Genomic DNA, 288358 nt, shown 5'->3' with positions numbered 1-288358 from the left:
AAGAAATGTATTTATTCTAGAAAGGAAGTTAGGCAGAGTAGTTGTATATTTATATGGTGGCCACATTTCCTTGATATTAAATGTGGTTGCCTTTTTGTCTTTCTAGAAGGCAAACTCTGCTGGGCTCCGCTGCCTGTCCTCTTCTCTGCGTCTCACCCAACTTACAGCCGAGAAATTAAAGTCAAGCTAACTGTCAGAGACAACAAAATTCACTCCGGGGCTCTCCTAGAACCTCATACAGTCCCCTGGACTAAGAGGGTAGAAAAGAAAAAAGTCAGAAAATGCCAACTAATCAGGGAGGTTCCTTTGCCCCATTTAGTGTCTACCTCTGTCGCACTGTTCCCCAGGGGTTTCCTGCTCAGAATACTGTTCGCCACAATAGTTTTCACTCTGACTACATTTTCATTTAAGAAGGACTTTTTCCAAAAGTAGAAAGAGTTATTGCAGCCTCAACTTTCTGGAGGCCTTTGCCATGTAAACCTAGTACTGATTGTGTACCACTCTCACACTGTGAGGCTGAGAAATGCAGGGGGAGGTAGTATAGCTATTAAAAAAATTATTGATTTTAGAGAGGAAGGGTGAGAGAGAAACAGGAACATTGATCTGCTTCTGTACATGCCCTGACTGGGGATCAAATGGGCAATCTCTGAGCTTCAGGATGAAGCCCTAACCAACCAATCTATCTGGCCAGGGCAAGTATAGCAATTTTTTTTTTCTTCCTGAAATGAGAAGCAAGGAGGCAGAGAGACAGACTCCCATATGTGCCCAACCAGGATCCACCCGGCATGCCCACTAGGGGGCGATCCTCTGCCCCTCTGGTCTGTTGCTCCATTTCAACCTTAGCCATTCTAGCACCTGAGGCGGAGGCCATGGAGCCATCCTCAGCACCTGGGCCAACTTTGCTCCAGTGGAACCTTGGCTGCAGGAGGGATAGAGAGAGATAGAGAGAAAGGAGAGGGGGAAAGGTGGAGAAGCAGATAAGCACTTCTCCTGTGTGCATTGGCTGGGAATCAAACCCAGGACTTCCATACACCGAGCCGAGGCTCTATGGAGCATCATTTTTATCTCTTCAGGTATGGTTTTCTTTGGCCACAGAAGAGAATCTTAATTATTTTTGCTGGATTAACAACTTTATAGATTATTCTCATATTCAGGAACCTCATGCCTACCTCTTATATCAAATTAGTGCACACATATACACAGTGTAAAAGAACCAATATAGCAAGAACTTGAAACCAGTGACTTGTTTGAATAACTACAGAGAGTTATAACTAATGAATGATCATTGGATTATTGGATTATGTGTTGGTAGGTCGGTTACACATTTCTCTTTTTTTTTTTTCTTTTTTTTTTACAGAGACAGAGAAAGAGTCAGAGAGAGGGATAGACAGGGACAGACAGACTAGAACAGAGAGAGATGAGAAGTATCAATCATTAGTTTTTCGTTGTGACACCTTAGTTGTTCATTGATTGCTTTCTCATATGTGCCTTGACCGCAGGCCTTCAAGCAGACTGAGTAACCCCTTGCTCGAGCCAGCGACCTTGGGTCCAAGCTGGTGAACTTTACTCACCCACGCTCAAGCTGGCGACCTCAGGGTCTCGAACCTGGGTCCTCCTCATCCCAGTCCGACACTCTATCCACTGCGCCACCACCTGGTCAGTACACATTTCTCTTTGTTAACAAAATACCCCTTAAGTGACTGGAGTGACTTAGATCTTAAAATCTGTAAGGAATGTCAAAATGAAAAAACATTTTGGGCAGAGATATGGATATTTTTCTGAAGAAGACATACATACAGATGGCCAACAGACCTATGAAAATATGCTCAACATGACTGATTATCAGAAAAATACACATCAAATCACAATGAGATATCACCTCACACCTGTTAGAATGGCTATCATCGATAAATCAACAAGTGTTGGTGAGGATGTGGAGAAAAGGGAACCCTCATGCACTGTTGGTAGTATAGTAAATTAATGTAGCCATTACCGAAATAGTATGGCAGTTTGTCAAAAAATTGAAAGTGGAATTACCATATGACCCAGCAGTTCTACATCTGGATATATAGCTGAGGAAATCTAATAAACTAATTTGAAAAGGTATATGCATCCCTATGTTCACTGCAGCATTATTTACAATAGCCAAGATATGGAAGCAACCTAGGTATCCAATGATAGATGAACAGATAAGGTATGGTATACATATTGATATGCAAAGGAATGCTACTTGACCATAAAAATGAATGAAATCTTGCCATTTGAACAACATGGATAGACCTAGAGATAATTATGCTAAGTGAAATGAATCAGAGAAAAATCAATATCATATGATTTCACTTACATGTGGAATAAAAAAAAATGAATAAATAAACAAGAATAAAACAGAAACACCTCATAGATACAGAGAACAAACTGGTGGTCACCAGATGGGATGGTGTTAGGAGGATAGATGAAAAAGGTGAAGAGATTAAGAAGTACAGATTGGAAGTTACAAAATAGTCATGGGGATTTAAAGTCCAGCATAGACAATATAGACAGTAATATAAGAATAACTATATATGGTGTCAGGTGGGTACTAGACTTATCAGGGTGATCGTAAGGTACATAAATATCTGATTACTATGTTGTACACTGAAAATAATATGCATGTCAATTGTAATTGGGAAATTAATTTTTAATTATTAATTTTAAAATGAATAAAACATTAACATTATATAATATGAATGTTAATGTTAAATAGTCTAAATAAAATATTATATAGGTATTAACTGCAGTGCAATGCAATTCAGATGCTAACCACACAGAGTTAGTGCCCACTCCACAGGTTTGGCACAGTCCTCAATAACACTGCCCCCATGTCAGAGGTCAGTGCAAGTTTAGGGGACCCTAGGCTACTTGCATGTCTGGCCAACTGGCTTCAAATTCAAGGGTGCTCTACCCCCCCCCCCCCCTTAGGTGCAATAATTCACTAGAATGACTTGCTGAACTCAGGGAAATGCTATGCCTATTATTACAGTTTATTTCTAGAGGATACAAATCAAGACCAGTCAGTGAAGGGACACACAGGGTGAGGTCCCAGAGCAGAGCTTCTGAGCCCTCTCCCTGTGGCATCCGGATGCACTGCCAGTCAGGAGGCTCACTCAAGTCTCAGCGAACACCCTTACAGAGACATGACTGATGACTGGCCATGGAATTGAAGTCAATTTCCATTTCCCCTTTCTTACCCAGTAGTCGGGAGGTCGGGCGATATGATGTAGTTCAAAGCACCTGCACACTGGGTCTGAGTCAGGAATGGAAGGAAGGATTCCCTTTCAGAACCCCTAGGGTGATTATTTTTACCTGTCTATGGCATCTGCAGTCCCTGGGTTCTAGGCTAACTTCTTCAAAGAATGCATAGTCCATTGCTTTCTACAGCTATCCAGATTCTGATCTTTCTTCCATATTAAAACACACTAACCTCCCCAGTCTAGTTTTGGGGAGCAGGGGTGGAAAGCTGGTCTCTGGGGCAGGCCTGCCCACTGAGGCTTCTGTTTATTCACCTGAATGGGAGCCTCCGGAGGCTGCTGTCCTGCCTGTGTCAGGGAGGAAGCTTTGTGTCTGTGAAGTTATCCAGGACGGAGTCCTGGGGTCTCAGAGCACAGCATGCCCTTCTGTCTGACCCTTGACCTGTTTCCTGAGAGTTAGGCGTTAAGAACAAAAGAATAATTCCTTTTACATTTAGATGCTGATTATGGGGGAGAAGTGGTAAGAGATGAGTAAGGTGAATATTCTTAGTAACTGGAATATTTGGCTGATTGATGACTGTTTACAGCTTGTTCCCCTTTCCACGCATACCCCTTGAAATCATTTTCTTTGTAACTGTTAAAAGCCATATTTAGAAAAAACCCACCTTGATTACTCTTCTTTGTACATCAATCAGCAGCACATCAGCCCCTGAATAACCTATAATCCCTCCACGGTGCCAGTCGGGAACATAAGCCACATTTACAAAAAAAAAAAAAAAATCTTGGTAGGGGTCTCGAGAACAATTAGCAATTAAAATTACCTATTTTCTACACTTTACGACATAAACGAGACTGCCTGATTAATTTCAGTCTTGGCTCCACTTTGCTCACGGCATTGGCTCCCAATCCTGCAGCCCAGGATTCATTCCAGGCATCTCAAGTGATGGAAGGCAGCTCTCAGAGCTGGTGAAGCTATACTGCATCATTAACTTCAGCGCTGAACTTGAAGCCTTGTCCTGAGGACATGCTTCTGGGAGTCACCAGGACTCCCTTCAAATCTCTGTTGCTTAGGACTAATGTCTTTATTTTATTTTATTATTTTTTATTTTATTTTTTGTGACAGAGACAGAGAAAGAGACAGAGAGAGGTACAGATAGGGACAGACAGATAGGAAGGGAGAGAGTTGAGAAGCATCAGTTCTTTGTTGCAGCACCTTAGCTGTTTATTGATTGCTTTCCCATATGTGCCTTGACCGTGGGGCTACAGCAGAATGAGAGACTCCTTGCTCAAGCCAGCGACCTTGGGCTCAAGCTAGTGAGCTTTGCTCAAACCAGATGAGCCCACGCTCAAGCTGGCAACCTCGGATTTCGAAGCTGAGGACTAATGTCTTTAGAAGAAACCACCTGGTCAAGGTAAGTGCTGGTAGAACACCTGGCACACCTGTGTTCTTCCTGTCACCCAACCACAGCCCATAAGGCACTTTGCTCAGAGATGCTATTTTATCAGGATCATTCCCAGAGCAAGACTTTTAGAACCATAAAGTACCACAGATAGAAGAGAATGAGATGTCACTAGGTCCAACTCCTGTGGATTTTCCAGATAAACAAACGAAATGTCAGAGGGACTCAACTAGCTAGTGATGGCCATGACCATACCCAAGGTTCCTGACTCCTTAGACCAGTCTGTCCCCTACATGGTATTTATGGCTGGAAATTATGTTACAAAGCTTCTCTCTTGCAAAAGTGAGGTGATTTGCATAGCAGTTCAGGCATGATCCTGATTTCAGGGAAAAGAGCAGACTTGAGGAGTCTGAGCACTGCAGAAATGTAACAGTGCTCCATTACATGGGTAGCTGTCCCGTGTCAGCTCGTCCTCATGTACGGTCCTAGAGCGGAATGCTGAGGACTGAGGGTGAGGCCCACAGCAGGGCCAGGACTGGGCTGAGCTAGGAGAGGCACCTCTCTGGACAGCAGGCACTCACTCCCATCCCCAGAGGCAGCCATCTGACATTTTCCACCCCAGATACCTCTGCCTCACCCTTACTCCCAGAGATACCCCAAAGGATGATGTAGAGAATGAAGATGGCAAGGGGCAGGTTGCCCTGAACAGGGTATAGGCACCTAGAAGCATCACCAAGATGAAGTACAACAGAGAAGAAATGTCCCCAGCAGCAGTCAAGCTTACCACACCTGGGGCCTGGGGTTGAGTCAGGAATGGAAGGGAGGATCCCTGTTAAAGCCTGGAGGTAACCATTTCTACCTATCCTGAGACTTTTGTCATCTCTAGATCCTAGACTAAACTCTCACTCCAGCATCGGAACAATAACTGTGGAAGCAGAAGCCCTTGGGCAATCCACAAGCAGGGACTCTGGGAAGAGCAGCTGAGGGTCCCTTTTTGACAAGACACAGTGAGATGTGGTCAGTTTACACCGCCTGCAAACTGTCTTCAGTGGCTGGTGAAGCCTAAATTAGAACTGAAAGTTCAGCACCGCTTCCGTGTCTGCGCTCATGTTCTATATCAGGGGTCCTCAAACTTTTTACACAGAGGGCCAGTTCACTGTCCCTCAGACTGTTGGAGGGCCGGACTATAAAAAAACTATGAACAAATCCCTATGCACACTGCACACATCTTATTTTAAAGTAAAAAAACAAAACGGGAACAAATACAATATTTAAAATAAAGAACAAGTAAATTTAAATCAACAAACTGACCAGTATTTCAATGGGAACTATGGACCTGCTTTTGGCTAATGAGATGGTCAATGTGCTCCTCTCACTGACCACCAGTGAAAGAGGTGCCCCTTCCGGAAGTGCGGTGGGGGCCGGATAAATGGCCTCAGGGGGCCGCATGCAGCCCGCGGCCGTAGTTTGGGGACCCCTGCTCTACATGTTCTGCCATGGAGAGTGGGACCCAACAGATCCCCCACAAGCAGTTTGCACTTAACAACAGTGACTTGGAGTTGTTCAAAACCAAATAGGTTGATAGCTTATGACACAACAACCACTGATGAAAATGACAGTAAATAATAAAGAAATAAATAGTAAAAAAGAAATTCTGGCAAATTTGATGTGCCTTCAAGCAATTTTTTTCACTTACCATGATTTTGTTTTAATGTAAGAGTATTTTGGACAAAAATGGTAATATATATTTTTGTGTCCTCAGTCTATTTTATGAATTTTATGTATTTTTTGGAAACTTGTTTCCAAATCAGGGCATATTTGTCCTGAATCACTTAAATTAGTAATGCTTACTCTGCTTACTTAACAATGTTTTCCATGAATTTAAAAGTTTCTCATTGGTTCAAATAAATCTCTGAAAGAATATTAATCCAAAATAAAACTTTCAAATCACTACTATTTTTATTGTTAATGTTTATACACTCCATGGTGAATTATTTTTGAATGTGTAACAACAGCAATTTTGTCTACTTTCTCACTTATTTTGCCTTTTCACCTGATTCACGTTGATCTTCAATCAGTAATTCCCCTTTACTATTATAAATAAGAGCCAGCTCATTGTGTATTCGGCTCCTGCTCTTGTGAGGTGTGTGGCAAGGCAACACCCCTGGGGTGGGACATTAGAGTTGCAGGTGCTAACGGGGCACATGGCCCTCTAACTCAGGCTGTCTGCATTCATCGGGCGTTCCCAGGAGCGCCCGCCTCACAGAGAGGCAGCCCCCGGGTGGTTTGGAACTGTGCACTTCCCTATGTGATTATGAGCAAAGATTCGAAGTCAGAACACGCTGAGCTCTTCAAAGGATACAGGCTCTGGTTTAGGGAGAGGGGTCAGGAGACGGTACAGCACAGAGTTGGGGGCACTGTCCCGTCACCTCCAAAGCCTGTGGCTGTGTATGTGTGAATGTTGGGCTCCTCATAGCAGTCACCATCCACATGGCAGCAGGGAGCCCCACGATGCACTGCACTACTGCAGCCAGGGCCCCCGCGCCAGCAAGCCCTGTGCAGTGCACGGCAGGCATCAGCCGGCTGTGGTGACTTCCCCTCTCTGCTTGGTCGCTGCCTTTGAGGTCCCCTTTAGAGACTCCCCAGAATGACTGGGAAACATAAGCATAATTGTGACCCTTCTAAAGTATGTTTAGGGAACCTCGAACTATGGTTTGAAGCAATAAGAAATTGGTGATATGCTTTAAATGTCAAAAAATCTCAATGACCAGTAACTTTTAATTTTTATTTTACATGGTACCTCACTAACTGGGCTGGGATTGGGAAGTTTTATTCTTGTTTTTGTCATTTGGAAGATCTTATCAAACCAGACAGCAGGGGCACAGGTGAGTTGAAATGAAAGGCAATATTAATTTGGAGCAGGGGTCCCCAAACTACAGCCCGCGGGCCGCATGCGGCCCCCTGAGGCCATTTATCCGGCCCCCACCGCACTTCTGGAAGGGGCACCTCTTTCATTGGTGGTCAGTGAGAGGAGTATAGTCCCCATTGAAATACTGGTCAGTTTGTTGATTTAAATTTACTTGTTCTTTATTTTAAATATTGTATTTGTTCCCGTTTTGTTTTTTTACTTTAAAATAAGATATGTGCAGTGTGCATAGGGATTTGTTCATAGTTTTTTTTTATAGTCCGGCCCTCCAATGGTCTGAGTGACAGTGAACTGGCCACCTGTGTAAAAAGTTTGGGGACCCCTGATTTGGAGTTTGAGTAGGACCAGCCTCCAAAAGTTCTCTAGCTCACGTTTTAAAAGTTCATGTATAATAATGGGCAGAAGCTGAAAGTCTTTGCTGGCTGTCTTTTTAAAACCCCTGGTGTCCCTGCAGCCTGCAGAGCAGGTGAGCTCCAGCAAGGAGAATAAGGGAGAAAAAAATTACTTCCTCCCTGGTCCAAAGGGCTAGTGAGTGCACCCCACCCTTTGAAACAATGCCGAATGTTTGACAAACATCATCTCATTTAATCTCTACAACAACCCTGTGCACTTGGTATCCATGGCCCCATTTTACAGTTGAGTTCAAGTGTCAAAGTTGAGATTCAAACCCAGATCTTTCTGATTCCAAAATCTGGTTTTTGGTGCCACTTTATATAACAATCATAATATCTTCACCTGGAAGCCAGAGCGAGAGAAAGAGCATGATGATGTTGGGTAGCATGTCCACATAACTGTCTTCGTACTGTGTGGAGCTGTGGCTGGACAGAGCGTGTCCCTGTGCCACATGCAGCTTTGTTGAGGCACCCAGTACTGACCCACATTGGGGGTCCCAGCTCCAGAAGCTGGACAGTGCTGCCTGGTGGTGGGGTCATGCAGTCCTTAGCACAAATCTGCTCACTACTCATGGATGCTCTCCCCTCAGTAACTTAATGTGTTGTGGAGCAAGCATCCCAATGGACCTTCCAGTGATGACGCTGGTAGGGGAAGTACTACTCCAGAAAACATGGCAGAGCCAGTCCTGCAGAGACAAGAAGCCCGTTTTCATCAGTGCCAGATTTGCCCTGTCCCACTGATCAGCCACGTTGGACCCCATCTCTGTCATTGCCCCCAGAAACAAGATTTCTAGTTTCCTTGAAAGGTAAAACCCTAACACAGGAAGCAGCAAAAGGGAGTTTGGGATATCAAACCAGTCAGCTCATAAAAACGTTTGCAGGGGCCCTGACAGAGCACAGCTGCTATCCCAGTCGATAGGGAGACCCCAGCAGCACAAGTCACAGGGACACAGGCCTGGCAGAGCTGAAGCAGTGCTGGCTCTATCCCGCAGGCCACACCAGGAAAGGCTCTTTCCTCTCGCTCTCTGGCTGTCCATGGCACTTCTGTGCACTTCCTGGGAGACGGGGTGTGTCTGCAGACTGCTTTACTCAAAACCTCCAGAAAGCCTTTTATTGCTGTTAAATGCTTCTTGATGTGTGGCTTTCAAGAACAGGATGTGCCTCTTTTCCTTTTTTCTTTAAAGATTTAGGAAAATAAGGAAATAAACCAAACATATGGACGTCTCTTAATGTCTCAACCATATCGGCATCCTTTGGGTGCATGAATGTGCCATGTGCTCCTTCTCACTTTTGAACATACAGGACCTCTGCATGGAGCCCCTTCTCTCCCTCTTACCAGCCTAACACCCTGTAACCCTCTAGGTCTTAGCTTACTGTCACTTCCTTAGGAAAATCTGTGAGCTTCTAAACCAGGTCAGATCCTCCTGGCATACATCCTGAACTCAAGTCACTTATTACACTTACAATTCATAAATTACATAATTATTTAGTAGTTTCTTCTCTTGATGATGGACTGCACTTATCCCAATACTTAACTGCAGTCCTGTTCCATATGTCTGCCCCCCCCCCCCCAGCCACTCCCTACCATGGAGGAATCAAATGCAGGTTTAAATATGCAAGTCTCATATGTGGCTTAAAAACCAGTCTGCTGTTTACCACATCAGAGTGGTGGGCCCTGGAGACATCTTCAAAGACAGGGCCGGTGCTCTCAGTGGAGATGATGAGCTCAGAGAGGGTCACCCAAGTCTGTCATGGTCACTGCTGGTTTCTCAGGACCTACATAGTGCCTGGATTCTAGAAGGCCCACAATAAACACTCCTTGCATTACTGAATGAATGTTGGATACCCGGCAGTCTGGGTCACGGGCTGCACAAAAAACTTCTAATGGTCCTAGTTAAGATGACATCATATGCCAAATTGCCCTGCTAGTCCTTACTTGTTCTTACCTTACCTAGAATGGGTGACGATATATTTGGACACCCTAGTGGAAGTACCAGCCAATACAAATTCTTCTATTAAATAAAAACATCTTAATGAAAAAAATCGAAATCATTTCAAGGAATTCATATTTTTGAACTGACTTTTTCATAGTTTAGCTGCAGGTCTGATTTTCAACCTTTGTTTCTCATGCACTCATAAACTATTTACTAAAGAAAAAGGGGCCCTGATCTCTTCTTTAGTAACTAATTTATTTGTGCCATGAGATGAAAATGATTGTATTTAGACAGGGGCACTGACCTTAGTAATTAGTGTGTGTTTGTGCCATGAAAAAAAAAGGTTGAAAATCACTGTTTTAGATAACTGCTCTAAGCTAGAAATGAAGATAGAAGTTGTTTTTCTCCTGTCTACAGAAAGTGGTCTGCCACTAGCCTGTCCTTGCCTGTGTATTTTATGCAGGTCACTGCTGACCCTAAACTCTTCTTTTTGAAGAAGAAAAAGAGAAAAAGAGAGTCCCCCTTAATTCGTTTTTTTTCCCAACAACTAACACTCAAGTGCTGGGCAGACACACTGAGCACCAGAAGAAAAGAGTAAAAATACCTCACTCAGGGTTCTAAATTCCTTTCTCACATGGATTCTAAATTCATGTAAATAACTTTTTCCATTTTTGTGAATATGAAGAAGGTGGTGGGATAAACCAAAAAAGGATAAAAAAAATGTCATGGGCAAGGACAGTGTGGTGATTGTGGGGAAGGGGGTTGTGGAGGGGGGCACAGGAGAATAAATGGTGACGGACGAAGTCATGACTTGGATCTGTGAAGACGTAATACAGTGTACAGATGATGCACTGTAGAATTGGGCTACCCAATAAACGTAATGAAAAATAAACAAATCAATAAATATTAAACTTAGAAAATACAGATATGCAAAAAGGGGAAAATTTAAATCACCATAATCCCAACACCAAAAGATAACCACTATAATTACTTTGGGTCATTTTTCCACCATAAAATACATGCTTTTTATTTTATAAAAATAAAAGTACAAAGCACACTTGGGGGTATGAAAAAAATTTTAATACTGAAAGTGTAGAGTAGCCGAGTAATCTAACACACACACCTGTACTGTTCACCAGCAGCACTGCCAATGTAATCCTCTGGTAGTAATGCGTGGATTTGTGGGTGTGCATATCTGTGTGTCTGTATGAATAAATGTTTCAGATAAAGTTTGCATCCCCTTCATTTCTCCCTGTAGTCTTTTCCCTATCTCTGTTTCCAAGAGTCATCACTAGCATAAATTCTTCCAGGCCATAGGTGTGTATATACAACATCCCTGCTTACCATGGTTTCACTTTCTGCTGTTTCAGTTACCTGTGGTCTGAAAATATTATATAGAACTTTCCACAATTAAACAATTCATAAGTTTTATTTTATTTTTTATTAGTTTTATTGGGGTGACATTGGTTCACAAAACTATACATGTTTCAAGTGTACAATTCAACAAAATATCAACTGCAACTCAAAAAGTTATAAACAGAAGAAAGAAATGGAAGAAGATACTGTGTTTATGGATAGAAAGAATTAACATTATTAAAATGACCATATTTCCCAAAACAATCTATATATTCAATGCAATTCTTATGAAGATACAAATGGTGTATTTCACAGAACTAGAACAAATATTCCAAATGTATATGGAACCATAAATGACCCCAAATAGACACAGCCATCCTGAGAAAGAAGAACAAAGTTGGAGGAATCATGCTACCTGATATCAAACTATACTATAAAGCCATAGTAACCAAAACAGCATGGTATTGGCATAAAAACAGATGTATAGATCAATGGGACAGAATAGAGACCCCAGAAATCAACCCTTGCCTATATGGTCCATTCATATTTGACAAATGAGAAAAGAACATGTAGTGGGGTTGAGACTGTCTATTCAAAAAATGAGACTGAGGAAACTGGAAAGGTACATGCAAAAAAAAAAAAAGTAAAGAAACTAGACTACTTTCTTACACCATAAACAAAAATAAACTCAAAATGGATTAAAGATTTAAATATTAGACAGGAAACTATAAAAATCCTAGAAGAAAACATAGGTTGTAAAACCTCAACCATTTCTCTCAGCAATATTTTTTCAGATATATCTCCTTGAGCTTGAGAAATGACAGAAAAGATAAACAAATGGGACTGCATCAAACTGCATAAAAAGTTTTTTTGCACAGCAAAGGAAACCATCAACAAAATGAAAAGACAACCCACTGAATGGGAGAACATATTCACAGATATATCTGATAAGGAATTAATATCCAAATTTTATAAAGAACTTATAAAATTCAACATAAAGAACCCCCAAACACTTCAATTAACAAAATGGGCAAAAGACCTGAATGGACACTTTTCTAAAGAAGACATACAGATGGCTAATGGACAAATGAAAAGATGCTCAGTGTCATTGATCATCAGAGAAATGCAAATAAAAACCACAATGAGATATCACCTCGCAGCTGTCAGAATGGCGCTCATCAACAAAACAACAAGATCAAGTTGTGGAGAAAAAGCTGTGGTACATTTACACAATGGAATATCATGCAATCATTAAAAAGTTTTTAAAATCCACTCATCTACTGATGGGCATTTTGGCTGCTTCCAAATCTTGGCTATTGTAAACAATGCTGCAATGAATAGAAGGCTGCATATATTCTTTTGAATTAAGTGTTTCTGGATTCTTTGGATATATTCCCAGAAGTGAGATTGCTGGTCAAAAGGCAGTTCTACTTTTAATTTTTTTGCGAAAACTCCATACTGCCTTGCCACAGACCAGCGCAGCTCCTAATAACGGTGCGGAATTGAGGAAACATACTCATCAAGAAAAAATAGGACCGGGAGGACTCTTCAAATGCTGATGGCAATATCCGAGTGCCCCATAGCCCCAGTTTGCTTTATTATATAGCCATATGCAAATCAAGAAAGTCCTTGATACAAAGTTACACATCCAGGCTAAAACAGGAACTCTCCCAAGGCAAAAACAGGATGCATTAGTGAAATCTACCAACATCTGAAAACAAACAGTCAGAGGAAAGGCATGTAAATTGCTTCCAGCAACTCAAGGAAGCAAGTGAAGTGGGTGCAAATACTCAGCATCATAGCCAATATGGAGGTGAAGGGGGGAGAACTTAGCCTTTTGCCAAGCCTCGAATCTACAATGGTTTTTTGCTATTTACGGTCCACAACACTGCCTTCCACAGAGGCTGCACCAATCTACATTCCCGCAAACTGGATAGGAGGGTTCCCTTTTCTCCACATCTTCACCTTTGGCTATTTCCTTCGGACATGCATGAGATTATATCTCATTGTAGTTTTAATTTGCATCTCTCTGATGATTAGTGACATTGAGCATTTTTAAACAATTCATATGTTTTAAATTGCATGCCTTTTTAAGAATTGGGATGAAAACCTATGCCTCCCACTTCATCCTACCCAGGACCTGAATCCTCCCTCTGTCCAGCATCTTCACACAGTAGACATCTCACCATCACCACCACTACCACCACCTGGTAATGACTTAGACACCTTGGTTATCAAAGAAAGAGACCACATTAACATACCTTGTATTATAGTATATGTTACAATTGTTTTATTCCATTATTGTTGCTGTTCATCTTTTTTGTACCTAATTTATTGATTAAACTTTATCACAGGTTTGTATATATGAAAAAACACAGTATATATAGGGTTCAGTACTATCTGTATTTTCAGGCATCCACTAGGGATTTTGGAATTTGTCTCCCAAAGATCCAGATGGACTACCCTGTGTATGTATATATGTATGTATATAAATATGTGTCTGGTGCACATGTTTATATTATTTATATAAAAGGTAATTAGTGTGTATAATGATCTGAAACCTTTCACTTCCATTCTACAGTATGTATGTACGTATGTATTTATTTTAAGGGAGAGGAGAGGAGATAGAAAGTCAGACTCCCACATGCACCCTGGCCAGGATCCACTTGGTAACCCCTTCTGGAGACAATGCTAGAGTACTGAGCTAATTTTAGTGCCTGAGGCTGACACACTCAAACCAGCCAAGCTATCCCCAGTGACTGAGGCCATGCTGAAATCGAGCCACTGGCTTCAGGAGGAGAAGAGGAAGATAAGAGGGAAGAAGCAGATGGTCACTTCTCCTATGTGCCCTGACCTTAATCAAACCTGGGATGTCCATACTCCAGGGAGCCAATGCTCTATCCACGGAGCCACCGGCCAGGGCCTCCACTCTACAGTTTTTAGATCTCTACATGTTGGCATACATATCAGTAACTGATTTGTTTTAAACAGCTGTGTGTGGACTGTTGTATGAATGTCACGTTTTATTCCTCTATTGTTAATATTTAGGTTGTATCTAATATTTTACTATTACAACCACTGCTGCAAGGAAAACCCTTGCACAAATTACCTTGTGCATGTCTTCAAGGGTTTCTTAAGATGTGTATGTAGAACTGGAATTACTGGGTTGAAGGGTATAGATATTTCCAAGTTGACTTCCAAAGTGGTCTTGCCAATATGTATTCCCTTTAGCGGTCTATAAAAGTTCCCACTTCCGTGTATCTTCACTAGCACTTGGGATTGTCAGAACATTCCTATAGCTGTTAATCTAATAGGCTAGAATTGTACTCACTCCTTTTCTTCATCTCTCTTTATGACTACATGTGCATCTTAGCCAATCATTGTTTTGCAACTGCTTTCTGCACTTATGTTTTTTGAACACCTTTCCACGTAAATAAATAATCTCCCAGATAATTCTAAGATATAGTATTTGTATGGTTATGCCACTTTTTACATAACAAATGCCCTGCCACTGGAAATTATGCTTACATTTCCAAGACATGGCTATTATAAATGGCATATGGAGCTATTTCAGCAAATGATAAAGATGGTGAAGTTTAGATTCAGACAGAACCTGGCTTTCAGTCTGGGACCCACCACCTGGCAGCAGTGCACCCTGGGCAGGTCACTCAGAGATGACAAGACTAACATTTACCCTCCAGGATCTTATGGTGGAGTGAGTTCAGCCCCTGCAGCCCGCTAGGGTTTGCATCCTGGTGCTGCTGCATACTAGCTATGTGGCCTTAGGAAAGTTCTGTAAGTACTCTGTGCTTCCACTTCCTCCTGTGTAAAATTGGATGTAATACTAACCCTCTGGTCTTCCCAGAGGGTTGTTAGAAGGAGGATGCAATATAATGGATGGCATATAATAGTACCTGTCAGTCTCACCTCATTCTGATAGCAGAATGAGGGCTGCCATCAGTGTGCTGTCCTGCCACTTGCAGTCTGTGGTGACAAGAAAAGCTGGCATGCCACAGATCTGTAAACCACAGGGCCTGTGCCTTCAGCACCCTTCCTTCCACAGAGTCCAGCCTCCAATTTTCTGTGTTGGAGGGTATTGCAGGATGGGCTGACTCACCTGTCATTCTTTTTATTTTTAAATTTATTTATTGACTTTAAAGAGAGTGAGAGAAAGGAAGAAAGGTAGAGACAAAGACAGAAACATCAATCTATTCCTGTATGTGCCCTGACTGGGGATTGAACCTGCAACCTTTGCGCATTAGGATGATGCTCCACCAACCAGGCTATCCAGCCAGGCCCACTTGTCACTCTTGATGTAACTTTGCTCTAGGCACAGCAAGGTAGGTTTCAAGCACTTTGTCGCCAGAGTATTAGAAGTGCCCAGGCCTGTGTGTTCTCACTGCTAGGAAATGGGAAAGTGATCCTGACTGAGGCCACTAATAAACAAAAGCTCTAACTGTCTGTTGGCTGACCAGTTGGTGGCACAGTGGATAGAGCGTCAGACTGGGATGCGGAGAAGCCAGGGCAGAAATGGTAGGCACAGTTAAGATATGCAAGTTGCCTGGCGGCAGGTAACCTTCATGACCCCAAACATCTTATTGCTGTTCCTATGATTTGTTATCTCGCCAGCCCTGAGCAGGCTGGGGGACAGCTGCCCTCCACACCTGCTCAGCCTGGGCCAGAGTGACTCTAGGCACAGTGTGTGCGGGGGGGCGTCCCCTGGCAGGGCACTGCCTCTGGCTGGGAACACAAGTCTTTCTTCACCCCTGTATTCTGTTCCCTTTCAGAATAATTCCTCTTTCTTTTTTTTTTTTTTTTTTTTTTTTGTATTTTTCCAAGTTGGAACCGGGGAGGCAGTCAGACAGACTCCTGCATGCGCCCAACCGGGATCCATCCGGCATGCCCACCAGGGGGCGATGCTCTGCCCATCTGGGGTGTCGCTCTGCCGCAATCAGAGCCATTCTAGCACCTGAGGCAGAGGCCACAGAGCCATCCTCAGTGCCCGGGCCATCTTTGCTCCAATGGAGCCTTGGCTGCGGGAGGGGAAGAGAGAGACAGAGAGGAAGGAGAGGGGGAGGGGTGGAGAAGCAGATGGGCGCTTCTCCTGTGTGCCCTGGCTGGGAATTGAACCCGGGACTCCTGCACGCCAGGCCGACGCTCTACCACTGAGCCAACCGGCCAGGGCCAATTCCTCATTTTTTTGTCACTAAAATGAACAACAAGGACATTTCCAAAAAGGAATAAATATAGTTTTCTTTTGACAGTAAATCACTAGGGTATCCAGAAGTTTCTCCAGATACAGGAATATGCACAATGATTTCTGGGGATTCTTTTTTTTTTTTTCTTTTCTTTTTTTTTTTGGTATTTTTCTGAAGCTGGAAACGGGGAGAGACAGTCAGATAGACTCCCGCATGCGCCCGACCAGGATCCACCCGGCACGCCCACCAGGGGCGAGGCTCTGCCTACCAGGGGGCGATGCTCTGCCCCTCCGGGGTGTCGCTCTGCCGCTACCAGAGCCACTCTAGCGCCTGGGGCAGAGGCCAAGGAGCCATCCCCAGTGCCCGGGCCATCTTTGCTCCAATGGAGCCTTGGCTGCAGGAGGGGAGGAGAGAGACAGAGAGGAAGGAGGGGAGGGAGGTGGAGAAGCAGATGGGCGCTTCTCCTATGTGCCCTGGCCGGGAATCGAACCCGGGTCCCCCGCACGCCAGGCCGACGCTCTACCGCTGAGCCAACCGGCCAGGGCCGGGGATTCTTTTTAATGCTATGTCCTCATGTTAGGCTACCTAAGAAAGTGTTCTAAAACCTGGAGACCACTAGCCATGTTCATCACCACCAGCCATCTTCTTGGTGGTGACAATAATAAGGAGTCCTGGAACTCATATTTGATAAGCTGAAAATGTTTCTCCCTTTCAAGACCCTTCTAGAAAAAACACAAAATATAGAGTCTATTTTGTTTATAGATTCTATCATTAGGTGTGTATGTATATATATGTGGAGATTTGTGCATGTATGTATGAATATAAATTGTTTCATTAAAATCTCCCTCATGCCCTGTTTCTACATAGGTCTTTCTCTGGCAGGATTGAGATCAAATTTATAATTCAGAGTTAATCACTAAAAAATACATTAAAAAGTCAAGAATGCTTAATGAGCCCACCTTAAGTTTTCAGTACTTATGGAGGTAGTCAAAGCGGAGGCTGGTCTGGGGAGAAAGAGAGGCGGGGGGAAGGAGCCAGTGGGCAGGTGGTCTCGTGGGGGCAGGAAACTAAACTGGTAACTCCATTGCGTCAGGTTTTTCCCTGTAGAGCAACTCTGCTCTGTAGCTGGTGAGGGGGAAGAGAAAGAAGCTTCCAGACTCTTGTGAACAGGCTTTCTTCACTACCACAAAAGTTAGTGATAAAAACCTCTCTACCGCAGTTCATAAATTGCTAATAGGAGTGAAATCGGTATGATCATTTTGGAATAGAATTGGGCAGGGCGCTAAATTACAGTGGCCACAATGCTCTGTTCCCTCTCCTTCCCAGAGGCGTGGTCTCAGGCTCCCTCCCCTGCACGTGAGCGGCCTCAGGGACCTGTGGGACCTGTGTGTGTGGCAGGCTGACGCTGCAGAGTTTCAGGCTCATCAGGATCAGCTCTGTAGATATTTGCCCCTGTCTCTTTGGGTACTCGCTCTGAGGGAGCCAGTTGCCACGTAAGACATCCCCCACACCCCGAGACTGCCATGCTAGAGGGCCTTACTCAGGACCCTGACAGTCGCAGCCCTGTCTGACCTCTCAGATATCCCAACAGACCAGATATGTGGGTGAAGTCATCTGGGACCCTCCAGACCATGTGGTGGCCAAACCTAAATGACCTTAGTAAATGCCACATGGAGAGAAGAACCACCCTCTACCGAGCCTACCTGAGTTCATGGCCCACAAGATAGCTACAAAGTGGTGGTTGTTTCAAACCACTTAATTTGGGGATGACTTGATAAGCAGCAGTCGATCTCCAGAACAAGTAATACCCACTCAAGTTGAGCATACCCACATGTTAGACCTGCCAGTTCCATTCCTGGATAAGTATGCAACCAAATTTGTGTCCATTAGCACCAAAACACATATACAAGAAAGGTCAAAGCAGCAGCTCCATATTCATAACTGCCCCAAACTGGAAACAACCCCCCAAAAAACAAGATGAGAACTACCCATCTGCTAGATTAAGCAGGATGGGGGGAGCAGAAAGGAGTGGGGAGAAGGGTGGCAGAGAATCCTGATTGGCTGTTTGTGACCTCGTTAGGGTAGTCCCATTTAGATAGCTGCACGGTATCGAGTATGACACTGTCACAGCTAAATAAATACCCACAGAAAATGGAAGCATCCAGCGAGACCTCCCTCCCCTTTCCATTCCCACCAGGGACTCAGCCCCTCTGAACCGCCCTTCCCTAGCATCCAGTGACTAGACATGAGAGTCCAATCTATAGATTCAGTGTGATAAAAAGGTGGGCAGGAAACAGCCCTGATCCAGGAAGGGCAAGCCAACCCTCCAGGGAGAAGGAACACCAAGAGGAGCACAGAATCTCTTGGCCTCCAGGGGGCAGCCTCCCTGAACCCAGAGAGCCGTGTCAACCAGCTGAGCGGGGAATGCCTGTCTGTCTCCTTCCACAGCCAAGGCTAGTAAAGTCAGTGCATCATGTCCCACTGACCAGCTGTAGTTTAGAAACTGTTTGTGGTCTAGACCGTGTATGTGTGTACACACCACAGGCACGTGTGCACGCACACACACACTTAACAGAGTGTCAATTGTGCATTAACTTCATTGACATTTTTTATTGTTAAATACATTTTATGAACCACTTAGAGCTAATATTGTCTGGGTGAAGGAGGAGTGTGTGTCATGGAACCCTACAAGGCTCAGAAACATTGCTATAGGGTAGGCACAGATTCTGATTATTTCAAATGAAAAAAAAATCTCACATGTGAGACTTATCCAAACCAATAGAGGGCATCCTTCACCTTTACAATACTTGAGTCTATGGGAGGTAGAGTGGTGTGTGTCAAGATGCTGAGATGTATTAAACAGGCCTTTTGCTGTAAACTACAGCCGTGGGGTGGCGGGGGTGGGGGTGGGGAACTGGTGGCTAGAAAATTAACATATGAATAATGCTGAAGTGTCGTATCCCTTTTGCGCGGAGAGTAGATTTTAATCAATTTTATCTTCTCTGTTAGATTCTAGTTCTGCCTAGACCGGGGGTCGGGAAACTTTTTGGCTAAGAGAACCATGAACGCCACATATTTTAAAATGTAATTCCGTGAGAGACATGCAATGACCCTTGTACGTTACGCATTATCCAATAAAAATTTGGTGTTGTCCCGGAGGACAGCTGTGATTGGCTCCAGCCACCCACAACCATGAACATGAGTGGTAGGAAATGAATGGATTATAATACATGAGAATGTTTTATATTTTTAACGTTATTATTTTTTTTATTTTTAAAGATTTGTCTGTGAGCCAGATGCAGCCATCAAAAGAGCCACATCTGGCTCGAGAACCATAGGTTTCCGACCCCTGGTGACCTAAAGTCCTTGGCCAATTCCCCCAGCCGTGGCATATAGCCGGGAATTTGGGTTGACTGTTTCGCTGCATCTTTCTGTTTTCCAAACAAGTGTGAGCTGGTTTTGCGTGATTAGGTTATACCTGGAAGATGAGTAAATCTGAAAAAGTCCACCAGAGGGAGCCAAATGACTGCCTTAGATCTAGTTTTTGCAGGTTTGGGTTTCCTCTTTGGGAGGCTGTTTGATACTATCCCCTGACCTCACCTACACTTCCCTTCCTCCTCCTCCACTCCTTCCGGCCCCAAGACATTTTAAAATTCAGAAGTCATCATAGCACTAGAAATGCATAGTCTGTATTTTCTTAGCTAACAACTCGCAGACTCTATCATATTATTTATTTATTTATTTATTTATTTATTTATTCATTTTAGAGAGTGGGGAGAAAGAGAAGTGGGAGGAGCAGGAAGCATCAACTCCCATATGGGCCTTGACCAGGCAAGCCCAGGGTTTTGAACCAGTGACCTCAGTGTTCAAGGTCGACGCTCTGTCCACTGCACCACCACAGGTCAGGCACAACTCACAGACTTGAAACAAATACTACATTGGTAACAGTGTGAAGATTCTCTGTCCTCTTAATAAGTAACAGAATAATTGTTTTTAAATCTTGCCTTAAGAAGAAAATAAAAATTGTGGATGTACAATAAAGAATAAATCCAGCCAAGTGTATTGGTGGGCTAGGGGTTAGGGTGGGAGGAAAATAATTTATAATTGCAAACAATTTACCCAACAGTGAATTTTTCCTCTTACACTGCGATACGGGCTAGCTCTACATTAGGAACCACCTAGGAAAATACTTTTCCTGCTTCCATCTAACTTTAGACCTATAAGACTGTCCCTGGATATCAAGAGTACCTTCCAATGTCAGTGGCTATAACTGAGCACTCTATAAGCGAGGATCCCTAAAAAATGGGGTGTTTGAATTTCAGCCAAGTTCTTAATACCCACCCCCACCTTTTCAACCCACAGCCTGGGGTCAATGGGTCCTTCTTATTAGATCCCATCCACCTTGTCTGTATTATTTTATAGCTTCAATTCTAGTACAGAGTTATTTTAAATCTGACTTCCTTATTAAACTGTCAGCTTCTTGAGAAAAGAATTTTATTTTAATTTTCTCCACATCCCCAGAACCAAGCAAAGTGCAAGGCACATACTAAGAGTTACTCAATGTTTATGAAATAAATGATCGCTTTATAAACTAGGTACCCAATAATAAGAACTAAGGATGGCCATTTGCTACGTGCTTCATCTAAACACTAGATCAGGAGTCCCCAAACTTTTTACACAGGGGGCCAGTTCACTGTCCCTCAGACCATTGGAGGGCCAGACTATAAAAAAACTATGAACAAATCCTTATGCACACTGCGCATATCTTATTTTAAAGTAAGAAAACAAAATGGGAACAAATACAATATTTAAAATAAAGAACAAGTAAATTTAAATCAACAAGCTGACCAGTATTTCAATGGGAACTATGCTCCTGTCACTGACCACCAATGAAAGAGGTGCTCCTTCCGGAAGTGCAGCGGGGGCCGAATATTGGCCTTAGGGGGCCGCATGTGGCCCGCGGGCCGTAGTTTGGGGACCCCTGCACTAGATGGTGTTAATTCTTAATCCTCAGAAATGCTCAATAGAATAGGTAATAGGTACTACCAGTATCTACATTTGAAAGTTGAGAAACCTGAGGTGACTGAGGAGTAGGGCTAAGTAACACTCCCAGGGGTGTGAATGATATAAACTGGGGCAGGCAAATATAAATACCATAATATTTATATTAACTAGGCTAGGGTGCAGGGAGAGTGCTACAGGAACCGATGCACTCAACCAGGGTTTCGTAAAGCAGCACATTTGGGAATTAGAGAGAGCACTCTACAAATCTCTGTCTGCTTCATGACTGCACAGGGTGCCAGCGAGCACACAACTGCAAAAACCTTGATGAAAGTAACATGCAGCTCACTTTTTGTCTTAGGTACAGCAAAGACTAAGCTGTGGTAACAAGACACACCCCCCACCCCACTTAAAGATTAAAAGAAAACATTTATTTCTGACTCATTTAATAGTGTGGGGGTGAATGTTTTGAGCCACTGAGCAGCTCTGCTCCATGTAGTCATCCAGGAATCCAGGCTTTTCCATTCTAGACCCTGCCATTCCAAAGGGCCTAGTCTTGTGTGGCTGGGGCTGGACCACACTATGTCCAGGTCACACCCAGTAGGAAAGTGGATGAAAGCTTGGGGGAGGCACACTCACTGTCTTAAATGTCTCATCTTTAAAAAGAACTTGGTCAAATAGCCACATATAACTACTGGAAAGTAAGGTGTCGCTGACCGCCATGCACATAGCCATAAGTCCATTCCCATGGAGAAAGGCAAAAAGAGATTTTTTTTGTGTATTTTTCTGAAGTTGGAAACAGGAAGGCAGTCAGACAGACTCCTGCATGCGCCTGACCAGGATCCACCGGGCATGCCCACCAGGGGGCCATGCTCTGCCCATCTTGGGGTGTTGCTCTGTTGTAACCAGAGCCATTGTAGCGCCTGAGGCAGAGGCCATAGAGCCATCCTCAGTGCCTGGGCCAACTTTGCTCCAATGGAGCCTTGGCTGCGGGAGGGGAAGAAAGAGACAGAGAGGAAGGAAAGGGGGAGGGGTGGAGAAGCAGATGGGTACTTCTCCTGTGTGCCCCGGCCAGGAATCAAACCTGGGACTCCCACACGCCAGGCTGACGCTCTACCACTGAGCAAACCGGCAAGGGCCGGCAAAAAGAGATTTTGATGAAAGGTTTGCTACCTCCACCAGCACTCAAGGCTGTGCCAGTCAACAGTTCATTACTCATTTCATAATGATAGACATTATTTATCTGCTCATTAAATTATAAGATGTCACCAGTATGGAAGAGGAAAAAATTACATTGGGTGATTGATGAGGATTTTTTAAAAATTCATAATTTTAGGCAATGGGTTCCTATGTGACACCAAAGACACAAGCAACAAAAGAAAAAAAAACTGGACATCATCAAAATTAAAAGCTATTGTGTTTCCAAAGACACCATCAAGAAAATGAAAAGAAAATGGGAGAAAAATTTTGCAAATTATGTCTGCTAAGGGACTTGAATCTAGAAAGTATACAGCTCAATTATAAAAAGACAAATAATTCATTGTTTTTAATTGGTAAACTATCTGAATAGCTATTTCTCCAAAGAAGATACACAAATGGCCAATAAGCATGTGAAAGTTCTCAACCTCATTAGCCGCCAGGAAAATGCAGGTCAAAGCCACACCACTAAGACAGCTAACATCAAAAGGCAGACCCTAATGAGCGCTGGCGAGGTAGTGGGGCAACTGGAACCCCCGTACACTGTTAGTAGGAATGGAAAATGGTGCAGCCACTTTGGAAAACAATAGAGCAGTTTCCCAAATACTTAAACATAGAGTTCCTATGTCCTACTCCTAGGCATTACCCAAGGGCGATAAAAACATATGCCCACACAAACACTTGTACACAGTGCTCACAGCAGTATTACTTACGGTAGCCAAAATATGAAAATAACCTGTCAGTCTGCTGATGTGCTATAGCTATATAATGGAATGTTGTTTGGGGAAGAAAAGGAATAATGTACTAACACCTCTATAATACGAACAAGCCTTGAAAACAATGAGCTAAGGGAAAGATCCAGTCGTGCTGCAGGATAAAAACTGCGTGGAAGGTCCGTAACAGATAATGACAGAAACAGAAGGCAGAGCAGTGGTTGTCTAGAGCTGGGGGATGGGAGTCTGGGGGTGACAACAAGTGAGTGTGGGGTTGCTTTGGCAGATAATGAAATGTTCTAAAATGGATTATGGAGATGGAAGTAATGCATAGTGAGTATACTAAATGTACCAAAAGCCACTCGCTGGATTGCATGTTTTCAATAAGTGACTTGCAAATGGAATGGTAATATGCTATTAAAAATCATAAGCAGCCAGAACCAAGGGCTCTCACTTACAAGACAAAATTTATCATAACTCCAGGTAATGTCCAGCTTGTAGATCGAGCATCCACTGCCCAAGGCAGGGTGGAGGTGGCATGGTTTGCCAGTGGCACTGGGGAAGGAGAAGGGCTTCAGCACATCCTGCGCTAATTGTGAGCAAACAGCAGGACAGAGCACACTGAGTTTAAGGCTGCCCTCTCCCAGTGGGATATACAGGGAGGATATTATGAGCTCTATGGTGCTCTGGGAAACAGTCCATAGAAACCATATTCACAGCTCTATGCTCAGTATTAGGGAAAAATGAAATCTTTGTGTGTTTTTTTAATGAGAGGAGGAGAGATAGACTGACTCCTATAGACGCCCCAACCAGGATCCACCAGCAACCCTGTCTGAGGCTGATGCTCAAATCAACTGAGCTATCTTCAGTTCCCACTTGGATGCTCAGACCAACCAAGTCACTGGCTGCGGGAAGGGAAGAGGGGGGGGAGAAGCAGATGGTTGCTTCTCTTGTGTGCCCTAACTAGGAGTCAAACTGGGACATCTGCATGCTGGGCCGAGGCTCTATCCACTGAATGATCCGGCCAGGGCCAAAAATCAAAATCTTAAAAGCAGTTATTGGTAGAGCTTCTATGTCAGAGGAGTCTCTGGCCTCAGGTCATCAGAGCACTGGTGTCAGGCCTGGCCATGGCTCATATGTGTGCTGTGGCCCCACAAGGGTCTGAGTGAGGGGAGCCACGCAACCCAAGTGGGAAGTCCTCACGGTTGGGGCTGTGGCCAGAGGTCTGCCCGGGTGGCCTGCCTGCCAAGCTTCTTCTGGACACCAGTGAATAAGGACGTGGCACTGTCAGAAATCAAATGAATTTGAAAAGAAGAAAATAAAAGTCATAGCAGGTAAGATATTTTAACATATCTCCCAATTACGCTTTGTTATCAGTAAGCCCATCTCTCCCTCCCTGCACTTCCTCAGATGTTGGGCCCACTCCTCACCATACTGCACCCCGGCCAGCAGGCCCGAGTCGGGGTCCAGCGTACAAAGACTGGCTGTCATTGCTCCGACCACAGTTACTCGAATAATCCTCATTGTCAAGAAGGAGAAAACATACTACATTTTCAAGATATAGAAGGTTAACTGATACAATAGGCAACAGAATTTTCTGGCATGAATCTTTGTTTCAGAGGATAAAATCATGTTTCAGAGGTAGTGGAAAATCATTTTTAAATAAAGCAGAAAAAGCATTTTATTTTATATTTATATGTGTTGCTCAAAGGTTGCTAATCTTTTTATTATATCTATCAGAGTTCCCCATATATCAGAAATCAGTTTGAACAGCCTAATTTCTGCTATAATTCAGACACACACACACACACACACACACACACACACACCCAGCAATTATTTATGTACCTCTTATGTCTTAGCATTGGGGTAAATGAAGGAAGAGAAACCAGAGAATGAGAAGGCTATTTGTCTTCTAGAAACTTCCTTGGGAGCTAACAGTACGCACAAGAAATCATTTGAAATTTGAAACAGCACAAACTTAGATACTAGGGTGGGTGGCAGGCAGGCACCTTCCCTTGATAAGTGGGAGTTCCAGAAGGAGAGACTAGTGAGAACTACAGTGGTAAATAAAGATCAGAGTGCAGGTCTGGAAACCTGTTCCCCAGAGACCTGATCAGCCTCCTCCTTACAGAACGAAGGGGCTCCCACCCATTCAGAAAACCTGGTCCTGGGCCAGCAAGGCCAGGGAGCAGAAATGCCACTTCACAGCTTCATTACAGGACAGCCGTCCCTCACAACAGATGCAACCCCACCCAAACAAGAGGGTTTGTGGACAAAAGAGACCTAAATCCCTTGGTCAGCCTCAATCCTCTCCTCTCTCAGCATTGCTGGCTTCAGAGAGGCCAGGTGGCACTGAGGGCGAGTCTGCCCTGCACTCCTGGGAACTGGCATTTTCAATCTGCTCCATTAGAAATGTAACAACTTCTTGCCTCCATTAGCTGGGCTGGCAGAAAGAAGGCACAGACGGCCATATGTGCCAGTCCTGCTTAGCAGAAGCTGAGAAAGCACAACCCAAAGGCAACCTCCTTCAGAAAGGCAGGTGTTCACGAGAAAGGATCCGATGTGCCCAGCTCTTCCTAGGTTTCCCTGCTTGGTCCTGACTGCGGGGTTGTGATGGCCAAGGGCACAGCTACATGTCTCTCTTCATCTCAAAATCAGAGTAAATAATAATCATGTCTACTTTGCAAAGACTAAGACAATGCATAGAAAGTGTTTACTCCCAATATCTGGCACAAAGAAGTTTCTCTGATACTGTTAAGACCTTGTTGATTTCTTCTGTTTTTAGTCTCTTTATCTGGTATTTCTAGTCCCACTACCCTTCTGGCAACACTGCAAACAAATGTCTTTTGAAATGCAAATGAGGAAGGTTCAACTATACCACTAGCATATCAGAGTGTCAGTAACAAGTCAATAGATGGTTTCAACCCACCTGGGAAGCTGACAGGTATTTCAATAAACCCAAGGATGTCACTTCCAAGACTGAAAATGCTGTGACAGCATTTATAGGGTTTGCTCACCCTCTTGTACACTCTGCTTCACTAGGAGGGAGCAGGAGGGAGCTGCTTCCGCACTCAGCTTCCCGGGCTTCCCACTTCCATCCGGGCCGCCCTCTTTTGCAGCCCATGGCACAACAGTCAGCCATTTGTTAGAAAGGGTCTACAGTCAGGTATTGTAATGCCCCCAGCTTCATTCTTTTTCCTTAGGATTGCTTTGGCTATTCGGGGTTTTTTATAGTTCCATATAAATCTGATGATTTTTTGTTCCATTTCTTTAAAAAATGTCATAGGAATTTTGATGGGAATTGCATTAAATTTATATATTGCTTTGGGTAATATGGCCATTTTAATTATATTTATTCTTCCTATCCAAGAACAAGGAATATTTTTCCATCTCATTGTGTCTTTTTCTATTTCTCTTAACAATGCCTTGTAGTTTTCGTTATATAGGTCCTTTACATTCTTTCTTATGTTTATTCCTAGGTATTTTATTTTTTTGTTGCAATCGTGAAGGGGATTATTTTTTTGAGTTTGTTTTCTAATATTTCATTGTTGGCATATAGAAACAATGGCTATGGACTTTTGTATGTTAATTTTGTATCCTGCGACCTTACTGTATTAGTTTATTGTTTCTAGTAATCTTTTTGTGGAGGCTTTGGAGTTTTCGATGTATAGGATCATATCATCTACAAAAAGTGATACCTTTACTTCTTCTTTTCCGATATGGATGCCTTTTATTTCTTTCTCTTGTCTGATTGCTCTGGCCAGAACTTCTAGCACCATGTTAAATAAGAGTGGAGAGAGTGGACAACCCCGTCTTGTTCCTGATTTAAGGTGGAAAGTCCTCAGTTTTATGCCATTTAATATGATGTTGGCTGATGGTTTATCATATATGGCCTTTATCATGTTGAGATATTTTCCTTCTATACCCATTTTGTTGAGAGTCTTAAACATAAAATTGTGTTGTATTTTATCAAAAGCCTTTTCTGCATCTATTGATAAGATCATGTAGTTTTTGTTCTTTGTTTTGTTGATATGGTGTATTACGTTAACCGTTTTACGTATGTTGAATCATCCTTGAGATTCTGGGATGAATCCCAGAATCAAGTGGGATGAATCCCACTTGATCATGATGTATTATTTTTTTAATATGTTGTTGTATTCGATTTGCCAGTATTTTGTTTAGTATTTTAGCATCTGTATTCATTAGAGATATTGGTCTGTAGTTTTCTTTCTTTGTGCCATCCTTGCCAGGTTTCGGTATGAGGGTTATGTTGGCCTCATAAAATGTGTTTGGAAGTATTGCTTCTTCTTCAATTTTTTGGAAGACTTTGAGTAGAATAGGAACCAAGTCTTCTCTGAATGTTTGATAGAGACTTTAAACTATATTATAGGGCCACGATAATCAAAACAGCATGGTATTGGCAGAAAAATAGACACTCAGACCAATGGAACAGAATAGAAAGCCCAGAAATAAAACCACATATATATGGTCAAATAATCTTTGATAAAGGGGCCAACAACACACAATGGAGAAAAGAAAGCCTCTTCAACAAATGGTGTTGGGAAAACTGAAAAGCCACATGCAAAAGAATGAAACTCGACTACAGCTTGTCCCCGTGTACTAAAATTAATTCAAAATGGATCAAAGACCTAAATATAAGACCTGAAACAATAAAGTACATAGAAAAAGACATAGGTACTAAACTCATGGACCTGGGTTTTAAAGAACATTTTATGAACTTGACTCCAATGGCAAGAGAAGTGAAGGCAAAGATAAATGAATGGGACTACATCAGAATAAAAAGTTTTTGCTCAGCAAGAGAAACTGATATCAAAATAAACAGACAGCCAACTAAATGGGAAATGTTATTTTCAAACAACAGCTCAGATAAGGGCCTAATATCCAAAATATACAAAGAACTCATAAAACTCAACAACAAACAAACAAACAATCCAATAAAAAAATGGGAAGAGGACATGAACAGACACTTCTCCCAGGAAGAAATACAAATGGCCAACAGATATATGAAAAGATGCTCAGCTTCATTAGTTATTAGAGAAATGCAAATCAAAACTACAATGAGATACCACCTCACCCCTGTTAGATTAGCTATTATCAACAAGACGGGTAATAGCAAATGTTGGAGAGCCTGCGGAGAAAAGGGAACTCTCATCCACTGTTGGTGGGACTGTAAAGTAGTATAACCATTATGGAGGAAAGTATGGTGGTTCCTCAAAAAACTGAAAATAGAACTACCTTATGACCCAGCAATCCCTCTACTAGGTATATACCCCAAAACCTCAGAAACATTGATACGTAAAGACACATGTAGCCCCATGTTCATTGCAGCACTGTTCACAGTGGCCAAGACATGGAAACAACCAAAAAGCCCTTCAATAGAAGACTGGATAAAGAAGATGTGGCACATATACACTATGGAATACTACTCAGCCATAAGAAATGATGACATCAGATCATTTATAGCAAAATGGTGGGATCTTGATAACATTATATGGAGTGAAATAAATAAATCAGAAAAAAACAAGAACTACATGATTACATACATTGGTGGAACATAAAAACGAGACTAAGAGACATGGACAAAAGTGTGGTGGTTACCAGGGGTGGGGGGAGGGAGGACGCAGGAAGGAAGGAGGGAGAGAGTTAGGGGGAGGGGGAGGGGCACAGAGAAAACTAGATAGAGGGTGATGGAGGACAATCTGACTCTGGGCGAGGGGTATGCAACATAATTTAATGACAAGATAACCTAGACATGTTTTCTTTGAATATATGTACCCTGATTTATTAATGTCATCCCATTAACATTAATAAAAATTTATTTTAAAAAAAAAGAGTGGAAAAAATAAAAAATTTAATAAGGAGAAAGGAGCAAAAAAAAAAAAGAAAAAAGAAAAAAGAAAGGGTCTACAGGAGGCAGAATAATGGCCCCCTGGGTATATCCACACCCTAATCTCTGGAACATGTGACTGTGCTAAAATCCATGGCAAAGGGGAATCAAAGTTGCAGAGGAAATTAGTGTTGTTAATCTGTTAATTTTAAGGAAGATTAGTCTGGATGATACTGGTGGGTCTCAAAATCACAAGGTTCTTAATGTGGAAGCAGTAGACAGGGAAGGTGTGGCTGGGAAGAATGGAAGAGACGTAATGTTCTGGCTTTGAAGACAGAAAGAGGCCATAAGCCAAGGAATGTGGGCAGCCTCCAGAACCTGGAAAAAGCGAGAAAACAGACTCTCCCTAGAGCCTTCGGAAAGGAAGAGCCCTGCTGACACCTTGATCTTAGTCTGGTGGGATCTGGTTCAGACTGGCCACCTAACACACTGTAAGACAATAAACTGGTATTGTTTAAGCACCAAATTGTGGTCATTTGCTGTGGCAACCACAAAAAAACTAATACAGAGTCTTTCCACTCATAATTTGGTGTCATTATTCTGTCTCTCAAGATGGATTCTTTACAGAGGCAACACACAAGATTTTTCACATGACCCAATGGGCTAGGCTAAGCCCCTGTGCTCTGCAAATATGAGTACAAATTGTCATCACACATAAAGCCTCCATGAGAGCTTGCCCTAGGAAGACGAGTGGTGAAGCAGTCAGCAGAGTCAGCAGTTGTGGGCATACTCGGGACTTGTCCAGAGCATTCATGCTCTGCTTCAGAAATCCTTCTGCACTTCCCAGCTTTTTTTTAAAATTTATTTATTTATTCATTTTAGAGAGGAGAGGGAGAGACAGAGAGAGAGAGAGAGAGAGAGAGAGAGAAGAGACAGAGAGAGAGAAGTGGGGGAGGAGCTGGAAGCATCAACTCCCATATGTGCCTTGACCAGGCAAGCCCAGGGTTTCGAACCAGCAACCTCAGCATTTCCAGGTCGACACTTTATCCACTGCACCACCACAGGTCAGGCCTTCCCAGCTTCTTAATCACCACAGACCCATGGGCCTCAAGGCGTGAAAGATTATGCATGTGGTCATTTTAAGCTAATTTCTTTATTTTTATTAATCAGAGATACATATGACTTCCAACCAAAGCTTGTAATTAGCATGAAGTAGCCACAGATCTCATAATAAGGTTATAGAATTCCAGGCAAAAACAAAACCAGAAAGCTTCAGAAATCCCTCAGTCTGATCCTCAATAAATGTTTGACTTCTCCATGTTTTTATATAATATTTAAAATGCTTGGGGAAGCCCCATGACCACCTCTATGGCTTCATAAAAGCCCTGGATAGAGAAACACTAAAAATATTTCATTTGTGTGAGTTATTTAGACCCAGAACATGGTCTCGGTGTCTAACTCCTTTCTCCTAAGTGTTGTTTCTGGCCGCCTATCAACTCTGCGGGAGGTGCGCTGTTTTCATTGTATTGGTAGATTCACTTTAAGGTCAACTAAATTCTGATTTGTTCAACAATGATGACACATATTGTGAGCCTGGGGGACCCTGTACTCTGATACAGAAGTTTCCGATAGTCTGTCTCTGAGAAGGAAGGGGCTAAAAACAAACTCCCTGGAATCTCCAAAAAAGAGTTAGAGCCACTTTGGAAAAGTGTGGCATTATCTACCAAGGTTAAAGACATGCGTACCCTTATGACCCAGACATTCCACTGCCAGATTTATACTCAAAGAAAGGTCTCACAGGTGCACTAAGAAATGTGTACAGGCTGCTCATCGCGTCATTATTCATAGCAGACCAAACTGGAAACATCTATGGGAAAATGTTTTAGAAAGCGCTATGTTTATATGATGTAATAAATGAATGTTGCTACATGCAACAGACTGAATGTATCTCATATTTATAGTGTTGAATAAAAAAAAAGCAGACACAAAGGAATGTTCTATGATTCTACTTGTATAATTTTCCAGAAACAGATGATATTATTGTGTTTAAGGATTCAGACTTAGAAGACAAAATTCTTTTTAAAAAAGGAAAGAAATAGTTACCACAGAAGTTTAATAGTCATTTCTCCTGGAGGCCAGGAAGAGGACGGTGACCGGGAGGGGACATGAGGGGGACTTCTGGGGGGGGCACTAGTCTTTTTTTTAAAAATCTTATTTTTATTAATTTTAATGCAGTGACATTGATAAATCAGCGTACATATGTTCTGAGAAAACATCTCCAGATTATTTTGACCTTTGATTATGCTGCATACCCCTCACTCAAAGTCAAATCGTCCTCCGTCACCTTCTTTCTGGTTTTCTTTGTGCCCCTACCCTCCCCCCACTCCCTCCCTCTCTTTCCTCGCCCCTTCCCCACCCCTCCACCCCACTCCCTGTTACCATCACATTCTTGTTCATGTCTCTGAGTCTCATTTTTATGTCCCATCTATGCATTGGTTCATATAGTTCTTAGTTTTTTTCTGATTTACTTATTTCATTCCGTATAATGTTATCAGGGTCCATCCATGTTATTGTAAATGATCCGATGTCATCATTTCTTATGGCTGAGTAGTATTCCATAGTATATATGTACCAAAGCTTTTTAATCCACTCGTCCTCTGACAGACACTTGGGCTGTTTCCAGATCTTCGCTATTGTGAACAATGCTGCTATAAACATGGGAGTGCATTTCTCCTTCTGGAACCGTTCTATGGTGTTCTTGGGGAATATTCCTAAAAGTGGGATGGCTTGGTCAAAAGGCAGTTCGATTTTCAATTTTTTGAGGAATCTCCATACTGTTTTCCACAGAGGCTGCACCAGTCTGCATTCCCACCAGCAATGCAGGAGGGTTCCCTTTTCTCCACATCCTCGCCAGCACTTATTCTGTGTTGTTTTGTTGATGAGCGCCATTCTAACCGGTGTGAGATGATATCTCATTGTGGTTTTAATTTGCATTTCTCTAATGATTAATGATGTTGAGCATTTTTTCTTATGCCTATTGGCCATCTGTATATCCTCTTTGGAGAAGTGTCTATTCATTTCTTTTGCCCATTTTTGATTGGATTGTTTGTCTTTCTGGTGTTGAGATTTACAAGTTCTTTATAAATTTTGGTTATTAACCCCTTATCAGACATACTGTCAAATATGTCCTCCCATTGTGTAGTTTGTCTTTTTATTCTGTTCTTATTGTCTTTGGCCGTGCAAAAGCTTTTTAGTTTGATATAGTCCCATTTGTTTATCCTGTCTTTTATTTCCCTTGCCCATGGAGATAAATCAGCAAATATATCGCTGCAAGAGATGTCGGAAAGCTTACTGCCTTTGTCCAGTAGTTTTTTGACCGAGACTTTAGGATTTTCTATATACAATATCATATCATCTGCAAATAATGATAGCTTTACTTCTTCTTTTCCAACTTGAATGCCTTTTATTTCTTCTTCTTGTCTGATTGCTTTGGCTAGGACTTCCAGGACTATGTTGAATAAGAGTGGTGAAAGGGGGCACCCCTGTCTTGTTCCTGATCTTAAGGAGGTTGCTTTTAATTTTTGCCCATTGAGTATGATGTTGGCTGTGGGTTTGTCATACATGGCTTTTATCATGTTGAGGTATGTTCCCTGTATTCCCACTTTGCTGAGAGTTTTGATCATGAATGGGTGCTGGATTTTATCAAATGCTTTTTCTGCATCTATTGAAATTATCATGTGGTTTTTCTCCTTCCTTTCATTTATATGATGGATAACATTGACTGATTTGCGAATATTGTACCAGCCTTGCTTCCCCAGAATAAATCCCACTTGATCATGGTGTATGATTTTTTCCATATATTGTTGGATCCGGTTTGCTAATATTTTGTTGAGGATTTTAGCATCTATATTCATCAGGGATATTGGCATATAATTTTCTTTCTTTGTGTTGTCTTTGCCTGGTTTTGGAATCGGAATTATGCTCGCCTCATAAAAGGAGCTTGGAAGTCTTCCTTCCTCTTGAATTTTTTGAAATAGCTTGAGAAGGATAGGAGTTAGTTCTTCTTTGAATAGTTGGTAGAATTCACTTGTGAAGCCATCTGGCCCAGGACTTTTCTTTGTTGGGAGTTTTTTGATAACTGTTTCTATCTCATTTGGTGTAATCGGTCTGTAATCGGTTTCTGATTCTTCCAGACTGATTTTTGGAAGATTGTATGTTTCAAAGAATTTGTCCATTTCATCTAGGTTGTCTAGTTTTTTGGCATACAGTTCTTCATAGTATTTTCTTACAATCCTTTGTATTTCTGTTGTGTCAGTTGTTATTTCTCCCCTCTCATTTCTAATTTTATTTATTTGAGTCCTCTCTCTCTTTTTCTTGGTGAGTCTAGTTAAAGGTTCATCAATCTTGTTTACCTTTTCAAAAAACCAGCTCCTAGTTTCATTGATCCTCTGTATTGTTTCTTTAGTCTCTATGTCATTTATTTCTGCTCTGATCTTTATTATTTCCTTCCTTCTACTACATTTAGGCTTTACTTGCTGTTCTTTTTCTAGTTCTTTTAGATGCAGGGTTAAGTTGTTTATTTGAGCTTTTTCTAGCTTCTGAAAGTATGCCTGTAGTGCTATGAACTTCCCTCTCAGTACTGCTTTTGCTGTGTCCCATAAATTTTGAGTTGTTGTATGCTCATTATCATTCGTTTCTAGGAATTTTTTTATTTCTTCTTTGATCTCATTCTTAATCCATGCGTTATTTAACAACCTGCTATTTAGTTTCCATGTGTTTGAGAATTTTTGAGCTTTTCTGTTGTGGTTGATTTCTAGTTTCATGCCATTGTGATCAGAGAAAGTGTTTGATATGATTTCAATCTTCTTAAATTTGTTGAGACCACTTTTGTGCCCTAACATGTGGTCTATCCTAGAGAATGTACCATGAGCACTTGAAAAGAATGTATATTCTGCTGCTTTAGGGTGAAAGGTTCTGTAGATATCTATTAAATCGAGTTGATCTAGTGTGTCCTTTAAGTCTACTGTTTCTTTGTTAATTTTCTTTCTTGAGGATCTATCTAGTGATGTTAGTGGGGTATTAAAATCCCCTACTATTATAGTGTTGCTGTTGATCTCGCTCTTCATATCCATCAAAGTCTGCTTTATATACTTAGGTGCTCCTATATTAGGTGTGTAGATATTTATAATAGTTATATCTTCCTGTTGGATTGCTCCCTTTATCATTATGTAGTGGCTTTCTTTATTTCTTACTATATTCTTTGTTTTAAAGTCCATTTTGTCTGATATAAGTATTGCTACCCCAGCTTTTTTTTCATTTCCATTTGCATGAAATGTTTTTTTCCATCCTTTTACCTTCAACCTATGTGCATCTTTTGTTTTAAGGTGTGTCTCTTGTAGACAACATATGTACGGGTCCTGTTTTCTTATTCATGCAGCTACCCTATGTCTTTTGATTGTATCATTTAATCCATTTACATTTAGGGTTATTATTGACATGTAGTTGTTTATTGCCATTTTATTCTTTAAAACTGTATTCCTCTTTTGCTATATTCTTTTCCCACTTTGATCTGTTTACACCATGCCCCTTAACATTTCCTGCAGCATTGGTTTGGTTGTAATGAATTCCTCGAGGTTTTTTTTGTCTGGGAAACTTTTTATTTCTCCTTCAATTTTAAATGATAGCCTTGCTGGATAAAGTAGTCTTGGTTGTAGGTTCTTGTTCTGCATTACTTTGAATATTTCTTGCCATTCCCTTCTGGCTTCAAGTGTTTCTGTTGAGAAGTCTGATGTCATCCTTATGGGGGCTCCTTTGTAGGTGATAGCCTTTTTTTTTTTCTCACAGCTTGTAATATTTTCTCTTTATCACTTAGCTTTGGTATTTTTATTATGATGTGTCTTGGTGTAGGTTTCTTTTTAGTGGAGTTCTCTGTGCTTCTTGAATTTGTGAGAGTTTCTCCTGCATTAATTTAGGGAAGTTTTCAGCTATGATATGATTGAACAAAGCCTCTATCCCTTGTTCTTTCTCTTCTTCTTCAGGAACCCCTATGATGCGGATGTTATTTCTCTTCATGTTGTCACAGAGCTCTCTAAGAGTTTCCTCAGACTTTTTGAGTCTCTTTTCTTTTTTCTTCTCTGCTTTTATGCCTTCATTCCAGTTGTCCTCCAACTCGCGGATTCGATCCTCAGCTGTATCCATCCTGTTTTTAATTCCTTCCATTGTGGTCTTCATTTATGATATTGTATTTGTCATCTCCGACTGATTCTTTTTTAATATTTCAATATCCTTTTTTATACTTGCTACTTCTTTATTTAGGTGTTCGTGATGACCACCCATTGTTGTTCTAAGATCCCTAAGCATCCCTACAATCATTATTTTAAACTCTGCATCTGGAAGTTTGATTATTTCCATATCACTCAGTTCATCTCCTGAAGGTCTCTCTTGTGGTTTCATTTGGATTGCACTTCTTTGTCTTCTCATTGTGCTTACCCAGGGTGTTTTCTTTGTAGAGCTGGTTGAGCCTAGGCTTGGTGTTGTCTGCCTCTAGTTTTTACTTGTGTTGTTTTTAAGTCTTCTTGGGTTGGCATCAGCTATTATTTGTAATCCACTTTAGGATTTGGGCTGCTTTGAAGTCTTGATTTGTTTTCTTAACAGGTGATTGTCTTGTTTGCTGATCTCAGCAGGGGGCTTATTTGAAACTGTATCCAGGAATGCGGTGGGTGTGACCTGAGGCTCTGAAGTCCTCTTCTGCCAGTTAATCTCTCTGGGGGCGGGTTGCTTTCTCAGCTTCAGTAGGGGGAGGTATATCTCAGATCTCCAAGGAGACCTGAGTTACTGCCCCTCCTCCCCACTTCTTGTTTTCAGCTGTGTCTTCTTGCACTGATTGGAGCTGGAGAGATGTCTGTATCTCTGTGACCTGGAAGTACTTTTGTATTTTGCTTTGTGGAAGGATCAGCCCCTCCCCCAGTTATGGCCGCCTCCAGCACTGAATGAATCAGCTTTATATGTCATCACCTATATTCCTCTCCCCCTCACCATCCGTCTCTCTCTTTTTTGGAAGACAAGTGGGCCCTTTCAACACACCTTGTTCCCTGGTCGCCATGTAAGTGGCTGTGAGCAGTATTTACTGCTCTTTTCCTTGGAATTGAGAGCCCAGCCTCACCCCCCCATTCCTGTAAGCAGGGGAGATTCAGGTGCTCTCTACCAGGTTTGTTGTGGCTTTTTCTTTGCTCCTTGATTTTTTTTTTCTGAAGCTGGAAACGGGGAGAGACAGTCAGACAGACTCCCGCATGCGCCCAACCGGGATCCACCCGGCACACCCACCAGGGGCGACGCTCTGCCCACCAGGGGGGGATGCTCTGCCCCTCTGGGGCATCGCTCCGCCGTGACCAGAGCCACTCTAGTGCCTGGGGCAGAGGCCAAGGAGCCATCCCCAGCGCCCGGGCCATCTTCGCTCCAACGGAGCCTTGGCTGCGGGAGGGGAAGAGAGAGACAGAGAGGAAGGAGGGGGGGTGGAGAAGCAAATGGGCGCTTCTCCTATGTGCCCTGGCCAGGAATCAAACCCGGGTCCCCCACACGCCAGGCCGACGCTCTACCGCTGAGCCAATTGGCCAGGGCCTGCTTCTTGATTTTTGAAAGCTGTTCTTGTAGTCCAGATTTGGTTTTTCACGCTGATTGTTCATAAATTAGTTTATAATCCAGTTCGGTGGTGTGAGCTGGGAGTCTGTGGGTCTTCCTACTCTGCTGCCATCTTCGGGTCCAACCTGGGGTACTAGTCTTGTTCTGTTTCTTCACAGTGGTGGTGATTGCCTTGTGGCAAATCCCTGAACAAATGTATCAAATGTATTTGATACATTTTTATGAATGTGTCCTATGGTACACTTTTTAAAAGAAAGTTTAAAATTTTTATTTTAAACTATTTTCTAAAAGCAAATTTCTTGCATTTGAAATGTTTTTATTTTTGATTTTCCATTATAATACATATTCATGAGCCTAAAAGAATGTTTAAAGTAAGTCAAGGAAGTGGGGAAAATATCACCTCTAATTCTTTCTCCCAAAGACAAACACTGTTAACATTTTGATACATTTCTTTTCAAATTGTTTCTAGGATTGTTTTTGCTATCTTTATTTTAGATTGTAGATGGCCATATTTATTCAAATCTTTATTTTAATATATTTTACTTAGCATTATCCCATAAACATTTTAAAGAAATTACAAACACCCCACATGATTTCAATGACCACATATTTTACTTAATGATGCATCGTTAAACGACATACCAACCAACTTAAAAGGCACTTAGGGAAAAAAAAGTAGGCTGTTTCTTCTTATTTCTATTTATAAATAGTGTTTTAGCAGACCTTTGTGTTCAGCTTTTTTTTACATATTTCAAGTTATTTCCTTAGAATTCATCCCTGGAAATGGAGTTTTTAGAGAGAAATAATAACCTTTCCAAAGCTCTTTATACAAAGCATGTCCTTCCTTCAGAGTTAGAGTTCAAGGAACTTAAAAAGTCTGAATAGACTTGACTTAGGTAATTTAGAATAGTTCCTCCCAGAGGATGTTAATGGATTTGGGACGGCCCTTGTCTGTGGGCCTCTCAGAGTGTCCCCATGCCAGAGGAGAGTACAGCCTCGATTCATTTCCCAGCCTCCTTACCTATGGGCCATGAGCACTGAAAAGGTTTGTATAGTGTGAAAATAAAGAATAGCTCCTCCCAGAATTGGATCGATTGGTCTATTACTCTTCTTAAACTGCTGCTCCAGTCCAGTGATACCCCTCAAATCGAGTTCATGCCCTTTATCTTCTTCCTGAGATATATAGCTTGGGTGTACTTAGGTTGCTTAAAGGAGCAGAACTATCAGTAAGTCCCTAAATGCTTAGTGCAGCAATTCTAACAAAGTTTCAGAGTTCACATTAGAAAACAAGAATATTAATGCTTATTTTGAAGAAATATATGTGGGCATAAATGATATAGTGCATAAGAACCTATTAAGCAGAGTGTCTGCCATATAACACTTTATCCACAGACATGAGCGCCCTTCCTTCCTCTCCTCCTAGGACTCATCGTTCTCCCCAGTGGTCAAGAAAGAAAGAGAAAGAGGAGAGAAATATTCAGAAAGCAAAGAAATACTGTAAAAACCATGGCTTCCAAGTGTGTTTTAGGATGCAGCAAGATTTATAAGATGTAATTTAAGAGGCACTTATCTCAAAACTTCCATTTATCTGGACTGCCATCATGCCTGGGAATCTGAGTAATTATTTTTTTTAAGATTGTATTTATTTATTTATTTTAGAGAGAGAAAGAAATGGGGAGTGGTAGGAAGCATGAATGTATAATAGTTGCTTCTCATATATGCCTTGACTGGGCAAGTCTAGGATTTTGAACCAGTGACCTCAACATTCTAGGTCAATGCTTTATCTATTGTGCCACCACAGGCCAAGCTGTCTGAGTAATTCCTATAAGCTAAAAACTTTTCACCAGAAGTCTGAATTATTTGCTTCGTCACAGATTTGTCTATGGTAGTGTTCTTCCAAATATGGTACTGGACCATGATATTAGGGCAAATAAAGCTAGATTCAGTGACAAAAACTTCTAAAATATTTGTAGCTTAACAGCATAAAGATGCATTTATGGGCCTGACCTGTGGTGGTGCAGTGGATAAAGCATTGACCTGGAATGCTGAGGTAACCAGTTCAAAACCCTGGGCTTCCCTGGTCAAGGCACATATGGGAGTTGATGCTTTCTGCTCCCCTCCTTCTCTCTCTCCCTCCCCCCTCACTCCTCTCTCTCTAAAAATGAATAAATAAAATCTTAAAAAAAGAAATATCTTAAAAATATATATCTTAAAAAAGAGAAAATGCATTTATGGCTCATTTCATTGTTCATTGTACATTAGCAGGTTGTAAAATGTGGTCTTCCTATCCAAGGGCACAGGCTTTTCTCACCACTGCCTTTGCCACCATCCAGGGTTTAAGAGTCTTCTGTTGGATCCTCTGCATCCATCTGGCAGATAATAGGAGGAGAAAAAGCCAACATAGAGGACTCAAGTGCTGTTAGGGACCAATGCTAGAAGTGATGTATATCACATTTGCCTACATTCTATTACTCAGGACTCAATTACACAGTTCCATACAGCTGCTCTATCCAAAAGGAAAAAGAAACAGTTTTGGTGATTCCATTGCATACTTGGAGTGCTTGTAAATATAGTATATAAATTCCAGTGCATATATCTGTAACATACTTAAATATCTATATTCAGTAGGTCTGGGTATATCATATGATAAGCAGAATAACACACACACACACACACACACACACACACACACATAAATATTTCTGATGTTTCCTAAACCAACTACATCAGAATCTTTAAGGTCTAAGGATGTCAAATTGTAACAGACATGTTTATGGCCACTAAAGCTGGTGCACTGGCCCAGAGAAGGCTTTAATGGTCCCAGCACAAGGTAATACTTCTTTTCTAAAGGTAACCCTATCATTGATCTTACCTTAGAGAGCAAATTTGGTACCAAGAGAATTTCTGAAAACCTTTCAGAAGCTGCAACAACTGGAATATAAGGATGGTTTCCTCTCAACACTCAGAGCCAAACATCCCATAAAAAGTGTGGGTAATATGGCATTTACCAGGTATTTCTCAGCAGTCTTATTCTTACTCAAGGGATATTGTAGAGCTACACTTAGTGACACAAATAGAAAACAACCTACACAACTCAAATCTATTTGCTTTGGGGACATTGTTAAGGTTACTGTTCAAGACATTATTTTATGGGGACATGTGGAAGAAATTACTCCCAGTTTTCAGTATCATACATAGTTGTTTTTCTATGAGAAATCAGTTTACTTGTATCTTACACTCTGAATCATGACATTTATTGTGTTTCCCTTTGTATTGGCTGCTGAAAAATTTGGAGCCAAAACTTTAGACCATCACTAACAAGTGTACAGAACTTAAACCCAGTCACATCTTATTTTTTATGTTTAACCCAAATGTTTTCATTTACTTATTTTTTTATTTAAATGTACATATTTGCATATGCCACTTGATATCTATTTTGAATGAGCAGGTTGTGCAAATTGTTTTTTGATTGTTATGGTATTATGACAGAAAAATGACCAGAAATAGTGGTCCTTGATATTTCTCTTTCTTTGGTCCTTGATTTTTTAAAACATATTTTATCCCAAGGAAAATGCCCCCCACCAATGACCTGTATGAAGCCTCATCACTCGTTTACCCCATGGCAGGGACTTTCCTCAGAGGCCTCAGAAGAGATTCGTTATTTAAAAGCAGATGTACCTTTTCAGAATCACTCTGTTCCAGTCCTAACCCCTTTTCCTGAGATGGAATCACCTTTTTTTGGGCCCAGAAATACTACAGAAACTAACTACCATAAAGAAACAGAGTTTTGGGTAAACAGCTCTTGTCTCTGATAAATCTTGCTTTGCCCAAAGTTTCTCAGAATAATATTTAAATCAAATGGTGGAAAGAAGGCTCAAAAGATTATGGGCATCTTTAAGATATGATAATACTATTAGTAAAATTTGTCCACACTGAATTTAATAAGTAAGTTATAGAAGAGACTGAGGGAAAGGCACCCAAGTATTCATTTAATTAACTAAAATTTATTGAGCAACTGTTTATGGTTCAGGCACTGTATTACTGGCTTTCACATATTATTTCCATTTTACACACACACACACACACACACACACACACACACACACACACACACACGAAATAAACACACACCCTGGTGGGAGGAATTAAGAGGTCGCATTTCTTTTAGTAGCTTTGACAACGGTCACTGATTTGAGGGAGGTTGCCTCCAAAGCATGGCCTTTATCTTCAGCACCAAGGCCAGCGCACCTAGCCTGTCTAGGGTCCAACCCCCTTTCCCCAGCCTTCCTCCTTCAAAAACTTTCACGCCTATAACTGCAAGAAAGGAATGTTCTTTTTCAGTGAAACGCACCTTTCTAATTCTTAAAAGGCATTTTATAAATTGCCCTTCATGGCTTGATCTCTGGTACTAGTAGAAAAAGTTTTTGACAAAGAGAAATGAAAATGGTCAATTTATTGGAGACCTGCTCTTGAATGAATACAGGCGCGCGCGCACGCAACACACACACACACACACACACACACACACACACAGAGCCAGATAGACTGTATGTTGGCTGAGTTCTGCTCCTGTCACTCCCAGGACCTCTTTGTACGAGGAAACTGTTAGGAAGAGCATTCCATACCTCCTGTCCCAACAAGGAGAGACTTGTGTGCAAGGACGGCCAGAGAGGCAGGAGAGGTGCTCAAGTACTCAATCAAGACTTGTTTTCTAGCATTTGTCCTTCTAAGAGCTTTCTAAGCCCTGGGTTTTTTGTATAGCTCTTGATACTAAGGTTAGCAGAAAACAATAACAATCTACCAAAAATATTGCCGCTCCCAACTAAGGAAATGAGAATCCTGTGAGAAAAACAAAATAGAACATTTGTAATATTTTTATTTCATGAAGAAAACTGAACCCGAGAGGTTAAGCTACTTGCCCAATATAAAAAAGTGAGTCAGTGACAAAGGCGAGCCCAAAACCCAGATTTCTAGCCTTCTTTTCTGTTGGTCTTTTCTCAGCAAGACGCAGTACCTCTATTTGCCAACTGTCTCCAGAACCCACAATTCTCTATCCCTCCCTCCGGCTCAATTATCTGAAAACCAAGAGTAGAAAATAGAAAATGAGATGGAGATCGGCAGGGACGTGAGGCAGTGGATTGCTGCTGCTTCCTTGTTTCCTATTTTGGAAGCAGAAATCGACTCCGCTCTTCTTTGGTGACAACCCCTAGCCTGAGGCACGACTTCTGGCCTCTGCAGGGTTCCGCGCAATCTGGGCGCCTCCAGCTGCCCTTTCTCCTCCTAGCGTCGCCAGCCGCAGAGCGCAGCGCCAAACTGGGGCGGAGAGAGGGATGCCGGTGTGGATGTCGCTGTCGGCGCCGCCCTGGGCGCACTGCTCCAGGCGCTGCTTCCTTTTGCTCACCCAGAGCGCTGCTCGTTCCAGCGCGCAGCGGGAGGCCGAAAGGCCGATGAGAACCCAGGGAGCTTGCTGATGAGCCCCTAGTCCCAGAGCCTGGACTGTGCCAAGCACGCAGCAATGGTTTCCCCAGGCATCTCCTTCCCGGGTTATAGCATCAGTGCCAGGGAGAAGCGCGGGTCTCTTCCCAAGCCCTTCCCAAGCCTTCCGGGGCCAGCTTCCATCTGATCAGAATGTGTTTCTTCCATCTGATTAGAATGACATTAGGTCTCAAGTCATTCATTATGAGAAGAATTTTAGGCTTAAAAGAAAAAAGGGTCCCACTGTAATTGTGAGTTCTAATAAATGCAAACTCCAGTGCCTTCCACTGCAGTATGTAAGACAGTAAAAAATGTGTCTCGTCCAAACGCACCCCCTCCCCAAGCCCCATTATGAAGTCAATCTCTAACAAAGGGGACGTGTGAATATTCAACACCGAGTCTTTCAGTTGTATTTTCCGGAATCCCTGAGTCGCCCCCTCCCTTTTTTATTTTTTAAATCGGCGAATACCTGTTTAAGTTTAAAAAGCACATGGAAATCGCCCGCGAGCGACCATAAAATTTGATTTGCCAGGCAATCTGCAGAGCGATCGCACATCATTTATAATGTTCATTGAGCATTTTGCCTAATTGTGTCTGTCTCTGAAAAGGCAGCGAACCCCCTCCCGACCGGGAGCAGCACAAGTGGCGACATTCCCATGGAGTGGCCGCGCCACAGCTTGCTGCATTCAGCTCCCGCCGCCCGGCCGCGCGCTTCCCCGCCCAGGCGACCGGGCGCGCCTGACACTAATAGCTCGCGGCTCAGGTACGAGCGGGCGCCGCGTTTGACTCCATTCAATTCACAACCGGCCGCGCTTGCAGGTGTCGCCTTTTGAAACCGCCGTTCAGGAGGCCGCTGTTCACTTCTCGCTGCGCCGCGGGTTTCGTAGACGCTCAAGAATGGGGCTGATTATTCCGGTGCCCACATGCCTCCCCCACACGCCCCACCCCCGGCGAACGCGAGGCTACCCTCGGCCAAAAGAGGCGTTTAATTAGTTCTGGGACCGCGGAGAGCCAGCGTGGCCGACAAAGCCCCGCTCCCCAGGTAACCTCGGTTCCCTGAGGCCCCGGGAGGGGGCGCGCGGCGCCGGAGCACCGGCCTCGGGGCGCGTTTCCTCCCCGGCGCCGTCCCCCTGCCCTCCGCGGGGCTCGGGGACCTCGGCCAGCAGCGCCCGTGGAACCGGGGCGCGGCCAGCTCCGGGGCGCTGCGCCTCCTCCTCTCCCCATTGCGGGGCGCGGCCAGCTCCGGGGCGCTGCGCCTCCTCCTCTCCCCATTGCCTGGATAGCGTGGCAAAGGGAAGCGTAGTTGGCAAGATTCGATGGCCGTAGCTGTCTGCTTTGTGGGTGTTCCCTCCCTTGAGGGACATTCTGTCCTTCCTCCATTTTGGGGACACATTGGGACGATGTTTAGGGGAAACACTGAGACACTTCTTTTCTTTCCCCGCCTCTTGGTCTTAGAACCCAGGATGCTGAGATCCCGGCCTGAAGCTGGTCCGGGAGGTGGTCACTGGCTGGCTCACCGCCTCCGCGGGGACAATCCCTTCGCGGCAGCGGCGCCGGCAGCCACGCTGACCCAGCACACGTCCCTCAGCTGCGGGCACAGGCCCGAGCTTCACGCCCTCGGCCACCTCCGCCACAGGTACAGCTTCGCTTCCCAAACCCACCGGCCCCGAAGGCTCCGCGCGCGGAGCTGGGGCCGCCCCGGGGCTGGGGCCGCGCCTCCGCGATCCCGGCCTTTGGGTTCGAGCAGCTACGCCACGGGACTGGGGGCGGTCGGCGCTGTCCCGGCGGGTGCCAGCGTCCTGCTTTCCAGGGCCGAGTGGGCGTCGGCGTTGGGCCGGAGGGGGGGGTTCCTTCCGCGTTATCATTTAATTTCCGCAAGCGTCTGAGGACGCCGGCACCCATTCGTTCCACTCGCCGCTCTCCGTGGGCTGGCGGGGGCGGCGGGGCCGGGTGGTCTCGCTCTCCCCGGCCCCGCCCGCCGGCCCGGCTGGAGCACAAGTGTTGGGATTCCCACGGGCCGGCGTGCTCCGCGGCTGGAGGCCCAGGCACCCGGGGCCGGGAGGCGCGGAGACACAGAGGGGTTTGTAGACACTGTGACCTCCGCGCTCCCTGTCTGAAAGGGCCTGAAAGGAGCTGTTTATGGTGCATTACCAGTCAAGGGCTCAGGTACCAGCGCCTTGTGTCGGGAAGGCCCCGCGGCCGCCGGTGCTGCAGGTGTCGACTATACAAACGCCACGGGAGCAGGGAGGGCCGCTGGGGAGGGCACGGAGGAGGGGCGTCCCACCGCGGCTGCCACTCGCGCAGTTTCGCTCTTTCGCTTCTGTTGCGACAGCAGCCGGCCTGGGGTGCAGACCCAGGTCCTGGACGGGGGGGGGGGGGGGGGGGGGGGGGGGGGGGGGGGGCAGGCGGGCAGAGAAAGCAGCGGGGTGGAGGGCTGAGGATTACAGTATATTATTTATGGGCTTCATTTGATTAAGAATGAAGTCCGGAGAGGCTTTGGGCCTCTGCGCAGCCCGACCCAATTTCAAGGGTGAGGACAGAGGGAGGTCAGAGGAGGCTAGAACTTCCTAGCGGGGGCGAGTGCCTTGCGGAAGAAAGAGCATTTTACCCACGTGTTGTACTGCTTGGGACCCCACGGGCTTGCCTGGATTTAACTTGAGCTCCCCCCCACCCAAGGTGCATCCTTGCCTTGTCTATCTTTCTGTGCAAGGGTGTGCCTGAGCCTGGGTGCATGTTTAACAAACGTTCTTGGTTAAAGCAGTGGCCCTCTCCTCGAGCTCACTCTCCCAAGTCACTCCCTGCTCAGAAGAAACCAAAGAAGTTGCCATGCCTTCAGGAGGTCACTTCCAAGCAGCCTGTGCCCCTAAAGGTCTAGGAAGCCCCTCCTGTTGGCTTCTTATTATTATTACTTTTATTTTTTTTACCCTCCCGTTGCCTTCTATAAAGCAAAACCTCAAAATCCTTTTTTTTTTCCTTTGGAGGGAAATTATTACTAGAATTTAGTTCCTATGTCAGCTCTCAAAAGCCATCACTGGGCCAAAATACTGAAAAAAAAAATAGCACACAAAACACTGCCATGACATTAAAACCAAAACAAACATATATGCACACAACACACACAAAAAACAGTGGTGTTTAATGATTTTCAGGGCCAACCTAAAAAAGGGAAAGAGGCAGAAAGAAATTTTAGATGTAACTAAAGGAAACACCTAAGTACTCCCAAAAGTTTTAGAGGCTACCTAACTTGTTTCCTTCTCTAATATTACCTGGATGGACCTGGCCGGTTGGCTCAGTGGTAGAGCATCAGTCTGGTGTGCAGGAGTCCCAGGTTCGATTCCTGGTCAGGGCACACAGGAGAAGCGCCCATCTGCTTCTCCACCCCTCCCCCTCTCCTTCCTCTCTGTCTCTCTCTTCCCCTCCCACAGCCAGGAGCAAAGTTGGCCCAAGCGCTGAGGATGGCTCCATGGCCTCTGCCTCAGGCGCTAGAATGGCACTGGTCACAACAGAGTGACGCCCCAGATGGGCAGAGCATCGCCCCCTGGTGGGCATGCCGGGTGGATCCTGGTCGGGTGCATGCGGGAGTCTGTCTGATTGCCTCCCCATTTCCAACTTCAGAAAAATACCAATAAATAAATAAATAAATAAATAAATAAATAAATAAATAAATAAATAAAATTACCTGGAAACTTCCTTTTCCTTTTTGTATCACCATCATTACTTTCTTATGTGTCATCTATTATTAGAATTAGGTTTTGACTGAGTAAAACAGTGATTTTCTTAAAGCAACAGGGAGGTTGGGGAAACAATGTTGAATAGGATGAAGATGATGGGTGTGTGTCTGAAAAGAATAGTTTGAAAGGAGAATAAAGGGAGAGAATAGATTTCTTACAAGGTGAAAGAAAGCCATTCCCATCTTAAAAAAAAAAAAAAGACAAAAATTACTTCTGCTCTATCACCATATTCACAACTGAGGAAGTTACCCAAAATATGTGTCTCTATTTTCTCACTTTTATTTAGTTTTCAGCACACTGCATTCTGGCCCACACTTTCACAATGAAACAGTCTTTAGTCATTTTCAACAACCTCCATATCCCCAAATTTAAGGACGATTTCCAGGCCTTATTTTGCCTAAAATTGCAGGAAATAGGCCCACCGTTCATCCTGACACCAAGAGCAGAATCCTTGTTATCACCTGTTTCCCTCTCTGCTCCAAGCCCCACATTTAATAAGTCACCAAGTTCTAGCAATTCTCTCTCCAAAATCTCTCTCCAAGCTGCCCACCACCTAGTTCAGGCTTCAATAATCTCTCAGAGGTTCTAGTGCTGCAGTCTTCTGACTGGTCTCCCTGTAATTTTGCTTTGCTCCAATCCATTCTCTGTACTGCTGCCTCAGTGTCCTTTCTCAATGGTGAACTTGATCATGCTACCCCCTGCTTAAATCTTTTCAGTGGCTCTCCACTCCATGATTATTTATAAATTGTAAGCATGTGCTATGGTGAAGTGCTACTAATCAATTACATACATTATAAAAAGTGTATAAGACATACAAATTTTAAAAGAATGAGATAAAATGTGAAGGATAGTTCTTACATTTTCTTCTCATACCCCAAAGTATCTTCTTATCTGTTCTGGAAGTGACTGATCTATATTATGCCCAACTCCTTAACACAACTTAGAAGGTCCTTTTTTTTTAAATGTAGACCTTTGGTACATTTCCATTTTAATCATTTCTCTTTACTTCATCCTTCATAAATATCTTTTATTTCTTGAAATGCCATGATAATCATTGTCTGTTTCATGTTCATTTTATCCTCCACTCCCCGTTATCACTTGTCTGTAAGCTCTGTGTGGCTTGTCCCAGCAACCACACATGGGTGCTTACCTATGGTAGAAGCTTTTTAAGTTCATTCTTGTTTTCAGTATAATTTACATACAGCATCTTATTAGTTTTAGGTATATGCCATAGTGATTCAATATTTACACACATTACAAAATAATCCCCACAATAAGTCTAATTACCAACTATCATTATACAAAGTTATTATAATATTATTGGCTACATTTCCTATGCTGTATCTTATGTCCCCATAACATTATTTTATAACTGTAAGTTTATACCTCTTAATCCCTTTTACCTATTTCAACCCCCCAACCCCTCCCTTCTCTGGTAACCTATAGTTTGTTTCCTGTATTTATGAGTCTGTTTCTGTTTTGTTTTGTTTTTTAGATTTCACATGTAAGTGAAATCGTATATTTGTCTTTCTGTGTCTGACTTATTTCACTTAACATAATATCCTCTAGGTCTATCTACCTTGTTGCAAATGGTAAAATTTCCCTCTTTTTTATGGCTGAGTCATATTCCATTGTATATATGTACCGCTTCTTCTTTATCCAGTCATTTCTTAATGGTCATTCTTGGTTATTATAAATAATGCTGCAGTTAACATAAGGGTGCATATATGTCTTTAAATTAATGTTTTGCTTTCTTCAGATAAATCCCAGAAGTGGGATTTTTGGATTGTAAGGTAGTTCTATTTTTAAGTGTTTAAGAAACCTCCATATTTTCCGTAGTGGCCACACCATTTTACATTCCCATTAACAGTGTATGAGAGTTCCCTTTTCTCCACGTCCTCACTAATACTTGTTATTTTTTGTCCTTTTGATAATAGCCAGACTTGAGGAGTGTAAGACCTGAAACCACAAAACTCCTAGAAGAAAACAGGTAGTAAGCTCTTTGACATCAGTCTTAGCAATATTTTGGGGGACCAGTCTGCTCAAGCAAGAACAATAAAATAAAATATAAATTAATGGGATTGTATCAAACTAAAAAGCTTTTGCACAGCAAAGAAAACCAACAACCAAATGAAAAGGCAACCTACTTAAATGGGAGAAGATATTTTCAAGTCACAATAAGGGCTTAATATCCAAAATATATTAAAAACTTCCAGAACTTAATATCAAAAAACAAACAACCCAATCAAAAAATGGGCAGAAGACTTGAATAGACATTTTCTAAAGAAGATATACAATTGGCCAGCAGGCATGTGAAGCAACGTTCAACATCAGTAATTGTTAGGGAAATGCAAATCCAACCACGGGTTAATTCTTATTTGTAAAGCACCCACAAAGCATAATCTCATTCTTTTGCTTTGCTCAAACTTACCCAGCCACTTAAGTGTCCCTGAAGTACTGGGGACTTCTAAGGCCCACGACAGCATAAATCCTTCACATCATTTTAATCAGAATAAAGAATTGTCATAAAACAGATACTGTGTCTGCAGCTTTGGTTCCATCTAAGATATCTCTTAACACTCTCTTGAGTCTCTGCACATATTCCTGGCTCCATCTTGAATTTTTACAGTGGGTCTATAACTCAGGTCTGGTAGGTTTCATGCTTCAAAGAGAAAGATACAAGGATCAGGAGCATGTGAGAAAACAAGATGTTCTAATATCAGGTGTATGTGAGTTACCTGCTATTGAGTCAGCTCCAATTCTTGAAGACCTTATGAATGAGTGATATCCACAATTTCCTGTCCTCAACAGCCCTACTCAACTCCTGTAAACTCATGCCTGTGGCTCCTTTTATGGAGTCAGTCCCTCTCATGTTTGAACTTTATCTTGTCCTGTTGCCTTTTATGTTCCCCAGCATTATTGTGTTTTCCAAAGAACCCTGCCTTCTAGGAGAGTTTCAGTTTGCTCATTTTTGCTCAAGTGATGTTTCAGGTTTAATTTGCTCTAGGACCCACTTGTTTGTCTTTCTGGTTTCCTCCAACACCATACTTTAAATGAAGCATCTTTTTTCTTATCAGCCTTCTTCACTGTCCAGCTTTTGTATCCAATACAAAATAATTGAAAATACAAGGGTGTGAATTAGCTTTGGTCTCTAACGGCACATCTTTGTTCTTGGTGATCCTAACTCCTTCCATTGCTGCTCTTCCGAGTTTTAGCCTTCTCTTGATTTCTTGGCTTCTGTCTTCATTTGAACTGATGACTGAACAGGTAAGCAAAATCTTTAACAATTTTAGTGTCTTCATTGTCTATGTTAACATTGTATATGTGTGTCTCTTGATGTTCAGATGCTATCCTGCTTTGACACTTTCTTCTTTTAATTTCATCAGAAGTTGTTTTGAAGTATTGCTACTTTCTGCCAGTTAAACAGTGTCAGCTGCATAGTTTAAGTTATTGGCATGTCTTTCACCATGAGGTAAATACAGGAACGTTGGCTTCCAAGGCTGACAAAGGCTAAATAAAGGTGAGATTCAAGGGGCATAAGGAAATCTCCAACTGCTTTCAAAAGACTGCAGTGAGGCCACAGATGCCACATTTTAAAATTTCATTCCTGTGGTTCATGGCAGCACCAATCAAGGGCACTAATACAATGTCAGAGAGAGAATGATTTGGTTGCTATGTGTTGCTCACACCTTAGGGGAGCAGATGTTTTCCTTTATGGCCTCGAGCTGAGACCAATGGCCCTGAAGTAATCAGCTTTTAAAGAGGGCTAAAAGGATAATTTGGAGCACTGGGCATTCTTTGAGGACACAGGTCTTGGTGGGGTATCTATGTGGTCATCATAAGGCCATTGCATGGCTGGGATGGGGGTGGGGAGTAGAGGCAGATGCTTGGATTTGAATTCAGATTTATATGACTCAAACACCCATTCTCCATTCTTTTATTTCAAAATTTCCTTCTTTCTCACTTTCAAACCCTTCCTCTTGGTTTTTTTCCTCTCTTGTTTTATTTCTTTTCCCCTTGCTTCCCTGTCACGTTTCCTCTCTGCCTTCTCCTCTTTCCACCTGAAGCCGTATAAATACGCGTATGTTAGTAATCATCTGAAACAGTGCTTCTCAAACTTGACTTTAAAATGTGTCTGTATTTATAGATATATACATATTTATAAACACAGATAGGCATGTGTGCACTTACAAATTAAATTTTTACTTTTTTTCATAGAAAACCAAAACACCAACCAATCAAAGCTTTTAGAGAGCTCTGTGTCTCCACTTAAATGATTATTACTATAAAATGACTTAAATATTTATAACTATAAAGTTGGTATACATTTGTGTGTGTGTTGTTCTTCAATAAAAACGGAACCAAAAAACTTTTTTTAAAATCTATAAATAAAAGAAATTCAAACCAACCTTAATTTAATGTGAGAGATGACATGGCTGCTGTGATGACACTGACCACGCCCAGAGCTGACGTGGTCCCTCGCTGCAGCCCACTGCGTGGCACAGGAGCATGCCGTTCTCCCCCCAGCTTCATTAAACTATCATGATAGCCTTGATTCTCTAGCTTGTTATGTGATTATTTGATCTTTTCTTGGTCCATGCACAATATCTGTGTATTTTCTTTAGTGTGAAGCAATTAAAGCAGCCTGTCTAGCACCATGCAGTCCTAAACGCAGACTCAGGCTCCAGGCTCAAGGACAGGGCCAGTTTATAAAGTGGTCTCCCAGATATCCCAGAACAGGCTCCTACTCTGTTGTCATAGTTTTTTTTTTCTTTAAGATTATCATCTAAACAAGGTCACAAAATTGGAGGGGGTGTCAAAATTAATTCATGGAGGCTTAGTTTAAGAAATATAAATCCAGAAAATCAGAGGCCTGTGGACATGAGTGGTCCTAGATAGGTTCTCAGCAGGAAAACCACACTCCTGGGTATGGGAACTCCCTGTTATGAAGAGAAAAAGCCCATAAATCCAACCCATTGATTTCAGAAGCATGAGCAGATTGTATCATATAAAGCAGTGTTTTTCAACCAGTGTGCCGTGGCATACATGGTCAGGTGTGCCATGGGGAAATTAAACATGGGTCCCCAAACTACGGCCCGCGGAGGCTATTTATCCGGCCCATCGCCAGCCACCTCCATCCGAACATAAACATTCTCCTCACAATCCCTCCAGCTATCAGCCACAGGAAGAGTGGAGGCACAGGAAATGCTCACTGACCAATCACCTTCTAGGACTCATCCCGACCACTGCTCGGGCTGCTGCGCACTTGTCATTGTGTGGCCACAGCGAGTAGTTGAAGCTGCTACTCCTCCCCATGGTCCCAATTTCTAATCCTGGTCAGGACTGGAGGTAAATGTTGCCACCACTAGATGAAGCCTCAGCCTTAGCTGGTTATGTCTGTCCTGATGGTGTATATAGATATTTGACCTTTTTCTTTTTAAAAGAGGCCCCTGCAGAGGATGATATACAATGCATCACAATGTTATCTAACTTTAAAGCTAAAGTTTGCTGATCTTCCTTTGGACAGTTTTTGGTTATCTGTTGCCAAGGAGTTCCCCATTCTGGCCAACAAAGCTATTTTGACATTGCTCCCATTTTCAACCACATATCTACGTGAGCTGAGCTTCTCAAGCTTGACTGCGATAAAAACTAAAAACAGAGAGAGACTGAGAACTGTTGAGGAAGAGCTTCGTGTGTGTCTTTCTACTATTCCTGCCAGGATATCCCTTTTGTGTTCATCGAAACAGGCCCAGGTTTCACACTAAGTGAGTATAAATGCATTTAGAAACTATATTATTAACTATATGTATAATATATACTGTGTTAGAGTGTCATTTTCTGTCATTTTGGTAGGTGGTGTGCCCCAGGATTTTGTAAATGTAAAAAATGTGCCGCGGCTCAAAAAAGGTTGAAAATCACTGGTATAAAGGACCCAGCTTACTTTTCCTTCCAGGTGAGGGAAGATCTCTGGCTTCTCTGCAAGGCTGGCGAGAAGTTAGAGTAATGGCACAGGAAGCTCGGGTAACTTGCCCAAACAGCTTGTCAGGGGCAGAGCCACTGGGCTCCATGCCATCAGGCTCCAGGGCTCCCACTCAGGATCTCGGTGCTACCCGCCTCTCCGGCTGCGTGCCTGGAGACTGCTGCAGAAAGTGGGGTGTTACTACCCATGTGACAAACACCTCTAAAGTGGGTTCTTCTAGTGCATAACCTGAGGCACAGTGTGGTACAAGCAGGTGCGTATTTATTGGACTTCACAAGCATGAAACCTGTATTCCTAGGCAGCTTTCCCAAATCACTGATGTTCCTTGACAAGGCACGTTCCTGCTTGAACCAGGCACGATCTGGCATCAGCTTCTGCCAGCACAGGGTAACCCAGCTGAAGAAGAGGTTTTACTCTAGACAGAATTTTCAAGGAACAGCCATAAAAATGTCACAACACTCCAACATCTTTGGGACCACTGATACATGTGAAAGCTATTATCATTGATATGAGGTAGGAAAAATTCTGAGGAAATCAAAATCATGGCCGACCAAGCAAAAAGTACAATCAGATCACAGAAAAATACACAGGCATTCTACAAGATGCTGAAAGTGTGACCTGAGCTGTGAGTTCCCAGGACAGGATGGTGCTCAAGTGAAAATAAAATTATCCAATGATAAAGTCATATGATCAACCTCACATCACCATTAAAGCTTGTCAGTAAAGATATGGGAAAATTGTATTAAAAAAAAAAAAAAAAAACAAGATACAAAACTAAGGGTACATGAAAGAAAAATAGAACAAAATGTTAAAAATGGCCACCTGTAGGCTGTGGGACTAGGGACCATGCAGACAATGTGGTAGTTTCAGTGTCCGTTTAGTAATTTTCAATTCTATGTGGTTGAGTCCATCAGAACTTTGATACCGTCTTCATGCAGGGACCAGCATTCCACCCAGTGCTACCCATTGTGGCCGCACTGCACAGGACTGAAGGCAATTGCTGGCTCACTCGAAACCCAACGCCGTGCCAGCCCTCGCGGGCCTATCGGCCAGAGGGTCTTGCTCACTCTTGGGAGATGGCAGAGGCTAATAACCAAGCTCCTCCAGGGATTTATGAAGAGATCATAAACATCAAAATTCTTCTTTAAAAATAAGTTCACAGCCTGACCTGTGGCTGCGCAGGGAATAAAGCGTCAACCTGGAAACACTGAGGTTGCCAGTTCAAAACCCTGGGCTTGCCTGGTCAAGGCACATATGGGAGTTGATGCTTCCTGCTCCTCCCCCTTCTCTCTCTCTCTCTCTCTCTCTCTCTCTCTCTCTCTCTCCCTCCTTCCTCTCTATAATGAATAAATAAAATCTTAAAAAAAATTAAAAAAGGCCCTGGCCAGTTGGCTCAGCGGTAGAGCGTCGGCCTGGCGCGCGGGGGACCCGAGTTCGATTCCCGGCCAGAGCACATAGGAGAAGCGCCCATTTGCTTCTCCACCCCCCCCCCCTCCTTCCTCTCTGTCTCTCTCTTCCCCTCCCGCAGCCAAGGCTCCATTGGAGCAAAGATGGCCGCAGCCAAGGCTCCATTGGAGCAAAGATGGCCCGGGCGCTGGGGATGGCTCCTTGGCCTCTGCCCCAGGCGCTAGAGTGGCTCTGGTCGCAGCAGAGCGACACCCCGGAGGGGCAGAGCATCGCCCCCTGGTGGGCAGAGTGTCGCCCCTGGTGGGCGTGCCGGGTGGATCCCGGTCGGGCGCATGCGGGAGTCTGTTTGACTGTCTCTCCCCGTTTCCAGCTTCAGAAAAATACAAAAAAAAAAAAAAAAAAAAATAAGTTCACTAATTTAAAAACTGTTCTGTATATAGGTTGACATACAGTAGACCCCCATTATTCATGGTTACCCGCTGTCAACCATGGCATGAAAATATTACATGGAAAATTCCAGAAATAAAGAACTCATAAGTTTTACATTGTGCTCTGTTCTGAGTAGCTTGATGAAATTTATGCCATTCATCTCTGTCCTGTGCAGGTCATGAATCATTCCTTTGTCCAGCTCTTCACCTGATATCCGCTCCCCACCTGTTATTCATTTAGAAGCCTTTTTTTTTTTTTTTTTTTTTTTAAGAAATACTGCTTTTTTTTTGGAAACAGAGAGAAAGAGAGACAGAGAAGAAGGGAGATGAGAAGCATCAACTCATAGTTGCGTCACTATAGTTCATTGATTGCTTCTCATACGTGCTTTGACTGTGGGGCTCAAGACAAGCCAGTGACCCCTTGCTCAAGCCAGCAACCCTGGTCTTCAAGCCAGCCAGAGACCTTGGGATCACTTTGATCCAGCACTCAAGTCGGCTACCCCACCCTCAAGCTGGTGAGCGTACAATCAAGCCGGCAACCTCAGGGGTTTCAAACTGTGACCTCAGTTTTCCGGGTCCACACTCTACCCGCTGTGCCACCACCTGGTCCTGCAGTAGCCCTCTTAGTTATGAGATAGACTGTGGAGGTATTGCAGTGCTTGTGTTCAGGTCACCCTTATTTTACTTAATGATGGCCCAAAAGCATGAAAGTAGTGATGCTGGCGATTAAGACATGCCAAAAAGAAACTGTGAAGTGCTTCCTTTAAGTGAAAAGGTGAGTACAGTACAAGAAGATATTTTCAAAGAGGGAAAGCACATTCACATAACTCTTATTATAGTATATTTTATAATTGTTCTATATTATAGTAGTAATTGGTCATCTATGCTTAATTTAGCAAGTAAACTTTATCACAGGTATGGAGTATAGGAAAAACAGTGTGTGTATAGGATTTGGTGTTGTCCCTGTTTCAGGCACCTACCAAGTGTCTTTCTTAGAAGTGTATTTCCTGTGGATAAGGGGGAAACACTTTATTTCAAAAACTAAAAGATTCAAAACAATATATAATGAAAAGTCCTATCCATTAGCTAATGAATGCCTTTCTCAATGCAACTAATGTCATCAGTTTCTTGTGTATTCATTTAGAAATATTTCAGGTGCTGGTTGGTTTGCTCAGTGGGTAGAGCGTCGGCTGGCGTATGAATGTCCTGGGTTTGATCCCCGGTCAGAGCACACATGAGAAGTAAACACCTGCTTCTCCTCCCCTCCCTTTACCCCTTCTCCCTCTCCTCCCCTCTTGCAGTCAGTGACTCAATTGGTTCGAGCCTTGGCCTCAAGTGCTGAGGATAGCTCAGTTGATTAAAACATCCACCCCAAATAGGGCTTGCCAGGTGCGATCCCAGTCAGAGCACATGCGGGAGTCTGTCTCACTATCTCCCCTCCTCTCACTAAACTAAAAGAGAGAGAGAGAGAGAGAGAGAGAGAGAGAAGTATTTGATGCTTCCACAAACAAATGCACTCACATATACTCATTGTTCTTTTTTTAAATGCAAGTGAAAGCATACTAGCTACTGTTTCTTCTCTCCCTTAGTGATGTATCTTGAACATCATTTCACAACACCACATCAAAAGCATTCTCCTTTATTTTATGATTGCTGAATATTCCATTATATGGATGTACCATAATGCACAGAAGGCCTTATCGGTGGATAGGAAGCCAGAAAACATGGAAAGCTTTGTAAAGAAACAGAAAAAGCCCAAAGTTCCTGTTTGTATTAAATGTACTTATTTATTTATTAACTATCATTTCACTGCTCAGTATGGAGGCCAAGATGCAGAAGTCTGGTAATAATGACTTGTGGTGTTTACATTTCTAAAGGTCAAATACCTTTCAGAATAACAAGACTGAAGGACGAAGCTCAGAAGCTTTGCTACTCACCAAATAAACCTTGGCAGAAACCACTTATCTGGATAATTATATCAGCATTTCGGTGTTTCTCCCTCAAAAGATTAATGTTTAACAACAGGAAATGTAAGGGCCAGAGGAAGGAGGTGGGTGTTCGGCAGTTGGATGTTCTCCGTTTCGTGGCGACCACGTGCCTCCTGCCCTCCTTCTGAGATGGGGCGTGGCCCAGTGTTTGTGTCTCAGGTTCAGTAGCCTCGGGGTGGAGAGTGGCTAATGGGAAACCCTAAAACTACTTCTTATATTCCCACCTCCTTGTGCTGGAAATCCACTCCAAGGGAATTTCTTAGCCTTCCTGAAGCTTATTATTTGCAAATAATAAAAGTATCTGCCCAGTTTATCTCACAATATTGCATTAGGAGCAAACAAGCCAATCCATGTGCAGATCATATTTAATCGGCTATATTAAGTGTAGAGGCAAAGGGAGGGCAGAAAGGTGCTAGTAACACTGTAGTAGGAGGTAAGGAAGCAGCCGAACCTGGGGTGAACTCTGATCCTTCTCTTCCTGGCTGCACAGGATGGCCTCAAGGCCCAGTCTCATTTACTCTTCACCAGCTGAGATAAGACAGATGCCCTTCAGCTTGAAGAATTATGAGGGTGAATAGTATGCATGACCGAAGTCCTCTCAAGAGCTCATTCCCATCTTTTCTAATGTTTGTCTTATTCCTTTTACTCATCATAGGATAGAATAAATATAAGACCTTCAAACCAAATAAAGGAGCTCAGATTGGTGGAAAGAAGACTAGGAGGGAAAAAAAACAGAGAGAAATATCAGGATGGTATCCAACAACATGGAAATTCTATTGACGATAAAGTAAATGCATGAGGAGAATGGAGGGTGGACAGTTCCAAGGAGGCCTTTTAGGCTGAGTCAGAGTTTGGCATCTTGTTGGCCAGTTATTTCAAAGATGGAATAAAATGTCACATGATCACAATGGGCCTTCTGCATATGGAAAAAAGCATCCATAATCTATACAGTATGACTTTTGGGGCCAGAGAAAGTGTCATAGTATCATATTTAATTTTGCATACTTTGTTTTGTTGCACCATTCAGTGATTCCTTCTTCTGCACACCAGGAGGGACAGCCAGGACTCGAGGGAGTCAGGGTGAAGACCAGGAAGGTGGTACTTGATAATCTGGGCTGGTTTACAACGGGGCCTATACTGGCTGTGTTGCTCATCAATATATCCACCTTTTGAGTGAGTGGAGGCAGGGCTGGAATCTGCTCTCAGCAGCTAGTGGAACCATCACTGAGCTGAGATGGATCAGGACAGACAGTGACCTGAGGTGAGACCTTAGGGAACTCCCGGACCCTCTTTAGGCTTCAGAGATCTTTCAGTATTAACCTGTGATTCTAGTTTCCAAAGCCTTTCCTCAGGGTATAGAGATAAGAGTTGCAGTGATGAAGACATCCAAGTTGGGAGAACAGTTTCACAGAACAGGGGAGGGAAACAGACACAGAAGAAGACAAACCAGACACCTGACATCACCTTTCTCTGCATGATTGGGGAAGGGGACAATTTGGGTGAGGAGAAATGAATATAAACCCATTTTCAAGTTGAGAGATCACCGTGAGTCACATGCACAAGTACCTGCTTGTAAGCACTAAAAGAGGAGTGGAACCCCCAGTTTCTGTGGAGACTCAGCCACGTTGCCTTCAGCACTATGGGAACGCAGACAGGGGAAGCTGAAGGATGGGGACCTAGGCGCCACACTCTTCATTAGTGGGCTTTGCCCAAAATTCATCCTGGGAAGCAGCTAGGGACCTGGGTTCCAAGCTTCCAGTCATTGTTCCTACAGCAGGGGAAAGAGTTTTGAAATGTACAATAGGAAACAAATGTACAAGTATGCAGGCTTTTGAGACCCCCTAGGAGGGAAGGAAGCAAGGAGGGGGGGGAGGGGAGGTAGAGAGGTGCACAAGCCTTCTTCCATGCACGTGGCAGGGCTTCCTGGAAGCCCCAAAAACGTGGTGGGTGTCTACTGGGCCCTGCACTGAGTTCCTTCCAAAAGACTTGAAAATACCTTGAGGTCTCCCCAGAATTTGGCACTAAAAAGAACTAAGAGCCCCTGCCGCTGCCTAGGGGATGATGTTATTCTACAGGAGGCAGGGGCTCTTTATAAGGTTAGGGGACATTTCTCCTGAGGACTAAGTATAGAGAGGCTTAAAGCTGTGGCCTGCTCTCCAAGAAGCCCCGGAACCTTTTGACCTTGTCCCTCTTTGTGTCCTCCCCCTCTCCACTGCCCAGAGGCTCCAGGGAATGGCGAGGGTGGAGCTAGAATAAGAGTTTGTGTTTCCAGCCTGAAAAGACCAGGCTCTGCCCTAGCAATCTCCTTACCCAACCTGTTACTTTAAGAGGCAGAAACCTTCTGTCTTCACTGTTATGACCTCAAGTCACCCAGAGAAAATTTCTTTATTAATGGTGAAGTTTTTCTTCTTTTTATTAGAGAAAAGAACAATCTCGTCTTACTGAAAAGGACAGGATAGGTGCACATGTGTGCCCTCACGTGTGCATGCATGCTCATACCAGTATCCCAGTATCGGCAACTGCAGGCCTAGCCCTCACTTCCCAATGCGACCAGTCTGCAGACAGCCAGCAATGCTCTGATAGAAAAAAACGGTGGGGGTAGAGAGGCAAAGGGTTAGCAGGGTTGTCTGGCACAAGTGAATATCTTCTCTCTCCTCTTACCCCACGCTCAGTTCCTGCCATTCTAGTGTTGCCCAGCATGTCTATGCTAGCTCTTCACAGCCTCAGAGGACAGTAAGTTTCCCACCAACAGCTGACTTGCCATTAATTAGCTGACCAGAGTGCCCAAGGTACATTTCTGTACTTTTCCACAAACTCACCCAGCACATGTATATGATTTTCATTGGAAGCTGACTGTTAAAATCACACTGGGTAAAAGATACTCACATACGTACTCACTGACATCCATGTCCTCCAGCCCCCCCCCCCCCCCAGCAGACTCATGACACAAACACACTTTCCTAAGAGCCTCTGAGATCTATCAGAGATAGATGTTGAGGGGAGCCTTCATAGGCTGGGATCCAGTCTTTTTTTCACTGAATTGTTATATTTTTGGTAAGGCATATTTTTATTTTAGTGGGGGAGACAAGGACAGACAGACAGGAAAGGAAAGGGATGAGAAGCATCCGTTCTTCGTTGCGGCACCTTAGTTGTGCACCGATTGCTTTCTCCTATGTGCCTTGACCAGGGGGCTACAGCAGAGCTAGTGACCCCTTGTTCAAGTCCGTGACTTTGGGCTCAAGCCACCAGCCTTCAGCTTCAAGCCAGAAACCATGGGGTCATGGCTATGATACCACGCTGTCCAGCGGCCCCGTGCTCAAGCCTGCGACCTCTGGGATTGAACCTGGGTCCGCTGCATCTCAGGCTGACTCTATTCACTGCACCACTCCCTGGTCAGGCAAAAAAGTCTGGTCATTTGTTCCCCCTCCAAGTTATCAAGTTGACCCACTGGCATATTTCCACATGCTTTTAATCTAAGTGAGGGAAGAGGAGGAAGGCCTTTTCAGTGTAAAGAGAATTGGATGCACACTACCAGCACGTTAGATCCCTGGTCTTGACCTTGACCCTCACCCCACCCCCAACAGCTTCCCTCTTTTTGAGGTGAGAAAGACAAATCTAAATGTAGGACATTGCACAGGAAACCTGTCCACATTTGTACCATTTTAAGGACAATCACCTCACTAGAAAGGGGCGTGGGCTGAGAAGCTAACACAGGACAGAGTGTGCTGAAAACAGTAAGTCTTTGGCTTGTAATCCTGTAGGGTTCTTGACAATCAAGTGCTTTCCATCCAGGTTGGGTCATCTCTGATCTCCTAATCTTATAAATCTTTTGCCCTTAACTCTTTGGTCTCAGAATTTAGTTACACACAGTGCAATGTCTAAAACCAAGAAACTTGTTTAAATAGCAGTTTTTAAGAGGCATGGACTTGGATGTTGAGATGAATATGAACACCCACCAGAAGCCTCTGGTGAGACAAGGGTCTGAAAAAGGAAAGGGCTGACCCAGGAAGAAATGCCTCAGTCCTCTATTGAGAGAACACACGCAGTGGCTGCACTTCTTAACTCTCCGGGGGTGGAAGCTGGGGCCCAGCTTTTGACAGGAATTGCCCCGACCTTGAAATTATTTCTTTGTTTCTCTTAAACTGAGGAATTCGTATTTCATCGTAGTCTGTGACAAAGTGTATCGTGAGGCAGAGCGCATATGTTTTGTGTGTGTGTTTAAGGTCGAAAAGGGAAAAAACAGTATGGTCCTGGTGGCCAGTCAGAAAGGTGAGAGATTCAAATTTGAAACGGCCACATTCTGCCCTTTAATGTCCCGCCCTCCCTCCGGTTCGCTCCACAACAGACAATTCAATTGACTCCTTTTGTACCGGGTTTTATTGATCCGAACCCCTAGGGCCTCGACACGCTTTTCGAAGAAACGCGCCCCACTGAGCTGCCCTGCCAGACAGCCCTCCGGTGTTCCTCTTTATTTCCCCAGGCTGCGTGGGGGGGGGGGGGGGGCTGACCTGGAGCCGGCGACTCTGGGGACGGGCACACACACCACAGTCAGGCTCCAGACTGGGCCACCCGAAGGATCGTGCCCCTAGATCTCGCGCAGCGCCCGGAACGCCTTGAGAGTTGGACCGCGTCGCTTCGAACCCCACTGGCACACACTGGGCCAACTTTACGAGAGTCCTTGAGAAGTTCGCAAATGAGATAGCACCCAGGCCGGAGGCCAGCGCGCCCCCACTATGAGGATGGCAACATGCACCAACCCGGACCTCCCAGGCAGCAGGCAGTTTCTGCGCCCACCTCGAGGAAGAGCGAGCTCTGCAGGTCATCCACTCCCGCCGTCTGGGCCGTCAGCGCGCACACCCCTAGGACCTTCTGTGGTTGTGTGATGACCCCGTGCGCTGCTACCCTGGCCTTGGGGCTGGGAACCGGGGGTGTTGGTTCTGTGTAGCGCTAACCCGTAAGGAGCGGGCGCCGCAGGCTGCAGGTGCCTTTGCAGCCGTACGCCTGGCAGGTACTCGCTGGAGGAAAGGGCCGAAGGAGCAGGAGGAGCCCCAGGCAGCGTAGACCCCGCCTTCTCTCCGCCCCAGGAGCTCCCAACCGAGGAGAGCCTCTCCCTCCCCCGTGCCGCGAGCCGGGCCCCCCTGCCCCTTCTGTGCCGGCTCGGCGATTGGCTGGCGCCGAGGGTCCCTGGCACGCGCCTGTGGATGTAGTTATAAGAATCCTCGCGTGCCGGCCCTCAGCTGCAGCAAGTCCGCCACAGCCCTCCCCAGCGCAGCGCGGGCGCCGCCGCCGCAGCGCAACGGCCGCTGGCACTCCAGGGAGGCCGGAGGCGGGGAGCCGGCGGGCCGTCTCCACTGCCTCCCGCTCTCGGTCCCGGAAGACTGGGAGGGAGGAAGCTGCCAGACAAGCAAAAACAGCACATCCAACTTCCAGAGAACCACTTCGGGCTCCCAGTCCCTCTCTCCGGCCCTCGGTGGCGCAGAGCATGGACGCGGTGCTGCTGGAGCACTTCCCCGGGGGCCTGGACGCCTTCCCGTCTCCTTACTTTGATGAGGAGGACTTCTTCACCGACCAGTCCTCTCGGGACCCTCTGGAAGACAGCGATGAGCTGCTGGCGGAAGAGCAGGCGGAGGTGGAGTTCCTCAGCCACCAGCTCCACGAGTACTGCTACCGCGACGGGGCGTGCCTCCTGCTCCAGCCCGCGCCCTCCGCCACCCCGCACGCGCTCGCCCCGCCGCCCTCGGGGGCCCCTGGCGAGCTGGAGGATGGCGCCGGCGGCTACTACTGCGAGGCAGGGGCGCCCTCTGGCAGTTTCCCCTACTCGCCCGGCTCGCCGCCCTCCTGCCTGGCCTACCCTTGCGCCGGGGCAGCCGTGCTGTCCCCGGGGGCCCGGTTGCGCGGCCTGAGCGGGGCGGCGGCGGCGGCGGCGCGGCGAAGGCGGCGAGTGCGCTCGGAGGCCGAGCTGCAGCAGCTGCGACAGGCGGCCAACGTGCGCGAAAGGCGCCGCATGCAGTCCATCAACGACGCCTTCGAGGGGCTGCGCTCTCACATTCCCACGCTGCCCTACGAGAAGCGCCTCTCCAAGGTGGACACGCTGCGCCTGGCCATCGGCTACATTAACTTCCTCAGCGAGCTGGTGCAGGCTGACCTGCCCCTGCGCGGCAGCGGCGCGAGCGGCCGGGGGCCCGGGGGCGGCGGGCGCCTGGGCGGGGACAGCCCGCGCGGCCAGGCCCAGAAGGTCATCATCTGCCATCGGGGCACCCGTAAGTGCGATCGTTCTCCACTCGGGGACCTAGGGACGGGTGCGGGAAGGTCTTGGAGGGGCTGGGTGAACGCACTGACAAACGAACCGACGGACAGACAGGTAGTCCGTGGGCGCCCACTACCTTGAGTGCGAGCTGGCGTTTTTCAGCGTTTCCCGCCACTTTGTTTTCCGCCACAGTTTTTTCCGTCAGCTGAGAAGGCTCACGACCCTGATGGACTTGCAACTCCTGTTATTCCGGGGAGGGCCACTGGGAGCTTGCGGAGTGGAGCTCCGCCGTATTGTAACCTCAGACGCCTCGTCTGTCGAGGTGCCCCGGGGTGGAACCTACGGGACTGGAGGGCTCCACTGGGAATACAGTTGGACATTCACATTCTGTTTTCTCTTCTCACCTTCTTAGGGTCCCCCTCCCCCAGCGACCCGGATTATGGCCTCCCTCCCCTTGCAGGACATTCTCTCTCATGGACTGATGAAAAACAACTCAAAGAACAAAATATTATCCGAACAGCCAGAGTGTGGACCCCAGAAGACCCCAGAAAACTCAACAGCAAATCTTCCTTCAGCAATATAGAAAATGAACCACCCTTTGAGTTTGTGTCCTGAGAAGTCCCAGACTCGCCCGAGGATCTAATTATGTCTCTGTGCATATTGTACATGTAAATATCTATAGTGTAAATGTAATTTAAGAATCACATTTTTCTAATGGCAATCAACTGTTATTTATCTATTTATTATACTGTCAGGTTAATGAAATAGATTTTCTTTTAAAATATATAATTTATATAATTTATCCTGATTTTCTAAAAATATACAATAGCTTATGATTTCCCCAGCACCTTTGGCAGAACATTGTTGGAAGAACTCTAGACAGAAAACTTCGTGCTAATTTATTGCCAGATATGGTTTATTTCTAAGCGAGTTAATAAATGCTATTTACACCCTTTTCTAAAAGTTATTTGTTTAATACATGGTGGGGGTAGCTGTATCTCTAAAAAGAAGAATTCACTTACTTTGTAAAAAATAACAGAACCAGAGATTCAAAACGTGGGTATCTAGTAAGAACCCGCATTTTAATGATACTTAGCTGAAAGGAGTGGGCTGGCGGGTTAGGCCCCAACTCTCTGTAAGTGCTCTTCTTCCACATCACCTGCCCTAAACAGTGACTTTTGCCTGTATTTTTATCCTACCCTTCAAACAGTACATGAAGCAAGTAGATCATGCTGTATTTATTCCCATTCTTTAGAGGGAAAAACTGAGGTGATGTTTGACTTACCCTAGGTCACCCTTACCCTTCCTAATCATAGGGTATGAACTGAATTCTCTGTGCGCAGAGGGAACAGGGAACTAGGTTCGGAGTCAGGCCATTGGAAGGGGCTTTTCTGCTTCCACAGGCTGAAGAGAAAGGGTTGCCTTTGAGCTTCCCTGTGGCTTGCCCCTTCTGCAGCTGCTCTGCAGGAGCGGGTACAGGGAAATTAGATGTATTCCACTTACAGGAGATGGGGCAGGCGACTGTGGGTGTTGAGGCTCCTGGGATGGCCTCCTAACAAAACCCAGGGTCTTTTAGGGAAGGAAAGGAGCATGCTCTCTGTCTCAGCCACTTCTGCAACTGAGTTATTTCTAAAACTTTGCCTCTAAAATTTTGCCTGGAGCAGAATTTCGTCTTCCTTGGCAAGCAGCCTGGCCGGGAGGAAGGCGAGCCTCGTGCGGAGGACATAGGGTCGCCCCCTAGCGACGGGGAGAGGTTCGAGGGCGCGGCCGGGGTCGCTCCCCAGAAAGCCCTGGAAGACCCAGCCTGTGACGGGTCTTCTTTGCCTCACCCGCGCCTCCTCGGCCCTAGGGGAGCCTTCCCATCTGGGCCCAAGCCCGGGCTTCCAGCCACTGAGCAGGAGCCGGCGCTCGCTGGGACACCAAGGACGCGGAGAAGTGCGGAGCGGGGACGCGCGCGGTTGGCGGGGCCCAGGCGAGTTGCTGCTTCGCCGACTGTACCGGCCTGGTCCTCCAGGGTACAATCAGGAACGTACCTCCTGGACAGCCACGGCCCTGCCCAAGGACAATACGTCGGCAGCATGCTAATCTCTTTAACCTCTTTAACCTAGTTTCAGACCTACCGAAGGGTTCTCCGAGCACTGTGGGTACTATGGACGTCGTCCAAGAGCAATTAAAGCGATGCCCGAGCCCGACCCCGCTGCAAGGCCCAGCCAGACACCCAAAGATTCTGAGTCTTAAAGCTCACAGGAAGCCCTTGACTGTGGACCCTCTCACCCTGTTCAGCCATTGCAGTCTTTCCTGTCCCTCCCCCTAAAACAGGAGTCCCCAAACTTCTTACACAGGGGGCCAGTTCACTGTCCCTCAGACCGTTGGAGGGCCGGACTATAAAAAAAACTTGAACAAATCCCTATGCACACTGCACATATCTTATTTTAAAGTAAAAAAACAAAACAGGAACAAATACAATATTTAAAATAAAGAACAAGTAAATTTAAATCAACAAACTGACCAGTATTTCAATGGGAACTATGCCCTTCTCACTGACCACCAATGAAAGAGGTGTCCCTTCCGGAAGTGCAGCGGGGGCAGGATAAATGGCCTCAGGGGGCCGCATGCCGCCCCTGGGCCGTAGTTTGGGGACCCCTGCCCTAAAACATGCAGATTTCACAGGAGTCAGAATTTGGGAACGAGAGAAAATAATTCAATTTTGTCCTGTATTAGAGCCCCATTAAACAAGAAAGTTGCTTTTGCACAAATGCTTCTATCAGGCATGTAATCTCATTACACTCATTAGAAAGTCAAATGTTAGGCAGACTTCTACTTAATTATAAGTTCTGTAAGTATTGTAGCGTTTCCTCGGGCTGCGTAGACCTGCGTTTCAATTGGGTTGGGTAATGTGGCACTCCGCAGTTAAAACACTACAATTATTGTAATGTGGCACCTTTTATTTTGCATGCCACTTTTTTATGATTCAATGCTTCAACACATCCTTTAGTGCGGTGCAGATGAAGCGGAATGGCCGGGCTGAGCCTGTAAAACACCAGGGTCTCTATCTTGTCACTCTTCTGTCCTGATTTGGCAAGTCCCTTTAAACACAACCTTCAAAGAGACTGACAGCTTCTTTTTATTTACTCATAATACATTCATTCTAGTGTAGCAATTCATTTTTTTAAGTGAAGCAATAAAAGCAGAACAAACGTATCATTTCAGAGTTTCCTTTGGCGTCAGAGAGGCCCGAAATGCGCCCGGTGCAAAAGTGCTCCTTGTGGCGGCAGCAGGCTGAAGAGCGCGGGAGGCTGGCATACACAGCAGCCCGGCACTGAAAGATCAGAATGGGGGCACTTTGAGTGATAGGATGATTCAGTGGTCCTTTCAAGTCAACATTTTGCAACTTAAAAAATGTATGAAAGCAATTGATATTTATCTATTATCTTCAATGGCTACAGAGACCCTTTGCTCAGACCTGATCTTGTGAACACCCATAAGCTCCTGTGCTGAAACCTAGCCTGAGACCACCAGGGCAAAGAGTTTAAAGTTCTCCCTGGCTGCCCTTGTCCATTTAGCATAATAAAGAAGATGCAAACCCCAAATCAGTGCATTTTATGTACTCAACTGGCAAGCTGGTTAAATCATTACCCAATGGTCTAGCCTTCATTGCTAGCAGTTGTGTGTGTGTGTGTGTGTGTGTGTGTGTGTGTGTGAGAGAGAGAGAGAGAGAGAGAGAGAGAGAGAGAGAGAGAGAGAGAGAGTTGGGGGAGTACTGAAGAAAAGAAAGTTTGGGTGGGGTGCCTTTCCTTCCCCCTACACCTCACCCCCTCCCAGCAAATACACCTCCTCAATTTCAGCCCAATCTGCAGGTCTCCATCTTCAGTAACTGTGCCATTCTGCTGTGATGTCAGAGTGCCACAGACTCTACTCAATAAAAGTTCCTTCTTCTCCCCATCCTTCTCTCTCTCTTACATTTCTGGTGGACATCAGGGTCAGGGTCCTCTTATTGCTGTCTTAAAAGATATTATGTGTCACCAAAAGGTGGCTTTCTCTTTTCAGAGACTGGGCACCTGAGGCACCGCACCTCTCCTCTTCATTTTTCATCAGAGAATTCTCAGTTAGGAAATGAGGGCTGGGGCGTCTCCTGAGGGGAGAGGAGAAGGCAGGTAGGAAGAGGAGAGGAGAGCTAGTTTCCCACTGGGCTTGGTGGTCTCTGGAATGGAACCCCCTTGTGGAGCCTCTTCCTTCCCAAGGAGGAGACATTATGGATTAATTAAAAAGCCCTAATAAAAAGTTGAATTCTGAATACTGTAGATCCTGTAAGGAAAAAAAAAAAAAAGAGAGAAAGAAAAGGTGGGAAAGAGTGAGTCTCCCACCCTAGGCTGAGAGCAGAGCGCATAAAGTGTCTTGTTGGAACGCCTGTGAAATTGGCTGCGGAGGATTCCCAGACTGCTCATCCGCCAGTACCAGGATTAACGCCCCTCAGTGGAGGGGGTGTGAAGCCTCTTAAATCCATAAACTCATCCCATTTCCATTAATGGGACTTTGCGGTGGCACCGAGTACCAGCTGCGAGGTTGAACAAACACCAGTTGAGCACTCCCTGGCGAAACTCCCTCTCTCCCTCACCCTCCCCTCCCTCTGCCTTTCCAAAGCCTTCTGAAGCCTGTGGGAATGGTCCTAAATAATTCCACAATTGCGTTTTTGAGATCTGGAACCACTGGTAGGAAGCGATTCCCACGATGGGATGTGGGGTCTGGTCAACAGGTGTTCGGATTTGGCCCAGGGAGATGGGGAAACCCAGGGAGGGAGACAGGCCTGCCAGAGAGCAGTCTGCTCAGGGCCTCCCAGCTTTACAGGCCGTGGAAGCCACAGACAATCGAAATGATATCTTTATTGCTAGGTTCATGTCCTGGGCTATAACATATCAATCCCTGTCGTAGTTCTCTAGGATGCACCTGGTATTTCAAACTTGTTCTTTTTGTGCTTCTGGGTCCTGGGCTGCAGCTGCCTACAACGAGCAAAGAGAGAGGCCCTTACAATGTCTCCAAGACATGTTGGCATGGTTTGCCTGTCTTTAATGTACCATTAACTATTGTCTTTACACAATATGGGAACTGTAAAGCATGACATGTGTTATAATAAAACACATTTTCAATGATACACTTGGACTTGAGGCTGGGGTGCTGCAAACAAACAGGCCCAAATCTTGTTTTGTCTCCATTGCTAAGCCTACTGGCAATTAAACTTAAGACCACTGTCTCCCCCTACCCCCCGTCCTGATCAGCCAATTAAATTTTGTCTCCTAATTTTTCACATAGAAAAAGTCTCCGTGCTGGCCCCTAAAGACATTGATTTTCTTGCTATCACCTGGCGCTCAGACCTTAGTTCCATTTATCAAGAAGGGAAACGTCAGGCGTTACATAAAGTGACTCTGTTACCATAAGGCTCTCACCATCCTGGCCTATTGTTTTCTCTTGTTAATAACTCATTACCAGGATTTAACAAATCAACCATTACATATGTTTTGTGTCTCCATATTTTGATCCGTACGATTAAGCAGATGTTACGATAGAAAATTGAAAAGTCCAAGGCTACTCTAGTCTGAAAGAAAGAGGGCAGCCTCAAACAACGAGCTAACAATGAGATTCAGAAGATCTTCAGAAAAACATTTACCACCAATAAACAGACTCCAACCTGCTCCATTTCAACCATTGTGCGCTTTGGGGGAATAATTAAGTTTAATAGGAATAGGTCTGGAGGGTTTTCAATGCCAAGACCACAGGTGCGGGGTGGCATGATGAATGATTTGCCTGATTTTTGCCAAGCTCAAGGGCTCTTCTCTTGGACTTTCAAGCAGATAGAAAATATTGTCATTTCTTTTAATTCACAGCATTACTTTCAAGCCGAACAAAGGCGGAGGCCGGGGGAAGGCGGGGGAAGGGCTTGGCTGTAATGAAGCGCCTCGGAGGCGGAGGTGCCGCAGAGGAGGCTGAGGCGGCGGCGCAGCGCGCTGCTGCGTTTGTGCGCAAGTGACTCTCCTGTGCCACACACAAAAGGCCTCCTTCTTCCCACCTTCTGCCGCTTTTCAGCTCTCGGGCCTCCGCCGATCAGGCTCCCGGGACTCCAGGGGGCTCCTGGCCTCATCCCCAAGGCAGCCTGGCCTCTGGGACGTCCGCCGGTGTCAAGGCAAACCTCGCCAAACTTTCCCCAAACTCGGCTGACTGGGGAGACCCTGGCTGAAGGCGCGCATGCGCCCCGCCCGCTGCTCGGCGTTCCCAGGGTTTCGGAGAGCCGAGGTGGAGTCGGACGAGAATCCCTGGAGGCCGGTCTAAGCTCCTGCTCACAAGGCAGTCAGGGCTCAGGTGCTGTCTGTCTTCTCTGGAGGCTGGAAGTGGCTGCCTCGTGCCGAGCTCGCCGCAGTTCTGCTATCTTTGCGCATGGAAGTCTCCAAGAGGGGCTCTAGAAAGCGGCGAGCAGAAATGGGGGAGAACGGCCTGAACAGGGCAGGAGACGGAACCCGAAGATTCCTTTCGGGCGGTCAGGGGCAACTACGCCCCCTGGCTGGGCGGGAAGCCCTCGGACGGCCGCCTACAGAGGGCCCCAAGACCCGGGGCGCAAGCTGTGGCGAGCTGGTTTTGCCACCCGGCCGAGGCAAAGCAGTGGCAGTGACTGGGGCGCAGGTTTCCAGCCCGCCCCTACTTTTGGGCCCCTGGGGATCCACCGTTGCTTCTCAGGGGTGTCTCAGCCCTTGGATGATCCCCGCAGCTTCATGCCAACCCCTTGCCTGGGCGGTCGACACCTGTTCCAAACAACCTGTTGCGCTGACATTGCTTTGGAGAGGCGCGGGCGTTTTGCTTGCTGATGGTGGGTGTGTGGAAGCCCCCAAACGCCAGTCAAGAGTTTAGGGTTCCCTGCTACTGCGAGGCACTCCTCATCTCCTGTGGCGCGCAGCGTGCCTCTCCCCTGCCTACGTCCCGGGAACCCAAGGCGTCCTGGGCACTCTTGCACTTAGCCCATTGTTGAGGACTTCTCCTGCAGCTGTTCGCAATCTAGGTGCAAGGACTGGATAAAGATCGGGATTCAAGGCGCCTCGGCCGAATTTCCCTTCTCCTACTACCCTCTCCACCCCATCCCGAGAGGAATCTTTAGCCCCCCACCCCCACCCCCATCCCCAAATGCTCCTAGAGAAAGCTAGTTACTTTTGCACTCGTGTGGTAGAGGAACTGACACTTGGGGCATAATCACTCTTAATTTTGTGTAAATTATTTCTAGTTTTACAATTTCTTTTCAGCGATTGCACAGGATCCCCTTTAACTCTTTTCTTGTTTGAGCCAATGAACAGACAGCTAGGTAGTCACCTATTTTTGGATGCAAGCCTTTGGCATTGGAATGGTGATGAGGTTAGCTAGTGGATGTTTCCAGAAGAAGTTTTATTATGAAATCCAGTTGGGCAAAAGTTGTGGAATGGATAACAACAGTATGCTAGTATTTGGATTTAAGAGAGAGAGAGAAAGAGAGAGAGAGAGAGAAAGAGAGAGAAAGAGAGAGAGAGATGGGACAACTCATATATTTCCCGTTATGCTAAATACAAAGAAAAATTTTAAAGAACCACTTTTAAATGAAGGATGCTTGGCTGCAAACCCACACCTAATGCTGGTGCATAAAATTAAATATTAGGGCTCAACAAGTCGTATTTGTGGCAATAGCAAATGTGTGGTGCCTCTAAGCAATTATTTGGAAGTTTTTTCTTACTTTTGAAAACATACTTGATGCCTTGTTTCTTTGGTGGCTGCTCAATAGACATGAGAAGCTAGCTGAGCTGCCTCCTCCCCAGCTTTCCACTTTCGTTCAGTGCTTTCATCCAGGGCTTGAATTGTGTTGTCAAAGTTTAGTAGACGGAAAAGGAGGGGGCATGAGAACAGGGAGGGGGTCTTGAAAAGTCTTGGAAATCAGTATATTTTGCAGGTGTAGAGTGTGCATAATAACCATGGCTAGGGCGCGCTCCCCAGTGGTGAGGGTATGACAGGGACAGCTGGCTTGGTTTTCAGTGTGAAAACACCCCCTCGGTGGACCAAACACAACGACACTGACCTTTCTGCGGGGGGAACAGAGATGTGCCTTTGACTGAATTAGCCATAAAGATGTCTTGCTATGACTTTTGTTCCCCACGAAAGCAAAGAAATATTGCGTTTAATATGAGAAGTACTGTTCACAGCTTTTTCGTGCCCCTTAAGAAATATTACAGAACTGATTTACTAGCCCTCTTCTGATCTGGCCCCAAGGCTGCGGGTGGAGGGTTAGGCATGGGGCGGCAGGGACAGAGAAGAAGGCGGCAGAGGCAGCAGCGCGCTAAATTGCCTGTTTTCAAAGTTCTCTCTTTGCAGTAGCAAATTTATCAATCTTTTCATCTGACAATACTTTGAAATATATCATTGTCATCCAGAGTTGTTTGATAGATTATGTGCAGGCACACAGCCTTTTCCAAGGTCAAGTTGAAGATTCTTGCTTGCTCTTTAACTGGGTTGTTTAAAACCTCTGAACAATGCCTGCCTGTTAAATTTTCACTTGTTCTCATGGAGCATTGGAAAGCAAGTTTTCCTACTGACCGGGTATGAGGACATTTCATCGTTTTGAGCTTCAGCAACCAGGACTTGGCAATGAAATCCACAGGAGAAGAAATCAGATTTAACCTTAGCACATGCAGATGCCAAGGAGATTAAGCCATCTTGCACATTTCCTCAAAGTGTGTACTAATTTTTCTCTGCATGTCAGGGGCTAGTTATATATAGCCACACGCATCTCATTCAACTTTCTGCCTTTATTCCCGTGGAGAGCTGCAAAGATACTCCCCTAAAGTAGAAGTACAAAGAAATAGTGGTCACTCTTGTCTTTGTCAGTGCTTTTAACCTGTTGCTCTAAGGATACTTCTTAAAATAAGGTCAGCTTCTAAATCGCTGTTTTTTGGACATAATTATGTTTTTAAGGGAATGACTGGCTTCATAGTTTCCTCTATATCTGTGATGATTGATTTTTTTTTATTCAGCCAACTTTTATTTACCTTGCAAAAATGTTCTGGACCAATGTGATAAATTACAGATATGCAAATTCCTTTGAATGGTGTTGTAAGTGTGTCTAGCTGGAGCTGAATAACCCCTTGCAAGTCAGTCTGTGCGTGCTCAGGACCCCAGGGAGCTGATCAAAGCACCCATTCTCTTTTATCCCCGGTATTCTCCTCCAAACTATTTCGATACAATATGTTTCCATGATGCACTTAATGTGCTAGGGACATAGAACTCATTACAACCTAGCTAGTTCTGCCGACCTCTTTGTTCTGAGGCAGAAAGTCAAAGAAAAAAGGAAAAGCACTGCCAGTTGCCAGCTTTCTGAAATGCTAAAGCATGCGTCATTTTTCACCAGGTCTCGTCTTGATATCCTCAAAAGACAAACTATGAAACCGGCCTCAGCCCTTTCTGGCATTAATTACACTGCTGTCCAGCGGATCTGTTTTTCCTATTATATGCATTTCTCAGCGGGGACTTTTTTTTTGCAAGACTAATGCAGCTGCAAGTTGAACTATGAATGCATTTTTATCACTATGGAAAAAGATAGTGAAAAGGCTGCAAAACATACAACTAAGTTTTTAAAAGGGTCCTGGTAGATAACAGAGTTAGTGAGGGACTTGGAAGTTTTGCAACTTCTCTAAAACCTGAAATTGAGTAAGAGCCTCAGGCATTTCCAATGCACCCTCAGTATTTTGTGGGCACACTAGTGCCATATGAAATTCTGCTTTGGTATCCAGAGAAATCTTGAAGGTGGAACATTTCAAGGTTTGTGTGAAAATTTTGAAATGAAATAGTCTGTCCTGCACCCAACCAGGAAGCTGCCTGCAAGAAATTTCTGTCTAGGATAATAGCACAGAGAATGTAAATTCTATTTCATTTCCTCCGTTTCTTGTAGGGTTGATTGGTTGGTGGAAATGGCTGGCAGCCAGTTCTGGGAAAGATTCCAGACCTGACTCCGATTAACCCTCTCTGGTGAAACTCTGCTGGAAACCAACTCACCAGCAATTGCCATTAATCTACTTACTAATTAAGCCAATTCATTTCTAAAGGAGAAAAATTCCTTTCTTTAGCCAAACTGATGGGAGGAAATTTGAAAGAAGCGCCAAACTGTGTAACTGTAATTCAGCCAAGGACTGCTAAAACAAGGTGTTGATATATAGCAGCAGATTTAAAACAAGTTTCTAGGGCAACACTCCTTTAGAGACGGTGGCATACAGTGCATAGTAGATGAAGCTCACATAATGCTCCAGGGCGCCACGCCACCCCATGTACTTGCGTTCAATATAACACGACTTCCTCTAATTAAACCTTGTGCCTTTTACGCACAAATAAATGGCCTCTCTAGCTTTCCTTTTGCACCAGAGCATAACAACTTTATGTGACTGCCATCACAGATATATTTCTTGGGACTTAAATAGCTTTAGAAATCTGTCATCTAGGACCTATGATTCTGAAACTGGGCTATAGACAGGCCCTAACTTGTAGTTAAGGGGATGTGATTAAGTCGAACATTACGCACAGAAGAAAGCAAACCCACCTTTCAGTAAATGGTACCTGACATTCCAAGAACAGATACCTGACTCTTGATCTTGAAACTTACCGGGAAGCAACACTCCATAGTTTTTCTGCTTACTTAAGAATTGTTTATGGGCTTTTAAGATAAGGCTAGGACCTTTATGTCATGTGATACAAAAGTGGACCTCTTTAGAGAAAATTGTAACTCCCCTCCAGGCTTTATTATTTGCCCTCTTGGGAATCAGTGGACAGGCAAGGAGGCAGCAAATTAGTTTGACTTGTGTTATAAGGAGACTGGAGGGATTTGAGAATTTAGTGCCCCCAACTTTTTAATTGAAGTACATTCCTTCCCACCCTGAGGCGCAAGGTCACTCCACTGAGCCCAGCAAGCACCAAAGGGTTTGGCAGCTCTTCAGGGCTGTCCTCCCCGCGGATCCCTAAGGGTTTGGAGAAATGCATGCACCGGGAGCACTTCACGCTCTCTTCCAGAGTGGTGCTTGTTATTACACATAATCCGAGAGTCGGAACAGTTATTTTAGAAGCGCTGTGGAGATAGTATCCTTTGCCCGGGAGACAGCCCGCAGGCCAAGATGGTGAGGGCCCTTTTTCTGTGCGTTAGCTCTGTGCACCGCATTACTCAGTAGCATTTGTATCATTCACTGGGGTGTTACGGTGTATCGATGGCCGCTTCAGGGACTCTTCTTTTGGTGGCAGCTTCACTAAAAATGTGAAAAGATGGAGAAGTGACATTTGTTTTAATTACTATACATAAACCACGCCGCACTCCTCACCCTTAGCTCTGTGCACCACTGGGAGAGGGTCCTCTTAAACTTGGACCCTGCTGGGTGGGGCGGGGGGGGGGGATTCTTCAGGAACCTGGAGAACTATGTGAGGGATAAGATAGGTCAGGTGGTAGAATCCATCACTGCCTTCAAAACAGTATGTGTCAGGCAGGTACCTTTGAGAGTTTTCCTGCTGCTCCAGGCTGCAGAAATGGTCTTAGGTGCCTGTGACTGACCTGCTGAGAGCTCCCTGCATAGAATTAGGAGCCTCTGTGAGAGAATTTTTTTTAAAGGGGAGGGGTTGTCTCATGTTGGCGTCCAGAGAGCTAACTAAGATGTAAATGTCCATTTCTGTATTCAATCTTCCTTTCATTTGAAATAGAAAATCATGATGAGAAGGAGAGAAAACCAGATTAGCAGGGTTTTAAAGTTGGAGAATGGGATTGTTTTGCCCTCCCCCCACCCCTACAGTCTGGGCTGTCTGCTCTGTAGGGAGGGACATTTACCTGGTGTGTAAATTGTGAGGGAAGCGTTGGGGGTCTGAGACAGGAAAGCCACAACATGGGATGTGATGTTCCAGCTTTGAAGGGGGAACAAAGGCCCTGAGCTAATCCCAGTGAAAGCCAGAGGCGTGGAGAAGGCAACAAAGAATTGCAGCCTGCGGTCACCGGTAGGTGTCAATGTGGACACTTACAGCCCAGGGAAGTGGGAGAGGAGAACACAGAGCCAGGCTGTCATTCCAAGGCTTAACATGAACAAAGATAAAAACCTGACAACCTCGGCTTTCAATGGCTGGGAGGTTCAAAGTGGAATGATAGAGAGACTATGCGGGTCAAGTCTTTTCTGAAGCAGGGCTCTTTTCCTAGCAAAGGACCAACCAGGGAAGTTCTGACGGGCTTTCCTCAAGGCAACTTCTCTTACTAAAAGAAAAATTCTTCAAAATGATGTCCAGTTCCACCCACTTCCTAACATGAAGACATGGACCTTTGAAGATTCCTGAACGTAGTATAAAGGGCATTGTTTTCTGTACCCCAAAGACCCAGTAGGCTGCATTACACTTTTATGAACTTGAACAGCCTGCTTCAACTTTTTGGTTAAAGTTCATGTGTTATTAACACATTAAGTAAAAAAGTGATAATTTTCCCCTTTTACGAAACTGTGCATCCATGTAGATGAGTCAGCGGGTACCATAAGTTAGGAAGTATTCACCTGACAAAGACGTCTTGGTAATAAACTGTTGAAGGAATAATGGAAACCTGCCTGAGTCAAGCATGCCTGTGATTCAGACTATTAGAAACCAGCAGACAGGCACTTACTAACAAATGAAAATCCTTGACAATCTGGGAAAGATAACTGGGAACCTTTTGCTAGTACAACTGATTAATAAAACTATCTTAGAGAATTAATAGATGAAAATTATAAATTATGTTTATCCTAAGAACTCAGACCCATTGTTTTCCTTAAATTCTGCTGTTAAAACCAAATACAAGTTACAGAATCATAATGTAAAAATTTGGTTTTCCTTAGTTCAAATAAGTCTCCTAAATATTTTTTAAAAAAAGAATGTAAATATCCTTAAAAGACTAATGACATTTCACAGGTAATGCAATTTAGAAAGAAACACTTCCATGTTTTCTTTTCCAACAATGTGCATTTTTGTAAACTGCTATAAATTGCAATTCAAAAGCACTGATCTCGCCATCCCCAATCATTTTTTATACTGATCAAATGAATGCAGATACTCCAATTTGGGAGGGGCGACATGACATTTCACTTGGCAGTTCTAAACAGGTCACAGACCTTTCACAGACCCTAAGGCAGTGGGAGGGAGCTCTTTACTAAACCGTGTAACCAAATCAAACCAATGGTTACCCCTTTTCAAAACCATTGGAATGGTTTGCACAATGCTATTCACATAGCAGCACAGAAACTGAAAGGATAGTCACCCAATGGAGATTTCTTTCCTTTTGTTTAAACTTGCTGAGTTCAAAAAGTAATACTTGAAGGAAAACAACTACATTTGCTATGATAAAAATCATCAACAACAAACATGCATTTTTATTGACACCATGAAGTATAGCTGTAGCCATCCAGTAGTATGTATATATATATGCACATGTATGTATGTATATGTATGTCTATTTATTGGAGATGTTGCTTTGTTTGAAACCTTAGGTACAAAGACACAACATGGCTGCCCTGGAGATGACCTATTGCTTTCAAGTTGCTTGAACACATCAGAATTCCCATTGTTAAGGTTGATTAATTGAAACTGATAAGTTACCATGAATAAAGATTGTTTTTCTGTTTAATGTGGTGGGCCTGATTTGGTAAATGCCTCATTCATGTAGCTTTGCAGCACAGCATATGGGCAAAGAGTCATTCAGTACCACAAACATATACAATTTATTATGCTCGTATGGGCACAGCCAAAGGGCCTTTCTGTTTTAACAACAAAGTTTCAATGAAAAATTCCATTTAAAGAGTCACTAGTACATGAAGCATGATTTTGTCATTTATTCTTAAAGTTTCTATCTCTGCGTTTCTGTGGATAGTTTCAAAATTATAATATTTAAATACAGTAAGAAAAGATGCATATATCCAAATTATATCTTAGCATTAGTCATTAGGGATACAGCAGACTTTATCTAAAATGTTAACAGACATATGAAGAGAAAGCACTTTATCATCTGATGTCGCCTTGTGTGCCGTGCTATCGATAAGGTCACTGTAACGACAGCTCACACTGCCCAGTTTATAAATAAATGCAACTGAGGTTGGTGAACAACATGTCAACTTCCTGACTTTTTTTTTCTTAATGAAATCAGAAGACAACATTTAAAAATAATCTAGGGGCTATTGCATAAGAAAACAGTAGACATAAATTTCCCACAGTTTAGTTATCGTTAGGTTCCTTTACCTGAAAACTGATGTCACTTTTTAAAGATTACACTACGTACAAACTGTCATGAATATTTACCAAGAAAAGTAATGCTTATTATCTTTCACAGTGATGGTGTACAGAAATGTTTTTTTCTTTCTTAATTTAAGCTTCTCATGTAATTACCAGAAGAGTAATAACAAAAAAAATATGAAAGACATGCTAATGAACTAAAGAAATGACTGTATCCAGCCAAAGAAATAGTTACCATATTCAGCCTTTAATGTCGTATCAAATAAATTCTCTGGTCATTCATGTCCATGAAATAGTTCAAGTTCACCCAACATTTCTCAATTAAATTAGATGGGTAATCTCAGTTCAGCTCTTCTGGAGAGTAATAAACCACATTGGTCACAGCTGACCACAGCTAGCATGTGTTTTATAAAGGACTGGATGTCCATTGGAAAGCTAATCAGTGCAGTGTCACTTGTAAAATTCACTCTTGCATTTTGAAGTGATAATCTGTATCTAATTTTTAAAGAAAAATTTACTTTCTTTTCACTCTTCTGAGGCCAATTTCTTTTCTGGACCTGAATAGAGACCATTGGTGAAACAGTACCAAATAGCTTTGGTATGTGTATAACAAAAACCCACCTCTTTGTAGAACATAACAGATTATGCAATGTTCACAGATGCGTTTCACATTGTGCCTTTTGTGAGAAAATGAAGGCCCAACTCCGTTCCCCATCCCCCTTTTTATGAAAGACTGGGTTCCCAATGCAATCTGTTTTAATTCTAGAGAAAAATAAATATACTTAATAGGGAAGCTAAAGATAGTTCTTTTTAAAGGGATTTTCATTTGGGCCTCTGGTCCATGTTCTTTGCACAGGGTGAATTTGAAGTTCTAGCAGCTATAAGCAAGCAGACGCTTTGGGTCCTATGGATTAAAGTTTTAACTGCTCCTGTAACCCACCTTTGGTGTTTGGATATTTTTTAGAAATGCTGTTTTTACATAATTACATGCTTGAATTTATGTTATCAAAGAAACTAATTTTTCAGTTATAATTTTTAAAATATGCACACTGAAAATATTTAAAATTTTTGTTTCTATGTTTTTATTTTTGATTATTCTTTTCCCTGTTCTATCGAGCTAGAATTGACATGCAACAGTGTGTAAGTTTAGGTATAAAGCATAATAACTTGACTTACATATATTGTGACATGTGATTACCGCAATAAATTTATTTAACATTCATCATATTATATTTATACAAAAAAAAGAAAAAATTTTCCCTTGTGATAAGAATTCTTCATATCTACTCTCTTAACAACTTTCAAATATACCATATGTCAATGTTACGTGTACCCATCCTGTTGTATGTAACATTACTTACCTTCTAACTGGAAGTTTGTATCTTTTGACCACCTTCATCCAATCTCCTCACCTTCTTATGAGGGTAGAGGCTATTAAAAGATAATCCTGAGTATTAAGGCAGCAATTTTTGCAGCAATAGTGAAGAATGCAGAGGGGTCTCAGGGCTACCCTATCAAGTGGGACTACCATAAATCTTATTAGTTTTATTGAATGTTCTAGACTTTTTTAAAAAATTATTTTTATTTATTCATTTTAGAGAAGAGAGAGAGAGAGAGAGAGAGAGAGAGAGAAGGGGGGAGGATCAGGAAGCATCAACTCCCATTTGTGCCTTGACCAGGCAAGACCAGGGTTTTGAACCAGCGACCTCAGCATTCCAGGTCAACGCTTGATCCACTGTGCCACCACAGGTCAGGCCTCTAGTCTTTGAGTGTCAGTCCTAGAAAATAATTTCCAAGAACTGAGAAGTCTCTCTGCATCCTCAGTGTCTAGCACAGGGCTTTGCTTCTAGTAGGTGTTCATAAAGTTTGTTGAATGAATGTATGAATTAATAAAAAGAAGGTGAAACCTATAAGGTTAAGTATTGTGGCCCCTTTAGTATCCACAGCCTTTGTGATTCCCTCCCACATGATTCTGGTCTTGGTCATGAGACTCAGCTTGGCTAATGGGACAAGAGCGCACGTGGTATCCATAGAGATGGCTTAAAACAACATGTTTATTCTCTCACAGTTGTGGAGGCTTGAAAGTTCCAAATCAAGGTATTGACAGGATCATGATCCCTCTCAGACTTTGGATAGAATCCTTCCTTGCTCCTCCTAACTCATGGTGGTGGCCATAGACCCTTGGTGTTCCTTGGGGTCCCCTGCATCACCCCATCTCTATCTCTGCCAGCACATGCTATTCTCCCTGTGTCCGTGTCCAGTTTCTCTCTTCCTATAAGGACACCAGTCGTACTGGATTAGGGCTCACTATAATGACTTCATCTTTACTTGATTACACCTGACAACACCTTGTGTTACAGGTACTATAAGGTCACATTCACAGGAACTGGGGGTTAGGATTTCTGGGGTTTTTTTTTTGTTTGTTTGTTTTTGTATTTTTCTGAAGCTGGAAACGGGGAGGCAGTCAGACAGACTCCCGCATGCGCCCGACCGGGATCCACCCGGCACGCCCACCAGGGGGCGATGCTCTGCCCATCCGGGGCGTCGCTCTGTCGTGACCAGAGCCACTCTAGCGCCTGGGGCACAGGCCAAGGAGCCATCCCCAGCGCCTGGGCCATCTTTTGCTCCAATGGAGCCTCGGCTGCAGGAGGGGAAGAGAGAGACAGAGAGGAAGGAGAGGGGGAGGGGTGGAGAAGCAGATGGGAGCCTCTCCTGTGTGCCCTGGCCGGGAATCGAACCTGGGACCTCCGCATGCCAGGCTGACGCTCTACCACTGAGCCAACCGGCTAGGGCCGGGTTAGGATTTCAACATTATTTTTTTTTTGGTGGTAGGGGTAGACAGTTCAGCAAATAACACATCCTTTTCTGAAAAGATAACCTATTGCCTATTTTACAGAATGGAACACAAGGGAAAAGACTTACTACAATGCAGCAGAGACTTTCAAATGTTCTTTTAAAAAATATTGTAGATATTTAATGCATGCTTTTGACACATAGGATAATGACAACTGTGGCTATTGTTTACAATGTAAATGTTCTTAGAATAGGTTGTATAAATAAGGTAAGGCTGAAATCAAATAAAGGAACTTTGGTTCAGAAACATGAAGAAAACTGGTTTTTCTGGTGGGAAGGAGGGAGTACAATGGTACGGCGAGTCCATGATTTGGTACCTGCATGAATATGATAGATAGAGTTCTAAAAGAAAAATATAAATAGACATACTGGGCAGAACAAGATAAACATTTTTCTGGTAAAGAAATGTGAAGCAATGAACCAGGATATTGAACTGAATTGTGTCCCCAAAAGATGTTGATATCCTAATTTCTAGTACCTGTGAAGTGACTTTATTTGGAAATAAGGTTCTTAATCTAATATGTCTTTGTCCTCATAAAAGTAGAAGTTTGGACACAGACATGGGTACACAATAAGGAAGGATGCTGTGAAGACAAAGGGAGAACACCATCTATAAGCAAAGGACCGCTCAAGGCTACCAGAGCTTGGAGTGAGGTATGAGACAGGCTCTCCCTTGCAACTAGCTATCAGAATGAGCCAGCCTTGCTAACATCTTAATTTCAAAGTTTCAGCCGCTATAGCTGCAAGACAATACATTTCTGTGATTAAAGTCACCCAGTTTGTTTTACTTTGTTGTGTCAGCCTAAGAAACTAATACACAGGCTGAAACCACAAGGCTGTTTGGTTCCAGGTTCCAGGTCTAGAAATTTATACTGACATCCAAGAACAAAGGTTTTTTCTTCTTCCTCCTTTTTTTGGTAACAAACCAAATGTGCTTCATTTTGGGTGAAGAACAAATTCACTCCTTGAAGCTAGAAGCTAGAATGAAAGAAAGTTGGCATGGGAAGGGGATAAAAAAAGTTTCTAATATGGGGCTATGGCTTTATAAAAAGCTATGGGCCTAGGGAGGCTCTACGACAAAAACTTATTTCACTCATAAGGAAGTAAGCTAAGCCAGATGGCTTGGGGATGTCAACACCCTAGTGTCATAGCAGAACAGGTACCTTCAAGTTTATAGGAATGAGCTGTGGATTGGGAATGAGACTGACGCACACAGAAATAGTCACATAACTGTATTCAAGAGGTGGGGGGGAGAGACATGAACATCGATCTTTCCCTGTATTTGCCCTGACTGGGATTGAACCAGCAACCTCTGTGCTTCAGTAGGATTCTCTGACCAACTGAGCTATGGGGCCAGGGCAATATCCACTCTATTCTCTCAATTTGCAAAGTTATGCTTCCTCCAGTTGAAAGAAAGTCATATGGTATCTTTCACATACAAGGATGTCATTTCCAGTTCAGTTAAGGGGGCACTTGACATGTCCATGAATTTGCATGAATCCATACACAATAAATTATGAGATCTTGCCATTTCTATGACAGAATCACTCCTAAATTTAAAAATTAACATCTATTTGTCTCTACACTGATTAAACTCTTTCTCAATATTTTGTTATCACAATAAAGACTTACATGGTTTATAATGCCTCTGAAATGAGCAAGCAGCCATAGGGCAGCTGAGGTTTGTGATAAAATCAGTGGCCACAGGATCCAGAGAGGGTCCTAGAGTCCAACTCATGGCCCAGCAATTGAATAACAACACACACTAGAAAGCATTCTTGTCTCATGCTTCATGCTTTGAAGGGTTCTAAATGGCAGTTTGGGGCATAATTAGAAATGTGCTTAGTAGCATTTATTAAGTGAAACATTGTCTACATATACTTAAAAGCATCATTAGACTAAATTAATACAAGACAGTCCATCAAATTAATAAAGTACATTCTTCATATCTATTAGTCTTGACCATTTTTCTACTAAGTGTTTACGATCTTACAAATTCAAAGCAATTTGCCTGGTTACTTATTTCAAAGATTAATACTGTATTTTCAAAGCATGGATTAACTTTCATTCTCATTTATACATTCTTCAATCCCTTATTTGACCTATGGACAGAACTTCAGTTAGACAGAGAAATTCTGATTTCTGAGATTAATTCTCTAATCCAAGTGGTTATCTTGACTCTTTTTTATGTCACTGAAAATTCCCTGTATTTGCAAAGGTATATTAAGAGATATGCTGCTGATCTTCCAGACTTGATTCTCTAATATTGTAAACCTCATGCTTCAAATAGAAAATATGTATCTTTAGGGATATAAGCACCCCTATGTTCACTGCAGCATTATTCATGGTAGCCAAGATACAGAAACAACTTAAGTGTCCAATGGATGACTGGATAAAGAAGATGTGCTACATATATACAACGGAATACTACTCAGCCACAAGGCAGAGTGAAATACTGCTATTTACGACCACATGGCTGGATCTTGAGAGTATCATGCTAAGTGAAATAAGTCAGAGGTAAAAGGACAAAAACTATATGATTTCATTCATCTGTAGGATGTAAAATAGAAAGCAACAAACAAAATGAACTCACAGACATAGACAAGAATATGGTGGTGACCATAGATAAAGGGTTAAATATAGGGTGACTAGACTTTGGGAGTATACAGATGATGTACTACAGAATGGACACTTAAAACTATATAATGTTACTAACAAATGTTACCCTAATACATTTAATTTTTAAAATTCCTAATTGTTGGAAAATTTTTTTTTTTTTTTTGCATTTTTCTAAAGCTGGAAACAGGGAGAGACAGTCAGACAGACTCCCGCATGCGCCTCGACCGGGATCCACCCGGCACGCCCACCATGGGGCGACGCTCTGCCCACCAGGGGGCGATGCTCTGCCCATCCTGGGCGTCGCCATGTTGCGACCAGAGCCACTCTAGCGCCTGGGGCAGAGGCCACAGAGCCATCCCCAGCGCCCGGGCCATCTTTGCTCCAATGGAGCCGTGGCTGCGGGAGGGGAAGAGAGAGACAGAGAGGAAGGCGCGGTGGAGGGGTGGAGAAGCAAATGGACGCTTCTCCTATGTGCCCTGGCCAGGAATCGAACCCGGGTCCTCTGCACGCTAGGCCGACGCTCTACCGCTGAGCCAACCGGCCAGGGCTGGAAAATATTTTTAACCGTTTGAGTAGTGAGTTGTTTTTCATGCTCACTGACCCTTGGGAGTGAGTGTTTTTTGAAAAAATGAAATTAGTTTCAGTTACAGTTTTATTAACTTAAAATCATGTTTGTTTGATAACCAGTTTATGAAAACAAGAAGAACATACATTTGCCTTTTTTTTAAATGTTGCTTTACACATTTTTATAATAAATCGATCATACTCTGGATGGTCAGGAGGCATGAATACGTGCATGAACATTTGTACTATTCAAAGGGTTAAAAATATCTTTTGAATATAGGTATAAAGAACAAGGAAAAATGTTAAGAAAAGGTATTCAAGAATCATTCCAAATCTTAAAGACAAAAATGACATCTGTAACTTAGAAATATATCATTTGTATAATAGGTAATTTGTGAAAATAAAAAAAGTACTAGACAAGTTGGTGGCAGTGATATTAACATTTACACATGCTTTAATACATTGTATTTAGAAACTCAAGTTAGTCCTGGTACTTAACTCATAATTCATTGATTAATTCCTTCTACCATTTTTATACCATCAATTGCATGCTAAACAATGTTATATATTGTTTATGTATATATATATATATATATAGTATTATTAAACACTCACTTGAATATGAATTTGAAACCTTATTATAGTAACTATAGTTGAAGTCTAAAGATAATATATAAAACAATGTTAACACGCCTAAAATTTCTTTTTCTTTTTATCTGCTAAATTCCAGTTTTTGTGACTGTTAAAATTATTTCTGCATTTAAAACAAAAATAGAAGCAACTAAACTTCACTTTCAATTAATATTTATTTTTATAAAATTTTAACTACATTTAGTTAAAAAAACAAAGACAAAAACTTTATAGGTCCAAAAATTCAAAGAATGAAAAGAAATAATTTAAAATTGATTTAAATATATTGAGATTGTTCTACCAATCTTTAAAAGCCTTTAAATCATCTCGTCAATGTTTCTTCCCTAAAATCTCAGAGAATTAACAGCACAATGTAATCTAGGTTTAAATTTGGGTTCCTCCTGTGTTTAAGATATTTTGTTTGAGCTTTCCCTTACCGGCAAGTCACTTAAAGAGACACTGTTACTTTGAGGTTTTATCTGTGAGATTCGTGTCTTTGGGGCTCATTAAGGACATTTACAAAGATTACAATGTCAATAGCACCTAATTTCTGGACTGTGAGAAAGGTCCTCTTGAGTACATAAAATCTGTGGCAGTGCACAGTACACAATGGGCAGCTCAGATCCCAAATTTTATCACACTTAAGTAGCAAACAAATTAATAATGTTTCCTGGGCTCTCTTGGGATCATTATGACTGAGTAAAAAACTGCTTTGAAATTTTGCAGATAATATTCTACCTCATTTTTTATTCTCTTCGATTAACAAAGATTTATTTATCACTTATCTTTTTTCCTATGTTGTGTGACTCTCTGTTGTTCTCTTTAAGGTCCTTTTTGGATTAAAACTTGCAACATAAAAAAAAGTTATTTTCTATCTGCTTAAGAAAGATATATTACCGAATATAACACTGTTTTAATATATTTTTTATGTTTTATTTCACTCTTTGCAAAATAGCAGCTAGTGTACTGTAAAGCCAGTAGCCACGGCCACCATCACAGCAGCCTGGCCCATGCAGGTTTGCATTGGATTCGGACAGTCGGTAAAGAAACAATGGAGCCAAAAACTGATGGGCCATCATTTTTAATCCTAGCTTGTACCCAGCAGGCAAGTAAAAACACACACTGGGCTCCAAAACCCACTCACATTCAGTGCTCACAAAGCTACTGACTTATTCGAGTTTCCTAGAATCAAAGGTTTCTAGCTCACCAGACTTATTCACCTCTGTTCCCCATCTCCTTCCTTCTCCCTGCACAAACTCTGCACAAACTGGTTTTTCATTCAATACTCTGCCATCTTGGCTACTTCTCCTGGCCTCTCTCTGCTCTCTGCTATCTCCTCTAATGATAATCTCAGAACCAAGAGAGCAAGCTCCCGTTCTGCCCCCATATTATAGTATAGAAGTCAAAACCTTTAATCCAATATACAAAATAGGGAAGTCTCTAATACAAAGTCACTTATCTGGGGCATGATGGGATTGTACCACCCCACATCAAACAGGGTCGGAAAGGCTTAATCCCAAAACCAAGCCCCAGGCTACAAGGATTCTGCCTGCCTACAGCCCGCCCCCAACACACATTAATATCACCTGGGTGACGGCCTTCACGTGGGCAGCATCATCTTTAACAAAGTGAGCATAATATATTTTATCTGCCCAACATGTACATTTTAATAGTAATGATGGATTTTATTCTTATACTTATTTCTGGTACAAAATTAGTAACTAAAGATCTAATGGAGAAAGCAGCTCTTTTAAATCACTATCCTATGGTGTAAGTCATTACGGCTGTTATGTAGCTGTTAAAATGTAGACTTTATTTTGGAGAGGGGGGGTGCTATTATCAACAGCTCAGAAGGACAGACAGGGATAGGGTTAGCTAGGCACAGCATGTGTTCTCTCACTTCATCTGCATCACAAGGTGTGAGGTGGAGTCACCATCTCCATTTTACATAGCAGAGAAAATTGAGATGAAGTCACTGAGTGAGTAAGTAGCTGGAACTGAGATGGCAACTGAAGTCAGTCTACCTCCAAAACTTTTCTGTTACCTCCCATGTTTTCCCATTATACTGTTGAAAATGGGACAACACTCCATACATAAGTCTTGGGCCAAGTAACCATAACTTTGTGGTTGAATGGTGACGAACTTAGGCTCTGCACCACACTCTCTGATTCTTATTTAAGATGTTCCACTTACTTGTGGTGTAACCCTGGAAGCTTACTAATCCCCTTTTGTCCAATAGTCTCCTCTGTAAATAGGGGGAAAGCAAGAGTGCCCATCTCTTAGAGTTTTGTCAAGATTGAATTTACAACCTGAAAGGCATTTACTTATTTATTTTAATTGATTTTAGAGATAAGGGGAAAAGTGAGAGAGAGAGAGAGATCAATTTGTTGTTTCACTTATTTATGCATTCATTGGTTGATTCTTGTATATGCCCTGACCGGGGGTAGAACTCACAACCTTGGTGCATCAGCACAGTACTCTAAGCAACTGAGCTACCCTGCCAGGGCCTAAAAGGCTTTTAGAATAGGATTGACACCAACTAACTGTCAGCTATACATAATTTTTAAAGTATCTTGTATCTGAAAGTGCAACTTAAGAACCTCAATCCTTGATGCAACACTGAGGTGGTTGTATCAGGAAAGATAAATATTCAAAAGGGTATTTGAAATATTAATATTCTATTTAGATATTCTAAAAAATGGAACTCAATACAACATTGACTTGAAAGAACTCAATTTGGCTTCTTTCACCATATGGGTTACATAAACAATGCCCTCTGCCATGTTATAGAAAGTAATAAAGATTTGTCTATAAGTCACATATATATTAAACATGAACTAAACACCTCTTTGATAATGTATTTGTGAATTAGTATTTGAAAACACTAATAATATAGGGGCCTGAAGGAGGGTACTCAACCTTCTGAAATATCTGAGAAGCTTAGAATGACTTGTTTCATGAAGATAATTTGGCTCTTTGAAAGCCTAGTCATAATCACTAAAAGCTATGCATTCTTTAAAAAAATATTTTTTTATTGATGGAATTTTGGAGACAGGAAGGAAGGGAGAGAGGGAGAGATGGGAGGAGGAGAGAGAGAAACATTAATCCATTGCTTTACCCATCCATGCATTCCTTAGTTGATGCCTGTATGTGCCCTGACCAGGGACTGAACCCTCAACCCTGGCACACTGGGATGATGCTCCAACCAACAGAGTTACTAGACCAAGGCAAGAGCCTGTGCTTTCTAATGAAAAGATTCATTTACTCCCAAATTAGTAAATTTGTAGTTCATTTATTTCCCAAATTAGTAAATTTGTATAAAAATGTCTCCTGGCATTCATTTACTTGTTTTTATTTATTAAGAACAAAAATATAATTTTTAGTAAACTTTGTATTAACTGGAACCCAATTAAACAAACTTTTGTTAACTAGGTTATTTCCTCTAACTTCAGAGAGAAGAACAAGAACTGTCAAAGTTGTGTTTGAGCCTGACCAGGTGGTGGTGCAGTGAATAGAGTGTTGACCTGGGACATTGAGGTCCCAGGTTCAAAACCCCGAGGTCACTGGCTTGAGTGTAGGCTCACCAGCTTGAGCCCAATGTCAATGACTTGAGCAAAGGGTCATAGGCTCAGCTGGAGCCCCTCAAGGCACAGATGAGAAGCAATCAATGAACAACTAAAATGCTGCAACTATGAGTTGTGCTTCTTATCTCTCTCCCTTCCTGTGTGTGTGTTTCTGTCTCTCTCAAGAAAGAGAAAAAGTTGTATCTGAGATTTAATAGAAATTTCAGGTTTATGTTTAGAAAATTTGGTGTGAATATTGTCAATGAGGCCTCCTCTGTAATGCAGACTCATATTCAGAACAGTGAGTTTTGTGACATACTGCACAATTATAGAACATAAAAAAAATTTACATTCCATTCAATTTGGTAAGATGAAAAGTGTACCAATAAATTTTAGGAGGGTTTTGTGTAGCCAGGGTAGAAATTAAGTCCACATTTTGCATTTTCAGAACTGAGGAAAGGGGGTGACATTTGTTTCAGCTCAGTACTGCAAATGGACCTTTGAAAATGGTTTGCTTGGTTGAGGAAAATAAAATTTTGATGCAAACTCCTCAACTGAAATACTTGGGGTATGAAATACTGCTGTTCAACTTTCTAATTAAAATTTCAGGCAAGAATCCAAATGAAAAAATTGTATTTTCGTGACAAATCCTGACAGTCTCTTGTCTCCTAATATATTATAATGTTTTAGAGATAACTTACTGTATGGATTGGAATTTCCAACAACTCAAAAGATCTAATCACTTATTGAAATGCCAATATATAGGCTCTGGCTGGGTAGCATGATTGGCTTAGAGCCTGGTCCTGATTTGCTAAGGTTGTGGGTTTGATTCCTGGTCAGGGCACATACAAGAATCAACCAATGAATGCCTAAATAAGTGAAACAAAGTGATGTCCATCTATCTGTCTGCCTGTCTCTATCTCTCCCCCTTCCTCTCTCTCTAAAATCATTAAATTAAAAAAATGGTAAATGCGGATACCTTTAAAAGGTAGTAGCTGTGTGCTATAGAGTCCAGTCCAAGCCTTACTGTAATCTAAGTGCCAGCCCGAGAGGCAACCGGCACTGTGAGTGCTGAGAGATTGCTCTGTACCTGGGCCAGGCACCTCTGGAACTGCTTATACATGTAAGCACTAAAGAAATAGCCTTTCGATTGCATGGAGGCCCAGAAGAGAGATTCTTCTCTGCTAAAGATCAATACAGATTTCAAGAAGTAGAATATTTTGTCCCTGGCCGGTTGGCTCAGCGGTAGAGTGCCGGCTGGGTATGTGGAAGTCCCGAGTCTGATTCCCAGTCAGGGCACACAGAAGTGACCATCTGCTTCTCCACCCCTCCCCCTCTCCTTTCTCTCTCTCTCTCTCTCTGTCCCCTCCCACAGGCATGGCTTGGTTGTCCCTGGGTGCTGAGGATGGCTCCATGGCCTCACCTCAGGTGCTAAGTACAAGATTTTAAAGCTAGGGTCTAAGATTTAAACTCATATCATACTCTTGCATAAATATTATTTAAAAGTCTACTTTTAAACATTTCCAGACATAAAAAATAAAAATTACTGATACCCTTTGGTTATCATCAATAATAATACTTTAGACTAATAATGTTATTTTTTTTATTACTTTAGTGAGAGGAGGGGAGGCAGAGACAGACTCCTGCATGCACCCTGACCAGGATTCACCTGCAAGGCCCCTAGGGGGCAATGCTTAGCCCATCTGGGGCCCTTGCTCCCTTGCAACCGGAGCCATTTTCAGGCCTGAGGCAGAGGCCTTGGAGCCATCATCAGTTGCTGGGGCCAACTCGCTCTAATAGAACCTTGGCTTCAGGAGGGGAGGAGAAGAAAGAGAGAGAGAAGCAAGAGGGAGAGGAATAGAGAAGCAGACGGGGTGCTTCTCCTGTGTGCCCTGACCAGGAATCGAACCCGGGACATCACACTCTGGGCTGATGCTCTACCACTGAGTCAACAGCCAGGGAAATGTCATATTTTGTTAATCCAACTTGTTTAGTAGAGGCTGTTAAGAACCTTAAATGATGAATTTCTTTAGTTTTACTTAATCAACCTGCCACTCAACACCATTCGCTGGATTGTTTATAACATAGACAGTTAAGGAAAGAGGTGATAAGTAGGATCTGTATTTTGGTTTCCAAATTTAAATGAAAGGAAGTATGCTTATACCCCCAAACACATAGAAACTTATGAACAAAACATACTTCTATTTTCAAAAGACTCCAATTTGAAGCCTTGTACGAACTGAGGGGAAATAAAGTATGCTAGATATATTAATAGTTGTACTTTTTTCTTAATTATTAAGTTGGAAAATAGAAATTTAACAAGAACATGTGGTTGGTGGGCAGTTTAATAAAAAGTAAATAGGATTCCAATTGAGACAGATTCTAGTTTTGAAATATGACCAAATTAATTTTCAGTTAGCAGCAATCAATATTTAAAAATACATATTAGCATTCTTTTTTTTAGATTTTATTTAATCATTTTAGAAAGAGGAGAGAGAGAGAGAGAGAGAGAGAGAGAGAGAGAGAGAGAGAGAGAGAGAAGGTGGAGGAGCAGGAAGCATCAATTCCCATAAGTGCCTTGACCAGGTAAGCCCAGGGTTTCAAACTGGCGACCTCAGTGTTCCAAGTTGACCCTTTCTCCACTGCGCCACCACAGGTGAGACCCATATTAGAGTTCTTTTATTCAGCATATCTATGTATTAGTTTTATAAATTGTCTGAAAAAAGTTATATGTTCATGCAGAATATCTAACACCTCAGGATAACAAAGAAAAGTAGACTCAGTACGCATTCATTCTGTGTGTGAACCGTTTTTCCAACAATAAATATTCTTACCTTTTGATGGAAGCAGAAAAGATTTCTGATCACTGATGGTGTCCGTATACCTGCTGTCTATCTGTAGATTAAACCAAAAAGTTTCATTATTGAGACTGAATAATATTGACTGATTAAATGTTTAATAGGGGAAAAAATAATTTACCTACCAAAGCTCTATAAGTATCACTCCCAGAAGATGGAGAATCTGTTACCAAGTTCATTTTAGACTGCACAAATAAAGGTTTTACTTTCTGGAAGACACAGAAAGAACATGCTGTGTTGTCAAGGGGAAATAATTATAAAAAAAATGAATGTAGACTATTCTTCAGCCCTTAGTTTACCAAGGATAAAAACTATGTTCTTTACTTATTTCCTCAAATATGGCTGGGGAAATCCTTTCCTTTTAGCCCATGGAATAGACCTTTTCCTTATTCAGGCTGCCTTGAGAAAATTAAAAAAAAAATCCAATAATAATTAAAAGCAGACAAATTGGTGGTGGGAGAGCGAGAATGGGGTTTGTTTTCTAATGGGTACGAAGTTTCAGTTTTGTAAGAAAAAAGGGATTCTGGTGATTTGTTCCACAACAATGTGGATGGTCTTAAAATTACTGAACTGTATACTTAAAAATGGTTAAGATGGGCCCTGGGCGGCTGGCTCAGTGGTAGACTGTCGGCCTGGCGTGTGGAAGTTCCGGATATGATTCCCGGCCAGGGCACACAGGAGAGGCACCCATCTGCTTCTCACCTCTCCCCCTCTTGCCTCTCTCTCATGAGTTGGCCTGGGGCATTGATGGCAGCTCCCAGGTTTTTGCCTCGGGCACTAGGAAGCAAGGGCCCCAGATGGGCAGAGAATCGCCCCCTAGTGGGCTTGCCTGTCAGGGTGCATGTGGGAGTCTGTCTCTGCTTCCTTCGTCTCACTAAAAAATAAGAATAAATTTAAAAAATGGTTAAGATGGCAAATTTTATGTTCTGTGTATTTATGACAATTAAAAAAAAAGTCTTCAACAGTCTCTTTACAAAAGAAGGCCTAAGAACAGGCAGTAAGCACATGAAAAGATGTGCAACATCATTAATTATCAGGGAAATAAAAGTTAAAACTTCAGTGAGGTAGTATTTGAGCATGATTAAAGTTTAAAAAGTGACAATATCAAGTTGGTGCCGATGTAGACCAATAGGAACTTTCAACATTGCTGGTGGGAGGTAAAACAATACAACCACTTTGGAATATTGGCAATTTCCTATCAAGTTAAACATATACACTCTTATGTCCCACCCTGAGAGTTACAAAAACATTTCCACAAACGACTTGTACAGGAATGTTTATAGCAGCTCCCTCTCCCCCAACATAGTCCCTAACTGGAAACAACCCAGGTATCCATCCATCAAGAAAAGAATGAATAAACAAATTAGGGTTTAGTCATTCAATAGAATACTATTCCGCAATACAAAGAAATTATTGCTACAGATACACATAATAGCATGGATGAATCTTAAAAGCACTTCGCTCAATAAAATAAGCCAGCCATAAAAGAATACATACTTTATAATCCATCTACATAAAATTTAAGAACAGGCAAAACTAACCTGTAGTTATAGAAATCAGAACAGTGTTTGTTTGGCATGAGAATCTGGGGAAACTATTGTCTGGAAAGGGACATGAGATTTTAAGGACAATGGAAATATTCTGTGCTTTCATTTAGGTGATAGTTACACAGGTCAAACTCTTCAAATGGGCCATGGACAGTGAGCTCAGTCAGTTAGAACGTCATCCCAAAACACCAAGGTTGCAGGTTTAATCCCTGGTCAGGGCACACACAGGAAATGACTAATGAATGTACAACTAAATAGAACAACACATGAATGCTTCTCTCTCTCTCTCTCTTCCTGTCTGCCTCATTCTTCTCTCTCTCTAAAATCAAATAAAAAACTCTTCAAATGATATACTTAATATTTATTCACCTTACCATATATAAAATATACCTTAATAAAGAAAATACTAAACCTTTTCTTTTGTAACTTGTATTTACCACATTTACCCAGGTATAAGACACAAGCTTTTTCAAAAAATTTGAGGCCTAAAAACTGGGTGCGTCTTATACAGTGGTTGTGGATTTCTTTTACTTGCATTTCTTGCTTTTTCACGCTTGTTTTTGTGCTCATTGTTGAAAACAGTCATTTATCATCAAACACAGATAAATTAATGGATGGGAGTTTTGATAGTGATGAGGAGTTGTATGAATTTTAGGATGAAAAAAACTTGAGTTCAATAACTTTATGTAATACATTTCCCCCCCCCAAATTTTGGGCCCCAAAATTAAGGTGTGTCTTATACATGGGAAGTGTCTTATACATGGGGAAATATGTAAACATGTAATTTAAAGTTTGATGTGTCCTTATTAATATCTATCTTTTCTACATTGTAAGCCGGGCACTATTCTTGGCTCTATGTGTAAAACAATTTACAAGAGATACCAGTCTGTGATCTCATGGTATTTATAGTCTATAAAGGAAGGAGCCATATTCATCATGCTATCTTATTCCCAGCACAAAGCGTGGTACATATTTGCATCTAATAACTATTTGTGAAATTGATGAATGACTATAGAGTATAGGGAACCAAGGGAAAAGATTAGTGTACCCTAAACTCATTCATTTGTTCACTACTTATTCATCATTCTCTCACTTTCCCTCTTTTAAATATTTGAAAAGTATTCTTAAGCCTTTGCTATCCCTTTGGATGAGTGTCTCAGGTGCTCATGTCCTGTGTGGATGTACAGGTATGGATTCAGAGCCTGGAACCCCAGATAAGAAGTGGCACACAGATATATTGCAAAGTAGATGGAGGACCATCCCACCTCCGTAGGAAGGTGGGTTGGCATGAATATCTGAGGGCAGGGTCAAGATGTTTTTCAAAAGAAATGCTGGATCTATTAATGTGCTTGGACTGATACAATTTTGAGATTTTATTTATTTATTTTTTCAGTTACAGCTTACATTCAATATTGTTATTATTATTTTGTATGTGTGTGTATGTGTGTGTGTGTGTGTGTGAGAGAGAGAGAGAGAGAGACAGGAAAGGAGAGAGATGAGAAGCATCAACTCGTAGTTGTGGCACTTTAGTTGTTTGTTGATTGCTTCTCATATGTGCCTTGACTGGGGGCTACAGCAGACTGAGGGACCCCTTGTTCAAGCCAGCGACCTTGGGCTTCAAGCCAGTAACCTTTGGGCTCAGGCCAGTGACCATAGAATCATGTTGATGATCCCACACTCAAGTTGGTGACCTCGGGGTTTGGAACCTGAGACCTCAGCATCCCAGGTTAATGATCTAGCCATTGAGCCACCACTAGCCAGGCATCAATATTACTTTGTATTAGTTTCTCATGTATAGTATAGTGGTTAGACAAACACATACATGATAAAGTGTTCTTCTTGATATTCTCAGTACTCACCTGGCACCATACACAGTTATTACAACATTATTGACTATATTTTCTATGCTATACTATATATCCTCATGTTATAATTTTGAGATTTTAGAAGTCTTTTTTAATAAAGTCAAAGCAATTCAAATTTGACTGAGAAAAATTTACCAGATAATCCTAAAACAAGCCTGTTTTTAAGCAGCACAGTATTCTCATGGGTCCTCCAATATTTGATTTGTCCAACTGATTAAATTCTAAAATGAGGATTACTCCACTTGAAATTGTCAGTTTCAGGTAAGACAAGGAAAACCGAAAGGGGAAGAAAGAGACTATATATGCTTTTATCTATGTAGATCAGTTTTGGAACATTTCAGAGGAATTAGTTATTAAAATCCTCAGCAAGGTTCAGATTACTATATAAACTTTAAAAACTAGAAATAATGGTGGTGTAAGTAAACATGATACTCAAAACCTTACACAACCACATCAACATTACAACTAAACTACAGAACAACCATTATTCAGAATCACCTAAAATCTACCTGACTAGAAGTCCTATAACTCAGGTTATAAAGAAAAAACCACATTAAGACTAGTAGGAGGGGTGGAGACATGGAATGGGCTGGTCCTACACCCAAGAGTAGCAGATAAAAATTAAGAGGAATATCTTGGTGTTGGAGGTACCCTCTGAAAAGCCAAGGATCCCAGCCTCGTACCAGGCCATCCAGCTGAGAGTTCTAGTGCCAGGAAGAGAAGTCTCCATGACATCTGGATGTGTAAACCATCAGGGACTGTAGCTGAGTGAGATGGAAGCTGTTGGAGTTCTAGATGTTCCTCTTAAAGAGTCCATACACAAACTTAACTTGAACTTACTCAGTCTGAGTTCCAGGGCAGGGGCCAGAGCTTGAACGGAACCAGGGACATAGGAGGAGGAACTGAATTGTCTGGCTTCAAGTTAAAGCTAGAGGGGCAGCACTCTCCAAGATAAAAGTGCTCGCAGAAGCCATTGTTCCTTTGCCAAGTCTTACCCTCAACAGAGCTAGCACTATATCTGAGTCTCCACCAACCTGGCTAACACTGTTTGCCCCACTTTGGTGATTCCCTGAGGTCTTGCCCCACCCAGCTTACATGTTCACTCAAGCCATTTCCAGTGGCTTTTCCATACAAATGCTTTCTGTTGGCTCATGCTTTGGACTTTCTTAACCCTTTGATTAGTACGAATGTTCATGTACATCTTCAGGCCTCCTGACCATCCAGAGTACGACTGTAAGAAAAACTGTTATTTTAAGAATGTGTAAAGCAACATTAAAAAAAGGCAAATGTACGTTCTTTTAGTTTCCATAATTTGGTTGTCAAACAAACATGATTTGAAGTTAATAAAACTGTAACTGGAACTAATTTCATCTTTCGAAAAAAAAAACCTCACTCCTGGGGTCAACGAGCACGAGAAAAACTCACTACTCAAAGGGTGAAAATCTCTCAAACAAATAGCATATGGCCTTTGCATACTCTGTACTTCTTTCTAAGTGGTCCCAGGCCTGAAACTAGAGGGAGCCAGCCTCAGTTCACAGGTTGGCCTCTCCTGGGCACTGCAAACCCAGTACAAGTAGCAACCATCTGCAGATCACTTTGTAGTTCATACCAGGTGACCCGGGCCAGGCAGAGGGAGTGGCTGACCTTAGCTTGCACCTTCTGGAAGGTCCTAGAGCCAGTGCATTCAGTGGACAGCTTTAGACCATGGATTACAACCCAACCCTGTCCACAAGCAACACATTCAAGGGGCAGACTTGGCAGGCACCAAAGTCCCACTGAAGCAAGTTCAGGGGTCAACTCCTGCACAGCAGCTGTTGATCAGCCTGAGGGCCAATCTCTTTTTGTGATGTTCCAATAGCAATTAAGGTTCAACTACAACAAGAAGGTGCCCACAGTCCACACGAGATGGGGGATGTGACTGAAGCACCCCAGCTTAGTAAGTGGGGAGTCTGTTCCACTGGCGCTACAGAATGCCTACTACATAAGATCACCCTACCAAGACTGGAAGACGCAGCATTCTACTTAATACATAAAAACAAACACAGGGAAGCAGCCAGAATGAGGTGACAAAGAAACAGCTTCCACATGAAATCTCTAGAAAAAGAACTGAATAAAATGGAGGCAGCAAATTACCAGATACAAAGTTCAAAAAAATGGTTGTGAAGATGCTCAGGGAACTTAGTGAGAACTTCAACAGTGTAAAAAAGAACAGGGAAACCATAAAATAAGAACCAGTCAGAAATGAACACTACATTGAAATGAAAACTACATTGACTGAAATGAAAAATATAGTATAGGGAATCAATGGTAAAATAGATGAAGCAGAATCAAATCAGAAAATTTCAAATATAAGGAGGCAAAAAATACCAAATCAGAACAGCAAAAAAAAAAAAAAAAAAAAAAAAAGAATTAAAAAATGCGGATAATATAAGGAGCCTCTGGGATAACTTCAAGCATACTAATATTTGCATCATGGAGTGTCAGAAGGAGAAAAGAGAGAGCAAGAAATTGGAAAACCAATTTTAAAAAAATAATGATGAAAAACTTCCCTAACCTGGTGAAGGATATAGACATGCAAGTCCAGGAAGCACAGAGAGTATCAAATAAGATGAACCTAAAGAGGTCCCCGCGAAGACATATCATCATTAAAATGCCAAAGGTTAAAGACAAAGAGAGATTCTTAGAAGCAGCAAGAGAAAAGCAATTGGTTACCTACAAGGGAGCTCCCCTAAAACTGTCAGCTGATTTCTCAACAAAGATTCTGCAGGCCAGAAGGGACTTGCAAGAAATATTCAAAGTGATGAAAAGCAAAGACCTAAAATGAAAACTGCTCTACTCAGCAAAGCTATAATTTAAAGTTGGAGGAGAGATTAAAGAGCTTCCCAGACAAGAAAAAGCTAAAGGAGTTCATCACCATCAAACCAGTATGTTAAAGGGTTTTCTTTAGAAGAAGAAAAAGAAAAAGATCAAATATATAAATAATAAAATGGCAATAAATACCCATTTATCAACAATTACTTTACATGTAAATGATTAAATGCTCCAATCAAAAAACGTACAGTAACTGAATAGATTACAAAACAAAACTTCTACATATGCTGTCTATAAGAGAGACACTTCAAATAGAAAGTCACACACAAACTGAAAATAAAAGGATGGAAATGATATTTCATGAAAATGGAAACAAACAAACAAAAAAAGCTGGGGTAGCAATACTTACATCAGACAAAACAGACTTTAAAACAGAGGCTGTAACACGAGACAGAGAAGAATCCAGTAACTCGACTTCTGGGTATTCATCCAAATAAACTCAAACACTAAACTGAGAAGACATATACATCCATATATTTATTGTAGCATTATTTACAATAGCTAAGATATGGAAGCAACCTAAGTGTTCATCAATAGATGTATGGATAAAGAAGTTTTCAGTGCATACATAAAATGGACTATGAGACAGCCATAAAAAATAAAACCTTGCCATCTGCTATAATAAGGATGGACCTAGAGGGCGTGATGCTGAGTGGAATAAGTCAGACCGAGAAAGACAAATGCCAGGTAATTTCATCTTTAATTGTGGAATCCAAAAACCAAAACAAGTGACCAAGCAGAATAGAAACAGACTCATAGATACAGAAAACATTTTGACAGAAACTTGAATTGTCTCCAGAACAGTTAGCATCATAGCAGATGCTCAATAGCATTTATACCATGGTGATTTAGTTATTATTTAAAATTTATTGAATATATTTCTACACTGAACATCATTTATGCTTACAATTAAAACCCCCAAATGAAATTATTAAGTTAACAGGTTAAAAAATAGTCTATTCTAGAATTAGGTTTTATCTACAAGTGACTTCTAGTATGAAAATGAATGGCATAGTACTAGGTACTAACTGTTTAATTTCTTTATTCTTTTTTTTTAACTTTTCTGTGACAGAGACAGAGAGAGAGACAGAGAGAAGGACAGATAGGGACAGACGGACAAGAAGGGAGAAAGATGAGCAGCATCAATTCTTCATTGTGGCACTTTAGTTTTCATTGATTGCTTTCTTATATGTGCCTTGATTGGGGGCTCCAGCAGAGTGAGTGACCCCTTGTTCAAGCCAGCAACCTTGGGTTCAAGCCAGAAACCTTTGGGCTCAAGCCAGTGACCATGGGTCATGTCTATGATCCCACGCTCAAGCTGGTGAGCCCATGTTCAAGCTTGTGAGCCCGCACTCAAGCCAGCAACCTCGGGGTTTTGAACCTGGGTCCTCTGTGTCCCAGCCTGAAGCTCTATCCACTGAACTACCGCCTTGAACTTTGATACCCTTATGTCCATAAATGGTCAACTGACAGTTACTTTCCAGCTAGAATGAGTCATCCTTTCTTAGAAATTTTCACTTGCCTCTATTTTAGCTCAACCATATTGCATTGTAACAACTTGTTTACGGATCAATATCTCACAACAGATTGAGCTATTTGGGTTTAGGCACTTGTCTTATGCCCTTAGTAACTAGCAGAGTGACAATCATGTATATCTCCAGAGCCTGTAAGTGCAAGGTTTCAGTAAGTGTTAAATAAGAACAGAAAGATATATGAAGATATCAAAGAGACAGATAGCATTTAAACATCATATGTACTTACAACATAATTGAAGGATGTATCAGCAAGCACGGCAAACTGACGGAACACTGTGTGCCTAGTAAACATCTCATTCTTAAGGGCATAAAAACTGAAATAAAAGCAACACTGAAATTAGAATGTATAAAAATTACAAGCTAAAGCAAATCAGTATGATGTTCATGTGGTTAGGAACTAGAATTTTCAGTGTAAGAGAAAAGAAATACAAGTAAAAATTCTTAACTGTGGACTAACTTCTTTCATTTTTAAAATTATATATTTTCCAGTCCTGAAAGGCACAGAACTAATGGTAATACAGTGTCATTGAACACCTTGGGAGTCCAGATCTGGTTTTCAAAACATTTATCTCCGGAATAACCAGGATACCTTTCAGAAATGGCTGTCTCTAGAACTAAAGCAATAAATAAATGTACAAGATGAGCTGGGGACATTTTATTGTTGAGCAAGTCATCAAAGATTATGTCAAAAGAACACAGTAGTTACTCTGAAAGGCTCCAATTAACTTAAGTTTGGTGAAGTTAAGCATCAAAACCAATGATTATTATGTATTAAAGTACAACAAATATATTAAAAAATTGGGAAATTTTCAGTCTATCTATATTGCAAATAATGCTAAAATTAGGAGTTTCACTCTCTGGAAGGCATGCTCTTCAGAGAAAGCCAAGCATATTCTGGATAACCTTTGTCAGGCAAGTAGGAAAGAAACAAAAGGATCACAATATTCAGTCACACAGGGGGTTCTTAGAAGAGATTAGGTGTGCAACTCATGGATCAAAACCACAATGTGGTGTCACTACATAGCTACAAGGATGACTAGAACCAAAAAGATAAGCAGTAACAAATGTTGAAAAGGACAGAAAAAAATTGGAACACTCATTTATTGTGGAATGTAAAATGATGCAGGCACTTTGGAAAACCTTTTGGCAGTTCCTCAAAATGGTAAACATAGAATTATCATGTGACCCAGCAATTTCTTCCTATTTGTATACACAAGATAATTTAAAACATATGTTCACATTAAAACTTGTACATGAATGTTAACAGCAGCATTATTCACAGTAGCCAAAAAGTGGAAAGAATTCAAATGTCTAACAATTAAAGAATGGATAAAAATGTGGTATAGTTACTATGTGAAATATTATTTGGCAGTCAACAGTAGCAAAGTACTAATATATTCTACAGTCACAGACAAGCTTGAAAACACACCCATTGAAAAAAGCCAGTCACAAAATGCCACCTACTGTATGATTCACTTACATGAAATGTCCATAACAGGCAAATCGTTATCAACAGAAGGTAGATTAATGGTTGTTAGTGAGAGAGAAGAAATGGGAGGCAATACTAATGAGTATAGTATTCCTTCTTGGGTTAATGAAAATGTTCTGATTTAGAGAGTGATATCATTGCTCAACTCTGTGAATACAAAAACCATACTTTAAAAGAGTGATTTTATGGTATATAAACTATATGTCAATAAAGTTGTTATACAGTAAGTTATGTATGCTAAAAAATAGAATCCTATGAATAAAGAAGAAAAAAAGGTAACAAACAAGGACTTTAATATCATTATAATAAAGTTATAGAAGAGAGAGGAGAAGATCAATAAAATAGAGGAAAAGAGGAAGAATTTCAGTAGAGAAATGGAACCTATTAAAAAAATAGAGAAACCATCTTAGAAATAAAAACGCCATAAATGATATTAAGAACCTCATAGATGGGTTAAATAGCAGAATAGATATAGTAGAACACAGTATTATTAATCTCAAAAGCAAATCAATTTAAAAATACAAAATAAAGCACAATGAGGAAAATAAAGACAAGTATATAAGAAATATGTAAATCACAGTCAAAGGAAATAATGTACAAATAATTAAAATCTTAGAAAAGAAATGAGGCAGAAATAATAAAAGAGAAGATAATAGCTAAAAATATTCTCAAACTCAGGAAAGACATTAACCTATCGATTCAAAAGCCAGACAGAATAAATAAAAGGAACTATACCTAAGCACCTAACAATAAAACCAATGAAAACCAAAGACAAAGATAAAATCTTAAAGCACCCAGATATGGGAAAAACACATTACCTTCAAAGGAGCAACAAGATTGCTGACTTCTCACCATCAATGGTGGAGACTAATATTTCATGCACTAGCATCATTAACATGTCAAGAAGTAAATGAATGCTCTAAAGAAGTCTACACTCAGAGAAAATATCCTTCAACAATGAAGGTAAAACAAAGCCATATTCCTATAAAGAAAAGCTGACAGAATTATTTGCCAACAAACTTATACTAACAGAAAAACTAAAGAAAGCTGTTCAGTCAGGAGGCAAATGATATGAGATGGAAATATATTAGACACAGGAAGAAATGGAAAACTCAACAAAGAAAAAAGTTATGGGTAAATATAAGTGAATATTGACTATACCAAACAATAACCATAATGTCCAATGGAATATAGATGCATATGAAATGAAAATGAAAATATGAGAGCAGGTTAAGCAGAGTTAAAATATTCTAAGGTTCTAAAATTATTGGGGAAGTGGTATCAAGTGGAAACTTGTATAACGCTGTAATATGCAAAGAATGTAGGTTAAAATTTCAAAAAGAGAAAAGAGTGAATAATTAACATGTTAATAAAAGAAAACATGGAATAAAAACAAGTTCATTTGTCCAAAAGAAGGTGAAAAAAAAAAGAAAAACAATCAGGTTCACTAAATAGAAAACCATGTGTTAACTGGTGGATGCAAATCTAATGGTATTAGTAATTCCACTAAAAGTAAATGAATAAAGTATGTCAATAAAATAAATAAGGATGGCAAAATAGACTTAAAATCTAACTATGCAGCTTACAAGAGAAATATTCAAATATAAAATAAGATAGTTTGGAAGAAAAAAAAGCTAGAAAAAAATACACCATGCAACCTTAACCAAAAAAGAGTGATATAGTTACATTAATATAAAATGAGAAAGACATTAAGCCAATAAGCATTATTAGAGATAAAGAGGAATATTTCATAATGATGCATATGAATAACTTCACAAGAAGATATCAGAATTCTAAATTTGTAGTTATTCAGCAACACAACTATAAATTATTTAAAGTAAAACTTTACAGAACTAAAAGGAGAATTAAATAAATCTATAAGCATAGTGGAAAATTTAATGCTCCTCTCTCAATAGTTATAACTGCAGTAAAAAATAAGTAAGTACATAAAAGATATAAACAACACAGTAAATAAAGTTGATGTAATTAAAACACATTGAATACTGCACCCAACAATAAAATTTCTATGCTTCTTAAGTGTACATGAAACATTTTCCAAAACTGATCATATGCAGAGCCATAAAAAAAGCATCAAAGAATATTAACAGATTTAAATAATTCAGAGTATATAAACTAAATCTTATATATCAATTTGAATAACTTTTAAAATTATAACAAGTGAAAAAATTGGTAAGTACATAATGATTTTTAATGTGCATTACATAAATTTTTAAAGCAGACAAAATATTTTTTATTATTTACCTTTACTCAGATATAAATTTATAGTATAAAAAGATTAAAAGGGGATAAGGGAAAATAAACATTAAGTTTATTAGGTTGGCCCTTAAGAGGGAAAGGAATAAGATTGGCGTGGAGGTACAAAGAGAATTTAAGTGTATTATAATTGTTGAAAAATTTGATAAAAATTGTACATCTTTGACCCATCAAAATTATTTTTATGCATCTATCTTACAGAAATAATAGCAATAGTATACTAAAAAATGCAAATATATTCAATGCAGCATTGTTTATAATGGAAAAAATTAATCAACTTAACTAGTTGGATAAATTATAATCCACATATATAAAAGGACTAGGTAGCCATTAGAACAAATGAGGTGTATACAAATGTCCTGATGAGGAAAGCTGTCCAAAACAGTGTGAAGTAACAAGGGCAAATTGCAGACTAATTTGTACAAGATGATTCTAACTGTGGTAACAATATGTTATATAATAAATAATGCTGAAATGAACATGGGATTGTAGATATATTGTCAATATTCTATTTTCATATTGGAATTGATGGATCAAATGATAGTCCTAGTTTTAACATTTTGAAGAACCTCCAATATTCTCTTCCACAGTGGCTGAACCAATTTACATTCCCACCAAGAGTGCACAAGTATTCCCTTCTCTTTACATCCTCACCAATTTTTTTTATTATTTATTGCTGACAGTCATTCTAACAGGTGTGATGTTGTCTCCATGTTGTTTTGATTTGCATTTCCCTGATGATTAATGATGTTGAGCATCTTTTCATGTGTATGTTGGCCATCTATATATCTTCTTTGAAAAAATGTCTATTCAGTGTCTCTGCCCATTAAAAAAAATATTTATTTCAGAGAGAGGAAGGGAGAGGGAGGGGGCAGGGAAAGAGACAGCAAGAGAGAAACATTGATTTGCTGCTCCAGCCATTCACACATTCATTTGTTGATTCTTGTATGTTCTCTGACTGAGATCAAATGCACAACCTTGGCATATCAGGACAGTGCTCTAAACAACTGAGCTACCGACCCAGAGTTTGAATTATATATTTTGGATATTAATCTCTTATCAGATATAAGGTTTCCAAATATTTTCTCCTTTTCTGTAAGTTGCCATTTAATTTTTTTAAGTGAGAAGAGGGGAGATAGAGAGACAGACTCCCGCATGTGCCCCAACCAGGATCCACCCAACCCCTGTCTGAGGCCGATGCTCGAATCAACTGAGCTATCCTCAGCATCTGAGGCTGAAACTTAGACCAACTGAGCCACTGGCTGTGAGAGGGGAAGAGAGCGAGAAGGGAGAGAGAGGGAGGGGAAGAGAAGCAGATGGTCGCTTCTCATATGTCTCATACCCTGACCAGGAATTGAACACACATACAGGGCCGGTGCTCTATCCACTGAGTTAACCAGCCAGGGCCACCATTTAATTTTGATGATGACTTTCTTTGCTGTGTAGAACTTTTTAGTTTGATGTAGTCTAGCTTTTAGTTTCAAATAAAAAAATCATTGCCAAGATCAATGTCAAGTTTACTCTCTGTATTTTCTTTTCAGAAATTTAGTTTCAGATTTTAAATTTAAAACCTAATCCATTTTTGGTTGACTTTGTATATGGTGTAAAATAGGGTTCCAGTTTCAGTCACTTGGGTGTGGCCGTGCAATTTTCCCAACATTATTATTCATTGAGGACACTGTCATTTTCCCAATGAGTATTCTTCACCCCTTTGTCAAAATTAATTGACCATAAGTGCAGGTTTATTTCTGAGTTCTTTCTTCTTTTTCATTGATCTATATGTCTGTTTTTATGCTAATAGTATCTTATTTTGATTACTATAGATTTGTACCATAATTTGAAATCAGGAAGCACGATTCTTCTAGCTTTGTTCTTTTTCAAGACTGTCTTGGCTACTTGCCATCTTCTGTGGTTCTATACAAATTTTAGGATTGTTTTTCCTATTTCTTTGAAAAATTCTTTCGGAATTTTGATAGGGATTGCATTGAATCTGTAGATGGCTTTCAGTGGTATGAACATTTTAAGACTACTCATTCTTCCAATCTATGAGCATAGAGGATCTATTTATTTGTGTCTTCTTTAATTTTATTTACCAATGTTTTATAATTTTCATTGTACAGATCTTTCACTTCTTTAGTACATTTATTCCTAAGTATTTTATTCTTTTTAATTCAATTTCAAGTGGATTATTTCTTCATTTCTCTTTCTGGTAGTTTGTTGTTAGTGTATAGAAACACAACTGATTTTGTATATTGCTTTTGTATCCTGGCTCAGAGGGGTGCCTGTGGACCAACTCCCGGGGTTGAGGTGGGAGTGGCTACATCACTGTGGCATCACCCATGTAGTGACCTATTCCTGGGCTCATGTGCCACCCTTGAGCACTATGTGTGCCAAGAAAAAAGTAATGATAACATCCGCAGCTGAGCCAGGCACACCATGTTAAGAGGAAGGACTAGCCCTTGTCCTTGTCAGCACTGCTTAAGTTTGATGTTCCTGGAAATAGAGCCAACTCAGCAGAACAAAGAAAAAGCTTGGAGAAGAAGCTCTGAGTTGGATTGGGACTGAATATGAATTATGAACTGGTTGAGATATCACTGGATTGAACTGTTATCTTCACTAGCTAAGATGAAGTTTTTCTTCTACTAAACAAAAATGATTGTTCCTGATCTATAATCTGTTACTGTGAAATGAAATAAATATTCTAGTGCACACAAATCTGCAACTGTATAATTAATCTCCATACCACACCAGGAACAGCACTATGGATATATACACTGTCTATGTTGTTGCATGTATCACCGCGAATTAACACTTAGTGTTGCCATCAAACCAGAGAGACATAATGCATTATGTCCCAACATTATGCTCTAGTGTGTAATAATACTTTTTGCTGTCCTAAATATTTAGATACCAACATAAAGTCTGCAGAGACCAAAATGAAGAATATGGCTGTCAATATCTTGGTTAATAGCAAGCCAATCTGAAGTAAAACAAAGACATTCTTATAAATGGTCATTGAGTATAAGATGAATCCCAGAAGCGTCGGCCTGGCGTGCAGAAGTCCCGGGTTCGATTCCTGGCCAGGGCACACAGGAGAAGCTCCCATCTGCTTCTCTACCCCTCCCCCTCTCCTTCCTCTCTGTCTCTCTCTTCCCCTCCTGCAGCGAGGCTCCATTGGAGCAAAGATGGCCTGGGCGCTGGGGATGGCTCCTTGGCCTCTGCCCCAGGCGCTAGAGTGGCTCTGGTCACAGCAGAGCAACGCCCCGAAGGGGCAGAGCATCGCCCCTTGGTGGGCCAAGCATCACCCCCTGGTGGGCAGGCCGGGTGGATCCCGGTCGGGCGCATGCGGGAGTCTGTCTGACTGTCTCTCCCCGTTTCCAGCTTCAGGAAAAAAAAAAAAAAAAGATGAATCCCAGAGGGACAGATACAAGGAAAATCTTAAGGATGCAAATAACCCCCACAGAAGTAAGTAAGGGAAAGACATTCTAGTCAGTTTCAGAGATTGCCCAAAGTCCATGTGTGAGGAAATGGAATTAAGTGGGTATTTAAGCTTTCTTTTGTTCTTAGCCTCTTGTTTCACCTGTTTGTATATGCTATCTGATCTTAACTGAATTGTCAGGGCAAGTATTAATATATTCATGTTTTCACAGCACAGAGTAGTTTTCAACATAGATGTGAAACAACAAGCAGGAAATCCTTCACTTGTCATCTGGTAGTATTTCTGTAATGTTTATCCTCAATGTGCCACCTGGGATTATTTCAGTGTAATGCATACAGCAATGTGTAAAATTTTATACACATACAGAGTGGATGTTATGAAAAACAGTGCCAATGTATGGCACTATCATCCCACTAAGTCAGGTGTGAGCCTCAAGCATAAACTAGGATATCAGACCAACATTAAATCTATCTTGTCTTGATGCTTGACTATGAGAAAATCTTGCAAAGAAATTTCTAAGATGTGATAAAGAAGAAAATCTGCAGAAAATTATGGCAAGAATATATGGTACAGAAGATAGAGTTTTAATGTTAACATATTAGAACAAGGCAAAAAATAAACATTTTTTTCTACGTGGCATTGCTTTTAGCTTTTGCAGAATTTTACAGTGTCACTTTCTCCATGTTTATTTATTTTTTAACTTTCTCCATCTTTAAAAAGACATAGGAAATGCCTGACCAGTAATGGTGCAGTGGATAGAGCATCGACCTGTGACACTGAGGTCCTAGGTTTGAAACCCTGAGGTTACCAGTTTAAGCATGGAATTGTAGATCTGACCCGCTGGTCACTGGCTTTAGCCCAAAGCTGCTGGCTTGAGAAAGGGGTCACTGGCATGGCTTGAGCCCCTGGTCAAGGCACATATGAGAAGCAGTCAGTGAACAACTAAAGTGATAGGACTATGAGTTGACGCTTCTCATCTCTTTCTCTTTCTCTTTCTCTCTTTCTCACCATATATGGTATATATATATATATATGATATAGAGAAGAGAAATTAAAATAATTATATGAATAAAAATTAGATCCAAGAATTAAAGAGTTGGTGTTGTTTTCTGAAAAAGGAAAGCAATCTACTATGCAAAGCAATTTTACAAAGACAATATAGACTAGTTAAATATGATAATGTGCAAATGAGCAGGAAAACGTTCTAACAGCCCCATGAAGAAAATGACTATATAGGGCTGATTAAACTAGGTATCAATAGGGATGTCCTGTTTATTAGAAGAATAAAACAGAGTTTTAAATTACTTTTTCTTTGAAATGACTTTGACTACTTTTCTATTTTAGGCCAATTATTTTGCATTTCTTGTTAAAAGTGTATGAAGGCATTTTATATTAATTGATATGTACAGAAAAATTCCCCCTCATTTTCTTAAAAGATGGTTAGTCATATATTTATAAATAAAATGTGTATATATCATTACACTATACCTGTTCTTGAGAATAAAGAATTTCTTTTCCCAGATTTTGCTTATCCGTTCAGATTCTTTCCTAAACCTGTAATAAAGTTATAGATAATTAGATTTTGTATTAGCTAAAAAGGAATAGTTATGATTCACTATTTCTAGTACCTTTCTGCCTTCTTTCTGTCATTCTCTAAAGTAGCCTTTAATGTTGCTATTTCCTTCTGCAAAAACTGTCTTTCTTCAACCTTTCAATAGAAAATATATCACAAAGTTAATTATGTAAACAATATACCTTGTTTCTCCATAAATATGAAAGATAATTTGTTATTAATAGTATGCACATTCTAACTACTACCAAAAGTAATTTGAAGAAACAGTGACTTCCATTTACTCTCAAATTCTCATATATTGGAAGAATTTAACTAAGATCCTATGTCTCAGTTTCTTGTTATAATTCACTGAAAGGCAGCCAGCACTAGACAACATCAGGAAGCAACCAAATTTATCTTTATCAGCCCTCTGCCTATGAGGTATTCCTTCTGTACAATCTCGTTTCCCTCTTATTGTGATCTCTCCAGCTCTTCGTCAGAAGCAGCAGCTGCTTCCAGTTAGTCTATTTCTTCTTTCTTTCAAAACCGTTCTCAGGAAAGGCTCTGAGCAACTCAATCACGTTAGAGCTTCCTATTATTTCTCAGTATTATTTATATTTTATAAGGAAAAATATTTTAGCAAAAGGAATTAATCTCTAACAGTGGAACTGTAGGCATTTTAGGATGAGATTCTTTTGAGTGTGGCAGGGATGTATCCCAGACAATCATGACCTCTCTCTCTTTCTAAGACTAATTATCTGTCAAAGTCATTGCTACTTGATAAAAATATCCAGCATCAATAAAAACAATAATTAAGTTTGGCCAGTGGTGGTGCAGTGGATAAAGCATTGGCCTGGGATGCTGAGGGCCCAGATACAAAACTCCAAGATCGCCGGCTTAAGTGCAGGCTCATCTGACTTGAATGCAGGTTCACCAGATTGATGACAAGGTCACCAACTTGAGTGTGAGATCACCAACATGATCCTATCGTCATTGACTTGAAGCCCATGGTCACTGACTTGAAGCCCAAGTTCACTGGCTTGAGCAAAGGGTCACTGGCTTGGCTTGAGATTCTCAGTCCATGCATAAATAAGAAGCAATCAATGAGCAACTAAAGTGACACAACTATAAATTGATATTTCTCATCTCACTCCCTTCTTGTCACTGTCTTTCTCTCTCTCATGCGCAGGCACTAAAAAAAAATTATATTAACAATGGTCATATTAATCATTATTATACCTTCAACTCTGACATTTTCTCCGTCTTTTCTTCAAGTGTCGGAACTGGTGTTGCAGATCTAACCTGGAAAGGACATAAACCAGGTAAATACAGAGTATGGCAAAAGTAGGTTTACAGTTGTGAGTACATGAAACACTGAATTTATTCTTGTGTTGTTACTTATTAATTATTGTGTTACTTTTTTTTTTTTTCTTTTTTTTTTTTTGCACTTTTCTGAAGCTGGAAACAGGGAGAGACAGACAGACTCCCGCATGCGCCCGACCGGGATCCACCCGGCACGCCCACCATGGGGCGATGCTCTGCCCATCCTGGGCGTCGCCATGTTGCGACCAGAGCCACTCTAGCGCCTGAGGCAGAGGCCACAGAGCCATCCCCAGCGCCCGGGCCATCTTTGCTCCAATGGAGCCTTGGCTGCGGGAAGGGAAGAGAGAGACAGAGAGGAAGGCGCGGCAGAGGGGTGGAGAAGCAAATGGGCGCTTCTCCTGTGTGTCCTGGCCGGGAATCAAACCCGGGTCCTCCGCACGCTAGGCCGACGCTCTACCGCTGAGCCAACCGGCCAGGGCCTATTGTGTTACTTTTCATATGAACAATTGTAAGCCTACTTTTGCCCCACCCTGTATAACATTTCAAAATAATGAATAAAGATGTGGTTTCTCTACAGCTTAGAAAAAGGCAACTGAGACTTAAAATATGCCAATCATAGTCTCAACCATAGTCTCACAGGGGTCTTATCTGCTTTATCCAAATTATAAAGCTCAGTGTTTGCATACTGCACCTGCAACTGGACAGTTATAGCCCATTGAATCCAACTTTCCCACTAGTGCATTTAGAAATACATTACTCTGAGCCCTGGCCAGTTGGCTTAGCTGTACAGCGTTGGCCTGGAGTGTGGAAGTCCCAGGTTCTATTCCCAGTCAGGGCACATAGGAGAAGTGCCCATCTGCTTCTCCACCCTTCCCCCTCTTCATCTTCTCTATCTCTCTCTTCTCCTCCTACAACCAAGGCTCCATTGGAGCAAAGTTGGCCCGGGCGCTTAGGATGGCTCCATGGCCTCTGTCTCAGGCACTAGAATGGCTCTGGCCACAACAGAGCAATGCCCCAGATTGGCAGAGCATTGCCCCCTGGTGGGCATACCAGGTGGATCCCAGATAGGAGCATGCAGGAGTCTGTCTGCTTCCCTGCTTCTAACTTTGGAAAAACAACAACAAAAACATCACCCTGTAATTATATATTGGTCAAATTTTACCATTATCCTTTTAAAAAATGTAATGGGCAGTTATTACCTGGGAAGCTTTAAAAAATATTTTATTTTAAATGATACTCAAGTTGAATTTTTGCTATTATACTTGTCTAATGATGAGGAGAGTAGATGGCAGAAAATATGTCGAATATAAAAATCTGCTTGGTTAGCTATTGCTAGATTTCTACACAATAGACAGAAAAAATGCTCCTTATTGCCACCACTACCTTCTCTAGTGGATTCTGTGACCCAAAAGACCCCTCCTGATCGTTTACCTGTCTTCCTGGGTTGAGCTCTTCCAAGGGCATTCTGGAGCCAAGTCTGGAAGTAGGAGCTAGAGAGTCTTGCAGAATAAGATAAAAGGGACCTCAAGCTCCCACAAGCAATCAGAAGGAGGGGCTGAGAAGAGAGAGAGAGGAGAACATGGCCAGGCAAGACCACAAGGCTACAAGTGCTAGTATGTGGCAAAGCCTTGGCTGACCGGTGCCAGGGGTAATGTGCAATATTCAATTTGAAATGGCATCTAGGTGATGTAAACTCTTCATGTCAGTTAACTTTTTCCAACCTCTTTGAACTTACAATTGCAAAGGTGTAATGTGAGCAAGTGTTTTTTAGTAGAAATCACAGAAATGGATTGAATTTAGCATCTGATTAAGTAGTGTGAACTGGGATGGCAAGCAGAACACAAGAAGACTTGGAAACTGACGTGTGTCAGTGGAAGAAGGAGTCCATTAACAGCAACAACCATCAGAAGTTCCACGGCATCTGCAGAAACCATGAGAATGCTCTAGGCTGCCACAAAGAACAAAACTGATTTGACCCACTTTTGTATCTGAAAATACAGAGAGAACCCAACTGACATTCGCTACTATGTATAAAAATAACAAAATCTGTAATAACAGCCATCAAAACTAAAATTAATTGAGTGCCTATTCTGTGTCAGATACATCATAAATATTACTGTTTATTTCTATAAACTAACCTATTGACTTCTCCATTCACATTACCTTAGATTTTTAATGATAATGTATGCACATATTTAAAAAATAAACTGCAAATAGAATAGTATACATAAACATAAAATAATCACTTCTCAGAAGCTAAGGAGTTTCTTGTTTTTAGTTTTTCTCATCTTTACCTTTATAAATAAATAATAGCCTTCACTGATTTGAGCTCCCCACAAATAAAGTTCAAAATTTGAGAGCATTCACATTACTTTCCACCCTCTCTCTGACCCCTTGCCTGTCCAATTTTTTAGTTGCAAATGTTGTTGTCTTTACATTGATTTCAATATATGTAAGCTTACATATTTGATATATGAACTCTTCACTGTGAAAAGTGGGAAATTTATTTAGTCTTTTATGTTTTGCAACATCTTCACTCACCCAACTTCCCTATTTTAGAAGAAATGTTATTTTTACATTCTCAATGTCAGAAGGATTGTTCTCTAACTATAATTAAGTCCTCCATGCTTCATACACACGATTCTAAAAACTGAAACCCAGTAAATAACATTAACAATGTAACTGTCCATAAAGAAGTAAAACTTGCACATGAAGCAATGAAATATCCCCTAATTGTTGTGAGTAGTATCTGTTCCATGATTTAATTTAGCATTTCAACATTTAATATTTCTAGCTTCTTTCACTTCTGAATCTTACCTAGTTTTTCTTTTTATTGTGTCCATATCATCCTGCATATGTGTGCATGTGTGTATGTCTGTGTTTGCAAACTCAACTGAGACTTTAGTGAATATAAAAATTAGAGTTCAAACATTTTTTCTTTTCTTGTAGCAGCCACTATTTAATTTTCTCATAATTTCTGTCGCTATTTTGCACTATTTATAAGATACTTTTTTCAACTTTATCTTCCAGATTATTAACTAGATATTTAGCTGTGTCATTTTAAATATTCATCTGTCCATTGCCACTTTTTAAAATTTACTTCCAAGAAATTGTTCTTTTCCTCAGATTGTTCCTTTTTCATAACATCCTGTCCTGCTTAATGGATAAAAGTTTCACTTGAATGTTTTCCAAAATATATGTATTTAAGGTCTGTTTCCTAAATTAAGTGTTTCCTACAGGGCCAATGGCTTTGTTTGCTTTGTTTTTTCACTCATTAAATATTAGCTGAATTCCTACTTTGTGTCAGGAAACATTCTAAGCTCTTAACATACAACAGAAAACAAAACAGGGCTGAGGAAGAGAAGATATACTTGAGAGAAATTATGAAGGAGGGCGAATGTAGAGGACTTTAAAAAGAACTAACTATAGGCCCTGGCTGGTTGGCTCAGCGGTAGAGCGTCGGCCTGGCGTGCGGGGGACCCGGGTTCGATTCCCGGCCAGGGCACATAGGAGAAGCGCCCATTTGCTTCTCCACCCCCCCTCCTTCCTCTCTGTCTCTCTTTCCCTCCCGCAGCCAAGGCTCCATTGGAGCAAAGATGGCCTGGGCGCTGGGGATGGCTCCTTGGCCTCTGCCCCAGGCGCTAGAGTGGCTCTGGCCTGCCCCTGGTGGGCAGAGCATCATCCCTGGTGGGCGTGCCGGGTGGATCCTGGTCGGGCGCATGTGGGAGTCTGTCTGACTGTCTCTCCCCGTTTCCAGCTTCAGAAAAATACAAAAAAAAAAAAAAAAAAAAAAAAGAACTAACTATAATTTCTTGTTTGAGCAATTATATGGAGAATGGTACCATTCACTATAATAAGAAAAAAATAATAGAAATAGGGACAATTTTGTATACTAGTTTTCTTTCTTTCTTTCTTTCTTTCTTTCTTTCTTTCTTTCTTTCTTTCTTTCTTTCTTTCTTCTTTCTCTTTCTTTCTTTCTCTTTCTTCCTCCCTCCCTCCCTCTCTCTCTTCCTCCCTCCCTCCCTCCCTCCCTCCCTCCCTCCCTCCCTCCCTCCCTCCCTCCCTCCCTCCCTCCCTCCCTCCCTTCCTTCCTTCCTTCCTTCCTTCCTTCCTTCCTTCCTTCCTTCCTTCCTTCCTTCCTGGAGGAAGAGTTTGGTAAATGCAATTTCAGACACTGAGTTTGAGGTACCCAGGGCACAAACTAATGAAGACACACAACAGACAATTGGGACAAGGCCCTAGAATTTGAGGGTGGGGTCAATTCTAGACATAGAATTTGGAGGCATCAGCTAATGACATGAATAAGGCCAACCATGAAATTTATAGAAATAGAAAAGCACATGGTCAGGGATAGAAGGCTGTGCCTACTCTTGATTGATGTGTAGTTCTGATTTCTCCCTGGCTGATAGAAGAATTCTCAGGACTGACTTAATCCTAAACCTGGGCCCCAACTCATTACTCTTACTTAGTTCTCTAAACTCTAACTCCTACTCCATCAGTACCCACAGACCTGGAGAGCTGTTTGGTGGTTCTAGAACTACCCAAATAATTGTTCCCTTGGTTGTCTACACTTATCTCAAACTTCCTAGAGGAAATTACCACCTATCACCACCAATCAGCACAGTGACGCAGTCTTGCCCAGGATCACATGATGGGAAGCTAGCCAAAGAGAAACACAACACAATGCACAGCAACACCAGTTTAACAAAAACAATGAAAAGTCTTTATCATTAGTCCTCCATGGCTTCAAAAAAGTGGGGGTCACCAAGGTGATTGAATGCATATACTTTTTGGGATCCTTCCACCTATTTGTTCTCAAAGGGCATGATCCACTAAATGCCTCTCTGCCCAGGACACAAGGAGTTCAGAATGAGTTCACTGCCATTTCGTTCACATGGACCTAGAAAATCACTGGGGTAGAAGCAATAAGCTTTGGAGAACATTTGCCAGTTTGATAACAGGAAAAAAAAAAGTAAGCCAAATTAAAAACAATTAATCTATGGATAGCTCCGATAAGCAAAGGTTGTAGGTTTGATCCCGGTCAGGGCACATACAGGAAGAGATTGATCTCACTCTCTCTCTCCTCCCTTTCTTATCTCTCTAAAATCAATAAATAATTAAAAAATAATCCATAGGAAGTTATTAAAACAGGAAGGTAAAACAAAATAAGCTTCCAGGTGGAAAGACATATTTATTTATTTCACTATATCCAAAGTCATCAGTAATTTAAAGTTTATATAAAAAAAGACTGTGTTTAAATTCACATACAGTAAAAATTAGTTTCAAATTTCAAAGTTCTCTGTTCCTGACTCCTATAAAATGAGTGACTGTATTAGAGATAACTGTGATAAAACATATTTTCTGTAAAGCAAATAATTATTCAATCTCTCCAGAAGACGATACTCTGACCACGACTGCAGTAGACTAGAGTGTTTGCTCTTCAGCTTGAGTTGAACTTTCAACTTTGCTATAGCATGTTATATTGAATCCTGGCTCTGTCCACATTAAACTGTCATTTTGTTTTGTCAGCTGCTGACATTCCACTTTCTCTGGAATATACATGTTGGTCTCTATGTGGCTACTTCATTGACAGGTGCAAATATTGGACTGCTAAGTAATAGCTGGTGGTGAAAATGAATGGTAATGTTAGCATAAAAGTAGATAGCTTCCTAAGTAGGGAAATAGAAATTAACCATTATAAAGATAATCAAAACCTATGATTAGAAATAACGTCTTATAAATATTATCATTTTCTTTTGAATTTGTATATATTTTTATACCTAAAAATTTATAAAATTAAGAAATTAGGTTCTTTTATAACAGAAGTTGTGATTCTTAAATTTGTCTTCCATTTTAAGGCAATTCTTAAAAATATTTTTAAAAAACAACACTAGGCCCTGGCCAGTTGGCTCAGTGGTAGAGCATCGGCCTAGTATGTGGAAGTCCTGGGTTTGATTTCCAGCCAGGGCACACAGGAGAAGCGCCCATCTGCTTCTCCACCCCTCCCCCTCTCCTTCCTCTCTGTCTCTCTCTTCTCCCATAGCCAAGGCTCCATTGGAGCAAAGTTAGCTCAGGTGCTGAGGATGGCTCCATGACCTCCGCCTCAGGTGCCAGAATGGCTCCAGTTACAGTGGAGCAGCACCCCAGATGGGCAGAGCATCGCCCCCCTGCCATGGGCATGCTGGGTGGATCCCAGTTGGGTGCATGTGGGAGTCTTTCTCTCTGCCTCCCTGCTTCTCACTTCAGAAAAATACAAACAAAACAAAACAAAACAAAACAATACAGAAAAACACTAAACAAATATAATCTTCTAAATTAGGAGTCAACAGCCAAGTTTTGTAATAACAGAAGAAGTGCAATTATGTTTATTAGTTATCACAGACTAACCATATTCCTTTATCATGTCTTCTTTTTCTTTTTTCTTGTCAATGAAGGAGTTATTGCATTCTTTCATTTCGCCTAATTGCCACAAACATACCTCTTTTGCAACTTTGACAATTCTTTCTGGCCTCGGTGCCTTCTTGCCTCTTTCTCTCCTTAAACCATCAATTACATGACTATCAAAACAAGCTTTCTAACTCATCCTGAAGAAAGACAATCTTCTGTCCCTAAAACTTCATTAATCTTGATTTTTTTTATACCAACATCTTTTTCTTTTTACAGCTCTTTTGAACACCAGTAATGTGCCAGTGTGTGGTGGTTGGTGGGAGGAGGGAGTGACAAAACAACATGAAGAGAGAAGAACCAGCTTCATGTGCTTATAATTGGGAGAGAAGAGACATGAGAATTAGGACCACTGAGACTAACATATAATAAGGTTGTATGCAATCAAGCAGTAATCATGGTATAGGGCAAAAGTAAAACAAAACATTTATCTACATATAGCATGAGTGAGTTTGTTTCTAACAAAATCATTAAGCTAGAGAATTCTTTCAAAAGTAGAACAAGACTTTCTTCACTTGATGTGTCCCAAGAATGCCATTCCATGTCTGCCCAGGGCCTCTGAAATATTTGGCAGATGACTGAACTAGGAGGCCCTATGCAATCCGGGCTGATCCCGGCCATATGCAAAAGCAAGCATATCTTCTCAAAGGCCTAGAAGCCCACCAAATTCAATGTGGGTTTGGCCTCTTCACCTGGCTCACTCTAGATCATCCTAGACTTGATGTTCACTGCAAAAAGTCAGGTATGTAGAATCAGCATACACATCTATCAAATTATCCAATATAAAAAAATTGTAATAAAAACTCTGTGATGCTGGAAATGTCTCTGTTATGGATGATGAAGCCATTGTTTACAATAGCAAAAAAAAAAAAGAAGCAATATCTCAGGGAGGCACCAGTAAATCGATGGAAATTGGTTAACTAAATTGTGTTACGTCTATGGAGTGAAATGTTGCTCCCGAGTGACTATATATACATGATATATTCAGTGGGTAGAATGAAGTTGCCCATATCTTGTTGTGTGTGCAAATCACAATGGGTTTTCAATGATTATTTCTGGGTGGCAAGATTCATTTTTACTTTTTCTTTTGGTATTTATTTATTGATCAAATTTTATATGAGTATAAATCTATTTTACACAAAAAATTCAGATTTCTGGCTCCCCCATAAGATGCAAAAAATGCCATTCCCAGACTAACAAGAAAAATCCAGATGCACTACGAAATGGCAGCTTTTCTTGAACCTATCAGAGAATTGAAGTCACAACCAGATAACCTGCACTCCAAGGAGTGAGCCTCTCCAAGGAGAGATATGACCCATGCACAAGCTCATGGAAGAAGCAGCACTATGCCAGTTGCAACACAAGCAGGTAAAAAAAAAAAAAAGCTAAAAATACAAAGAACTACTGAAGGGCATGTATGGGTTTGCAGAGCAGTCTGAAGTAGTTTGGGGTACATGTTGAAAGAGCAGTAGATGCTCACAACTTTTCCACTTTCTCCTACCAGATGCTTATGAGGAAAACTGAGGGCAGGGCAGGAGACTTGTGATGGCTCGGGCTTGGGGAGATCAGCTGCTGCTGAAAGAAGAGGATTATCTCCCCCAAGCCCTTCTATCCTAGGAAGCAAAAGCCTCAAGACCCTGCAAGAGGGGAAGCAAATTATCTGGCCAATTAGACTCAAAGAAGGTGATTAGTGGAGAAGTGTTAGATACCAAGCCCTGTCCACTTCACAAAAGGTTATGAGGGCTGCAAAGCTCTTGCTTAAAAGGCATAGATAAAGACATATTATGGCAAGTGGAAAACAAAAGAACTACTCTCTTCTTCAGGGTGAGGGGCTGGTAATTGTCTTAAGCCTTATAGACTGTACTGATACTGAGTGAAACTTCTTAGTATTGCAGGAGAGATAGGAAACATCTAAGTAAGGTCAATCTCAGATGCAAGGCCGAGGTAGATCACCACAGGAAGGAGGAGCAGGAATCCTGAGAAAGATCACCTCTGAGGGCCAGACACATGACACTTCCTAGAGACTGATTAGAACAAGGGAAAAACCATCTCTACCCTCACTTATTAAGTACCAGGCAATAGCAGCCTATTATTAGCAAGGGAAGAATAGATACATAAAGAAAGACCCACTCCGTGGCAAAGGTGGACAGGCTCTACTGAAAGATAAGTGTGAAGCAGCACACAGAGAAAGTGCTCTGTTACTCTCACTCCCACTCTAAGCACACACCTATCATGAAAGGATTATCTAGGCTGTGGTTCATTAAAAGAAACCATAGCAACAACCAAAATCAACTCAACACAACTGGCTATACTGGCTCAGCCCTTATGTAAACAGTCTGATATAAGAGGTATGCTATTTTCAGGTATGAATACTCTTTAATCTCTACACATGATGTCTGGCACTCAATAAAAAATTATGAGACACACAAAAGGGCAAGGAGAAAATAACCTATTGCCAGGAGACAAAGCAATCAACAGAACCAGAGTCAAAGATGACTCAGATCTTGGAACTATCAGATAAGGACTTTAAAATAACTATAATTCAAGTGTTATAGAACCTAGGATAAAAGATGAACAACATGCATAGTACATAATAGATAAGGGATTTCAGCATAGAGATGGAAAAAATATAAAAAAGAGTCACATGGGAACACTAGAAATAAAAAAGGCAATCCCAAAGATGAAAAATTTCTTTAATGGATTTATCAGTACACTCAATACTGTCGAGGAAAACAATTAGTGAATTTGAAGGTAGGTCAAAAGAAACTCCCCAAGGTGAAACAAAGAGGAAAACATAATTCAAAATTACTAAGTAGAACAGCCAAGAGTAGTGGGACAATATCAAAGAATCTAATGTAGATGTAATTGGAGTCTCAGAAAAGAAAGAAGAGAGAATGAGGCAAAAGAGATCATTGAAATGATGGCCAAGGCTAATAAAATACATCAAACCAATAATTCCAGAAGTTTAATCAGGAGAGAGTGAGAGAGAGAGTGAAAAAGCAAGAGAAAGAAACAAAAGCCAAAGAACTTTATAGTCTGTTGAAAAGCAATGATAAACTCTTGAAGGCATTCCAAAGTAAAAGATGTATTAATAAAACAAGTGAAAATTTATAGAGTTCTTTTTGTTGAAAACTATGCAAGATAAAAAAAACAAAAACAATGGAATAACATCTTCAAAATATTAAAATAAAACAGTCAGCCCAGACTTTAACACTCAGAAAAGTTCTATAAAAAATGAAGACAAGGATAACTTGGTTGGTTGAAGTGTTGTCCTGAACCACAGAGGTTGCTGGTTTGATTCCTAGGCAGAGCACATACAGGAACAGTTCAATGTTTCTGTCTCTCTGTCTCTCTCCCAGCCTCTATCTCTCTATCTCTCTCTCTCTCTCTCTCAAAAAAAAAAAAAAGACAAAATAAGGATGTTTTTCGAGACAAACAAAAGCTGAGAAAATTAATTGCCAACAGACCTCCTGTACTATAAGAACTGCAGGACATCAAAGAAATGGTGCCAGGAGGAGCGCGACCAACAAATCTCCCCAAAATTTCAACAAGTTCATCAACCAGAGACAGAAAAATCTATCCTTGGAGCGTCCAGGAGTACCACACACTGAAGGCGAAGGTAGGGTCGAGCAAAAAATTGACTAAATATATAATCAACCCTGAAGGAAATAAGTCGAACAAAGGAACACTCTGCCTTCCTCACTAACCTGAGCAAAGGCTGCTTTCACTTGTAACTGAGAGTGGGGGGCAGGGTTAAGGGTGTGGAGGAAGCTAGGCTGCCGCAGGGATGTTCATTCAAGCCGAGGAAAGAGTGTGCCTGTGGTGAATCAGCCCACGCGAGCAACCGCCGGCGTGCCACGAGCAGCAGCTGCTAGTGGTCGGTGTGCGGGGAGTGCGCCAAAGCGAACTTCCCTACGCCCGAGCTTCTCTGGGCAGGTGGGGCGCCTCACCCAGCCATTCAAGCTAACAATCAAGCATCGGGGGAGGGGCACGCAGGCAGCTTGCAGCCCTTCCTGGAGCAGATAGGCGGATCCAATCGCTGAAATTAGCTTAACCCACAGTCTGCTCACCTCCCAACTGACCTACGTGGCTCTAATTGACAAGATCTCTCTCAGTTCAGCCATCTAAGATAAGAGGCGTGATATTTTTTAGTGCCTCTTGCTAAAGGGGTGGGGGCAACTTCTGATTGGCAGAGCTTTCATACTCAGAGATATACGCTAAAAAAAGGGACTTGGCAGCTGTTAAGACCTCCTGTACTGCAGGCAGTGACTAGGGCATCTTCTTCCCAGCCAAAACAGGTTACAAAGTGCGAAAAGCCTGGGAAGAGTGGTCCCACAGAGTGCTAGGCGTGCTGAACAGGCCTGGAGGCTCATAGAAAGTCACCTTGAGAGCAATTGGCTCCCAGCCCCACCTGATCACGCTGGTGGCTCTGACTGCCAGAGCCTTACCCAGAGCCCTGCATTGAGTAGGGATAGAGTGGGGATTTGCCAGCTCTTTGATCCTCTTACTCCCCAGGTAGAGGCAGTGGCAGTAGCAGCCTCATAGCTGGATCATCAGGCTGCTAATTCAGGAAGGAGAGACTAGGAGAGAGGCTCCGGGAAAATGGACTCTCTCATTGTTGGAGCCTGCAAATGCTAACAAACCTAGACTACCAACGAGACTGAAGCCTAATATATGACATCGCAGTAGAGTCTCATCAACTGCAAATCTCTACCTAAGCATGCCACAGGGGCAGAGCCTGGGGTACAGAGTCACCAACCAGGAAGAGGGAGAGGAAAGAAAAAGGAAGAAGTTAACCTCTCAAAATCAAGAAAAATCCACAGACTTTATACTTTGTTCCACTATTTTTTTGTTTCTTTCATCTTCTTGCCTTTATTATTATTATTTCTATTTCCTCCACCTTGGTCCTTTTATTCTCTGCCTGTCTTATTCTGTCTTCTTCTTGAACTACACTACCCATAAGTGTTACATTTTATTTCTTTTCTTCTTCCTTACTCTCCATGAGGATTACACTCCAAAACTCTTAACTCTCTCTCTCTCTTTTTTCTTTTTTCTTCTTTTCCTTTTCCCCTTTTTCTTATTTCTCCCTCTCTATTAGTTTCTTCTTTTCTCCTTTTACTTTTCCTCTCATTCAATCCTCAATCACGAACAAATTATTTAATTTGGGACTCAAGTTTTTTTGTGTGTGGCATTTTGGGTGCTTTTTACTTTGCTTTTTAACTCATTAGCATTCCTCCCAACCCAGGATCTCCATTTTATTGTTTTTGCTCCACTTAATACAATAGTTTTTTTTTTCCTTTTTCTTGTTTCCCTCTTATCCCTCTCATTATATCTCTTAGTCAACCATCACTTACAAGCAAATCATTTTATACTTGACCCCAATTTTTTCCTTCTTTTCATTTTGTGGGTCCCTACTTCCTTTTTAGTCCCTTGAACACTTCCCCCCAACTCAGGCCCTCCATTATAGGCAGTTTTTGTTTCATTTAGCATAATATAATTCACAGTTCATCCTGATATTTTCCTAAGGAGGAAGAAGAAGGAGGGGAAGAGAAGAAAGAAAAGGGAAGGAAATAATAAACTATTATTGGGTTCTTTTGTGTTCTTTTTTTCAAAAATTTTTTTCCATTTTTTTTTACTTTTTTTCTTTTTACTTTTTATTCTTTATTAATTATCATTAGTGCTATCAATAAGACCACCCTCAGATGCCATTAAGAAAAAGGAAATCGAATATCATGGATAAAAAAGATAGAGAAGTAGCACAGATAGATGTGGAAAATCTATGGAGAAAAAATTTAATATATTGGAAACCTTGGAGCTAAATGACAGAGAATTTAAAATAGAAATCCTAAAAATACTCAGAGATATACAAGAAAACACAGGAAGGCAATTTAGGGAGCTCAGAAAAAAACTCAATGAACACAAAGAATATATTACCAAGGAAATTGAAACTATAAAAATAAATCAAACAGAGATGAAAAACTCAATTCAAGAACTGAAAAACGAGGTAACAAGCTTAGCTAATAGAACAGGCCAGATAGAAGGTAGGATTAGTGACATAGAAGACAAGCAACTTCAGGCACAACAGAGAGAAGAAGAGAGAGACTCAAAAATTAAAAAAAATGAGAAAGCCCTACAGGAATTGTCTGACTCCATCAAAAAGAATAACATAAGAATAATAGGTATATCAGAGGGAGAAGAGAGAGAAAATGGAATGGAGAATATATTCAAACAAATAATAGACAAGAACTTCCCAAGCTTGTGGAAAGAACTAAAAAGCCTCAAATTCAAGAAGCAAACAGAACACCAAGTTTTCTTAACCACAACAAACCTACTCCAAGGCACATCACAGTGAAAATGGCACAAATCAACGACAAAGAAAAAATTCTCAAGGCAGCCAGTGAAAAGAAGAATACAACACATAAAGGAAGGCCTAATAGATTATAATCATATTTCTCAGCAGAAACTCTACAAGCTAGAAGAGAGTAGACCCCAATATTTAAAGCCCTGAAAGAGAGGAACTTTCAGCCAAGAATACAATACTCATCAAAGCTATCCTTCAAATAGGAAGGAGAAATGAAAACATTCACAAATACAGAAAAGATGAGGAAATTTATCATCAGAAAATCCCCACTCCAGGAAATACTAAAGGGGGTTTTCCAACCAGATACAAAGAACAAAACAAAACAAAGCCACAAGTAAAAGCTCCACCAAGAACACAATAAAACCAAATTTAAACTGTGACAACAAAAGCAAGGAAAAGGGGAGAGAACGGAGATTAACAGTAGCAAAGGACGATGAAGTGCAGAAACACTCATTAGATAGGGTACTACAATGAACATGATAGGTACCCTTTTCATTACTTAATGGTAACCACCCTTGAAAAAAACACCACAGAAGCACATGACTTAAAAAAGGTAGCAACATAAGAAAGAAGTATGGAATACAAACAAACAAAAACAAATGATAGAAAAACAAAAGAGAAGAATGAAACAAGATACAAAACTAACAGAAAGCAATTTATAAAATGGCAATAGGGAACCCACAATGTCAATAATTACACTAAATGTAAATGGATTAAACTCACCAATAAATAGACACAGAGTAGCACAATGAATTAAAAAAGAAAATCCAAGTGTATGCTGCCTACAAGAAACACATCTAAGCAACAAGGATAAAAACAAATTCAGAGTGAAAGGCTGGAAAACAATATTCCAAGCAAATAACATCCAAAAAAAAGCAGGTGTAGCAATACTCATATCTAATAATGCTGACTACAAGATAGAAAAAGTACTCAGAGACAAAAATGGTCATTTCATAATGATTAAGGGGACACTGAATCAAGAAGACATAACAATTCTTAATATATATGCACCAAACCAAGGAGCACCGAAATATATAAGACAGCTACTTATTGACCTAAAAACAAAAACTGACAAAAATACAGTCATACTTGGAGACCTCAATACACCACTGACAGCTCTAGATTGGTCATCTAAACAGAGAATCATTAAAGATATATTGGCCTTAAATGAAACACTAGAGCACCTGGATATGATAGACATCTACAGGACACTTCATCCCAAAGCAACAGGGTATACATTTTTCTCTAGTGTACATGGAACATTCTCAAGAATTGACCATATGTTGAGCCACAAAAATAACATCAGCAAATGCAGAAAAACTGAAATTGTACCAAGCATATTTTCTGATCATAAAGCCTTGAAACTAGAATTCAATGGCAAAAAAGAGGGAAAAAACCCCCACAAAAATGTGGAAACTAAACAACATACTTTTAAGAAATGAATGGGTCAAAGAAGAAATAAGCGCAGAAATCAAAAGATATATACAGACAAATGAAAATGACAATATGACCTATCAGAATGTATGGGATGCAGCAAAAGCAGTGATAAGAGGGAAGTTCATATCACTTCAGGCATATATGAACAAACAAGAGAGAGCCCAAGTGAACCACTTAACTTCACACCTTAAGGAACTAGAAAAAGAAGAACAAAGACAACCCAAAACCAGCCAAAGAAAGGAAATAAGAAAAAACAGAGCAGAAATAAATGAAATAGAGAACAAAAAAACTATAGAAAAGATTAATAAAACAAGGATCTGGTTCTTTGAAAAGATCAACAAAATTGACAAACCCTTGGTAAGACTCACCAAGAAAAAAAGAGAAAGGACTCATATGAACAAAATCCAAAATGAAAGAGGAGAAATCACCACAGACATCATAGATGTACAAAGAATTATTGTAGAAACTACGAAAAACAATATGCCACCAAATTCAACAATCTAGAAGAAATGGATAAATTCCTAGAACAATACAACCTTCCTAGACTGAGTCATGAAGAAGCAGAAAGCCTAAACAGACCAATTAGCAGGGAAGAAATTGAAAAAACTATTAAAAACCTCCCCCAAAATAAAAGTCCAGGCCCAGACGATTATACTAATGAATTCTATCAAACACTCAAATAAGACTTGGTTCCTATTCTACTCAAAGTCTTCCAAAAAATTGAAGAAGAAGCAATACTTCCAAACACATTTTATGAGGCCAACATAACCCTCATACCGAAACCTGGCAAGGACAGCACCAAAAAAGAAAGCTACAGACCAATATCTCTAATGAATACAGATGCTAAAATACTAAACAAAATATTGGCAAATCGAATACAACAACATATTAAAAAAATAATACATCATGATCAAGTGGGATTCATCCCAGAATCTCAAGGATGGTTCAACATATGTAAAACGGTTAACATAATACACCATATCAACACAACAAAGAACAAAAACCACATGATCTTATCAATAGATGCAGAAAAGGCATTCGATAAAAGACAACACAACTTTATGTTTCAGATACTCAACAAAATGGGTATAGAAGGAAAATATCTCAACATGATAAAGGCCATATATTATAAACCATCAGCCAACATCATATTAAATGGCATAAAACTGAGGGCTTTCCCTCTGAAATCAGGAACAAGACAGGGTTGTCCACTCTCTCCACTCTTATTTAACGTGGTGCTAGAAGTTCTGGCCAGAGCAATCAGACAAGAGAAAGAAATAAAAGGCATCCATATCGGAAAAGAAGAAGTAAAGGTATCACTTTTTGCAGATGGTATGATCCTATACATCGAAAACCCCAAAGACTCCACAAAAAGATTACTAGAAACAATAAACCAATACAGTATGGTCGCAGGATACAAAATTAACATACAAAAGTCCATAGCCTTTCTGTATGCCAACAATGAAACATTTGAGAATGAACTCAAAAAAAAATAATCCCCTTCATGATTGCAACAAAAAAAATAAAATACCTAGGAATAAACGTAACAAAGAATGTAAAGGACCTACATAACGAAAACTACAAAGCATTGTTAAAGGAAATAGAAAAAGATACAATGAGATGGAAAAATATTCCTTGTTCTTGGATAGGAAGAATAAATATAATCAAAATGGCCATATTACCCAAAGCAATTTATAAATTTAATGCAATTCCCATCAAAATTCCAATGACATTTTTTAAAGAAATGGAACAAAAAATCATCAGATTTATATAGAAATATAAAAAACCCCAAATAGCCAAAGCAATCCTAAGGAAAAAAAATGAAGCTGGGGGCATTAAAATACCTGACTTCAAACTATATAATAGGGCCACGACAATCAAAACAGCATGGTATTGGCAGAAAAATAGACACTCAGACCAATGGAACAGAATAGAAAGTCCATAAATAAAACCACATATATATGGTCAAATAATTTTTGATAAAGGGGCCAACAACACACAATGGAGAAAAGAATGCCTCTTCAACAAATGGTGCTGGAAAAACTGGAAAGCCACATGAAAAAGAATTAAACTCGACTACAGCTTGTTCCCTTGTACTAAAATTAATTCAAAATGGATCAAAGACCTAAATATAAGACCTGAAACAATAAAGTACATAGAAGAAAACATAGGTACTAAACTCATAGACCTTGGGTTTTAAAGAGCATTTTATGAATTTGACTCCAAAGGCAAGAGAAATGAAGGCAAAGATAAATGAATGGGACTACATCAGACTAAAAAGTTTTTGCTCAGCAAGAGAAACTGACAACAAAATAACAGACAGCCAACTAAATGGGAAATGATATTTTCAAACAACAGCTCAGATAAGGGCCTAATATCCAAAATATACAAAGAACTCATAAAACTCAACAAACAAACAAACAATCCAATAAAAAAATGGGAAGAGGACATGAACAGACACTTCTCCCAGGAAGAAATACAAATGGCCAACAGATATATGAAAAGATGCTCATCTTCATTAGTTATTAGAGAAATGCAAATCAAAACTACAATGAGATACCACCTCACACCTGTTAGATTAGCTATTATCAACAAGACAGGTAACAGCAAATGTTGGAGAGGCTGTGGAGAAAAAGGAACCCTCATTCACTGTTGGTGGGAATGTAAAATAGTACAACTATTATGGAAGAAAGTATGGTGGTTCCTCAAAAAACTGAAAATAGAACTACCTTATGACCCAGCAATCCCTGTACTGGGTATATACCCCCAAAACTCGAAACATTGATACGTAAAGACACATGTAGCCCCATGTTCACTGCACCATTGTTCACAGTGGCCAAGACATGGAAACAAGCAAAAAGCCCTTCAACAGAAGAACTGGATAAAGAAGATGTGGCACATTTACACTATGGAATACTACTCAGCCATAAGAAATGATGACATTGGATCATTTACAACAAAATGGTGGGATGTTGATAACATTATACGGAGTGAAATAAGTAAATCTGAAAAAAACAAGAACTGCATTATTCCATACGTAGGTGGGACATAAAAACAAGACTAGGAGACATGGATAAGAGTGTGGTGGTTACCGGGGGTGGGGAGGAGGGGGAGCACAGGAGGGAAGGAGGGAGAGGGGAAGGGGCACAAAGAAAACTAGATAGAGGGTGACGGAGGACAATCTGACTTTGGGTGATGGGTATGCAACATAAGTGAATGACAAGATAACCTGGACATGTTTTCTTTGAATATATGTACCCTGATTTATTGATGTCACTCCATTAACATTAATAAAAATTTATTTATAAAAAAATGCTATTGCCATAAACACTACCTCTGATCAAAGAGGACTTGATATGATAACTGAATTGCCAATAGAGTCAAATCATAGGAGATGCAACAAAGAATACTCTCAAACCCAAATAACTCTCCAGTGCATTTCTATGATGATAAAGGTGCTTCCTTACCCATTGCTTAATACACAATTTTATACCCAAGAACAGGAGAGGGTGAAGGATCCCAAGACACCCTGAATCTTTTATACCATTCATCAGAGATGTGTATGTTCTGAGGCGGAAGTAGTCCCACTGCAAACAAATATTGGCACACATTACTGATCTTTCATTGACTCGCAAGGAGAGTACAGCACTTGATGAGTATCAGTAATAACTGTTAAATATAAGGTGACGGAAAATGATTTGACTGGGGTGATGGGCACACAACGCAATCAACAGTTCAATGCTATAAAAATGTTTACCTGAAACCTATGTACTCTTATTGATCTATGTCACCCCATTAAATTTCATTTTTCTGAATAAAATAAATGTTGATAAAAAACCCCAAAACCTGTAAATTAAAAAAAAGGGTTTTCAGGAGAAGGGAATGGGATACCAGACAGAAACTTAGGTCTACATAAAGAAATAAAAATGCCAGAAATGGTAGAAATGGAAGAAAAAAAAGAAATGGTATAAATAAAGGTGTCAAATGCAAATCTTGCTATGACAAATTACATCAGTATTGTTACTTGAAAATATTTACATTAAACTTAAAAATTTTTGAAGGATACAATGTGTCAGGAATTTCAAAGAACTATACTTTTGTTGGAAACATTGGAAAGATTATGCAAAGGCATTAAAAGCAAGATAAATGGACTTGGTGATATGAGTTTCATAGTGACTTTCAGGAAAGCATTCAAGAAACAGTCTCCTTACTGTTGAGACAAAGCTATTTGGTAGGAGATTTCCAAAGGTACCTAGAAGTTGTACTGACTTTTTATTGATCCCTATCAACCAGCTGTTTGGGTGCTTTCTGAAATCTTTTTTTTTGTTGTTGCTTAGCTAATACTTTTTCTCCTAGCTCTTCCAATGGTGGTGTAAGAATGTAAAATTGTGCAGTGAAATCTTTCTAATTTTAATATATGATTAATTTTAAAATATGCTTGTTCTTATTTAATGCAAACCAGAAAATGCTGTGTATCTTAATCAGAACCCACTTGCATATTCTCAACTAGAGCACACCCCAGGGAACCTGAGACAGATGCTCACTAATTCTGGCGGCATGAAACCAAATATGGGCTCACCACACACTTTCAGCCATTAGATGAACTGGACTCCATAACTATTCAGGACATTGGTTGTAGGTAACCTGCTTTTCTGTTCCTGATATTTAGATATACTTATATATTCAACAAAGGAATGAATCCCACTTCAGATTAGTGAAGGACATCCTCAAACTATTTTCAAAAATTTTAAAAGCCTAAATAAAAGTGTACCTTGATATGGTAATAGAGTTGCACTGGCAAACAAAATTTAAGAACTCTTTAGATTTGACTAGCATTCAATCAATTCAGTGAGCTATCACTGATTAGTTTGAGCAGATCTGCAAGTTAGGAGTAATACATAATAATGAATTTTTTTTGTGTGTATTTTTTTTTGTATTTTCTTTTTGGATTTTTCTGAAGCTGGAAACGAGGAGAGACAGTCAGACAGACTCCCGCATGCGCCCCATCGGGATCCGCCCGGCACGCCCACCAGGGGGCGACGCTCTGCCCACCAGGGGGCGATGCACTGCCCCTCCGGGCATCGCTCTGTTGCGACCAGAGTGACTCTAGCGCCTGGGGCAGAGGCCAAGGAGCCATCCCCAACGCCCGGGCCATCTTTGCTCCAATGGAGCCTGGGCTGTGGGAGGGAAAGAGAGAGACAGAGAGGAAGGAGAGGGGGAGGGGTAGAGAAGCAGATGGGCACTTCTCCTGTGTGCCCTGGTCGGGAATCGAACCCGGGACTTCTGCACACCAGGCCGATGCTCTACCACTGAGCCAACTGTCCAGGGCCCATAATAATGAATATTTAAGAGAAAAACAAATAACTTTTTCTTTAAAGTTCATGTTTTCTTGATGAACAAGAAGAGGTACACTGAGGAAAGGAAAACAAAGGGCACCCAATGAAGAAAAGTGTAAATACCCCCCTCCATGAAAAACATTTCCAAAAAAAGCTGAGGTCTGTTGTAACATACATAAACATACCCTTCGGTGTGAGGAGAAAACTGGGCCCTGGAGACTCTGGCCCTGGAAAAAATCAGAGCTGGGAAATAGACAAGTTGGTAGTGCTGAATTCGAAGAGGGTAGCCAGCAGTCCAATGCCAGTGTCCAAAGACTGTGGCCACCTGAGGCTTGATTCCGGCCTTGCGTGTCAGTACGGAAGCAGTTCTATGACAGAACTCCCAACACCAGGTGACAGAACTGCCATATATATAGCATGACGGCAATTAGGAGGAGTGACAGCATGTCAGATTGTTCACTCTTCTTCAGGGGCAAGTCCCCCATCTGGGCAGTGACAGGATTTTGGCCAAATGACCTAGTGTTCAAGACTGACCTCAACTCCCAATGGGAACAGAGGAAAAACCCACAGCTGAAACCCAGGCAGATGGACTAAAGCAACAGCTCACAGTGAGAGGTAAGATGGCAGGCTTGGGTGCTCCCAAAAGTCAATGACGACATTTCTTCTACTATCACCAAGCTGACATTACATGTGGTCAGGACCTAGCATCTGCCCCCATGACTGAAAATGTCTAAGGAAGAACAGAAATTAATACAGATCTTAAATTTATCTTTTCCTTATTTCCATGGTAATATTTTACTTAGGTCCTTAAGTTAAATGATACTAAAATATAAATCCTACGAGTAAAATAAAGCATAAAATCTCTCAAGTGATTTTAGCAAATAGAATTTTTCACTTGTGCAACAAGTTTACATATTATTTTCACTAAAATATTTTCAGTTCCAAATATACTGAAAGTCATCAAACTACTCAGAATACTGTAGAAAGTAAAAGCCATCTTCAGTTGAGTTTTATTTTTAAATTTTTATTTATTAATTTTTAGAGAGAAAGAGATGTGAGGGAAAGAAAAAAAAGAGCGAGAGAGATAGAGAAACACTGATTTGTTGTTTCACTTATTTATGCATTCATTAGTTGATTCTTGTGTGTGCCCTGAACAGGGGTCAAACCCACAACCTTGAGCTACTCGGCCCAGGCTCAGTTGTATTTTAAATAGGCTATTACTCAGATTTTTAATTTCAATTCTCTTAGAGAAGAATCTAAAGATAAATTTGTTTTAATATAAGTGAAACTTTTGATTTAAAAATAAGTAATTATAGTGTATGTTTTCAATTATCTCTATATCTTAAGGATATCCATATTATGAGACAAAGATCTAATGTAAGGGAGAGTCTTTTGTGTCAACTCAATCTATCAAAATACAGTAAATAGTCTTTGACAATCTCTGAAGACCATGCACGTGTCCAGAATGTCCTGTCTCTATATATCTGCACCACCTCCAGTGACCACATCAACAATGAGCATAATGTTGGCTTTCCCACAATGTTCTGCAGAACTATTAAGTGCCAGTTTTATCAAACCAATCCAAGGGGCAGAAAAAGAATAAAATAATGAAACAATGAAGAGATGAAATTATTTTCTTTTCTAATGGCATTTGTTTGAAACTTCATGTGCAACTTAGTTGCAGAGGAGAGGAATGGGAAGTTTCAGGGGAAAGATTTTTCCCTTACCCACCTAGCCTATAATGCTATATACCTATAATAATAATTTTATATCCTATAATAGTAATTTAAAAAAATTACTAGCTTGTTGGATGACTGTGGTTATAATTATAAAACTACTGCAAAAATATTTCACCTAACAATTCTTGAATGAAAAAAGAATGTTCTAGAGTTTTTATTAAAGCCTTGTAGAATATACAGATTGGTTTGAATTGTGTGAACTTTAAGAATGGAAACATGATTGACTTTGTCCTATGTCCCATTTCCCACACAGAAGGGTCCTGATGTTTTCTGCAGATCTAAGCACACACCATATGTTCCATCAGCATAGCACGTTACCCTGTGGAGGCTCAGCAATCTTCCAGGGAAGCATTCACTGGGCGCAACCTTAATTAACGAATTACCCTGCCTGAGGGGTGAGGTAGGGGACCTGGAACTCCCATTTAACCTTGTTATGTGAAACCTTAGTATTTGAAATGTTTTACAGATATCAAAAAATAAACTTTGCACAAAACATTGTACAAATACAAATTTTAAGTTGTGAAATTGTTCATAAATAGAAATCAGACAGCAATGTTCATATCGCGCTTTTTAGACTGGCTAAACAGCCAGTTTATCACTGTGTACTCCACCAAGCGAAGCATGTGTGCTGTTCCCACCAAATGACACAGATTTCAAAAAATAAGTATGATTAATTGGATAAGTTAAATGACTGATTTAAAAGTTCCTGTAGCAAACTCTCTGTTTGGTCATGTACATGTGCTAAACATTATAAAACCTTTAAAGATCATTTTAAGATGTCCAGATACCTCCATATAATAAAATATTTAAAAGAGAGAAACAGAGAAATAATAACCAGAGCACATATACATACAGTTAATCTATAGTGAAGAATAGACCTTATGGGAAGGTGATATAAGGGGGCCCTTATAATAACAGAATTATTATTAACAACGAAAGTGTATATGCTAGTAATAATGGTGAACTTGTAAACTACATTACACTGTAAAATCAATTGAATATAAAGATGTAAACAACAGCTTTCGTCATCTCTCCCCTCCCCCAATTCAATTTGTGCTGATAGTTACACATTAATTTCAGAGTCTATCCAGGTGACAAAATGTACAGTTATGCTTTGGAAACAGTGAGATGACCACCATTACGGTCAGAAGGAGAAACTGTCACACTAAGAGAAAATTCTATTGAAATGACACTTTCTCAAAGATCCTGTCTGCCTTTTTCTTTCCTTTCTTGTGCATTTTCTGTGGGTAAGAACAGGCTGTACTTCTGCCTCTTGTGGCTGTGATTTTGGAGACTCAATTTCGATTTGTTACTTGAGGACAGACAGTGTAGCTTCTAAACTAGAATTCTAGGGTTGAGTTACAGCCCTGGGCTTGCTGCAGAAATGGTGGCAGCTCCTCCCTGCTGCTGCCATCTAGCCTCCCCCCCCCCCCCCCCCCCCCCCCCCCGCCCCGTTCATCTCTGAGCCTTGGAGCAGAGCTCTGCCCTGGACCTGCTGCAGTGCTGACAAAGCCGGCTGCAGCAGCACGCTGCCTCCACCACAGGCTCCCTCTGTCCCAGGCTTGGCCTGGAGTCCCCCGCCCAGGGGCTGCTCTCCCTGCCCAGGCAGCAGGCAGCACTTCACATTTAGGCAGGGTTCTTTTTGGTTTGGTTCTTTGTTTTGTTTAGAAACTTGTCTCTCTCTTTATCTCTCTCTCTCTCTCTGGGTGTGTGTATGTGTGTGTGTGAAAACAAAACAACTTCCTAAGATCTGGATTCTAAAAATCTTACTTCTAGGATGCAAGTGCTGGCCAGTCATGTGTCAAGTTTCCCCTCAAATATCATTCTCCTCTTTTGGATATTACATTGGTTTCCAGTTGTCTGTAATTCCTAACTTTCTACAAGATAGAAATCCTTTTAGAGGACAATGCTTTTTCTCAGATCTAGGGGAGTCACTTGCACTAGTATAACAGGCTGGCCTCTTTCCCTGTGGTCTCATCCTTCCGTTGGGTACCAGCGGTGAGCCATCTGCCTGGGGAGTTGGAATGCACGAGGCCCCCATCTTTCTGTGCCAGTTTGGAGCAGGGAGGACGCAGGAGCAGGTTTCTGCTCTGCTCTTCCTTGCCCTGAGTGATCAGAGGCTCATTCTGCCCCCTGTGGGAGAAGGAGGAAGAACATGGAAATGTGCAGAAATAAGACAGAGTATGGGGAATCAAAGGTGCAGGTGGAAAGAATCTTTCTGTGAAGTGCTATGCATCAGCTTGATGAGTCACCAATGGGCTTCTAAGCTTCCTAAGACTCAATGTGAAAAAAGCCTGTATAACCTTATGTAGCCTTCATTAGCTACACCAAGGGGTCCCCAAACTACGGCCCGCGGGCCGCATGCGGCCCCCTGAGGCCATTTATCCGGCCCCCCGCCACACTTCCGGAAGGGGCACCTCTTTCATTGGTGGTCAGTGAGAGGAGCACATGGACCATCTCATTAGCCAAAAGCAGGCCCATAGTTCCCATTGACATACTGGTCAATTTGTTGATTTAAATTTACTTGTTCTTTATTTTAAATATTGTATTTGTTCCTGTTTTGTTTTTTTTACTTTAAAATAAGATATGTGCAGTGTGCATAGGGATTTGTTCATAGTTTTTTTTTATAGTCTGGCCCTCCAACGGTCTGAGGGACAGTGAACTGGCCCCCTGTGTAAGAAGTTTGGAGACCCCTGAGCTACACAATGCTCACAGGAAAGATCATTTGCTCAGAAAAATACGAGTATTTCCAAGACTAAGGGCAGAAGAGAGTTCCCCATGAGACCATTATAAAGGGAGGCACAGTAAAACGCCTCAGCAATGTCCACACAAGCCAACACTGAATTAACATCACAGAGCTACTTCTTGATGTGTCCCTTATGTAGAACAATGGTACTGCCACAGATCCAGCAAAAGCAATTGTGACTACTTGGGGGGAAGGTGGATAGGCACAGCCATAGCAGATAATTTTTGCATGCATGGCTCTGACAGTGTGATTTAATACAGGTGTTGATTTAGAATACTACGAGCAAACACTCTCCTCTGTACTCCTCCATGTCCTTTGGGGAACCTTCAGTAAATTTCTGGTAGATATAGGGCAGTAACAAGTTAGCAATTATACACCCTATAAAGTACTTGGAATATGGATTCTCTATCATGCTAATTCAATAGAGAGCTACTAAAGCTTAGTGACTAAGCAAAATGAACCACTAATCTGGCAAGAGCGGTAGCGTCCTCTTGGGAAGGTTAAGGGATCTAATAGGATCTATTGGTGCAGAGAAGAGCAGCCAGAGCCACTGCCCAGGTGATACAGGAAGTAGGGGAAATCCATGTGCTGAGATTGTCGACCTTGCTGATGCTGGAAGTGAAGTGGGACATGTGGTTGCAATATTGCTAACAGAACAGATCCCCTGTGCAGATGAAGGTGTCAAAGGGGGTGGCTATGAGAGCAGTTCTTACCGCAGGGTACTCTTGCTTTGAGGACATCCTTGGAGTCTTAACTCTGTTGGTCTTAACATTCTCTGAAGTGACGAAGACAGAGTATGGCCTGGAAACAGATCCAGTCCTGGCTAAAATCCTGGATGGTGAGGGCCACGGAAACACAGCAGCCTCTTTCTCCTTCACCAATTTCAAGCTCTGGCACACAGAAAGAACCAACTTTGTTATGCTCACTTCACTCTTCAGAAACATGTCCCTTTCTTTTTCCCCTATGCCCTGAACTGAAATTGCAGGGTTCAAGTGTTTCGTCCCAAGGGACTTGGATCTGTTCTTGCTCCCCGTCTCACAAAGCCCCCTCCTCCTGGCATGATTTAATTAGCAAGTGGAACTTTTTCCCCCACTCCGCCTATTGATATTAGTGTAAAGAGAAAAACATAGCCTGACCAGGCGGTGGCGAAGTGGATAGAGCATCTGACTGGGATGCGGAGGACCCAGGTTCGAGGCCCCGAGGTCGCCAGCTTGAGCGCGGGCTCATCTGACTTGAGGAAAAGCTCACTGGCTTGGACCCAAGGTCGCTGGCTTGAGCAAGGGGCTGCTTGGTCTACTGAAAGCCTACGGTCAAGGCACATATGAGAAAGCAATCAATGAACAACTAAGGTGTCACAACAAAAAACTAATAATTGATGCTTCTCATCTCTCTCTGTTCCTGTCTGTCCCTATCTATCCCTCTCTCTCTGTCTCTGTAAAAAAAAAAAAGAAAGAAAGAAAAACATAACATCAGATCAATGTTTTCTTGAAGCACCCAGAAAAGTGGAGGGGGGTGATGTGGTAGCTTGAAGTTTGTATCTTATTTGTAAGCAGGTGGGGAGATGGAGGGGAGGAGTGAGGGGACAGAGGCTGAGCCTGAGCACAGCACAGGAGGGGGTGCCATTCCCACTCCCTGGACCAGGCTCACCCACTCTGCCTTCACACAGTGCTCAGCACTGTCTCCTGGTCTCCCATTCATGCAGCTAGCCTCACTGTTCAGCATCTGTTCTTTCAAACTCAGAGAGTTGTATAAATCTGCAGGCTCTGGATAGACTCTTTAACCCAGGTGCCAAATCAAGAGAGGCACAGAATAAAAGAAATAAAAAAGTACTTAAATGTAAACCTTGATACTTGTGCTCCTTACCTTTTTTCTCATCTCCATTTCTTCTTTTTGTTTATTAAGCTGTGAAATTAAATGCCAGTATGATTTGTTAGTTTGCATAGATTAAAAAAAGAGAATTTTTTATAAACTTCCTTAAGCAAGGAAAGAGTAGCATCTTAAACCATTTGACTATCAAAATTATTATGGGAAAATAAGTTATAATGTTGAATGTGAATTGGAAGAAAAATTAATTTCTACCTAAAAAAATGCATACAAGAGAAGTAAACAGAAACAGACACAATTGTAATTATTTGAAGTCATTAACATTTGTTCATAGCTTTAAGCATAATAGAGATTATAGAGAAACATGCATTATTTGCTAATGAAGTGATCATTTGTTTTATATATTATTGAAATAGCTATAGATCTCAGGCCTTCTAAGATTATTTTTAAAAATTCAGATAATTTAATAGTCAAACTTTAATAATGTAATGAATAAAATTATAATTTAAAAGGTCAATTTTAATTTCCAGCATATAAGACATATGATCAATATTTTTAAATTGAGATGTAATTAACATACAACATTGTATTAATTCTGGGTGTACAGCATGATCACAACAAAAATTCTAGTTAATATCCATCACTACACAGTTACAATTATTTTTTTTGTGAGAACTTTTAAGATATACTCTCTTAGCAACTTTCAAATATATAATCCAGTATTATTAGCCACAGGCATCTTGCTATACATTCCCATGACTTATTTATAACTGGAAGTTCATAACTTTGATCACCTTCACCCATTTAACCCACCCTCACCTCCTTCCTCTGGCTACCACCAATTTGTTCTCTGCATTTATGAGTTTGGTTTATTTTGTTTTTGTTATAGATTCCACACTAAGTAAGATAATACAGTATTTTTCTTTCTCTGTCTGACTTATTTCACTTTGCATTATTTTCTCAAAGTCTAATCATGTCATCACAAATGACAAAATTTTTTTATTAATATATGCTTCAACTGGGGGCATTTCAATACCTGACTTCAAACTCTATTATAGGGCCACGACAATCAAAACAGCATGGTATTGGCAGAAAAATAGACACTCAGACCAATGGAACAGAATAGAAAGTCCAGAAATAAAACCACATATATATAGTCAAATAATTTTTGATAAAGGGGCCAACAACACACAATGGAGAAAAGAAAGCCTCTTCAATAAATGGTGCTGGGAAAACTGGAAAGCCACATGCAAAAGAATGAAACTGGACTACAGTCTCTCCCCCTGTATAAAAATTAATTCAAAATGGATCAAAGATCTAAACATAAGACCTGAAACAATTAAGTACATAGAAGAAGACATAGGTACTCAACTCAGGGACCTGGGTTTTAAAGAGCATTTTATGAATTTGACTCCAATGGCAAGAGAAGTGAAGGCAAAAATTAATGAATGGGACTACATCAGACTAAGAAGTTTTTGCTCAGCAAGAGAAACTGATAACAAAATAAACAGAAAGCCAACTAAATGGGAAATGATTTTTTCAAACAACAGCTCAGATAAGGGCCTAATATCCAAAATATACAAAGAACTCATAAAACTCAACAACAAACAAACAAACAATCCAATAAAAAAATGGGAAGAGGATATGAATAGACACTTCTCCCAGGAAGAAATACAAATGGCCAACAGATATATGAAAAGATGCTCATCTTCTTTAGCTATTAGAGAAATGCAAATCAAAACAGCAATGAGATACCACCTCACACCTGTTCGATTAGCTGTTATTAGCAAGTCAGGTAATAGCAAATGTTGGAGAGGCTGTGGAGAAAAAGGAACCCTCATACACTGTTGGTGGGAATGTAAAGTAGTACAACCATTATGGAAGAAAGTATGGTGGTTCCTCAAAAAACTGAAAATAGAACTACCTTATGACCCAGCAATCCCTCTACTGGGTATATATCCCAAAAACTCAGAAACATTGATACGTAAAGACACATGCAGCCCCATGTTTATTGCAGCATTGTTCACAGTGGCCAGGACATGGAAACAACCAAAAAGCCCATCAATAGATGACTGGATAAAGAAGATGTGGCACATATACACTATGGAATACTACTCAGCCATAAGAAATGATGACATCGGAACATTTACAGCAAAATGGTGGGATCTTGATAACATGATACGAAGCGAAATAAGTAAATCAGAAAAAAACAGAAACTGTATTATTCCATACGTAGGTGGGACATAATAGTGAAACTAAGAGACATTGATAAGAGTGTGGTGGTTACGGGGGGGGGGGGGGAATGGGAGAGGGATAGGGGGTGGGGAGAGGCACAAAGAAAACAAGATAGAAGGTGACATAGGACAATCTGACTTTGGGTGGTGGGTATGCAACATAATTGAACGACAAGATAACCTGGACTTGTTATCTTTGAATATATGTATCCTGATTTATTGATGTCGTCTCATTAAAAAAATAAAATTATTAAAAAAATATATGCTTCAATAATATTAATATTTTAATAATATGAATTTATAAGTAATGCCAGTGATTCTAATTCTGAGTAATCTTATTATGAAGTTAAAAAATGATGGGAGATACATCTAACCATTAATGTCATTGGTGTCTTAACATCAACTGTAATGTATTTTCAAAAATATTTCTTCCTTACTGATAAATCAGAATTCAACAGAACACAATTCTAGATCATGAAATCTTGGTGTCTGGGAGGACAGTAACTCATGTCCACAAAGGACTGTCTTTAGGTAATCTCAGTGGGTTTGAATTCAAAGCTAATGTTAGAATTCACCTCCATTATAATGCCTTAAAAATAATTTTCTCCATACCAATATAAAAAGTTGCTAGAAATACTGAATAAATCATCCCTCAATCATTTAAAAAAAGTATCTATTGAGTGCATACCGTATGCCAGATACTATCCTAAGTGTCAAATGCACAGTGATAAGCAAATAGACAATGAAGCAAGCTCCATGCAGTTGGAACTAATTTAGAGGAAGCAGCCAGGAAAGAAGAGAACGGCATTTTGGCTGAGATCAAAAGAATGAAATGAAGTAATCATGTGAGAAGTGGGAAGAAGCCGGATGAAAGGTGTGGGGGAAATCTCTATAGCTTCCCTTGGATTTTTCTGTGAGTCTAAAACTGCTCTAGAAAAGAAAGTATTGTTTAAAAGGTGGGAGGAAGAGCACTAAGAGTGCAGGAAAGAGAAGATGCCATGAGGACGGGTGTGCTAAGATCAAGGAGAAGGTGCAACGTTTGAATTTTATTTTAAATCCAATGCAATATCATTGAATAATTTTAAGCATGGGGATGTGACATGATAATATTTATATTAGGAAGACATTCTGGGACAGTTATGTTTCTGGTCATGGCCAAGTAGCTGTTATAAACCAACCCTCCCACAGATGACAACTATAAACTTTGGAAAAAAATGTTTTTAAAAACAGCTATATGAAGGTAATGGAAAAATATCAAAAGCAGACAGATTTTTGAGGGAAGTCAGCACTCCAAAGAATGGAATTTCCCACTTTTATGGCTTTTAATTTGGCACCCAGCCTGAGAGGTGAAGAACTAAAATAATGATAGGAAACTGGCAGCTGGCAGGATGGCTGAGGATAGAGTTCAGGACAATCATATTCCTTGGGGAAGCAGCAAACCCCAAGGAAAGCCGGACTGGGGTGCCTCAATTCTCAGTGTAAACCCCACCCAAATCTCTGGCTAACACTTGTGCCAGGCTTGGAGTCAAGCTAAGGCTCAAAGATTGACTGAGATTTGAGATTTAAATTGCCTCCCATTGCAGGTGAGATAGAGCCTGCGGATGGAGTCCAATCAAATAATGACCTGATTTTAAAAAATAACACATAATAGCCCCAGCCAGTTGGTTCAGTGGTAGAGCGTCGGTCCAGTGTGTGGAAGTCCCGGGTTCGATTCCCAGCCAGGGCACACAGGAGAAGCGCCTATCTACTTCTCCACTCTTCCCCCTATCCTTCCTCTCTGTCTCTCTCTTCCCCTCCCTCAGCCAAGGCTCCATAGGAGCAAAGTTGGCCCGCGTGCTGAGGATGGCTCCATGGCTTCCACCTCAGGCGCTAGAATGGCTCGGGTTGCAATGGAGCAATGTCCCAGATGGGCAGAATATCGCCCCCTGGTAGGCATGCCGGGTGGATCCCCGTCCGGTGCATGCGGGAGTCTGTCTCTCTGCTTCTTCACTTCTCACCTCAGAAAAATACAAAAAACAAACAAAAACAACAACAACAAAACACCACATAACATTTATAATTCTCATAAAGTCCAAAAATACTCAACATACGAATATCTGATAATATGTGAACTAACTTTTGAGTGACAAGACTATTAACTGACACTGATGGCAGCTCAAAGATAGTAAAATGAGATTTCTAAAGTGCTGAAGAAAGGAAACAGTATTAACTCAGAATTATATCAAAGGAAATGATTAAAAGGACTAATTCATAGGAAGACATAACAATTATAAATGTGTATTGCCTAATGACAGACATTTAAAATACATAAAGTAAAAATTGGCAATATTATTTAGAAATAAAAACACCTCTCTCTTTTAGTAATTGATAGAAATAGGCAAAAAATTTAAAAACCTGAAAAGCACTATTATTACCTTAAACTAACTGATAGAACCCAACAACTGCAGAACACAAATGACTTTCAAGAATAAATAGTACAGTCCCATGATAGATTATCTGCTCTTTGGCTATTAAATAGCTGTCAATAAATTTTAAAAGATTTAAATCACATAGGGAATGTTCTCTGATCAAAATGAAACTAAACTACAAATCAATAACAAAAAATATATCTAAAAATCACTAATATTTATAAATTGACATAGTTTTAAATCACAAAAAAATCAGAAATTAAAGAATATTTCAAACTGAATGAAAAGACATGAAATCAAAATTTGAGTGATGAAAGTGAATGTTGAGAGCAAAATGAACAGCTTAAAGTGCTCATATTAAAAATTCATAGAAAGTCTGACATCAGTGACCAAATTTAGGTTCCATACTAAGAAGGCAGAAAAAGAGCAAGTAAATGAAAAGTAAGGAAGAGGGAAAAGAATAAAGATCAGAGCACACATCAATGAAATAAAAAACAATAGAGAAAATAGAGGCAAAACTAATATCTTGAAAAGATCAGTAAAATTGATAATCCCCAATTTACTAAAATTTACATAATTTACTAAATTATATATAGTATATTATATATTCTATATAGTAAATTAAATTACTATACTAAATTATAGTAATTATAGTAAAGCATAATTTACTAAAATCAGAATAAAATAAGATTTATTATTTCAGATTCCACAGATATTAGAAGAATAATAAAAGAATATTATGGAAAACCTCATAGCAAAAAAATCATAATCAAATTAAATAGGTGAATTGAATAATACAAACTAACAAAACTAGTATAAAATGAAATAGAAAATATGAATAGCTATTAAAGAAAATAAATCTATTATCAAAAAGCTTTACATAAAGAAAATGTAGGCCCAGATGGCTTCACTGGTGAAATCTAGCAAACATTTAAGAAAGAAACACCACCAATCTTTTTAATAACACCATTAAAACATTGATAATTTCCTAAACAATTGTCAAAGGCAGTTCTACAAACTTTTACTGCTACCATCAAGTGGAAGTATCCATTGCTTCACAACTTTGCCAGCACTTACTATATACAGTAAGACTAATTTTTTTTTTTTTTTTCTGAAGCTGGAAACGAGGAGAGACTGACAGACTCCCGCATGCGCCCCACCGGGATCCACCCGGCACGCCCACCAGGGGGTGATGCTCTGCCCACCAGGGGGCGATGCTCTGCCCCTCCGGGGCGTCGCTCTGTTGCGACCAGAGCGACTCTAGCACCTGGGGCAGAGGCCAAGGGCCATCTTTGCTCCAATGGAGCCTCGGCTGCGGGAGGGGAAGAGAGAGACAGAGAGGAAGGAGAGGGGGAGGGGTGGAGAAGCAGATGGGCGCTTCTCCTGTGTGCCCTGGCCGGGAATCAGGACTTCTGCACGCCAGGCCGACGCTCTACCACTGAGCCAAACGGCCAGGGCCAAGACTAATTTTTTTAAACCAATCTGTCTGGTGTGAGTAATAATTATTTCTTCATGATTTAACTTTGTTTCACTGATCATTAATGAAGATAGATATATTTTTGTACATTCCTCATCGGAATGACCACTTTTTGACTCTGCTGATTTTTCTATTGGATGATATGTCTTTTCTTAAATTAATTTTTAGAAGGTATTTATATATTTTGGATACTCATACTTTGTCAACTTTGTGACTTGTAAAGTTATCACTGTTATCCAGATAATGAACAAATCTGCCACTCCCAAAGTTATCCTTATGCTTCTTTGTAAGGCAATGTTCTCCACTTTCCTCCCCCATGACTAGGCAACCACTGATCTGCTTCTGTCATTAAATATTAGTTTGCATTTCTGAGCATCTTAAATAAATTGGACCATACAAATGTGTTTTTTTCATTTTGTTTGGCTTTTTTCACTGTACACAATTTTGAGATCATCCTTGTTACTGTTCATAGGAACAAAGCACTGTTTTTACTGCTGAGCAGTATTCACATGGACAGATAAACTACAACTTATTTATCATTCATCTATTAATAAACATCAGGGCTATTTCTAGTTTTGGTTTTTACAAATAAATATGCTATAAGCATTTATATACAAGGCTTTATGTGACTATATGCATTTATTTATCTTTGATAAATACCTATTAGTCAAATTGCCAGATCTTAGGATAGATATAGATTCACTATTTTTTTTAACTGTCAAAATATTTTCCCAAGTGGCTGTATGTTTCACATTCCCACCAGCAGTGAATAAAAGTTCTAGTCCAGGGGTCAAGAACCTATGGCTCGCGAGCCAGATGTGGCTCTTTTGATGGCTGCATCTGGCTCACAGACAAATCTTTAATAAAAAAAATAATAACTTAAAAATATAAAACATTCTCATGTATTACAATCCATTCACTTCCTACCACTCATGTTCATGATTGCGGGTGGCTGGAGCCAATCACAGCTGTCCTTCGGGACAACAAATTTTTATTGGATAATGCATAAGGTACACGTGTCGTTGTGAGGTCAGGAAGTAAACTTTCCTCCTTTTAATCAAGTAGTCAGCTAGCTAATTGCAGAAACCCTTTTGATGAAGAAGATGGCTAAAAGAAAAATAGATGAGGAGTATTGTACTTTTCAGCAGGAATGGACAGAGGACTTTGCCTTTGTGGAGAGAGCAGGTTCTGCAGTGTGTCTAATATGTAATGATAAAATTGCATAGATGAAATGGTCAAATATAAAGCGGCACTTCGACACACGCCATACTACATTTGCATCGAAATATCCAGCAGGAGACAGCAGGAAGAAAGCATGTCAAGAGCTACTGTGCAGAGTGCAAGCTAGTCAGAGCAACTCCGTGTTTGGTCCCAACAAGGTGACTGGAATTCGGCTAGCTTTGCTGATGCTTTAGCAGCTGTGAGAAACAGAAAGCCATTCACAGATGGGGAGTATGCCAAAACATTCATGCTTGATGTTGCCAATGAACTTTTTGATGACTTTTCGTATAAAGACAAGATAAACAAATAAAAGACATGCCTCTGTCGGCAAGAACTGTTCACGATCGTACCATCATGATGGGAAATCAAATTGAGGCAACACAAGTGAAGGCCATAAATGCAGCACCATTCTTTTCTCTTGCTTTGGATGAGTCAACAGACATAAGCCATTTATCCCAGTTCAGAGTGATTGCAAGGTATGCTGTCGGTGACACACTACGTGAGGAAAGTCTTGCTGTTTTGCCTATGAAAGAGACAACAAGAGGGGAGGATTTATTCAAGTCTTTCATTGAGTTCGCTAAAGAAAAAATCTACGGATGGATAAACTTATTTCAGTGTGTACTGATGGTGCTCCGTGCATGGTAGGGAGAAGCAGAGGATTTGCAGCACTTCTTAGTGAACATGAAAAGAGACCCATCCTAAGTTTTCACTGCATCCTACATCAGGAGGCGCTCTGTGCTCAGATGTGTGGTGAGCAGCTTGGGAGGTGATGTCACTGGTTATTTGGGTGGTCAATTTTATTGTTGCCCGAGCTTTAAGTAATCGCCAGTTTAAAACACTGCTGGATGAAGTTGGGAATAATTATCCTGGTCTGCTTCTGCACAGCAATGTGCGTTGGTTGTCAAGAGGAAAGGTGCTCAGCTGTTTCGTGACTTGTCAGTGAAATCCGGACTTTTCTTGAAATGAAAAACATCGAGCATCCTGAGTTAGCTAACACTGAGTGGCTCCTGAAGTTCTACTATCTTGTGGACATGACTAAATATCTGAACCAGCTCAATGTGAAAATGCAAGGTGTTGGAAATATATATAGTCTTATCCCTTCAACAAGCAGTGTTTGCATTTGAAAACAAGCTGGAACTCTTTATTGCCAACATTAAAACAGGTCGTTTACTACACTTTGAAAAACTGGGAGAGTTTAAGGATGCATGCACAGCAAGTGACCCTGCTCAACATCTTGATCTCCAGCAGCTAGCGGGCTTCATATCTAATCTCCTAAAGTCATTCAAAGTGCGCTTTGGAGAATTTCGTGAGCGTACTCATCTTTTTAAGTTCATCACCCATCCACACGAGTGTGCAGTGGACAGCGCTGACCTGCACTGACCTGAGTTACATCCCTGGTGTTTCCATCAGAGATTTTGAGGTACAAGCTGCTGACCTGAAGGCCTCAGACATGTGGGTGAATAAGTTCAAGTCACTGAATGAAGATTTGGAAAGACTTGCACAACAGCAAGCAGAGTTGGCGAGCAAACACAAGTGGGTAGAAATTAAAAATCTTCAACCCACGGACCAACTGATTGTCAAATCTTAGAGCATGCTTCCCGTCACATACCATACACTGCGGCATGTGAGTATTGCTGTACTGACAATGTTTGGCTCTACGTGTGCATGTGAGCAGTCTTTCTCACATCTAAAGAATGGTAAGACCAACCTACGATCACAATAGATGGAAGTCTCAATGCCTGCATGAAGCTTAACCTCCCCTCATATCAACCAGACTACAAAGCCATCAGCAAAACCATGCAGCACCAGAAGTCGCATTAATGGTAAGAAGTACTTTATTCATCATTGATTAGCAACAGCATAACAACATTATTAAAAAGAATTCAGAGACTTATTGTACTTTAAAAGTGTTGGTCTTATATAAAATGCACACATTTTTTCCCAAAGTTTATAGTTGTCATCTGTGGGAGGGTTGGTTTATAACAGCTACTTGGCCATGACCAGAAACATAACTGTCCCAGAATGTCTTCCTAATATAAATATTATCATGTCACATCCCCATGTTTAAAATTATTCAATGATATTGCATTGGATTTAAAATAAAATTCAAACGTTGCACCTTCTCCTTGATCTTAGCACACCCGTCCTCATGGCATCTTCTCTTTCCTGCACTCTTAGTGCTCTTCCTCCCACCTTTTAAACAATACTTTCTTTTCTAGAGCAGTTTTAGACTCACAGAAAAATCCAGGGGAAGCTATAGAGATTTCCCCCACACCTTTCATCCAGCTTCTTCCCACTTCTCACATGATTACTTCATTTCATTCTTTTGATCTCAGCCAAAATGCCGTTCTCTTCTTTCCTGGCTGCTTCCTCTAAATTAGTTCCAACTGCATGGAGCTTGCTTCATTGTCTATTTGCTTATCTCTGTGCATTTGACACTTAGGATAGTATCTGGCATACGGTATGCACTCAATAGATACTTTTTTTAAATGATTGAGGGATGATTTATTCAGTATTTCTAGCAACTTTTTATATTGGTATGGAGAAAATTATTTTTAAGGCATTATAATGGAGGTGAATTCTAACATTAGCTTTGAATTCAAACCCACTGAGATTACCTAAAGACAGTCCTTTGTGGACATGAGTTACTGTCCTCCCAGACACCAAGATTTCATGATCTAGAATTGTGTTCTGTTGAATTCTGATTTATCAGTAAGGAAGAAATATTTTTGAAAATACATTACAGTTGATGTTAAGACACCAATGACATTAATGATTAGATGTATCTCCCATCATTTTTTAACTTCATAATAAGATTACTCAGAATTAGAATCACTGGCATTACTTATAAATTCATATTATTAAAATATTAATATTATTGAAGCATATATTAATAAAAAAATTTTGTCATTTGTGATGACATGATTAGACTTTGAGAAAATAATGCAAAGTGAAATAAGTCAGACAGAGAAAGAAAAATACTGTATTATCTTACTTAGTGTGGAATCTATAACAAAAACAAAATAAACCAAACTCATAAATGCAGAGAACAAATTGGTGGTAGCCAGAGGAAGGAGGTGAGGGTGGGTTAAATGGGTGAAGGTGATCAAAGTTATGAACTTCCAGTTATAAATAAGTCATGGGAATGTATAGCAAGATGCCTGTGGCTAATAATACTGGATTATATATTTGAAAGTTGCTAAGAGAGTATATCTTAAAAGTTCTCACAAAAAAAATAATTGTAACTGTGTAGTGATGGATATTAACTAGAATTTTTGTTGTGATCATGCTGTACACCCAGAATTAATACAATGTTGTATGTTAATTACATCTCAATTTAAAAATATTGATCATATGTCTTATATGCTGGAAATTAAAATTGACCTTTTAAATTATAATTTTATTCATTACATTAAAGTTTGACTAATAAATTATCTGAATTTTTAAAAATAATCTTAGAAGGCCTGAGATCTATAGCTATTTCAATAATATATAAAACAAATGATCACTTCATTAAAATTTTTTACTCTTCAGAATGTTAAAAGAAAACTGAAAGGCAAGCCACAGTATTAAACATATTGTATGGCTCTCATGAAGTTACATTTATTAAAATATGTGGCATTCATGGCTCTCTCAGCCAAAAAGGTTCCCAACCCCTGTTCTACTCACTCCTAATCCTTGATAACATTCAATATTGGCAGTCTTTAACATAGTAGCCATTTTAGTGAGTATACAGTGGTATCTTCTTGAGATTTTAATTTGTATTTCCCTATAGACTAATAATGTTAAGCATCTGTTCATGTCATAGTTTGCCATTTCTTTTTACAGATAGCTTCTTTAGTAAAGTGTTCAAATTGCTCATTTTGGAAAAATTAGGTTGTTTACTATATTATTAAATTGTTAGAGTTCTTTGATTATATTCTATATCTTTTATCATATATATATATATATATATATATATATATATATATATTGTATTTTTCTGAAGCTGGAAACAGGGAAGCAGTCAGACTCCCGCAGGCGCCCGACCGGGGTCCACCCGGCACGCCCACCCATCTGGGGCTGGGCGTCGCTCTGTCGTGACCAGAGCCACTCTAGCGCCTGGGGCAGAGGCCAAGGAGCCTTCCCCAACGCCCGGGCCATCCTTAGCTCCAATGGAGCCTCAGCTGCGGGAGGGGAAGAGAGAGACAGAGAGGAAGGAGAGGGGAAGGGGTGGAGAAGCAGATGGGCGCCTCTCCTATGTGCCCTGGCCGGGAATCGAACCCGGGACCTCCGCATGCCAGGCCGACGCTCTACCACTGAGCCAACTGGCCAGGGCCTATATTGCAAATATTTTCTTCAACACTGTGGCTTGCCTTTTCAGTTTTCTTTTAACATTCTGAAGAGTAAAAAATTTTAATTTTGATGAAGTACAATTTACACTATTTAAAGATTCTCTGCCAAACCTGAGGTCACTAAGATCCTCTCTTATACCTTATTCTAGAACTGTTGTGGTTTTAGTTATTATATTTAGGTTTATGATCCATTTCAAGTTAATTTTTATATAAGGTGTGAGGTAAGTGTTGAGTCCATTTTTTACTGTCAAATTGTTCAGTACCACTTGTTGAAAAATTATCCTTTTCTGCTTGAATTGCCTTGGCATCTTTGTCAGTAGTTGTTTACCATATATGACCTATAGGGTCTATTTCTAGAATTTCTGTTCTATTCAATCAATCTACATGTGTATTCTTATGCCAGTATCACTTTGCCTTGACTACTGTGCCTTTATAGTAAGTCTTGGAATCAGATTGTGTGAGTCTTCCAGTTTTGTTCTTTTTCCAAACTGTTTTTGCTCCTTAAGGTCCATGCATTTCCATATAAATTTTAGAGATTCTTGTTAATTTAAGAAAGCCTGCTAGGAATTTGATTGGAGTTGTATTGAATCTGTAAATCGATTTTGAGATAACTGACAGCTGAATAATATATATTTTATGAGTCATAAACACAGGTTGTTCATCTAGTCAAATTTTTAATTTCTCTTGGCAGTGTTTTGTGTAATTTGTACATATTTTGTCAAATTTACCCTAAGCATTTCATATTTATTATGCTATTGCAACTATTTAAAAAATTTTCAATTTTGATTATTCGTTGATAGCACCTAGAAATACATCATTTTTGTATATTAATCTTTGTAACCTTGTTAATTCATTGATTAATTCTAGGAGTGTTTTTGTAGATTCCTTAGGAGTTCTTATACAGATGATCATGTCATTGGGAAATAAAAACAGTTCTTCCTTTCTAATCTGGATGTCATTTATTACTTTTTCTTGCATTACTGTACTAGCTAAGACCAAAAATACAATGTCAAATAGAAGTGATAAGAGCACAAATTCTTGTCTTATTCTGGTTTTCAACTTGATCTCACCTGGGCACCTCTAAGTCCAGCACAAGTAGCAGCCATCTGCAGATCCCTCTGTAGCTGTGTCAGGCAGGGCCCAGGCAGTAGCCGACCTTTCACTTCCGAGAGGCCCCACAGCCAGTGCATCCAGTGGACAGCTTCAGACCACCTGGGATTGCAACCCCACCAACCTCCATGAGTGACATATGCAACGGGCAGACTAGGTGAGCAGCAAAGCCCCATGAAGCAAATACTATTCCATAGTGTGACTCCTGCACAGCAGCTTCTCCAATGTAGCTATAGCCATAACACAATGTTGTGATCCCAGAATGAGGGACTAGATCAACCTTTGTAATTCCTTTCTTTCTCGAGTCTGGATTGTTTCTAGAAATAAGGTGGACTGAGATGACACAACTGGAAAACTAGTTAAGGATAAGAGTTCAATAATGGTATTTTTCTGATGAAGACTCTCTTTTTTGCTAGTTTCATGATAAATAAAAGAATTGGATATAAAATCTACATATTAAAAACAGTAGGTTACCTGACTTGTGGTGGCACAGTGGCTAAAGTGTTGACCTAGAACACTGAGGACACTGGTTCAAAGCCCCGAGGTTGCCGGCTCTGAGCACTGGGGTCACTGGCTTGAGCGGGGTAATTGTCCACATGATCCCAAAGATCACCAGCTTGAGCTCAAAGGTTGCTGGCTTGAACAATGGGACACGGGCTTAGCTCCAGTCAAGACACACATGAGAAGCAATCAATGCACAACTAAAATGAAAGCAACTACGAGTTGATGTGTCTAACCTTTTTTTTTCCTTCACCCTTCCTGTCTCTCTCTCATTCTCTCTCTCGAAAAAAAATGGCATTTCTATATATTAAGAATTATGTGAAAAAGAATAAAGAGAAAAAGAATAAATAAAACTGTTCCATACACACATCAAAAATAATAACATATTTAGGAATAAATTTTACCAAGGAGAGAAATATTTCTACACTGGAAACTATAAGATGTTGATAAAAGAAATTTAAGAAGACAAAAATAAATGGAAAGATATTCCATGTTGATGAATTGGAAGAAGTAATATTGCTAAAATGCTTATACTTCTGGAAGAAGTAATATTTCTAAAATGCTCATACTACTCAAAACTAACTACAAATTCAATGCAATTTCTATCAAGATTCTAATGGCACTTTTTAAAGTAGAAAAAAAAGTCCTAAAAGTTATATAAAACCACAATAAGCCAAAGCAATCCTAAGGAAAAAAAATACAAAGTTGGAGGCATTACATTTCTTGATGTCAAACTATTTTATGAAGTGTAGTAATCAAGACAGTGTGGTGGTAGCATAAAAACAGATATACAGATCTACAGAACAGAATCAAAACCCAGAAATAAATGCATACATATGTTGTCAACTAATATCTGACAGGCAGCCAAGACTACTCAATGGAGAAAATTCTTTTCAATTAATGGTGCTGGGAAAATTGGATATTCACTTGTAAAAGAATGAAACTAGACCTCTACACCTTATACTACTGACAAAATTAAATTGACATGAATTAAAGACTTAAATGCAAGACCAGAACCCTAAAATTCCTAGAAAAAAACAGTGAAATAAAACTTCTTGACAGGGGTTTTGGCAATAACTTTTTTAATATGATGTTCAAAGCACAATTAAAACAAAAATAAACAAGTGGGACTACATCAAAATAAAAAGATTTTCTGCACAGCAAAAGAAACCATCAACAAAATGAAAAAGCACCTATAGAAGAAAACATTTGAAAATCACATCTCTGATAAGGAGTTAAGCCCCCAAATATACAACGTAAGCCCTGGCTGGGTAGTTTAGTTGATTATAGTGTCCTCCCAACACACCGAGGTTGTGGGTTGGGACACATACAAAAATCAATCAGTGGAGTTAGAAACAACTCAAACAACAAATTGATGTTTCTTTCTCTCTAAAATAAATAAAATTTAAACATATACAACCCAATAACACCTCCCCAAAAAATAACTCCAACAAATAATCCAATTTAAAATAGGCAGATAATCTGAGTAGACATTTTTCCAGAGAAGATATTCAAATGGCCAATAGATTCTTAGTATCACAAATCATCAAGGAAATGCAAATCAAACCACAATGAGATATCACATCACAGTTGTTAGAATGGCTATCACCAAGAAGATCAGCAATAATGTGAGGATGTGGAGAAAAGGAAACTGTTGTGCACTGTTGATGGGAATGTAGATTGGTTCAGTCACTACGGAAATTCTTCAAAAAATAAAAAAATAGAACTACAATTTAACCCAGTATTTCCATTTCTGGGTATTTATCCAAAGGAATACCCCCCCCCCCCACTAACTCCAAAAGATATATGCACTCCCATGTTCATTGCAGCATTAGTTACAATAGCCAAGACATGAAGACCTAAGTGTCCATAGATAGACAAATAGATAAAGAAGATGTGGTACATATATACAGTGGAATATTACTCAGCCATAAAAAAGAATAAAGTCTTGCCACTTGTGACAACATGGATGAAACTTAAGGGCATTATGCTAAGTGAAAAAAGAGAAAAAACAAATCCCATATCATCTTACTTGTAGTGAAATCTTAAAAAAAAATACAAAAAACAAAAAAACAAAACCTCATAGATAAAAGAAGCAGATAGGTGATTGCCAGAGGCAACAAATGGATTGAAATGGGCAAAGGTGGTCAACAGGTACACACTTCCACTTATAAAACAAGTACGTCCTGAGGATGGTGACTACAGTTAACAATACTGTATTGTATACAGTATTTGAAAGTTGCTAAGGAAATAAATCTTAAAAGTTCTCATCACAAAAAAATGTTTTAACTCTGTGTGATGAATGACATGAACTAAACTTCCTATGGTAACATTTTACAATATATACATATATTCATTCATTTTGTTGTATACCCAAAACTAACACAATGTTATACGGCAATTATATCTCAAAAATAAATAAGTAAATAAAAGTGCCACTATGTGTAAGAGTCCCCGGAAAATATAAAATTATTTCACATGCTTTCTTAAAGCCAATCTAAAGAAAGAGTTGCTCCACATTTATTGCTTACCAATACTTATTAGTCATGCCTTTTTACTACCAGCTCCATGGCTTTTTAAACTAGGCTTTTAGTAAGCCAGAAAATAAATTGTGTGGGCAAGTAAAGAACATTGACCCTTTAGTGAGAAAGTTTTTAAAAAATTTTTACAAAATGCTCTAGTCACTCCACCTTCTCCCACTTCTCCATCTAGGCACAATGACAAATCTTCATTTCTGGAAAAAAGCACTCTGGCAAGAAACAAAGGAAGCCCAAATAGACACAAAGCCAGCCTCCCTCCCAGTGAGTAACAGAATGCCTTGGTGGGGGGTAAGGGGCACCAAACAGCAACCTTGCTGTGCCCGAAGGTATGCCATGGAAACCTTGGTTGTAAGAAGAACCTTAAGCCTATCCCTCTACTGAAAACATGGACCCCCAGACTAGTTCTGAGGTAGTGAGGCTCTTGTGCTGTTATGGGGTTTGTGATGAAAGATCTTGCTGCTTGGCAACAAGCGGGTGCTCAACAAACTTTTAAACAACAAAATAAAAGGTGATTTGTTCCCCTGTGGGCAATAGAATAGAACTGGTAAACGGCTTACAGTTCAAATAAAGAGGAAAAGTGATTCAAAACTATGGGGTCTGTTCCTAATATAGGCACAAGCTTCCTGATTAAGTAGTTTAATTTCTTGTGAAATGCTGCTAACAAGCTTGACGTCAATATAACATTTTTTTTCAACTTTACAGCAACACTTTCCATTGTAATGACAAAATACACATTTTGCTGTTTTCAAAAACAGCTCTGGACTTTGGAAAGAAGAGGGTGGGTGGGGAAGAGGAGATCCAACAAGTAAACTCAAATAATGGGGTCGATTTTTAAATGCCAGGTATTTAAAAGTAGAGTCTTCAAAATAACATATTTGTTAGCACATGGTTTCTGTGACTAGCTGACCATCATTTTTCCCTGGCCTGCATTCACAAGTTGGCTTCATAGAAAGCTTTATTGTAGTCCAGGAGCATTGTTTTGCATTAATTTCTATGACAAGGAACCCAAAACACATGGTGCCGAGAGTAACAAAACAGAGTTAGAGAAACAGTCATGACTTGGCACAAAGTGTGACAAGCTGTAAAAAGGGGAATGTTTCAATATCTGAAGTGGTGTTGATTTCCTATGAACAACCTTTTCTCTTCTAAACAGTATCATATTCTTTTCAAGCACATTTAGAACGCAAGTCAAGCTGTGTTTTATTTTTGATTATAATACACACAGTCAGTTTACTGTAACAAAGACATACTAGTGGTGATCAGCTGAAAGCCAAAGTACAACCCCATTAGCTGGGCCAGGGGTGGGGTGTCAGGCTGGGGGCGGGTAGTCAACTCATAAAATAAAAGACCAGCCGTCTGAAAAGTTCCCCTAAAAGAACATAAAAAGGCAGTGTTTTCTTGTGAGACTAATACAGAATGCCAAAATATCTAACTGGGCTCTTTTTTTTTGTCACTTATGGCAATTTGTAACTAAAAAGAGCAAATCCTTCAAAATACTGGACCCTCATATTTGTGTTTTCCTTCTTGATAATAAAATTGAAAAAATTTGTACATAGCTTTAAATTATACTATTTCTGATTGTAATATTCTTCTATGTAGTAAGTATATTTATTATAGTACTACTCAAATGATCCTTTTTAAATGTTTATAATTATGCATACATTTAGATTACTGATGAAGGGGAAATTAATTGTTCATAAGAAGCAGTTACAAATACAGTTTATAAAACTTGCATGATTAAATAAAATTCCTGAATTCAAATTTATTAAGAATACTATAAATTACCTTACCATTTCTTGAACAAATATTTTTTCAGCATCAAGCTCAGACAGTAATTTGTCTCTACCATCAGTTAACTGAAAGAGAACATTATGTTTTGATTAAAAAACAGAACACCTGATTTTATTCCTCAAAAGGATTTAGTGAAATATATTTTGGTTCTGAAAATGATAAAAATGGATCCCAACATGATTAAAGAAGAAAGTAAATGTCTATGATTACCATATAATGTATTATCATGTAATTATATTTTTATTACATAAGTAAGCAAAATATACACAGAAAATGCCAATTGATTTACAACCTTTCACATCTTACCCCCAAAATGTGATACTAATATATAATAAAGCAAGCCCTACTTTGTCAAAAAGAGCAATGTATTCTTTATATAACCCATTTCTTACTTTAGGTTTTCATGCTATATTAACATGCATATCAAGCAATATTTCATACCAATTAAAAGCAGCCATGAAAGCACATAAACTGCAAGATCATTGTACTCATGACTTGCCTCAGTCTTTCAAATTTGTGTGTTGTATATACACTGCTGAAATTCCACCCTTGTTTTGACATTCATCAATTCAGTTCATTCATATATTCACTAATTTAATAAACATGTAGGGAACACCTTTTAACTTCCAGGCCTTTTGTTCAGCTATGGAAGTATAAAAGTGAACTGGCATCCCTTCCCCTTTCCCTGCAGCTTCCGGTATGGCAGGAGAGCAATGGGAAGTGACTGGAAAACATAAGAACAGATGTTAAGTAAAACCTTTGGCTATTGAATAAGAATAAAAGTTCCCTTAACATAGCAACCATAACTAGAGTGAGAAATGCTATTCCTGGTTTTAATTTCACAAGAGTAGTACCATCAACAAGGGGCTCAAAGAACATACAGCAATTCAACAAGTTGGAGAAGGAGGAAGGTGGAGAGAATGGCCAACAACACAGCAGTGCGAGTACAGAGAAACACAGAGCAATGGAGGAACTGGGAAACTTGGTGTTATGAGACCCAGTGTGCTCACACACAGGAATGGCAGGAAAGGAAGGGAGAAGAAGATTCAGGATGATATCGAGGGGCCTTGCTCACCACAGGTAGGAGGGGAAGGCAGAATGATGTAATGAATAGTAGTTGGTTCAAATCAAAGCTCTGCTCCTTACTAGCTATGAGGGTAAGTTAATTCTAAGCTACAAGCTTTGGTTTTCTCATCTGTAAAATTAGGATAATAAAAAGTTGTTGTGGAAAGAATTTGAGACAGCAAATATGAAAGTGCTTAGTTGTTCCAGCATTTAAAACTCACTCAGGCCTGACCAGGTGGTGGTGCAGTGGATAGAGCATTGAACTGGGATGCAGAGGACCCAGGTTTGAGACTCTGAGTTCACTAGCTTGAGCGCGGGCTCATCTGGTTTGAGCAAAATCCCACCAGCTTGAACCCAAGGTCGCTGGCTCCAGCAAGGGGTCACTCGGTCTGCTGAAGGCCCGCGGTCAAGGCACATATGAGAAAGCAATCAATGAACAACTAAGGTGTTGCAACGCGCAATGAAAAACTAATGATTGATGCTTCTCATCTCTCTCCATTCCTGTCTGTCTGTCCCTGTCTATCCCTCTCTCTGACTCACTCTCTGTTTCTGTAAAAACAAAACAAACAAAAACCCCTCAGGACAGTTTTGGGTAGTCTATACTGAAGGTGATGGGAAACCACTGAAGGTTTTAGCACATTAGATTATTAGACAGCTATAGCACCAGTGGGGAAGCTAGATTGGAAAAGGAAGAATGGAAAGAAGAAAATGAAGACTCTGTGGAAGGATGGGGGCCACAACTAAATCTGTGCCATCTAGTTGCTGAGAAAAAGGATTTGAGGTAAATGTTAGGAGGGAAGTCTACAGACCTAGTTACCAACTGTATATGAGGAACACAGCAGAGTCCAGAGTTGAGGGATAATGAGTTAAAGTTTGACATTTTTTTCAGCAAATATTTCTGAGAACTGATTAGGATATAAAGATAAACAAGACATAGTTCCTCACTTGAAGGGAGAAAATGGTCTAAAAAATTTGGGAGCACAGAAGAGTCCCTGATTACCACAGGAGATGGAAGGAGACTGTCAAACAAATCTTCCAAGTGCATGACATTGAAATTGAGGATGAAGACAGAGATTAAATCAAGGAGGTGGTCTTTAGGGAAAACCTGCAGCAGGAGAGAAAGGTTTAGAAATCGCTAGTAAACAGGTGTACCAGTTATGAGAGAGTTTAAGGTCATCCAGAGAAAAAAGAATAAGACCAAAGATAAACAGAATCCCCAAGAATAGTATTTCACTGGAAGATGGAGGAGCAGGAGACGCCACTGGACAGGATGAGGACGAGTGCCAGAGCTCAGAGCAGGCGCTGCCGCAGAGGCGCCTGGGATGTGGGCCACAGTTCCGCCACACGCAGCAGGAAATTCAAAAGGGAAAAAGATGTAAAAGGATTGAGAGCACTATGAATCCCATCATGACCTGATCAACAGGGAAACCTAGCAGTGGGGTCAGAGGCAGATTAAGGTTGGTTGAGGCCCCGGGCACAGAAGAAAATATTAGAACCCTCCTTCATTAGAAAAAAGTGTAAAGTTGGGGTTTTGTGGAGCCCTTCAGAAGTTGGGGTCCAGGGCGCATGCCTGGTGTGCCCACCGTTAAATCTACCTCTGAGTGGGTTAGTGATGGAGGGGCTGGTTTTCTTCTAAATAATATCTGAAGAACAGTAAATGGCAATTGCTTTGAAAGGTATAAGAGAGAGAATGGCTGATGAAAAAAGGTCCCAGAAGGAAATAAGGAAGAGGTGGAGTCAAACGGGTGGAAGGAGGAGTCCAGGCACAGAAGAATATCCTCTCTTCTGATAAGTAGTAAAAGTAAGATAAGAGACAGAGGAAGAGAGTGCCAAGGAGGAAAAAAAAATCCAAGTGTCCCTCATATTCTCTGTGAATTAGGGAGCAGTGCAGAGGCGTGGAGGCTGGACTTGAGGAAAGTAGTGAGGGCTGGAAGAGCTGTAGTGGGCAGTGAGAAAGCGCAGGCACTATTAGACCCATGTGAAATGACAGAGAAGGGCGCAGCTACTGTGGGTTAAAACTGCATATGTTTGCAACGTCACCAAAAGGCTGGAGAACTCTGGGCATGAATAGGTGAAGGCCTCGGGAGTGGGGTGCAGAGTGTAGTTAATGTGGGAAGTTGGCAGCAGACATAGAGAAAAGAAAGGAATGAGAGAAGTGGAAAGAAAGAAACAGATTCTGTGTTGACTCCTCATACCTTGGTCTGAAAAGAAGTGTCACCAAGTTTCCAATGGGTGTCAATTACCAGCAGACACCAAGGCCATTAGCCCTGATCCTGCCCGCTTCCTTAGACCTCTCAGCAACAAACTCCTCTCTCTGTTGTTCTTCTACCCTCATTCTTCTTTCTATCACCATCATTTAAAAATACTCTTTTCAACCCCATGTCGCCCTCCAGCTACTCCCTGCCTCCGCCTGGCCATCCACAGCCAAACTCCTAGAGAGTGTCCAAGCCCATAGCCTCCATGTCTGCATTCACATTTCTACTTCTCAGCTGTTTCCACCATTCCAGTAAAATGACTCTTCTTACTATGACCAGGATCACTTTATTGCCAAAGCTGGATTATCCAATCTTCCCTTTTTAGCCTTTAGCACACCTGGCCTCTTGAGCAGCATTTGACATGCTGTGAATGTTTCCTTCCTTTTTCAGACTCTTTCTTTTTCTTTTTTTTATTAAATTTAATGCAGTGACATTGATAAATCAGGGTACATATGTTGAGAGAAAATATCTCTAGATTATTTTGACATTTGATTGTGCTGTATACCCCTCCCCCAAAGTTAAATTGTCTTCTGTCACCTTCTATCTGGTTTTCTTTGTGCCCCTCCCCCTCCCCTATCCCCTCTTTCCTTCTTCACCCCCTCCCTCCTCGCCCAGCCTCCCGCCCTTGTTGCCATCACATTCTTGTTCATGTCTCTGAGTCTCATTTTTATGTCCCTTCTATGTATGGATTCATCTTAGTTTTTTTTTTTTCTGATCTACTTATTTCACTCCGTATAATGTTGTCAAGGTCCATCCATGTTATTGTAAATGATCCGATGTCATCATTTCTTATGGCTGAGTAGTATTCCATAGTATATATGTACCAAAGCTTTTTAATCCACTCGTCCTCTGACGGACACTTGGGCTGTTTCCAGATCTTCGCTATTGTGAACAATGCTGCCACAAACATGCGGGTGCATTTCTCCTTTTCGAGCAGTTCTATGGTGTCCTTGGGGTATATTCCTAAAAGTGGGATAGCTGGGTCAAAAGGCAGTTCGATTTTCAGATTTTTGAGGAATCTCCATACTGTTTTCCACAGTGGCTGCACCAGTCTGCATTCCCACCAGCAGTGCAGGAGGGTTCCATTTTCTCCACCTCCTCGCCAGCACTTATTCTGTGTTGTTTTGTTGATAAGCGCCATTCTGACTGGTGTGAGGTGATATCTCATTGTGGTTTTAATTTGCATTTCTCTAATGATTAGTGATGTTGAACATTTTTTCATATGCCTATTGGCCATCTGTATGTCCTCTTTGGAGAAGTGTCTATTCATCTCTTTTGCCCATTTTTGGATTGGGTTGTTTGTCTTCCTGGTGTTGAGTTTTACAAGTTCTTTATAAATTTTGGTTATTAACCCCTTATCAGACGTATTGTCAAATATGTTCTCCCATTGTGTAGTTTGTCTTTTTATTCTGTTCTTGTTGTCTTTAGCTGTGCAAAAGCTTTTTAGTTTGATATAGTCCCATTTGTTTATCCTGTCTTTTATTTCACTTCCCCGTGGAGATAAATTAGCAAATATATTGCTCCGAGAGATGTCCGAGAGCTTACTGCCTATGTTTTCTTCTAAGATGCTTATGGTTTCACGGCCTACATTTAAGTCTTTTATCCATTTTGAGTTTATTTTTGTGAGTGGTGTAAGCTGGTGATCTAGTTTCATTTTTTTGCAGGTAACTGTCCAATTTTCCCAACACCATTTGTTAAAGAGGCTGTCTTTACTCCATTGTATTTCCTTACCTCCTTTGTCAAATATCAGTTGTCCATAGAACTGTGGGTTTATTTCTGGGTTCTCTGTTCTGTTCCATTGATCTATATGCCTGTTCTTATGCCAGTACCAGGCTGTTTTGAGTACAACGGCCTTGTAGTGTAACTTGATATCAGGAAGTGTGATACTTCCCACTTTATTCTTCTTTTTTAAGATTGCTGAGGCTATTTGTGTCCTCTTTTAGTTCCATATAAATTTTTGGAATATGTGTTCTATATCTTTGAAGTATGTCATTGGTATTTTAATTGGTATTGCGTTGAATTTATAGATTGCTTTGGGTAATATAGACATTTTAATGATGTTTATTCTTCCTAACCATGAGCACGGTATATGCTTCCACTTGTTTGTATCTTCCTTGATTTCTTTTATCAATGCTTTGTAATTTTCCGAGTACAAGTCTTTAGTCTCCTTGGTTAAGTTTACTCCTAGGTACTTTATTTTTTTGGTTGTAATTGTGACGGGGATTGTTTCCTTAATTTATCTTTCTGATTGTTCATTGTTGGTGTATAAAAATGCTTCTGATTTCTGAGTATTGATTTTATATCCTGCCACTTTGCTGAATTTATTTATCAGGTCCAGTAGTTTTTTGACTGAGACTTTAGGGTTTTCTATATACAATATCATATCATCTGCAAATAATGATAGTTTTACTTCTTCTTTTCCAACTTGAATGCCTTTTATTTCTTCTTCTTGTCTGATTGCTCTGGCTAGGACTTCCAGGACTATGTTAAATAAGAGTGGTGAAAGGGGGCACCCCTGCCTTGTTCCTGATCTTAAGGGTATTGCTTTTAATTTTTGCCCATTGAGTATGATGTTGGCTGTGGGTTTCTCATAGATGGCTTTTATCATGTTGAGGTATGTTCCCTGTATTCCCACTTTGCTGAGAGTTTTGATCATGAATGGGTGCTGGATTTTATCAAATGCTTTTTCTGCATCTATTGAAATTATCATATGGTTTTTCTCCTTCTTTTTGTTTATGTGATGAATCACATTGATTGATTTACGAATATTGTACCAGCCTTGCCTCCCCAGAATAAATCCCACTTGATCATGGTGTATGATTTTTTCCATATATTGTTGGATCCGGTTTGCTAATATTTTGTTGAGGATTTTAGCATCTATATTCATCAGAGATATTGGCCTATAATTTTCTTTCTTTGTGTTGTCTTTGCCTGGTTTTGGAATCAGAATTATGCTCGCCTCATAAAAGAAGCTTGGAAGTCTTCCTTCCTCTTGAATTTTTTGAAATAGTTTGAGAAGGATAGAAGTTAATTCTTCTTTGAATATTTGGTAGAATTCCGTTGTGAAGCCATCGGGCCCTGGACTTTTCTTTGTTGGGAGTTTTTTGATAACTGTTTCGATCTCCTTTGTTGTAATCGGTCTGTTTAGGTTTTCTGATTCTTCCAGATTGATTTTTGGAAGATTTTATGTTTCAAGGAATTTTTCCATTTCATCTAGGTTGTCTAGTTTTTTGGCATACAGTTCTTCATAGTATTTTCTTACAATATTTTGTATTTCTGTTGTGTCAGTTGTTATTTCTCCTCTCTCATTTCTAATTTTATTTATTTGAGTCCTCTCTCTCTTTTTCTTGGTGAGTCTACTTAAAGGTTCATCAATCTTGTTTACCTTTTCAAAGAACCAGCTCCTAGTTTCATTGATCCTCTGTATTGTTTCTTTAGCCTCTATGTCATTTATTTCTGCTCTGATCTTTATTATTTCCTTCCTTCTACTACATTTGGGCTTTACTTGCTGTTCTTTTTCTAATTCTTTTAGATGCAGGGTTAAGTTGTTTATTTGAGCTTTTTCTAGCTTCTGAAAGTGTGCCTGTAGTGCTATGAACTTCCCTCTCAGTACTGCTTTTGCTATGTCCCATAAATTTTGAGTTGTTGTATGCTCATTGTCATTCGTTTCTAGGAATTTTTTTATTTCTTCTTTGATCTCATTCTTAATCCATTCATTATTTAACACCCTGCTATTTAGTTTCCATGTGTTTGAGAGTTTTTGAGCTTTTCTGCTGTGATTCATTTCTAGTTTCATGCCGTTGTGATCGGAGAAAGTGCTTGATATGATTTCAATTTTCTTAAATTTGTTGAGAGCACTTTTGTGCCCTAACATGTGGTCTATCCTAGAGAATGTACCATGAGCACTTGAAAAGAATGTATATTCTGCTGCTTTAGGGTGAAAGGATCTGAAGATATCTATTAAATCGAGTTGATCTAGTGTTTCCAATAAGTCTGATGTTTCTTTGTTAATTTTCTTTCTTGAGGATCTATCTAGTGATGTTAGTGGGGTATTGAAATCCCCTACTATTATAGTATTGCTGTTGATCTCACCCTTTAAATCCATCGAAGTCTGTTTTATATATTTGGGTGCTCCTATATTAGGTGCATAGATATTTATAATAGTTATATCTTCCTGTTGGATTACTCCCTTTATCATTATGTAGTGGCCTTCTTTATCTCTTACTATATCCTTTGTTTTAAAGTCCAATTTGTCTGATATAAGTATTGCTACCCCAGCTTTTTTTTCATTTCCGTTTGCATGAAATGTTTTTTTCCATCCTTTTACCTTCAATCTATGTGTGTCTTTTGTTCTAAGGTGTGTTCAGACTCTTTCTTGATGGCTTCTAAAATGCCTTCTCCTGAGTCTCCCCCTGCTCTGCCACCCTGTTCTCATTTTTCATCTGAATGCTATCCAGTCTTAAGTTCTCTCTCTCCTTTTTCTCTTGGGCCTCCAACCTTATCTATGACCATAACTGAGCTGCCTAATCATCTCTTGAACGCATCCCTCCCCACTATCCCCAATGTCACTGTTCTCATTCCGCTTCGGGGTGTTATAGTTTCCATGCTTTAGCCAAGTAAACTCTTTACTAGTCTCTCTGGGTCTGGATCTTCCTCCCTCCCCACCCCCCTTTTTTAAAGAAACACAAATCAGATCCTGTCCTAAAGTTCAAAGCTCCCCAATGCACTGAGAAACTCATTCAAACCTCTTGGACTGATGATAATCCTGTGCCATGCACCCTGCTTCTCCACACCCCTGATTCTCATGGACCCTTCAGTTAGTGCAAGTCACATGCACTTACTTCCCTCTTGCATATTTCTTACCCTTCCCACCTCCCCTCATCCTTTCCAGGAACTCTTTTTTTTTTTTTACAGCGTCAGAGAGAGGGATAGACAGGGACAGACAGACAGGAACGAAGAGAGATGAGAAGCATCAATCATTAGTTTTTTGATGTGACACCTTAGTTGTTCACTGATTGCTTTCTCATATGTGCCTTGACTGGGGGTCTACAGCAGACAACCTTTGTTTCTCATGCACTCATAAACTAATTACTAAAGAAAAAGGGTCCCTGACCTCTTCTTCTTTAGTAACTAATTTATTTGTGCTATGAGATGAAAGTGGTTGTATTTAGTCAGGGGCATTGACCTTAGTAATTAGTGTGTGTTTGTGCCATGAAAAAAAAGGTTGAAAATCACTGGACTGAGCAACCCCTTGCTCAAGTCAGCGACCTTGGGTCCAAGCTGGTGAGCTTTGCTCAAACCAGATGAGCCCACACTCAAGCTGGCGACCTCAGGGTCTCGAACCTGGGTCCTCCACGTCCCAGTCCAATGTTCTATCCACTGCACCACCACCTGGTCAGGCCTTTCCAGGAACTTTAACCTTTCTTCCAGCAGTTAGCTCAGGGTTCTTCCTACCTTCCCTGGCCCCTGATAACCCACCCTGACCATGCCCCAAGGTGACACTCCATCCACCTACATCCTGAGGCTGATCACACTCTGGGCTGGAATCTGGCTACTGGTCTGTCTCTCTTCCAGAAAGAAATTCTTACAGATTCAGTTGTTGTTAGATTATTAAAATTAAACAAAAAAGCTACTGAATTCCATAACTGATTGTTCCTAGCCTAGATGGCACAAAGTCAGCCTACCCAAGTTTAGTCCCATTTTTAGCTTGCTTTTAATTGCATCCCTGGCTGAAAAAAAGAACATGAGGCTTATCCAGAGGCTTCTGAGCTGCCTTTTCCATTCTTCTATTTCCTGATGACATCTTCCCCAGACCCCAGGTTTCCCTTCTGCCCAACACATATTCTCTCCATGTGGTCACCAGATTCCTGCTTCAGACTCCAGCGAACCCAATCATATCAGGTCCACAAACATAGCTCGTGCATTAAATATTCACACTCTGTATTCAGCTGTTTTACCCTCCTACTTATCTGAAAAAATCAGCTCAAGTAATAGTGGGAGATAGGTGTGGAACTGTTTGTGAGCCCTTCACAGAACCTTCCAGGTAAAGCTAGGCACTCCTTGGCCATGTGTGGACTCCTGTTACAGTCCTTACTCGATGCCCATAGTATGTCTTTCTCTCCAGCCTTGGTTTCCCCCACAGCAGGGGTATCTGTGTGTGTGTATAAAAAATATATAGGGTTTTGGCAGTAGCCCATGGCACTAAAGGTACTTGATACACACTGATAAATAAATTGATTAGTGAAAGATATTAGAAATAAACCAGTCAATATCAGTTCTCATTTGCCCGACTCCTGACATGTTTCCCAGTTGACAAAGCACTTTCACGTACATTTCTCATTCTACCATCCTGCAAGTGCATACAATTCATGAAGTTTACAGATGAAAGAGTAGGTTCACGTGTCCACATTATTCAAATATACATAAAGACTCTCCAATAAATATACATAAAGACTTTCCAATAACTGAAACAACTGTCAGTTTTTACATTTATATTAAAAAAATAAAAATTAAATAGAATTAAAAATTCTGTTCCTGAGTTCCAGGTGACACAATTCGAGTATTCAGCAGCCAATGTGGGTAGCGGTGACCGCTGGACAGCGCAGACCTAGACAGCAGAGTCTGTACACAGACAAGGTTTGATGCCAGGAAGGTTAAAAATAAAATCTCAGCTTTCTAGTTTCACGTGAGAACCTGTAAGGAACCATTGCAGTTTCCTTAAATGTTTCCAAAGCCATTTCGTCTGTCACTGGTAGAAATGAGTTGTGTAAGCTTACTCTCTTCTGTACAGAGTATAAGAAATTAAAACAAACAAACAAAAAGTCTCACTGTTAAGCCACCCATTAGAAAGAAATATACCCTGGGAGCGGCCGGTCATTCCCGTGTCAGTGCAGATATTTCCTTGTAGGAAGGGGATGGCACTGTCACTAACACAGCCAGGCGAAGCACAGGAAAAGGAAACCGCTGTGAACACCTAGGATGGATCCTGTTACCAGAGAAAACATCTCCCAAATCTGACCCATCAGGGTAACCATGTCTTTAAAATACAGTTCTTGAAAGTCATTTTACCAAAAACATAAGAATACCTGAAACTGCAAAATCAGGCTGAGACTTGAACCTGAACTTAGGCCCATGTGGGGACTGAGCTCTGGAAATGTGGCTAGTATGACTGAAGAACTGAATTTTTGGTTTTATCTAATTTTAATTTTTATTTAAAAACTGATACTTGATTCCGTATGCAGAAAACCTGTGTGTTTATTTGGAATAACTCAGGAGGTAAATCTATTTTTTTTCATCTGTAGATTTCGCAAATTTTATAGATTCTAAATACATTCTCATTCTGTAAATAGCCCAAGAGCACTGTTAAATGCTCCATGCACTGTGCTCAGCACGGGGTGGGGGGCACTACAGAAACTGAGAGTGCAGTCTCTGCCTGGCAGGGGGTGGAGGGGCTCACAGGCTGGTGGCCTGTCCCTCACAGGGAAGTGTTTGGAGAGCTGCAGTGGGGCCCACATGGAGCTAAGCAAGCTCAAAGCAGGGGGCCTGGCCTGACCTGTGCATGGCCGGCAGGGCTGTGGGGTCCGCTGCACTGAATGCACTAGGAAAGTTTGATCTTCGTGACACTACAGGAATTCCCCATGCTAAATGCAAATTTCCCAGATAACATAAGCTCTGTTCATTCATATACAGAAAAATGAACATAAACCAATTATCAGCTCACTCTTAATTATTTCACAACCATATCTTTGCCCTCCCTGTGTCATGTAAGTTTCAGTTCCTTACAGTTTACAAGATAGACACTCACTTAATCCGAATAAAAGAAGTATCTATTCATTAATTCAATATCAAGACTGAATCCTTATTCCTAACTAATAACGAGAGGGATTAAGTATAGAAATCGACTTTGCAACACAGGACAAGAGGGACACAGTATTATTTCACCAATTGGGCTGATACTTTAAGATAGTCATTCATCAATGTAAAAAAGTTACAGTACCTTTTGAATGGTTTTTTGATCCTTTTCTGCCATCTCTTTCAGATTTAGAATTTCATCTTCTGTAAATAAAAGGAGAGAGAGACCAACCATGAAATTACAAACTTATGCCCTGTATTCAAACTGCCTGCTTTGGGGCTGGCTATACACCACTGGCAGGCATGGTGGACACAAGTCCTAGCAGGACTGTGACCTTCACAACTGCCCTTGACATTCACAGCCTTCTCCCTGCTGTTCAGACGGCTGGTCAGATAAGGTTTAAGAACTAAGTTCAAGATCCAAGTGTGGCCGAGGGTGGAAAGCTTTTCATCAATACTTGCAAAGGACACTTTTGCTGTTAGTCACAGCCTATACAAAGCGCTTCAGCAGGTGGCACTTTCTGACTCCGTCAGAAGTACCCAAACCTAGGAAACCGCTGCTATACCACATCAGAAGAGAAGCAAAACTACACTGGTGGGTGTAACTGGGCAGTCAAGGGATATTGTAATAGAAATGATTTTATCAATATTTTGTGAAATTTTTATTGCTTATTTATTGCTTTTCATACTGCAGTAACATTATATAATTAACATAAATACAAAGATAACGGTAAGTGAAAAAATGCTTAACACAATCCAACTTGAGTAATTAAAATGTAACTTTTACCAATTTTTATGGAATATAAAAAAGGGGGGACAAGTATACAAATGAAAATTTGTACCAAGAATTGAAGATAATTAAGTAGTAAGTCAAAGCATATATTCCTGAAGGTCTAACTCTGTCTCTCCACAGAGCAGATCTCAATATGTATTTATAAGTATTTACATGTTATAAATTTTACATAACCAATTAAGCATATGAAACAGAAATTGGCAAAAGTTTTTATCTGTTTATAATATTTCTAAGTAAAATAGAGCATCGATTAGCACATTTTTACAAAGGTCAATGCTTGGTTCGAGAAAAAAAAAAAAGCCCTGAGTTAAAAATGACATGGCTTAGGAGTACAGTTATAATTCTTTTATATAAAATATATTCTCTGTCTCAAGTAAAGAATGCTATTTTAATAAAAACCAAAGAGGCTATCAAATTTATCTTCCCAATGTAAATAACCAGACAAATGTATGTTTGGAAAAGATAAACAGTGGTGAGTTTTATGAAGTGTTCAATGTGTAGTTTCCTCAAAAATGACTTTTAATTCTTACCTAATACTGAATTTTCTTTCAGATTTAATCGGATTTCTTCTTCAAGTTCTGCAATGACTTGAAGCAGTCTCTCATTTTCCACTTTGTACTCCAAATTTTCCTTTTCTGAAGTTGATTTTTCAGGGCTGGTCCCTGTGGCCAAGTAGTCCTAAAAGACGGGGGATTGCATATTTCTAAGCAGGGAACCGAGGATTTCAATATGCAACACAAGACAGTACAGATACAGAAGACCTATCATATAATTTTCTGAATTCTATTACACACTTATAATATGAATAATAAAAAGAAAGGGGATTAAATAGAGCTTGCTGGAAGAAAGGCTGCAGTACATTCTGTACAAAGACCAAGCACATGGGGACATTTTATTGACAGGAATAATGCATATCATACTGTTTCTGTGCCCTCATCATTCAGGTCAATTCATTATGGAGGCTGTGTCCGAGGAGGCAGCTGGGCCCCTCCACCCACACTTCCCCCTGTGTGTGTCTGAAGTGCTGTCCGCCGTAACTAGGCAGGCCGGGGCGACCATGGACGGGCAGCACCAGGGGGGAGGGGGGCAAAGTGCATGGCTAGGGAGGGGGCTTGTTGCCTTTGTGGCATTTCCCAGTGTCAGCGCTGCCAGTGTCATGAGGAGCACATCACATGTCAAAATGGTGACGTTTCCAGGCTGGGAGCCGCATGGAGTCCATCAGGCACACGGATATCCACACAGTTGGTTTTCTGCTTGCTGGAGGAGCCACCCAGAGGCAATTCATATTCTGAACATTAACATGGCTTTGCATGCCTGTCACACTGGGGCTGTGCAGACGTTTAATGCTATTGAAGACTTCGGCTTAAATCTCTATGCAAACAGTGATTACCTTGTAAGAAGGTTTCAGGATAACTTACAACAAAAGACTTTAAAGTTATAGTTTTAGTAAAGCAAACTCATTTACATTTTCATTATGTGAGCCTTTTGTTTAAATCTTGCCATGTCCATTATGGGCGAGACTTTTTCCTATGCAATAGAAGCATATTGGGACAGCTACTCTTCTTTTCTTCTTCTTGTCTGTTTCAAAGCTATTGAAAACATCTGAATATATTCACTTATGGCTGTCTACATGTTACTGTCACACATTCTTTAAAAAATTAAGATGTAATGGATTGTGGAAACTGGTGCAGAACTTTATGCTACGTGACGGTAAGATATTAAATGGATTATGCCATCTCAAAATATTAAAGGGTATGCTTAAAAGTCATTATATTAGGCTAAAAGAGATAGAAGGTTCTATTATGACTTGCTTCAAAATTGATAGGCACTAGAAGCACTTTTGAACTTTAAAGCAAGCTTTAGATGAATTATAACCTATTCTTTTTATAGCAATGCTGTGGTTGCAGATACACAAGAATAAAGTTTCCCCTCAAAAATAAAATCATTTCTCTCAATATGCTGCTTTCCTTCGGAAATTGTACTTTTATTTAACTTCAGATATGTGGAAGCAAATTACTAAAATATTTTCCTCTGTGATCATAATGGTCTAAAAGAAAAATATGTACCTACAATTTTTAAAACTATGTTTATAATTCCTTTAAAAACAAGCAACTTAGTAATGTGGTTATATCAGAGTTAATATTTAAAATAACAGTTAAACTTTGCAGTAAGCTACATTTTCTCTTTTTCAAAAAAATATTTTTTGCACTAAGTCAATTATAAATCTTCACAACTTTGATTTGCCATTTCATTTAAATTATTTGAGCTCTATTTATTCTTAATTAACATATCTAATAGTTAATAAACAACACTGTTATCTTACTAGAAGAGGAATCTAGTCATTAATTTCTTGTCCCTCGTGGTTAAATTTGAGATTATGACCAGAATTTATTTACAGACTAAAAAAGCTTTTAAATAACACACAAATAATATTTGCCTTGATAGGCTTCTGCATATATTTCCTAGCAGAATATGAATATCCATAGTGAATTATGTGAGCACACATTACCAAAAATGGAACAAGAGTTATTACTAATAAGATAAAGTGTCAAATTTGTCACTGGTAGCAGCTGATACCTAAATTCATTGTCTAAAAATCTCGTATAAAAGCAGGAAACAAGGAAAACATTTAACTCAAAGAATTTTTCTCCATGCAGCTCTCCACAGTGCCTGTTCTTGCGAGGTTAACCTTTAGCTCTGTCCCCACCATCTGTCAGCTGCGGGAACTGCAAGTAATTCACTATTCAGACTCCGACAGCAATGAGGACACTCATTAGCAAAATGAACAAAAGGATAGTTCTGGGCTGCTACGGTCATCTGTTACACTCTGAGTGGCAGGTTTTGTGGTGGTGTTTCTTCTACCATCTGCTCACACCACTAGTTTTGGCTTATTTAAATCATGAGATTTCTTTAAAATATACTGCATTAATAAACCAAGGTTAGGAAGATCATTAAAATGTGGTTAATTAGATGTAGCTAATTTAAAGCTACATTATAGTCAATGAAAAATTGTGTGTGATTCATGACCATCCTGTAATTTTAAGTTTATAAAGGTACTTGCCAATTTAAAGTTTTTCTGTCATGTGAAAACTAGGACCTCTGGTGGTGGCTTATGAGCTATTTCCCTTGTGAACAGTCACAAGATGTGAAGATTCAGTGTCCCCAGGTTTCTGAATTCCAACTGTTCTTGAAAAAATTGTTTCAGAAAACTGTGATAGTCCAGAGCCTTGTTACTCCATGTGTGGTCCACGGACCAGGAGCTGAAACATCATTTGGGAGCTTACTGGAAATGCAGAATCTCAGGCCCCAGGGTGTCACCCCCATTATTAGAAGCTATATCTTAGCAATTGCTACAGGCAATCCATGTGCACAACAAAGCTTGAGAAGTACTGTTTAGGGCACTGCATGTGCCTTCTCAGCGGTCTCCCTTCTGCCATTTTGGTGTCTCAATTCTGCGGGCTCCACAAACACTACTTGGATATCTCAATTTGATGCTGGGGATGGAGTAGGGTTCTGATGCATGCCCAGGCTGCAGGACAGCCATGGAGCAGAGCAGGTGTTTTCTGAATGAGTGACAACCAGGAGAGTAGCCTGCTGGGGCACGGAAGCCCTGCAGAGCTACCACTCTTGAATGGCAGTTCTGTTTCAGAACTGTCAACAATGAGCAGCTATGTGCACCTATGAGGGTAGTGGTGGTGCATGAATGACGCTTGCACAGCTCACACATGCTGGGGGTAAGAAAGAGAAAGGAAAGGTCTTTTCAAAAGAACAATCCTAAATGTGATTAAAACACACATGCGCATGCACACACACATGCACGTGGACGATCCTCTGACAAGCTAGGCTGCTTTAGCATTTCTCAAGGAGATTTATCAATGCACAGCATGACAACATGACTACAGTGGCATACAGGTCAGTCACATGGTTTCTTACACAACTACACCTGAAAAGCAGCTCAGTCCTTGGATGAAGTTGCTCTCAGGACAATTGAGCATTAAGCATGTGTGACCTGGACAGATGAAGCTTCTATAACCTGAAGAGCTTCCTTTTCTGATTTCCCATTTGTTACAAATATAATTTAAACTAGCTGTTTACTAAATTTTCACCTTTCTATCGTATTCTTGTCAGATTTAAGACCCCTTTTCTTATTAATTATGACCCTATTTATGTGATTTGACTCAGTAAGAATAAACTGGAGTGTTTCCCAATTGTTTACTCAACTTGTTTGTTTCAAGTTCTTTTCAAGTTATTTCTATGGATACTTTGGCACTTTCTGTTTCTCTAAATTGCTCTCCAAATCCAACTTCAGATACTTGGCATTGCATACTTTTTTGTACCACTAGAGGGAGCAGGTGTATAAGATGAAATAGTAAATAAAGATACATATCTAGAACAGGGGTCCCCAAACTTTTTACACAGGGGGCCAGTTCACTGTCCCTCAGACCGTTGGAGGGCCGGACTATAAAAAAAACTATGAACAAATCCCTATGCACACTGCACATATCTTATTTTAAAGTAAAAAACAAAACGGGAACAAATACAATATTTAAAATAAAGAACAAGTAAATTTAAATCAACAAACTGACCAGCATTTCAATGGGAACTATGCTCCTCTCACTGACCACCAATGAAAGAGGTGCCCCTTCCGGAAGTGCAGCGGGGGCCAGATAAATGGCCTCAGGGGGCCGCATGTGGCCTGCGGGCCGTAGTTTGGGGATCCCTGATCTAGAACTTAAGTGGCATGAAGTTTTAGGAAAGCTTGTTTTTAGAAGATCTTTAAAAAGTGCTTTTCCAGAGATTTATTTTCTGTAACACACTATCTGCTTTTGCGGCATGTAGTCTGTGTGGCTGAAATGCACACTAGTAGGGTGCTATGGGCTGCCCTCAATCATGCGGAAGCCCTGGGCCATGTTTTGCTGGGATCCTAAGACCTGGGAGAAACATATAGACCCAGTTAGCCAGTGCACCTCACTTTCCTCAAACTTTAGTGTGTTTACAGAAAAAGTGATGTGGTCTCTTTGGAGACAAATAGCAGTGTAATAAACATGGTCTCAAGAATGGCATTCTGACCAAGATAACACCCTGATTATACAGGAGCAAGGTGGAGCCTCCCACTTCCTGTCTCTCTCACAAAGCCACCTCCCATCCTTATCCAGAACATCCAGACAGACCAGTTAACTCAAGGGTCTCAAACTTGAGGCCCGCGGGCCGCATGCGGCCGGACGAACAATTTTGTGCGGCCCGCTGACTAATCCACGAAGTTCAAAATATTTTGGATAAAATTAAGTAAGCCTAGGGGCCTACTTGTATTTTTCATTTCTCTAGCATACTAGCTAGATATTAGCTTAGTTAACAGCAGTTGTGATGCGAACTACAGTTTCTGGTCGTTTTGTGACACTGAGTAAACTGCATGTACGATTGTGCTTGTTGTACTGATTTTTTTTTGTTTTCAACTGCAGTGAAAAAAGTGTTGTGTAACAGTTGCCTTTTGTAGACCTAGTGCGGCCCGCCCAACGGCTGTGATCTTGCTCTGCGGCCCACATGCTGAGTTGAGTTTGAGACCCCTGAGTTAACTGATTGAGAACACTGAGAGATACGAACATTCCAGAACATTCCAAATAAGACCATATGCTTCAGTATAATGAGCACAGCTGCCGAATTGGGACATTATCAACAGTTCGTGAAATGCCTGTTCAGTGCATTGCATGGATTGTAAACCAGATGGTTTAAAAAAAATGTATGTATTTTCTCATAATGATAACTAGAAGTTATATATTTACCTTTCTTCAAAGAACTCAAAACAATTAACATCCAAGACAACAGGTATCCTGCTCATAACCCTCTTTTGGCCAGGCAGGTTTCACTTTCCAGTCCACAAGTGGAAAAGAAATGGATCAAAATGGCCTTGCTAATTTGTGCTGCATTTCTTTGGCCCGGGAACAATTAAAAGCTAGAACTAAGGCAGTTGTTTAGTCTTTTCTATTAAATAACATCCCCCCCCCCAATAAGAGTGAATATAGACCCAGGATTAAGGTTCAAAAAAAAAAAAGGAAATGCAAAAACTGGATATGCCTTCTTCTCTAAGTCAATCAGAGCATGTAAAAAGACTTAATATTCAGTTTTATTAGATCTATGTTCATAATACATAATACTTCATTGTTTAGAAGATGCTATTTTTTTGTGTTTTTAGAACATAAATAACTCTAATAGATTAAACAAAATAAACACTCTTTCACCAGTTAGTAAACAAAGTCCTCTAGAATGGAGTCCATTCAATTCCTTGTTTCTTCTAACTTCCATGTTTAAAGTGTGGAACTTAGATAAACCATAAATTGCACTTATAGGACCAGCAACCACAAAGTGTTTTTTCCTGGTGTCAACAATTTGATCGATAATTTCTCATATTTTTATGCCTGTGTCAATATCCATATGCACATATAATATATATATGATTATAATATACATTATAATAGTTATAATGTATATACCTTTAATTCTTACTGTAGAGCACAGAGCTCTACCTCTTTCTATGGGCTGTGGACTCAGCTGGGCCTCAGGTTCACACACCATCTTTACCATTTACTAGCTGTGTGCCTAGGGGGAAGTTACTTAACTGCCCTGTCTCTGCTTCCTCCTCTGTAAGCTGAACTGTGAGATCAGAAGAGGTACCACTGATGAGGCACCTGCTAGCTGATAATAGATTGTTATTCCACCAGCCTTTCTGCAAGCCTCTCCCACTCACCCGATCAGCTTTTTAGAACCCAAAATAAAACCCCTCTATGGCTGTTGACTATGGTGGGCCAGGAGAGTCCAGTGGCTCAGAGATGACTTGAAATAAAAATAAATTCAACCCCAGGGTCTACATTCTCCACAGCCCTTAAAATTCTTCTCCTTGACAGGAATTAAGGATATAGATCCTCGGCCTGATCTGTGGTGATGCAATGGATATAGCATTGACCTGAAATGATGAGGTCACTGGTTCGAAACCCTAGGTTTGCCTGGTCAAGGCACATATGGGGGTTGATACTTCCTGCTCCTCCCCCTGTCCTCTCTCTTCTCTTTAAAATGAATAAAAATCTTTTTTTTTTTAAAGGATATAGCCTGAAGAGGCGGTGGCGCAGTGGATAGAGCATCAAACTGGGATGCAGAGGACCCAGGTTTGCGGCCCCGAGGTTGCCAGCTTGAGCGTGGGCTCATCTGGCTTGAGCAAAAAGCTCACCAGTTTGGACCCAAGGTCGCTGGCTTAAGCGAGGGATTACTTGGTCTGCTGAAGGCCCACGGTCAAGGCACATATGAGAAAGCAATCAGTGAACAACTAAAGAGTCGCAACAAAAAACTGATGATTGATGCTTCTCATCTCTCCCCGTTCCTGTCTTTCTGTCTCTGTCTATCCCTCCCTCTGTCTCTCTGTCTCTGTCTCTGTAAATAAAATAAAATAAAATAAAAATTAAAAAAATAAAATAAAATAAAAGATTAAAAATAAAAGGATATAGATTCCCCTTTCTGCTCTCTCTCTCCATTTTTGTTCCCATCAGTCTTTGGAGTAGTAAAACAGCTCCTGACTCCCATTTCATAAGGGAAAACTCGAGGAAAACCCTCTGAGAATTTTCCTTCTTGACATTTCTCCTTAAGATCATCCCGTTCCAATCTAGTTTCATGGATGCCTCTAACTTGGGGAAATAGGTTTGTGTCTTTCAAACTATCTGCAGTAAAGGGTGGGAATCTTCCGAATTAAAACAAAAGTCTATTTACATGTTCCTCTAGAGTGGGAACATTTTTTTTTTTGTAGTGGGAGATAGGTTATTTTATTGCCATTATTAAAAAAAAAAGAACAATTATATTGCTCCTATTTATAAGTGTTATGGGTTTTCTAGAATGTGCCATTGAGCTAAAAAGAGTTGGGCTGGCTTACATTGTGAAGAGATGCCCAAGATACATTACTTGTATTTCTTTTATTCCCAATCTAATCATTTAGACAGTTATAACTTTATTTACATATATTAAAATTAACTTATCTTTGCTTTAAAACTTACAAATTTTTGAGATCCAAGTTCTTCATGTCGTTCCAATTCTTCTCTTAATTCCTTAATCACTTCTTCCTTCTTTTTCAGTTTTTTTAACAAAAGAGTTATCTTGGCAGTAGCTGAGTTATGCATAGACGCTATCTCTTCTTCTTCTATTTCAAAGAATTGCTGGGGGAAGGGGAGCAGCATTAAGAATCAGACAATCAGCTAGCACCACCAGAAATTATTTCCTATTTTATTTAAGCTACTGTCTTGTAAGTTATTTTACCTTTGTAACTTACACACAATTTTTAGTAAATACATTTACATTGAAGGATATGCTGAAGTATCATGGACTATAGCACAGTATTATCCTATAAAACACTAAAGTATGATGTCATGATGTCTTACTCTAATTGCATCAGCCCTACAAATAATAATAGTAAACCTTAATAGTAAATTCACACAATGATTGTGAATGTCCCACTTCAATCTTCCTCTAAAGGAAGATAGCAAGTATTTAAGTATGTAAAGAAAGAAAGTAAACTAACACCTCAATGATTTGGAATGGAGATGTGGAAGGAAGTATTGTTGCTTTTATTCTTCTCCACAGAAAAGGTTTGCTGATCTTTGATCTTCTAGACAAACTATGCTTCATTTGGAAGCTTAGGAAACAGACCAGACTAGAAGAATATACATTAAAAAAAGGGTTTCTTTTTATTTTATGCAAAGCAATGGATAAAGAACCATTAGGTATAAAAAAAATTATCTTCAGGGTCTATATCCATAACTATTTTAAAATTATATCATTAATTTCTTTTCTCTTTGTTTGAAAAATAAGATGGCTCTGTCTGTGCTTTTCTTAAAAACCTAAAAAACTTCCCCAGCCAGGTAACTTGATTGGTTCGAGCATTGTCCAGATGCACCCAGGTTGTGGGTTTAATCCCTGGTCAGGACACATACAAGAATCTACCAGTGAGCCTGACCAGTGGTTGTGGAGTGGCTAGAGCTTCAATGCCAAACTCTGAGGTTCCAAACCTTGAACTCTGAGGTTCCAAACCTTGAACTCTGAAGTTCCAAACCCCGAGGTACCTGGATCTGAGTGCAGGTTTGTCAGCTCGGGGTCGCAGGCTTGTCACTGTGAGGTTGCTGGCTTGAGCTGTGGAACCATCCAGAAGATCCCAAAGCTCCCCAGATTGAGCCCAAAGGTTGCTAACATGAAAAACCCAAGGTCTCTGCTTGAACAAGGGGACACTGGCTCAGCCCCAGTCAAGGCAAAGCCCTGGTCAAGGAATGTAAGAAAAGCTCAATGTACAACTAAAGTAGAAGCAACTACGAATTGTTTATCTCTCTCTCCCTTTCTGTCTCTCTCTCAAAAGAAAAAAAAAAGAATCAACCAATGAATGCATAAATAGTGGAATAACAATGTTTCTCTTTCTCCCTTCTTTTCTCTCTAAAATAAATCAATAAAATATTTTTAATTAAAATAATTCTTAATTTTAAAAAAGTCAATAAATTTTTAATCTAGTAAACAACTTTTTGATAACTCTAATCAAATAGAGATTAAATTTTGTTAACAATCCATTATTGAATGAGTTTGAAATGAATTCTTATAATAGTAGTTGATATCATATATCATATATGGCATTGTCCTTATTTTAGTTCATTTGACTTTATATCTTGACCATTTCCCGTAACATGAACATTTTACATAAGTTTAATAATTGATGGTTGCATAACATTCTGCTCTATTGAAATGTCATAATTTGCCTGACCAGGCGGTACCACAGTGGATCCCAGCATTGGACTGGGATGCAGAGGACTCAGGTTCGAAACCCCAAGGTCACTGGATGGAGCGCAGGCTCATCTGATTTGAGCACAGCTCACCAGCTTGAACCCAAGGTCATTGGCTTGAGCAAGGGATCACTCGGTCTGCTATAGCATCCAACCCCAACAACCTGCGGTCAAGGCATATATGAAAAAGCAGTCAATGAACAACTAAGGTGCTGCAATGAAGAATTGATGCTTCTCATCTCTCTCCCTTCCTGTCTGTTTGTCCCTATCTGTCCATCTCTCTGTCTCTCTGTCTCTGTCACACAAAAAAAGAAATGCCATAATTTATATAATGATTTTTAAAAAGTTTTCCATATACTGAATCTCTTATTTTTTTAAGTGAGAGGAAGGGATACAGAGAGACAGACTCTCTCTTGAACGCACCCTGACCAAGATCCACCCGGCAACCCCTGTCTGGGGCAGATGCTCTGCCCATCTGGGGCTGCTTGGAACTGAGCTATTATTAGCTTCTGAGGCACAGGCTCCATGGAGCCATCCTCAACATCTGGGCCAATGCACTCGGACCAATAGAGACTTGGTTATAAGAGGGGAAGAGAAAGAAGGGAGGGGGTGGAGAAGCAGATGGTCACTTTTCCTGTGTGCCCTGACCAGGAATTGAACCTAGTATATCTACATGCTGGACCAATGCTCTACCACTGAGCAAACCAACCAGGGCCAGACGGTCAGTTCTCATGTGTGCCCTGACTGGGGGTCAACCTGGATGTCTGCAGGTGAGGCCAATGCCCTATCTACTGAGCCAACTGGCCAGAGCCCATATACTAAATCTTAATACCTAGATCTCTGTCTACAATTCTGATTTTTTCTTGGCATAGAGATTCTTAAAAGTACAATTCCTAGCTAACACATATATATGTTTTAATGGTCTTGATTCATTTTGGAAAGCTCTTTTTTAAAAGACTGTCTAATTAATAATCTACCTTGAGGATGAGGATATTTGTTTTACTATACTCCCTAACCGATCCTATTTTGTTATTTTTTAAGTCTTTCCTGTGACAATATGTAAAGATAGTACTTTATTTTTGTTTTAATCAGCATGTTTTGATCATCATTCAAGGTGAATTTTTGAAATATGATACTTGTTATTTTATGTTTTGAAAAAAACTCAATTCTAATTATGTATCATTTTACTGAGAACTCAAAATATTTTAGAACTTTCTTTGATCTATATATTAACCTGTTTTATTAATTAGTTCTACTATTTCCATTGGTTAGGGCAGTGGTCCCCAACCCCTGGGCCGCGGACCGGTACCGGTCCGTGGGCCATTTGGTACTGGTCTGCAGAGAAAGAATAAATAATTTACATTATTTCCGTTTTATTTATATTTAAGTCTGAACGATGTTATATTTTTTAAAAAATGACCAGATTCCCTCTGTTACATCCGTCTAAGACTCACTCTTGACGCTTGTCTCGGTCACATGATACATTTATCTGTCCCACCCTAAAGGCCAGTCCGTGAAAATATTTTCTGACATTAAACCGGTCCGTTGTGGATGACGTCAGAGAAATGGCGCCGTAAGGAGCGATACCAATAAATCTCCCCCAAAATTCAACAAGATCTTCAACCAGAGACAGAAAAATCTATCCTTGGAGACTCCAGAAGTTCTACACTAAACACAAAGGTATAATTGAGCGAAAAATTGACTAAATATATAATCAACCCCGAAGGAAATAAGGAGGAAGAAACACTCCGCCTTCCTCACTAACCTAAATAAGGGCTGCTTTCACTGGGAACTGAGAGTATCGGAACTAAGGCGGGCATAGGGTGTGAATAGAACCAGGCCGTGGCACAAACGTCTGAACCAGGCTGTGGCACAGACATCCAAGCCGAGAAAAAACTGTGCTTGTGGCAACCCAGTCAACACAAGCTAACGCTCGCGCCAACCCAGACAAAGAAAGGCACTTGGGACAGCCATCTGCCCCGATCTCCCGGTTGGCACACGCAGATAGTGGGTGAGAGATTCCTCCTAGAGCCCCGGGAGTGGGTACCCATGTTACTGGACAGAGGAGCAGGGTCAGAGGCCTTTGTGTGGGCCAAAACCAGAGTCTTGAGGTCGCCCCTGTGCCCCAAAAAGCAGCACGTGGAGAGTGAGTGGGAGCGAAATTTCCTACACTGGAACTTTTCTGTGTGAGTGGGGCACCTCACCAAGAGTGAGAGGCGGCTGGCCGGATATCCTGGTTGGCAAGCGCAGATAGTGGGTGAGAGATTCCCCCAGGAGTGGGCGCCCATGTTCCCGGACAGAGGGGCAGAGCCAGAGGTCTTTGTGTGGGCTGAAGCCCTGCCTGATTATACTAGCAGCTCTGACTGATTGAAGCTTACCCAGAGCCCTGCGCTGAGTGGGAATAGAGTGGGAATTTGCCAGCTCTTTGAGCCTCTTACTCTCCAGGCAGAGGCAGCAGCAACCCCATAGCTGGATGATCAGGTTACTAATTCAGGAAGGAAAGACTAGGTGAGAGGCTCTGGGAATATGGACTCTCTCATTGGTGGAGCCTGCAAATGCTAATGAGCCTCAACTGCCAATGAGACTGAAGCCCAATATATGACATTGCCATAGAGACTTATCAACTGCAAACCTCTACCTAAGCGTGCTACAGGGGCAGAACCCAGGGTACAGAGTCACCAACCAGGAAGAGGGAGAGAAAAGAAAAAGCAAGAAGATAACCTCTCAAAATCGAGAATAATCTACAGACTTTATAACCTATCCCATTTTATTATATTTGTTCATTTGTTTCTCTTATCTTCTTGTCTTGATTATTTTCTTCCTCTTCCAATTTGGTCATTTAATTCTCTGCTGGTCTTACTCTCTCCTCTCCTTGAACTACAATACTCATAAGTGTTACATCTCCCATTATCTTTTGTTTCTTCTTCCTTTCTCTCTATGAGGGTTGCACTCCAAAACCCTTAACTCTCTCTCTTTCTCTCTCTCTCTCTCCTTTTATTCTTTTTTCTTCTTTTTGTGTTTTCCTCTTTCTTTTTTTTTCCTCCCTCTATATTAGTATCTTCTTTTCTCCTTTACTTTTCCTCTCATTTAATCCTCAATCATGAACAAATTACTTTATTGGGACTCAAATTTTTCTTTGTGGCACTTTGGGGTTTTTTTACTTCGCTTTTTTAACTCACTACCAGTGCTCCCAACCCTGGCTCTCCATTTTATCTAGTTCTTGCTTGACTAAATACAATAGTAATTTTTTAATTTTTCCCATTTTTCCTGTTTCCTTCTTATTCCTCTCATCATATCTCTTAGTCAACCATCACCTAAAAGCAAATCATTTTATTCTTGACCCAAATTTTTTCCTTTTTTGCATTTTGTGGGTCCATACCCCCTTTTTTGCCCCTTTATCACTTCTCCCCAAATAAGGCCCTCCATTATAGGTAGTTTTTGTTCTATTTAGCACAATATAATTCACAGTTCACCACAAGCTTTTCTCAAGGAGGGGAGAAGAGAGGAGAAGAAAAAAAAGGGGGGGGGAATAATAATTTTTTTTATTCTTTTTTATTTTTATTTTTTAACTTTTTATTCTTTATTAATTCTTATTAATACTATCAACAAAACCACCCTCAGATGCCATGAAGGAAAAAGAAAATGAATATCATGGATACAAAAGACAGAGAGATAGCACAGATAGATGAGAAAAAAATCTATGGAGAAAAAATTTAATATATTGAAAACCTTGGAGCTAAATGACAGAGAATTTAAAATAGAAATCCTAAAAATACTCAGAGATATACAAGAAAACACAGAAAGGCAATTTAGAGAGCTCAGAAAACAACTCAATGAACACAAAGAATATATTACCAAGGAAATTGAAACTATAAAAACAAATCAAACAGAGATGAAAAACTCAATTCAGGAGCTGAAAAATGAGGTAACAAGCTTAGCTAATAGAACAGGCCAGATAGAAGGTAAGATTAGTGACATAGAAGACAAGCAACTTGAGGCACAACAGAGAGAAAAATAGAGAGACTCAAAAATTAAAAAAAATGAGAAAGCCCTACAGGAATTGTCTGACTCCATCAAAAAGAATAACATAAGAATAATAGGTATATCAGAGAGAGAACAGAGAGAAAATGGAATGGAGAACATATTCAAACAAATAATAGATGAGAACATCCCAAGCCTGTGGAAAGAACTAAAGCCTCAAATTCAAGAAGCAAACAGAATTCCTAGTTTTCTTAACCCCAACAAACCTACTCCAAGGCACATCATAATGAAATTGGCACAAACCAACAATAAAGAAAAAATTCTCAAGGCAGCCAGGGAAAAGAAGAACACAACATATAAAGGAAGGCCCATTAGATTATCATCAGATTTCTCAACAGAAACTCTACAAGCTAGAAGACAGTGGACCCCAATATTTAAAGACCTGAAAGAGAGGAACTTTCAGCCATGAATACTATACCTATCAAAGCTATCCTTCAAATATGAAGGAGAAATGGAAACATTCACAAATACAGAAAAGATGAGGAAATTTATCATCAGAAAACCCCCACTCCAGGAATTACTAAAGGGAGATTTCCAACCAGATACAAAGAACAAAACAAAACCAAACCACAAGTAAAAGCTCCACCAAGAACACAATAAAACCAAATTTAAACTGTGACAACAAAAAAAGGGGGGGAGAGGATGGAGATTAACAGTAGCAAAGGACGATGGAGTGCAAAAGTACTCACAAGATAGTGCACTACAATGAACAGGGTATGAACCCTTTTCATTACTTAATGGTAACCACCCCTGAAAAAACCACCACAGAAGCATATGATTTAAAAAAGATAGCAACAGAGGAAAGATGTATGGAATACAACCAAACAAAAACAAAAGATAGAAATATGAAAGAGAAGACTCAAACAAGACACAAAACTAAAAGAAAGCAATGTATAAAATGGCAATACGGAACTCACAAGTGTCAATAATTGCACTAAATGTAAATAACTTAAATTCACCAATAAAAAGACACAGAGTAGCACAATGGATTAAAAAAGAAAATCCAACTGTATGCTGCCTACAAGAAACTCATCTAAGCAACAAGGATAAAAACAAATTCAAAGTGAAAGGCTGGAAAACAATACTCCAAGCAGATAACATCCAAAACAAAGCAGGCGTAGCAATACTCATATCTGATAATGCGGACTATAAGACAGCAAAATTACTCAGAGACAAAAATGGTCATTTCATAATGATTAAGGGTACACTGAATCAAGAAGACATAACAATTCTTTTTTTTTTTAAATTTTTTATTGTATTTATTCATTTTAGAGAGGAGAGAGAGAGAGTAGAGAGAGACAGAGAGAGAGAGAGAGAAGAGGGGGAAGAGCTGGAAGCATCAACTCCCATATGTGCCTTGACCAGGCAAGCCCAGGGTTTCAAACTGGCAACCTCAGCATTTCCAGGTCGACGCTTTATCCACTGCGCCACCACAGGTCAGGCATAACAATTCTTAATATATATGCACCAAACCAAGGAGCACCAAAATATATAAGACAGCTACTTACTGACCTTAAAACAAAAACTGACAAAAATACAATCATACTTGGAGACCTCAATACACCGCTGACAGCTCTAGATCGGTCATCTAAACAGAATCAATAAAGATATATTGGCCTTAAACAAAACACTAGAGCACCTGGATATGACAGACATTTATAGGACATTTCATCCCAAAGTGACAGAGTATACATTTTTTTTTCAGTGTACATGGATCATTCTCAAGAATTGACCATATGTTGCGCCACAAAAACAACATCAGCAAATTCAGAAAAATCGAAGTTGTACCAAGCATATTTTCTGATCATAAAGCCTTGAAACTAGAATTCAACGGCAAAAAAGAGGAAAAAAAACACACAAAAATGTGGAAACTAAACAACATACTTTTAAAAAATGAATGGGTCAAAGAAGAAATAAGCGCAGAGATCAAAAGATATATACAGACAAATGAAAATGACAGTACAACATATCAGAATGTATGGGATGCAGCAAAAGCAGTGATAAGAGGGAAGTTCATATCACTTCAGGCCTATATGAACAAACAAAAGAGAGCCCAAGTGAACCACTTAACTTCACACCTTAAGGAACTAGAAAAAGAAGAACAAAGACAACCCAAAACCAGCTGAAGAAAGGAGATAATAAAAATCTGAGCAGAAATAAATGAAATAGAGAACAGAAAAACTATATAAAAAATTAATAAAACCAGGAGCTGGTTCTTTGAAAAGATCAACAAAATTGACAAACCCTAAGCAAGACTTACCAAGAAAAAAAGAGAAAGAACTCATATAAACAAAACCCAAAATGAAAGAGGAGAAATCACCACAGACATCATAGATATACAAAGAATTATTGTAGAATACTATGAAAAACTTTATGCCACTAAATTCAACAATCTAGAAGAAATGGATAAATTCCAAGAACAATACAACCTTCCTTGACTGAGTCAAGAAGAAGCAGAAAGCCTAAACAGACCAATTAGTAGGGAAGAAATAGAAAAAAACTATTAAATACCTCCCCAAAAATAAATGTCCAGGCCCAGATGGTTATACTAACGAATTCTATCAAACATTCAAAGAAGACTTGGTTCCTATTCTACTCAAAGTCTTCCAAAAAATTGAAGAAGAAGCAATACTTCTAAACACATTTTATGAGGCCAACATAACCTTCATACTGAAACCAGGCAAGGACAGCACAAAAAAAGAATACTACTGACCAATATCTCTAATGAAAACAGATGCTAAAATACTAAACAAAATACTAGCAAATAAAATACAACAACCTATTAAAAAAATAATACATCCCGATCAAGTGGGATTCATCCCAGAATCTCAAGGATGGTTCAACATATGTAAAACAGTTAACATAATACACCATATTAACACAACAAAGAACAAAAACCACATGATCTTATCAATAGATGCAGAAAAGGCATTCGATAAAATACAACACAACTTTATGTTTAAGACTCTCAACAAAATGTGTATAGAAGGAAAATATCTCAACATGATAAGGGCCATATATGATAAACCATCAGCTAACATCATATTAAATGGCACAAAACTGAAGACTTTCCCCCTTAAATCAGGAACAAGACAGTGTTGTCCACTCTCTCCACTCTTAATTAATGTGGTGCTAGAGGTACTAGCCAGAGCAATCAGACAAGACAAAGAAATAAAAGGCATCCATATCAGAAAAGAAGTAAAGGTATCACTTTTTGCAGATGATATGATCCTATACATCAAAAACCCCAAAGAATCTACAAAAAGACTACTAGAAACAATAAGCCAATACAGTAAGGCCGCAGGATACAAAATTAACATACAAAAGTCCATAGCCTTTCTATATGCCAACAATGAAACATTTGAGAACAAACTCAAAAAAATAATCCCCTTCACGATTGCAACAAAAAAAATAAAATACCTAGGAATAAACATAATAAAGAATGTAAAGAACTTATGTAATGAAAACTACAAACCATTGTTAAGGGAAATCGAAAAAGATACAATGAGATGGAAGAATATTCCTTGCTCTTGGATAGGAAGAATAAATATAATCATGCTGGCCATATTACCCAAAGCAATATACAAATTTAATGCAATTCCCATCAAAATTCCAATGACATTATTTAAAGAAATGGAACAAAAAATCATCAGATTTATATGGAACTATAAAATACCCCGAATAGCCAAAGCAATTTTAAAGAAAAAAAACAAAGCTGGAGCTATTACAATACCCAACTTCAAACTATATTATAGAGCCATGACAATCAAAACAGCATGGTATTGGCAGAAAAATAGACACTCAGACCAATGGAACAGAATAGAAAGCCCAGAAATAAAACCACATATATATGGTCAAATAATTTTTGATAAAGGGGCCAACAACACACAATGGAGAAAAGAAAGCCTCTTCAATAAATGGTGCTGGTAAAACTGGAAAGCCACATGCAAAAGGATAAAACTCAACTACAGTTTGTCCCCTTGTACTAAAATTAATTCAAAATGGATGAAAGACCTAAATATAAGACCTGAAACAATAAAGTACATAGAAGAAGACATAGGTTCTAAACTCATGGACCTTGGTTTTAAAGAGCATTTTATAAATTTGACTCCAAAGGCAAGAGAAGTGAAGGCAAAAATAAATGAATGGGACTACATCAGACTAAGAAGTTTTTGCTCAGCAAGAGAAACTGACAACAAAATAAACAGACCACCAACTAAATGGGAAATGATATATTCAAACAACAGCTCAGATAAGGGCCTAATATCCAAAATATACAAAGAACTCATAAAACTCAACAACAAACTAACAAACAAACAATCCAATAAAAAAAAATGGGAAAAGAGGACATGAACAGACACTTCTCCCAGGAAGAAATACAAATGGCCAACAGATATATGAAAAGATGTTCATCTTCATTAGTTATTAGAGAAATGCAAATCAAAACTGCAATGAGATACCACCTCATACCTGTTAGATTAGCTATTATTAACAAAACAGGTAATAGCAAATGTTGGAGAGGCTGTGGAGAAAAAGGAACCCTCATACACTGTTGGTGGGAATGTAAAGTAGTACAACCACTATGGAAGAAAGTATGGTGGTTCCTCAAAAAACTGAAAATGGAACTTCCTTATGACCCAGCAATCCCTCTACTGGGTATATACCCCAAAAACTCAGACACATTATTACGTAAAGACACATGTAGCCCCATGTTCATTGCGGCATTGTTCACAGTGGCCAAGACATGGAAACAACCAAAAAGCCCATATACACTATGGAATACTACTCAGCCATAAGATCATTTACAACAAAATGGTAGGATCTTGATAACATTATACGAAGTGAAATAAGTAAATCAGAAAAAAACCAAGAACTGTATTATTCCATACGTAGGTGGGACATAAAAACAAGACTAAGAGACATTGATAAGAGTCGGTGGTTATGGGGGGGGAGAGGAAAAGGGGGAGGGGGAGGGGCACAAAGAAAACTAGATAGAAGATGACGGAGGACAATCTGACTTTGGGTGATGGGTATGCAACATAATCGATTGACAAGATAACCTGGACATGTTTTCTTTGAACATATGTACCCTGATTTATTGATGTCACCCTAGTAAAATTAATTTTAAAAAAAACTAAAAAAAACCCAGTTCGTGGCCCAAAAAATGTTGGAGACCACTGGGTTAGGATACAAGTACCATTCCTGACAGCCTTTTGTAAGCATTCAGGTGCTTCCCGATTGCTGTCATTACTCAGATGAACTGTATCACAAAAACAGAACAGGTAAGAAATGTTTAGAAAGTAAATGTTGTAGTTACTTCCGACATATAAAAATCTCATTTTCAACAAAGATATGCAAAACCATATTGTCCGTTTTGTACTCTGAGGGAATCACAGAATTATTTTATTTTTATTGGACACATACAAACACAAGAAGTAAAGTAAAACCTAAGCATACCTGCTAATATGCTTAGTATTATATCTCAAAAAGATTTACAGACTGAAATTGCTCTATGCTATGTAATACATACCAGCAGCTGAGTAGAATGATATGTCAAGGTAAAATTAATAGCTAAGCTAGGGCCTGACCACGTGGCTCACCTGCTTGGGCGCAGGGTCTCTGGCTTGAGTGTGGGATCATAGACATGACTCCATAGTTGCTGGCTTGAGCCCAAGGTCACTGGCTTAAAGCCCAGGGGTTGCTGGCTTGAGCAAGGAGTCATTGGATCAGTTGGAGCTCCCCAGTCAAGGCACATATGAGAGAGCAATCAATGAACAACTAAAGTGCCACAACTATAAGTTGATGCTTCTCACTGCTCTCCCTTCCTGTCTCTCTTTCTCTCTCTCTCACACACACACACACAAAACCAAAGACACAAAACAAACAAAAAACAAACATTCAAACAAAGATGTTTCTAATAGGTTGACCAAGCCATCTCCTTTAAAATACGGCACAAACAACCCCTGGGTGCTTACTGAAAATCGCACCAGGAGTTACTGCAATCTCAGCCAGCCTGCTTTTAGGTTGGGCTCAGTCTCTCTGGACTTCAGGACAGAGAGGGTCACAGTTCTTCAGAAGAACAAGTTTCACTTCTGACATTTCATCAAGGAAAGTAAGGCCCAAACAAGTCGGCTTCGTTTCCCTTTCTCTCCGGGAATGTTTCCAATGTTTTATTAGTGTTTATAGAAGCAGCTGGATGTAAGACAACATGAGCGAAAAGCAGTTTCATTTTCTTTCCCCACTCCTTCGAATCAGATCTCCAGTCTCCTGCTTCTCACCTCTTAAAAGAACTATCAGGAAAGTGCTATGGCTTTTTTTTAACTCTTAGATAACAACAAATTTATACAAAGGAAAGAAAGATAGAAGAGAAACAAAAGCCAAAACTAAAACAAAACCCCCCAAATCCCAACTCAGCCTACTCTTACCCATCAAAGCTCCTCTCTTCCCCCAGCCCTGGCCTCCCTTGCACTTGGCAGGCTGCAGAGGAGAAAAAGGGGTGGGTCTGGCTTCCTTTTCTAGTGTCCAGAGATTAGGTCAAATACCAGCCTAGATGTTCCTGTGAAGGTATTTTTTTAATGTTAAGATAAACATTTAAATCACAGACTGAGTAAAGCAGATCACCTTCCATAATGTGGGTGAACCTCATCCAATCAGTATAAGGCCTTCAGAGAGACTAGGTCCCCAGAGGAAGAGAGAACGTTGTCAGACTTGAGCTGTAACATCAACTCTTCCCTTAGTCGTCAGCCTGCTGGACTATCTTACAGATTTCAGATGTGCCAGCCCTACATCAGGAGCCAATTCCTTAAAAGCTCTCTCTCTCTCTAAATGTCCTTTTGTTTCTGTTTCTTTGGAGAATCCTACAACAATACCTACATCCAAAGCCCTTAAATTCACATCTACTTCTTCAATTCTATGGCCTATCTCCTTTCCATATTATAACCCTCTATCTGGCAGCAAGAAAACTGGCTCCTGTTATGCTCAGTGTACTGATGTATTTTTCTGTTGGAGCCTCCCTTCATGTAACTCAAAACCTCCTGATAGACAATATCAGACAACATAGCTGGACCTAATCTGGAGTGAGATACTAGAAAGTAAATTCTCAGTACTAGCTATAAAGTGATCTTGGACTTGAATGTAAATAGTGTACTCTTCCAACCCCATGCTGAGGACCGTGGGGCACCGCGGTCTCAGGATCTCCAGGGGAGCACTGGTTGGAATTGGGAACCTCATCATCAAGGGGCAGCAGGGCTTTCTTCTTCCTCAGTGTTCCTTCCATATGTAGTGACATCCTCCACTCTCTCATTTGATTATGATATTGGGAGAAGAAAGTTGGCCCCATCTCGGCATCTCTTTCCTTTCTCCTCTCTCTGTGGAGTAAGTGCCACAGGAGCATGTGCTCTGCCCTGGCGGGGAGACCTGCGGCTCTGCTGCCTGTGATGGGAGTCCCATCTGCCCTCTTTGGGGCTGGGCACTGAGTAGCCTATGTTATCAGGAAAACAGATGATCACCATCTGCTGGCTCCCTGACTTTATTTTTTAGCTGGTCCAGAACCTGGATGGGCAAGTGGGCTATTATATATCAAGTCTCATCAACACTCCAAAAATATTTCTTTCAAAATGGTAAATGTGAGCATGTCATGAAAATTGCTTAGAATACTTTGATGTCTTCAAGATAAAATATTAATTTCTTAGCTTCACTTTCTTTTGTCACTTCTCTCCCCTTTCTCCAGCCCTCTTGTCTTCCAGACATACCCAACAACTTGCAGCTCCCTGACGGGGCCTTCATCTTAATGTCTCTACGTTGTCAAATAGGCCATTTCCTTGTTTTCCTCCCATCTTCCTCAGCTCACCAAGTATTCAGCATCTGTCATCCTTCCATGCTTAACTCAAGAATCACTTCCTCTTGAAAGTCTTCCTTAACTATTTCCCCAAACTCCCAGGGAGAGGTAGGCACCCATCAGGTACAAGCTACTATTATGGATTGCAATTGCTGAAATTATATCTCTCATGACCGCAGATCATGAACAGTTTGAGTGCAAGGACTGCTTTTGTTTCTGCTACAAAGTCAGCCAGTGGATGAATGAATCAACAATTGAGGGAGAGATTAGTTAAAGCCCTCAGCCTTAGCTATTATCTTTGTTCTAGGAAGTTTTTACTAGAAACTCATGGTCTATTTCCAATACCACTGTGGAATTCAAGTTCTTTTGGCACCTTTCTTGTTCGACAAACATTTGCCAAATGCCTTTGTGTACTTGAGAAGCAGAGTATAAAGATGAATAAAACAGTTCATGGTCCGCAGGAACTATCCATAAATGGATAATTGTAATACAATTCAGTGCGCCAGCATCTGGGAGAGAAAGCATTCCAGCAAGAAGGGACATTATATGAAAATTCCAGGGAGGTGACTATTAACTTGAGGTATGCAGAAGGAGGCAGGTGACTGCACATAGCTCAGACTGTGGAGGGTGAAGATTTTGCCAAGAAGTAGAAATAAATAAAAGTGAAGAAATATAAGGGCCTCTGGACTGTGATAAGGATCTAGATGTCATCCCACAGGAATAGAGGAGATGCTGAAGAGTTTTAAACAAGGTAAGAATGTGATGGGCTTTGTGTTTTGAAAGATCAGTCACTTGACTGGGCAGAATGGACTTAAGGAGACTGGAGGCAGCTGACTGCCTGAGCTCATTCAGTGGTGAGAGAAAGAGGATGGATTTCAGAGCTACGAAACTGGCAGGAAATGATGGCTCACCAAAAAAATGTGGCTGTATTTCTTATCCATACCATGTTACAGTTCTACCACAAACTTAATGGTTTAAAACACATACATGTACTATCTCACAGCTTCTGTGGGTCAGGAGTTCAGGCATAGCTTAGGTGAGTCCTCTGCATAAGGGCTACAGCAGGGGTCCCCAAACTTTTTACACAGGGGGCCAGTTCACTGTCCCTCAGACCGTTGGAGGGCCAGACTATAAAAAAAACTATGAACAAATCCCTATGCACACTGCATATATCTTATTTTAAAGTAAAAAAAACAAAATGGGAACTAATACAATATTTAAAATAAAGAACAAGTAAATTTAAATCAACAAACTGACCAGTATTTCAATGGGAACTATGCTCCTCTCACTGACCACCAATGAAAGAGGTGCCCCTTCCGGAAGTGCGGTGGGGGCCGGATAAATGGCCCGTAGTTTGGGGACCCCTGGGCTACAGGCTGCAATCAAAGTATTCGTTCAGCAGGGTGACGGTCTCAATGCAGGCTCAACTGGGAAAGTAACTGCTTCTGCACTCACTTGAGCTGTTGGAAGAATTCAGATCCTCTGGCTAGAGGAGTCAGGTTTCAGTTTCTTACTGTTAGCCAAAGGCTGCCTGCAGCTCCAGAGGCTGTCCACAGTTCTTTACCCCACAAATACTGGGGCTCTTCAACATGGCCTCTTGCTTCCTCCAAACCAACAAAGGAGAGAGAGAGAGAGAGAGAGAGAGAGAGAGAGAGAGAGACAGCAAGACTGAAGCTACACTCTTTCTTCACACAATCATCGTGCACCTTTGCTATATTTTATTGATTAGAAGCAAATCCCATGTTCTGCCCACATTCTAGGAGACAAGGGAAGCGATCACACAAGTGTGACCACCCGGAGCTGGGTTGTGGTGCACATGGAGTGACACCCAGCTTCCCAGGTGGTGAGACTGACTGAATTGGGGTGCCAATGACTAGGGCCAGGAGACTCAGGAGAAAGGGTAGAGTTAAGGGGGAAGATGCTTTGTACAGTGAGTCATGTTGAGTTTGGGGTGACTTATCTTATAATTCTTTTCTTTCACAGACTTTTGTTTTGGTCATTTCATCTAACCAGTTTTCTTACTCATCCTCTTTTCAACATAGTTATTTATACAGCTCCAGGGCAGGGAATTCCTCATACACCAAGGAGATGCCCCTGCACTTGTTAGAAGCCCATCTTGGTTTCATAAATCAGAATCCAGAAAATTTAATCCCCTTTACATACCAAAATGCAATGCTTAGGAGTAATGTAATTGTACTAAAAACATATAGAATTTCATAAAAAAAAGAATTATATCATTGCAATAAATAAAATGTTTTTTTATTTACGATATTGTTTTCTTCAATTTATTTTTGTCCCCCTTTTCATTGTAAAAAAGTTGGTCACCTTATTAATAAACTCTTAAAATTTTAATATGCCCAACTCAATTTATCTTTAAACATGAGGAAAACATCACAAATCAATAGAAAAGGAAAAGATATTCAATGAATGATGTTGGATAACTGTTTATTAATTGGAAAGCGAGTGACATTCGCCCTGATTTTTACTCCCTCCAGTCTTTCCAAGAGCTTTTTATAAGCTCTTACAGGTAAATCCTTTTATTAAATCTTTGTATTTGAAAAACTAGGAGCATTTCTGTTTTATTATCTGAATATGAGCTTACACATTTCTAAAAAAACATTTTTTTATCTGTAAATGTAAATGATGCAATAATACCACACCAGAAATGGTTTTCAAGTTAAATGGATTTAGGTACTAGCTCCACAGCTGGAAAACATACTTGTACCAGTTATCTTTAATTGGACTCGGGAGGCAGCAGAGAGTTGTTTATACTTAATCAAAAGCTCTCTCTTAACCAAAAGTGTACACTTTAGTTGTTTTTCAATACTCTTTTGTTCTTTCTTATGACTAAGCCTTAACACACTGGGTGGCCAAGATTAGGAAGACTGTCTGAGATCATGCCGAAAAGCCAAAGCAAAGATTCAAATAATCACTTTTGTGTCATTAAAACAATTCTTAAATTGTATAAACCAGCTAACCACAACTAGTATACTGTTGGCTAAGCATATTTAACTAGCACATATTTACAAAACACTGATGAATATAAAGCACTTAATCATTTAAAAACTTATTTCTACTCATTTTTTATTTTAGGAATATGCTTTATTTACCCCAATATATATAAAATATTATCATCTCAACATGCCATCCTTATGTTAACTGAGATGTTTTATATTCTCTTATTTGTACCAAGTTTTATTACGTTTCCAGCCCATCGCAATTGAGACCAACATACTTCAAGAGCTAATACCCACCTGTGGCCAATGAACAGCGGAGGTCAGTGCTGGTCCTCTAGGCCAGTGGTTTTCAACCATGTGCCACAGAACACTGTGTGCCGTAAGAATTTTTAAAACATGCAATACCTGACTATTTAGTCAAAGGCACTGATCTCTTTTCCCTTAGATGTCAAATATAAAAATGACAACAGCCAACACAATAATAGTCATTGGTGTGAATGCCTTGTCTTGAACAATAAATATATAGGCCATATAACAGAGTTGTATCTTATTGGTCATCATTTTAAGTCATTCCACTTCTAGAAGTACAAAAAAATATACATAAAGAACCACAGTCACTTATGCAGCCACATTTTTAGAACATTGGATATACATTAGAAGTATATCAGTGTACTAGAAACAAAAAGAACTATGAAAGCACGTTCAAAAAATTAATGGAATTCTGACTACCCTCCCATTGTAAACAACAAAAATTTTGGACAAGATAGATAAAATGCATTTATGAGCTGACAAAGTAAGGGATACTTAGACCAAAATTAGGTAAATGTAGTTATGTAAAGATGTATGTACAACACTGAAGTGTGCAGACTGAAGCAAGCCTTCAGTCCACTGCATTGCTCAACCACATAAATTTGAACTCTCATTTACACCTCTGTACAGGGCACAGACAAGAGACATCACCTAGGTCCTCCTCAAACATGGCAATTCTAAGTAAGGTTGAGACATCTAAGGGCCACCTCTACTGTAAGAGCAAACTAGAAGTAACCACCTTGAATTCCATATCCCCTCCCACCTCACTGAAAGTGAAATTGCTTGTCTGGAAACTTGGCTCCAAGTATAGAAAGGGAAAAAAATCTCTTCTGAGTTTTATAAGCACAAGATGGCCCACACAGTTTTGTGGCCCAAATTCATACATCCGGGTGGTCTAAAATACCTCAAGCTGAGAATGAGATTAAAGTGGTCACAGATCCAGGAGTCTCACAAAGAAAAACATAAATATTCTCTACTATAACACACTTCCATTCCAAGCCTCAAAAAATTCCTGCAAAAATGTAAATTTTCAAAAATGGTAAAACCCAAAAATGAAAGACATATCATGAGTGACAGCCAATATCAGACACTCAAAGGTAGAAGTTATGAAAATTGTGAAATAGAATATAAATCAAGACTATTTAAATATGTTTAGAGAAATAACCACACTGAAATTATGATCACAGAAGAGCCATAAACACAAAACCTAAATAACTAAGTATAAAGTGTCAAATAGAATTCCTAGTCTTAAAAACATATCATTTTAAAAACTCAGTAAAAAAATGGATAAAATAGCAATGAAATATATATTGGGGTTTAAAATATAGGACTAAAATATAGGGCAGCAATAAGGTATATATTATTAAGCTTTTAATCCAACAAATTTTTTACTTTAAGTGAAATAGACTACGCCTTGGAAAAATATTTCACTATATCTGACTCAGAAGGAATAGAAAATCCAAATAGTCTTATAATCTTTAAGGAAATTAAGTAAACCCAAAATATTTCAATCAATCCATCTCCTCAGGCCCAGCTGGTTCCTCTGGCAGTTCTAAATATTTAAGAAAGAAAAATTTCAGACCTTATCTAAATATTCCTAGGAAAGAAAATGAGCACAATATTCCAAACTCATTTTTTGAAGCTGCCATAACCCTAATACCAATCCCAACAAGGCAGCAAAAATAAATAAAGGAAGAAAGGAAGAAAGAAAGAGAGGGAGAGAGGGAGAGAGGGAGAGAGGGAGGGAGGGAGGGAGGGAGGGAGGGAGGAAGGAAGAGAGGGAGGGAGAGAGGGAGGGAGGGAGGGAGGGAGGGAGGGAGGAAGGAAGGAAGGAAGGAAGGAAGGAAGGAAGGAAGGAAGGAAGGAAGGAAGGAAGGGGAAAGGGAAGAGGAAGGGAAGGAAGAAAGAAAAGAAAAGGAAAGGAAAGGAAAAAGAGAAAGAAAGAAAAGTACAGGTCACCTCATCAATGAATGTAGATTTAAAATATCCTAAGCAAAATATTAACACACTAAGTTCAATAACAAATAATAGAATAAGACATATCATGACCAAGTTGGGCTTATACAAAAAAAGGTTGATTTAACAGTAAAAAATCAATTATCAATAATTTCAGCACATTATTAGTTATGAATAAGTTAAAGGGAAAATCATATGGCCTCTCAGTAGATGCATAAAACTCACATTTATAAAATTGAAATGCATTCATGATTATTTTTTAAAAAGCCTCTTAGCAAAAGAAATAGCCGGAGAGTATCTACAGCAAGTATGAAGCGTGACAGTGAAATATTGTATTCATTCCCTGTGGGATGAGATATAAAATAAGTAGGCTTGCTGTCATCACTTTTGTAAAATTGCTGATATTTGACTTTTTTTGGCTCCAAAAATGTCAATTTCATGTGATGCAACATAATAAAAAATGATAATGATTACAGATAGCTAAGGGCACTTTATCCTATCTGAAATCTTTAGTCAGGATACAGAAAGCTACACACCTAAATACTAAGATAAGATATTAATGAACAGAAAAAGATAGCAATACCAGGGAGTGTCATCGATGTGTGAAAGTGTCTGTTTATTTAACAAATGCTAACATTGCACATATCATGTACCAGACTCTCTTTAAGTGCTTCACAAAGATCAATTCACTTCATCCTTAGAACAGGCCTAGGAGGCAGGTACTTTTGTGATCCTCATTTGACAGATAAGGAAACAGAAGCAGAGCTGTTCAGTACTTTGCCTGAGGTCACATGGCAGGCACTTAAGCGGTAGAATGAGGATTTGAACCCAAGCAGTCTGACTCTCATTTATCTAAAACATACACTATGTTAACTCTCAACCACAATGCTATACTCTGTTGCCAGAACCATTAGAAAAGTAATCTATCCAACAAATGTATTTAAGAAATCGCTGACTGATGTGTGTGCCAGATATCTTTTGCTGCATGACACATCTCCCAAAATTTACCAGTGTAAAACAACAACTACGTATTATGCTCACAAACTTTGTGGGTCAAGGAATTAAGACAGGTTCAGCGGAAGGCTTATCTCTGCTCCATAATGACTGGGTGGGAAGAACAAATGGCTGAAGGTTGGATGATTCAATTAGGCTCGGTTGGACCTGTGGGCCAAGCACCCCATGTAGACCCTCAGAATAGCCAGGGGTCTCACACTATGGCAGCTGGAATCAGAGAGGAAAATCCAGAGGGCAAACATTCCAAAAGTATGAGGATGTAGTTGTGAGGCTTTTTTGAATCTGGCCTTCAAAGTTGTGCATTGTCACTTTCTCCACATTCCATGCTTATGAGCATGTCATCGGGTCCAGCCCTGATTCAGGGGATGGGAATTATGCTCTACCTCTGGTCAGGTATGAGCAAAGGGAACACTGAAGAGGAACAGGTGCATGGGAGACAGTGACAATGCCACTTTAGGAAAACAACTGGGCGCAGACTCAGAGATTGTTGACCGAGCAATCAGTCCTAGGATAGATATTTTCAGCTGTAAGTAACTGAAGAGCTGACAGTGGCTTAAACACTTGGGGGTTATTATCTCATGAGATAAAAGGGCCAGAGGCAGGGCAAGTCCAAAGTTACTTCAGTTGCTTAGTGATGTCATCAATGACCCCAGTGCTTTCTACCTTTCCACTGTGCCACCCTCAGCACATCCAAAGTGTCTCAGTCCTTGGTTTTAGCTTGGCTGCACTAAGTTCTAGCATAGGAAGAAGACACAATAAGGTCAAGCAAAGAAAAGGAAGGGTATTTCTTTCCATGAGTCTCTTTTAACTAGACAGAACAACCTGCTCCCCAAATGTCACAGCCCACTTAACTTTAGGTCCCATTGGTCAGGGACCTGACCTTGCCCACTCCTATGACATACTGAAAAGGAAGCTGCAAAAGAAAGAATCTAGCATTTTGGCTTATAGAGTAAGAAGGGCTTCTGCTAATTAAAAAGAGGGGAAGGAGAATGATTGTTGAGTGACTGGCATCTGCCACAAGTATATTTTGCAATACTTAGCTGATTGCTAATTATGTTCCAGGCAGAGTGCTAAGAGGCAGGGCACAGAGATTAGTAACACAAACAATGTCCTGGCCCTGCTAAGGCTTACAGTCTGATTCTGAACAGAGACATGGAACTATGTAATTAAACACAAATAAGTTAACTGCTATGAAAAGAGGTATGCAATCAATTCACAATTTGCATAAATAAAAAATATTTCTTTATGGACACATACTGAAATGAAAAAAAAAGATTAATAATTACTAAAAGAAGTACAAGCTATTTACTAAGCCTGAAAAGTAATCATTGAAAACTATGAATTTTTCTAATATTTAGGAGAGTAAAGCACTACCCTGGCATATAGAAGCATCCTCATCATTAGAAAAGTTACTTTTGCCCTGACTGGTTGGCTCAATGGTAGAGCATCCACTCAGCATGTGGAAGTTCTAGGTTTGATTTCCAGTCAGGGCACATAGGAGAAGTGACCATCTGCTTCTTCTCCCCTCCCCTCCCCTCCCCTCCCCTCCCCTCCCCTCCTCTCCGGGCACATAGGAGAAGTGACCATCTTCTCCTCCTCCTCTCCTCTCCCCTCCCCTCCCCTCCCCTCCCCTCCCCTCCCATCCCCTCCTCTCCTCTCCTCTCCTCTCCTCTCCTCTCCTCTCCTCTCCTCTCCTCTCCTCTCCTCTCCGGGCACATAGGAGAAGTGACCATCTTCTCCTCCTCCCCTCCTCTCTTCTCCTCTCCTCTCCTCTCCTCTCCGGGCACATAGGAGAAGTGACCATCTTCTCCTCCTCCCCTCCTCTCTTCTCCTCTCCTCTCCTCTCCTCTCCTCTCCTCTCCTCTCCTCTCCTCTCCTCTCCTCTCCAGGCACATAGGAGAAGTGACCATCCTCTCCTCTCCTCTCCTCTCCTCTCCTCTCCGGGCACATAGGAGAAGTGACCATCTTCTCCTCCTCCTCTCCTCTCCTCTCCTCTCTGGGCACATAGGAGAAGTGACCATCTTCTCCTCTCCTCTCCTCTCCGGGCACATAGGAGAAGTGACCATCTTCTCCTCCTCCTCTCCTCTCCTTTCCTCTCCTCTCCTCTCCTCTCCAGGCACATAGGAGAAGTGACCATCTTCTCCTCCTCTCCTCTCCTCTCCTCTCTCCTCTCCTCTCCTCTCCTCTCCTCTCCTCTCCTCTCCTCTCCGGGCACATAGGAGAAGTGACCATCTTCTCCTCTCCTCTCTTCTCCTCTCCTCTCCTCTCCGGGCACATAGGAGAAGTGACCATCTTCTCCTGTCCTCTCCTCTCCTCTCCCCTCTCCTCCCCTCCCCTCTCCTCCCCTCCCCTCCCCTCCTCTCCGGGCACATAGGAGAAGTGACCATCTTCTCCCCCTCCCCTCCTCTCCTCTCCTCTCCTCTCCTCTCCTCTCCTCTCCTCTCTTCTCTTCTCCTCTCCGGGCACATAGGAGAAGTGACCATCTTCTCCTCCTCCTCTCCTCTCCTCTCCTCTCCTCTTCTCTCCTCTCTGGGCACATAGGAGAAGTGACCATCTTCTCCTCCTCCTCTCCTCTCCTCTCCTCTCCTCTCCTCTCCTCTCCTCTCCGGGCACATAGGAGAAGTGACCATGTTCTCCTCCTCCTCTCCTCTCCTCTCCTCTCTGGGCACATAGGAGAAGTGACCATCTTCTCCTCCTCCTCTCCTCTCCTCTCCTCTCCTCTCCTCTCCTCTCCTCTCCCCTCCTCTCCTCTCCGGGCACATAGGAGAAGTGACCATCTTCTCCTCCTCTCCTCTCCTCTCCTCTCCTCTCCAGGCACATAGGAGAAGTGACCATCTTCTCCTCCTCTCCTCTCCTCTCCTCTCCTCTCCTCTCCTCTCCTCTCCTCTCCTCTCCTCTCCTCTCCAGGCACATAGGAGAAGTGACCATCTTCCCCTCTCCCTCTCCCTCTCCTCTCCCTTCCCCTTCTCTCTTTCTCTCTCTCTTCTCCTCCTGTAGCCATGGCTCAATTGATTTGAGCACATTGGCCCCGGCACTAAGGATGGCTTCATGGAGCCTCTCCCTCAGGCATTAAAACTAGCTCAGTTGCAAGCATGGCCCCACATGGGCAGATCATCGGCCCCAGGGGTTGCTGGGTGGATCCTAGTCAGGGTGCATGTGGGAGTCTGTCTTTCTATCTATCCTCCTCTCACTAGTAATAAAGAGAGAGAGAGAGAGAAAGAAAAGTTATTCCACTGAGAGTCAGAGGCTGTTCACTGGGATTTACTATGGACTGTTCTTCCTCTATCCAACTGCATGCTCACCAAGCAAACTATTATTTCATCACCTGCCCAGGTGCTTTGGATACTAGATTGAAATTCCCCAGTCTCTGGAAAGTTATATTAGCCACCATAAACTATATTTTGTTAAATTTAATGTGAGCATGGACAATCTTAGTCCTAATCCCTCTTCAGAGATCTAAAAATTAAGAAAACAGATATTCAAAGGTAAAGACTATGGATGACAAAAGGGATTCTATGGAAAGTAACCTCACAGAGTGATTTGATCATAAATTCCTAACCTGGAAGTCATGGTGAGCAGTCACACAACAGGCATATGACTTTTTAGTCAGAGGCAGATTTAGTGGCGGGCACACCAGGTGTGTACCCTGGGCCCCGACTTCTGAAGGGCCCTGAAAACCCCAACTTTACACTTTTTTCGAATGAAACCAAGTTTGGTTTCATATGTACAATTTTAACATTAATAGTACATAATATTTTTTATTTATTTAAAAATATGGTTAACATGTATTTTTATTTTCCCTCTCTCTCTTTTTTTAAGGGGGCCAATATTTTCTTCTGTGCCAGGGACCTCAATTGACCTTAATCCGCCTCTGTTTTTAGTGAAAGGTTTATCTTTGCCTTAAGCAAGCTTTGTTCATTGTTTCTGTGCATCAGGTTAACACACCTTTGAAATAAGCTGTAACCACCCTTAGGGGATCACGGAATCTAGATAACTACCCTGTAACCCAATCCCCACCTTGCTATCTCTCACATTCATGTAATATTCCTTACATCCTCCCCTTAATTTTAAACACATAAAAGAAGCTGAAAAACTGTTGTTCTGCAGAGCATTTGAGATCTTGCTCCCTGACATATGTCATCACTTTTTCTCAAATAAACTCATAAAAATCATCTACAGGTCTGAGCATGTTTATGTTAACATAACACAGGCTGGGAAGCCCTAGTGATCCCCATCCTGAGCACTCCCAAGGTAAAAGCCGGCCTTGCCCAGGCAGCACTGGAAACCCACCTTGTACATTCCTCTAATAGCAGCTATGGCATCTGCCAGCTGCTGATTGTAGCATTTTCTCATGTTGTCCTCATTCTGCGAACCAAAAATAAGTACAGTGAGCACCAGAATGTATGTCCGAAAACAATTCTCATACCTATTAGTGAGGAATTCCATGTAAAACCATTCAAATCATCATAACCTCTTAAAACCTCCATTTAAGAGTAATTTCTCCTATGCTACAGCCATTATAACACATTCTGTTTTTACTTACACTTAACCAAAAGCAATAGAGTCCAAATGGATAAAATAAATACAATTTGAAGATTTTATTTCATTTTACATATCAAAGTCTTTTTAGTGTCTTCTTAGAACTGATTTTTAAAAGTGGTAAAATCTATTTTCAATTCATACCCTCTTCTAGTCCTTCTAATTTTTGAATGGGATATGCTCATAAACTACTTATTTTCTGATTAACCCAATCATTTAACCACATCTGTTTAGTAGACAATGAAGGATAGTGTACGTATTTAGGAAAAGACACCAATGCTGATTCTAGCATAGAGTGTACACAGTGGGTCTATATTCAGACAGAACTGGGTTTCAGTATTATGCCATTCACTGTCTGTCTACCCTTACACTACTTTCTTAACCTTGGCAGCTCAGTTTCCGTGTTTGTAATTTGTAGATCAGGGATAACAGCACTTACATTTTAGGACTGGTAAGGGACTTACGTAGGAAATGCATTCAAAAGGCTTAACATGGTACATAGAATGGCATGGTCAACAACAGGTGGAGATGGGTTTTTTATTTTATAACAGAGAAATAAGAGTGATGTTTATTCATAATGACAGATAAATATGACCAACGATTTTAAGAAATTCCTTAAAGTAGTTAAGTTTTCATGTCTTTGGCACCAAAAGAGCCATTAAAGCACAAATAAGATCAGATAAAATTGTGGCTAAGAGACAGATTTCAAGCACTTGGCCTAGAACCTAAACTTGGCAGTTTCAAACTGATGATTTTGATCAAGTTAATTAAGATTTCTGTGCCTGCCCTGGCCGGTTGGCTCAGCGGTAGAGCGTCGGCCTAGCGTGCGGAGGACCCGGGTTCGATTCCCGGCCAGGGCACATAGGAGAAGCGCCCATTTGCTTCTCCACCCCTCCGCCGCGCTTTCCTCTCTGTCTCTCTCTTCCCCTCCCGCAGCCAAGGCTCCATTGGAGCAAAGATGGCCCGGGCGCTGGGCATGGCTCTGTGGCCTCTGCCTCAGGCGCTAGAGTGGCTCTGGTCGCAATATGGCGACGCCCAGGATGGGCAGAGCATCGCCCCCTGGGGGGCAGAGCACCGCCCCTGGTGGGCGTGCCGGGTGGATCCCGGTCGGGCGCATGCGGGAGTCTGTCTGACTGTCTATCCCCGTTTCCAGCTTCAGAAAAATGAAAAAAAAAAAAAAAAAAAAAAAAAAAAAGATTTCTGTGCCTTGGTTCCCTCATTTATAAAAGGAGAATAATAATGGTACCTACTTAAAAAAATAATGGTACCTACTTCATAAGGTTAGTGTGAGGAGTAAATAAATTTGTATACAGAGTACTTAGAAAAGTTCCTGACACATAGTAAAACTATATATATTATATGGCTATATGTAGCCCTATGTAGGTATTATATGGAACACAATATATGCAAATTAAATTGCCCTCAAAGTTGCTAAGTTCAAAACTGTAGTAAATACATATCTAAGCACAAGATCAATCTACACACAAAATGAAGGAAATGAGAGAACTTCTACCTGTTGATAATGTCTTTCAATTGTTAGAATCCTGTCATGTAGAATAGTAAAGAGATTCAAAGACTCTTCTTTAAGACGGTCCTCAAACTTGAATTGAATCAATTCTTTCAAGAACCCAAAATCTAGCTGAAAGGATTTAATAATCTAAAAAACAAACAAACAAACGTTACTGTAGATAGTAAGGATTCTTTGTGTTAAGATTGCAACACCATGCCTGGATCTGGGAATTTGGTACATGGTCAGGGGATTATCCAGCCTTTTAAGATTACCTGTCAAATATTGTGTATATTGGGAACTCCAATCAATCTGCTAAAGGAATCTAAGCTAATGAAATGTGGGAGACGAGGTTCCTAACAATTTACTCTCAGATGAAATAAAATGTGTATGTTAACTATGACCCTTATACCTCAAAAGTTATGGGGTTTTTATTAAGTATAGTTTAAAAGATGTGAATTTCAAATCAGAAAAGGTGGGCAAAATTGGCATTTGTTATGAATCTACTAGCCAATCACTTAAATATATAATCAGCATGTTGACTAATTACCATTTGTGATTATCAAAACACAATGTATTTTTGTTTCCCACCATCCATTTAAAATGTATTCTTAAGTAATCTGACCATGCCCTGAATGAAAACTTCAAGCAATTCCATGACTTCTCCTTCATTCTTGGGTACAGAAAGTCTACTGTCTCAAAGCAACATCTGGAATATGACTGCTGTGAGTTAATATGACCACTTCCAACTACATTCATAGGTAAGACTTCTCTCTGTACTCTAATCTAAGGGCAGTAGTTGGCAGCTGCCTGTCTTTAAGGGAAAGAGTGTGAGTCACTTTTGAGCTCTCTCCTCTCTCACCTCTCCTCCCACACTCCAGTCACTGTGTCTCCAACATGGACTAGGCAGAAGGGATGAAGGAGCATGGTTGTTTCTTCCTGTTGGGGGGCTTCCCCCAGAACTGGTAGGTCAAGAGAAATAACTCTTCTTCCCTTGGGAACAGACATAGCTTCTCTAGAGGTTCCCATTATCAGGACCCTCTCTCTTGACAGGAACCTTTCTCCTGTGGATGTGTAGTGAACTAAGCAGATGCTTCTCTACTTCGGCAATGATTGCTACTCCTTAGCTCCTATGAATCAGTTCTCCTTTTCCTTCTTCCTGATATTGGGGGTCCTCTGTCCTTTTAGATCACTCTACTGGATAGGGCCCAGAATGACCCCACATTGGCGCGTGGTCTATGAGTGTCCTCACCTCACATGTCCCTCACCTCAACCACACAAGTGTAGACTGATCCTACCTTAGCTACTTTGTCTTTTTGTCACAGCCCACTTTAGCTTCCTTACACATGGTCCAATCACCAGACCTCTGTGTCTTTCAAGTTTCAGAGAAGCTAGCTGCCTTACTAGCTGTCAGTTGAGGAAGATCACTTCCGTTTCCTCTTCCCCACAATGAGCATGGCAATAGTGCTTTCTAATGAAACTGCTTCAGCAATTTTTTCTCTTCACTTCCTGGCCCCCCCACTTCTTTATCACCCTTGATCTGATTCAAGTGGTCTGATACGCAAGATGCCCTTTGCAAATTCCACTCACTTTGGAAGTTGGTACCTGGTATATTAGCATCCTAGGAAGAATCTCATTTTAGTATCCTCATACTCTGTGCAAGGTTTTATTTTGCTGGTTAGGATATCAAGACTTTGAGAGGTCAAGTGACTAAACTAGTCTTACATTATGTGGTCAGAAAGTGGAAGGCTCAGATTTGAGTAGACGTTGATTCATATTCCTTTCTCTTTATATCATGCTATCAACACATAAAAGATTCTTTGTTGAGAAATCATTAAAAAATATATCCTAGAGTAAGTGAAGTTTTAAAAAACTCCTTAAATTGCATGAACAAGCGGAGGTGACTTTGCCTTTAGAAGAACCAGCCCCATGTGGCCTGGTTGTCTGAAGAAGGCAGGCCTGGGGGTCCTGGTGTGATCAAGCAAACTCCTGCTGGACCACAGACTTCAACAGATACTATACACTCTACAGACTCTGACCAAAGTACAACCAACAACTGAAAGAGAATAAAAAGGAAGGGAGGGAGGGGACGAGGGGAGAGGTAAGAAGGGAGAGGAGGAGGAAGTGGTAGTGCATGTGAACTGTGTCTTTAAGCTGCCACGTAACATTTCCATCTACATCCTACTCACAGAACTTAATAACTGGACATCCTTAGTTGCAAGGGAATAGTTATACAACTATCCTGAAGGCATTTATTTAAAAAGACAAAAAATTGGCAATTATGTAGGAAAAGAGACAGCCTCAGAAGTTACCAGTGGGAGTGTAAATTGGTTCAATCCCTATGCTGGGCAATTTGGCAGTATCCTTCCAAATGATTACTGCATACATCTATTGATTCAGAAATTCCATTTTTCAGGATTTACATCATAAATTTATTGGCATATGAGTATGCACAGAATTATCAGAGTAAATGATTTGAAACCACTAAAATGTCCATCAACAGAGGGATAGCTAAACAAATGATACACAATTTTTGATATGATGTACTTATGAACTGGATGAGGAAATCCTATTACCAATACAAAATGATTTTCAGGTGCTATTGTCAAGTAAAAAAACAGAAGCAAAATATTTAAGAGTATTTATAGTAGTAACATACTACCCTGTGTGACAGTTTTAGTGACTAGGGATTTTAATAATAACTCTTGATATCTAATATGTATGAAATGTTCTGTTTCTTGACAATCAAACAATGCCCAAAGGAACTATTTGACAAAGCCATATGTTGTATTTGTTACATTATTCTCTATATTCTACAATTTAAAAAAACGTATTGTACATAGAAAATGTTCACAGATATCAAAAGAATTCCAAAGAGAGTTATAAAACACCTCACTAAACAACACATATAAGCACAACATAAATATGACATACATAAAAGTAGTGGTTCATATTGATAATTTTTAAAAGCACAACTGTCATTCAATTCAGTTTGCAAAAGATGCTAGTGTTTTAAAATATTTTAATATTTGCAATTTTGTCAAGGAAAAAGACATAAAGGCAATTAATACTTTAAAAATTAACTCAGAAGACTCAAATTAATCTAGACTTACCTGCACTAGCTTTTGTGTAGATGAGCTTAACTCTTTCAATGGAAAAATTTCACTGGGCTCAGTTTGAGTAGCATGGTCTGTGCTGAAAAAACCAACTTTCAAGTCATCTGATATGGTAAGTCTGAAAAAAAGAGAGATTAAATGTGCTTTATGTAATAGATATTTCCTTGAAAATATATGTTAGTGAGTATATTTCTGTGTAAGTTACATTATATTTTAAAGGTTCTAAGGGCACGCTCTCCCTCCCAGGAGCACACCCATGCCTCCTCTGACAGGCATTCCTCCTGAACTCAGAGGGACCACATAAGACTCCCAACCAGGGGAGCACAGGGCAGCAGCCGCTCGTCTGGGGCTAGTCTCCAAGGCCCCGGAACTTGTCTCCAAGGCCTCATTTTTCCCTGACTTTCCAGTGAGCTGACAGGAACCTCAGCGTGGCTCATTTCTTTCCTATAACATTTCTAAAAAGCCAAAGCAGCCCCGCCTAGGCTCTCCTGCTGTTTCTTCTTTCCTAACCCTTCCTGTTTCACTGTCCCCAGCAGTAACAAACATACTCTCAAAATAAAAAATAGTAAGTACATGAAGATTCAGTGAGGAAACCTCTGCTCTGGGTTTTCACCAGCACTCTACTAATTTATCCAATTCCCTGGACTGTGGCATTTTGCTTCATTGATATTCATTTCCACTTTATGAGATATGATCAATTTATGAGCCTCTTTTTAATATCTTATCTACTGGCTTATATGTGTTACCGCTTAAAACCATTATGGGCCCTGGCCGGTTGGCTCAGCGGTAGAGCGTCGGCCTAGCGTGCGGAGGACCCGGGTTCGATTCCCGGCCAGGGCACACAGGAGAAGCGCCCATTTGCTTCTCCACCCCTCCGCCACGCTTTCCTCCCTGTCTCTCTCTTCCCCTCCCGCAGCCGAGGCTCCATTGGAGCAAAGATGGCCCGGGCGCTGGGGATGGCTCTGTGGCCTCTGCCTCAGGCGCTGGAGTGGCTCTGGTCGCAACATGGCGACGCCCAGGATGGGCAGAGCATCGCCCCCTGGTGGGCAGAGCATCGCCCCTGGTGGGCGTGCCGGGTGGATCCCGGTCGGGCGCATGCGGGAGTCTGTCTGACTGTCTCTCCCTGTTTCCAGCTTCAGAAAAAAATGAAAAAACAAACAAACAAACAAACAAACAAACAAAAAACCATTATGAATTATGCACAGGCATATCAAGCAAAAGTTCTTTAATATAGTGGTTCTCAAAGTGTGGTCTGAGGACTCCTGGGGTTCCAAAACACTCAGGCAATCCACAAGGTCAAAATCATTTTCATAATAAAATTAAGATTTCTCCTAAGTGGCCAGTAAGGTCTTCCAGAGGCTACAGGTTATATGACTGCACTGCAGACTGAATAAGATTCAGCTAGTTTTTCATTAAGCCAGGCATTCAAAAGACTTGCAAAAATGTTAAAAAAAAAGATGCTAGTTTCTTAAAAGTTTATTTTTAAAATAGTTTGTTTTTCTTTAAAATGTTACTTATATTAACACAGAATTGATTTATCATTATATTAAATGAATTTCTTCTTTTATAGGTCTAATATGATAACTATGAGTATACAGACATAAACTAAAGCTCTTTGAGGTTCTTAATAATTTTTAAGACCGTTAAAAGGTCCTAAAACCGCCCTGGCCAGTTGGCTCAGCAGTAGAGCGTTGGCCTGGCGCGCGGGAGACCCGGGTTCGATTCCCGGCCAGGGCACATAGGAGAAGCACCCATTTGCTTCTCCACCCCCCCTCCCCTCCTTCCTCTCTGTCTCTCTCTTCCTCTCCCGCAGCCAAGGCTCCATTGGAGCAAAGATGGCCCGGGCGCTGGGGATGGCTCCTTGGCCTCTGCCCCAGGCGCTAGAGTGGCTCTGGTCACGGCAGAGCGACGCCCCGGAGGGGCAGAGCATCATCGCCCCCTGGTGGGCAGAGCATCGCCCCTGGTGGGTGTGCCAGGTGGATCCCGGTTGGGCGCATGCGGGAGTCTGTCTGACTGTCTCTCCCCGTTTCCAGCTTCAGAAAAAAAAACAAAAAAAAAACCAAAAAAAAAAAAGGTCCTGAAACCAAAATCTGTGGGAACTACTTCTTTGCGAAGATCATGTAAATGTATGGTATTTGATTTTCAAACGTAATTTTTTAAAAATTGATTTTAGAGAGAGAATGGGAGAGGAAGAAAGAGAGAGAGAGAGAGAGAGAGAAAGAAAGAAAGAAAGATCTATTTGTTATTCCACTTATTTATGCATTCATTGGTTGATTCTTGTATGTGCCCTGACTGGGGATCTAACCACAACCTTGGCAATCAGGATGATGCTCTAACCAACTGAGCCACCTATTCAGGGCCAACTTCAATCCTTGAAAAATCTGAGCAGGCCAGGACCATGTATTTGTAAACTCTTCCCATAACCTTTAATGACAGGCCTTTCACACAGTAACAAGAAAGCCAATATTCTGGATGTAGCCTTCCTTTCTGAGGTTGATCAAACTTACCACAATTATTGGTTTCTAAAATATCAGCTAAAAAAAGAAAGCCATGAAGGCCCAAGTTGAATTGCCAGACTTTTCAGTGCCAGCTCTGAAGACAGAGTGTTTGTGCTACTGTCCTTTACAAGGGTTCGAGGGGAGAGGATCCCTCTGTGACTCTGGAATTGCCACATGTGGAAATGATGCCAAGAACTGCCACAGTCATTTGGTGACCACAGGGGAGTCCAGGCAGAGGGGCAAACCCAGGACATAGATAATGAGCTTTTCAAAAGATGAAAATAATTTTGACTAATGACTTTGTTAGTTATTGACTCAACTAGCTCTGAAACCTGTCACATACTTCTGATCTTCTTGTAATGTCTTCTATAAATGTACCTGCACCTGGTGAGAGTTTTTGTCACCCATAGCTGAAAGCACTCTAGCCGATATTTTAGCTATGTTATGTTACATAATCACTTAACATTTTTGTGCCTTAGTTTTCTCTTACGAAAATAAAAGTGCCTATTTCATAGAGTTATTAGAAGGACTAGTGTGCTAACACTTAGGGGTACTCTGAATGGTGTATGTCACATAGTAAGCCCTTAAGCAATGTTAGCATTATTGATACTGTGGTGGTATTGGTTCTGACTATCACAACTATGTTTTAAAATATCATAATTTTTTCATCATGTTTGAAGAAAACTATTAAAGCATAAGCAGTGTTCAACTAAGATAGGTTACTTAAATTTTAAAACCTTTTTAATATTAAGAATAGATATTTGCAATTAATCCCACTAAATTTTCAATTAATCTTTCACATGCATTGTTAGGTAGGATAAACAGTTATCAGGGCAGCAAAAGGGGAAAGGGAACAGAAGTAAGTTTATCTCACCCACTGAAGGAGGGAGTCAGCAGTCTTAAGATCTGCCAGAACAAACCTGCTAGATGTTCAAATGGCCTTGAAACACTGTTAGTCCCAATATCAGGGAAGGGGAGCCTTGAAACCCTATACATTAGTTCCAATAACGGGGAAAGAAAGTGTTGAAGCTAAGCATATGTGACTCCTTAGACCCTCAAAGGCAGGCTGCCCAGACTAGCTGAGTTGCCTGCTTGTGCCTTGTGCTAAGTATAGAGCTTTGCTTAATAAACTTGATTGCTTTGCTTGAATGCCCTGTCTCTCCCGTGAATTCTTTCTTGCAAACATGACAAGAACCAAGGAGGGAGAAGCCCCATGGACTTGGGTCTTCCCCAGTGACAACACCAAATACATTGATCACAAACCTCATCAGCAGTCTGTACTGTCTGGGTGGGGAGGGAGCATCAGTACTGTACACCTTCATTTCAATTAAAAATTTTATAGTGTTTTCCCACAGAAGACTGTATTTTAGATTTGGTTTAATTCATTGCAGGAGCCTATATTTTTCTCACAAACACAGTACTGTTAGGAGAGGAAATCTTGGGCCTGAGTGTCTCTGCATGTTCTGGGCATGCCAAGAGTGGAAAGCCCTGACCAAGCTTTCTGCAAGCCATTCTCCAGAGCTGTGTTTGCAGTGAGCACCTGTGGAGGAGGAGGTGATGATTCCTCCTGCCAAAACGGAACGGCTATGGTGGCAAAGATGGAGTTCAACAACATGGTCTTCCCCTTACCAGGGCAGGCCTGGCTGAAGCAAGCACTCAACTCAGTGCCTGATCAGCATAGATCAGTCCTGAGTCCCCAGTCCAGTATTCACCGACAAGTGGATAGAGCCAGCCACCTGGTGGCAGGTTGATAACATTGACCCTCTGATACAGACATATTCTGGGTGTGGATTTGCATTCTCTGACCATAATGCATCTGCCAGAACCATCATTCATTGATTATCTGTTAAAACATTACAGAATTCTTCATCCACCATCATGACACTGTGCATAGCATCACTCCTAATCTAGGTACTCATTTTATAGCAAAAAAAGTGCAGCAATGGGCCCATGCCTGTGGAACTGGCATCACGTATCCCAGCCAGTAGCAGCTGGCCTAGTAGAAAGATAGAATAAGTTATTGAAGGTTCAGTTATGGCAGTTGAGAGACCAATCCATGAGAGGAGGTAGCCCATTCTTACAGGATACAGGATACACTTTGAATCAGTAGTGATGCTCCCTCTCCCACACTATAGGTCCAGAAATCAAGGAGTAGAAGTGGAATTGGTGGCTGCTCTTGCTAATACACCTAATCATCCACTCCTGAAATTATTGCTTCCTGTCCCAACATCTTTATGATCTGCTAGTTTAGAGGTCTTAGTTTTCCAGGGAAGAATGCTTCTTACCTAAAACACTTAACCAAAGGCAGAGAAAGTGGCCACTCCCAGGAGCTAAAGTGACTGCTTCTGATTACCAAGTGGGTTGTTGGTAAATAGTGGAGTCAGGAAAACTATGTTTGGAACCCAGGAGAGTCTCTGGTTTGTCTCTTAGCATTCCATTTTGAAGGGGAGCAGAATTTGCTACCCTAGAATATGCCTCTTTGGCATAAGTATTATCTTGAGCTGGTTGTTTTTAAGAATCTGAGGCACAAGGAGAAGTTCTGCAAACTGAGTAGAAATTGCCCTTTTGTAGAGACATTTGCATTTGTGAGGGAATCTCTATTTGTAAGTGTGAGGTTGGTTGGCTGGCAATGGAGGAGTGTCACATGGAGAACGAGGTCCAGGACTTTGGCCGGAACCACCCACACCCGTGACAGCCAAAAGAAACGGCCACACCCATGCCCACCAAAAGAAACGGCCACACCCATACCCGCCAAAAGAAATGGCCCAGGAACATTTTAAAAAGAACAACTGTCTGTCAGCCAGTGAAATTTCGCCACCCACCACCACTCTACCAACACTATAAATTACTTCCCGGGGCGGGAGAAGCTGTACAACTTTCCTGGCCCCTGTCTTGCGGACCAGTGAACCTCGTCTGGGAGTGCTCTAAATAAAGCTTTTGCTTGTCCACACTTGGTGGCTACGTCCTTTTTTCTTCCTTGGTGGAAAATACCTTACATTTGGTGCCGAAACCCAGGAGGAACTTGAGTCCACAAGGGCTGCTCCTCTCCCCTTCCCTTCTGAGGAAGACCAGGGACTCTTGACCTCCCACCCACTTCAGCACATGGTGTGGTAAGTCCCCTGCCTCCAGCCTCCCCTCAGTTCTTTCCGACTCCGAGACTCCCTGTCCATAATCACAGCTGTGTCAGGGACCTCCTACCCTCTCCTTTTCGAGTGCGTGTGTGCCTGTGGAGACGTCCCGGACACTCCCACTCTACCTGACTGTCCGGAGGCCAGAGATTGAGTTGCGGGATGCTAATTCTCATCTCTGATCACTCTGAGGCTGAGGGCAGCCACGGGGGCACAGGAATCGAAACCTGACTCAAAAACACCCCTGGGGTGCCTTATCCGGAATCTCTCCCTTCCTAAAGAAGAAGAAACTGATCTTCTCCACTGTGGCCTGGCCACAGTACCCACTGGATAATCAAGCCAGGTGGCCTTCTAAAGGGATTTTCGACTTTAACACCCTCAGTGATTTACGGAACTATTGCCAGAGAACTGGGAAATGGTCGGAGACCCCTTACATTCAGGGCTTCTAGTATTTGCGCTCCCGTCCTAATCTCTGTGCCGTCTGCTCTGTGGCACAAGTCCTTTTAGCCAGAGAAACCTCAACTAAACCCTCTGTTCTGATCTTTCCTCCTTTGCCGACCCCCTTGAGGGACTCTCTCCCCCTCCTGCATGACCCCCTCCGCCCTATCGAGGTCCTCCTCTTCCTCTGCCGGATCCTGTTTCTCATTCACCTGCAGATACCAGTCCCTCTCTCTCCCCTGTCAGTGCTCACACCAGATTGCGCTCTGAGCCACAAGAGGGAGACAACCTTCTCTGCCCTCTCCGTGAGGTGGCCAGAGTAGAAGGAGTTGTTCGGGTTCATGCTCCTTTTTTCCTCTCTGATCCGTCTGCAATCGAAAAGCGTTTAGGCTCCTACTCTTCCACTCCTACCGCCTATACCAAGGAATTCCAATATCTCACTCAGGCATATGGCCCCACTTGGCATGATCTCTGTGTTATCATGTCTTCTACCCTTACCCCTGATGAATGGGACCAGATCTGGACAGCGGCACAGACTCATGCCGATCAGGTTCACCTCACAAACGACCAAATGCCAGTTGGAGTACAGGAGGTCCCCGACACGGACCCCAACTGGGATTACCAGATGGGACAAACAGGTAGTAGGCCACGAGACCAAATGATTGAATGTCTCATAGCTGGCATGCAGAGCACGGCACAAAAGGTAGCTAACTATGACAAATTGAGAGAAATCACTCAAGGGCCTGAGGAAAACCGGCCCTCTTTTTGAACCACCTCACTGACGCTATGGTCCTCCATGCCCGTCTAGACCCTGCCTCCAATGCCGGGGCTACTGTATTAGCTACTCACTTTATTACCCAATCGGCCCCAGACATTCAGAAGAAACTTAAAAAGGTGAAGGAGGGCCCCCAAACCTCTACCCGAGACCTGATGAACATGACATTTAAAGTTTTTAATGGTCGGGAGGAAAAGGCCGAGGCTGCTCGCCAGGCCCACATGCAGCAGAAGGTAACACTCCAAACCCAGGCTGTTGTGGAAGCCCTGAGGCCGGCAGAGCAACAGGGGCAAGGCACGGGAGGTGCCCAACTCAAGTCCAGGCCGCAAAGAGGAATCCCACCAGGAGTTTGCTTTAAATGTGGCAAAGAGGGTCACTGGGCCCAGCAGTGCCCCTGCCCGAGGCTGCCCACTAAGCCCTGCCCTGACTGCAAGCAGCCCGGTCACTGGCAGAGCGATTGCCCCCTTCAGGTAACAGGCTCTTTCTTGGCGTCCCCACGCGAAGGACAAGCCACCCGAATGGGAGGCCAAGCCAGCCAGGCAGGCCCATCACTCAAACTTCTCGGTCTCATGAACAACTGATGCCGCCCGGACTCGAAGACTCCCATCACCCTCGCCAAGCCCTGGGTAATGCTGCAGGTAGCAGGGTGGGTAGAAGCCTTTCCTACCTCTCGAGAGACGGCAGATACTGTTGCCTCCATTGTTGCTGAACGTATCATCCTGCGATTTGGACTGCCGACTATCATCCAGTCAGACAACAGCTCGGCCTTCACTGCCCAAAGAGTCCAGCAGGTCGCCACCTCTCTCAACATTACCTGGAGACTCCACATACCCTATCACCCTCAATCATCGGGTAAGGTGGAAAGGGCCCATGGCATCCTGAAGGGTCAGCTAACCAAACTTTCCATAGAGACCAGACTCTCCTGGCCAAACCTCCTTCCCCTGGCACTCACCAGAATCAGAGCAACCCTGTGAAACCCCACTGGACTCAGCCCCTTTGAGCTGGTTTATGGTAGACCATTTTTAATCAATCACAACTTACCTGTCAACCCCCTCCTCTTGCCACATACCTCCCCTTTCTATCTTTACTATGCCATCTTCTCAGGGAACATGCGGACCAGACCCTTCCTCCCATAAGGGGTCCAGATGAAGCATCCCCAATGGTTCCCCTCCAGCCAGGAGACAGGGTTCTTCTGAGGGAGCTCCAGCCTGGCTCCCTACAGCCCAGGTGGACCGGACCCCATACGGTAATACTGACTACTACCGCAGCCAAGCTCCTAGGGATAACACCTTGGTACTGATAGATATGTGTATTCCAAACTGCCCTCTTGATGTTCCACTTATCTGTCATACCTCACCCTTACTGGCCTATCGCCCCTGAGACAGAGGAATTCCAAGAAGCTGACAAGCCGCCCCAAGGAGGGGCTCCAGATATACCAGGACTTTTGATTCAACACCCACATGCTCGAAGCCCCCCAAGGAGGAGCATTCCAGAGATACCAGGACTTTTGCCTCAGTATCCCCTCAGGCTCTCCCAAACACTATATAACTCGCCCCTAGTCTGTAACCTGCGCTCTTCTCCCCCAGGAGAAGTGTCCAGCAGGGTTCCTTTCTTCCTTTCAATAAAGTCTGTTACTCTGGTCTTTTGGACTCCCATGGATTCCAACAGGTACCATGTCTCTCGCCTCAAGCTTGCCCCCCATGCAAGACTGCTGGCAGTTGGAACCACTGGGCCCCACCCGTCTTCGGCTCACCAAAAGGTTGGGCCCTGTAGATCCTCCTGTTACTCTTGTCCCTCCCACCAGGAACCTGCTCCCAGAGTGAATTAAAACAGGGAGCAATGCTGTTACTATATCAATGAGACTGGCCTGATGGAAGAAAACATCAATGTCCTCAACCCTCTGCAAGAGAAACTGTGCAAGGATCTCTCTTCCTACAACCTGCTTAACTCCTGGTGGCAGTCACTCATCCTCACCTGATTGCCCCTATCCTAGGTACTCTTCTAATTATCAGCATATTACTCATGTTGGCTCCACTTTTTCTTAGATTCTTACAGGGCCGCATCTGTGAGGTTTCTCAAGTCGTGGTCAACCAGGTGCTCCTACACCCATATGAGCAACTCCCCTCAGAGCCACCACCTTCCAACCTCCCTTCCCCATGATGCCCCCTAACCAGCAGGAAGTAGCCCGACGAATAGCAAATAGCGGTGGCCCTATCCAACACAAAAGGTTGGGATGTGAGGTCGGTTGGCAATGGGGGAAAGTCACATGGAGAGCAGGTCACGGACTTTGGCCGGAACCACCCACACCCATGCCCGCCAAAAGAAATGGCCCAGGAGCATTTTGAAAAAGAACAACTGTCTGTCAGCCAATGAAATTTTGCCACCCACCACCACCCTACCAACACTATAAATTACCCCCCCCCAGGTGTGACTTCCCTGGCCCCTGTCCTGTGGACCAGTGAACCTCGCCCGGGAGCACTCTAAATAAAGCTTTTGCTTGTCCACACTTGGTGGCTACGTCCTTCTTTCTTCCTCGGTAGAAAATACCTTATAGTAAGGGGATCTCTCTCTCTCTCTCTTTCCTAGGAAGAGCCAGGTGATTGTTGGGCAAATGAGTTTGTAAAATTTATATCTTTTGAGTTTGCTCACTTTTTTTGTTAAAAAATACGCTGGGCAGCCACTTGTCTTGCCCTCAGGACAAGGCAGTTGATTGTAAATTGGGATTGCATTCCTGCTTGGGAGGGGCCATTGTTCTGCTAATGTTTGCTAGAGGAGGGGTCTTTGTGGGCCCAGCCAGTTTTGCAGGGAGAGCGGAGAGAATGCAGAGTGCTGAAGAAGAAGTCAGTTTTGCAGAGAGAGAGACACAGTGTGCTGATGTGGAACCAGAGCAGAGGGGCTTTGAGAGCTCCGCTGAGACTGGTGAGGCTTTTGATTCTAGGAGAAACTGCAGAAGATTCTCCTGGTCGTGGAACCTGAGAAGGCATCAGGGCTTTGGGAGCTCTGAATGAAAGGAAAGTGTTTTCCCTACCTGTTTGCTCGTGGACCAGTGTGAGACTTTAATAAAGGAATGGCCCACCATTTTTTGGTTCCACTGTTTCTTTATTGTCGGTGGCCACTGGCCCTACAGTGATTCAGTCTTTAGAAACTCAACAAAGAAGGCTCAATGTAAAGCCAGAAGCCACGGCCACCATCACAGCAGCCTGGTCCATGCAGGTTCGCATTGGATTCGGACAGTCAGTAAAGAAACAACGGAGCCAAAAACTGATAGGCCATTTTCTTTAATTCTAGCTTGCACCCGGCAGGCAAGCAAAAATACACACTGGGCTCCAAAACCCACTCACACTCAGTGCTCACAAAGCCACTGACCTATCCGAGTTTCCCAGAATCAAAGGTCTCTAGCTCACCAGCCCCACTCTCCTCAGTTCCCCATCTCCTTCCCCATCCCAGACACAAACTCTACACTAACTGGCATCTCACTCAGCACTCCACCATCCCGGCTGCCTCTCCTGGCCACATGGCCTCTCTCTGCTCTCTCTGCTCTCCCATGCTAATCTCAGGAAACAAGCACAAGCTCCCGCTCCGTCCCCCATTTTATAGTGTAGAAATCCAAACCTTTAATCCAATATACAAAATAGGGAAGTCTCTAATACAAAGTCACTTCTCTGAGGCATGATTGGATTGTACCACCCCACATCAAAAAAGGGTAGGAAAGGCTTAATCCCAAAACCAAGCCCCAGGCTACAAGGATTCTGCCTGCCTTTAGCCCACCCCAACACACATTAATATCACCTGGGCGATGGCCTCCTCGTGGGCAGCGTAATCTTTAACAAAGTGAGCATAATACATTTTATCTGCCCAATACTCAGGCTTAAATCTGTTTAACAATATATGTAGGCTTGGTGTCAGGAATTTTCAGGTTCGATCCCAGGTCAGGGCACACATAAGAAGCAGCCATCTGCTTCTCTTCCCCTTCCTCTCTGTAAAGCCAGTAGCCAGGGCTACCATCACAGCAGCCCGGGCCATGCAGGTTCGCATTGGATTTGGACAGTCAGTAAAGAAACAACGGAGCCAAAAACTGATGAGCCATCTTCTTTAATCCTAGCTTGCACCCGGTGGGCAAGTAAAAACACACACTGGGCTCCAAAACCCACTCACATTCAGTGCTCACAAAGCTACTGACTTATCCAAGTTTCCTAGTGTAAAGCCAGTAACCAGGGCCAGGGTCACAGCAGCCCGGCCCATGCAGGTTCACATTGGATTCGGACAGTTGGTAAAGAAACAATGGAGCCAAAAACTGGTGGGCCATAGTCTTTAATCCTAGCTTGCACCCGGTGGGCAAGTAAAAAACACACACTGGGCTCCAAAACCCACTCACATTCAGTGCTCACAAAGCCACTGACTTATCCGAGGCATAATTGGATTCCTCATGAGAGTGCACCACCCAGATCATACAATCAGTCAAGGGTGTGGGGAAAAGCCCAGTCTTAAAACTAAACCCTAGGCTACAATGACCTTGCCTGCCCACAGTCCGTCCCCCATACCCAACACAAACCACAAGCAAGCAAACACATATATCATATTTACAAACTCATTTGACCAACATTCCACCCCTTTTGCTCGCTGTAAAGCCAGAAGCCAGGGCTACCATCACAGCAGCCTTCTGGCCTATGCAGGTTCGCATTGGATTCGGACAGTCGGTAAAGAAACAACGGAGCCACAAACTGGTGGGCCATAGTCTTTAATTCTAGCTTGCACCCGGCGGGCAAGTAAAAAACAAAAAACATACACTGGGCTCCAAAACCCACTCACATTCAGTGCTCACAAAGCCACTGACTTATCCAAGTTTCCTAGAATCAAAGGTTTCTAGCTCACCAGCCTTATTCTCCTCAGTTCCCCATCTCCTTCCTTATCCCAGATACAAACTCTACACAAACTGGCATCTCACTCAGCACTCCGCCATCTTGGCTGCTTCCCCTGGCCTACTCCACGTGGCCTCCTTCTGCTCTCTGCTCTGCTCTCCCATGCTAGTCATCCCAGGAACCAAGAGCCAAACTCTCGTTCTGCCCCCATTTTATATCGTAGCTTCACAACCTCCAATCCAATATATAAAACAGGTAATTCTCCAATACAAAGTCACTTCTCTGAGGCATGATTGGATTGTACCACCCCACATCAAAAAGGGTGGGAAAGGCTTAATCCCAAAACCAAGCCCCAGGCTACAAGGATCCTGCCTGCCCCCAACACACATTAATATCACCTGGGCAATGGCCTCCACATGGGCAGCACCATCTTTAACAAAGTGAGCATAATATATTTTATCTGCCCAACACTCTCTTCCTTCTCTCCCTCTTCTCCCAGAGCCAGTGGCTCAATTGGTTAGAGCATTGGCCCCAGGGGAGCTGAGGATAGTGAGCACTGAGGGTTGCCAGATGTATCCTTGTGGGGGCGCATGCAGGAGTCTGTCTATCTCCCCTCCTCACTTAAAAAAAAAAGATATATGTATCAGCACACATTTTTCCCTCAGGTTATCCTCCCAATAATCTCTTAAGAGAAATATTAACTTGTTTTGAAGATGTGGAAACTGAGGTTCAAAGAGAATAAATAACTCATCTAACATCATAAGCCTGGAGTGACAGGTTCCTGTTCTCCATCCCTAGTGAGAACAGGCCTGAGGCTTTTAGGTCCCTTGTATCTGAACTTACTGTATGACTGATTCAGAAAGATATGGCTCATTCAGAATCTAAGTGAAACATCAGGTTCATTTTCAGTTTCTCATTAAATCCCAGTGTCTCTATTTATAGATGACAACCCTGCTGTCTAGAATGGAAATCCACATCACAACAAATTTAGCTGTTTCCTACACAGTTCTTATTTATAGTCTCAGCAGTTTGATTTCTGAGTAATAACTATGTTGTTGTGCAGAAAATATAGTCTCAGAAAGATAGCAATTATAATTTTTGAATAAACTACATACAAATTAATGCGTTAATTTATTATAGAAAACAGATCAATGAATATTTACTAGTAGAATGCAATGATATGTCTCATTGAATCCTAGACCAGTTTATTGTTATAAATACTCATTAATGAATGAGTCAAAGCATTTGGCCTTAGTCTAATCACAGAACTAGCTCAAAATGGTCCTTTCTTATTTAACAAGACACAGAGCTGCTTTTCAGGGACAATAGTCCAAAACCACAAGTCAGGCAGCCAAAGCTTATATAGAGGAGAGAACTTTGACCTCCAGCTGCTGTCCTGGGAACCAAAGACTCATCCCTCACTCCTCCCAAAACCAAAAGGACGGGAACAAATCAGAACTTAACACTGGAACCCTTTCAGAAGTGCAACGTTCGTTGTCCAGGAAGAACCAGTCCTGATGCCCCTTTAACATAAATGACTAAGTTCCAAGGTGAATTTGAGGCACTATTAAGTCTCCCAGCTTCTCAGTTGGTGCCTTCTCCATCAATAAATGTTTCCGCTTGACCTGTGGTGGCACAGTGGATAAAGCATCGACCTGGAACACTGAGGTTGCCAGTTCGAAACCCTGGGCTTGCCTGGTCAAGGCACATATGGGAGTTGATGCTTCCTGCTCCTCCCCCCTTCTCTCTCTCTCTCTCTCTCTCATTTCTCTCTCTCTATCTCCTCTCTAAAATGAATAAATAAAATCTTAAAAAAAAATGTTTCCTTCATGTTCTGATGTTTTGAGCTTTGGCCTTTTGAAGTGTCAAGCACACATTGGGTAACATTAGGTGTGCTAGACTTTCAGTGTAGTGTACAATATTAAATAAGGAAAATATTGCTTCTCTTTTTTTCTCTTCTAAGAACTCAACTTTGATGTGCCCCAGCGCTCAAAGAGACTTTTTTATATGCTCACTTCCTAGGTTATCTGAACAAGTCTCCCAGCTTGGTCAGCTCCATCTTTATGCCAATTACTCCCAAGCTGATATAGCTAGAGCTCTGTTTGGAATTGCAGACTAGAAGGGTAGTAGAAGATGGCACCCTGAAATATGCCTTTGGCATAAGGATTATTTTGAGTTTATTATTTTGAGAAACTGCAGACATAGGTAAAGCTCTGAAAACAGGAGAGGTTGCCCTTTTGTAACAGAAATTAATTCATAAAGGAAATCTTCATTTTAAGGGTCTCCTTCCCTCTACCAGAAAGAGAAGGATGACTAGATGACAGGGGAAGGATCTGATTCTCGGAGAAGGCACTGACTTAAATCTGCATGACAAGCCTTGCCTTGGTTTATTATGCTTTCCCTGGTAACCTCCCGTAACATTTTATTTTATCTTTAGTTGGAGCTGGTATTTAAGATCGTGACTTCAACTATTTCAGGGACTTAGTTTTTCTAGGTATCTCCTATGTATACAGGAGGTATATATGTTATGAAACTTGTTTTTCTCCTGTTAATCTGTCTTCTACAATGGGGGTGTGGGAGGGAGTGGGTGTTTCAGCCAAGAATGAGAAGGGCTGAGAAAAAGTTATTTTCCTCTCCTACAACCCCCCCCCTTTTTTTTCCTGTTTCAGCCCTTATCTTCATTATATTATCAAAACAGCAACCACAGAAATCCTGTTAAGAGACTAGTCCGATCATGTCATTCCTCTGCTCCAACCCCCTCATAGCTTCCCATCAGTGATAGTGTGATTTAAAATAAATATATATTTTGGTCTTCATGCCTCACAGCTTCCAAACCAGAAGAGCAATGGGAGCATCTTTTGTTATAATATTTGCTCTTTTGTCCTCAGTTCCTAAAATAGCTTCAGCATGGAAAGGGTGAATTAGCATCTTTAGTCATTCATAACAAAACTCCTTTCAACAACACCTGAAATAGTTAGCGAGGTGACTCTTAGAAAACTCTGAAGGGCAGGGCAGTTGTTAGAGGAACCAGTTATTATCAGAGGGTGGACCCTTTCAGTCCCACTCCCCACTCCCACCTCCAGAAAGGGGCTGGAGGTTGAACCAATCACGAAAAGCGTGAACTTTACTAATCTTGCTTATATGATAAAGCCTCCCCATAAAATCTCTAATATATGGGGTTCAGAGAGCTTACAAATTGGTGAGCAGGAATGTGTCCATGTGCAGAGACAGTGGTTCACCTCAAACTCCACAGGGACAGGAGCTCCAGTATTTAAGACCCTCTGGACCTCAACCTATGTCTCTTCATCTGGTTGTTCATATGTATCCTATAATATTCTTTGTAGTAAACAAATAACCTAGTAAGAAAGCTGATATCCTGAGCTAGCGAGCCATTCTAGCAAGATAATCAAACCTGTGGAAGGGGTCACAGGAACCTCCAATTTATAGTTGGTGGTCAGAAGCACAGGTGACAACCTGAATTTGCAATTGACATCTGAGGGGAAGAAGGGCAGTCCTGTGGAGCCCTGAACCTGTGGGATCTGATGCTGTCTCCAGGTAGACAGTGTCAGAACTGAGTTAAACTGTAGGACACCCAGTCAGTCTTCACTGAGAATTTGGAGAATTGCTTGGTGATACTGAAAAAACAAATCATATCACCTCAAAGTCAAAGCTGAAGTTCCTTACAGTGATCCAGGTCTCAAACCATCTGGCACTATCCTTTTAACCTCTGACCTCATCTCCACTGCTGTCCCCTCTCACTCTGCTGCAGCCACATCATCCTCCTTGATGGTCCCAGAACACCCAGGCCCACTCCTTCCTGCTTCCTGTTCTCTGCCTGGAAAACTCTGTCCTGGTATATCCGCATGGCTCCCTCTCAAGCTAGCAATCTGCACCCCAATGTCATCTTGGCCAAGCCTTCCTTGACAGTGTTCTCTAAAATTACACTTCACACGATTCCCTCTGCTCCCTCCTGTTCTGTTGCTTCTTCAGCACTTACCACCGTCTAACTTACATAGTTTGCTTGTCTGTCATTGGTTGCCTGACTGGAATGTAAACTTCACAAACGCAGAGCTTTTGTCCATCAGTAGACTGCTGTCTCCACAGTATCTAACTGCCTTAACCCCAGCACTGCAGTCAGTACTGGGTCCTCTCCCACTCACACACTCACCAGGCACCAACACAGCCCCCTAGCACTGTGGGCAGAGAGAAATGAACATGGGCATCAGTCGTTCCTTTGTTCAGGCAGCACAATACTCACTGAACACCTGGCATTGTCAGTGTTCACTGAGCTCAGCAGCTGCCTTTTGTTGGAGAACTGCCTGCCACAGAATGCCACGGAATCCAGGGCAGGAAGTCATTCTTATCAGCAAACAACCAGAACAGGTTAGATACTGTGCTGAGGGTGCTCACCCCACGCCACTGCCTAGATGAGCCTTTTGCAACCACCAGGAAACCAGGCCCTGTGTGAGTACTCTGATCACTTCAACAAATATGCACCCACTTAATACAGTTGAGATGGGGAGATGGAGCTTGGCAGCACAAGCTCACTGGGTCAGCCTCTTACCTCTGGGCCAGTGCAGCTGTGGTCTCTCTCTCTTTCTGACTCTCTTTTTCTCGCTACTTTAGTGGGAGGGGCCAGCCTCTAAGCTAGGCCATCTGGCACCATGTGGCCCTTGTCTTAGAGAATTGTAAGTGTTCGCATAGAGGCTAATCTGTTGCTGGCCACCTACCGATTTTGAAGGGTTTAAAAAGGATTACTTTTTTCCAGAAACATCAGCATTATTCAAATAAACAAAACTGGAAAAGAGGAGGCAAAGAAGGAATGTGAAAGATAAAAACTAAGAAATAAAAAAAGATCAAAGAATAAACATTTGGTACTATATATGGCACTCTTCTAAACACATTAACCAGATTAAGTTATTACATGTTCACCGTGAATTATGGAGTAGGCACTATTTATCATGATCATGGCTGTTTTCCAATGGGGGCCTAAGGCACGGAGAAGTACTCTGCCCAACTCATAGGCTCTGAAAGAGGGCCGTCAGGATTGAACTCAGGCTCCCTGGCTTGAGTCCGCGCTCTTAGTGTACAATAACAGATTTAAGAAATCCAAACAGCAGCCCAGTGGCTGGGAACACGGGGTGGTGGTGCCACAGTGCCTTCGGGCGGTCGCAGCGGCTGGGTGGAACCCGGGGAGGCGAAGTGGGCCCCGTGGGGCGCTTCCCCCCCACACGCCCCGGTCACCTGGGGTTGATCCGGAATTGCTCAATAGCGGACTCGAGGTCCTCGAGGATCTTCAGGCACTCTTCGCTGTCTGGCTCCTCGGCCTCGTTGTCCCAGCTCTCCATGGATTCCGGGATTTAGCTGCAGGGCCAGGAGACTCCAGGCCAGATTTGGTCTGGAGGGAGTGTGAATCGAGAACCCCTGTCCGTTGCCATGGCGACTCCTAGGGAAGGGGCGGGGCCAGGAATCCGTGGGGCGGGGGAGGGTACTTCTGGGAGGGCTCTGGAGTCACCTCCTGTCTTCCACTGCCTGCCACAAGTCAGGGCCTCTCGAGGAGGTGCTCTCTTCCTGGACGCCCATGAGCAAGGCCATCGCTGAAATGTCCCCAGAAAGCTGAACTCCTGTAGATAATCCTGTGACATCCCACCACCTCCAACTCTTCGTGCCGGCTCTTCATCCAAGGCTCTGAATGCAGCCTCCTGTGAGGTCCATGAGTGGGCTGGGGATTCCTGCTGTCGGCAACACCTGTAGTTCGTAGGGCAGTGTCCCTTGCTTTCGTGGCCTCCTGCCCTATGCTTAAAGCTCACCTCCAGGGAGGATGAAAAATAGTGCACTCATCTCGTAAGGATGACCATAACACAAACATTCATTTAGAATTGCATTAGCCCTGGGCTCTGAGAGCAATGCCATAATAAGAAGGAAGCAGGCAGCCTGATGAATTGCCTATACCTGCCACTTCACCACAGACAAAGGTGTTTGTGGACAAAAATTTACTTGCAGAGATTAAACAGGCCAACATTTCTATTTAATATGAGGGTCAGAACTAAGATGTTAGCTTAAACTAAGATGTTTAAGTTATATCGTCTAGCGTGAAATTCATTTTTTACTAAGTTTCCACAATAATAAGAAATGTTTTCATTGTGAAACTATTGCTCATCCTTTGTTTTAAATTGTCACTCACTGACAGTTCATAGAAGACACCTGTCCTAATATCATCAAAATGTCATTGCCTGTTTTAGAACTGAGTATATTACTGTGGGGCAGCTGTGTTAGGCTTGCTCACTGGTTTACAGGCTACAAGCACTTGGCCTGATTAGTGCGTGAGCATGTGGCAGTGCCACGGGTCTATGGCATGGGGCTTGTGCTCAGGGGGATTGCGATGGCGGATTGCCTGCCTGCCACTGTGAGGGGCCATTTTGCTGAGTTTTTTTTTGCCTGAGAGGCGGTTTCCCCTGTCTGTGTGCTTGCCCTCGTTTGTGAGACTTTATTAAATGGCAATGGCCCAACACTTTCCGGCTCCACAGTTTTCCTACCGTCTTCCCTAATCCAATGTGAACCTGCCTGGCCTTGGCCACCTGGCATTACAACTACATTTCCATTTCAATATATTGTCTACAGGAAAACAAAATAGTTTCTTCTCTTCCTTATAATAACTATGTGAAAGAGAAGTTATTTTGATATTAGAAGCCCAAAATAGAAATAGGAAATCACTGTAGCAATTATCACCACTCTTACATTTAAACACAAAGAGAAAAAGCCCAAAAAGCAAGCCATAAGCATAACCAATGGCCAAGTAATCTTCTCTGAAGGCTGTTTTCCTTTGGAGATATGAACAGAGAAGAAAAAGTTACTTTTACTCTATGGAGATTTTTATTTTTGAACTCTAACTTCTAAGTTTACTTAGGAAAAGCTTATTATGTAATCAAAACATTTTAAATAAATGTATGTAACTATAAATTGTACTAATTTTATTTTAAAAATATTCCTTTTATTTACTGATTTTAAAGAGAGAGGAAGGCATAGAGAGAAACATCCGTTTGTTGTTCTACCTATTCACGAATTCACTGGATGATTCTAGAATGTGTCCAGACCTGAGATCAACCCTGCAACCTTGGCTTATCAGGTCGATGCTCTAACCAACAGAGCTACCTGCCCAAACTGTCTTTTCTTAAGTGATTATTTTATACCGCAATGCATATAAAAATTTAAATATAAAGAGTACAATTATTGGGTAATGGGTATGCAACATAATTAAATGTCAAAATAACCTGGAGATGTTTTCTCTGAACAAATGCACCCTGATTTATTAATGTCACCCCATTAAAATTAATAAAAAAATTAAAAAAAAATATGTCAAGAAAAAAATTAAAAAATAAAATAAAAGAGTTGTCCCTGTAACACACACAGAAAAAAAAGTACAATTACACGTTAAAATAAAATCTGTTTAGAACTGGGCCAAGATAGAGAAAAAATGTAATAAGCTATTGGCTATTTTACTAATGCAATTCTAAATGAGTGTTTTGAAACTGAGGAGGGAAATTTAACAGTAGATTTCATGATTCATTGGTCAGCACTGTGCGATGTTTGTTGACTGATATGAACTGCATAGTTACACCATCCTACAAAAACAGATACTGAACAGAACCTTGGTTTGAAACCCCTGATAGCATATCAAAAAGGTTCAGATGTCAGTGTCTAAGAGACCATGTAATGATGATATCTTTTTTCAAAAGTTGATTTAGAAAAAAAAAAAAAGAACACAAAAGTTACAGATGTAGAAGAAGAGACCCTTAGAAAAAGTGAGCCAACTGGACTGTATGGGCTCAGGAAACAGGTTACAGAGGCAGAAGAAGGGCCTGTGGAGCTTAGGGGAGAGACAGGCAAGGAAAATGCACCTGGGGAAGTGGAGTGGGTATGGGCTCAGGAAACAGGTTACAGAGGCAGAAGAAGGGCCTGTGGAGCTTAGGGGAGAGACAGGCAAGGAAAACGCACCTGGGGAAGTGGGGTGGGAAAGGCATAGGCATGAGAGAGAGAGAGAGAGAGCACACCTGTTTGTGAAGCTATTAACTCCATAGTTCTCTTCTTGTCAGTTACACTTATTTCTCAGGTGTATTCCTTACAAAATTGTTCATTCCAGATCATACTCTCACCTAAAAGAACTGGATTTGTCCTGTCAAAGCATTTGTCAAAGTAAATGCAAGCTTCTTGTATCACATGTTGAATTCATTGGTGGTTTTGAGTGGCAATCTCTTAAGTTTTGGAGTAAATATTTAAAAAAAAACCCAGTGGCTCTGAAACTTACTTGCTTTAGAACTGATTTTTAACCTTTTCCATCTCACGGGACAGGTAAGCTAATAACTAAAATTAAAATTTTGCAGCACACCAAAAAACATACTTGTTGCCAATCTGACAAAAAAAAATAGGTATAATTTTGACTCATTCATACTAGACAGTTCTTGTGTTAGCTGTTGTCATTTTGTTATTTGACAATCTAAGGAAAAAGACCAGTGCCCCTAACTAAACAATCCGGTATATCATGTTTTAAAAATTCCTGCTGCACACCTCGTGAAAATCACTGCTTTAGAACATTGGGCAAACACCTCTGGCCTCTCTGTCTGGCTGGTAAAAACTGGACCATGGAACTCTCCGGGTGGCTGGGAGGAGCAGTCCGAAGGGTGAGAAGAGCACCAGCATACTGCCGGACGTGCTGCCAGGCCTTGCAGCACTGTGCTTCTTCCTTCCAATCCTCAACTAAGGAATACATTGTTGAAAATGTTCTATTTTTTAAAATTTGAATATTTTAGAAGATAATAATTTTCACTAGGTACATTAATAGGACTTAGGGCAAAATCTTAAAATCTCAAGTGCTTCTCTGAAACACACACATATATAAATATAATGTGTGTTTATATGAATATGTCACCTACTAATTATAAAAATTGATAACATCTTGGATTAAATAGCACAAGGATTTGATTAACAGTACAGCACTGACTCTAAACATAGTAATTTGTATATTCCAGTTGGATATTATCAGTACTATAGTCTAATAAAAGCCAAGAGGTTTCAGTTTAGGTTTGTAATTTAAATTCTTTTTAGAGAGTCATCATACATAAAGTGCTTATTTCTACTTTATCACCAGCTATAATCTATGATTATGCGGCGCAGGCGCTGTTATGTAATCTTGTTTTATGTCATGCTTCATCCATAACCAAAGTTCTTTAATAAGTGGCTGGGAAAGGGCAGAGCAAGGCCCTTCGCCAGGACAATGTTATATGACCAAATCTTTTACGGAAAAACTCCTGAGGCTAGATCATTTTAACGTTTTAAATTTTGCTGCAATGAGATAACGTCCACTCTTATAAAAAGAAAAAGAAAAAAAAAAAGTTCACCCATCAGTAAGTGTTTGTCACTTGGCTAAAGCCGAAAACCAAGATGAGAAACACCATAGGGAGTTTGGGCAGGAGCATCTTGATATGGAATTTGGATATTCCTGCCAAAAGTCATTGGATGCTGTAGTAGGTGGTTTCCTCTGTCTGGAACTAAATTTAGATCTTTAAAAGGGCGATAAGTAAAGATGTGAGAAAAATGGTTGAACAAATCCATATGCAGAAGTGAGTCCACCTTCGAGAATATTTGTGATCCTGCTGCTGAGGGAAATTTGGGAACTTTCCAGGTCTTCATTACTTGATTCTTCAGGACTCACTTCTAGGAACCCCTCAATGTCATTCTCATCCACACCCAGCTTAAAGGTGTTCGCCATTTCAACTATTGCCATTGATTTCTGCAACCTTTGTGCTATGTTGTTACAACTGCTACCCCATTAGACAACAGAACTTTCTCAGTTCCATTATAATCTTAAGAGACAACCTTCTAATATGTGCAGCAATTGGTGGTGCATGAATGTAATTGACTCGTTATACTCTAACCAAGGTGCTGATGGGAAATTAAAGGCTGTCCTCACCCAAATAAAAGGAAACTCTGCAGCAGATGGTCTTCAGACTTGAACTATAACTTTGGCTCTGCTCTGGGTTTCAGCTACCCACCTACCTATCCTGCAGATTTGAGTATGGCCAGCCTACATAATCATCTGAGCCAATTCTTTCTCTTGCCTATCTGTATAAAATTATCCTATCAGTTATATTTCTCTGGAGAATGCTGACTAACACAGTGACCAATGGAAAATTAATAAATTAACCAGAGGAGCCCTGCCCGGACAGTGCAGTTGGTTAGAGTGCCATTCCAATATGTCAGGGCACATACAAGAATCAACCAATGGATGCATAAGTAAGTGAGACAATGAATCAATGTTTCTCTCTCTGTCCCTTTCTTTCTCTAAAAATCAATAAAAAATGATGCACAATTAAATAATTAGAGGATACCATTATACTCTTGCAGGTCTTGTTATCTTATTATCACTAATAGTAAATGGGATGGTTAATTTTATATATGTCAACTTCACTGGGTTAAGGGATGCCCAAATAGCTGATAAAACATTGTTCTGGGTGTGTTTGTGAGGGTATTTCTGGAAGAGATTAGCATTTGGATGCAGCCTGAAAAAGGAAGATCTCTTCCCCAATGTGGGTGAGCATCATCTAATCTATTGAGAGCCTCTAGAAAACAAAATGGTACAGGAAGTGTCCATTTCTTGGGCCTCCAGTTTGCAGATGGCAAACTGTGAAACTTTTTAGCCTCCATTATCACATGAGCTAAACTCTCACAATAAATCTTTCATATATCTTACTAGTTCTGTTCTGAGAACCCTAATGCTATAAGTATATTAAAATAACTGTGAAAATAATTATTCTCATAAGTCTAATATTATTCATTGAATACTTACTATGTGCCAGAAACTTTTCTAAGCATTTAACACATTACTCATTTAGTTGATTACCTGCAATTTAAAGTGAGAAAATGCAGATACCAAGAAGTTGACTTACTTGTCCAAGTTTACACAGTTGGCAAAGGGTAACCCTGGGTTCTGAACACGATGTTGCTCCAGAGCCTACTCACTAAATCATTACACTGTATTGCCCCAGCAAACCGTCACGATGAACAAATTGTTTCCGTTATTTCCACAATGTTAGTTTTGGCAACGGCCTAAGAAGTATTTCTACAGTTGGGTAGCAGAGTTGGATAGAGCATCATCCTGACACGCCAAAGTTGTGAGTTCGATCCGACATCAAAGCACATACATATATCAATCAATAAATGTATAAGTAGAACAACAAATAGATATTTCTCTCTCTCTCTCTCTCTCTTCATCTTCTCCCTGTAAACTCAATAAATAAATAAATAAATAAAAAATAAAGTAGTCAGGTACATATTAACAACTTAATTTTGAATCTGTATTGCTGCAGTTGCTTTAGAGAATTATTGGGTTGGGGAATAAGTTCATAGCGTTTTTATATTTTCTTTTATTTTACAACGATTTGTTTGCTGTTTGGCAAAGGGTAAGTATTCATTCGATAAAACTCTTTCTGCTGTACAAAACTATGTTAATTGTATTTTTGAGTTATTTAATTTTTTATTAGTTTTGAGGCTTAGAAATGGAATACCCAGGAGGCAAAAATCAACATTTTCGACACCTGCTCTTCTTTGCTTTTCATCGAGGTCAAAAAGCTGCCGAAGCAGCCCGGGACATTTGCGACGTGTATGGAGAAGGTGTCATAGGCGAGTCTACAGCACGGAAATGGTTTGCAAAGTTCAAAAATGGTGACTTTGACGTCGATGACACGTGCCGCAGCGGAAGGCCTTCTGAATTTGATGAAGAACTGGGAAATGCTCGAAAAGAATGCCATGGTCAACAAGGAGCTCTACATTGCCCAGCTACACCGCGTGAATGAGGCTATTCGACTGAAAAGACCTGATCGACATGGTCAAACCATACTCCTTCACGACAACGCCAGGCCCCATGTTGCACAAGTCGTCAAAGCCGCACTCCAAGAGCTCGAATGGGAGGTCCTTCAGCATCCACCGTATTCTCCGGACCTTGCACCGACCGATTACCATCTTTTCTGCTCCCTGTCAAACCATATGAAGGGCATTACCTTCGATAACAAAGAGGTCCTTAAAAACTGGCTCAACAACTTCTTTGACACCAGACCAGGCGATTTTTGGCGGAACGGCATCAACAAATTGGTCGAGAGGTGGGAAGAGGTTGTAAACAGCAACTGCGAATATATAATTGATAACTTATTGATATAATTATTGTTTTTTGTTTAAATAAAAGTCTTCGGTAAAAACGCTACAAACTTATTCCCCAACCCAATAAATACATCAGCAGGCTGTCTAACTGGAGGCCAGTTATCAGGGAAACTCACCAGTGCGCAACATTTGTGAGAACAAGAAATTAAGCAAAAAGATATGTACCCATAAAGATGACAAAGGTCATGCCTAAAACCTATTTGCTTTACTCTTGGGAAAGTTCCTTAACCTCTTACTCAGACCCTATATATCCTAACCATTACATATAATTCTAACAGGGTTTGAAATCTGCTTTTTTTCTCTACGGCCAATAAAACCAAGGAGATGAGCTTCTGAAGATGAGCAGCACATTGACAGCCAGGAAAAGTTGGCACAAGGGCCTAGAAAAACTAAAAATGCAAAACAAAAACGTAGGCCATTCTAAGGAGCAAAATAGACCTCTATTGATTACTGGTCTGGAGAGTATCACTTTAAAATAAGAAAGTTTCATAATAATGACCATAAATCATTGATTATATTTAATGTAACTATGTTTTTAGCACACTCTCTTTATTTATTTTTTTAACTTTTTTTTTCTTTTTTTTAAAATTAAAATTTAAACAACAAAAATGTCAGGTTCTTATGACAGGATCACTTTGTTCATTATTGAAAAATGTCTATCAAATACTATAGACTTAATAACCAAATTTGTCTTAGACTTATATTCAAGTAAAAAATGGTATCCCATGAAAAAAGAAATGCAGTTAATTCAGACCCCAACTGAAATAACTGTATTTCTGCAAAATACCCATCATGTTTTATGCATCAGTACATTATACATAATTCCCATTTTATCATTTCAATTATTAAAAATGTATACTCAGCAGGTTGATGTTTTACAGCTTCATCAAAGACACTTAACTGACATTAAAAAATTCAGCTACATGGTAATGAAAACTACCACTGGTGTGTTGTACTGCCTTTATTTGTGTGTGCATGAAAGGTCAACATTTGTTTTTCTACAGAAGTATCTAGCCATCAATGCCATCATTTAAAACAACTTGAAAATAGCTTATTGCTTATAAATGTTATTAGATTCAATTTGCTTATATTTTCAGGATTTTGAGGATTAGAGTCCTACTATTTTCTTGTTTTTTTAAATGTCTTTGTCAGGTTTTAGCATTAGAAAAATACTGGCCTCATAAAAAAGGATATAAGTATTCCCTCCCCATCTATTTTCTGAAAGACTTTGTGTAAGACTGATGCTATTTTTCCCGTTAATGGTAACACTGACAATATTAAAATCATACAAATGATCCCTGACCATAACAAAATTAAACTAGAAATCCATTAAGAAAAAGCTACCTGAAAAATCCCAAGTGTAACTGGCAATTAAAAAATACACTCCAAAAACACCAAAACACTTCCCAATTCACTTTTTAAAGCTAGAATTACCCTGAAACCAAATTAAGGCGGGTAGGAAAAAACATCTACATGAAAATACATTAAAATCATGACCAAATTTTTAGCATATAAAAATAATTATATATCATGAGCAGGTGGGGTTTATTGCAGGGACACAACACTGGTTTAATAGTCAAAACTGAAACAATGTAATTCATAATACTAACTGGCTAAAAATGTTACATATCATTTCAATGTAGAAAAAGCATTTGACAAAATTCATCCATGATAAAACCATGATCAAACCAAGGAGAAGAAGGGAACTTCTGTAACTTGATAAAGAACATCTATCTACCAAAAGCCTATAGCTAACATTATGCTTAGTGGTGACAGACTGATTAATTCTGGGAAAAACACAATTATGCCATTACTTCTACAGGTAAGAAAAGGAAATAAAAAGCATATACAATAGATCAAAAGGAAAAACACTGCTTGACGATGGCACGATCATGGGAATGGTGACCTGTGATTCTCCCAGCATACTGGAAGAGGGACTCTCAAGTCTGGGCTTTTGCAGTTGTTGGTGTACTTGAAATGCTCAAACAAAAACAAGGAATCCTCTCTACAAATGTGTGAGGTTCTCCTACAGGTAATTTTCACATGTTGTGATACCACTTATCCAGGTATCCCTTAAATTTATTATGAACAATAAATACAAATGTTCAAGCTGTCAGAGCTAGTTCTGGAGGCCAAGCGCCAACATCTGCATCTTGGCTCTGCCACTAAACTGTTAACACTGTGGGCAAGTTTCTTAACCTCTCCGTTCACTTCAATTTCCTCAATTATATAATGCTGCAACAACAGTACTCACCTCGATGGGTTACTACAGGATTACATGTGAAAATATGTGCATGTGAGAACAGTATTTGATGCAGAGAAAGAGTTCAATCAATGTTACTCATATTATTACAGATGTGTGAAATAAATGTCCGCAGCCTACTTAATATCTTCCTTCTAATCAAAGAATAACATTAACACAAAAATTTAATGTTTAAGAATTTTTATCAAAGAGCAAAGTATAGATAAGATAAAATTAGAAAAGCAAGCAAATAGAAAATTTGTAGCAGAGGGAAATTTGTACATACTGCAAAATATTCAAGCCCAGCAATTATTTATACAATGCTAGTTTAAACAGCAACGCAGTACCATTTTATAGCTAGTGAATGACAAGTATTAAAATTAACACCCTAGCACACTCTCTTTAAAGGGCAGGTGTATGTATAAAACAATTAAAAATACAGTCTTGATTCTAAAAGTTATTCTAGCTTGATTCATTCTCTAAAGTGATTTGCTATAGCTGAAATTTGTTTTCATCCTTTAAACAAAGGGTAATATTTGTTTGTCAGTTGAATGAGATGGATTTGAGTTGTAATAGAGTTTTCAAAGCTGAAGGGACCTTAGAGATGGAATACTTTAGTTCACCAACTCAAAGGTACATAGGTAGGTAGACCATTGCTAGAGCTAGGATATTTCCTATCCTTTGGTCCATCAGTGTATTAGTCATGTTAGGTTATATTATGCTGCAAGTAATCAACAATCCCAAACCTCAGTGAGTCAACACCACAAAAGTTAATTTCTCATTCACATTACAAGTCCCACATAGTTGGCAGGGAGGTCTGTTTCACAGGACAGGCATCCAGCTGGTTGAGGCTTTGTTTTGTAGCAGCAGCCAAAAGCCTCTTGAGCCACTTTTCCAAGATGAAGAAGGAGAAAGAATCAGCACTGTAAGTTAAACATGCTGGTTTCTTCTACCTATTGCACTGATCAGAAGGAGTCACATGGCTTCACCACTTGCAAAGGGAGCTGGGAAGTTGATTCTTTCAAGCCCTCAGGAAGACGAAAAGAAGAGGGGAACAAACATTGGCAAATGCTAGTATTACCTACCAGTATCTTTTCCTTCATAGCATCCTTCTGAAACAAATTTGTAAATTATAAGGCAGTGATGGAGATACTGAGGACGACAGCAGGAATGCTGATATCTGAAATCTTTACAGATTGTTACGGTGTAAAAATGCTTCTCATATATATTATAAACTCAACTTTGTACAATCTTATTGTCTTCCTTTTTCATATGAGAAGATTAAGCTCAGCGAGAGTCCAATAGAACGGAGTGGTTTGCTTAGGATAGCACAAACGGGTTTATAAACCCGGCTGCCTGCATTCTCAGAGCCAAGCTCAGGAGCACTACTGGAGATGCCAAAATTTACTGTGGAGACCTTCACTCAGTCTATGTAATAATTGTGTAGACAGTCTTCCTTCTTTTTAGTACAAGAACTACCCCCAACCAGCCCTGGAGTCCCCTAGTTCAGATATTCTTTTACCTTCCTTAAGAATTAGTCTCTAGTTTTTAACAAAGTGTGGGAGTGCCAATGTCTCATTGTGCAGAGTAACAGAGCAGAGCTGGAGGTCTAACTGCTCTGGACATGAACCTTCAGTACTGTCTTCTTCACTCCCACTTCCACTGCTTGGCCAATTCCTGGGCCTTTTGAAGACTCTGCATCTCAACCATTTTGCTTCTTGGGTTCTTCCCACTTCTGGTTGAGATTTAGCTTTTTCATGTCTTCTAAGTCGGTTACCACTCATTCTTCTGCTAGGAAATGGGCTACTGAAAGTCTGATCAGAGCTGAAAGGACCTGAGGAGGGAAGTGGAACAGGCACCGAATCCCGGGACAGGCCAACACACGAAAGCCGTTTGCAGAACTCACTGCAAAATGCTCTAAAGCACAAGGGTTAATACAAGTAAAAGAAAAAGTGGAACTATGTTCTAATTGTGATTCCTTACTTATCACTAAATAAATCTTTTATTTTATAACAAAACATGCTTGCCACGTAAATATAAATGCTTGATATCTATTGTATTTGTATGTTGATGGAAAAAAAGGAGGTTCTATGGAAAGTAACCTCACAGAGTGAGTTGATCATAAATTCCTAACTGACTAGGTCATGGTGAGTAGGCATGCCCCAAGCATATAACTTTTTAGTGAAAGATTTATCTTTGCCTTAAGTAAGCCCTATCCATTGTTTCTGTCCATCTAACACACCTTCAAAATAATCACTCTCAAGAGAGCACACCTTGCTAACTATCGTGTAATTCAATCTCCATCTTGCTTTCCCACCTCCATGTAATTTTTCCTTAATTTCATATGCATAAAAGTTGCAAACCTGCCTGACCTGTGGTGGCACAGTGGATAAAGCATCCACCTGGAATGCTGAGGTCGCAGGTTCGGAACCCTGGGCTTGCCTGGTCAAAGCACATATGGGAGTTGATGCTTCCTGCTCCTCCCTCTCTGTTGCTCTGTCCCCCTCACCTCTCTGAAACAAATAAGTGAAATTAAAAAAAAAAAAAAGCTGCATACCTATTCTGCACAGCATTTGAGATTTTGTTCCCTGACATGTATCATCAGTTTAGCTCCTGCATAAAAATTCTCTGTGGGTTTGGACATTTCTTATGTCAACAGTATCAATGTAAAAATAATATAAAAACCATATGTTCCAAATAAGATGTTTTAGGTGCTATGTAATGGCACTATTATATTTGAAATATCATAGCTAGGCTAGAAATTTAAGGCATCAATTCATTGAATCTGGATGTGACAAAATAAATGACAATTGTGACGTCAATTGACCCTGTTTGATCTGTGGGAAGACAGAGGTAACTAAATGAGAATGGCAGAACCAATCACAGAATAAGTGTTTAACATTAAATTAGACAGAATGCAGATAAAAGCTTTGGTATTCTGGAAACTTATAACATTAATTGAGAAGACAAAACAAATGAATGTAAAATGACATAGGTTCTTATAAAACACTCTGTCATAAAGTGCTATCTTGTGTAGTGAAAACTCCAAATGATGTAGGAAATGTGAAGAAGTGAAAGAAAAAGGGAGACGATAGAAGGAGGAATACTCAGTGAATAGTTCATGCAAAAGCTGATGTACAGCCAGAACTGGAAGCCAGAATATAATGTGAATAGGTGATGAGGAAAGGGAGTCGGATTTAGAAACAGCATGAACAAAAGTTGCATGTACTATGCTCCTGGGACAGTGCCTGCCCTGGTGTGGCATGCCAGCTTGCTTATCTAGGCTGTGCTTGTGCATTTCTGTCTTACCAGGTCACAATCATCTCCAGGAAAGGGCCTTATTTTTCTTTGTGTAAGTGGTGCAGGCATTGCATTTGGCACAGAAGAGGTACTCAAACCTGTTTAATTGATATGGTTCAAAATTTTTGCGTAGCTTAGTTGGTTAGAGAGTTATCCCGATGTGCTAAGGTTACAGGTTTGATACCTGGTCTGCGCACATATAAGAATCAACCAATGAATACGTAAATAAGTGAAACAACAAATCAGTGTTTCTGTCTCTCTTCTTCCCTTCCTCTATCTTTAAAACTCAATTAAAAAAAATAATAAAATTTTTGTTTAGAATAGTAGGCTCAAAGGATTCACATGGATTCCACACTTTTCTTGAACCTGTTTGTTATTAATTACTTTTAAAACTAAAGATTACTTTCTTAATGTTCTTTTTCTTAGGTGGCTATGAAAGATTTAGACTCTCGTAGAAGCACTTAAAGCCAAGCAGGATTGTACTACAGGCAAGTTAGTACTCAAGTAGCAAGTGAACACGCTTCCTTGTTACTTCTTGTTGTACTATTACCTGGGGAGAGAGTTTGAACTAAATCTGTACTGTTGCCAAGCCAAGAGAGGATTCCTTTATTCAGCTCATTTTTCTTTAAATAATTTATTAGTAATGTCCCTTTTACCTGCAACAAGCCTAGACTAGTGTTTCTTATTGTGTCTTCATGAATTTTAATGTATCCCTCCCTGTCTTGACACAACACTTATTACTATATTTTGATTGCTTTTAATAATTCTTAGCTTCCAAAGCTTGAAACAGTTTGTAGTTTTGTTTTGTTTTCTCAGACTGCTTAACTCAGTGAATAAGCTAATAAGACCAATGTGTTCAAGATAGTTGGCTTAGCTTGTGCCTCCTTCTCTCTTCCATAGACACAGACTCCCCTTTTGACCCTTCATGATATTGTCAATTATAATAAAAAATATATATTTTGGTCTTCACTTTTTGACAAGGAGTTTTAAAATCCATGGGATTTCCTAAGTGATAAGAATGATAAAATGTCTTTTGTATTCATAAGAATACTTTTACAGCCCTGGCCGGTTGGCTCAGCGGTAGAGCGTCCGCCTAGCGTGCGGAGGACCCAGTTCGATTCCCGGCCAGGGCACACAGGAGAAGCGCCCATTTGCTTCTCCACCCCTCCGCCGCGCTTTCCTCTCTGTCTCTCTCTTCCCCTCCCGCAGCCAAGGCTCCATTGGAGCAAAGATGGCCCGGGCGCTGGGGATGGCTCTGTGGCCTCTGCCTCAGGCGCTAGAGTGGTTCTGGTCGCAACATGGCGACGTCCAGGATGGGCAGATTATCGTCCCCTGGTGGGCAGAGCGTCGCCCCATGGTGGGCGTGCCAGGTGGATCCCGGTCGGGCGCATGCGGGAGTCTGCCTGACTATCTCTCCCCGTTTCCAGCTTCAGAAAAATGAAAAAAAAAAAAAAAAAAAAAGAATACTTTTACAATCACAACAGAGTTTGTTACTGAGGTGACTTTGGAAAGCCCCAAGCACGGCGACTGGCTTCCAGGAGAATGAATCGGGATGAGAAGGTTAAGCCATTCAGTCTCACACCCCAACTTCCAGGGAGGGGGAAGGGCTAAAGGTTGAATCAATCTTCAAGGCCGGGATTTAATCTCTCATGTCTATGTAATGAAACCTTCATTAATAGCCAGAAGAGAAAGGTTTATAGAGCTTCTAGATTGGTGAACCCATACTGATGCTGGGAGGCTGGTACGCCATATCCTCTCTCTCACACCACGTCCTAAGTATGTATTCCATCTGGCTGTTATATCTCTTTATAATAAATAAGAAATCTAGTAAGTAAACTGTTGTTATGAGTTCTGTGAACTGCTTTAGCAAATTAATTGGGGGTCGTGGGGACCTCTGATTTATAGCCAGTTGGTCAGAAGTGCAAGTGGCAACCTGGTCTTGACGTTGGCCTCTGAAAAGGAGCAGTCCTGTGGGTCTGAGACCTTAACCCGCGGGCTCTTGTGTTATCTCCAGGTAGACAGTCATAATTGAGTTAAAATGTGGAACACCCAGCTGGTGTTGTGGAATAGCTCGGAGTATAAAAAACCCACACATCTTGCATCTAAAGTGAAGTACTACTGAGGTAGTTTTGAGAGTAGTGGAGATACACAGCGATGTGCTTTTCCTATGAACCTCCTAAACCCCATCTCTAAATGTGTGTCTATACTCATGTTGTCTGCCAGGGCTGTCCCTGTCCTGGCACAGTCTGGAACTTGCTCGTATCAGGTGACCTCCAGACCCTTGACTTGTCCAAGGGAGATTTCAAGGACAAATCAGAGTGAGAATAAAGCAAGTTTTTCAAGTAGAGAGAGAGGGAGAGAGAAAAGAGGCCAGGGCCTGGACAGCACTGTGAAGGAAGCAGAATGTACCCACTAAGAAGACATGGGCCAGCTCTGAGAGTGAGTTGCACATGATCAGTTAGTCCTTGGGATTTCATGTTTCCAAGGTGAGGGGTGGTTGTCTCCAAGCTTTGTGGTACCAAATTCTGATTCCACCTTCTGTTTAGGTGGTGCCTTATGATTTCCATGACCACCAGAGGGGTTTCCTCTATTAACTGATTCCCTCTGATAGTGCACCAAGGTGGGGGTTCTGGTGAGAGAATGCCTCCTCATTCCCCTTGTCGGGTTTTTCCCTAACATCTTTCTATCCTGCCTCAATGTGGCTGAAGTGCTGGGTTAGTTGAGGTGATTAAGTCCAACTACTGAATTCTCCACTCCAAACACTTGCCTTTCTGACAAAGGGCTCTCAGCCTTCATAGTTGCTTAATGATGGGGATGCATTCTGAGAAATGTGCTGTTAGGGGATTCCGTTATGCAAAATTAGTGGAGTACACCTAAACAAATCTAGAAGGTTTAGCCAACTATATATCTAGGCTATATAGTATAGCTTATGTTTCCTAGGCCACAAGCCTATTATTGTTTTGAATACTGCAGGCAATTTTAAACAATGGTAAGTACAGGGTGGGGCAAAAGTAGGTTTATAGATGGTATTTATTTTTGTTTTCCAAAGACCCCAGTATTTCTGGCTAAGAACAATTTACAGTCATGAGCACACACAACACAGAGTTTATTCTTGTATTATTATCGATTAATTATTGAATTACTTTCCATATTAACAACTGTAAACTTACTTTTGCCCCATCCTGTATTTGTGTATCTAAACATATCCAAACAAAGAAAAAATACACTAAAAAACCAGTTAAAAAAATAAGAAATGGTGCACCTGTATAGGGCACTTACTGTGAATGAAATTTGCAGGACTGAAAATTGCTTTAGGTGAACCAGTGAATAACTGATGAGTGAACGTGAAGGCCTCGGACATCATTTTACCTACTATTGACTTCTTGCACACTGTCCCATAAGCCCTCCCCTGGCTTCTTTCTGACACTGTAAGAAATAGAACATTGAGCTGTCAATGCTTCTCTGTGAACAGGAATGTGCACTGGACTGACTGATAATATTGAGAAGGAACTGATTGAGTGAAGAGTAGATCATTATAATAGTGGCTGTCAGGAGGGAGAGAAAGATGGCCTAAGGATCAGAAGGAATAAGAAATCAAGATAGAGGGCTAAAAGAATATGGGGAATTGTCATGGTCATGTGGCTTTGGCTGTTACATGTTGGAGCATTGGTCAGATTAAAGAACTTTGTGGTATTCATTAAAAAGAAGAGTGTTTAGAGTGAGGAGGATAGAGCTTAAGACTTAATATTTTGATTTTGATTTTGGAAGGCTTTTTTTTTTTTGTATTTTTCTGAAGCTGGAAACAGGGAGAGACAGTCAGACAGACTCCCGCATGCGCCCGACCGGGATCCACCTGGCACGCCCACCAGGGGGCGATGCTCTGCCCCTCCGGGGCATCGCTCTGCCGCGACCAGAGCCACTCTAGCACCTGGGGCAGAGGCCAAGGAGCCATCCCCAGCGCCCGGGCCATCCCTGCTCCAATGGAGCCCCGGCTGCGGGAGGGGAAGAGAGAGACAGAGAGGAAGGAGGGGGGGTGGAGAAGCAAATGGGTGCTTCTCCTATGTGCCCTGGCCGGGAATCGAACCCGGGTCCCCCGCACGCCAGGCCGATGCTCTACCGCTAAGCCAACCGGCCAGGGCCTGATTTTGGAAGGCTTTTTTATTTTTGGTTCTATTGACTTTATTCTGCACAAAGAACTCTCTCTGGCATTGAAATAATAAACCAAGTTTTAAGGAGAAACCAAACTATTTATGCTTTACATCAATGCAACCCAAAGATATTTTCAAAGTACAGGAACAAGTTGGCTGTACACTACCACAGAAGCTTTTTACCACAATCACAGTGGCACTTAATACTTATTAAGGTCGCTCCTGTGGACCTGCGTCCCTATTTGGCATCTTAGGTTAACGAAGTACAACAGTGTGCTCTACAGACCACCAGGCCGGGAGGGCTGTAGCACCCTCCAAACATGTAGCGCTGGGGCAGGCTCCTCAGTGCGGAACCAGGTCAGTGGCTGATTGGGATGCAAGCTGTGCTCCCGAAACAGAGGTGCCTTGAGTGACAGGGAACCTACCTCCAAGTCCCGCAGATAAAGCTCCAGTCAGAGAAAAAAGTTTTCTTCTGAACCACATGTTTTTCAGTTCTTACAGAAAATTCACCTCTATCATAATCTTACGGGACCACCTCATATATATGGTCTATTGTTGACTGAAACATTGTTATGTGGCTCATGAATGCACTTTGTTGAGAATAGCAATCAGCAGGTTTCTAAGGTACAGCTAATTTCTCTCCTTATGAACTCAGGGTGAGGGTTAAATATATGATTACTAAGACTGTGTACCACCACTGAAAATTATTTGTGTCTTATGGGTACAACCACTTATGCCTGCACTTATAATAGCATGAAAATAAAAGGGAAAACTGAAAATAACAACAAAAAAGGAAAAACTATTATATTTGATGACGGTGGGATTCTGAATAAATGTATTTTTTCTTCTGAATTCTCTTTGATAATTGTTATAAAGAAATTGGATGTTTAAAATTCTTTTAGACTTCATCACTCTGACTATTTTATATGCAAAGAAAGTGTTTTAATTATACATCTCAATATTTCCCTATGATTTGTTTTTTTCAATTCCCAGGGTGGGTGTGGGGAGAGGGCACTTTGATCCTGTCTCATTCTGTTTGTCCACATGCCTGTGGCTGAAGCCCATTCTCAGTACAGCTTCTCCTTGATCAGAAGACTGGCTTCTTCTTCAATGCAAAATTGCTATTAACTCAAAAATATTAACTCATTTTTGTTGACTCTTTTTAAGATAAGGGGGGAGGGGTCACAGAACAGCATATAACAGGAAACACCCTATCACACATAGTATTTAACTTCCCCTAGAAATCTTTCTCTTCTATCTCTGACCAGATCAAATGCCCCTATAAATATACTATTGCCCTAGCACTTATTTTTAACATTTAAGGTCGTTTTAATATTACGTTCATTTGTGTGGTTACTTGGATTAATAACTTTCTCTCTTATTATAAGTTCCATAATGGCAACATCCATTTTTGGTTTTGTTCACTATTCTATTTCTAGCACCTAACATAATACCTGGCTTATAAGAAACATTCTGTAAATATTTTCTGAATAAATGAACAATGACTGTTAACATTTATTGAGCACATGAAATTTTATAAACATTGTGCTTGCATGCTTATAAATGCACGTTCCAGATGTTGTTCTCAGTCCTTTATGTGTAGCATCTCATTTAATACTCATAAAAACTTGCCTGACCAGGTGGTGGCGCAGTGGATAGAGCATTGGACTGGGATGCAGAAGGACCCAGGTTCAAGACCCCGAGGTCACCAGCTTGAGTGCGGGCTCATCTGGCTTGAGCAAAAAGCTCACCAGCTTGGACCAAAGGTCACTGGCTCCAGCAAGGGGTTACTCGGTCTGCTGAAGGCCCGCAGTCAAGGCACTTATGAAAAAGCAATCAATGAACAACTAAGAAGTCGCAACGCACTACGAAAAACTAATGATCGATGCTTCTCATCTCTCTCCATTTCTGTCTGTCTGTCCCTGTCTATCTCTGCCTCTGTAACAAAACAAAACAAAACAAAAAGATCACGTGTACACCATAAATGTGTACAAATTAAAAAAAAAAAACTTTGTGAGATGTATATTGTTATTTTCTTGTTACACTAACGGCAAAACTGAGACAGAGAGATTGTGTGGTCATCCAAGGTCACACAGCTTCTAAGTGGAAGAACTATGATTCAACCAGTCTGTGTCCCAAGTCCATGTTTCTAAACTGTGTGCATGTCCTTTTAAATGACAAATCAGTAAAGAAAGAGGCAAGTTCATTGATTTATTTATCCAGTAAAAAATTTAATGTCCATCTATTTTTTCCTAGGCATTTGGAATAAAGTACAAACTAAACGATTCCCTCCTGACCAGGCATTGGCTCAGTGAATAGAGCGTCGCGGACTGGAATGTGGAGGACCTAGGTTAGAAACCCCGAGGTCGTCAGCTTGAGTGCAGGCTCATCCGGCTTGAGTGCGGGGTCGCTGGCTTGAGCACAGAATCATAGACAGGACCCCATGGTCACTGGCTTGAGCTGAAAGGTTGCTGGCTTAAAGCTCAAGGTCTCTGGATGAGCAAGGGGTCACTTGCTCTGCTGCAGCCCCCCCCCTCCCCCGGGTCAGGGCACATACGAGAAAGAAATCAATGAACAACTAAGGAGACTAAGGAGCCACAACGAAGAATTGATGCTTCTCATTTCTCTTCTTCCTATCTGTCTGTCCCTATCTGTTTCTCTCTGTCTCTGTCACAAAACAACAACAACAGAACCTAAACAGTTCCCAACTCATGTAGCTTATATAATTGTGTGTGTGCATCTGTGCCTGCACATGATGTAAATATCAGCCCATGAATACATACTATGTCAGGTGGTGATAAGTGCTATGATGAAGAATATAGCAGACTAGGGAAAATGGAGAATGAAGACAAGGTGATGCTATTTCTGCTAGTGTGGTCAGTGGTCAAGGAAGGCTTCTTTAGGAAAGCAATTTTCAACATGTGAGGATTAAGCCAAACAGAGGATTTACAGATGGTTTGAGAAATGCTTTCCCATTAATAAATAATTTAATTAAATGGATATGAGCAGAGAAAATTCAAATCAAGCACTTATTAATTCTTGTTATAAACCCAGGCCTGGAGAAGGTAGCCAAAGGCCCATGATGTCATTTTACACAGCATAGTCATTGTTGTTCAAACCCTGGGGTCATTGAGGTAAGTTAGCTCAGAAGTACCTCTGTTCTGTCATTGGCCAGTTTTCTGGAATGGTCCTTGCTGTGTGGTCCTAGGGCAGTTTCCTGGTGGGAAGCAGCACTAATCAAAGTACACAAGGCACTATCTAAATGCACCTGTGAATCATTTAAAAAATAGAATATAGCCTGACCAGGCAGTGGTGCAGTAGATAGAGCATCGGACTGGGACGTGCAGGACCCAGGTTCGAGACTCCGAAGTCACCAGCTTGAACGCAGGCACCTCTGGTTTGAGCAAGGCTCACCAGCTTGAGCCCAAGGTCACTGGCTTGAGCAAAGGGTCACTCAGTCTGTTGTAGCCCCCTGGTCAAGGCACATATGAGAAAGCAACCAATGAACAACTAAGGAGCTGCAACAAAGAATTGATGCTTCTTATCTCTCTACCTTCTTGTCTGTCTGTCCCTCTCTCTGTCTCTGTCACCAAACAAACAAACAAAAAAACAAAAAAAGAATAGAATATTTTATGCGCACACAGATCAACTCATATGCTTTCTTCCTTATGACTGGGCAAATGTGTGTTTTTTTTTTTTTTTTTTTTTTTTTGTGTGTGTGTGTGTGTTTGGTGCCCAGGTCCACTGAGCAGACACCTGCCTGAAGGATCTATGCATTTCCCTCAAAGTTTCCAGAGCCACCCAGGGGGGTGGGTTACACACTTAGATCACCTGACTCAACATGTCAAGGAGGAAAGTCTTGGGATTACCCAAGCCAACTGGAACTGTTGTTAATAAATCTTTGTGAGAAAAGACTGAAGGAGAGCCACAGAACACAGTTTTGGTGAGACTGATCAGGTGTTTTGATTCCTAAAGTGAAGGTGTTTGCTTTTAAGAAAAAAAAAAAAGATCAAGTAGGTGTTGAGTGGCCTCTGCTCTCACCAGATCTCTAAGTGAGAATGAAACGCAACCGCTGGTGCTTTGGATCTCTTCACTGTGATCCCTTTTCTCCGAGCTCTGCTTTTCTTTTTCTTTTTTTAAAAAAATTTTTTTTTAATAATTTTATTTTTTTAATGAGACGACATCAATAAATCAGGATACATATATTCAAAGATAACAAGTCCAGGTTATCTTGTCGTTCACTTATGTTGCATACCCATCACCCAAAGTCAGATTGTCCTCTGTCACCTTCTATCTAGTTTTCTTTGTGCCCCTCCCCCTCCCCCTTTCCCTCTCCCTCTCCCCCCTCCCCCCGTAACCACCAAACTCTTATCAATGTCTGTTAGTTTCACTTTTATGTCCCACCTACATAAAAGTGTTTTATGTCCCACCTACATAAAAAACAGTTCCTGGTTTTTTCTGATTTACTTATTTCACTTCGTATAAAGTTATCAAGATCCCACCATTTTGCTGTAAATGATCCGATGTCATCATTTCTTATGGCTGAGTAGTATTCCATAGTGTATATGTGCCACATCTTCTTTATCCAGTCATCTATTGACGGGCTTTTTGGTTGTTTCCATGTCCTGGCCACTGTGAACAATGCTGCAATGAACATGGGGCTGCATGTGTCTTTACGTATCAATGTTTCTGAGTTTTTGGTGTATATACCCAGTAGAGGGATTGCTGGGTCATAAGGTAGTTCCATTTTCAGTTTTTTGAGGAACCACCATACTTTCTTCCATAATGGTTGTACTACTTTACATTCCCACCAACAGTGTATGAGGGTATGAGGGTTCCTTTTTCTCCACAGCCTCTCCAACATTTGCTATTACCTGTTTTGTTAATAATAGCTAATCGAACAGGTGTGAGGTGGTATCTCATTGCTGTTTTGATTTGCATTTCTGTAATAACTAAAGAAGATGAGCATCTTTTCATATATCTGTTGGCCATTTGTACTTCTTCCTGGGAGAAGTGTCTGTTCATGTCCTCTTTTCCCATTTTTTTATTGGATTGTTTGTTTGTTGTTGAGTTTTATGAGTTCTTTATATATTTTGGATATTAGGCCCTTATCTGAGCTGTTGTTTGAAAATATCATTTCCCATTTAGTTGGCTTTCTGTTTATTTTGTTATCAGTTTCTCTTGCTGAGCAAAAACTTCTTAGTCTGATGTAGTCTCATTCATTAATTTTTGCCTTCACTTCTCTTGCCTTTGGAGTCAAATTCATAAAATGCTCTTTAAAACCCAGGTCCATGAGTTTAGTACCTATGTCTTCTTCTATGTACTTAATTGTTTCAGGTCTTATGTTTAGATCTTTGATCCATTTTGAGTTAATTTTTGTACAGGGGGACAGACTGTAGTCCAGTTTCATTCTTTTGCATGTGGCTTTCCAGTTTTCCCAGCACCATTTATTGAAGAGGCTTTCTTTTCTCCATTGTGTGTTGTTGGCCCCTTTATCAAAAATTATTTGACTATATATATGTGGTTTTATTTCTGGACTTTCTATTCTGTTCCATTGGTCTGAGTGTCTATTTTTCTGCCATTCTGCTTTTCTTGGCTTGCTTTTTTTGGCGTTCTCCTTCTTTGTTGCTTTTGTGATTCATTCAGTAGCAGTACACAAACCAGCAAAGCCACATTCAAGATGGCTGGTTAACTGATACACCTTGAGGTTTTTGAAAACAAAACAGCTGAACATTTCTTTTGTGCCAAAGGAGAGGAAGTAGAGTTTGGCTGGGACACTGTGCTCTATTGAGAAACCCATTCAGTCAGAATGATTTCCTGACTGGGGAGGTAAATTACCTGTTCAGTCTTTCTCCTATTAATCTATCCAAAGACCATTAAAATATAGATTATATCTCAGAAAACTGGATGCAAAGATAAAAGTTTGTTAAACTAACATTTCATTAACAAGGCAACAGTAACATCTAAAACCACTGCCTCTAAAAAGACACTTTCATTTCCCTGTCTGTGAGGTGATACTACTCACAATTCTTGTAATGTTTGTGTAAACTCTCAGATGTTATTTTTTTTCTCTCATCAAATTTAATAGAACATGAAAAAAGCAAACATTTTTTTGATGATAGTAGTGATAGAAAATTTGTGAAATATAGAAAAGTTCAAGAAAAAAAATAAAGATCAACCATCTGCCCAGATATATGGCTCACAAAATTGAGGGGATATTTCAAAATGAATATGAAGTAATAAAATATCCCCTAATTTTTGTGAGCAGTACCGTTAACATTTGGTATATATCCTTTTAATCTTTTTATTCTATGGCTTTATACAAGTAAGATGTAGAGACATTTGGGGCAGATGTTGATGATATAGATATTGTTGAATGTTAGTTCTTGAAGTCTATGGTTTGATTTGAGGAGAAGAAAGTGGGCAGGGCTTCTGCTGAATTTGCTACCCCTGTCATTCAGAAAACTGTCAGTAGCAGATAACAGAACAACACAATTAAGTAACAAATGAATGCATTGGCTCATGAATTTGGGAATCAGGAGATACGAAGAAAAGTTCTCCCAAGAACTGGCTCCACTCAGTAGCTTCAGCTCCACGGCTCTGCAGTTCTCTCAACTCATTCTCAGGCCACTGGCAAGATGACCACAACCATGCTGGCCTCAGTTACAACAACATGAAGAGGGGGAGGGTGCCACATGCAAGAGTCCTTTCAAAAGAGCACAAAGAGACGACCCACAGAAGGAAGAATGTTTTCAAATCACAGATTTGGTATCCAGAATATATAAAGAACTCTTACAACTCAACAATTAAAAGACTAATAGCCCATCCTGACCTGTGGTGTTTTAATGGATAAAACATCAACCTAGAATTCTGAGGTCATTGGTTCAAAACTCTGGGCTTTCTCTGTCAAGAAACATATGAGAAGCAACTACTATGGGTTGATGCTTCCCGCTCCTAGTCCTCCTCCATCCCTTTTCCCTCTCCTGTCTCTAAAATCAATAAATAAAATAGAAAATATATAAATAAATAAAAGACTAGTAGCCCAAATTAAAAAGTGGGAAAAGATTTTGAATAGACATTTACTCAAAAATATATAGATAGACAATAGGCACATAAAAAGATGTTCAACAGCATTAATCATTAGAGAAATGCACATTGAAATCACAATGAGATCACTTCATACACACTACAACAGTTATATTAAGAAAGACAAATATAGCAAGTGTTAGTGAGAATGTGATCAAATTAGAGCCCTGTACACTGCTGGTGGGGATGTCAAATGGTACAGTAACTTTGGAAAACCAGTCTGGCAGTTACTCAAATAATTAAATAAGGATTTATCATATGACTCAGCCATTCTACTCTTAGGTATTTACCCAAAATAATTGAAAACATATGTATGTACAAAAACTTGTACATAAGTACTCACAGCAGCATTATTCATAATAGACAAAAAAATGAAAACGTCAAATCTGTGAGCTGATGGATATATAAACAAAATGTGGTATATCCACATAATGGAATATTATTCTACCATAGAAAGGCATGAACTAACGACACATACTATAACAGAAATCAACCTTGAATGCATTATGTTAAGAGAAAGAAGTCAGACACAAAAAGACACATAATGTACGATTCCATTGACACAAAATATATGAATAAGCCAAAGAGTTAGGCCCTGGCCGGTTGGCTCAGTGGTAGAGCGTCGGCCTGGTGTGCGGAAGTCCCGGGTTCGATTCCCGGCCAGGGCACACAGGAGAAGCGCCCATCTGCTTCTCCACCCCTCCCCCTCTCCTTCCTCTCTGTCTCTTTCTTCCCCTCCCGCAGCCAAGGCTCCATTGGAGCAAAAGATGGCCCAGGCGCTGGGGATGGCTCCTTGGCCTCTGCCCCAGGCATTAGAGTGGCTCTGGTCGCGACAGAGAGATGCCCCGGAGGGGCAGAGCATCGCCCCCTAGTGGGTGTGCCGGGTGGATCCCGGTCGGGAGCATCCCGGTCGGGCGCATGCGGGAGTCTGTCTGACTGCCTTCCCGTTTCCAGCTTCGGAAAAATACAAAAAAAAGAAAAAAAAAAGAAAAATAATATAAACACTTTTTTCCCAAAGGTTTTCAGGACACCTCTCCTCACCCATCAATAGCCTGCATGGCAACATACGAATGCAGACCAGTGTCCTGGAGGATTCCCTGCATCAGAGGCTTGTGGGTCCCTAAGTGATTTAGATTCCTCAGGGCTGACACCTAAAGCTAAGAACAACCTTCTAACCTATAACTGTTACACAAAAAGAAACAAGTATTGAGGTTGTCGGGCAAACTCAATTTCTATTCTTGAGCTTCTCTTCTCTTGACATCTCAAATATTAGGCATGTCTTTTTACCTGCTCTTATTTTATTATAATGTATTATAATTGTCTTTTTGCTGTCTACCCTACTAAATCCCAAGTTCTTTGAATGCAAGGGCTTCTGACTATCTACAACAGCTAGTAGAGTGTCTAGCCATAGAAGGTAATCAATAAATGCTTATTGAATTAATGGCTGATGTGAAACCTGAAAATATCTCCTATTCTGGCCAATGGCCTAAATTACCAGTATCAGCAATTCTTGTTTATATGAAGACATGCTTTCTGATACACCCTCCCTAATACTGAATCACCTACAGCTTTGTGTGTTTGTTTTATCAACTCCTCCATAAGCCAAGAAACAGACTAGTCCAAGGTTCCCAGAAGTAGAAAAACTTGAAGGGGAACTTGTCTACTTGACCTTTTAATTTGGAACCAGCTTATGTGACAAGAGCAAGGCATATTAATTTGGGGAGTATTTAAATATGAATTTCCAGTTATTTAAGAAACACAAATGCTTTACCCAACCTATTACATCAAACACACACAGTCATATCCTCAGGTATAACTGTCTTCAATTTCTGAAACGAGAATGGGGCATTTGGCCTCTTGAAGCAAAGATAAGGGGAAAATCAAGTTTTAATAATTTAAAGCATTTCTTTGAGATAGTAAATACTTATGAACAAAGGGGAAATGATAGAGATAATTTATCTTTTGTTTGAATCCCAGGGTCCTCTAGTATGGAGTCTTTAATAAGATCTGTAAGGATCCTTTAAGCTCTAATGCCTTATAATTGTAAGATTCACCACAGAGAACAGTGTGCTTTAGAAAGCATTTAAGAGAGGCCATAAGAAATAATCTACAGCTTCAATTCATTAGCTAAAAACTAATAGATTTGAAAGAGCAAGTATACCATGATCTCTGAAGTCTGTGAACATAGAAAATTCACTAAGCAGAGAATTTACAAATCAATGAAAGGAGAAAATTTCAAGGTCACATTTGTGGCAGAAAGTGACACAGCAGTTTTATTAAGGGCAAATAACAAGTAATGCAATTAGAAAAAAAAAACCCAGCATAAATTTATAAATTGACAAATTTTGAGCTATCAGATACAACCTGGGAGAAGGATTAAAAATGATCATAGACATAAAGATATATTCTCCATACTCTATAAAATATAGAGAAAACTATATGGAAAATATTTTCTACAGAAAAACATACACAATTGGATGTTTACGTCTATATTGTTTATGAGATTGAAAAACTAGAATACTAATTGCTTTAAAAAATGAAATTGTATTTTTCCTCTAGTCCATGAAATAATTATATATTGGTATTAAAATGATTGTGTAACAAACCATTCACAGCATATAAACTAAATGAGGCTACACAGTAACATGTATATTTAATTCCAGTTTTGGAAACAAGAACCATATATATGCATGAGAGAAAAAAAAAAGAGTGGAAGGTAGAGACAGTCATCTCTGGGATTACAGGTAGGCTTTTGTTTTGCCAAATTTTTAGTTAAAATATTGTTTTTTTAAAAATTACAAACGTTTAAAGCACGTTTTCATTGGGCAGATGGAAATAAACATCGCAAACACTGTTACAGGACAAGATTTTAAGTGCTCTGTATATACTCTGAATCCTCACAACAATCTTATGTGATAAAGACTGTTAATATTCCTGTTTTACAGACAAGCGAACTGAGGCCCTGGTTGTATAAGAAAATGGTGGAAGTGGGATTCAAATCCAGACAGCCTGGCATCAGAGCCTGAGCTCTTAGTTTTTATAACTTGTGAAGGAAAGGTGAGAAAGTGTGCAACTTGCAACCGCAAGAAGAGTAAATGAAATAGCAAACACTCCCTCTTGGTCCCTGCATTTAATCTAGATGCACTGTTCTAGCACACAGGGTGCCTCTACATTCACAGCACCTGGAGGAAAATAAAGGGCACTAGAGAAGTTACAGCAAGGGATTGTTGAAAAGCATTTGCAATGTCAGAAGGCCTTCCCACATAAACACGGACTAACATGATTCAGACTATTATTTGGAAAAACAAAGACCACTATGAGTGAACATTATGTTTATTAAAGTTCTTGAGTTAAAGTCACTAAACCAGCTCTGGTACCTTGGATCTGTCCCATGGAACTGTTGACCCCTGGGACTGATGGGGAGGAATGTGTGTGCCCCATCCAGGGCAGGGACTTGGAACCAAGGCCTGGGAAACAGCACATCTCTTTCAATTTCCCACATTGGGAGACTTCAGGGATGTGAGGCCTGCTGGAAGCACCTGGCTGCATGCTTAGGAGGGCTGCACACTTTGTTCAATGTTCTGCAGCCTTAATTATTATGTCTTTTACTTGTGTTCTTTATGTGAAATCCAATAGGACAGTAAATTGTATGAGTGGATCAGAGAAGATGACACCATATGCACATCTGCTATGGATTTTTGTCCATCCCCCAGTTCAGATGTAGTGCTTGTGGTCCCCACAAGCACAGAATTTCAGTAAACCCATGACATATGGAAGTTTAGTGAGACTCAAAGCATGCATGTTACTTCTAGGGCTGGGTTAGCAGGAGTGCTGACAACATTGATAGAACACACTTTCCTAAAAACATGACCTTGTTTCCAACACAGACAGAAGGCCATGGATTTCTAAGAAACATGAATAACCAAGAAATGGGAAAAATATAGCTTCAGGGACACAGTCCACACAGAGGTGCTGGTGGTTCCCAGAGAAAGGGCATTGCTTCCAGTCAGGGAAGCATTCCAAGCTCTGGAATGGTTCTTTGGCATAGTCCAGAATTAGAGAGGGAAGTGGCCTTTGGGCTAGATCTCTCTCTTTCCCACCAAGGACAATGTCCATAGAGGGACTCAGGTGGGAGTCGTGAACACCACCCTCCCCAGCAGCTGGTGGAATGTGTCCTTCAGTCCTGAGAGGGTGGGCAGGACCCAAGCAGGATACGGTGGCATCCACTATATACCCTGGTGCTTGGAAAGGATACATTTTTTTTTTAAAAAGGTGTTTATTCTCTGTATGGTCCTAGAATAAGAGAGAAGAAGCACTGCTCTAATAATCATCTGGAGGTACTCTGGGAACTGGATGAATTACATTCATGTGTGAAATGTTGTCCTCTGATTCCGTGAAGTTAGTCCAAGTGGCACATATAATTAAAAATAAATAAATAAAAACTTAAAACTTGTCTGGTTACTTGAGGTTTTAGGAGATTGTTTGGGACCAGCAATAGTAGTGCCAGGGGACTGTTTGGGGACTCAGAAAAAAGTCTCTTGAACCGTATGGAGATGGGTGAAGAAATAGGTGGGAAGAAGAGGAAGAAGCTTTCATCTTTTTTTTTTCATCTTCTTTCTGGATTCATCCCTGAACTCCACAAGGCAATGAGGCGGAGGGGTCAGGGCTGACCCTAGTAATTCCCTTGGGACAGGGGGCTCGAACCAGTGGCAATGTCTTTGGAAGATGTTTATCTTAGAAATCCAGCTCAGAGTTTTTCAAAACATAATTTAGAATTATGATTAAATAGAAAGCAACCCATTGCTAAGAACATAGATTAAAAAACAAACAAACAAAAAACTCTCTCTTCCAGAGGCCTTGCAGCGGGCTCATTTGGATTACAGGTCGTTGTTGTGGAGCATTGCCCAGAGCCTCAGGATTTGGTAGCCAGCTCCTCTCAGGGCACATAGCTCAGAGGTGGAGGGAGCATGGGAAGGAAGGGGCCTTTCCTTTGCTCACAACTAATGAGAAAGAAATGAAGGCTGTTCCGTGGGGCACCAGCGTGATGTTATCCTGCTCTGTCTCAGCTGTCCAAGCAACACATTTTACTTGGAATTTAATTGTCCTTCACTCTCTCATTCTTTCTCCTCCTAATCAATTAATAATAAATAAACATTTATTGAGACATTCCTCTATAGAAGGTAGTGAGTGCATAAGATCCCCCGATAAAGACAATATTGAACAAAACATGACAAGGGGATGTGCATTCCATTTGTGAAACCACTTGTAGTATGACTCCCTCTGAGTTGTTCTTAATTCACTACTGTCAAATTGATTCTTGGGGGAAAATGATGTTCAATGAATGAACCCCTTTCTTGCACCTCCAATGCAATAATAAAGCCTGATGTGGGCAAAGGGGACTATTTCTGAAAACATTCCTGGGCAAAATTTTTATTCCTCAGTTTTGATCCATATAATGCATTATATAGATTATCACATATTATCATATATTACATTACATATATTATATAACAAATAATTAGTTACAAATGTATCAATGGCACAAACTTTAATTTTGCCCAGAGAGAAAGTATATCATAATTATTAGATTTTTCTTTGGTGATTAATTTGAGACCTGTGAACTTGCCTTGCACAAAACATAGAAGGACAGTCCCATGCTATCATAGAATGTTTTGACTCTCATTGCAAGAATGGGTTGCATGTCCCAAAATGTTTAATTCCTATATGATAATACAAAAGAACTTGAATATTCTTTCAATAACTGCTTCAGAAGAAATCTTGTAACATAAATATTATAAGGAAAAAGTCAACAGATCATTATTTATTGAGCCTATGTGAAATAAGCATACCACAGTTGCTCTGATTCATCCATCAAGCCTGTTCTACTTAAGCAGGCTGTCAAGATCCAACAAGCCATCTGATGACTCAGGCAACTACTGAGCTGAAAACAAAATGCTCTGTCCAACCTGGGTTTCTGAAGTATTTACTGGGTGTAGCCTCTTATGAACCAGCTGAATTCTTTTTTGCAAGACATACAACCAATAATTCAATCAACAAAGCAAAACATGTCTGCAGCATTCCAGAAGGATTTTCTCATTTAAATATCAACTATACAAGTTACAACTAATCTGGCAGATCACAAATGAATATAAAGAGGATTGTGATAAACCAAGGTAATAAAAAAGCTAATGCTGGCAAATTGACTCAAATTAGCTACAGGTTCATCAATTATTTACACTTCACAAAATCAGAACATAAAAATATTTTAAAATTGTGACAGTTTGGATTAATGGAATCAACTCAATGGAAAATCTGCTTAAATAAATTTCATGAACTATTAAGGTTATTAAGAAAATTATAGCCCTATAGTCTGACATATTGAATAATAGGAACTCAAAGCATTATTATGCTGTTATTCACTTTTCTTCACTATTAGATATGATTGCAAAGGCAAACACAGGTAGAATTTCTGAAATCTCGGTGATAAAGAGAATTGTGAATCATAAGACAATGGTGATGACTTTTAATTTCTACAGTACTTATTTTTTCCAATTTTATTGAGATATAATTGACCTACAGCTATGTATAAGTTTTAGACCACATGATGATAACATACATATATTATGAAATGATATAGTACTTACTGTTTTATCTTTAATTTCTATAGCACTTAATTGCTTAGCATTGTAAGTTTTTGTATCTAAAGTAAATACTTTTCTTTAAAAGGGATATAATTTCATATCTTTTAAAAATATTTTATTTCTTAATTTTAGAGAGAGAGGAAAAGACAGGGAGAGAGAAACATCAATTTATTGTTCCACTCATTTATACATTCATTGATTAATTCTTGTATGTAGCCTGACCAGAGAGATTGAATCTGAAATCTTGGCATATCAGGAGAATGCTTTATCCAAGTGAGCTATCCAGCCAGGGCACAAATACTTTTTGAATGGCAATTATTAAATTGAGAGTAAGAGAGGCTACAAGAAAATAATGACCACCAAAAGTTCACTTCTCTTGTTATTTCAAATACTATATGGGTTCTTAATTATATATGGATATTTGTTAACTGCACTCTTTTGAAGCAATTCCATGTGTCTCCCATTTTTATTTTGAAAAAAAAAAAAAAAACTACAGAAAAATTGAAAGAATAAGGCAATAAACACATTCTTTACTTAAATTCACCACTTTTGAATATTTTGTCATATTTGCTTCATCTACCTACTTACCTATGCATATACACATGCAAATTTATATCTGGAATGTTATTGGCTTGTTTTGTTAACCAAATTCTTTGTTTCATGTTTGGCAAAAAAGATTTCAGATGTCTTTTCATACATATATACACATAGGGAGGAAAAGAGAGAATCAAATAAAAATAAGGACTACTTTTACATAACTAATCACAATATAATGATCATATTTAAGAAAATTAACATTAACTATATAGTGCCATTTAATATATAGTTTATATTTGAATTGTTCTCCCAAAACTATGTTATAACTAGGCTTTTTGTCTTTCTGATCTAGGTTCTAATGAAGATTTATACATTGCACTTGGGTTATTGTTCTTTACTTCTTACTTTAAAACAATTTTTTTTTTTACTTAAAAACATTTTCTTTTCCCCAAGAATCTAGAACAATGTTCTACCTTCTGGATTTTTTTGTTTATTCATTTTTAGGTTTAGGTTAATCAGGTTTGGCAAATATACTTAAGTGGCTGTCAGAGAAATATTTAAAATCAAATCTTAAATTTTCTTTGCTTGATTTTTTTTTTTTTGTGTGTGTGTGTGTGACAGCGACAGAGAGAGACAGAGAAAGCGACAGATAGGGACAGTCAGGCTGGAAGGGAGAGAGATGAGAAGCATCAATTCTTCTTTGCGGCACCTTAGTTGTTCATTGATTGCTTTCTCACTTGTGCCTTGACTGGGGGGCTACAACAGACATAGTGACCCCTTGCTCAAGCCAGAGACCTTGGGTTCAAGCTGGTAAACTGTGCTTAAACCATATAAGCCCACGTTCAAGTCGGTGGCCTTGGGGTTTCGAACATGGGTCCTGTGCGTCCCAGTCCGATGCTCTATTCACTGCACCACTGCCTAGTCAAGCAATATATTATGGCTCCTCCAAAATTCTGGTATATCAACACTTTAATCCAGTCTGGTTTAAAAAATTATTTTATGTAATAAATAGCATGATCTTACTAACAAATACAACATATGTTTCTGTAGTATATTTTGTTTTCGTGGGGACAAGAGATATGTTTTGCAAACTTTCATTGTAAACCTTCCTATTACCAAACAAATGCTCAGTGTAAATAGTTCCTAAGACACATGGGCATGTTTATACAGCTTATCATCTGTTCCTTGGTCAGTCTACAAAGTTCTTGAGAGTGCCCATGGTCAAAATAAATATCAAGTAAAAACTCTATAGATAAAAGTACATGTTTGCTTCTGACATTCTGATCTCACCCAGTTTTTCTTGATTATTAAAATGGCCAATGATAAAGGGAATTCAGGAGTTAAATTGAGTAATGGTGGTTTTGGTTATGGTCAGTGAACTTAACTGGTAATGTAGGTAGAGGCTTCATTTCAGTAGCTGGGATGCCTGAGAGGGCCTATGTGACTTAAGGAGATCTGCAAGTAGTCCACTTTTGTGCCCCAGATCCATAAGTGAGTCCACTTTTGTGCCCCAGATCCGTAAGTGATCCTCTTTTGTGCCCCAGGGGTCTGTCTGCAAGCAAAGCTTTTGTGCTCCAAAGCTTTGAATGGTGATGACGATGATCCAATTAACTTTGACAAGGATCTGATTAACTCTCCCTTGAAATTCCAAAACACTTACCTATGCTTTCCTTCCCTTTATAAAAAGGCTGGCTTGGGATAAGGGGTTAAGATGGCCTGGGAACATAACTCTCATGACCTCAGATGACTGGCCTTCTGAATAAAGCACCCACAAAAGATTCAATTCCTGTCTTCATTTATTTGGTTGAATTGTTGACAGGCAGCAAGAACTCCAGTACTTCCAGTTTCATCATGTAAATGTATTTGAGTCATGAGTCTTCACAATTAAACCAAATAGAGAATAAGTATGATTCCTTATGATTTCCCCCCACACTTCTAGAGTTATCCATAAAGCAAGGCTGCAATTGGAAAAATTACATCTTCTAATAATTAATCAATTTGTCTTAACACCAACAGAACTGAATTTTTACTTTCATCAGTATTGTTATTATAATCAAGTCATATTTTCTGATTTACCAAGAGGTTTATTATTCTTCTAGATTATCTGGGTCTGATTGAGATCTTAAATACAACTTTAAGGTTGACATCTCTCACCATTTCTTTTTTTTTTTTTTTTTGCATTTTTCTGAAGCTGGAAACAGGGAGAGACAGTCAGACAGACTCCCGCTTGCGCCCGACCGGGATCCACCCGGCACGCCCACCAGGGGCGATGCTCTGCCCACCAGGGGGCGATGCTCTGCCCATCCTGGGTGTCGCCATGTTGCAACCAGAGCCACTCCAGCGCCTGAGGCAGAGGCCACAGAGCCATCCCCAGCGCCCGGGCCATCTTTGCTCCAATGGAGCCTTGGCTGCGGGAGGGGAAGAGAGAGACAGAGAGGAAGGCGCGGTGGAGGGGTGGAGAAGCAAATGGGCGCTTCTCCTGTGTGCCCTGGCCGGGAATCGAACCCGGGTCCTCCGCACGCTAGGCCGATGCTCTACCGCTGAGCCAACCGGCCAGGGCCATCTCTCACCATTTCTAACATAACACTAGCTATCCACTTATGAGAACAGAAATGATCCTAAGATCATGAAACTAAAAGAAATTTCTGAAAGACATTGTAGACACTGTCATGGTGGCATGGCAAGAGAGACATACACTGACTGAATATCTCTGTTGGTCAAATAAGTTTGTAAATATGATATATATGTTTGCTCACTTATAGTTTGCATTGGGTGTGGGGGATAGGCTGTAAGCAGGCAGGGTTGTTATAGCTTAAGGCTTAATTTTAAGACTAAGCCTTTCCCACCCTTTTAGTACTAAGATCTTTTCAAAACTAAGCTTTTCTCCACACCCTTGACTGTTGTGTGATGGGAAGTGGTGCACTCTCATGAGGAATCCCATTATGCCTCAAATAAGTGACTTTGTATCAAAGACTTCCTTGTTTATATATTGGATTAAAGGTTTTGATTTCTACACTATAAAATGGGGCAGAGGAGCCCATGCTGGAGGAGAGCAGAGAAAGGCCACGCGGAGGAGAGGAGAAGCAGCCAAGATGGCGGAGTGCTGAAGGAGAAGCCAGTTTGTGCAGAGATTGTGCAGAGAGAAGGAGAAGGAGAACAGAGGTGAATAAGGCTAGTGAAGTAGAAACCTTTGATTCTAGGAAACTCGGATAAGTCAGTGGCCTTGGGAGCCCTGAATGGAAAGGGAAGTGTTTTCCCATTGTATATGTTTCTTGCCCACCAGGTGCAAGCTAGGATTAAAGCTAATGGCTTACCAGTTCTTGGCTCTGTTGTTTTATTACCGTCTGTCCGAATCAAATGCAAACCTGAATGGGCCAGGCGGCTGTGATGGCGGCCATGGCTACTGGCTTTACACTATCCTACCTTTTTTCTTGGCCTTGCCTTCAGTAGCCTTGTCTACAGTTAACTCTGGCCATGTGACTAAGTTCTCACTGCTCAAATGGGGCTAAAGTGATATTTGCCCTACAACTGCCCATGCACAGGTCTGCCCAAGCTCTTCTCCCTTCTCACTGACTGGGAGGGGCCGTACTCGGGTGACCTTGAAATTCCATTGCTGGAAACACCATGAGCCTAAGTCCTTAAATCACTTCATAAAAACTGAAGCTGAGTCTTTCTTCCCCTCCCTTGAAACCTGGAACTCTTCTGTGAGTGAGAATAAAACAAATTCTTTAACCCACTCTATGGGAGTCTTCTCTTATATTCAGAGGAAATGTTCTGAGACTCCCAGTGGATGCCCGAAACCACAGAGAGTACCGAATCCTATATGTACTATATTTTTTCCTATACATACGTACCTATGATAAAGTTCACTTCATCAGTTAGGCACAGTAAGAGAGTAGCAACAATAAGCAATAGTAGAATAGAACAATTATAACAATATATTACAATAAAAGTTATAAGAATGTGGTCTGTCTTTCTTAAAATATCTTAATGTACTCTACTTACCTTTCTTCTCTCTCCAACATTATATGGACATATACATATAGTTATATGTACAATTGGTGCCCAGGAGTGCATTCTGAAGAATTAGGGGTACATCTGTTGTAAAGTACCATACTTTACTTCCGCAGGTTTATGTAGAGACATCAAGTCCAAATGAATTTTTGAGGAGTTTTATTGATTAAGCCAGCTGCATATGACTAACACAGGGTATAGCTGACCCTAATTGTGCAGTCTCGAATTTAAGTCTGAGTCTGGTTATATCCCCTTGACTACATACAGGCTGGGGGGAGCATGACAAAATCATTAACAAGCTTATAACATTTGTCTAGAGCAGTGGTAGTCAACCTAGTCCCTATCTCCCACTAGTGGGCTGTTGGGCAGATAAAATATATTATGCTCACTTTGTTAAAGATGGCACTGCCCAAGTAGAAGCCCGTCGCCCAGGTGATATTAATGTGTGTGGGGGTGGGCTGTGGGCAGGCAGGATCCCTGTAGCCTGGGGCTTGGTTTTGAGACTAAGCCTTTCCCACCCTTTTTGATGTGGGGTGGTGCAATCCCATCATGCCTCAGATAAGTGACTTTGTATTAGAGACTTCGCTAGTTTGTATACTGGATTAAAGGTTTTGATTTCTGCACTATAAAGTGGGACAGATTGGGGGCTTGCTCTCTCAGTTCCTGAGATTAGCATTAGAGAGGAGAGCAGAGAAAGGCCACATGGAGGAGGCCAGGAGAGGTAGCAAAGATGGTGGAGTGCTGAGTGAGAAGCCAATTTGTGCAGAGTTTGTGCAGCGAGAAGGAAGGAGATGGGGAACAGAGGTGAATAAAGTCTGGTGAGCTAGAAACCTTTGATTCTAAGTGTAAAGCCAGCAGCCAGGGCCACTATCACAGCAGCCCGGTCCATGCAGGTTTGCATTGGATTCGGACAGTCGGTAAGGAAACAACGGAGCCAAGAAGTAGTGGGCCATTAGCTTTAATCCTAGATTGCACTCGGCGGGCAAGTAAAAACACACACTGGGCTCCAGAACCCACTCACATTCAGTGCTCACAAAGCTACTGACTTATCTGAGTTTCCTAGAATCAAAGGTTTCTAACTCACCAGACTTATTCACCTCTGTTCCCCATCTCCTTCCTTCTCCAACATCAAACTGCACAAACTGGCCTCTCACTCAATACTCCGCCATCTTGGCTGCTTCTCCTGGCCTACTCCACGTGGCCTTTCTCTGCTCTCCTCTCTGCTCTCTCCTCTAATCTCAGGAACCAAGAGAGCAAACTCCCGTTCTGCCCCCACTTTATAGTGTAGAAATCCAAACCTTTAATCCAATATACAAAACAGGGAAGTCTCTAATACAAAGTCACTTCTCTGACGCATGATTGGATTGTACCACCCCACATCAAAAAGGGTGGGAAAGGCTTAGTTCTAAAACCAAGCCCCAGGCTACAAGGATTCTGCCTGCCCACCGCCTGCCCCCAACACACATTAATATCACCTGGGCAACGGCCTCCACATGGGCAGTGCCATCTTTAACAAAGTGAGCATAATACATTTTATCTGCCCAACACTAGGAAACTCGGATAAGTTGGTAGCTTTGTGAGCACTGAATGAGTGGGTTTTGGAGCCCAGTGTGTGTTTTACTTGCCTGCTGGGTGCAAGCTAGGATTAAAGATGATGGTCCACCAGTTTTTGGCTTTGTTGTTTCATTATTGACTGTCAAATCCAATGTGAACCTGCATGTGAATGGCCATGATGGTGGCTCCTTCACATGGGCATTCTAGCTTTCATGGTGGGCAGTAGTGGAGCAACCAAAGTATAAATAAAAAGATAGATTTAACTATAATAAGTTGTTTTATAAAGATTTATTCTGCCAAACTTAGTGAAAATCCAACATAAAATACTTGGTAAGTAATTATTATTATATGCTTTAACTTGCTGTAACTCTGCTTTATAAATTTTATAAAGTTACTTCCCTACTTTATAAATCACCATTACTGTGGAACTGGTGGGCAGTTCGAAAATTTTACTACTAACAGAGATACAAAAGTGGGTGGTAGGTATAAAAAGGTTGACTACCCCTGGTCTAGAGCAGTGGTCCCCAACCCCCGGGTCGTGAACCGGTACCGGTCCGTGGGCCATTTGGTACTGATCGCAGAGAAAGAATAAATAACTTATATTATTTCCGTTTTACTTATATTTAAATCTGAATGATGTTTTATTTTTAAAAAATGACCAGATTCCCTCTGTTACATTCGTTTAAGACTCACTCTTGATGCTTGTCTCGGTCACATGATACATTTATTCGTCCCACTCTAAAGGCCGGTCTGTGAAAATATTTTCTGATGTGAAAATATTTTCTGACATTAAACTGGTTCATGGCCCAAAATGGGTCTAGAGTATCTATAAAAGACATTAAAACTTTCAAGTTTACACATTAATGATGTTATTTACATATCAAAGACATTCACAAATCTTTTAGTGTCTATCTCCCCTCCTTTGTCTAGAGGTATACATTACTCTCAGGACTCTAGGAAGGGAGAAAGAGTTAAAATCAGTGTAGGGTATATAAATTTTGCCTCTTATTTGAAAGAGAAAGGAAGTTCTTCAGATAATCTTAATCCTTTCAGAGAATTAGTTAAACTAAATGACCCAGTTGACCTTGTAAGTCAGAAAACTCCCATATCCTTCTCTCTCCATTCTCTAAAGACAGGGCAAGAAGCCTGACTTTTTCTCCTAAAATACTAATATTAATTTTTGCAATTCTTTGGTAACTTACCACACATCTGGCTTTTTAAAATCATTTTTCTGAGGATATTATAAAAAGAAAACAAACATACAATAACCACAGTAAGCAATAAATCAAACTGAGCTGTAAAAATATAACAATACTCGAAAGTCAGTATACATCTTTAATGACCTGCTTGAATTGTAAATACTGTACATCAAATTTTCAGTGTACACATTAAAGGTTTTCTTCCCCCCCCCCCCCCACAAAGAAAAGACAAAATATATTTAATTTGTTTTAAGCTTACCTGAGTCTCATTTTCTAGTTTCTCTTTAGGTCCTGGCCAAGGAGGCCGGTCTTTCTGTCCATGTCATCTCTGTGCCTCAACCCTCTTCCTGTCCCGGGGCATTTCCTCCATGTCCACTCCCTCCCTCTGAACATCTCCTCCCATCCCCACTTCCACCTCTAAGTGGTCTTCTTTTCTGTTACAAACATCAGTGAAGAGATGACGTCGGCGTAATGGCGCGGTAGGAAGCAATACCGATAAATCTCCCCCAAAACTCAACAAGATCTTCAACTAGAAACAGAAAAACCTATCCTTGGAGCCTCCAGATGTTTTGCAATACACCTGAAGGTGTGGTTGAGTGAAAAATTGGCTAAATATATAATCAAACCCCGAAGGAAATAGGGAGTAAGAAATGCTCCGCTTTCCTCACTAACCTAAACAGAGCTGCTTTCACTGGGAACTGAGAATATAGAAACTGAGGTGGGCAAAGGGGGTGAATAGATCCAGGCCATGGAACAAACGGCCGAACCAGGCTGTGGCATGGAGATCCAAGCAGAGGAAAAACTGTGCCTGTGGCAACCCGGGCAATACAAGCTAACACTTGCGCCAAACCCAGACAAAGAAAGACAAGCAGGGCAGCCATTTCCCCCAATCTCCTGGTCAGCGTGTGCAGATAGTGGGCGAGAGATTCCTCCAAGTGCCTCAGCAGTGGGTGCTCGTGTTACCCCACAGAGAGGCAGAGTCAGGGGCCTTTGTGTGGGCCAAAAGCAGAATCTCGGGCCACCCCAGCACCCTGAAAAAGCCGCGCATGGGGAGGGAGTGAAAGCCAATTCCAACGCTGGAACTTTTCCGTGAGGAAGGGGTTTCACTCAGAGGGTGAGGCAGCCGGCCTGATATCCTGGTCTGCGCGCACAGATAGTGAGCGAGAGTTTCCTCCAAGTGCCTCGGCAGTGGGCGCCCGTGTTATCCCACAAAGGGGCAGAGTCAGGGGCCTTTGTGTGGGCCAAAAGCAGAATCTCCAGGCCGCCCCAATGCCCTAAAAAAGCCACACACAGGGAGGGAGGGAGAGCCAGTTCCAACGCTGGAACTTTTCCATGCGGGCGGGGGTTTCACTCAGACTGTGAGACTTCCGGCCTGATATCCTGGTCTGCGCGTGCAGATAGCGAGCGAGAGTTTCCTCCAAGCGCCCCAGGAGTGGGCACCCGCCCGTGTTACTGGACAGAGTGGCAGAGCCAGAAGTCTTTGAGTGGGTGGAAGCCCCGCCTGATTATGCTAGCAGCTCTGACTGACTGAGCCTTACCCAGAGCCCTGTGCTGAGTGGGAATAGAGTGGGGAGTTGCCAGCTCTTTGAGCCTCTTACTATCCAGGCAGAGGCAGCAGCAACCCCATAGCTGGATTATCAGGCTACTAATTGAGGAAGGAAAGACTAGGAGAGAGGCTCCAGGAACACGGACTCTCTCACTGGCGGAGCCTATAAATGCTAATGAGCCTCGACTGCCAATGAGACTGAAGCACAACACATGACATCGCCATAGAGACTTATCAACTGCAAACCTCTACCTGAGCGTGCCAAAGGGGCAAAACCCAGGGTACAGAGTCACTGACCAGGAAGAGGGAGAGAAAAGAAAAAGCAAGAAGATAACCTCTCAAAATCAAGAATAATCCGCAGACTTTATAACCTATTCCATTTTATTATATTTGTTCATTTGTTTCTCTTATCTTCATTCTTGATTTTTTTTTTTTTCCTCCTCCAATTTGGTCGTTAAATTCTCTGCTGGTCTTACACTCTCCTCTCCTTGAACTACATTACCCATAAGTGTTACATCTCCCATTATCTTTTCTTTCCTCTTCCTTTCTCTCTATAAGGGTTGCACTCCAAAACCCTTAACTCTCTCTCTCTCTCTCTCTCCTCTTTTTTCTTTTTTCTTCTTTTAGTGGTTCCCTCTTTTTTCTCTCTCTCTCTTTCTTTTCTCCCTCTATATTAGTTTCTTCCTTGCTTTACGTCTCCTCTCATTCAAACCTCAATAACGAACAAATTATCTTATCTGGGACTCAAACTTATGTTTGTGGCATTTTGGGGGGTTTTTACTTCACCTTTTTAACTCACTAGCAGTGCTCCCATCCCTGACTCTCCATTTTATCTAGTTCTTGTTCCACTAAATACAATAGTAATTTTTTAATTTGTCCCCCCATTTTCCTGTTTCCCTCTTATTCGTCTCATCATAACTCTTAGTCAACCAACACCTAAAAGCAAATCATTTTATTCTTGACCCAAATTTTTTCCTTATTTGCTTTTTGTGGGTCCATACCCCATTTTTTTTGCCCCTTTATTACTTCTCCCCAATTCAGGCCTCCAGTACAGGTATTGTTTGTTCTATTTAGTACAATATAATTCACAGTTCACCACAAGATTTTCTCAAGAAAGAGGGGAGAGGAGAGGAGAGGAAAAAAGGAGGGGGGGAATAATTTCCTTTTTCTTAAATTTTTTATTTTATTTTATTTTATTTTTTTAAAAAAACAACTCTATCCGATTTTTTATTTTTATTTTTTAACTTTTTATTCTTTATTAAATCTCATTAATACTATCAACAAAACCACCCTCAGATGCCATTAAGGAAGAGAAAATCGAATATCATGGATACAAAAGAAAGAGAGGTAACACAGATAGATGAGGAAAAATCTATGGAAAAAAAATTTAATATATTGGAAAACTTGGAGTTAAACAACAGAGAATTTAAAATAGAAATCCTAAAAATACTCAGAGATATACAAGAAAACACAGAAAGGCAATTTAGAGAGCTCAGAAAACAACTCAAAGAACACAAAGAATATATTTCCAAGGAAATTGAAACTATAAAAACAAATCAAACAGAGATGAAAAACTCAATACACGAGCTGAAAAATGAGGTAACAAGCTTAGCTAATAGAACAGGCCAGATAGAAGGTAGGATTAGTGAAATAGTAGACAAGCAACTTGAGGCAAAACAGAGAGAAGAAGAAAGAGACTCAAAAAAAAAAAAAAAAAAAAAGAGATACCCCTACAGGAATTATCTGACTCCATCCAAAAGAATAACATAAGAATAATAGGTATATCAGAGGGAGAAGAGAGAGAAAATGGAATGGAGAACATACTCAAACAAATAATAGATGAGAACTTCCCAAGCCTGTGGAAAGAATTAAAGCCTCAAATTCAAGAAGCAAACAGAACTCCGAGTTTTCTAACCCCAACAAACCTACTCCAAGGCACATCATAATGAAATTGGCACAAACCAACGGCAAAGAAAAAATTCTCAAGGCAGCCAGGGAAAAGAAGAATATAACATATAAAGGAAGGCCCATTAGATTATCATCAGATTTTTCAACAGAAACTCTACAAGCTAGAAGAGAGTGGACCCCAATATTCAAAGTCCTGAAAGAGAGGAACTTTTAGCCATGAATACTATACCCATCAAAGCTATCCTTCAAATATGAAGGAGAAATAAAAACATTCACAGATACAGAAAAGATGAGGGAATTTATCATCAGAAAACCCCCACTCCAGGAATTACTAAAGGGGGTTCTCCAATCAGATACAAAGAACAAAAAAACAAACAAACAAAAAAACAAAGCCACAAGTAAAAGCTCCAAGAAGAACACAATAAAACCAAATTTAAACTGTGACAGCAACAAAAAGAAAGGGGGAGGAGAGGATGGAGATTAACAGTAGCAAAGGACGATGGAGTGCAAAAGTACTCACAAAATAGTGCACTACAATGAACAGGGTAGGAACCCTTTTCATTACTCAAAGGTAACCACCATTGAAAAAACCACCACAGAAGCACGATTTAAAAAAGATAGCAACAGAGGAAAGATGTATGGAATACAACCAAATAAAAACAAAAGATAGAAAGATGAAAGAGAAGGATCAAACAAGACACAAAACTAACAGAAAGCAATCTATAAAATGGCAATAGGGAACTCACAAGTGTCAATAATTACACTAAATGTAAACGGATTAAACTCACCAATAAAAAGGCACAGAGTAGCAGAATGGATTAAAAAAGAAAATCCAACTGTATGCTGCCTACAAGAAACTCATCTAAGTTACAAGGATAAAAACAAATTCAAAGTGAAAGGCTGGAAAACAATACTCCAAGCAAATAACATCCAAAAAAAACCAGGCGTAGCAATACTCATATCTGATAATGCTGATTACAAGACAGCAAAAGTACTCAGAGACAAAAATGGCCATTTCATAATGGCTAAGGGGACACTGAATCAAGAAGACATAAAAATTCTTAATATATATGCACCAAACCAAGGAGCACCAAAATATATAAGACTGCTACTTATTGACCTTAAAACAAAAACTGACAAAAATACAATCATACTTGGAGACCTCAATAGACTGCTGACGGCTCTAGATCGGTCATCCAAACAGAGAATCAACAAAGATATAGTGGCCTTAAACAAAACACTAGAGCACCTGGATATGATAGACATCTATGGGACATTTCATCCCAAAGTGACTGAGTATACATTTTTCTTCAGTGTACATGGATCATTCTCAAGAATAGACCATATTATGGGCCACAAAAACAACATCAGCAAATTCACAAACATCAGTGAAATAAAATCTGAGAATGAGTGGACACTGAATGGCAAAAGGAGGAAGAAATGTTTCTTAGGAAAAGCTAAATGAGTTCAACATAATAAACAGCTGGGAGTGAAAAGGAAGAGAGAAAGAAAAAAGAAGGCAGGAAGTGGAGAAAGGAAAGAGGGAAGAAAGGAGGGAAGGTGGTGTTGGAATCCATGGGAGTCCCAAAGACCAGAGTAACAGGCTTTATTAAAAGGAAGAAAGAAAAAAAAAAAGGAAGAAAGGAACCCTGCCAGGCACTTCTCCGGGTGAGAAGAATGCCAGTTACAGACTAGGGGCGAGTTATATAGAGTTTGGGAGAGCCTGAGGGTATACTGAGGCAAAAGTTCTGGTATGTCCAGAATGCTTCTACTTGGGGGACTTCGAGCATGTGGGTGTTGAATCAAAAGTCCTGGTATGTCCGGAGCCCCTCCGTGGAGCGGCTTGTCAGCTTCTTGGAATTTCTCTGTCTCAGGGGCGATAGTCCAGTAAGGGTGAGGTCTGACAGATAAGCGGAACATCAAGAAGGCAGTTTGGAATACACATATCTATCATTTCTCAACTCTGTGGTTACATATAAAAAAAAGGCAGTTATTAATTTTGTAATATATGGTAAGGGGTGATGAGGAGAAAAATTGGAAAATTATTGCTTCTTCTGGAGAGAACTCAAGAAGGGAATCTTGCCAAGCCAAGTCCCTCATCCAGTTAATGTGGTCATCAATTTCCATGCTGTAAGGTCTGAACCAGGCAATGTCTCCAAAAACCTGAGTGAGGAAGTAAAAAAAAATAAATTCGAAGTAATAATTGTTAGTTGCTTGCTGCGAGTGCTGTTTGAACAGGTTGACATGGTGATACATGGTCTCCTGGATGAGCCTCGTGAGATGTGCTGGTCTGGTTCCTTTTGAATGGAAGGACATGTGGAGATTTTTAGAGACAGGGAACCTGTTGGTGTAAGTTTTAGAAGGACTGAGTATGTGTGGTTAAAAGGAAGTAGGTTTGAAGAACATTCAGGAGGGAACTTCTCGGGCTGAGGGGTGGCTTCTTCCTGCTGTCATCCCTACCTATTTGATATTTCCCTCATGAAGTTTCCTTGGGGTATTGGGGAATAGGAGTGTAGGAGCATTTGATTGTAGGTAATCCTAGAGATTTCTCTCATCTGGGCCTGTAGGAACTTGATAAAGAAGGGGGAAAGTATTTGAAGATCAAGAATGCAGAGATAAGAAGGGTTGTATAGCAGGGGTCGGAAGTTCTTTCATGGTAAAGTTAGATATTTTTTCCTGGCATCCCTGGAGAGAGCAGTTAGCTTGAGCTAAAAGAAATGTTTCATCTCCGTTTGTAGACTCTTCTTCAGCCAAGAAGACCCAGCGGTCTTATCCCCTTACTATGTGAAGGGTAAAAAGATTGAGAAGTGTTAAGAGGTGAATGCTATTCATTCTCCTAGTTCTTCAGGGATACAGGACAGCTTTAGGGTTATGGGACCTATAGGGGTTGAAAGGATTTAGGAGATTTGCTGATATAGGGTTTCAGATTTTCCTGTTTTGCGAGGGCAGGTTTCAGGGTTGGTGTGTAGGGTTAGGTAGATTTTTCCAATTTTCTGATTGGCGAAGGTCTGCATGCGGTTCTGTAAAAAATAGTGAACAAACATAAGAGACAAAGTTCAAAAGTTAGAAAAATAAATAGGAGTGAGTGGACTAATGAAAGGCAATTGTCAAGACACCCAGTTTGTGTGAAACCACTGATTCCATGTATAAAAATTTGCTAGGCTTCAGAGAGAAAGAGAGAGAGAGAGAGAGAGAGAGAGTAGTAATAAGACAGGGAAGTGGCCAGTCTCCCTGCCCCTAGACCTATTTTTGTAGAGATTCTTAAAGCATCAAGAAGAGAAATTACCTGAATAGCTTGTTTGGTCCTTAGATTGATGGGTAGTGTACTAGGAATTGAAAAAGGCTCATGGGGTGGGATTAGGTTGATATTTAGAGTGAGATAGATTAGGGTACAGGTTTTTGTCCAATTAGTAAGGAGACACATATAGGTGTTGGTCTCACACGAGTAGAAAGCCTTTGATTGGGTGAGGCAGCTTGAGAGGTGAATAGAGAATAGAAGGACAAGGGGTCAATTTTGTTTCTCTGTTTCTGAGCTCCAGATGGTCAGGGTGGAGGAAAGAGTCATCCCAATAAGTGGGGAGAGTAGAGGATTGTTAGCTAGGGTGACTGATTAAACATTCTTTGAAAACCAGTTTTCTGACTGTACAAATTCTTTTTTCTTGGTATAAACCTCCTACAACCTGCACAAACCTTCTACAACTTTCATAAACCTTCAACTTTCATGTACTTTCTTATCCAGAAAAAACTGGCCTTCATGACAACTTGCTTTTCCTTTTCCTTTCAAAAGTATTTCCATACCTTATACCTTCTATTATCAAAACCATACAATTCCTTTCTAGTCAGAACTCTTGATTTAAATTTTTAAACCTTTAGTGACAATTAATTGACTTCTTTTTCACCCTAGTTTCCCTTTTCCCAAAGTCTGATTAAAAGATTCCTTAGCTTTTTTATATATTCGCCATACGTAGACCAACCAGCTTCCGGTTTGTGGTTGGAGTAAGGCATGCCGTTTTTCTATCTTAGCAGCAGTGGGAGTTGTCAGGATCATGGTGTGTGGACCTGTCCATGTGGAAGTCAGTCCTTGGATAATGTAATGCTGGAAGCACCTCTTGGACAGTCTTTGAACAGTTTGCTGAGTAACCTGTAAATCCTGCAAGTACTTAGGGAAACGGTGGTTACATATCTACACTTTGCAGTTAGAGTTTAAGTTTTATTGACCACTGCTTCTAGCTAGAATTAGCAGCAGGTCCCAGCCTACAATAGGCATGGGCATTGAGACAAGAGAAATAAAGGAGATACTATACATTAAATAAAGTAACGGAAGACAAGATGGCAATGGAGTAGGCAGACGTACCAACTCCCACCTCCCAGAACCAAAGTGGATTGCAAACTAATTTTAAGAACCATCATCTGAAAAAACAACAACAAAAAAACACATCATCTGGAAAAACCAACTTTGGACTAAACTAAGAGGACTCTTCAACCAAGGAACACTGAAGAAGCCACACCAAGACTGGTAGGAAAAGCAGAAACATGGAGAGGACTGCCCAGCTCCCCGGAGCGAACAGCAGCCGGGAGAGACTAGCGTGGTGGGAAGTGAGTTTAGCAGAGAGGGAGGGTCCTGAATCCCAGGAACAAAGCCCCAGCCTGCAACCCCAGAACCTAGAAGAGGCGTATGGACAGTATTTAGCTGGAAACAAGACAGGATACTGTTTGTGAGAAAGAGACTGATTTCTCAGACCCAGGATTCTTCTTAAAGGGACCGGGCAGAACACCTCTCTCACAACCACTCACCCGGGGCTCTGGGAGACAGGGAGAGAGGAGAGGACCGGAGTAGCAGGAAGAGAGTGTAATCTAGGAGGCACAGGGAGAAACATTTTGGGAGACAGCCACCCTAACCCCTGGGATGAGTCACTCCCTAAATCTGAGTGAATATTTCCCCTGGAAACAGCAATACCAGCAAAGGGAAGCAGGAGAGTAGCCAAACAAGCTCCCCTGTGGCACTCAGATCAGAGTCGCATAGAAGGAGGGAGCTTTCAGGGCTACAGTAGTGAGTCTTAGAGTATGAGCTGCAGTGCCCCCACCCACATGGCTGAGGGCTTGCCCGAGGGTGGGCGGCAGGATTCGGAAGCGCAGTTCTGTCGGCAAGGGTGGAAGCCGGGTGGCCACCACTGGGCCCAGGTGTGAGTTCAGTCTTGCCCGGCTGGGGAGGAGGGGGCGTGCAAAAGTGGCAAAGCCCAGCTGCGGGCAGCCTGTAATCCAGCCTGCAGGGGAAGGGCGGGAACCCCAGAAGGGTTGGAGATCTGCCCTTGAGCAAGGGCGCAGGAGCACAGCCTTGCCCTGCCTGTGGAACCGAGGTTTGTGGCCTGACTTGGGAGAGAGCTCCTCCTGCAGGGTTGGAGCCAAAAACCCAGAACAGGCAGAATCCCGCTACTGAGTGTGGGCAAGCAGTCCCACCTAGCCTGTGGAGCCAAGGCTTGCAGCCATCCCATGAGTGGGCTCCTCCTGCAAGGATGAGGCAGAAGCTAGGAAACAGGCAGAGACCTGCAGCTGAGCAAAGGTGCTCGCCACCGCCCTCAGGGCTAAGCATAACGCCACCCATGGGGGCGTGGTGAAGGCCAAGGCCACCAAGGCTTGTACACCTGAGCATGTGATCACAGCCACACAAGAAGGAAAGGCAGAAACCATAGCAACAGCCCCAGTGGGCAGGCATCGGCAATGCCCAGATCCAAATGCCCTAGGCAGCAACAGCAGAGGGGGTGGCAGGCCTGCAGACAGACCATACCTAGGGAACAGGCCACACCCAGTGAACTCCAGTGGCCAAGACCTTCTTTTACACAGATAAGATGAGAAGGCAGAGAAATGCAACACAAATGAGTCAAGAGAAATCCCCAGAAAAGGACCTGAATGAATCAGATATAACCAAATTACCAGATGCAGAGTTTAAAATAATGATTGTTAGGATACTCAAAGATATTAGAATAACAGTAGATGGTGATTACGAACACCTAAATAAAGAGATTGCAAATATAAAAAAGGACATTGAAATAATAAAAAAGAATCAGTCAGAAATGACAAATACAATATCAGAAATGAAGAACACAATGGAAGGAATTAAAAGCAGGATGGATGAAGCTGAGAATCGAATCAGTGAGTTAGAGGACACGACAAATAAAGGCACAAAAGCAGAGCAGAAAAGGGACTCAAAAAGTCTGAGGAAACTCTAAGAGAGCTCTGTGACAACATGAAGAGAAATAACATCCGCATCATAGGGGTTCCTGAAGAAGAAGAGAAAAAACAAGGGATAGAGACTTTGTTCAAGCATATCATAGCTGAAAACTTTCCCCAATTAAGGCAGGAAAACATCTCACATGTTCAGGAAGCACAGAGAACTCCATTAAAGAGAAACCCAAAGAAATGAACACCAAGACACATCATAATTAAAATACCAAAGCTAAGTGATAAAGAGAAAAAATTAAAAGCTGCTAGAGAAAAAAAGACTATCACCTACAAAGAAATCCCCATAAAGATGACTTCTGACTTCTCAACAAAGAAGGGAATGGCAAGAAATATTCAAAGTAATGCAGAACAAGAGCCCACAACCAAGACTAATTTATCTAGCAAAGCTATTGTTTAAAATTGAAGGAGAAATAAAAAGCTTTCCAGACCAAAAAAAAAAAACAAACCAAAAAACAAAAACAAACAAACAAAAAAAACCTCAAGGAATTTACTACAACCAAACCAAGGCTGCAAGAAATGCTAAGGACCTGTTGTAAACAGATCAAAGGAGAAAAAGAATATAGCAAAAGAGGAATACAATTTTAAAGAATAAAATGGCAATAAACAATTACATATCAATAGTAACCTTAAATGTAAATGGATTAAATGATTTGATCAAAAGACATAGGGTATCTGCATGGATAAGAAAACAGGACCCATACATATGCTGTCTACAAGAGACACACCTTAAAATAAAAGATGCACATACACTGAAGATAAATGGATGGAAAAAAATATTTCATGCAAATGAAAATGAAAAAAAAAACTGTAGCAATACTTATATCAGACAAAATGGACTTTAAAACAAAGACTATAGTAAGAGATAAAGAAGGTCACTACATAATGATAAAGGGAGCAATCCAACAGGAAGATATAACCGTTATAAATATCTACACACCTAATATAAGAGCACCTAAATATATACAGCAGACTTTGATGGATTTAAAGGGCAAGATCAACAGCAATGCTATAACAGTAGAGGATTTAAATACCCCACTAACATCACTAGATAGATCCTCAAGAAAGAAAATTAACAAAGAAGCAGCAGACTTAAAGGACATACTAGATCAACTCAATTTAGTAAATATCTTCAGAACCTTTCACCCTAAAGCAGCAGAATATACATTCTTTTCAAGTGCTCATGGTACATTCTCTATAATAGACAACATGTTAGGGCACAAAAGCGGTCTCAACAAATTTAAGAAGATTGAAATCATATCGAGCACTTTCTCTGATCACAATGGCATGAAACTAGAAATCAACCATAACAGAAAAACTTAAAAAACTCAAACACTTAGAAACTAAATATCACGTTATTAAATAATGAATGGGTAAACAATGAGATCAAAGAAGAAATTAAAAAATTCCTAGAAAGGAACGATAATAAGCATACATCAACTCAAAATTTATGGGAGACAGCAAAAGCAGTCTTGAGAGGGAAGTTCATAGCATTACAGGCATACCTCAAGAAGCTAGAAAAAGCTCAAATAAACAACTTGACCCTACATCTAAAATACTAGAAAAAGAACAGTAAGTAGAGCCCAGAGCTAGTAGAAGGAAGGAAATAATAAAGATCAGAGCAGAAATAAATGACATAGAGGCTAAAGAAACAATACTGAGAATCAATGAAACCAGGAGCTGGTTCTTTGAAAAGGTAAACAAGATCGATGAACCTTTAACCAGACTCACCAAGAAAAAGAGAGAGAGGACTCAAATAAATAAAATTAGAAATGAGAGTGGAGAAATAACAACTGACACAACAGAAATACAAAATATTATAAGAAAATACTATGAAGAACTGTACGCCAAAAAACTAGGCAGCCAAGATTAAATGGACAAATTCCTTAAAACATATTTATATAATCTTCCAAAAATTAATCTGGAAGAATCAGAAAACCTGAACAGACCAATTACAACAAATGAGATTGAAACAGTTATCAAAAAACTCCCAAAAAAGAAAAGTCCTGGGCCTGATGGCTTCACAAGTGAATTCTACTAAATATTCAAAGAAGAACTAACTCCTATCCTTCTCAAGCTATTTCAAAAAATTCAAGAGGAAGGAAGACTTCCAAACTCCTTTTATGAGGTGAGCATAATTCTGATTCCAAAACCAGGAAAGACAACACAAAGAATGAAAATTATAGGCCAATATCCCTGATGAATTTAGATGCTAAAATCCTCAACAAAATATTAACAAACTGGATCCAGCAATATATGAAAAAAATCATACAGCAGGATCAAGTGGGATTTATTCATGGAAGGCAAGGCTGGTACAATATTCACAAAATAAATCGATGTGATTCATCACAAACAAAAGGAAGGTGAAAAATCACATGATAACTTCAATAGATGCAGAAAAGGCATTTGATTAAATCCAGCACCCATTCATGATCAAAACTCTCAGCAAAGTGGGAATACAGGGAACATATCTCAACATGATAAAGGCCATCTATGACAAACTCACAGCCAACATCATACTCAATGGGCAAAAATTAAAAGCAATCCCCTTAAGATTAGGAACAAGGCAGGGGTGCGCCCTTTCACCACTCTTATTCAACATAGTTCTGGAAGTCCTAGCCACAGCAATCAGACAATAAAAAGAAACAAAAGGCATTCAAATTGGAAAAGAAGTAAAACTATCATTATTTGCAGATGATATGATATTGTATATCGAAAACCCTAAAGTCTCAGTCCAAAAACTACTAGACCTGATAAATGAATTCAGCAAGGTGGCAGGATATAAAATTAATACTCAGAAATCAGAGGCATTTTTATACACTAACAATGAACTGTCAGAAAGAGAAATTAAGCAATCAATCCCCTTTACCATTGCAACCAAAACAATAAAGTACCTAGGAATAAATTTAACCAGGGAGATTAAAGACTTGTACTCGAAAAATTATAAAACACTGATAAAAGAAATCAGGGAAGATACAAACAAGTGGAAGCATATACCATGCTCATGGTTAGGAAGAATAAACATCATTAAAATGTCTATATTACCCAAAGCAATATAAATTCAATGCAATACCGATTAAAATACCAATGACTTACTTCAAAGATATAAAGCACATATTTCAAAAATTTATATGGAACCAAGAGAGAACACGAATAACCTCAGCAATCTTGAAAAAGAAGAATAAAGTGGGAGGTATCACACTTTGGATATCAAGTTATACTAGAAGGCCATTGTACTCAAAACAGCCTGGTACTGGCATAAGAGCAGGCATATAGATCAATGGAACAGAACTGAGAACCCAGAAATAAACCCACACCTTTATGGACAACTGATATTTGACAAAGGAGGTAAGAGCATACATTGGAGTAAAGACAGCCTCTTCAACAAATGGTGTTGGGAAAATTTGACAGCTACCTGCATAAAAAGGATACTAGACCACCAACTTACACCATTCACAAAAATAATCTCAAAACGGATAAAAGACTTAAATGTAAGTCGTGAAACCATAAGCATCTTAGAAGAAAACAGAGGCAGTAAGCTCTCTGACATCTCTCGCAGCAATATATTTGCTGATTTGTCTCCACAGGCAAGTGAAATAAAAGACAGGATAAACAAATGGGACTTTATGAAACTAAAAAGCTTCTGCACAGCTAAAGACAATAAGAACAGAATAAAAAGACAAACTACACAATGGGAGAACATATTTGACAACACGTCTGATAAGGAGTTAATAACCAAAATTTATAAAGAACTTGTAAAACTGAATACCAGGAAGACAAACAATTTAATCAAAAAATGGGCCAAAGAAATGAAAAGACACTTCTCCAAAGAGGACATACAGATGGCCAATAGGCATATGAAAAAATGCTCAACATCACCAATCATTAGAGAAATGCAAATTAAAACCACAATGAGATATCACCTCACACCAGTCAGAATGGTGCTCAACAACAAAACAACACAGAATAAGTGCTGGCGAGGATGTGGAGAAAAGGGAACCCTCCTGCAGTGCTGGTGGGAATGCAGACTGGTGCAGCCACTTTGGAAAACAGTATGGAGATTCCTCAAAAAATTAAAAATCGAACTGCCTTTTGACCCAGCTATCCCACTTTTAGGAACATAGCCCAAGAACACCATAGCACTGTATGAAAAGAAGAAATGCACCTCCCATGGTTATGGCAGCATTGTTCACAATAGTGAAGATTTGGAAACACCCCAAGTGTCTGTCAGAGGACAAGTGGATTAAAAAGCTTTGGTACATATATACTATGGAATACTACTCAGCCATAAGAAATGATGACATCGGATCATTTACAATAACATGGATGAATCTTGATGTCATTATACTGAGCGAAATAAGTAAATCAGAAAAACTAAGAAGTATATGATTCCATACATAGGTGAGACATAAAAATGAGACTCAGAGATGTGGACAAGAGTGGGGGGGTCACGGGGTGGAGGGATGAGAGGGAGGGGATTGGGGGAGGGGAGGGGCACAAAGAAAACCAGTTAGAAGGTGACAAAAGACAATTGGACTTTGGGTGATCGGAATGCAGCATAAGCAAATGTCAAAATAACCTAGAGCTGTTTTCTCTGAACATATGTACCCTGATTTATCAATTTCACCCCATTAAAATTAATAAAAAAAAAAAGAATTTGTCTCAGGTCTAATTCAGGCAGTTAGAAGAATAGTATAAGGATGCTAATTCTGCTTCTCAGGCCACATCCTGCGAAAGGGGCCCCAAGAAAATTGGCGATTTGGCTCCTCTGATTTTGCCAATTACATTTAAAAAAATAGGTCAGGAATGCCCTGCAATGGAACTAACAATACAAGGGCTTAAATTTATAGGACTTTTAGATACTGGAGCTTATGTATCTGTTATTGCTAAGCGACATTGGCCTCCTTTCTGGCCCACTCATGCAGCAGCCACAGAATTACAAGGTATGTATATAGGGCAGAGTATATCCGCTCATCAAAGTTCTAGTTTTTTACATTGGGAAGATTAATAAGGTAATTCTGGATTTTTTTAAGCCTTATGTGCTCTCTGGATGGCCAGTTAATTTGTGGGGTAGAGATGTTTTGAAAAATATGGGAGTGTTGCTTGTCAATCCTAATGGTTTAGTCAGTACTCAGATGCTTGATTGGGGATTTTTGTCCACCAAGGGACTAGGGAAAGAACAGTGAGGAATTCTCACCCCCATAGAAATGGCACCCAATACCAGAAGGTGTGGATTAGGATATCAAAATTTTGCATAGGGGCCTTGGTAGCTCCTGCTACCCCAATAATGTATTGTGTAGACCCAATTACTTGGAAATCAGATAATCCTGTATGGCCCCTTTCTCAGGAGAAACTTAGGGCAGCTGCTCAATTGGTACAAGAGCAGCTACAGCTTGGGCACATTGAACCATCTAATAGCCCATGGAATACACTTCCATATTTTGCTCTTGTTGCCTCCTGGATTATCAAGGGGCATAGGCGACCTTACAGCTTGTAGGTTTTGAGCCTCAAAATTATTGTTGTTCCTTTTTTCAAAGGATCAACAACAATGGCTCAGGGGAACTTCCACTAAATGGCAAATTGCTTGTGCAAATCAATGGACAACTTTATACTGAAACAGTCAACTTAAAATAAGCTCAAAACTAAAATTATATGCCATTATCATGGCTTTTCAGCATTTGCCATAATCGTCCTTTAATCTATATACAGACAGCTAATATTTACTTATGGTTGTTTCCACTATAAAGACTGCTGTCTTAGGGACAACTGCAGATAAATTATTTCAGCAGTTCTTCCTTCTTCAAAGACTTGTATGTCAACATAAAGCTCCATGTTTTATAGGACATACTCAAGCTCACTCCATGCTCCCTGGAGCTTTAGCACAAGGGAATGCCCTTGTTGATCAAGCTACCCAAAAGAAAATTATTTGGAGCAACCATGACAGATCAAACAATTCAGTCTCATACTATTCATCACTAGAATGCTGCAGCCCTGTGTAAACAGCTTCAACTTTTTTGGGAAGCAGCATGGCAGATTGGGAAATCCTGTCCAAGGGGTACTATACTACAATCTGTCCCTTCATTTGGAGTTAACTCTCAAGAACTCCTACCAGCACAACTTTGGCAAATGGAGGTTACTCATATAACTTCATTTGGCAAACAGCCTTATGTCCACGTTACAGTGGATACTTATTCTGGATTTATATACATAGTAACCTCTGTCAGAACAGGAGAGCCTGCTAAGCAGGTTTAGCTCATTGTCTGTATGCATTGTTCTATTATTGGATTTCCTAAACTGGTTAAAACTGACAATGCTCCTGCATATGTAGCAAAAGCATTTACTGTATTTTGTCAAACCTTTCGAATTATAGGTATTTCTTACAATCTTTAAAGTCAAGGTATTATTAAAGCATACCCAGCAAATATTTTAAGGTCAATTTAAAAAAATTTAAAAGGGGGGAGTCATATCCTGGAACTCCTATGGGTCTACCATATAATGCTTTTTACTTAAAAATTTTTAAATTTCTTTTGAATGCTGATGAACAGGAGATGCCAAATCTTCTTCTCCTGCAAACTCCTACCTTCTAATAACACTGTTTTGTCTTTTTTCAAATAGCTCCAGATATATGGAAAAGGTTTATATAGGTGGGTGGAGATCCTCAAACCCCTCAGCAAGATCTTCTGAGCATGGCTTTTAAGGTACCAAGAGGCAGAAAAAGCCCAATAGAGATCAGGTGAACTACCAGCTTTTAGGATATGCCCTTAAAGGCTCCAATGCCCCAAAGAAGTCTCATAGGAATCCATCTGGGTCCTGCTTCAATAGTGAAAAGGAAGGTCATTGAGCTAAAGCCTGCCAGGCTTACATGCCTTTGCTGAGAGGAAAAAGGGACACTGGAAGGTAGGCTTTCCCCTCACTCCTCTAAGGGAGGGTTCAGTCTCTTCCAGCCCTGCTCCAGCCACCTATGACCAAACCTTGCCCAGAATGTTGGGGTTTGCCACTGAAGGCTGAAGGTGCCCAGGGCCCTTGGCCTCATCTATGACACTGTGGACAAGCTTAGGGTATTTATTCCAAGAAGCAGGTAAACTAATCTCATTTGCACAAGGGCCACTTGACTATGTCTTGCCTGAATAGTCAGGTTTTTTATTCTTCCCTCGAAGATCTCTGTTGTGGGTGTTGATAGCCCTATTTTCTGCTGTTTTGTTTAATATACAGTGTTTCCTTTATTCCTCCTACCTCAATGTCCCACTCATATACTCATATTTCAGGCTGGGACCTACTCTTAATTTAGATTTCTCTCTCTTCCTTTTGCCAACTTGTATTGTGAATTTACCTTTGCCACCCAGCTTAGTGTATCCCAAGGTTCTCTTTACCACACCACAGTTGCAGAGCTCCAGGAAAAAGCACCCTAGTCTCATTTCTCCAGGTAGAGAACAGAGGCTCCATCTCCACACATGCTGTAGATGGCTTTTCCAGTCTACCTGAATCATTACCAGCTAAAAGCAGTGGTCATTGGGACTTGAATGTGAGCTGCAAAGTATATAATTGTGACAACAATTCCAGTGCCATGTGGACTTTTCCTGGATGTGGACTTTTTCTGGACTCCTGCTCCTTGTGACAGCTCCTAATGGACTGAACTGGGGTTGGGTTGCATTCTCAGGGATTTGGAATGGTGTTGGTGCCAACTTGGACTTGGTAAACATGTTAAGGACACTACTCTTTTATGGATTCTTGTTGTATTGGCCAAGGCTTAAAGGCTTAAACACTGTAAATATATATATATTCAAAGGGTGAGGGGAAAGCCTACCTTCCAGTGTCCCTTTTTCCTCTCAAAAACCCCTGAAGGTTTTTGAACAGGAAGGATGGGGGTATTGCAGGGAGATTCCATATATATATATGACTGGATAAAGAAGATGTGGCACATATACACTATGGAATACTACTCAGCCATAAGAAATGATGACATCGGATCATCTACAACAAAATGGTGGGATCTTGATAACATTATACAGAGTGAAATAAGTAAATCAGAAAAAACCACGAACTGCATGATTCCATACATTGGTGGGACATAAAAATGAGACTAAGAGACATGGACAAGAGTGTGGTGGTTATGGGGGGTGAGGGAAGGAGGGAGAGGAGAAGGGGGAGGGGAGGGGCACAAAGAAAATTAGATAGAAAGTGACGGAGGACTACCTGACTTTGGGTGATGGGTATGCAACATAATTGAATGACAAGATAACCTGGACATGTTTTCTTTGAATATATGTATACTGATTTATTGATGTCACCCCATTAAAATTAATAAAAATTTATGTATAAGAAAGTAAAATAAAGTAACAAATTTAGACTGTCAATACCCACAGTAGAGATCTTTGAGGGATATATAAAATTTAAATATTTAGGCAAGGCATAGTAGATGGCCCTTGTGTTTACAAGAAATGAGATCAGCTTATCTGCTACTTGGAAGAATACCTTAGGCTCCTGAACGATGTCCTTGGGCCTTCAGTGGCAATTCCCAGCATGCTGGGCAAGGTCAGGTCACAGGTAGCTGGAGCAGGGCTAGAAGAGACTGAACCATCCCTCCATGGAGCAAGGGTGCAGCTTACCTTCTCGTGTTCCTCTTTCCACAGCAGAGGTGTATCCCTTGATGGGGCCGGGAAGCCTGGCAGGCTTCAGTTCAATGACCATTCTTTCCACTCTGGAGCAGGGCCCTGATGGAATCCTATGAAGCCCTTTAGGGCACTGGAGCCTTTAGAGCACATGCCAAAAGCTGGTATTTCCTGACTTCTTTTGGGCCTTATTTGCCTTTTCTGTTACTTCCTTGGCCATTAATAGACCTTAAAAGCCATGGTCAGAAGATCTCACTGAGGGGCTTGACTAAGAGAGCAAAATTGGGAATTTAGTGTCTAAAGAAGCCTATTAGATTGAGGAAAGAAAAGATTTGATTTGCAGTGGTAAGTGGTTGCAGACTGCGGAGGGTCTGAGTTTGATTTAGGGTGAGATCTCAGGTGGTGATGGTTAAGGCATGCCCAGATAGACTACAGACTAAGAGTGAAGTTGAACCTTAACAGAGAAGACATGATATCCCTTTACAGTGAGGAAGTTAAGAAGGATGGTGGTGTGTCTCCTTGAGGCAGGCAGGCAGGGGCTGCAGAGGAGTAGGTTATTTACATATTGTAAGAGAGTACTAGTTTTGAGATTGCATGCTGCTAAATCCTGAGCTAGTGCCTGCCCAAACAGTTGTGGGCTGTTTCTGATCCCCTGGGGTAAGACAGTCCATGTAAGTTGCTGGGCTGCATTAGTGTCTGGGTCAGTTTAAATAAAGTAAACAGAAAGTAAGAGTCAGGGTGTAGAGGAATGGTAAAAAAGGCATTCTTGAGGTCTAGGATTGTGAATGAGTGGTGTTTGAGAAAATGTGTGACAATAACTTGTAGAGATTAGGGACTACTGGGTGGAGGGGAATTATTGCCTCATTGACTAGGAGTAAATTTTGTATGAGGTGATAAGCCCCTGAAGGTTTTTGAACAGGAAGGATGGGGGTATTGCAGGGAGATTCCATGGGGATGATTAAGCCTGGTTTAAGAGGTGGGTAATTATTGCATTAGGGCCTTAGAAACAGAACAGTTACACAGTAAATAAAGACTTCACATATTATGAATTAAGAAATTTAAATGAGAGCACTTTACTTGTTTCAATTCAAATTATACTAGAGATATTTTCTGACAAACAAAGATACAAGACGGATTATTCACTCACACAGGTCAATAGATGATTTTTTTTTTTAAGCTTTTTGAGATGGCAGGGAGTTACCAGCATAGAGGGGAGGAAGAGAGAAAGAAGACGGATGGACAGTGTGAGCAGCTGGATGAAAAAGAAGGAGGGTCAGAATCTGCAGGAGGAGGAGGAGAAAGTTAAAGTATTGGTGTGGTGCCTCATGATCAGAGGAGTCAAAAAAGATTTAGAGCTCTGAGGAGAGGGGAGGGGGCGAGGCGGAAAGAGGCACAGTCACAGTTTGTAAGGAGGGAGGAGGGGTTGGAGAAGAGACAGACACTGCAACCAGAGCCACAGCTTCTAAGTAGGGGAGAGGGGATGAAGAACACAGTGGAGAAGGGAGAAGCCCCTCGCCAGCAGGGGAGGAGAAAGAGAGACTGGCATTTGCAGGTGAATGAGAAAACAGGTTTCTGCGAAGGGAGGGGGCTTTCTGGAGGGGAGAGACTCGAGTGGAAAAAATTTGCAGAGGGACCAGAGAGGTTTCCCAAGAAAGGGGTCCCTCAGGGGTCAGGCAGGAGAAGGAGAGAGTTGGGAGTCCGTGGAGAAGGAAAGATTAGGAGCGGAGGTTTTAGGTGAGGTTTCTTTGGCCCAAAACAGCCTGTGTGTAGAACAGAAGGCACAGAAATTAAGGACAGGAGAGAAGGGAGAAGAAAAGCCTGCATGTAAGGAATCTCTAATGCCCTCCCCGTCCAGTGGCAGAAATTGTCAAGATCTCTTAGGATATTGTAATCGAATGTCCCGTTTCCAGGCCAATGGGAGTCATTGTCTAGTCTGTACTGAGGCCATGCCATGTTACAGAAGAAGATTAATTTCTTCAGTTTGAGGTCTGAGAGATCAAGTTTGGTGAGGTTTTTTTATGAGACATCCTAGAGGGATCTGGTTGGAAGGCTTAGACTTTGAAGAGCCGTGGAGACAGGTGAGCAAGAGGGGGTGTCCCCGCCTTTTGTCACTGTCCCAAGAAGAGAGAATCTCCGTGTGGGGGAGTCGTCCCTGATAGAGGTCGTCACCACCTGTCAGGGAGCTCTGAGGATAAGAAGTTTGAGAGAGTGGAGAGGTTTGGCTAGGCGCCTAGTCTTCCGTGCAGTCCACTGAGACTGAAAGTCAAACCCCTCAAAATGTGAGGCGTGTCAGAGAAAACCATCTGACCAGGAAGGGGTGTTTTTAGAGAGAAATTTAGAGGCCAATCTGGGAAGGGAAAGGGAGAAACTCCTTACCTTCTGGTCCAGCAGGGGTTCAGGACAGGGTTAGATTGCCGGACAATCGACCTACAATTACACGTCCAAACAGAATCAGGGAGTAAGCCCGGGATGAGCTGCCGCTGCCCATTGCTTCTCTGGTTGTAAGTTTGGATGGCAAAGAGGGATCGTTCAGGCAGTTAGTTCCCTGTACCGGGTTTCGGCACCAAATGTTGGAATCCATGGGAGTCTGAAAGACCAGAGTAACAGGCTTTATTAAAAGGAAGAAAGGAACCCTGCCAGGCACTTCTCGGAGGAGAAGAGCGCAGGTTACAGACTAGGGGCGAGTTATATAGTGTTTGGGAGAGCCTGAGGGGATAATGAGGCAAAAGTCCTGGTATGTCCGGAATGCTCCTCCTTGGGGGGCTTCGAGCATGTGGGTGTTGAATCAAAAGTCCTGGTATGGCCTGACCTGTGGTGGCGCAGTGGGTAAAAGCATCGACCTGAAACGCTGAGGTCGCTGGTTTGAAACCGCAGGCTTCCCTGGTCAAGGCACATATGGGAGTTGATGCTTCCTGCTCCTCCCTCCCTTCTCTATCTGTCCCTGTCTCCTCTCTCTAAAATGAATAAATAAAATTAAAAAAAAATTCAAAAGTCCTGGTATGTCCGGAGCCCCTCCTTGGAGCAGCTTGTCAGCTTCTTGGAATTTCTCTGTCTCAGGGGTGATAGTCCAGTAAGGGTGAGGTCTGACAATAAGCAGAACATCAAGAAGGCAATTTGGAATTCACATATCTATCAGGTGGGAGGCCAGAGGAATGGAGCTGGGTTTTATTGAGGAGGAGGGGTGTTTTTCTCTCTTTATTGGGGGGATGTGTGCTTGGTGGGGCTTTGGCATATGTGAGGTGGTAGAAAATTGTAAAGGCAAGAAAATAATTATTGCTGGTATTTATACACTATAACACTGTTGGTCAGGCCCTGGCCGGTTGGCTCAGTGGTAGAGCGTCGGCCTGGCGTGCAGAAGTCCTGGGTTTGATTCCCGGCCAGGGCACACAGAAGAAGTGCCCATCTGCTTCTCCACCCCTCCCCCTCTCCTTCCTCTCTGTCTCTCTCTTCCCCTCCTGCAGCCTAGGCTCCACTGGAGCAAAGATGGCCCGGGCGCTGGGGATGGCTCCTCGGCCTCTGCCCCAGGCGCTAGAGTGGCTCTGGTAGCAACAGAGTGATGCCCCAGGATGGGCAGAGCATCGCCCCCTGGTGGGCAGAGCGTCGCCCCCTGGTGGGCGTGCCGGGTGGATCCCGGTCGGGCGCATGCGGGAGTCTGTCTGACTGTCTCTCCCCATTTCCGGCTTCAGAAAAATACAGAAAAAAAAAAAACAAAACACTGTTGGTCAAATAAGTTTGTAAATATAATATATAGATTTGTTCGCTTATATTTTGCATTGGGTGTGGGGGACAGGCTGTAAGCAGGCAGGGTTGTTATACCCTAAGGCTTAGTTTTAAGACTAAGCCTTTCCCACCCTAGGTGACTTTGTATCAGAGACTTCCTTGTTTGTATATTGGATTAAAGGTTTGGATTTCTACACTATAAAATGGAGCAAAGGAGCCCATGCTGGAGGAGAGCAGAGAAGGGCCACGTGGAGGAGAGGAAAAGCAGCCAAGATGGTGGAGTGCTGACGGAGAAGCCAGTTTGTGCAGAGTTTGTGCAGAGAGAAGGAGATGGGGAACAGAGGTGAATAAGGCTGGTGAGGTAGAAACCTTTGATTCTAGGAAACTCAGATAAATCAGTGGCTTTGGGAGCCCTGAATGGAAAGGGAAGTGTTTTCCCACTGTGTGTTTTTCTTGCCCACCGGGTCCAAGCTAGGATAAAGATGATGGCCCACCAGTTCTTGGCTTCGTTGTTTCATTACTGTCTGTTCAAATCAAATGTGAACCTGAACCTGCATGGGCCAGGTGGCTGTGATGGTGGCCGTGGCTACTGGCTTTACATTTGGTGTAGTCTGTGGCAGAATTCGGAGATTGGTATGGAGCCGCTACCCTTAAGGTGAATAGTAGCGGACTGGTTGCTGTCATGGTTCCCCATGGCTGACTTTTATAGCCATGTGTGAGGAAACTGAGAGCTCTATGGAAGAGGCTGACTGGGACCTGCAAACTGAGCAGTGGAAGGAGCTGGAGCAAACGTGGGAGAAAGAGATGCTGACTCTGGAGCTGGAGCAACACCAGAGGAGGCCAACCCTGTTTGTGAGATTTGCTTCAAAATGGAGTAGCCCCTGGAGGAGGATTCACAGGTTCATGAGTTGCAGATTGCCCTGGATGTTGTGGAGAGCCAGCAGCAGCGGGAGGCCAGGGCTGAGGCTGGAGCTGGGGTTGCAAGGCCCACAGAGCAGAAGGTAGAAGCAGCCCGGGCTCGAGCCCGGTAGCGGGAGCTGGTGTTTCCAGTTCCTCTTTGGAGGATGAGAAGAATCGGCTGTAGTTGCAATCCGCAGTCTCCAGAACAGGGGTCCCCAAACTACGGCCTGTGAGCCGCATGCGGACCCCTGAGGCCATTTATCCAGCCCCCACCACACTTCCAGAAGGGGCACCTCTTTCATTGGTGGTCAGTGAGAGGAGCACTGTATGTGGCAGCCCTGCTCATGTACAGTACTATTTCTGGTGACGCGGGATGCACGTGTCACAGCTCCAGAAGTGTGTCATATCACTTGTTACAGCTAGCAGTGACAAATATGGAATTGGACATTGACCATCTCATTAGCCAAAAGCAGGCCCATAGTTCCCATTGAAATACTGGTCAGTTTGTTGATTTAAATTTACTTGTTCTTTATTTTAAATATTGTATTTGTTTCCGTTTTGTTTTTTAAACAAAAGATATGTGCAGTGTGCATAGGGATTTGTTCATAGTTTTTTTATAGTCCAGCCCTCCAACAGTCTGAGGGACAGTGAAGTGGCCCCCTGTGTAAAAAGTTTGGGGACCCCTGCTCCAGAAGGTGAGAGCCCAGCAGCAAGGAGTACCTACTATATCCCTGGAAGGTCTGCAAATTTGGGCCATAGGGGTGTCTGCCATCATGCTCTCCAGAGCAGAGATGGAAATGCTGATTGCCACATGCTCGTCTTTGGGACAGTGTAAGACCTGCCAGGACAGCAGGGATGAGGAGGGTGGCTGAACTGATTCCTAGACTATGACCAGAGTGGGCACTGGCTCCTTTGTTAGATGGATTTACAGATTTTGGACAATGTGAAATACCTTGATAGCTGGAGGCCATCCCCCACCTCGGAAGCTTTTCCCATGGCTAGAAAGAAGGCTGAGGACATTTTGTGCTTTTGGCAAAGTACTCAGAGACTGGTGAAATGTGCCTTTGAAATTGTTGAAATTGTATGATTTGTCATGTTGTTGTAATTTGTGTAATGTTTTTAATGTCCTTATGCAGGTATACCTGTGCTTTAGATTGTGAAGCGAGCAAAAGAGGTGGAATGTTGGTCAAATAAGTTTGTAAATATGATAGATAGGTTTGCTTGCTTATAGTTTACATTGGGTGTGAGGGACAAGCTGTAAGCAGGCATGGTTGTTATATGATAAGGCTTAGTTTTAAGACAAAGTCTTTCCCTCCCTAAGTGACTTTGTATCAGAGACTTCCTTGTTAGTATATTGGATAAAGGTTTTGATTTCTACACTATAAAATGGAGCAGACCAGGATCTTGCCCTCTCTTGGTTCCTGAGACTAGCATTAGAGGAGAGAGCAGAGAAAGGAGAGCAGAGAAAGGCAATGTTGAGGAGAGGAGAAGCAGCCAACATGACGGAGTACTGAAGGAGAAGCTAGTTTGTGCAGAGTTTGTGCAGAGAGAAGGAGATGAGGAACAGAGGTGTATAAGGCTGGTGAGCTAGAAACCTTAGATTCTAGGAAACTCAGATAAGTCAGTGGCTTTGGGAGCCCTGAATGGAAAGGGAAGTGTTTTCCCACTGTGTGTATTTCTTGCCCGCCAGTGCAAGCTAGGATAAAGATGATGGCCCACTAGTTCTTGGCTCCATTGTTTCATTACCGTCTGTCCGAATCAAATGCGAACCTGCATGGGCTAGGTGGCTGTGATGGTGGTTGTGGCTACTGGCTTTACAAACACCTTTACTGTTTTAGAACTCAGACAAGGTTAAGAGACTGAAATTCCTTTCAAAAGAAAATGTCAGCTCTTTAAAGGATGCTCTTTTGAAGGGGGCCCTGAGAACCAGTGACACCTCCTGCCCATATGTCCCAGCAAGAGGAGTTCTATGCATGGTTTTTTTTTCTCTGATCTCCTCCAGCTATAGCTTCTAGGAGAAGAGACAGAACCAGAGATAGGCCCACCAACACCCATGCCTCCTCCTCGATCATACTTCAAAGTACTTGGGAGCCCGGATTTTTTGACCCAAATATCCTCAGGTTGATTTAGAGGATTTGTCCCATCTTTATCTTTGGGTCCCATTTCCCAAGAGCAGACTGTGCATCCAGATGTGTGCCAGGGCCCTGGTGGGTGGTGCACAGCACACAGCTCCAGGGGATCAGAGGCACAGCACAAGATCCTTCACTGTGTGGGGAAAGAAGGGCAAGCATTGGCCCCTGTGCAGTAACCCTCTGGTTTCTGATGCTAAGAAGTCAGAGAATATGAAATGAAACCTGGCCTTCCAGATTAGCATAAAGATCTACCAGCTAAGAAGAAAGATTGAACATGATTTGTTTAACAGTGGTTTATATTTATAAACAGTGGCTTATATTTATAAACAGCTTGGTTTATATTTAAATCTTTAGTCATATGCTATGTGGGCTTATGTTTGGGTTCATGTCCTGAGCACGCAAATAACAGGAGAAGGTTTGCCTGGAGAGAATCATCCTCCCCGAGATTCATCAGTGTCATCCTTTAACAAAGGCACAGAGTCAGGGTGTCACTTTCTGATGTACTTCAACCACATAAAAATCCATTTATATTTTTTTCATTATTTTTTTGAGAGTGAGAGACAGGAAGGGATAGAAAGAGGGGGAGGAGAGAGATGAGAAACATCAACTCATAATTGTGTCACTTTTAATTGTTCATTTATTGCTTCTCATATGTGCCTTGATTGGAAGTTCAAGCTGAGCAAGTGACCACTTGCTTAAGCCAGTGACCTTTGGCTCAAGCCCACAACCGCTGGACTCATGCCAGTAACCTTGGGATCATGTTGATGATCCTGCGCTTAAGCCAGTGACCCTGAACTCAAGCTGGCAAGATCATGCTCAAGTTGACAAGCTCACACTCTAGCTGGCGACCTCATGGTTTCTAACTGGGGCCTTCAGCTTCCTGGGCTGATGCTCAATCCACTGTACCACCTGTTAGGCTAAAAATTCATTTTTAGAAGCATATAGTCTGGAGTCAGTGTGACGGATGGGGTTCAAATCTCACTGTCACACACTTTTCTTGCTTGAGCTTGGGAAATCTTGTCAACTTCTTTAAGCCTCATCTGGAAACTGGGCTTACAGAGAACTAAACAGGAACATCATGAAAAGTGTTTTGCTTTGTGTCTGGTACATAGCCAGTAATCAGTGAAAGTGATGGAACAAGTAGCTTGCAAATCCACAACTTCTGTCTTTGACTTATTTTCATATTACCATTCACATTTTGGGCCAAAGATTGTAAAATAACTGAACTGAAAGGATATGTAGTGATTTTCACTGCTGGTCAAGATAGCAGCGTGGGTAAACGCAGTACTCGCCTCCTCTCACAACCACATCAAAATTACAACTAAACTACACATTAACCACCTAAGATCTGGCTGACTGAAAGTCCTACAACTAATAATATAAAGAAGACTTTTGTAGGAGACTGTAGGAGGGGCAGAGACAGGAAATGGCCTGGTCCCACAACTATGTGTGGCAGTTTAAAATAAGAATAAATATCTCAATTATGAAGGTTCCCCTGAGGAGTGGGGGTTCCATCCCTACACCAGACCTACCAGCAGAGGGTTTCAGTGTCAGGAAGACAAGTCTCTATAACTTCTGACTGTAAAAACCAGTGGGGATTGTGGCTGAGGAAGCCAGAGGGCTACTGGGTTCCATGCAGTTCCTCTTTAAAGGGCACATGCATGGACTTACTTGCAGCTTGAAATGTACTGGAGGTACACGAGGAGGAACTGAATTGTCCAGCATCAAGCATCAAGGGAAAGCTTTCTCTATGACATAAGTTTTGGCAAAGGCCATTGTTCCTTTGATGAGCCTTCCCCCCACAGAGCCAGCAGGCAGGTACCATATCGGACACTCCATCAACCTGACTCACACTGTTTGCCCCACCCTGATGATTCCCTGAGACCCTATCACACCCAAATTTTGGGCCCACCCAAGCTGTTTCCAGTGGTTTTACCATGCAGATGACCTGTCTTGGCATATGCTTCAGATTTTCCTAAAATCTCTCAAACAAGCAGCATCTGGCCTCAGCATGCCCTGTACCTCTCACTAAGTGGCCCCAGGCCTGGCACTAGCAGCAGCTGGCCCCTTTGGGGCACCTTCAAGCACAGCACAAATAGCAGCCATCTGCAGATCACTTTGTAGCTCATGCTGGGTGGCCCCGGGCAGAATACAGGTGGCAGCTGATCTTGAACTGTAACTCTCAGGAGGCCCCAGAGTCCGTGCACCAAGTGGACATCTTTAAATCATGTCAAAGCTTCATCAGCTAACTATCTCCACAAGCAACATATTCAAGGGATGAACTCAGTGGGCACCAGAGCTCTTCTGAAATAAGTCCTGCTCTGTGGGTTAGACCCCTGCACAGCTGATCTTCCACAATGATTGTGAATTGGTGATCAGTGGTTGCAGCCAGTCATTGTAGCTGATTGGTCTGAGCATAAAACCCTCCCACTGATGTGCCAACAGCAATCACAGATCAACTTCAAGAAGAGGGTGTACACAGTCCACCCTGGTGGGGGATGTACCTTGAGTGCCCAGATTGGGTGATCAGAGAGGCTGTGCCATTGAACCCTACTACATTAGGCAACTTTACTAAGCCTGAGAGTCATAGAAGCTCTACCTAATACATAGAAACAAACACAGGGAAGGTGCCAAAATGAGAAGACAAAGAAAAATGTTCCAAACAAAAGAACAGAACAAAACTCCAAGAAAAGAACTAAACAAAATGGAAAGAAGCAATATACTGGATTCTCAATGTACTTAGTGAGAACCTCAACAGCATATAAAAAGACCAATCAGAAATGAAGGTATGGGTCAAATAAGTTTGCAAATATGATGTATATGTTTGCTCACTTATAGTTTGGATTGGGTGTTGGGTGTGGGGGACAGGCTGTAAGCAGGCAGGGTCCTTATAGCCTTTAGTCTTAAAACTAAGTCTTTCCCACCCTTTTGATACAAGATCTTCTCAACAATAAGCTTTTCCCCACACCCTCGACTGTTGCATGATAGGGAGTGGTGCACTCTTATGAGGAATCCCATTTATGCCTCAGATAAGTGACTTTGTATCAGAGACTGCTTTATTTGTATATTGGCTTAAAAGTTTTTTATTTCTACACTACAAAATGGGGCAGACTGGGGCCTCAATCTCTCTCGGTTCCTGAAATTAGCATTGTAGAGGAGGAGCAGCCAAGTTGGCAGAGTGCTGAAGAAGAAGCCAGTTTGTTCAGAAAGAAGAAGATGGGGAGCAGAGGTGAATAAGGCTGGTGAAGTAGAAACCTTTGATTCTAGGAAACTCAGATAACTCAGTGGCTTTGGGAGCCCTGAATGGAAAGGGAAGTGTTTTCCCACTGTGTGTATTTCTTGCCTGCCAGGCGCAAGCTAGGATTAAAGGTACTGGCTCACCAGTTCTTGGCTCTGTTGTTTCATTACCGTCTGTCTGAATCAAATGTGAACCTGCATGGGCCAGGCAGCTATGTTGGTGGCTGTGGCTACTGGCTTTACAGAAGGATACACTAACTGAAATGTAGAATAACTTATAGAGGATCAATAGTAGAGTAGATAAAGCCAAGAATCAAAACAATGATTTGAAATATAAGGAAGCAAAAACCACCCAATCAGAACAGCAAAAAAGAATCCCAAAAGAATAAAGATAGTGTAGGAAGCCTCTGGGACAATTTGAAGCATACCAATATTCACATCATGGGGGTATCAGAAGAAGAAGAGAGTGAGCAAGAAATTGAAAATGTATTTGAAAAAATAATGACAGAATACTAACTTGGTGAAGGAAACAGAAAGCACAGAGTCCCAAACAAGATGAACTCAAAGAGGCCTACACAAAGACACATCATCATTAAAATGCCAAAGAGTAAAGACAAAGAGAGAATTGTAAAAGCAGCAAGAGAAAAGCAGTTAATTACCTACAAGGAAACTCCCATAAGACTGTCAGTTGATTTCTCAACAGAAACTTTTCAGGCTGGAAGGGATTGGTACAAAATATTCAAAGTGTTGAAAGCAAGAACCTACAACCAAGATTACTCTACCCAGCAAAGTTATCATTTAGGATTGAAGGATAGACAAAGAGCTTCTCAGACAAGAAAAAGCTAAAGGATCTCATCACCACCAAACTAGTATTATGCTGTTAAAGTGTCTTGAAGGAGAAGAAGAAGAAGAAGAAAAAGAAGAAGAAGAAGAAGAGGAGGAGGAGGAGGAGGAGGAGGAGGAGGAGGAGGAGGAGGAGGAAGAGAAGGAGGAGGAGGAGAAGAAGAAGAAGAAGAAGAAGAAGAAGAAGAAGAAGAAGAAGAAGAAGAAGAAGAAGAAGAAGAAGAAGAAGAGAAGGAGAAGAAGAAGAAGAAGAAGAAGAAGAAGAAGAAGAAGAAGAAGAAGAAGAAGAAGAAGAAGAAGAAGAAGAAGAAGAAGAAGAAGAAGAAGAAGAAGGGGGAGAAGAAGAAGAAAGAGAAGGAGGGGGAAGAGGAGAAGGAGAAGAAATACCAAAAATATGAACAATAACATGACAATAAATACATATCAACAACTGAATCTTAAAACAAGATAAACAAACAAGTACAACAGGAACAGATTTTAAAGATACAGAAAACAACCTGACCTGTGGTGGCGCAGTGGATAAAGCGTCGACCTGGAAATACTGAGGTCGTCGGTTCGAAACCCTGGGCTTGCCTGGTCAAGGCACATATGGGAGTTGATGCTTCCAGCTCCCCCCCCCTTCTCTCTCTCCTCTCTCTCCCTCTCTGTCTCTCTCTCTCTCTCCTCTCTAAAAAATAAAAAAAAAAAGATACAGAAAACATTTTGATGCCAGATGAGAGAAGGTTTAGGGGGAATGGGTAAATAAGGTGAAGAGGTTAAGAAGTACAAATTGGTTGTTATATAATAGTCATAGGGATGTAAAGTACAGCGTAGAAAATATAGTCAGTAATATCCTAATAGCTATGTATGGTGTCAGATGGGTGCGAGATTTATCAGGGTGATCATTTAGTTATGTAATGTCTAATCATTGGGGTATATACTCAAAACTAATATAATAATGTATGTCAGCTGTAATTGTAAAATAAAAAAATGATTTAAAATTTTTAAAAGTGAAAAAACATGTAGTCATTTTTATAGAACATAGTACTTAAGAGAACAACCTTAGAAGGCAAACAGAGCTGAGTTCTGGTCTACTTATCCTTTACCAGGTGTGGAGTTGAAAACAAGTCCTCTCTTTGACACTCAGATGTCCACTATAAGATAGCAATGATAGTAACTAATTCATTGCACCATTATAAAGATTAAATGAAAAAGTATTCAAAATGCTGTCATACAAGAAGTCATTATCTTCTTAAAATCATACTTCAAACATTGATTTCATTCAGTATAATATTATTCTGTTAAGTTTTATTCAATAGACAATTTCCCCAATTAACTGGGATATTTTGAATGTTGATGAGGTCTGGTAAATGAAAATCAAATTTGTGTGTGACTTTTTGGTACATTTAGGATAGTTATTTTTCTAAATTTGTTGTTGTTATTTAATTGGTTTTATTTTTACTGGAGAGTGGTATTAGTTTCTGCTTTGATTTCATTTATGCTGCTGACAGATGCTTATCTTTCATGCCTGGGCTTTCAAATGTAAGATAACTATCACTCAAACAAAATAATAAAATATCATGTCATTTCTGGGAAACCTGAAAGGACAACAATAGTAGTTGAAGAGCAATGACCCTGAGTTCACTCAGTGGAACACATAGACACAAGGAGCTTGACTCAGCCCACAGAAATACTGCCCAAGCACAAGCTACAGACACACAGAGTCCAAGAACCAAAGTTACAGGGATACCAGCTGATACTACATTTGGATTGTGACTAGTACAGTTTGGAGAGAGAAAGTGCCAGGAACCCCGATTCACTTTTCCTGTTCTCCTTCCTTTCCAAGGGGATTACTTAATAGTCTGTTTATACACCTAACATTTGCTTGCTCTAATAATAGCCCATAGCCCTGAATCATTCTGTGTCACTGTGTGTCACATAGAGTCCTCAGCTGCTTCCATGACTTGCATGGCTGGCTTTCAGTACCACTATCTGGAAAACTCTAGGAATGTGCAGGGTAATCAGTGACTTTAATTTTAACCATGCATGATGTAATAGATCTTCTATTTATCTCTATTGACCTGTCTTTAAAATACACAGTGTACCAATGAAGAAAATTCAGAAAAAAAATTTCAGTTAGAACCTCTATACAATAATATAGGTAGGTACATACAATTGTATTTTAAATATTATATATTAATACAAAAAGCATACCATTATGCACACCACCAATTTACTGCCATAAGTGGATAAAAACTGTTATTCAGTGGGCTTTTGGGGTGCTGATAGTGGTCAGTTTTTTTTTATCTATTGATAGATGCTAGTTACATGAGTGTATTCAGTTGGTAAAAAGTCATTGAACCAAAAACTTATGATATATGCATTTTTCTGTATTATACTATATTTTAATAGTTTTAAATATCTAGTATTTAATATTGGTTTTTTGAGCAAACAAAATCAATCAATTGCAATAGTATGCCATATATATATGAATACATATTTGAGCTGGAGTAAATATCAAATAATGTTTGGAATTTTCACAAAGTCCAATACACTTAAATCTCTCATTTAAAGGGGGCTTAATTTATCTTTTAAAAAATTTCCCAAAACCAAAACATTCTAATTTCCTCACAATGATAGAGATATAATAAGTTGGTTTAAAATAACTTCTCTCTTTGGTGTCAATTTTTTGTTGCAAAAACCTACACATATTTTTGAAAGTGTGGGAAAATAGTCCCTCTCCTTGATGGGAGTACAAACTGGTACAAACTCTTTACAAAAGGATTTGTCAATATTTGATTAAGTAACACTGAATTACCTTAGAAACACATTGAAAAGTTGGCAGCATTTCTGATAGTTAGTCACTCACACACTCACCATTCAATGACATATATTTATCAAGTACAGCTTTGTAGTCAGTGCAATGCTGGATTTGGGGGATATATTAGTGAACAAGACAGCTGCACTCCCAATTTTGATGGAGGACACTCAGAAAGTTTATGTACCAGAAGAAAATGTAAATATTAAACAAGTCACCCAATTCATGATTTTGTTACATTTTAATTTAAAATTGCCCCCCCAAAGGACAAATTATTCAATTTATTTAATTAAACATTTAATCCCAAACAAGTACAGATCACTGTGATCCCATGTAATCAAAGAATGTAAACTAGTCTGGAGAAGTGAAATGGAAAATAATTTGAAACAATATAAAGTTTATGATAGGTTAATCATTCAGGTTAATAAATTATAGAAATATGTAAATAGAATCATATTTAGCCATCATAAAGAATTGAGTATCTGAAAAGCATGTAAATATGTCCTAGGTAAGTTATAAATTTGAAAAAACAAGTTGAAAATAGTATCTTCTGTGGTATTATCTTATATTTGTGAAAAAAATAATTATAATCTATAGTTATATATATAATACATAATAAAATATAAAATATGAACACAATGGTATATTTGTGTACAACTGATTATTCACCATAAGCTATTCTTATCTTCTTCCTGGGCACCTTTGCAGATATTTTCCAACCTTCCCTGCAATCAGGTGTGATCAAGTAACTAATTCCTTAAAACAGAATATGGCTTGGAGTAGTGTGTAGGTCTATGTTTTTGGACAGTGAACATACCTCCTCAACTTTCTCTTCTTCCTTCCCACCAACTGGAATCTGGACTTGAGGGTAATCTCTCTCTGGCTATTCAGACAATGATTATATCAAAGGATTGGCAGAGCAATGACTTGGAAGGAATCTGGATTCTTGAATGACTATATGGAGCAAAATTTCCCTATTAGCCCAGAGTTCTCATCTTAGCATTTTATTTTTAAAGACTTTATTTTCTTGATTTACAGTGGATGGTTATTATTAACTAAAGTCCACAGTATACATTTGAGTTTACTCTTTGTTTTGCAGATTCTATAAGTTTTGACAAATGTATAATGACATGTATCTACCATTACAAATTATACAAAATAGTTTCATTTCCTAAAATTTCCCTGTGCTCCACCTATTCATCCTTTCCCTTGCCCATCCCTTTCAATCCCGGGCAACAATTAAGCTTTTTTCTGTTTCCATAATTTTGCCTTTTCCAGAATGTCATATAATTGGAATCATGCAATATATAGCATGATTAACATTTTTAGGTGACAGTAAAATAAGCCTCTGTGTTTTTATAGTCACTTAATCTTTTTGTAATAGCAGTTTAACCTTTATCCAAATGAAGTTAATATAGGCATAGAGCAAATTTAGAACTACATTAATAGTAATATGACTTTGTTCCTGGGTGAGGTTATTGGAGTCTATCACTTTACAATGTTTACTTCTGACAAAGCTCCTCTCCTTGGCTTAACTTTAATCAGGCTCCTCTAACCTGTTCAACTGAGCCTAGCGGTGGGCTTTCCTTTTCACCCTTTCAAAATCTAGTTTGAGTCTCCACTACTACAAAGCTCCATTGTAGTAGTCCTGCTCTTAGAAAAAGTCTGCCTGGTCATCTTTAGCAAGTGTCATGAATCATTTTTTCTCTAACACTACTATGTTTTAATTTTTAATAGTTACTTGTAATTTTGTGACTGGATAAATAGTATAGACACATGCAAATTTTTTTAAAATTAATTTTAATGGGGTGACATTGATAAATCAGGGTACATATGTTCAGAGAAAACATCTCCAAGTTATTTTGACATTTGATTATGCTGCATTCCTATCACCCAAAGTCCAATTAGACACATGTAGATTTTTAAA

General features: G+C 40.9%; 2 protein-coding genes and 2 non-coding genes across 4 annotated transcripts; 3 read left to right on the top strand and 1 right to left on the bottom strand.

Annotated features, from left to right (window-relative positions):
* Positions 1–37754: 37754 nt before the first annotated feature.
* LOC136407381 (small nucleolar RNA SNORA42/SNORA80 family) lies at positions 37755–37890 on the top strand. Its single transcript, XR_010751923.1, has one exon. It is a non-coding gene; the product is annotated as a small nucleolar RNA SNORA42/SNORA80 family (small nucleolar RNA).
* A 23289-nt stretch (positions 37891–61179) lies between these two features.
* On the top strand, positions 61180–63052 carry PTF1A (pancreas associated transcription factor 1a). Its single transcript, XM_066385123.1, has 2 exons — positions 61180–62102; positions 62502–63052. The coding sequence occupies exons 1-2, from the start codon at positions 61325–61327 to the stop codon at positions 62702–62704; spliced, it is 981 nt and encodes a 326-aa protein (XP_066241220.1). The 5' UTR covers positions 61180–61324; the 3' UTR covers positions 62705–63052.
* A 5384-nt stretch (positions 63053–68436) lies between these two features.
* C5H10orf67 (chromosome 5 C10orf67 homolog) lies at positions 68437–203693 on the bottom strand. Its single transcript, XM_066386560.1, has 18 exons — positions 203635–203693; positions 199871–199991; positions 196764–196907; positions 195002–195076; positions 170834–170992; positions 163331–163478; positions 162153–162211; positions 150836–150901; positions 133239–133298; positions 132110–132286; positions 130143–130247; positions 107250–107312; positions 106087–106166; positions 105947–106012; positions 97483–97570; positions 89564–89647; positions 89415–89475; positions 68437–68537 (listed from the first exon to the last, which is right to left on the bottom strand). The coding sequence occupies exons 1-18, from the start codon at positions 203691–203693 to the stop codon at positions 68437–68439; spliced, it is 1716 nt and encodes a 571-aa protein (XP_066242657.1).
* Positions 203694–241149: 37456 nt separating this feature from the next.
* On the top strand, positions 241150–241225 carry TRNAT-GGU (transfer RNA threonine (anticodon GGU)). The gene has a single exon. It is a non-coding gene; the product is annotated as a tRNA-Thr (tRNA).
* Positions 241226–288358: the final 47133 nt, after the last annotated feature.

This window comes from Saccopteryx leptura, chromosome 5, assembly GCF_036850995.1.
Source record: "Saccopteryx leptura isolate mSacLep1 chromosome 5, mSacLep1_pri_phased_curated, whole genome shotgun sequence".
NCBI lineage: Eukaryota > Metazoa > Chordata > Mammalia > Chiroptera > Emballonuridae > Saccopteryx > Saccopteryx leptura.
The sequence above is the reverse complement of the archived record's forward strand: the minus strand, read 5'-3'. Positions and strand labels throughout refer to the sequence as shown.

Coding starts and splice junctions, on each gene's coding strand:
- C5H10orf67 (XM_066386560.1), bottom strand. CDS start 203,693: ATGAAGGTGTACAGTACTGATGCTCCCTCCCCACCCAGACAGTACAGA. Junction 162,212..163,330: donor GAAAGAAAATTCAGTATTAG/GTAAGAATTAAA, acceptor TTTTATTTACAG/AAGATGAAATTCTAAATCTG. Junction 130,248..132,109: donor CAAAGCAAGAGTACCCTGCG/GTAAGAACTGCT, acceptor CTGCCTGGGCAG/GGAGAGCAGCCCCTGGGCGG.
- PTF1A (XM_066385123.1), top strand. CDS start 61,325: ATGGACGCGGTGCTGCTGGAGCACTTCCCCGGGGGCCTGGACGCCTTC. Junction 62,103..62,501: donor CATCTGCCATCGGGGCACCC/GTAAGTGCGATC, acceptor TCACCTTCTTAG/GGTCCCCCTCCCCCAGCGAC.